The following is a 288,358-nucleotide window of genomic DNA, read 5'->3' on the forward strand; positions in this document are numbered from 1 at the left end:
TTCCTGGTCTTCCCACTAAAGCCTCTCTGCCTTTGAAATAAAGCAGATCTGATCACAACAACCCCCACTCTCCTGTCTCCTGCTCGAACAAGTCAATTTACAGCAGACAGCTGGGCTGATGCGCCTCTATTAACAAGACCAGGCCAGACTGATCACTGCTCAGTGTACAACCTCGTCAGGGGGTGAGGCAGAAATATGGATCCAGTGCAGTGGAACTATCGGGATGTCCACATGGCTCCAACAGAAGCCCTATAAAGTTGACGTGCACTGTTCCTGATTGTTTTCCTGTTGCTTTCTTTTCAAGGCACCACGCATCATAATTCTCCCAATCATCTCTTTTCATCTTTATCTCTCTCTCTTTTTCCTCTCTCTCTCTCTCTCTCTTTCTCTCAATTCAATTCACTTTTAAATTCAAAGGGCTTTATTGGCATGGGAAACATCCATTTACATTGCCAAAGCAAACATCACAAAAATGTCTCTCTGTGTCTCTTCTCACACTCTCCTTTCTCTCTCTCTGTCTCTAAATTAAATTCATTTCAATTCAATATGCTTAATTGGCATGAATACCAGGTGAACAATATTGTCAAAGCGTCAAGCGTCTCTCTCTCTCTAACTCTCTCTCTCTGTATCTCCTCTCACACTCTCCTCTCTCTCTTTCTCTCTCTGACTCTTTCTCTCTGACTGTATCTCCTCTCACACTCCTCTCTCTCTGTATCTCCTCTCACACTCCTCTCTCTCTGACTCTCTCTCTTTGACTCTCTCTCTCTCTGACTCTCTGTATTACCTCTCACATTCCCTTCTCCCTTCCTCTCTCTCTCTCTCTGACTCTGACTCTTTCTCTCTTACACTCGCTGTCTCTCTCTTTGACTGTCTCTCTCTCTCTGTATCTCCTCTCTCTCTCTCTCTCTCTCCCTCTCTCTGAGGATAGAGCGAGCTGCACGGTGGATTGGTTAGTGTGGTGCACAAAAGGGGGTTTGTTACATGAAATGTTTCCTTTTTTAATGAGTGATGGTGTTCACTCATTTAATATTCTGAGCTGAGGACTCTCCGGGAGCTTACTGCGCTTCAAAGCAACAGCTTGGTTGTAAATAGGGGTAGGGGATGGGAGGGGGTCTGCTTAGAAAACACAAACACAGGGTTATTTATTCTCCCTGACAGATAGCTAAGCTCCCAAAGCGCAGAGACTCCGTACAAAGCTCCTTGATGCTCTAGTCCTGCATAGATGGACAGACACACAGACAGACAGAGAGGTCATCTGAATCACTATTCAGATCTACTTTCTACTACAGCCTTCTCACCTAAACTAGGGAGCAGTTGTGAATGACTCATCTCCATCCATTGAACTGTATTTTATTCATCTTTAATAGTATCTTTTTTTTTTGGGGGGGGGGTTAACATAGACATGATTACATGTAAAGAATGCTTGAAGGGTTAGGGTTAGAGACAGATCCTGACCACAGTAAGAGAAGTAGCTTGTGTCGGTTTGCTTGCACGCACTGCTGCGGACGGCAGGACGCGAGTACCGTGGGTGAGCCGCTTCAGATCCGACGTCCACTCTGTCACACGGCCCTGCGGACTCAGCACGGGGATAGACAAATAGACAGGCTTCCAGGGAGAGAGATGAAGATAAACACAGAGATGGCCCAGAGTTTGGCATCGATCCCACCATGTGCCCAGGGTCTAATGCCAAAGTAACTAATGTAGTCTGCTATCGATTGTGCCGTTTCAAGCCTGGCCGAGTTTCACTTTAAAGCTGCAGCATTTTCACAAAGTCACATCTGCCCAACGGCCGCACCTGTACCCCCCCGCTCCCTCTGACTGCCATTGAAGCGTATCTATGTGGATGTTTCTACTGAAGTGCCTCTGCAGGGATATTTTTGTTGAGTTATTTTTTGTGTGTGCGTGCATGTGTGAGAGAGAGAGCGACAGTAGCCCTGTTCTCATAACATATTTTTATGCGCATTTTGAAGTATTAGAGATCAGATAAGATCGGTGGATGAAAAGGTTGATTTCCTCTAATTTGCAAAAAAAGTCTGGATGCTCGCTTGAAGCCTTTGTCGAAAAAGAGATTATGCGCAAAATTGGCGATGGAAACACCATTGCCAAATAAGATCTGGGCTGTTTGCTGCAAAACCCCAGTCTGTAACCCGCAGAGGTTATTGATGTAATTCTGCATCTGCAGATGACGACTCAGGAAGTGCTCAATTCACTGCAATCCAGAGGCTGATTATCTGCATTTGGCGCAGAGAGACGTTTTCCTCCTCATAAATATGTCATGATCGCAGCCTCTCTGGGTCTGTACAGTGCCTCACAGAAAGACAGACAGACAGACCTATAGACAGGGTCCCTGCAGCACTCCACTCTGTCTTCTCCGTCAATCCCCAGGACGGACTCTCACAGAGGAGAGGAGCTGGGAGGAGAAGCCCCCTCCCCCCAGAGAAGAGCTGCGTCTCTCACCGTCTTCCTTCCTTCATCCCTCACAACCTCGCATTCCTCTCTCCCTCTCTCCGTCCCACACACCGCCCCCTCCTCGCCCAGGATGACCTCGCCAGGAGCTCCATCACCGGAGCTTCCTCTCTGTCGACAGGCTCTGCGCAGCGCTGTAGGCCGAGTGGTGGAATGTAGTAGGTAGTGAAGGAATGGCTGGCTCTCAGCATGGGCCGGGGCAGGTCTCCATCGCCTCGCACCGGGTGCCAGGAGCTGCGTCTGGAGGGCTGGGGAAGGTCGAGGGGAGACAGCAGCTCCTGCTTGCCTTACAGAGCTGGATGTGGTTGATACATACTGTACATGTGCACTTGTACTGTACCTCAGCGCCTACACAGTGACGCCCACCCATTTAGGTTATTACGCATGAACCTCACTGCGCCTCATGCTAATCCTGCGCTTGACTGCCGTGATTGGTGGACACGGGATTAATGCATGTTCTCTGGCAGCGTGAACCCGGGCCATGCGTAAACACCTCCCTCCAGTCACACCGGCGACCCATGACCCCTCAGCCTTGTAAAGGTTGTAACTGGATGAGCAAAACAGAGCTATAGAAAAAGAATGTGATGATACAAGATGATTTCTTTATTGATATGTCCTTCATACAAGTATAAGGGAGTAAAATGGCTCTTCAGCCTGGCAGAAACAACAGATAATAGTAATATTAATAATAATAACAATAATAACACTATAATCATCATCATCATAATAATAAAGTCGCACTGTAGAATGAGTTAGAGGACTGTGCTTCCTTCCTCATGGAAAAGTGATTTGCAAGGGGAAGAGGCAGGCTGAAGGTATGAGGAAGACAGATTTACACGGAAGGCAGAGTGAAGCGTGGAGGAGGACGCCGACCAGGGCCGGGGTGTTTTGAATGGTTTCAGGGGTGACTCCGGTTCGCCATGAAACTGTTCCTGGCTGCAGTTCTCTCGCTGAGCGCTTTGGGACCGCTGCCTGGATGAAAAGGCCTGTGTAAATAAAAGTTCATTCAGTTTTTTCCACCTCGTTAGGCCTCTTGTTTTGCAGCTGCAGTGTGGGAGGCTAGCAGCCCGCTGAAAACTCATCCAGCCCACCTCTAAAGCTGCCTTCACAAACAAGCTTTTTGCCAGATTGCATTCAAATCTGAAGCCAAAACAGAACCAGAAAGTTAAATCACAGTTCTGTAAAGATCTAGTAATAATTGTCCTCATTCCTGAATGCAGTTAAGAAAAAGTTGAGAAGAAATTTCTTCTTAACTCCATTTACGAAGTTCCCTGGACGATTCCGGTATTCCTGAATGGTTTCTTATATGGGATTTGTTCTTATCTAAGAACAGGATTTAAGAACGCGGAAATTCAGTTGTAGGTAGGCCAGATTGGAATGTGCCCATGTTCGCTAGGGCTGAATTCATGAGAAATCTGAGGTGATTGCGTTCACATTAATTCTACAGACATCCTACGCTTGAAATAATAATAATAAATACAAGAATATTTGAAACATTTCAAATTACGTTTCACATTTATAGTCATGATTCTACGAGGTATCGTGATGTCCTAAAATAAATAAAAACACTGCAAATGGCAGTGAATAAATACATAAGCACTAAACTCAGTCGCTATACTCAGACTCAGCACAACAGCACCTTATATTCCATAGTCGTCAGAATGGACACATCTACATTCTGTAAATAAACGTGAATATCCATAACTAAAATATATCATATGAGCCTACATAATATAGATAGGGCCTATCAAGATCCACAAGTAGCCTACTCATGCATTGAACTAAACTGTACAATTTAATCTGCTCTCAGCACATCCCATCCCTTTCATGTAGGCTGTATATTTTGCATTTTGTATTAAAAGTCCATATAGCGTCTTGTTTTCTATTGTTATTTTGTATTGTTTTTTTTCACCTTGCCTAAGCTTAGTGTGCACGTTATAAGAGCCAGCGGAGAAACATCTCACTGCTCATTTTATTGGTATGCTGCATGTGACGAATAAAACATGACATTTGCATGTGAACTTGAACATCAATCATGTCACCTTTTCCGCGCTCTCTGGGGATTATGTGTGCACACGACCCTGTAGTAAGGAGCTGGGGCATTTATGTATGCAAATTCAGGTGTACGAGAACACGCATTGAACTTAAGAAGCCGTGGCATTCCTCATTTGGGGGAGCACAGCTGAGAACACTTTGGCGGTTTAAGAACACATTTCCACGCGTTCATGAATCCGGCGGGGATCTTTCTTAGGGTTGGTCTTACGAAGTTCGTAAGAAGACATTTAAGAAGAAGCAAGAAAATGTTCAGGAATGAGGTACAATGTTGTTTGCTAACTTAATCAAAGACATTCTACATTTGAATGATTTCAAAGCTCAGATAGATAGATAGATCAGGCAGACAGACAGACATACAGACATATACATATATATATATATATATATATATATATATATATATATATATATATAATATAGATAGATAGATATTAACTTAAGTGATCCCGTAGGAGAACTTTAATGATCCTCATAGGAGGGAATTTGCCGTTTCAGCATTGGAAAATTACGGAGTATATACATCCATACATACATCATGTGTAAGCATAGAATATGTACATACATACATCCAGACTGTATAGATCTGCCTAGTAATACTCATGCATACATACATACACACATGCACTCCTACACAACATTCAGGAACGCTCAGACACTTATAGAGTCGTGTTTTTGGAACAAGTGGGGAAGCCACAGTGTCCCTCCTGCATCGGAATGGGTGGACGTCGCTCCCAGCCAGGTTTCAATGGATCGAGAAAATTCCATCTGAAAAGAGAGGGAGGATGAGACCGATTGGATTTGCCTCACGTGGCGGAGGGGGCGTTTCCAACCCTGCTGTCGGTGAATTAACGGGAACTCAGACAGAGAAATGCAATCCCTGCCAGAGCGGCACTCTTGTGGAAGTAATCCTGGCGACAGGGGGCTGATTCTGGGTGATTTTCTGTGGGGTTTAAAGGTTAAGCCTATCGATGGGAGGGCCCGGATTTGCCAGCGTAATTCCGGTGGAAGTTTCTATGGGTAGATATGTTATGTTTAGCGTCAGTGGGGGTTGATACTTTAGTAGCCCCCCCCCCACCCCACCCCCCTCCTGTTTCATACGGCTGATGCGTATGTTTTAGTAGGGGGTGGGGGCACTGTTTGTTTTTGCTGGGGGATGGTACAGGGAGAGAGGAAGAGGTGCAGTGGACCATGAACAAGTGTGTGTGTTCTCTACTGTGCACGTCCACACGCAGGCCTGAGGCAGAGCAGCAGCTCCCCCTCCCCCGATCCTGACCCACTTCCCTTCCCCAACCCCCTTCCCCACACCCCCGCCCACTGACGCTTTAATTGACGCTCGGCACACTGAGGCCATCTGTTCAACGGGGGCCTGTCGCCATGGAGATGCTGGGAGGCTTTTCGGATTTGCAGAGGACTGACGGACAGGGAAATGAGGGTCAGGGGCTGGTGGGGGGGGGGGGGGGCTGGGTGCAGGCCAGAGCCGGGGTCAGTCGGGGGACTTGTGATAGTTATTTTAGACTTGTCTAGTCCAAAGATTTACCAAGATACGTTCAAAAGGTTGAGTCTGGTTTATTGAATGAAATCAAATACTTGCGCAAGGACTTCCTGACAAACGCAGCAAAAGTGGTTCAGCCAGAGAAGTGAAGTCAGTCACTTCTGGCTGTGGCTTATGTACAGTCCAAACAAAAGGTACAGTGTACCAGGATGTGATTGGCTACTGCATTGTACATGAATGGCAGGCGTGGCCAAGAGTAAAGACATGTGACATGAGAAAACTAAGAAAACAAAAGGTCTGAATCAGAGCAGGAAGGACAAGGTGTGGCCTTTCTGACTTGGACAAAAGAGCGAGGCAGAGCTATGCAGAGTGTGTTTACAATATCAAAAGGGGGAGAGCTGAGGTGTTTTACATGACTGAAACTGGGGTTTTGCAGGGGACTTGGGGGGAGGTGATAAATTATAAAGACAAAGGCTTAAGGTGGGTTTAAGGTGTTTGGATGTAAATTCCTGGACAATCCCTCATTTGTGCCTGAACAGGCACACAAAAATAAAATCCAAACACAGTGTAAACAGTTAGCTATGCTATACATGTGGAAAGGAAATAATCTCTCCACTAGGTGGAAACTTTAATTATTTCCTCTCAACGTGCAAAATCACACACCAAAACCCCTTGCTTCAGAAATTTGACAGGAAACAAGATAAAAAAAATTGACATGATTATATACTATTTATAGTCTAAGAGTGGACAACCATTTACCAAAAAAACAAACTTGATTTAACAAGGCAAAAAAAAGATAAAAATGGTTACCAGTGTAAGAGGGGCAAAAAACCTCTTGGTCAATTTAGAGGAAAAACCCAAACTTATTTATCAACTCATGTTTCAACCATTGCAACTCTTGTAAACAAATATGATATTTTCCAGATTATTTCAAAGTTCATTCACTCTTGTGAATAATTGCATGTGATGTCCTATGGAACATTGATTCCATGTGTGCGTCTCTGAATGTTTAATGTAGGTTCCAGTGTGTGCGATCAGAGGTGCAGTCCGATTGCTCATCAGAGGAGAGGAGAGTGTGGCGGTGACTGTCTGTCACTCTTGTTCACAGTGTATCCCAACAGTCATTTAGGTGGCACTTCTCTTTTGGGCAATAGAATGTCATTGGGGAATGCAAGGCGTCTTCTCTTCTAGATCGCAACTTCGATGTCGCGTTGCTTGAAATCAGTTATGTTCAATGTTAGTGTGTGCAGGTGTGTGTGCGTGTGTGTGTGGTGCATCTTGTGAGGAGGTGACCAGCAAGGTCATTTTTCCTCCGATTCCTCGTCAGAGGAGAGGACAGTGTGATGGCCCATGGTTTTGGCCTCTGAGCCCTCTGGTTCAGCTGCATTCTGATCTCCTGGTGTTTGCGATCCCCTGGTGGACCGTCCTCTGCTGCTTGGACCCGTCGGCAATGGCTTGCATGGGTCCAACGAAGTCCTCTCAGATCGCTGTCTGCGTGATGAGTAGAAACTGGTACGGCCCGAGCCACCTCGGCGAGTTCCAGCTCCTTCGTCTGTGGTCGTGGATTAGGACCCAATCCCCAGGAGAGATGTGATGCAGGAACCCCTCCTTAGCCTCAGGAAATGGCGGTCCTCACTCTGTTGGAGACATCTGTTAACATCCTCCGCCACCCCTGTTTTGAAACATGATCTGGCCCGTGGGCTAGTTTGAAAGCATAATGAAAACATGAACGAGGTAGTACAGGTTTGTCATTAGGCCCTAGATACAGGTTAGTTTGGTGGTGGAAATGTGCACTTAGTCCTTCATTTCTTTTTCTCCGCAGGTGGAGCAGATGCTTGTAGGTCAGAAATGTAGGCTCTTGAACTGAACCCGGTCCATCCCTGTACTGCTCCACTTAGGGCCGGCCCGGGTCGTGCTGCTGGAGGGCTCACCTCGGCGCTCCCGCCTCCAGCACAGGCTGATGAAGTGCTCCGTCTGTGGATCCACAGATGAGAGAGACAAACAGAGACAAAACAGAGCAAAAGAGAGTCCTCTGGTCTGGTCTCCCTGTTCCCTTCTTTGGTCAGGAACGGTTATTCAACAGTCTGTAGGAGATACTCAGAAACATGGTTAAGCGCAAGCTCCTGCTTTGGGGAAAAATTGTTGTTATTCTGTCAGGAAAACTTAAACAGGGTGACTGTTCAAGTGTCATTTAGAGCCAGTCTGCAGTAGCCTACAGTGACATCAAGGGCAGTGTTAGAATGACTTTAACACGCCCAGTCCCCAGTCATGATCAAGGCAATTGGATTTGGCTCTTAGCATTTCTCTTGCGATTTTATGAAAATAAAATACGCTATATTCTCGTCTCAACAAAACAACACCCCCTAAGGGTGAAAGCAAAAATTCCCTGAAGTCAGGATAAAAATAGAGATGGGTCAAAGAAAATGACACTAAAATGAACTGGCTTCATTTACAATTAACTAATCAAAGAACTCCATCAAAGCTTCATTTGTATAGCTAAAATTCGTATATCTAAACCCTCCCTCTTCTGCATTTGAGGACAGAGTATTTGGGCACTGCTTCGGACAAAATGGTCTCTTCTCCGTTTCATACTTATCTGTCGCTCACAGTGAGTAGGTGACATGGCGTTGGTCTGCATCTCACGAACCCCAGATCGCCCATCTGTAGGGAAACAGGCCAGTAACCTCCGGTGTCCTGTGCCCGTCTCCTGGTTCGGCATTCACCCATCACTCCCGGAACGACAGTTGTCTGTAAAAAACCACTCAGAAAAAACACTCAGGCCCGATGAATGTGCCTCAAACTATAAACATGAGATATTTAACATAACCATTTAAAAATATAATTGGGTTATGAGATGCTGCATTCAGATTAAGACACTAGCAACCCTTATCTATTCCCCCCACTATTATGCACAACCCTTATGTCTTAAGCTACATATCAGAAAGAGAGACAAAACAAAAAACAGTTAAAACAGACCAACAGCAGGTTCCAATGTCCCCAGGAAGGCATGATCCCATGATCCAGGCTCCTCAAAGACCTGCCGCCCAGGGTCCATAGCACCTGAAAATTAAGACTCAAAACACAGACTGGGTTCAATAGCAGAGGAGAAGGCCTAATGCCAGCTCCTCAAAAAACACATTATCATTATATGAATGAAAAATTCATACAGTAGAAATGCATAAAACGAACAGCTTATGGCCATTCATTGACTATTGAAACAAAACTCCTGAATCAAACACCTATTCAAAACCCTGTCAGACTTTTGAGTTCGCTCTACATCTATTTTATCCTGTTTATTTACCCTTAAAAATTTAAAACTCTCTATCTTGGCTAGTTTAAAATCACTTTTATGGGTTGTTCAAGGGAAGTCCAGCAGGTGGCGCTCGACCCCAAAATCGGAGGCTCTTCCTTCCGGACCTGTTCGGACAAATACCTCGTAGAAAGAAGGGGCGTGGCTAATGGCGCAACAAGTCGAGGGGGGGAATCTAATTTTAAATCAGAGTTATTCTGCTGGGGAAATGGCGGAGAGACTGTTTGCTGAATCTCCTTATCTTTCCTTCCTGACCTTAAAAAAAAAAAAACTCTCTCGTTCTACTCTCCCAAATCTTAAAAAAACAGACCAGTCTAGAGAAGTAACAGGCTTTTCCCTTAACCTAGACATCTCAACCACCTCTAGCTGCTTAGAATCTTAGAATTTAACACTAAAATGTCAGATGTGGATGTAAGAAATCGAAAATGCTTTAGCACATAACGAAAATCTGCCAACAAACGCTCGCAGAATAATGCTTGAGCGCAACAATCTCCTCAGGCTAGACACGTTTAGCAGTAGAAATTCTTTACATCCTCTAGCATATCTTAATAACTAGTGTTACAGGGACACCTAGTGGTGATCCCAAAATGTTGCATGTATGACCCGGAAGTTGTCTTTGGCAGCGCGGGGAAATTTAAAGAAACAACGTCCCTAATAACAGCCTAGAAACCCCAAAACAGCAATGAAAGGAAACCTTATGGTTAACTCACGGCGGTAAAGAATACAATTTCGAAGAAACAAACATTAAGACACATTAAAATTCGCTTAGTACTCACCCAGTCAGCGAAGTGCTTTGTTCTCTTCTGGCTCAATGGCGGAACACCGCGATAGCGGAGTTTTCCTTATCTCCTAGGCAACCAGCTAGCTAGCCTACTGGGAATCTAGCAGAATTTTAACAGTCTAAAAAGGGTACAAAACAATACTTTACCTGGATCCATGGCGCGCATAACAAACAATAATCAAGAGCCGAGGCTCAAACAGTGAACACATAAGACGAACAACCCCCCGTGCAGATGCAAGAGAGAACGTAGCAGACACACGGGACCGCAAACAAAGAGCGACCAAACGACGACCAAAACCGACTAATATACGACTTAACACACAAACATGAAACAAAAAGCCCACGTTTACAACAACACTCTCGGCTGCACTAGCAATTTGGTCCAGGCTAAACCATGATGTCTAGATCCTACCAAATATGTACAGCCCCTCTGGTCAAAATCTCTACCAGAAAACGCGGATTGCAAAACTCTCAATTCCGCCCTGTAGCTACATCTCCATTGAGCAAAACTCTCTCAACGTGCTCGCGGTTAAAACTCTCCGCGACCGGCCAAAAGGAAACCTGTTCTGTGCCAAACTCTCACTTGAACAGCTGATACCCTCGTAACGAAACAAGGACGAAGTCAAAAGACAATACGATATAAAATCTATTGCTGTTCACATCTCCTTAGATAATTACTTACTAAATACCCACGCTGGGGTTTTCCGTTTTCAAACAATCCAGACCAACAAGCTGAACCAAATCAAAGCAAATACAACTCAGAACCACAAGAGGGTTCGTTTAAACGTACCTGTGCGCTTCAAGAATCCAGTGGAAGAACTGAGGAAATAATCTCACCTTGCGCTCTGGCGCAAGAGAGAAAATTGATTTTCCAACGCCCACTATGGACCGACACGTCTGCCGATCAGTCCCTATCCACTGGAATCCCGAAGCAAACGCAGGCAGTGATCCCATCCCCGTCGCCAAACTGTGATAGTTATTTTAGACTTGTCTAGTCCAAAGATTTACCAAGATACGTTCAAAAGGTTGAGTCTGGTTTATTGAATGAAATCAAATACTTGCGCAAGGACTTCCTGACAAACGCAGCAAAAGTGGTTCAGCCAGAGAAGTGAAGTCAGTCACTTCTGGCTGTGGCTTATGTACAGTCCAAACAAAAGGTACAGTGTACCAGGATGTGATTGGCTACTGCATTGTACATGAATGGCAGGCGTGGCCAAGAGTAAAGACATGTGACATGAGAAAACTAAGAAAACAAAAGGTCTGAATCAGAGCAGGAAGGACAAGGTGTGGCCTTTCTGACTTGGACAAAAGAGCGAGGCAGAGCTATGCAGAGTGTGTTTACAATATCAAAAGGGGGAGAGCTGAGGTGTTTTACATGACTGAAACTGGGGTTTTGCAGGGGACTTGGGGGGAGGTGATAAATTATAAAGACAAAGGCTTAAGGTGGGTTTAAGGTGTTTGGATGTAAATTCCTGGACAGACTCTCCTGTGACAGGCCATGGTTGGCAGAGGGCAGAGCCACTCCTGCAGAGCTGGACCTGGGATCTTCCTCACGTGTAACCTTGTGAGACCGCGCTGATCTAACAAGCTCACTTTAGGTTTCTCTCCGCAGATCAGTCCGGCCTTCTCTCCGTCTCGAACGATTTCAGTGGGCGGAAGTACTTGCCTTGACAGACTAACTCCTTCAGCCAATCAGCGTATCAAAACTTTTACAAAATCCAGCCGGAAGAACGGCAAAAAAAATATTTTCCTAAGAGAAACTCCGCTAGTGTTTTTGTTTAATTTTATTGAGTCTATTTCTGCAATAACTGCACGCATGGTTGTTTATTCTACTAACGTTAACGTTACAATTTGTTGCTTCAAGAGACTGTTTCTGCCACCGGAACCAATCAGTGGCTACGTTCCCCTGTGGGGGCAGAACAGCAGTCAGGACACAGTCTGTGATTGGCCCGGTCAAAACTAGAGAGAGATCTTTCGAGATCGCTGGAAGGCCCGACTGATCTACGGAGAGAAATTGAAAGTGAACTCGCAAGATCAGGATGGTGTCACGAGGCCACCTCATGAATGCAGCAGTGCAGCAGAGACCAGTCTAATTGAGTCAACTGTAACCAGGATGTCTTTAAAGCTGAAGTAGCGACTAACGTGGATGTACTGTACCTGAGCCTGGTTAATGTGGGGGATTGCCAAGTGATCTCTTTAAAGTAGTCGTGTAGTCGTGGCTGAGGGAGGACCTACAGAAACCGACAGAGACGACTATGTCTCTGCTCCTTACTGGTTGCCAACTGCTGACTGTATCAGTCAGGCATACTGTACCAGGTGCCTGAAGTATTCCTTGCTAGCATAACATAAATAGAACCCTTACGCAACATATAAAATGAAATAACATTCACAAACACTTGCAGCTGAATGTAACATACTGCAGTTTGTGTTTTCCCAGAAGCACCCTCAAGGACCTTTTCTGAATATGGGGCGATTCGGGGCAATCCGAGTGATGGGTAATCATTACATTTAGTTCAGTTTGTGAGCAAGCTTTCTGTTTAGATTTCCCATTTGTCTCAATTAGACTTCTAGTTAACAGTGGACTCATCTGTCTGTCGAGTGCAGTGAAAGGGGCCTGTTGTCTGTCTGTATTATTGCCGTTCCTCCTTATTTCTTTTCCAATGACACGCTTCACCGGGGCAGGAGTTGTGCATCGTTTCCAATTAACACTCTAGCACAGTTCAGAGCCACCGTTTGCATGTGGCAGTCGCTGAGCACCACAAGACTGCCTGCAGCACGCACATCCACTGCTTGCTGTGGTGATTTAAATATTCAAATACAGGGCTCTAAGCTAACATTTTTCACTAGGAGCAAATGTGCTCCTAAATGAAAAAATGTGGAGCACAGAAAGAAATTTAGAAGCGCAACGAAAAATGTGAAATAACACTTTTTTTTTCTAGGGCATTTTTGCTTTTTTAGGACAGGACAGTGTAGGTGACAGACAGGAAAGGTGGGAGAAAGAGACATGCAGCAAAGGGCATGGGCCGGATTCAAACCCACGCCGCTGCAGAAAGGACTAGCCTTTACATGGTAAGCGCCCCAGCCCATTGAGCTACTAGGGTGCCCGAAATAACAATTTTTTATTAGCAACACATACATTAGGCCTACTGCCAACAACAACAAACAATAATAACCTGCTCACCATAGGAGCTCTCATCCTCTCCTACTATACTATTCCCACACACTTCATCAGGTGCATTGGTCCTAATGAAGACTATACTATTTGCACATACTTCATCATGTGCATTGGTCCTAATGAAGACTATGGCCCAATCCCAATACCCCCCTTAGCCCTAGCACTTGGCCCTACCCCTACATTTTGTGCGTTCTCGTGTAGGATAGTGTGTCCCATTCCTTTTAGCTTTTAGGGCTAGGGAGCATATCGAGGGCTAGTGGACATTCAAACAGCCCTCCAAAATGAGGGTTTTCAGATGCTGACTTGAAACCGAGGGGTAGATGAAAATGCTTTGATGAACTTAGGCTGGGATATGAAACATAGCTGCCTTTGCCATGAAAAAACATGGGAAGAAAGCCCAATATCTTCGCAAATAATCATAAAAAAATGTTAAAATCAGTGGAAAAGCTTAGTTTAATGTAGAAGGAACATGTCATTGGATCGTTATGACACGCATTTCAGAAGTTTTTTTTACGATGACAACGTCATTTCATTGTGTTTTGATGTGGATCCAGTAAGTTACTGGTAGGCTATGGTGCAATGTTGAATCTAATCGAATCAATAGAACTTTGTGTAAACAACGATTTTTGAGTGACAGTTGATTCGACTCCCCCCCGGGCTTCACCGAATTCCTCTCTCTCCTTGATTCCACTTTGCCGGGCAAAATACAATTGAATGGGCTTCATTTTCTTCATTTTGTTAACGTTACTGGCAGGGGCATTCGGCGTCTGCACAGTCGTTTTTGAGTGAGGGTAGCTGAGCTGTCATCGCGCGTCATCACGAGTGTTCTGCACGTTGCAGGTTGCAGTCGTGGGACTTACTTATACGGCTGCGCGAAACTTTGACTCTAGTTTGATTCAATTTGCATGGATTTATTTTAGGCGTAAAATGCAAGTGAAATAGTTGAAAACAGTACTCGCACAGTGTGCTCCTAAATTATTTTTTCTGATCGCAAAACTATTTTTAGTCTCAAATGCGAGTAAAATGGTCGCACCTTAGAGCCCTGAAATATACCCTGGACTGCTCTGTTTGCTTCTAAACTGGCAAACAGCCCTTTATAATTTTTTGAGGGGTTGTAGGAGAACCACAAAAATTTCCCCTAAAATCGATTTCCTTGCTATTGACATCTACCAGGGCAGTGCCACTTGTTCTGAAAGGTTGTGTTGATGTTTTCTGGCTCTCAAAAGGTCAACTTCCTGTCTAAATCGTCATTTGGCCACAGTACAGCTGTTGGTCTATCAGTGCTTGATCCCTCAGTGTCAAGGACCATTCATTTCCACTTTCCACCGTCCAATGGCAAAGGGAATTATTTGCATTTCAAGGGGCACTTTATGTATATTTTTTTATGTTTTCCATCATGCTGAGCCTCATTCAGTAGGTAAGAATTAGTATACAGTAGCTGCTCTGCATCCCCCTAAAAGTGTGTCCCTGTTAACACCTGGCATTAACATGCGTCTTGGGTGATCCCACCACAAGTGGACAGCTCAAAATACAGGCGAGAATGCACCCAAGACGCATTGAGGACACATTGAGATCGGGTCGCTCAGAACACATTCGGAGGTGGTCTGGGCCACATATGGCCACATTATTTTAGCAATGTGAGGGAGTGCCTACTCAACGACAATTTACGTAATAATCAGTGTTTTCGCTAAGCACTTTTACGGTATAAACATTTCCCATGAGATAAGTCTTAACAGCTGCTCTTATGTCCTCAATATGACATTATTTGGGGGTGGTGAGGTAGCTAGCTTTCCGGATGATATTTTACCTCTACTCTCTGCAACAGTATCACAAGCCAATCCGACAGGATCCAAAACTAATATTCAAATAAATATATATATTTTTTTTTCAAAAAACTCTTGTTAGATGACATAGCGACCGTCAGATCTCCTATGAGATTTGTTTGATCTTGCCATCTTTGTTGCCAGTGAGATCAGCATAGATGCAACGGGCAGACTGTGTCCTATCCATCTCCTTCATCACTCAGCCTAGACGGAAAAAACACAGGAGCACTGTCACGGGAAAACAAGACAGTGCTGTCTGCCAAGTTACCCAAATGTACAGTGAGCGAGGCTGTGAGCTAGGGCTGTCAAAAGTGCCATGAAATTGCGTTTGAATATATTCAAATTAATTTAGTAGAGTTTGAACGATATTCTAATTTATATATATATTTTTTTTTTCATGAATATAATAATCTAATAAAATAACAATAAGTAATATTGTACTGTGAACACTGTTACCCCTCGCTGAGGTGTTAACTTTCATGTTTCGATAAGGTGCTGGGTCTGGATTATTGGATCATTGCCCGTAAATAAATTGCAACCATATAAATGTTCTGTTATTAATGTAAATCGCTGCATACATTTTGATTAATAATATTATTTATTAATATTATAATATTCGAACTCTCAAATTTAGGTTCGAACTTCTTTTAACCTAAATTTGAAAGTTTGAATATTGTAATATTAATTAAACCTCCGAAAAAGATATTCAATTTTTTTAAATTTTTTTGACAGCCCTACTGTGAGACAGTGTACCTGGTACATGGCTGGCTCCAGTAATTGGGCGCGGTAGGATGGAAGCTGTCTCTCGGTCCGCAGACTGGGTCAGAGAGCACTGACCCAGTTGGGGGCCAGATCTGCCAACACCACCTCTCCCTGTCCCGGCAGGACTGTCCCAGCTGTGACTGAGCAGGGGGTGGATACCGGACGAGCACAAGTGGCTTGTGGGTAGCCCACGCTGGATTACTGCCCCATATGGGATTAATCACACTGTGTCCTGTCGCAGTAGTATGGAGGAGAGAGACACTGAGTAGAGAGACTGAACCAAACACGCATCTCTTGCTGCAGCTGAGCTCTCCTGTGCTCTCTGTTTGTACTTCATGTGTTTGCCAGGAGATTGGATAGATGTTTTGACTCAGGCTGATACCATAATGAGAAGCAAACATCCGCCCTGAAAGACTGGAAAAACCTGTAGAATGGAGCCGGGCGTCTCCCTGACTCATCGTGTCGCTGTGTAGATGGCAGTGTCAAGGCCTAATTGAGCTGATTCTGACAAGCCTCTGCGTTGCCAAGCTCCTGACTATAGTTCGAAGGCAGGCCATGTAAAAGCGGAACTCTAATTAGTCTTCTTCGAGTGCACTGCACTCGATGACTTTTGCAGCCTCACCATATGTTTAATGAAGGTTGTTTGAATTGGGTTTTATCACTGTGCTCTGTGTGCTTATCTATCCTGCAGCCCTGGAAGGTCTGTGTGTGTTTCTGTGTATCTCGTTGTTTCCATGGTGTACTCACTGATGGCCAGTAGGAAACAAAGCAGCGGTTCTTCAGTGTTCAGAGGTGGAGGATTGACCTCTTCACCGCTCACTCCGGGGCACTTATTCATTTATTTACCATCTAGATGCCGTTTTGGTCTACAGACTCCTTGGGGAGGGACATGCATTAAGGCACTAGCTGTATTTACTGGTGTGTGATTGATGTTGATGGGTGAGGGCAGAGCAGAGGCGGGGGGGGGGGGGGGGTGATCAGCACTGAAGGAGTGCCAGGGGAGCTTTGACATCCACAACTGCTTTTCACACGCATGCACGCGCACACACACACACACACACGCTCAGGAAAATACATTATGCAGAAAGCCAGAGCCATTTGAGGCCTCAGCCACTTACCTCACAGATTAGGTTATCCATGCAGACATGCACACAGTCATTCTCTATTTGGCTTGATCTTAAGTGATAATTGATTATTCCTTTGTTCTAATCTTCTGTGAGGTGCAATATACAGTATAATATACAATTACACTATGTTCAAGAAAAGAGCATATAAAGTGGGGTGTGTATGTATTTGTGAGTGTTTTGCGTGTGTAAGTGTGTGTATTTTTACCTCCTTTAGCCTAGGAGGAAGTCTGGGAGGAGGTTTTGTTTTCGGTGTGTTAGTCTGTCTTTCTATCTATTTGTTAGTTAGTCTGTCTGTCTGTTAGTCAGCAGGATTACGCAATTAGATTTTCATGAAACTCGGTGGAGGGGGATGTAGCATGGACAAGGCAAGGAAGAACCCGTTACATTTTGGAGCGGATAAAAATCACGGTGCGGATCCACAAATTATTTTTCACTTTCGTTAACATTGAAATCGGATGGAGAAATGTCCTTCTCTACAATAGAAGAGCCCACTTAAGTGCCATTCTAGTCGTGTATGCGTGTGTGTGTTTTTTGTGTACACCTCTTAGAGCAATTTGCACAATATGATGTGAAAAGGAGCTGAGAAAATGGCTGCCGTGGAGTTTGTCCTGAAGAGAGGGAGAAGAGGTGAAATGGTGTGAAGACTGGAAGGGCACCAAAGAATGGTGATGATGTTGTAGGAGTTCTCTTTGAAATGTATTAATCCCAAGTAAATAACATTTAGCATATATGCACTATGCACTTCTTGAGCGATATAGGCAGGTCTTGCATTTCTTTTTAATTCTGGGCCAAGCAGTGAAGCTGCGTAGGCCACCATTAGAGATTGTACATTTTCTTATTAATAATATTCTACCATTGCATTGGCAGCCCATAGAACCGTATGGTAAAAAGTTGTGGAATTTGGCACACTCACGGTACAGTCCCATAATCCTCCTCACCAAGTCTCATGTTGACACCTCAAACACTAGCGCCACCAACGCGTCAAAGTTGGAGGTGCATTAAAGGACACATCAAATGCAAATTTTCAACAATTTAAAATAAGTCTTTGGGGTCCCCAATACATGTCTTTGAGTATTTTACCAGAAAATACCACTCGGATTGAGTGTTATACCAAGCCCAATATGCCTATTTTGAGCTGCGCTCCAAACCACCAGGATTGAGGTTTTTTTTCCTATGCAAATGAGCTGCCCCTCTTCCACGCCCACTCCGTGCTGTCATTCCATTAAGAACGAAAGCGTGAGAGAGTGTAGCTACGATACTGAAACAGTTTTGCAGTGCAATCATAGTATGCCAGAGCATGGTGAATGTTACACTAGGGTTACACAAACACAATATCATTCAACATTGAATCCTTACATTTACTTTCACATTTGCTGTCTACAGCAGTCCAACGATTGCCGCTAGCCATCGAACCTCAGGCAACTGCAGTCGACAGGCTAAAGAACGAGGACTGTTGACGACGCTATGCTACTAAAATGATCAATATCTAACAAAAACATAACGTTAGCTGGCTAGTCTTGACAATCTCCACTCAAATTCCATTGTTCTCTCTCCACGACTTGACACGATTGTGTGCTCCCATGATCTGCACACAGTTAGCCTAGCTAGCTCGATACCAGGCTAACGTTACACCATTCGAGTCCAAACAATGAAAGCTAGATTCTGTTGGCCAAGAGGAATCCGATGATGTCCACATCTAAACATTTGATTAATTTTACTAACCACTAGATCAACGATAAGCCTACCAATGTCCTTCACTAACATTACATGCATCTGGGGTGAGGCTAACGTGTAGTTGTTAGCTAGCTAGCGTTAGTACTAGGCTATAGCCTAGACAACGAGAAACAGCACAATTACTTACACTTCCTGCATGATTTCTGCGGACAGTAGGTATAGCTTAATCATCCAGGTTGAGATGACTTGAAAATCCTGCGTTGTACTGACCCAGGTTGACAAAGCAATCTGACAGAAAATGGTGAGCACAGACCAACAGCCTTTTAGGAACTTGAGCGGGTACGTTGTCATCAAAAATAAACTTAATCCACTCAGCTCTTCTGTCCACTGAGGTTGGGAGACAATGTAGCGATTTATGCTGGTTATTACACCCAAGAACAGAGCATTTAAGGTATGCAGACATTATGCTAGCTTGCGAGGCCAGCACTGCAAACCTTTATAGCCAGGTGAGGCAGGTAGGCAGATATATTCAAACGAGGGCGGGAGCTGGGAGCTGGGTTTTCTGTCTTACCTGATCGTTTGTGTGTTAGTAGGGCCATCAGAGACTCAAATGTATATGCAAAAACACTGAAAAGGGAGTTTTGCATTTTATGTGTCCTTTAATGCATGCAACTCTTGACCCGTATGCCCGATTTTCAAAATTGAGGTACTGCTGGATTCCGTGGATTAAGCCGAGTTCAACGCATCCTATGATGTAATTTCTGCCAAATTGGATTGTCCGCCATATTGGATTTTATTAAAAAAAGTCTAAAGCATTTTCACAGGCCACAATTTTTCTCCAATCTATACTAAAATTGGCTCATAAAAGTTGTCAGATCGATCTTTGATTTTCGAAAGCATTTGCCAGCGTTCAGCTAATTGAAATAGGCAACCAAATAAAGCTGCCAAATAATGACACAAAAGTCACACAAAAACAGATGCAGGCACAGATGATCTCCAGACTTTCACAAAAGCTATGAGATGGATCTTTGATTTTTGAAATTGTTCACCCATTACAGTGAATCAAAATCGGCTGCCAAACAGTGAAGTGAGGCCATAGTTAACCCTTTTAGTACAGTAAGTACAGTGCCAACATTCCAAATATTCACTGGATTTTTCGTATATTACTAGAAAGCACAGTTTCTCAGCTTTCAGGAAGTGTTGGAATGTTGGCATTTTTTTGTTTTTAGATGTTTTCTTAGAAAAAAAATTTCTGGCAAGACGGTCATATTTAAGCAATAAACCACGAGAGGCCGTGTGTTAGTGATTTTATAACAGCTAGGGGGCGTTGTTAGGCATTACGCAAAGTTTTACAGTAATGTAAAATATTAACATTTATTCAAAACGAAGCATCTTTCCCTCAATTCCGCCAAGCAAAATAGTTCCCCTAACAAAAGGGTTGCCAAGCAACAACAACAACTACAATGCATTGGATCAAATGGGAGGCGCATTAATACTGAAAATGGAATGATATGCGGTCCCAGGTGTGTGTTACAAAGTATTTTAACACAGCTTCCAGCCAATCAGAATCAAGAACCAGAACTAACCGTTGTATAATCAAATGTTTAAACCCAATCTTTGCTCAATTTACATGAACCCTGCTATCTGATTTTTAGCCATGCTTTTAACATGATTACATCAAGTTGCCATGGAGTCTGCCCTGCTGACTGCTGCTTGCCCCCCTCATCCCTGCTTGCAGGTATATTTAACCCAGGAGGTTTTGCTCTCCACAAGATATACATAGCAATGAATTATGATGTTGTTGACAACCCTGAGAGCTAAGAACATCTTTACTCCTGCCTTTGAGGGGGAGTCATCCTATGTGGTTTTAACAGGTCTAATCTGACACGGAGTCCTCCTCCCATTTCAGTGCCCTGCAGCAATGTGAGGGGAGAGAGATACAATGGTATATGTTTTCTGCAGATTTTAAATGAAATACATTTCAAGGTATCTGACGCCCTGGGGCATGAATGCCCCTTTGTGTGTTCAAAGTAATTTGTTGTACCCTTTCAGATAGAGACAATGGCAACACAAGTGATTTAGCACGCAGTGGATTTGAGATGCTCCGTCAAGAAAGGCGAGATTACAGACAGGATTGTTCAGTGAAAATAGGTGTTTATCCACTTAATTTGCCTTGATTCATCGAGAGTGAAACAATTCCTCTTGGTTGTGCTCTCTGTCTATGCTACACCACATCGCAAGTCTATTATCCATCGCAATCCATTAGGCCTAGTTCATTCCTATAAAACACCCCTTTTTCGTTGCTTCCTGATGCAGATTTCTAACTGCGTCTGCCGCTGCACTCATGTGACTTGGAATGTGAATTTATGATTCACGTTCATAGTAAAATGTCAGACGCTTTCAGCTGCCTATAAATCAATCAACAAAATACATTAACCCCAAAGCTTCGGACCTCAAGCCTGAGCGTGTGTGATGTACAGTACAGTACTGTACTTTTGAGAAAAGACAGGTAATTCATAAAACAGGCTCACATTTGAAATGTTAAATCTATCCGTAGGAAAGCTCCCAGATTTGTGAATTATTATTAACCCTTTTGTCCGGGCCTTTTCACCTGCCCTGGGTCTCATGTGCTTCCATGTGAACAGCAATCTTGGCGAAATGCAGATGAAGTATGTCAGCATCTGCATAGCAGAGTAACAGCAAAACAACAAGACTTCAGCTCCTGTTCTACGACGGAGGATTTCCTTTGTGTTTTCACAGCAGATTCCTCTACACACGCTGGTCAGAATCTGCTCTCCCGACAATCCTCTGGAGCCCGCTTGTTGTAGATATATATTTAGCAATGCGCACTGTGCTCCACAGCTTGCACATTCAGTGAGCAATCAGTGTGTTCTGATGCGATGTGTCAGACTGGCACAATGTTCAGGGTTGACTCAGATGGTCCTTAACGCTTTGCCCAGAGCTCTGCAGAAGGGCTGTGTGTGTATGTGTGTGTGTGTGAAGGGCTGTGTGTGTGTGTGTGTATGTGCGCGCACCCAGTGCTGGAGGGGGGTCACGTGCTGACCTCATTGTACGCACGAGTAACTGCACTCTGCAGCACGGGCTTCGGCGCCTCCTCCCTCCCTGTACAAGGAGAAAGGGGCTCTTCTGAACTCTTGTAGCTAATTGATTGATTCGCCTGGCGGAAGTATCCCATACTGAGGTGTTTGCGCCTCTGTTTGTCCTCTCTATCTGTGGTGGAGAGGAAGCAGTGAGAAATGAAAATGGACACCTTCTCTGGAAAAGGGAAAGATAAAAAAAAAACATCCCTGGGAAGGAGCTGTCACAGTTTATTACTTGGGCTCACTGCCCTCAGCCCCCACCCCCCCACCCTCCCCCCTCGCTCTGCAGACAGCTGTGCGCTCTGTGGGTCTCAGAGCTCTGACGTGCACTGGATGAGCGCCGCATGAAGAGATGATGATGGCAGAACCGCACGGCCCGGCATCCGCACAGAGGTTAATGAGTCTGCCCCGACTGCAGAGCTGCCTGCTCCCTGGTCGCATTTCTAGGCCTTAGATGACCAGCAACCTTCTGTTGTTGTTCCTCGCCGATGGGGGGGGGGGTTGAACCTGCAGAGGCAGATGCTCTCACTCCTCCGCCATAAGGAAGTTCCATTTCCCTCTCCCGGTTCCTCAGAGAATGCAGCTGGCCCCTCTTCCTCCTTCAACACTACATATCCTCCCCAAGCCAGCGTTGCGGCACTCCGGCAGATACTTACGACCGGAGGCAAACAAAGCCAGCAGGCCAGGGGGTCAATCACGCCCGGGTGAAGGTCTGTCGCGCTTGTTGCCAAGTGTGTCGCACTCGAAGCACACCTGGCATTTTTCGGTGCTGCGCTTCTGTTTGACCTCTGTTTGTTCAGACAATCGGCGTGACAGGAAAGAAACATCCCTTCAATAACGAGAACTGGTGAGTTATGGTTTCTATGGCAATGTCACATCAGAGCAAAATATGGACAAAATAGTGTTGTTGAGGATAACGAGAAGAAGTGAAACTTGTCCCTGAATGGAGCAAAGGCTTCTTTGAACAAGGTGATGTCACACGTAAAGCCAGTATGTGGCCTTACATTCCAACGCACCATTCGTTCATCCTAATCATGCCACACTTTATCAATTGTTACTTTTTCATCAAGAAGGCTAAATAGTTACCATACCTGCCTGCCTGCCACCGATCTGTGAACAGGCAATTACAATTTTTGAGTTTCCCAAGGGATTTTGTTTCAATATTTTTTTTGCCAGAGCTGTAGTTTGTGCAGAATGGGAGCAGAACGTTCTGTATCCCTCAGCCTCGCTCTGATGTGATAAGATATGACACTGTTGGTCTTTTTGTGTTTTTTTTTTATATCAAGGTCAGGGTTCTATTTTCATCTGTCTTGTTTCTTCAGCTCATCGTCTCTGCATGCCGTGTTGGTAATCTAGAAGTGAAAGACAGTTGTGTTTGCTTGCCTGCAGGATCAGACTTCACGGGGCTGAATGGTTCTGAGCGTAGCTCAGCCCAGCCATCAACCGCAAGGCTCCAGAGTGCGACCAAAAATCTGTCAAGTGTGACTAAACATTTATATTGGTCGCACTGGTGTGCTTGACATTCATCAGATCTGTCCTTCTCTGTGTGTGTGTGTAGCATTACCCTCCACCCATATTCTGCGAAGAATATTCGGCATCATTGGCGAGGTGACTTAAGCATTTAGGGGTCAGACACTCAACAATTGAGGTTAGATGATACAAAACGCGTGACAATTTCTCTATGCGACACTAAAATGGCTTCACCGGTCTGGCAGTTCTAACAGGTTTCTGAACAACACATTACATTTGCAATTTGCAATGTGTGTTCTGAGGAAATCCTTCGCTGAGGAAAGCAACCAAAATAAACGCCACAAACCTCATCAGACATTTGGAAGTTAATCTTGTCAAGGAACGTGACAAGTTTTCGAAGCTAGTGAGCACTAAGGCAGAGAGAGAGAGAGAGAGAGAGAGCAGGATCATTTAACAACTTAATCGCCACTCACTCAGTTGTCGGTAACATTGCAGTGACAGCAACCCTACAGCAAGGACAGCAAGAAACCAAAAGAGATATCAGCCAAGATAATGGAATTAATTTGCCTTGATCTCCAGCTGCTGACTGTTGTGGAAGATGACAGGTTCAGATGACTTGTGTCTAGGGCTGTGCAATAAAATCGATACAGCAATACATAGCAATTTATTTCCACAATACTATATGCGATACCGATTTTCTGCAGTACAGTATCAATACCGGGGCAAAAAATGCACAGGGAAAATATACAGAAGACAGGGAATAGATATAGATATAGAAAATTAAGGATATAATTCAGTCATAGATACATTATTCATGTTTTAAATGGATTTTAATATGTGCTTACATTCCCCCCGCCCTCGGGATCATCTTTGTTGTATTTTCCGCAGTATTTTACAATTTCAGATGTATGTAGATGTAATGTAGAATATCGCAATGTATCGCAGTATGCATTGTATTGTATCGCATTGTATCGTGATCCATCGTGACCCATGTATTGTGATATATCATATCACGAGGTCCTTGCCAATACCCAGCCCTACTCGTGTCCTGCCAGGCCATACATATTTCACTGATGCATGTCTGCCAATGCTATACCAAACAGTACACACAACGGCAGCCTTATGAAGGACAGCATCACATCAATCAGTTTCACAAGTGACATTTGAAGTATGTCCCATGTCCCTGTTCAGCCCAACTGCACAGTTTATTGGTCAAAACCTCGAACTGCACAAAGTTTCTAACCACATTCAGTGACATGTTCCCAGCATGGGGATCCTAAAGATAAAAGTGCACATAGGGACAATGCCAGGAGCATGGAAAAGGCCATCGGAGATTATGCGGATTTACCCAGCCTGCCGTGCATGGTGCATAGGCTCTAGCTTGCTGTGGCCAAGGTGTTTTTTGTCACAGCATAGCATCACAGAATACGTCACTGACATAAAATATAATTCAAATTATTTATTTTATTCACAGGAAAGCTATATTTGTTAAGCTCTAAGCTGCTCCCAGTAACTGTTGGCCATGGAATGTTGTGTTGTGTGTTGTGTTGTGTGGTGTTGTGTTGTGCAGTGCTGTCTTTTGTGGTTCTGTGTTTTGTGAGGTGATGTGGTGTTGTGTAGTGTTGTGTTTTGTGATGCTGTGTTTAGTGTGGTGTTGTGGTGCTATTTTTGTGTTGTGTGTTGTGTGTTGCTGTGTTTAGTGTGATGCTGTGTTGTGTGGTGCTGTGTTTAGTGTGGTGTTGTGTTTAGTTGTGTGGTGCTGTGGTGTTGTGTTTAGTGTGGTGTTGTGTTTAGTGTGGTGCTGTGTTGTGTGGTGTTGTGTTTAGTGTTGTGTAGTGCTGTGTTGTGTGGTACTGTGTTTAGTGTGGTGCTGCGTTTAGTGTGGTGCTGTGTTGTGTGGTGTTGTGTTTAGTGTTGTGTGGTGCTGTGTTGTGTGGTGCTGTGTTTAGTGTGGTGCTGTGTTTAGTGTGGTGTTGTGTTTAGTGTTGTGTTGTGTGGTGCTGTGGTGTTGTATTTAGTGTTGTATAGTGCTGTGTTGTGTGGTACTGTGTTTAGTGTGGTGCTGCGTTTAGTGTGGTGCTGTGTTGTGTGGTGTTGTGTTTAGTGTTGTGTGGTGCTGTGTTTAGTGTGGTGCTGAGTTTAGTGTGGTGCTGTGTTTAGTGTGGTGCTGTGTTTAGTGTGGTGTTGTGTTTAGTGTGGTGCTGTGTTGTGTGGTGTTGTGTTTAGTGTTGTGTGGTGCTGTGTTTAGTGTGGTGCTGAGTTTAGTGTAGTGCTGTGTTTAGTGTGGTGCTGTGTTGTGTGGTGCTGCGTTTAGTGTGGTGTTGTGTAGCGCTGTGTCCCGTGCTGCTGTGTTGTGTGGTGTCCTGGGCTGTTACTGCATGTTCTGCAGTGCAGTGAGTGTGTCGTGACGGCATTTGGGCGGTTTGCCCGTAGACTGGCCTGTCGCTCCTGATCGGTCCAGTCCATGACTCATACATCATCCCTTTTGGGTGCCGGCTGGAGCTCCACATGGCAGGGGGGCCTCGGGGGGCAGTGTGAAGCAGCGGCCGGCAGAGCCGATGACGCGGTGTTAGTGGGTATTTTCACCGTGCCTGGGGTGCGTCTCACCTGGCTGCTGCCACGGCGAGACAGGCTGCGGCGGGGCTACGGCGGCGGGATTTACTAGCGTCCTGTCTCTCTCTGTACGTCTGTCTCTCTGTGGCCTGTGATGTCTCTCTCATCTGCACTCTGACACGACACCGTCTCCGAGTCCTATCCGTCAGAGCTTGTCAGGGACCGCTGCATGGTACTGACTATAAGCATGGCACAGCTACAGTATAACATCATCTATCATCTGGGGAGGGGTCTTTGTTCAGATTCCCGTCCGGGCCGGGGGGGGTGGGGGGGGGGGCGGGCGGGGGCGAGCAGACAGCGCTAGGGTGGCATTCTATCTGACAGCGCCGCGCAGATGCTAAATGACACTGACACAAAGAGGTGGCCTTCCACACAGGTCCTGACAGGGCTGTTTTCCACAGAATAGAGGCTTCACTCCTCTTCAGGGACGAACGTGCCATCGGGACAGTGTTTTCCCTATAGACCTCAACAATGCTATGCTAATGCTGTAATTCAGTTAAAGCTAGAATGCTAGCATGCAATGTTTCATAAGGTCTTGGGTCTCCTAGGCCCCCAAAATCAAGGGACTTTAACCGCAGTAAACATAAACACTGTACAATGATATGCTTTATGTAACTCTTGTTTATATCTCATCCATTTTCTCTGACGCGATTTAGGGAAATTGCTGCTCGGGGGCCTGTGAGCCAACATGATGAATGGATAATAGACCCTGATAACTCCAGCTAGATATTTGTGGCCACCATCTGGAGGACGAAATCTACACATTTACGAAGCTGCTCAGTGTGGTCGAATTACACAATATTTTTTTTCGTGGTTGTTTTTCCATGCTTAAGGACTTGGGACACGCCTGTTTGCGATCATTTTTAGGCGTGTCTAGGGATGGTTTTGACCAAAATACACCCGAGCTATTCACCTAATTGACATCTAAAATGATTCATATGCGGTTTGTCAGTTGAAGTGCAGCTCCTGTTGTTGTAGTTGTAAGTTGAACGATAGTTTCACTTCACCAGGTATCTGAAATTATGAATTTGTACAAATGTCACAGTTCCCTCAGTCTGAATCTCCAGTCTCTCTGTTTCATTTTTTTTGCCACACAACGCAGAGTTGAGGTTCAGATGAATCTCATGCATTTTTCACAAATTGTACATTTTCCAGAACCGTATTCAGGTTCTTTGTGGTTTTAGTCATCCATGTTTAATGTTATTCTTTCCTCAGCAATTCTGTTCCAAGGTCTGATTTTGATTTGAACTCGTTTATGAAGTATCTTCATTAAACTAAAAGGCTTTTCTTATTTCATATTCAGACTACCCCTGAATGCAAACAAGATGGGGTAGACTCTTCTTTGAGCGACTAGTATTAATGGTCTCGTCTCAGTGAAAGCTCTGTATGCAGGACTTTGATGTCCAGTCACTCTTGCCGTGTGAGATCCATTAGAGAGTAGAAAAACTGGCCTGATTTATCCCTGAAGGAAAGTGAATTAAATATGAAGGTGTTGTATTTATAGATCAATGGTGATATTTATTTCTTCACTTTACAACCTAGCACTGACAAGATTCACACAACATACACACCTGACAGCTTGACATCAAATCTGAAGATGTTTTCATAACACAGCACACTGTATTCATCGCTCATTTGTTTACAGAGTTTCCCCCACCAATGCCCGCCCCCCCAACGGGACCCCCCGCCCCTCCTGAAAGACCCCAAAAGCCAGAAAATAGCTGACTTTTAGATCGCTATAATTTTTAGCATAAGTCAATGGAGACATTTTCTGACTGAGAGTGAGAGATGATGAAATGAAAATATGTTCTGTTGTAGCTAGCTACAAGTAATGTAACCACAGCTTAGAGTCCATGTATTCTAATGTTAGTACAAATGTAGGGCATAGCCTATGTTTTAGGTTAACATCTTGAATCTGTGTTGTGGACTGTTAGTTCCCATTTTCCCCCATTCCCTATGCGTTTTCAGCAATGCTTTTGCAATTTCTTTTCGGCTGTTTAGCATTCAGCTGTTAAAATGTTATTTTCTCTAGTAATATGTTTTTAGTTTTTGTAGTTATGTGCACTGGTTTCATTTCAGCTCAGTGTAGAGAAATGCACTTTAAGATAAACACCTTACTGTGTGCGTCTATGACGACACTGTTATGTATCCGTGACACGCCTGCCCCGCAACAGACAACACTAGTACTATCGGAAGGCCTACCACCCCTCCTGAAAAAAATCCTAGGGGAAACACTGGTTTATTTATTTTATAATTAAAGGACCTCTAGGGGTCTTTATTAAACCACACAACACACACATGAGTGGCGACACTGCACACAACACACACACATGCAATGTCTGGTCACCGGTGGAAATTGTCCTCTGTATTTTCCCATCAAAGCTGTCCTCCTCCAGGGGCAGCCAGTGGGTGGCCTCGTCACTGGCGCCCGGGGAACCAAGTCTAAGTGCTCAATACAAGTCTGTGTACACAGTGAATAAGCCTATGAAACACTCTTTGACTCACTCTTTAGCCGAAGGCGTTCTTCTCTGACAGTCAGTATATACAGAGATAGTAGAGCTATCTCTGTTGAAACATGTAGCCTTGACAGCATGTCGCATGTACCTTGAGTCATGATTTCTATGGTATTCTATGACATTTCTTTCTACTCTAACTTATTCAATATGGCATCCATTTTGTTTTCTCCTTTAGAACTACAGTAGGAGAATATTGTCAGCAAAGAATATTCCCAGCAAAGTAGCAACTTTGTGGGAAACATCATCTGGTTTTCATAGGAAGCACCCTCGTCTGTCTGTGCTACATTAAACTGAACACAGCATTGCCATGGAGCCCATTGACTTTTAACTGCAGTCTGCCTTCTCATTGTGCAGGAGCGGCGCTGGGCTTTGGAAGGCAGGCGCCATTAAGGCACTGCTGGGATGTAAAGCTGTCATCTTTGGGGGAGGGGACCCGCGTGATCGCCGGGTTTGTTGTTAAACAATCTAAGGAAAAGCCACGACCGCTTATTTGCAACTGCCATTTAAGGGCCAGGTCTATTGTGTGGACACTGGGGAGTGAATTAGACCATAGGGGTCCACATACAGAAGAAGCCAGACAGATCCCGGAAGAGGGAAGCCCTAGAGATTTTGTTGTTATTGTTCACGGCTCCTTAAAAAAACAGAATAAAAGTAAGGCCCTGTGGACTTTAGAATTCCTCTTGTAAAGGTATCATTCACACCAACCATTTCCCACTAACCATTACATACCCACATCGGCCTCGTTGTCCTTCAAATGTTAGCCATTCGGTATGGATTGGGTAAGTGCAGCCATTCAATGCCCTAAAGGGCTTTGTGAATGAGAGTTTGGATTTACAATGAGTGGCCTACTGCCTTCAGTAGCCCAACATGCATTCTCATGTTTGCTGTACTTTATGCTGTTTCATCGGCCTCTGTGCTGCGAGCCGAAGCCAGTTCGCCTTCTGTTTCTGTCTCGCCACAGGGGGATGTCTGACATGTCAGAAGAGGACTCTTCGGGGTAAAAGGGGACGCCATTTTGTTTGTTTCACATTCAGCCATCTTCTGTTGCCGGTAATAAGCCGGGCAGTCTTTGTACTGCACCAGAGCGCTGTTTTGTCTGTGTGCATCACCTGATCCAGTACCTTTAACAGCACCACGCTCCATCTCGCCACTCTCGGTCGCAGGGCTGAAATTCCACCTCACTTTCTCTGAGAGCCGCCACCGGCGCTATCATCATTTCATTTGCCGCCGCTCAGCTCTCCATTTTCACCTGAACTAAATTGCACACACGCTCTGGAAGACCTTTGAAATGGCAGCACATGTCATGGAGCGCATGAACGTCCAACGCCGGCGTGTGGTTTGACATGGCCACTTCTTGATGTTTCTGTATGGGGGCCGTTAATGTTTCCTGGGGAGGAGAGGGTGTGATAATGACGATAACGGGGCGTTTCATCAGGGAAGGCCTCTCGAAAGTGACCGGTGACAGAGAGAGGACTGAAGAGAGGCCGCGCTGAACACAAGCTGCTTCACCCGGAACGCCGCGCACTCGGAGGGATCACCGCAGCCGTTTAACGTTACCCTTCTGCCGGCGGCGGGCGTCAAATAGGGGAAAATAATTGCCTCGGTCGCCCCCCCCCCCCCCCCCCCCCCCCCCCCCACCTGCTCCCGGCGCTGGTGTGAATGACGACAGACAGAGTGACGTGTGGGTAAGAAGAGATCTCCACTCCCCCCTCCCGCTCCCCCTCCCCTGCTGGCCACATCATCAACAGGGCGGCGCCTGCCCTCTGTCCCCACTGATCTGGGTGTAAAAGCGGTCGAGGACCCAGTTTCATGCAATTAGTGGAGGGACACCAGCCGCCGCTAATGGAAGACAGAAGCGTTGGTACAGCCCGCGCTGGACTAGTGGGGGCCAGGGGCAGAGAGACGGGCCAGGGGCAGAGAGACGGGCCAGGGGCAGAGAGGGACCAGGGGCAGAGAGACGGGCCAGGGGCAGAGAGGGCGGGGCAGAGAGGGACCAGGGGCAGAGAGGGGCCAGGGGCAGAGAGGGGCCAGGGGCAGAGAGATAGGCCAGGGGCAGAGAGGGGCCAGGGGCAGAGTGGCCGTGTGTGTGAAACAATGAACTGGAACGGCATCTCTACCCGGCATGCATTGGGGGAGGAGGGAGAGGTATTGTGGGAAAGTGAGGCTGCCCAGTGTAACGTGCTAAATATTACTGAGAGGCTGCAGATGGTGGGGCGGGGGGTGACTGTTTTGAAACAATAGTGAATGGGCGTCGCTGTGACGATAAGGCTCTAATCTGCGTTGACGACAGAGATATGGGGTCGATTCTTTCCCAAAGACGGCTGGACAAACACATTCTGATTGGGGAGAGAGAGAGAGACAGAGAGGGGAGGGGAGGAACCCTTCTGGAAGTGTGTCTTTTGGTTCTCTTATACAATAACACACAATGTCTCAGATGAATGGGTACGGATATTGTTACAAAGCAAGATGTCTTATGACATGGAAAAAAAGAGTGTTATTTCTAGCCTATTTTCACTGGCCTCCATACCTGGAAAAACCCTGTTAAATGTTCAGCCGTCACTCAATGCCAACTCTATGCCAGAGGAAGGTGAAGACAGTTTTTTTAATGATGTATTTCACACTAGTGAGAGGAAGGTGAGGTGGGCAGTGTCTTTTTAATGGTGGATTTCAGACTAGAGATAGGAATAGAGGAAGACAGAACAGACTAACATGATGGGGGTTAGTGAACTGCAATTAAATTAACAAGGCAGTCTTTGATTGGATGGGCAAATGGCTCAGACATTGGCTTTATGTAACACTTAAAGGTTGCCACTTAATTCTTTTTGAGATTAAAAAAATAATGAAATAATGGCTACATAGGGGATGAAGTTCATACAAATGCAGGAAATGACCACACAGCCTGTAATAGTCGTCTCCAGCTTGCTAGCGACACATACGATGTGGACTCGTGGTGTGAGAGGATATATGATAAGTCTGTAATGGTTTATTCATGAAGGAGGGAGCCATCAACAAGGTCCCCTGAAATGAGCAGGCTTGGCAGAAATAAGGGTGCACCATGGGACCGGGCTGCTGCTGCCAGCGAGCTAGCTAGCCAGCGCCCTGCTACATCAGCACATTGGGAGGTATCAAGGGGTAGCAGTGCCGCTTCACTTGTTTTGAGACATCCGTCTTGGTGAGGCAATTAGAAACAAGGTTTAACCAAATGAAAGCAGCCCATATAGACTGAGGGGAAACTAAACAAGCTTAGCAGATATTACAGCGGAGCTGCGGGGTACAGGGACGATATCTCCTCTGATGGATGGGTGGGACTGGAGATCTGAGCGTTTCTCTCTGGGGGGATCCCACCGCCATCACGCTGCACTGCACTGAGTGTCAGTGGTGGTTTTAAATAAATCATCACAATCTGCACTTATCAGATGGCACTTCCTGGACCCCCCCCCCCCCACCCACCCACCCACACACACACACACACACACACAGAGGTACAAACTCACCCCCATTTACACACTTCAACGTCCCGGGAAGGTTCATATTTGAGACAGGAAGGACAAGTCCCTGCTTGCATCTGGGTCCACACACTGCAACTCTGGCTTGGCCACCGTTCAAGAGCCGTTATGGAAACAACTATTTCACCAGCAGTTTGGCTCAATGAATGGAGCCTATTGTGTTGCTGCTGACATGATAATTAACCTGCTTCAGTTCTGTGTGTAATTTGTGCTTGAAGCCGTGTAGTGTGTGGATTCTACAGATTTTGTAGACCCTCACATAAAAAATCAGCTCAGACCTGATGAAGGATTGAGGTAGTTTGTTTCCGTTTAACAGGACATGAGCCAATATCAGGCTCTGGCCAAAAGCTACAACACAGCGATCTGCATGTGATAAAGAAGGACCAGGCATATGGAGGTTTGAGGGGAGGAGAAAGGCACTTTTTCCTGTCAGTGACTCCGTTATCTTCTTGCGCCACCTTTCTCCAGCGGCAGCGTGTCCCCGGTGTGGTCTTGTGTGTTTCTGTTCCTGTGTGGTGAGAGCCCATTCTGGTGTCTTTCAGAGGCCAGGTCCCGCTGTCCTACGTTAGAAGATTGCCTCTCAGAACCTGTCAAGGCCTGCACTTAGAGCACAGAGAGGGAGGGAGGGAGGGAGAGAGACAGACCGAAAGAGAGAGGAATGGAGAAAGAGGGGGGGGGGGGGGAGACAGAGAGGGGAGAGAGGAAGGGAGAAGGAGAGGGGCCGAGAGAGATGGGCGTGTTCAGCCGGCTGCGGTGCCTATGGGTTTTCAGGCTGGTCACGTCGGCCATGTTGCGGTTAGCGAAATGTGTAGAAATTATACAGACGGGGCCCGCGGCGGCCGCACCACACCCTCTCCCTCCCAGATCTCCCAACGCCAGGACAGGCAGGCATGGGTGACATCAGCCGGTTGGGCCGGCTCAACCGGTACCACGCCGGGAAAATAAGGAAGCTGTTAAACGTGCGTTTGTTTAGGGAGCGTCGGTTTACTTTGCATTTATGGTCGAGATAGAGGTGGGGTGGGGCGCTGAGGAGCAGGCTGGTCTCGCTGGCACAGAGCGGACCCCACCGGTAACCCGGCGCTAAATGGGCTCACAGATTAGCTCTTTTTATTGAGAGGCACTCAGCCTTTCCTGTGAGCGGCGCTGACCTTTCTGGCTCATTATCAGTCAAAGTAAAGTATGGCGCGTCTGCAGCCACGGCCGGCCCTGCCTCCGCCGACGGGCAACATCTGTCCCTCCGGCAGGCCCCCTCCTCCACCGCCAGACCTTCAGCGCTCAATAAAGTATTTTCATTCGCTCCTTAATATGGAAACCATGTGCGCCGAGTTCTAGCTTTCCCCCCGTACGACCCCGCTGATGATACGGCTGCATCCGCCGTCTACAGAGGCCCGCTGTGGATTCCTTTACCGAGACCTCCACCGGTCTCCCCCTCCATCCTGTCCCTGGGTTGTTGATAGGAGGTGATGAATGGAGAGAGGGGGGGGGTGGCAGACTTCCTGGTATCCTTGGACAGTGGAAGGTGTGTTTTACACGGCCCCCGAGAGCGTGTCTCGACAGCTCCGTGTCCTCTGGTGTGTGACTCACCCGGACGTCATAGCCGTTGCTGGGGGCTGATATTTACCCCCCCTCCCCTTCCTCCACCACCAGCACGTCTGCTCTCTGAATCTGGAGGACGGTACCCAGGCTGGGAACCAGGGCCAGAGTCGGGCGCGCGGTGTGGATCACAGTGGTGTGGATCACAGTGGTGTGGATCACAGCCCAAACACTCTCCCCTCTCTCTCTCTCTCCTCTCCTTCTGGCTCCACGTTGTTTCCCAACACCGCCAGTGTGATATACACTGAAGTACCTCATTTGCTGTGGCTGTCACTCCCCATGGAAAGGAGCCAATCAATACCTTCGTCAGGCTTTCAGGAAGCGCGATGTTCCCCGCAGTTCTCAGCCCCCTTTCATTGCTGTTGCTCTGCGGTAGGTGAGGTTGACAGTAAACTACCTTCCCTGTCTAAACTTGTTCGTTAAGCGCCGTGCTGGGGTTCACTCCAATCCTTGTTTGCCCAACAACACAGAGACGCAAACAAAACCCCCAAAAAGTGTGTGCTTTTGAGCTATGAGCATGGTGTATATTGTTATGGGCCTTGGTCAGTTGTGGTTAGGGTTTGTAAAACGGTTTACACATAATTATTAGGCAAACTGCAGATGAAGACCGAGCTACATCAGAACAAAATATAGTACAATACCTACATCACATTATAGTCATTTAGCAGACACTCATATCCAAAGCGACTTAAAATAATTGTACAGTATATTGAGAAATGAATAACCTCACTCCAACCATGAATTAAATGAGAAGGACATATTTATAAATTCCTTGTTCGTATGTCCTTTAATTAATGTAATTGCATAAATCATTCTGCTCACCGTGCTCTATAAATAAACCACATTTTCATTCCCCTGGATATTTTCTGCTGCTCTGCTCCCATAATGCAGTTAACTGATGCTCATACAGTATGAGGATTTGATGCACAGCACACTTCATTCTCCTATAACTACACCATGTTAAAGCTCTCCTCTCACCTCCCCTTTTACCCCTGCCTAGTCACCACAGCTGCTATGCTGCCCTCTCCCTGTACTCTCTCTTCTCCCCTCTCTCTCTCTCTCTCTCTCTCTCTCTGTCCTTTCCCTGGGTGCTGGTTCAAGTGGAGTGCTGCGCTTCCCACTAAGCACACAGAGAACAACAGACGACGACCAGTCCAGAGGAGATCATAAATGAAGAGACAACGTCACGCGTGTCTAAAAAAAGAACAACAGCCTTTCCTCACCGTTACCTTGTTATGTATTATATTCACCTTGCCTGTCTATGAACTCGCCACATATCACCTTTCAATGTGCCATCTTTGCAGAATTTGATACATGCAGGTTACCCGAGCCTGGCGGACGCTGGTCTGTCTGTGACATCGGTGACAGATGAACGTGTGCGTAGTTGCGCCTCCAGACTAAAGGAGCTGTGATGTGTTGCTAGGACGCACACACACACTTCCAGCTGTATGATGTATGGCAGAGTTGAAGATGAGAAACAAAAAGGCAGCGCTAGCGGCTGTTCTGGGACGGCTTGTGCTGGATGCGCTGTAGTCCTCCGGTGCAGCCGCTGCCATCAGCCTTCCTGTCAGGCCCCTCAGTCACTTGAGCCCAGCCACCGCCGCAGTGAGCAGCAACAGCAGTCGTGTGTGTGTGTGTGTGTGTGTGTGTGTGTGTGTGTGTGTGTGTGTGTGTGTGTGTGTATAAATACCGCCCCGCTCCATCACACCCGGCTCTCAGGGTGAGCGTTGGCCCAAGGTCAGCGGGTGACCGTGTCGTTGGAGGAAGAGAGATCCACACACCTTAGCATGCAAACATCCGGTCTGCTGCTTTATTCATGCAGGGCCAGCCAGCCTGTACAGACACACCTGACAACCGGAGAGGTTATTACAAGAGAAGATGGAGAATGAATGCACCTCCTCCTTTGCTTTAAAGCAGTGACCCAAAAGAGACAGGGGTAGGTTAACATATTCAGGGGAGATGGATGAGAGGTCAGTTGCCTCATGATGTTCACAGTGGAGCTACTGAACTGTAATCAAAGGGAAAGCATACGGTTTGATACTGTAGAATCCGGGCTCCGCCTCACCAATGAAAAATGGTGGTTTCATGCCTTGTTCCCGTATCACTTTATTGCGGCTGGTGGGGCCATTCTGAGAGGGTCCGGGTCAGGGACTCACAGTCGTGCATTATAAGTCTACCATAGTTTGTATGGGATATTCTTTTTTTTTTACCAGAGCCAAGCATCCTGTAAAATATACAATGGGCTCATTGATTTGCTGTTGAGTCAGCCCCTGATTGACCTTGTCAGGGAGCGAGTGTTTACAGTCACGTTGGGTATACCTCCTGTATCCGGAGGTCAGCGAGAGGCATACCCCCCAGAGTGTCGTTACGCGAGTCAGAGAGAGAGCACGGCTCAAAACGACGAGGTTAACGATGCGCCGTTTTAACACCTCTCCGCCGTTTGGAGAGAACGCCTCGAAACAGACGGCACTGTGGAGGCTCACTGTACGTTGCGGCGGGAACCCTAACGCGTCGGAGTCGACAGCTGCAGCAGCCGTCCTCCTCTCAGGTGCAGTGGCTCAGCAGAACCCCGCCCACTCTCGCTCATGTTCAGAGGTTGAGTCATTTGTGAAGCAATCGCTCCTAAGTCTGGGGATCAGAGCGAACAGTGTGGTGCGATCGGAAGGGCGTGTCCTGATCGTGTCCCTGCATGTAGCCCACCTTGTTTGTGCTGCTCATCTGCGCGTACCGAGGCGGAACCTGCCGGTTCCCCGGCCCCATCACGCTGCGCCCTCCCGACAGAAAGAATCCTTCAGGTGTTCAGTGAAGTGTCACGGACGTGGCGGCTGAGCCAGCTGATGGAAAACTCGAGAGCCATCAGCAGTGCGCAACAGTGTTTCACGCCCCTCCCCACGAGTGGGCCGCGAGGCACTATGGAGGGAAAAAAACCTTGGAGTTGTGACTGGTCACAGTTCACTAGCCAAGCAAAGTCAGGTGGGCGGAGCAGCGGGGAGACGTTGGCTTGCGTCAGCGACCATGGCCTGCCCATGCCTGTCCACTCCGCTGGGGGAGTGGCAGCACATTACCAGAGCCGGGACGCCCGACCTGCCAGTAAGGGCCGGGGCTCAGAGGAGCTGCCCTTCACCGGTCTAATCAGCCAAGGACTCGGGTACAGAACTGTCTGTCCTACAATGCTCACGATAAGGATCCATGCTTCATGTAGCCGTTTCTGCTTGGCTGGTCAAAATAGCAAGCTCCATGTAGCTGTTTCTGCTTGGCCAGTCTTGGGGATGGAATGCAGGCATTGCCTTGTCATCTGGCATTCTACTAAGTAGGCCACAGCAAGATTCGCTTTTAGTGCAGCTGAGTGAATTCCTCTTGTAGCTTGGAAATGCACATACTGTACATATTTCATAGATGTATTTGTTCCACTTTTTTCACCATACAACTGCATGATTAGAGGAGAAGGATTGCATTTGATTTCATGGAAAAAAAATTCTGTTATATAATTCTTTTTCTATAGATTGTAACCGGCATGATACTGTAATTGTCAATATAACTGTGCAGTTTGGGAATATAACCATGTAGTTAATTGCAGTTCAACATCCCTCCCTCCCAAGAGTCATTACCTTTGATGGCCGTCTGAAAAATAGTACATTTTAAATGTATTTATTATGAAATGGATTGGTAGTACCCTAGTATCAAAGAGTCGTCCTTGTTCTGAAATGCTCTACAGGGAATGTTAGCACAGTAAAGTGTGGTTTAGGGATATGCCTTTCCAGTTCTCAGTAAATATTTTTTGCAACTCAAAATTATCCTAGAGACTTCTAGAAGAGGCAATTGTGTCTCTCATATCCATTCTTTCTCATTAATTAAAGATGGTGCAGGAATACGGTCCCCAGAGTGAAGGCAGTACCCCCTACAGGTAGCCTGAGGTCTGCTTTGATACGTCATATTTGGCTCTTCACTCAGGTTCATGCAACAGAGATAAATCATACTGTATTTCTTTGCCGCTTCATTATTTCATTGAGTACCACCCAATCTCTTATCCAGCTGCAACATTAGCATCATAAGCACACACAATGGTACTAGAGATGTGGTCCATTTGAAACAGACACTCATCCCCGAAGCAAATTTACTCTCTTAGGATACATCATGGAGCAAGACACACTGGTGACTCCATGGCAACCATGCTGGTGGAGTGGCTCACCTCTGCGGTGACTTATTGATGAAACCAAACGAGTGGCAATCAGTGTTTGTATGAAGCTGAGGCGAGATACACGGTGCGCAAGTTAAGGAAGTGTATTCCACCACCGTTCAGCCCCCCACGCTAGCTGTCCAGTGACAGCTCTTGGTGGTCGCAGTAGTGTGACTGTGTAAATCCTTGCGTGCATAGTCGCTGTCTGTATGCGTTGTGGGGCATCGCTGTAGCCTGCGCCTCTTCAGTACCTTGGCGCCAGACCGCTCCATTTTCATGACTGTGTGAAAATGCCCTTAAAAATAGTCTAAAGGGAGAATTCTATGTCTATATGATTTGTTCTCTCCTAAAGCTGTTTCACCAGTGCTACAGTTCACAGATCAAATGGAATCCGAGGTGTAAGGGTGTTGGATGCTGGACGTGAGGTGAGGCGTTGTTGATGTTGCTTTAGAAATGTATTCTCTTAGTTCTCCTGCTGGTCTGTTCACACTATAGAGTGGTGAGGTCTGACCTAACCTTGTAGGCTTTTAGTTAGCATTTCCACCATTGTGGGGTGTAGTCCAAAATCCCTAGGGTAAAAATGAATGGGATTGGTGTAAAGTGCAGAAAATAAGGTTTGTGTTTAACAGAACTGTTTTAGAAAATATAACAAAAATAAATCATTGACGATGAGTTCTGTGAATTTTTAAACTTAGTTGCTTCTAATGTTGATGTTGTTGCGTTATACTGTAGAAAGAAAAAAAAAGGATTACACACGCATGTGTTCTTTTGCTGTTTAGGTGCACAATTTAGTGAAATCCGGTAAGACAGGAGTTGCATTTGAAGTCAGCCTGAACCGAGGCCTGCTGGTGGATGAAGCAACATACTGTATTCCTCTGTGCCCTGGGAATATTCAAAGTTGGAAACTTTCTATGGGAATTAACACGAATTTATGGCAATTAATGGGAATAAACGAGAATTAACTGGAACTAGAAATGGTGCTCAGAGAGCACAGACCTCTGCCCCTGAATGCATTTCGTGGCTCTGTGCCTTACAAAATTGAATTAATTCTAAACTGGCCCATGCTACACCCCTCCACGAGTTTCATGAAAAGCATGATTTGCATAACCCTAGTCCAAAAATAATGTTGTTCAATTCTTTGACAAATGTATCAAAATATTTAATTCTGTTCACTCCACAGGGCTAGTTATGTTGTTTAAGGGGAGACACGGTAGGTGAAAACATCGTTTTTCAACGCCCTGGTCAAATTTGAGATTTTGTGCTAGTTTGCTTCCATAACATGTCTTCTTTCATACTAGTGGAAATAAAACATCAAAAATACGCATTTAGATGTTTATTTTACTTCATTTAGTCTGTTTGCGTCTGTAGATTCTTCCTAAAATCACCAAAAGTTAGCATTTTTTCGGAACGTCTCGCAGCGTTTTCTGTCGTCTGAATCCGGTCATCCGGGTATCGTTTTAAAGATCTGGCTCTCGTGCACAATGTTATCGCAACCAAACCTGATAGTTTCATTTGTATCAGCAACCAATCGTGGAAATACAAAGGCGGGTTTGATGCTAACCGTGAAATCTCATTGGCTGTTGTGGATTTCTGAGAACGTGATTGGTTCAGCGCGTCATGTGACACGTTTCCACTTCCTTATATCTAATCCAAACAATGCCGTCTGTAAAGCGTTCTAAATGTAATAAGCAACAACGACAACAGTGTTTGCCCGCAAGGTTGAACAGAAAACATGAGAAACTAAATGGAAATGTTTACATTTATGAGATATAAAGTGCCTATTCGCGCAAGTTGTCATTAGCCGGTGCGAGCATGTCCAGTGAGCAGCAGGGAGATGAGGCTAGCGTTAGCATGTCCAGTGAGCAGCAGGGAGATGCGGGGCGCGTTTGAATGAGCTGATAACTGGGTTGATTTGTCCTAATTGTGCAGGGACTGGTCTTAAAATTAACATAGATCCTCAGAATAGTGGGTTCTGTAGTACTTTGCTCTTAGAGTGCAGTCTTTGTGAGAAATAGCTATCGCAAAAGTGTCTACACATCGACTCGGCTTCATGATACAACTAGGAATGATGTTGCATTTGATGTCAATGTGAGGATGGTCCTCTTAGCGCACGAGTTAGGGTTGGGGTATGCAGCTCTCCAAAAGATTAGTAAAGTGTTGGATCCCAGGGCTTCATCTGAAAACGTATCAGAAACATGACAAGAGGGTGACAGGTAGGCTATTGAAACGTGTTCCCTCTCTCTCTCTCTCTCTCTCTCTAGCCAATATCAGAAGCCTATACATATGCACAGTAGTCTCTCTACCTGTGGCATATCTACATGCATCCATAAACTGACCAAATAAACTGTTTTAATTTCAGTTGCTGAAATAGAGAGAGGTCTGGAGTCCTTTCACAGAAGCAGAGAGCAGATTAGGCAGGCATATGCAGATGTAGACCCAGAGGTCGGTAAGCTGACTGCCAATACATGCAAAATGTTACAAAATTATTACAGTTATTGAGAATTATTACAATAATTCTCAATAACCAGCGTTCAGTGGACAACATGAAGGCGGCAATATGGGGTAGTCCGCTTCACTGATGACAACCCCATGCGCACCAGGAACATATTGTGGTTTTAGAACAGTTTTGGGGACTGCAGCTGAGTGGGTTCTACAGACCAGCTGCTTAGAACAGTTTTGTGAACTGCAGCTGAGTGGGTTCTACAAACCAGCTGCCTAGAACAGTTTTGTTGATAGCTAGTGTGGTGCCATCTGAGGAGTGACTCTGTAGACCTATGACGGCGTAGCTTGATGTCTCCTATGGTGTTGCTTTTGACGATGGTTATATCACTTGTTTGTTTGGCAATCTATATTTAGCTTCTATTGGTGTTTACCCTGCATTGTTTACCACATCTTGTCCTGTGTATTTATGAATCAGCTTACTCTTCATGTTCATTCATTCATTCATTCATGTTTTCTCCATGTAAAACACTTAAAAAACACAAAAAGCTAGATAATCTGTTTTCTCATGCATGTCCTCGTCAAATGTGTCTATCTTTGTCCATGATCTGTTTAACAAAATAATACAAGCTTTCTAAAAGGGAATGTTCTCTTCCCTACTAACATTGTCTCGTCTCTAGTCTCGTCTTACTAACATCCCACTCGTGGGCTGTACCTTGACGTGGTGAGTGGGCTTCCAACTAAACAGGTCTTACTTCTCTATACAAAATGTCTACTCCTGGACTATTCTGAATCCACAACATGCTGTGTTATTCAGTTTTCAGTTTCTATGTGTTTTCAGATGTTGTGTAATGTTGTTACTAATGATGTGATTGGATATTGTGTTTGTAAATATTGGTTTACAATGCAAATGTATGGTTTTTTACAATACAAATTTTCAAAGCCCGTTTTCTCAAAATGAGTTATTTATCATCTTAGGGACATCAAAACCACCACTTGAGTAGCACCTACATACACCTAACTTTCCAGTTTTGTTCCAATCCATATTCTGAGAGTTTGTCCAAGGGGGATTTTTTAAATTTCATTCATAGCCTGATTTATATAACAGTTTATCCCTAAAACATGGCGAAAATTGGTCTTTTTATGACTGTTGACAGTATTTTCTGATTTCTGAAGTGAAGAAAAGAGATATCAAAAATCCCCCTTGGACAAAGTTTGAATAGGGATATGTGAACAAAATGAAACAAGAATTTTGAATCTGGCTTGAACCAGTTAAAAAAATTGATTTCCCAAAATTATGCAAATTGGCGCATATTTAGCGCATATAATGCCTAATTTGCATATTGATCCATAAGATTTCAGAAAACTTGTAATACAAAAAAGATGCTCCTTAATGTACCTAACAAACTGGGGGAGTTTGATGGTGATACCTATTAAGGCTTTTTTTTTTCCTATTCACCTGGGGTGTCTCCCCTTAAATTATGTGACCGAATGGACAATTTCATTTTTCAGGCAGGTAAACATGACCTTTGTGCAAATAGAGTAATAAATCCATGTTTCTCCACGAGTTTCATAAAAAGCAATTTGGTTGTTTTTGTGTAATCCTTGTCCAAAAAATGACTGGAGATGAATGGGTAGCTGTATTTGGCTGGCTCTGTGGTGCCCCTGTGGGGTCACAGCTGTTGGGGGGCAATGCAGTTTTTGCATAATCATAGTCCATTCGGATCCACTCCAAATCAACCCCAATTTAAGAGGCTCTAAATTGGCCCATGCTACACCCCTCCACCAAGTTTCATGAAATCGTTCAGATACTGTAGTTTTTGCCTAATCCTGGTTCAAAAAATGAATGGAGGTGAATGGACGGCTGTGTTTGGGCGGCCCGTGCACCCGACCCATGCTTCAGATCTGCTCCAAAATTGAATGGGTTCTAACGTGGACCATGCAACATCCTTCCACCGAGTTTCGTGAAAATCGGTCGAGTAGTTTTTGCGTAATCCGGCAAACAGGCAGACAAACACAAACGCCACCGAAAACATTACCTCTACGCTGTCGTGGAGGTAATAAACTGGGAATGTTGGGGCTATTTATACCAACTGTATTTACCGTGTCATATACAGACATAAATATAAACATTTCATTTTGTCAAAGGAGACATGCAGGCAAACATTTCTCATACAAATTTTAAAAATGACATTTTTGACTTAAAGCAATACATAGCGTTTTCTCCGGTTTTCTCGGAACTGCGCCCCCACAGGCTCTGCGAGTAAGTGCACTGTCGTACTGTCGTAAAGTTATCAGATTTTCTTTTTCTGGCTTCCTCCGTGATGTTTCGCTTCGGTTTTCTCACCTCCGCCATTATATCATTGCATGTTCTATTAATACATCCATGCATGATATCCATAGACGCCGGAATAGTTAGCTACTACTGTGTTGTTTAAGCACAACGTTGCGCATGCGCACTTCGACTGAATGCTTGCGTCCCGGGGGCGCGAGTTTTAAAAGGTAATAAAAGTCAATGTATTATCTTTCTGAGTAGACTGTTTGGACGATTCAGCTTACTTTTAGTAAATCTAATTGGAGAATTAGCACCAGACATGTTTGTAAAGGTCCAAATATTGCGATGTATTACTTTCATTGAGTAGAACTTTAGTGGATTCTACAGCCTTCTTAGTGTGCAGGATGTTAGGAATTAGCTGAGCAGGTGATGGAAGAATGCACTGCACGTGATGGAGGAATGCACAGTGCAGAATTGAAATTCAACTGAATTTGCATTAAATCAGGTTGTTTTAAACAAGATCATGCTGCAAGATTTAGAATTGAATTGTATATGGTTTTTTTTTCAACTACATTGAAGTTCCCTGTTATAGAGTTCTGCGGTGGCGGAGTGGTCTACTGCATCGTGTTTCGGTGCTGCTACCCAACTAAGCTACATTTAGTCCACGGTGGTGTATGAATCCTCAACAGTTAGTACGGGATAATTGGACACAATATCAGCTACCAAATTGTTTGAAAATGTGATAAATTCCTAAAATAAATGTATAAAATAAAATAAAAAGTCGCAAATTAAAAAAAAGTCATTAGGGTACAAAAAAGGTCATTTAATTACTGGAAATTTTCCGCCCCTTTGCAACCCTAATCACAACAGACCGGTTGGCCCGCTGCATTGTGTGGGTAGAGGATTCTGAAACCTGTGAAATTAGAGATATTCTGTGGGATGGAGCAGAACATGCTTAGAGGTATTTGGGGTGAATAGCGTCCCTGCCTGGTCTTACCCGACCTGTAAAACCACAGGATTTTGTTTCATTTTCCAATGACTGTTAGATGAAGTGTCAGATGGGCTTCTGCGAGGGACGTGGCACTCCTGACTGCTGTGGCCACAATAAGAAACTAGAAAGGGTGCTCAGAGAGCACAGGGCTCCGCCCATTAATGCATTTTGTTGGTGTAATCGAGTTGAAATGGTTAAACTAACTTCTCAGTATAAATATAGCACACTTACACCATTGAAGAGTAAACTTTTTTGTGGTGTACTGATAGTGATTTTTATTAGAAGTGGTCATGCATGAACACAACTGAACATACTTGTATACTTGTGTAATTTTTTCAATCAGCCATTACAGACAATTAACAGAAGACATGTTACAAAACTATATACAGAAATTAAGTCCAGTGTTCATTCCTCTGGGAGGTAAAAAGGACAGGCACTAGTCCTGTGTCCATGCCTCTGGGAGGGGTAGAGGGGCACTAGCCCACTGTCCATGCCTCTGAGAGGAGCACTATTTAAGTGTCCATGTCTCTTGGATGGGTTCTAAATTGGCTTACTGTATGCTACATCCCTCCATTGAGTTTCGTGAAAATCTCTCTGGTAGTTTTTGTATAATCCTGCTATGTAATATTGGGCGTACACAGAAAAAAAAAAGGTCAAAAGATATCAAAAGCTGAACCTGGGAACATGCATTGCTGATGCATTACCGCTCGGCTACCGGCGGTATAGTAAACCAGGCAGGAGAAGTAGACTTAAAGGGGAGGAAGCCGTTCCAAGTATGGCAAATGTTGTTTTCTTTTCATTCGGGTATCCGCCTAGTGATTCTGATCTGCACCAAAATGTAATGTGTTCTAACTTGGCCCATGCTACACCCCTCCACCGAGTTTCATGAAAATCGCTCTGATAGTTTTTGTATAATCCTGCTATGCGAACGAACGAACAAAATAACACACACGACTGAAAATATAGGCTACCCTCCACCAGCGGTCGCTGAGCGGAGCCAATGAAGTCACAGGTATCTGCAGAAATAGGTGTCTCCACCATCAACCCAACGCCAGCAGCAGGAAATTGAAATGTCCATTCTAGGAGTAGCAGACCAAAGAATATGATGGAAAAACAACAGCACGGAAGATCCCATCACAAACAAGTCAAACTGCAGTGAGAGAAAATGTGTTACCAAGACATGGTCAACTAAACGTTTGTGGAGATTGCCTCCAGCTAAACTTAAAATGTCTCTTCTAGGATCTGTAATCTTCTGGGAAATATTCAGGAGGCTGCCAACAGTAGTTTCAAACAACTACTTTTTTTATCACAACATTTTAAAATGTTTTTGACAATAGTGTTCATTTACAATGGCTAGCTTTAGGTTTTTTCCCAAAACATTTTAGTTACTCTGCTTCCAAACCAACAATACCACAGAGAAAGGAGCAGTGAAATCAGGAAATATTGCCAGGTGAAATATTATTTTGCAAGCCAAAACAGGGCTTTGGACCAGGAGTGTGTATGGAGTCTTAATGGAGCCATTGATCCTGCTTCTATGGAGGACACGCCCAGCGGGAGCCAGCGCACTCAGACGAGAGACAGGTGTTCGCTCGATAGCTGTCCCACTTCGCTGACCTTAAAGCTTTTAATCAGCTCTGCCAGGGAGCTTGTCAATCCTGTCAAACGACAAACAGCCCAGACTACAGGTGCAGGGAGGGAGAGCAGCAGCTCCAAACAGGGCCCAGAAGGAGCGTGTTTCCCATTCCGTGCCATTTGCAGTACTTTGGCCTGACGGGTTAAAACCTTTGTGTGTCTGAGCTGGAGCCCAAAGCACCTATGCCAGCAGACTTCAGGAACAGTTAATGCCAGAGTGTTGTCTTGCATGTGAATCATTTCATCGGGGGGTTGGGGGTTGGGTGTTGTTGGTGGAGAAGGAGGCGGGAGCTCGGGTCCCACACTAACCGGCTGTCGTGTGGGAAACTCTGCCATCCTGAGAGACGGTTTGCCTACCTGCTCACAAGCCTAGCATTCTAATCGGCCTCTCTCTCTAGCAGTCTAATTGCCCTCTCTCCCGCAACACAAGGCCTTTCCATAGGCTCCGCACTGGAATGACTGACAGTAATTTCAATACAGTCTAATTGAGTTGTTGAATCTCCCTGTGACTCCTGCTCACTCACCCCAGAGTGTCTGATCAATAGTTAAACACTATCATGATAGGTCAGCTGTATTTATTTTTATATTTTTACATTTATTTATAGATCCTTTCAGTCTCTCATCAAAGCCCACCAGCCAAATAACATTCTGTTCTTGAAGGCTCTTTGCATCCCACGGGGTCCACATTGATGGAGTTTGACTACAGAATTTCTTTGAACCCACATGATAATTATGGGGCAGGCTTGATAGTGGCTAATAGCATAGCCATCGACCATCGAGAGTCCTCATGCTGCAATTAAATTGCCTGAACACAGACATTTGCAACCCTTTTTTCAAAGTATCTAGACTCTATGTTCATGTTGATGCTCATAGCTTTAGTAATGAGTTGAAAAGTGTGTATTTCACTTCAGCATGTATGCACTGAGTGTTTTGGTTTTAGCTGAAGGTCGTTAGGGTTGAGCAGAGTGAGGCCTCGCCTTGGTTTTCAACACTGGCTCTGTAAACCTCGCGGTTGGTTTCCTGACTGTTCCACAGACCCCCCCCTAACCCGCAGCCCACCCAGCCGGCTGCTTTCAGGCAACATCTAGAGGCAAACCAAATCAGTTACCTCATGATTTGGTGTGAGAGAAAGTACTACAGGCCTTTTTTTAACTCCCTGCACACACATGAAGAGAGCCGGGGTTCTGCGTCGTTTCTGTTCAGTACTTTTCATCTTACAGATGAAGATCCACTGTGGAATGACCTTGAAGCGAGGGTCTCCTATGTCAATACGCATTGTTAGACATGTAAAGACCGCTGGAGACTGGTGTAACTCCACACCAGCCCCTCCAGTTTCTCAGCCTCCTGCTTTCCCCCGCGCTGCGGCTTTGTGGTCCCCGCTCATGTCTCGGTGCCAGTTGCTGCTCAGCTAATTGAAAGGCCCGTTGAAGCATACCGTGGCGTGCAGCGGCTCAAATGCTGACATTTCTGACTGGTTAACACTTTATCCACTTCATTATGCTAACAATTAAATATTCCTCTCCGGGAGGATGCCGGTGTCTGTCCAGAAACAATAGCTTGTTCACCTTGATGCAGTCTTTGGTGTCATACGGTCATCACTGTCTCATTCCTCTTGCTCAATGTTACATGTGTGATATCTGTAGCAATAACATTGTTGAGTCTTCGATTGTGTAAAACATGCTATACCAGAGACTAGAGAATTAGTCATTTCGCTGTGGGGAATTATGTTTGATCCGATCCAAAGATATTTCTTAATATTGTATTAATTGAGTCGAATCTAGGCAGTATGTGAACTGATGCCTGTACACATGCATTGATCTCACAGTGCGACGCGTAGGAGAGCGAGATGGAGGAGTGTGTGTTGGAGCTCGGTGAGCGCTGGGGAAGTCAATCCAGCTGGAGAGCACATGTGTCGGTCGGAGAGAGGGAACACGGAACACGTTTGCCACGAGATGCGGAGAACATTCCGATGGTTATGTGTGTGGAACATGGAGTATTACCCCAATCCCCCTGGAAAGATCTCGTGTGGTCATGGTTTAGGAAATGGCTCAGCTCTGCTTTGAGTCCAGCCTCGAACCACCAGATTTCACAGGGCTTTATGATCAAAGGTCCAGTGAAAAAGGGGTGGGGTGGGGGTGGAGTTGGGGGTTGGGGGTGGGGCTGGATCCATTTGCTCCTGGAAAACAATCCTATAGTGAAGTACTGCCAACCCTATATGAACACACTCTTCAGTCCTATAGTGAAGTACTGCTAACCCTATATGAACACACTCTTCAGTCCTATAGTGAAGTACTGCAACTGGAGGTTTGATCCTGATGTCTGCCATTTTTCATTTTTGTTTTTACAGGCTGTGAAAGTGTAAATTGTAAGCTTTCAAATGATGTACCATGCATTGAAATCTGCTAATATTTGAAGAAGATATGCTTTTGGGAATGTTGGTACACCTGAAATCACTAAACAGAGAAAAATGGCTTCAAGATTCAGAGCTGTTGACACTTGTCACAGGACATGGATTTTGATGACAAAATATGACAAATGTAATGATCCTAAACTGCTGCTCGTTATATTGAGTGGGTTCTTCGCAACTTCAATTTTCATAATATGAAAAAAAAGGAAAACGGGAAAAAATAGGACTACAGACACACACAATAATCTAGAAACTACATTTAAGACACACGACAAGGACATGAATAAGAGATCATCTGTGGCAAAGAGGTGAGTTTTAAGATGTGCTCTAAAAGAGTCCAGGGTGGTGGTGGACTTGATGTTCAGAGGAAACTTGTTCCATAGCCCAGGTGCCATCACTGAAAATGCACGGTCTCCCTTTGTAACAAGTTTTGACAGTGGGACCTGATGATCCGTTACGTCTAAATGATACGATCTGCTACTGGTATGTCTGTTACTTCTAACACTGAACAATCGAACAGGGCCTCCTTTTGATTTCATAGCTGCATAATTTGTACAGTACAGGCACTTTCCCACAAACTGCATTGATGCTACTTTTTTTAATGGAATGTATGGATGATGACCACGTCAACTGAAGCCTGCTTAACCAGACTTTAGTTTCAATCGACCAGAGGAGGAATCTTTTTATTTATTTATTCCCCATCCCCTTAGGGGGCCTTTTGCTTCCTATCAGGCTGTTATTGTAAAAAAGAAATTGTTCTTAATTGACTTGCCTGATTAAATAAAGGTTGATGATGAACGTGACGTCAAACACATTTCTGGTAGCGACGATTGACAGTCACATACAGTAGCTACACCCACCAGAGCCAAGCGGTCGTCTATAGGAGACAGTCTGTACCGGTTTTCCACGCTTGGTTTCCCAGGCTACCTCGATTGCCTCCTCGGCTTACAAATGGCCTGGCCTGCCCTTGCACACAGTTTCTGCAGTAGGGTGGCATTCATCAGAGCTCCCTGAGGACGGCTGGGCCGACAAATACTAAATGTCCCTGTTAATTGATAGCAGCAGACAGGGTCTTCAGCACACCACCTCTTCCAGCTGGAGTGTGAATTCCCACTCCTACACGTTAATGGTTCTGACGGAATACATGGCCGGCCCCAGCCGGTATCTCTGCCTGAGCGAGAACAACATTACACACCATACCAACAACGAGCAGGGCCGCGTGCTCCGTTGTCCTGCTTTCATCCCAGGCACCATTGCGGATGCACTTTGATGACAGCCAGATACAGTTTGATTCCTCACGTATCTTTAATGACTTGCTAGAGCAGGTCTCTGGGGCTCGGGAGATGGAGCGGGTTGTCCAATGATGGCAGGGTCGACGGTTTGAATCCCGGCTCCTCCCGTCCATATGTCAAAATGCCCTTTCATGGGCAAGACACTGAACCCCAAATTGCTCCCGGTGAGCAGGCTAGCACCTTGCATGACAGCCTACTGCCATTGTTGTATGAATGTGTGGGTGTGTGTGTGAATGGGTGAATGAGATGAGAGGCCATTGTGAAGCGCTTTGGATAAAAGCGCTATATATAAGTCGAGTCCATTTGCCATTTACCATCTTACTGCAGTGAAGGGGATTGATCTCTCCCAGTAGAGCAGGTCCACTGTGTGAAGACGCCAGGCGGTCTCGGTAAAGAAGGAGAAGAAAAAAAAAACACGGACAGATCGTTGACTCGAGCGAAAGGTCAGCGTGCACATTGCTCTCATCAGGCCTCCTTGAAGGCTGCATGTGTTTGCGGGTTTGCGTTTCGCTCAGTATCAATATTGTATTCCTTTTTTTATTATTTTTTTAAGATTGTGGTTATGAATGACACATGATGAAATGTTTTCTTGTTTTATCTCTCTCAGCCAGGGACATAAGTAAGCTTCCGCACGGCTGGAAACGCGACCTTCCTAATTACATTTGATATGTTTGTTTGAATGTTTAGTCAAATATCTAACAGGCTTTCCCACCATATCACTCGGAAATGTTCCATTACATTTTCACAAGACTTATCTTTATTTGTGGACAATGGAGCAGATGGTGAGAGAGAAGGATTCATCATGCTTGGTGGTTGTCCACAGCCCTTGCCCTTTTCTCAGCACTTTTTTCTCATGATTTTTCATGCATTTCATCCTGGATTCGCTGAATGTGCGTTAGAGGTGCGAGGTGCAGTCGGGCTGCTGGCTCAGGACTAGGTACAGTAGGTGCTACAGTAGACTTCCAGATGAAAGCCATGCTTCACCTTAATCCTACACACTGGAAATGCATTAGCCTATGGATAGTCTGCACAGATGGTCACAAGGTCGCTAATATCAGTACTGGTGTTGAGTCTGATTCATGCGGGTGCTCTACGTCAGAGTAGTAGTCATCTGTCTGGAGAGGGAGACCAAAGTTCATTCACAGTTTTTCACCTTCAGATATAACCGAAGCACAACATATTCTCCTGCAGGGATATTGCCAGAGTGCTGTGCCTAGGCTGTGTGTATATGCTGCTGCCCTGACACTGAGTGGAGTGGATCATGGATTCTCTGTGTGGCGGGGCGGGCAGACATGCCCCATCCAGGAACTCTCCTATACTTTAATATCCTGAGTGCTGTAATCGGCCCATCCAGCCCGACCCTGTTCTTGTCGTTCTCACTGCACCTCCGACCCCCAACCCTGCCCTTAAATCCTCCCTGAAATCCTCAACAACACATTCATATAACCCCTTTAACTCTTACCTACATGTTCAGACGACCTGCTTAACCCGCCAAGGCTCTGCCCGGCCCAGAATGCTCTCCGTACTGCCCACTGTCTCCTTTATTTATTGATCAGAGTGTTTTCCTATTAAGACATCCAGCAGCTGCCACACATTCGAAGCCGGAGGAAACCTTTGCATTATTAAAGTATCCAGCAGGAGGAGCTTTGTTGAGTAATATTATCTGGGCAAAATAACCTCTGGAGTCCCGGCATAGGAGGCATCAGATTATGCTTTATATCTGAGTGTGTTTTTTATACCCTCTCACTACATCTTAATTCAGATACAGCCAAGTCTGAAAGGCATTGAAACTCTTCTTAGTTTCTGTTAATGTAATCATTGACCATTTGGATGTTTTCGACTCTCCTCCCCCCTTCTTGTGCCTGTACTTTTGGTCAGTGACAGGTGGCCTGTTATCTTGTTTCGGATGGGGGAGGGGGGTGATGTCATTCAGCCTTTTGGTCAGGTAACGTCAACAATGTTTATTTATGATTGCGGAACCGAAACCACTGGGTCCTTGTTCAGAGAGAGCTAGGAGGAGAGAGCGGGTGATAGAGAGATAGACAGGGAGAGGTAGAGGGAAACAAAGAGAGAGAGAGAGAGTAGGCTACATATGTGTGTGGGAGAGACAGAGAAGAGAAGGGGGCGGGACAGGGCCTTCTGGGAGATTGTTTACGCTTGCTAGAGACTCTCAGGTCTTATATTTGGCCCAGCCGTATTTATCATTGCCAAGGTCATAGAATAGGCAAATCCCAGATTACCGTTTCAGGTTTAAATGCCTTGTTTTTATATTTACACTGAACGGGTGAAAATGCTCTGACCATGAATAGAAAGACGGCGTGAGAGACCTGTTAAATGGGGCGCTGATTTGCACCCTTCGGTCTCCTCACCACTCCTCTGATATCAAAATGGAGGAGCGTAGCTTCAAGCGGCGCAGTGATGAATCGAGATGTGAAGCTTGATGGCAGGCAAACCGATTCATCCCCTTGACATTTAAAAACCCCTCGGGAGCTGCTCGCCGGGCATCGGCGTGGGCTCTGAATCTTTCCGACTGCCACTAGTCCAGTGGGCAGGGGGAGAGAATGCCTGAGGTGAGAGATTTTAGTACATGGCGGACATGGCCGGTGTTCTGCACCAGGAACCTGGAGGTTGTAATTCCATCTGCCTGGTAGGAGCCCCGGCACTCTACTCTACCCCACAACCAGGTAATTCACTGTCCCTCGTCAAACAAATACGCTCGCCGGCTTCTCCCACAGACCGCACACACCAAATAGGGAAGTGAGCTCTGCAAATAAACATTCTGGCTAATGAGTTACATTTACGTCGCAGCAGTTGCCATGCCCTCTCCATGAGTGGGTATATTGTATAATACAAAATAGTTTTTCAAATTGGAACCATTTTCATTTGAGGATAGAGTAGAAATGAGTCATGGAGCTCCCGCTGTTGCAGTAAGGTTCTGACAAGTGCTACCGCACATGTTTACTGAGTTAGAAACAGAGGTTAGAGGAAACTGACAAAGCTGGTGGGGCGTTGTTTACCTAACAGAGACCAACCTCTTTACCCAACACTCTTTAAGTCTAGGTTTACACAAACCCTCCATCGAACACACCCCCTCCATACAAACAAATCAGCACACATAGACAATGTGACAGATAAGTTAAAAGACCCTTGTTTTCAGCTAATTCCTTTGTAATGCATTATCATTTTCTGTGATATTTACACTAGAGCTACAGTCATCCTTTCCTCCAACAGTATATAGGCTACAGTATGATTGCGTTTGTCATTTGATCATCTGGGCACAATGGTCTTCAGTATCTAATGTGTTTCCTAACGATCCATTCTGTGGTTAATTAATGGGATGTGCTGCATGCCACCGGGATCCCAGAATGGGAAAAAAATTATATTAATTTGGCTCAGTATTCTGGGCTAATGCAGGAGAAAAAATGCATTGTGTGCGTGTCTGTGTGTGCGCTTGTGCGCTTGCGCGTTTGTGCGTTTGTATTGGATTCAGACTGATCTGCACACATGTGGCTGAGTGAATGGGACAGGGCCCTGTGTCATTGCCGTGGGAACTGGGACTGCATTAAATAGCCATTGCCCAGGGCGTAGCGGGACGCGCTGCCTCCGGTGGCGGCCCACTTAAGCACAGGCACCATCACTCTCACATACTCTAGGCTCTGACCAGCACGATGTGTAAGAGTGGAGGCTGGTGGAAGAATAACACAGTAATGCTTGTTTACATGTACTAGTTTTGGCCTGAATAGCCCGTACCGGCACTCCGTCAACAGAATAGTGTGCTAGTCTGAGGATGTATTCTTTCAGAGGTATTCTGGGGCATCACATATTCAGTAGAGCTGAACAAAGACAATAGTCCTTCATGTCCCTTCATGTAGACAATTGAGTAACAGAATAGGTATCAGTCTGACGTACAGTAGGGCTGCAAAAATTCCAGAAATATTCAAAGTTGGAAACTTTCCACAGGAATTAACAGGGATGTATGGGAATCAATGGGAATTAACTGGACATTTGGGGATTATTTATACTAACTGTATTTAACTTCTCATACATAGACATAAATATAAATGTGTTGTTTTGTCATGAGCAGACATGCATACAAACATTTCTAATACAAATTTTGTAAATGTTTTTGACATAAATTAGTAGAGTAGACCTTCATGGATTCTACAGCACTGTTGTAGTCTGCAGGATGCTAAGAATTATCTGTGCATGTGATGGAAGAATGCACAGTGCATGCAGAGGGCGTGGCGTCAATAGCCCTGCGGTAGTGTGTAGGATGCTGGGAATAATCTGTGTATCTATGGAAGAATGCATTGTGATGGAGGAATGCACAGTGCAGGGTTGAAATAGACTGAATTTGCATTAAATCAGGTTGTTTTAACCAAGATCATGCTGCAAGATTTAGAATTGCATTTTATATGTGGTTTTTTTTCCAACTACATTAAAGTTCCCTGTTCTAGGGCTCCAATAGCGGTCCACTGCATCGTGTTTCGGTGCAGCTGCCCACCGGGCACTGTGGGCCGGACTCCAGGCGCCATATTGGGCCGCCGCTCCCCGTGGGTGGTTAGTTTAATCTCGGCTCGAGGGTTCATTGCGCCACAGCGACCCCGTCTGGTGTCGGAATTACCAACGAGTTGTCTCTCCCCAACGCATCCCTGACCGTCCGGTTTGCGTGACGAATCCTCAACAGCTAGTGGGCAGTAACTGGACACTAGGTCAGGGTAAATTGGCTAAAATGGGACAAAATCCTTCTTTTTTTTGCAACATTAAAGAGAAAAAGTGCTTACCTTGGTTACCCATGGTTCATTTCTTCTTAAGTTTCTGGTAAGAAATTAACTAGAATTTTCCCGCCCCTTTGCAAACCTAGTCTGACGTGATGTAGGCTAATTACAGCAAGGAGGACTCAGTCTGTGTTTTATTTATGTACTACTGTACAGTATGTTTTCCTCCTTCTCAGCGCACCTTGATAGTAGGATATTGTTACATAGAGCCTTATATCCATACTTATAGAATTTGATCTCAGCCTGTAATCAGAATTGACGTGATCTTTTACTTGCATGTACTTTCTGACGGTCCACATTGATTGCAGTGCCAGCTATTTTATCTACGGTGTTATTCAGCACTCTGAGGGAAGTTTTAATCAATCCCAATTCAATTTGATTCAGTCACCATTTTATAAAGAGGATCTTGGAGCCGGATTAGTGCTGAGCGCCAAGGTCATCGTCTAACTCTAGAGCTACTGCTGGCCGACGCTTTCGGGCCATATGTAGTTTTTCCTTTCGAACACCATATGTAGACAGCACGGGGCACATGCCTTCCCATGTAGCCTGACATCCCGCATCCGACCACGGCTGAGGGTTGTCTGCGCAGCAGGACCCCCGTCGGCGTGTCCCCGTCAAAGACAAGGTCCTTGCGGCCAGACTACCAACCAGCTGTTTTAGTAGTGCCCTGCATGCCTCCCACCCCCCATCAACCAGCTCACCTGACGTGAGCCTGATCGTTCTGTTCTCCTCTGTACCTCTCTGACTCCCCCCCTATTTCTGCTCTCCTGCTTTGTTTGTTTGTGCTTTTGCATTTTTCTCACACAAATAGAACCCCCCACCCCCTCACACACACACACACACCTTGGCAATGCTCTGCCCCAGGTGCATTTGAGCAAGGCTGCCCCGCCTGACCCCCCCCCCAGCTCCCACAGTCAGAGAACAAAGCAGCAACCCCCAAGAGTTATGCTACTTCCCCACTGCCCCGCCTCCCCACAACCCTGCCTCTGTACTGAAGAAGAGTCTTCTAGCTCTCAGTGCACGTTTTCCTGTCTGTCTGTCTGTCTGTCTCCTTCTCTCTCTCTCTCTCTCTCTCTCTCTCTCTCTCTCTCTCTCTCTCTCTCTCTCTTTCTATCCTCTGATCTCTTTACCAAGCTGATTTGCCAACTCTCTCCCTCTTTCTCCCCTGCTCCTCTCCTCTATTCTACTCTTGCTCTCTCTCTCTCTTTCTGTCGGCAGCTCACAGCTCTAATTACAGCTCCTCTGCTGTTCCCTGCCAAGGCCCCCTTCAGTCCTCCAGTAGTCGGGGGCCCCGGGAGGCCCCTGGCCGTGCGCTGAGGGGGTTGTCGGGGGCTGCAGCTGTGTAATTACGCCGGTCCCCCCAGGGCCGCGTCTGCGTGGGCCGCTGTTTTTCCACTGCAGCATGAGAGCAGGGAGCGACCTGCGGCCCAGAAGAGGAGGAGGGCACAGCAGTCGCCCCCATCTCCAAACCCTGTCAGTGTTGTTTCAGTGTTCAAGCGGACTGCAGATAGATACATATTTATGAGTTTCAATGCCCCCCTTACACACACACACACACACACACGGTTTCATCTGTAGATACAATGCTAACTGCTGTTGGCACACACTACATTGTATTGGTATTTCAGGAAGCATCATACTACATCAGACACTGCCTTAACAGGTGATGTAGGCGGTAATAGAATGAAGTATACTACTGCCCCAGGGTGCACAAGGACACAGGTGTTCCTCAAGGTGCCAGAGACGAGGTCGACGGAGCTCCCTGTCACACTGTATTACTCCATCAATCTGTCATCTCCAAGTCCCTCAAGTTATTTTAAATCTCTGTGGAGAATGTCTTGTTGGCATGCTCTAGAGGAAATGAAGGATGATATGTGTTCCTTAAAAATGCTGCCAAATTTATTTATTTTTACCAGCGTGCCTTTTTGTCGTCCTCAAAGTACTGCACTTGAAGGCTGAAGAGCAATGCGTCACATTACAAATGACGATCACTCAGCATACACAGCACAGGGCAAGATAGCCTATTCAACTGGGCTATCTATCTATCTATCTATCTATCTATCTATCTATCTATCTATCTATCTATCTATCTATCTATCTATCTATCTATCTATCTATCTATCTATCTATCTATCTATATATCTATCTATCTATCTATCTATCTATCTGTGCTTCAACAGCTTAGCAGTAACATTAATGTTGACATAAATCGGAGTCAATTTAATTTGTTGAATTTATAACGGTATTGTAGTGTAGTAGAGACGAGGCTTTTGGCTTTATCAGACATAAGTATTTCATGTATTTCATTACAATTGCTGTGTGACATGTCAATGTCATGATTCTCTAACAAATAGTTGTCTGCCTAAATATGATATTAAGGCCTCAAATTGTCTTAGGCCAGGCGCCTTCCTAAGGGGGGCCTGGACCCCAGGCTGGGAAACTCAGCTTTAGAGGATAGTCATTCAAGATAGCTTATTCAGCTGTTCTGTAAATATTTATTTGCAGTTGATGTAATCTACCTGGCCATACAGATGCAAGGCCCAATTCCAGACTGTTCAAAAGCAGATAACTAGATTCTGTATCTCGAGTAGAATCCTATGGTGTCCACTGCTTGACATTTGGTTGATTTTACTCACCGCTAGATCCACAGGAAGACAGCCAATTTCACGTAACAACTGTTCATGATCACACAAGTTCATCACCTCCGCTGCTGTCCTAGTGGAAACACTGTAATCAAACATATTCTGTTCGTTAGGTAATGTTATTTTGAACTTCATTTAGTCCTACAGAAAGCTAGAATGCTAATGGAAGGCTGTAGCTACCTGGTAGCATTGAAAGCCAGCTTGTAATCCACCCCTTGGTGTCATGGATCTTGAGTTGACCATAGCGCTGCACGACTGTAGGCTGTCCTTCTGCATGCGCTTAACTAACTTTTTACCGGACAGTGTCCGTCAGGTACCGGCGCTGATCTGAACCACTTCACAGGCGAAGGAATGCCGGGGAATAAACAGCCGAACGTCAACATCATACATTGGCCGGTTGCCGAGATGATGGTGGACATGCAGTATGTGCGTTCGATAACAGCACATGTAGACACACCCACACGTTGCAGCCTACTCTCCTGGCTGTGGTTTTCTCAACACAGCCAGCATTTCTGGCTGCTGGCTACAGGCCCTCTGCCAGATCGCATGCTGTGTTCAGCTCGAGTCTCCATTGATGTTGCCCTCTCAGACCCTCTTGCACATTTTAAAGATTCCTGCCTGGAAGATGTATCTCTGTGAGCAGCGATTATCCATCACTGCTGTGGCTCATTGTTTTGGAGCCGGTGTGAGCGTAGTACCAGTACTCTACTGAGACCTGCAGCCAGTAACGTAGCCACCCAGGCCTGTGGTAGAGTTCTACTATGTTCTAGACTCTACACTGTACTAAGACCTGCAGACAGTAACTTAGCCACCCAGGCCTGTGGCAGAGTTAGACTCTGTTCTATGCTCTACACTGTACTAAGACCTGCAGACAGTAACTTAGCCACCCAGGCCTGTGGCAGAGTTAGACTCTGTTCTATGCTCTACACTGTACTAAGACCTGCAGACAGTAACTTAGCCACCCAGGCCTGTGGCAGAGTTAGACTCTGTTCTATGCTCTATACTGTAGTAAGACCTGCAGACAGTAACTTAGCCACCCAGGCCTGTGGTAGAGTTAGACTCCACCCAGTTGTAGGTTTTTGATGAATGCAACAGGATTAACACTGGGAGTGTTAGAATTTTCTGATTAAAAACAAATTCTGAATCCCACCTTTGTCTTCCTGTGGGTTTGATCTTACCTGTTCATCTGATCATTACAGTGTTTTTGGGCGGCTGTTTGCCGATTGCTTGACCAGTCTGACATCATATGGAGAGAGGGGTGTAACTACCTGGGTGATGACTGAGACAAGAAATAAACTACCTCTGGAGTGTGTGTGTGTGTCTGTGTGGGGGGGGGGGTCCTAATTGACCTTCTTTCGTCCTCAAGACCCCTCATGGGCATTGAAGATGGGAGAGGGCCCTTTCTTTGGCTAATTGCTGCTTTGTTTTGTAGCTAATGTGCGTGTTCTCTTAGTGGGAGCGCTCGCACAAGAACTTCTCTTTGTTTCCTTTTAATAGATGCTTCAGGCGCCCGTTGAACTTAGGGGACTGAAATGTAATTAAAGTCAGAACGGGGCCGGCCAGGTTTGGAGGGGTAGGTAGAGTGGGAGCGAGGGAGCGAGGCGTAGAGATGACTTGGCTCCAGATCGCTGCCCTCACACTCCTTCATTAGTGATGCATTGGCTCCCTCTCTCCCCTCCCCTCTCCTCTCATCAGAAGCAGTGCCCTAGTGACTAGGGACCAGGGCGTTATGTTTATCACACTTCCCCTACACGCCCAGGTGTTAGAGACCAGGTGTGTGTGTGGACCTGGCCGGGCGTGCCGTTGTACCCGTGTGATCAAGTGCGAGCTTGAGAGTGAGAGAGAAAGAGTATGTATGTATGTATGTATGTATGTGTGTGTGTGTGTGTGTGTGTGTGTGTGTGTGTGTGTGTGTGTGTGTGTGTGTGCAAGCGTGCGTGTGTGCGTGCGTGTGTGTGTGAGCGCACTGTCTAGCAGGTAGAATCGCCTCTTTGTCTTGCGTGTTGCTGCATGTAGTTGGTATTGACTGTGGCATTATGCCTGGCTCTTGGCTTCTTGTTAATAGTAATTCATTGTATTTTCTCCCCTCTCTCTCTCTCCTCCTGGCTCCTGCAGGGTGCCATGGCCAAATGGTGCAGATGGATTCCGTGAAGTCGGGCTTCGTTGGAGCTCAGGTGGAGCTGCGTTGCATATTCGTCAACAGCAACCCTCCGGTGAAGATATCCCAGGTCACCTGGCAGAAGTTCCTCAACGGCACCAAGCAGAACGTGGCCATCGCCAACCCCGCCCTGGGCGTGTCCGTCCTGGCACCCTTCAAGGAGCGGGTCAGCTTCAAGCAGCCCGCCGTCCGCCACCGCACGCCGTCCCTGGAGGACACCACCATCGTCTTCAGCAACCTGCAGATGTCCGACGAGGCCGCCTACATCTGCGAGTACACCACCTTCCCCGCCGGCAACCGCGAGAACATGGTCAACCTCACTGTGTTCGGTAAGGCCCGTAGCCGCCGTGCGGCGCCGAGAGGCGCTCTAGTCCCCGAGGTGAGGTGGAGGAGGTGCCTGAGGGCCTGCACAGCAGGGGGGAGCCCAACAGAGCCAACACAGGGATACAGCGTCCCACTGCTCCGTGGGGTTTGAAGGTTCTTAAAGGAGAATGCTCTTTTTCGACAACCTGGACCTTATTTACGGCATATTAAAAGACGTTTGACTCACCGAGATAACTTTTATGATCGGCTTATTGGTGCCTGGAATATTGTGTGCAAAATGGCTGAATATTTATCAGATTTTGAGGATATAGAAGATGACTTAGAATATGATGGAAGCCGATCGTAGCGTAGAGAATGTGAGCCGCGAGTGTAGCCTACAGACGGAGAATAGTCAGTCTGCGCGCTGTGCACATGCGTGCTGGAGCAAGTGGGGAAGCTTTATGTCGTTTCTAAAGACGTTTCTAAAGATCATATTACAGAGGCATGTGAAAACCACAACAAGCCCTCGCTCTATGGAAGCACAACTAGCGATTCATAAAAATAGATTGATGAAAACAACCGTTTTGCGGCAGAAAATACATTTTTTAGAAGCTGCATTCTCGGTGCTCCGTCCGCCGCCATTACATGGATATACTTGGCTCGCGCTGGATTTTAAATTTCTTCTACAGGCCTCCGAATTACACCAAAGTTATCTCGGTGAGTCAAACGTCTTATAATATGCCGTAAATAAGGTCCAGGTTGTCGAAAAAGAGCATTCTCCTTTAATGTACGGGCTGTATGACTCCACCCTTAAACGTTCGATCTCCTTTGCTTAATTGAAAGGTCAGTGTAGTTCATTAGGAAAACATGGCACTCCACATGCGTCCTCCTCAGTTTGAAGTGCTGATTTCATACATGGTATAGTATAGATTTCCCACAGCCTTTCATGTAGATATAATCATAGTGTAAATACAATTAAAAAAAAAAAAGGAACTTAAAAAGAGAAATCAAGGCAGGCAACCTGGTGCGTGGGTGTGGAAGCAGCATCGTAGCGCAGTAATCCGGGGGTTGTGGACAGGGAGAGCAGAAAGTCATTTATTTTACAGTCAGGCAGCTTTGAAAAGGTTATATGCTGGCTCTGATTAGACATCTAATTACAAAAGAGGAGTGTTAGTGTGTTTTCCATTAAGCCCCTGGAAAGGAAAAGCCCTTGGCTTAAGTAGTCCTTTTTGACTCGTCAGCTCCAAGCCACCATTTTGTGTCTGTGCCCCTCCCGAGTCCCTTTGACGCCTTGGCGTACACCGATAACCGGCTGACAGTGTTCAAAGGGAGATCTCCATGTCTATTTGCTGCTTGCACAAAACACCCAGCTCATATCTCCATACAGTTGCGCAGTCGCTCAAGCCTCCCTTTTGATGAAGCTTGAGGAAATGTCTAATTGGCAACTCGCAAAGGATATCAATTGGATCACTTTGTGCATTTTGGAAGAGAAAAAAAAAGTGTGGCTTCTGCATCTGTTTTTTGACAAGCGCATCGAGCGTCAAGCGATGGAAGGAAAAACATGTTTTTCTTCATTTCAATCACAGAACTTCTCACCCCTCTTAGATTCATTACATTTCAAATTACTGTTATTAACAAATCTGCGTGTGAAGATCAGAACAGAAGATGAGATTCTTACTGAAAAAAAAAAATATATATATATATAGAGAGAGAGAGAGAGAGAGAGAGAGAGAGAGAAGCAATTTACTTACCGGTAATAGTTAAGTGCTATTTGAGGTGCATCATGCACTTTAAATTAGAGTTAACTGATGATTGAAGACTTTGCACTTATATGCTTTTACTGTATGCTCTTTCTCTCTCTTCTCTGTCTCTCTCTCTTTTCTGTCTCTCCCTCTCTCCTCAGCTCGTCCTGTGACACGTATGACCCTGACCACGCCCACCATCGTTGCCCGAGCTCAGAAGCGCAAGATGACGGTGGCCACCTGCCTGTCGGCCAATGGCAAGCCCCCGAGCGTGATCAAGTGGGAAACCAGATTGAAGGGCGAGGCCACCTTCCAGGAGACGAGGAACGCCAACGGCACAGTGACAGTGCGTAGCAACTACGTGGTGATTCCCAGCCGCGAGACCCACAAGCAGAAGCTCACCTGCATCGTCACATACCGCAACGAGAGGATCACGGACAGCGTGGTGCTCAATGTTCAGTGTAAGGCTCTCTCTCTCTCTTTCTCTTTATCTCTCTCTCTCTTTCTCTCTCTCTCTCTGTCATCACAGCAGAGATGCACCTATGAGACAGCCTATCCCATTCATCCCCGAGGTACCTCTGAAACACTATAGCTTTGTGTTAATGTAGCTGACCAGATGTTTTGTTGTGGTGGAGTGGTGCTCAACATGCAGTCTAAATCTCTGTGCCACGAGATACTGCAATATAAAAATGTGACGATATGCATCGCGGAGATGAAAAAATGTAAAGCGACTTTGTGTACTCCGTAGAAACGTATGATTTTTATTATTAATATTATGATTAATATCATTATGATGTTGATGATGATGATGATTATTATTATTATTATTATTATTATTATTATCATTATAGGACTGGCTGCAAATGAGCCAGTATCACCTACTAACTTACACCCTGTGTGTAATTATCCGAGACGTCTCTCTCCTTGCAGACGAGCCGGAGGTGAAGATCGAAGGCTTTGATGCGAACTGGTACCTGAACCGCCAGGATGTCCAGCTCACCTGCACCGCAGATGCCAACCCACCTGTCACCATGTACCAGTGGAAGCTGTGAGTCTCTCTCACACACACACATGCACACACACGCACAAACACACACGCACACTTACACACACACACACACATAAACTAAAGGCATTTTTCCACCACATTTTACCACCTCTATTCGCTTTTGTTTTTTTTCACTCTTCTGTGTTTTCCACTGCCGATAGTAGGGAGTTCAGGCCACATCAACATCAATGGGAGCTCCAGAATTCACCACAAGGAAAATGAATGTTTTTGCTAATTTGAATTTAATACATATATTATAGGCCTACTTAAAGGACTATGCTCGTTTTTGACAACCTGGACCTTATTTACGACATATTATAAGAAGTTTGACTCACCCAGATCACTTTTGTGTTGTTCGGAGGCCTGTAGAAGAAATTTAAAATCCAGCGCGAGCCAGTATATCCATGTAATGGCGGCGCACGGGGCATAGGGAATGCAGCTTCTCAAAATCCATTTTCGGCCGCTAAACGGTTGTTTTCATCAATCACATTGCATGAATCGACAGTTGATATTCCTCTACGCGAGCCATTCTTTCGGTTTTCAAATACGTGGTCTGTAGCCACTGTAATATGATCTTTACAAGCCTCTCCCCCACTTGCTCCAGCACGCATGCGCACAGGCCAGCGCGCAGCCTGCTATTCTCCGGCTCACATTCTCTGCGCTACGATCGTAGTTGGTGCCGAGAATATTGTCGTCGTCATTCGTCAGCAACAATCCGATCGTAGCGCAGAGAATGTGAAGGAGCATAGCCAGTGTAAAGATCATATTACAGTGGCTACAGACCACGTATTTGAAAACCGAAAGAATGGCTCGCGTAGAGGAATATCAACTGTCGATTCATGCAATGTGATTGATGAAAACAACCGTTTAGCGGCCGAAAATGGATTTTGAGAAGCTGCATTCCCTTTGCCCCGTGCGCCGCCATTACATGGATATACTGGCTCGCGCTGGATTTTAAATTTCTTCTACAGGCCTCCGAACAACACAAAAGTGATCTGGGTGAGTCAAACTTCTTATAATATGTCGTAAATAAGGTCCAGGTTGTCAAAAACGAGCATAGTCCTTTAAGGGGAGACACTACAGTTGAATACAGTTTTTTCCCTTTAAAGATATCCTCATGAATTTTTAGTTTAATCTTCACATCAAGAGAAATGTTTTTTGTATTACACTTTCTCTCTCAAAAAAAAGTTTAGGTATGCAAATTAGGCAATAACTCATTAAATATGCGTACATTTGCATATATTTCGGTACCTACTATCTAAACAATGGATAAAGTCAGGCTTAAAGTTTTACTTTTGTTTTCACAATATACTAAAAACTTAAATATTTACAGCTGGGTTTGTGAATACAAGCTTATTTTCAAAAGATATTGAAAAAAAAAAGACTGCATACACCCATTAAAAATGTTTAGACAAGAAATGCAACCTAAAATGAAAAGACAACAAGATATTCACAATTCCAGCTGTAAATATTTGCAGAATACATCTGAGAATCAGTATGTAAAGTTTAGTGAATGCACCTGCCCTGGAAGTTGAGATAGCAGGTACCGAGTGATATCAGGTACTGAAAAAACATAATTTTAAGAAAATGTCAGATAAAGATAAGCATTATCAATTCATATGCTTATTTCACAGGAACAACAATTTGAAAAATATCAGTTTTTAATCAAGTCTTGCCATTTATCTGTTAATGTAGTGATAGTATACATGTTATACTGTAGTAGAAGAATATTAAAAAATCTGAAAATTGAAGTTGGGAAGAAAAAACACCATTTTGACTCCCCTTAATGAGCAAAACATTATAGAAATGACGTATTCAGCGAGGTTATTATCATACAAGAGTTACATTTCTCTATTTCAGTGTAGCGTTATCACAGTCTTCAACCAGTCTGAATTTCATCCCGTATGTGTTTTTTAACTCTGTAGCTCACCCGGTCGGTTGCTGCAGCTGTTCCTGATCCACTAATTAGACAAGAGAGGAGAAGATTCAGCCAGATTGAAAATGCTTGAAGCCTGCTCTATAGCTCGTAACATTACGTGGTCACAGATATTGAGAATTTGCGTTTGAGATCGCTGTGTCTACACGTGGCTGAGTTACCTTTGCACTTTGCCTGACCAATCTGTAGTCTGCAGTGTTTCCCGTCACCTCTCAGCTCGCTTGGAACCTCAAAGGAGGTGATCCAAAAAAAAGTAACAACTCGACTTGACTGTACTCGGCGTTTGCACAGTGGAAAACCCGAAAACCATCTCTCTCTCTCTCTCTCACACACACACACACAAAAACACGCGTACACACACAAACACACGCACATACACACACACACACTGAAAAACAGAGAGCTAAATAATAATAATAAGAAGAAGAGCTTACAGACCAACATTACAAAACATCATTTAGTTTATCTCTGGCAAACCTGTAATACATACTGATTAGTAGTTTGTTGTATGGACAGCTGGTGGTGTAGAAGTCCTCCCTCTCTGCCTTGGCTTTAAAAACTACTTTTAAGATAAATGCTCCCTGACTTTTTCTTTTTTTTTCCGATTCAGAGCGGCTCCTCCGTATCTCGGTTTGTTTACAAATTATGTAATTAAGATACGCTTTGGAGACGAGACTGAGCGGAGCAGACCTATTAAACCAGCTGCAAACAGCCGTATCTGTCAGATGGCCGCCGATACCGTGAGACAAATGCAAGTATTAGGTTGCCAGCCAGCTTTGTCCCTTCGTCTCCCTTTGAAGCCGGCGAGCCCCCGTGAAGGTGGAGCGGGCACAGAGAGGGCTGTTAGACGAGCGTGTGGAAGCAGGGCTTTGTCACAGGCTCAGAGGAGGTTTTTAACCAGGAGTTGAAGCAGGAGCCGTGGATTAGGCCAGCATACCGGAGGGCTGTTATCAGTGCTCCGATTCACGCCAGTGACCACTGCAAACAAATGGCCATGCGCGAGGGGAGAACTATGAACTATGTTGTTTAAGTCGCCCCCGTTCAGCAAATAAAAGGTTTATACCCTCCAGTGTTTACCACAGGATTTTGTTAGAGTATGGGGGGTGGACCTCCAACCCTCTAGGGCAGGGGTCTCAAACTCCCGGCCTGCGGACCATTTGCGGCCGGCCCAACCCCTCCATCCGGCCCGCGACATGATGTCAGAAATATTATGTAATCCGGGCCGCAAAATAATTTATTGTACACGGCGCCGGCAGGCAGGCCTAAAATGTGAAATTCAAATCATTCAAACGTGGGGCGAAATGCTGTTATTATGCGTAGCACGCAAGGTGAACGCTGCACTCACATGTGCAATCAATCTGCACGCTATGAACTAACGGAATGCAGCTAGCCACCGAGAGGCTGTTTTCATGGTTAACTAACGTTAGGAACAGATAGTTTCAAGAAAGATGGACATTGTAGTATTTTTTGTGGAGTTCAATGGAAATGCTACCTGCCTGGTATGCAAGAAACTCGCCGTTCTAAAGGAATATAATGGCATGCGTTATTCATTTCTAAACATGGAGAACAGTGTGAGTCATAGGGAGACAAGAGGAAAAAACGAGCCACACTGCTGAGAGGGCTAACGCCTCAGCAGTCTTTCAAGATAAGTGTCTGGCAAGAAATAGAATAGTAGCCTACAAATGTATTCAAGTGTCTGGCAAGAAATGGAAACAAACTTTAATAAATGCAAGTACAGGTCCAGGCAGGCTTACATTAGTGATGCATCTTGCAGCTAAAATAGAAAGTAGAAATGTAGGCTATTCAAGATAAAATAAAAAGAAGGAAAAAAGATTTGCACTAACTGTTAAAATATATTAAAATGTATAGAAACCGGTTTGAATTTGTATGATGAAAATGTTAGTTATCGGATAGTCTCACAACATTTAGAGACTGACTTGTGAGTCTAGTTATGGAAATGAAAAATAACATTTTCAGAAATATTGCACTTTCTTATAGTTAGTAGTAGTTGACATTGAAGTGGCCCTCCTATGAGTTGATGATACCAGCAGTGGCCCCAAGCCAATTTGAGTTTGAGACCCCTGCTCTAGGGGGTCCGGAGGCATGCACATCTCGTGCACTTGGAGAGCGAAATCAAGAAGTTAGAATAACAATTTAATCATACATTTGGTTATGAAAGGGGATGACATTGGCAGAGAAGTCACACCCACAAAGCATGGTAAACGAGACGGGACTTTAATGTTCGGAACCTGACCTTGAGCTATTTACATGCATTTTCACATTAACTATAACTATATAAGTTTCACTCTACATAAAAAAGCATGGTATATACACACACACTGTCTTTACAAAGACAAAGATAACAAATACAAATCTACCTTTCTAAAAGATTCAATTTCCAGAATCACAAGTAACATATGTAGTCACAGTCTAAGGGAGACTCCCATACAGCAGTCATAAAGAAAGAAGACAGGGTTGACAAGTGAAATGAGAAATGAGTGAAAGCAGGAGAGAAGTGATTGTGTGTGTGTGCGCGGTGGCAGCCTATTCTCACGCTCACATGCCACACTTCACTATTCTCACACGGAGAAATGACCAACCACGAAATACTAGCACTTCAATGTTCATGGAACCCTTATTTTTGCTGATAATCTAGTCTAGCTAGCCAGGAAAATTAGCTAACATTAGCTAGCTAGATATAACGTTACATACGCTAAATTATGTTTGGACTAGTGGACAACTACAGTGGATACTGTAACTAAAGTTAACTCAAACGACGAGTCCTCAAAATACTTCTTCACTTCCAGCTTCTGAGAAACTCCAGCGCGAGTGTCAGTTACTGCGCGCGTAGGCTACAGCACGCGGGGAGGGGCTGGCTGGCTGACGGAGTGATGGATGCTTGAAGTAGCCTATTGCACAGCACAAAACACAACAGCGTTCGAAATGTTTTATTTATATTATGAGAAGTCAAATACTTTCGGTTGCCTAAATAATTATTTATAATAATACTGATTTATGAGACCATGGTGGGAGAAATTAGACTATGGCGGCCCGCCATAGTCTAGGTAATTAATGGCAAACACTGACCCTCTGACTAATCACATAAAGGGCATCCACACACACAGTCAAGGGATCTTTCACCATGACATCGTGCAGCTCAATTCAAATGTTGGGCTGTTGGCAGCGCTAATTAAAATGTTGAACCGCTGGCAGCACTAATCTACTCTCATTGTGTCGCCGGTGTTGTGTTCTACTGGAATGTCAGCGACACAAATCCGGCTTCAAAGCTCTTTTGACACACGCCATCTCCCTCTGTATATCAGTGTTAAAGAAAATTGAGTGATAAATGTTTAAATTAGATTGCAAGACAAATTACAAGAAAAATAAATAAATATATACAGTATGCATAAATATAGGATATCATACAGTCTATATGATATAGAGATAGTATAATAGTACTCAAATATACATACATACATACACACATTCACAGCACTCAGGACCACTCAGGACCACACAGGAACACTCAGGCACTGTTATACAGTCTGATGGCCACTGGCACAAAGGAGCGCCTGAACCGTTCCGTACTGCACCTGGGTGGGATGAGCCTGTGGCTGAAGGTGCTCCCCATCTTCCATAGCTTATCGTAGAGGGGATGTGAGGGGTTGTCTAGAATAGACCTGTTTGTCCCTCATCCTCCTCTCCAGCACAGACTCCAGATGATGAATGTCCCGTAACTGGCCAGTGAAGGGGGGGAAGGGAAGCGTGTCACTGGGCCTGAGAGTGTGTGGATTAATAGTCCATTGTGCACTGCCCACCCCTCTAACAGCTCCACAGGCTTCCTGCTGGGTTTTAACCAGGGAGAGGAGACTTGGTACAGATGCTCAGAAACACCCAGAGCTCTAATTTGGTCGTACAAAACCATGTGTGCTATCGTCAAAGGCTAAGGCACTAGAGGGTTTTGGATTCATTTTTCTGTGCCACCTAATGGTGTGTTTGGCAGTATCGCGCAAAGTTAGCCTCAAAGTAGGTGGAGCTGCTCATGAGACTGTCAGAAAGCAAAGCTCATCCGTTATTGCCATCAGGGGAAGGAGCAGGGAGGGAACAGTTTTTCACAGGAGATGCAGGGAAATAAATGGATAGCCGACACTGATTAAATAAAACATTACTGAGAATGTTTGCATTGGGCACTATGAACATGCACTGTTATGGTTTCCAAAAATATCAACTTAGGCTTCTAGCATGCAAAAGATCTGTCATCACAACTAAACTGAAACTGTTACTTGCAGTTGGTGTTACATGGAATGTTACTTAATGAGGTTTTGAAACAACTCAATGTCTCGAAAGTCAAGAGGGGGATTTCTGCTGTTTTGGAAAAGAGGGGGCATGTATTGCGTAATAAGCTGCATCTCTAATGATAACTATTGTGTCCTTTACTCCACCCGTCCAGAACTTCACTCTGGAAAGCTGTAGGAAGAGAATCATTCTCTAATATTAACAAATCATGTGCTGATAATGTGCCAGGGTGATTTGTGCCGCAATTCAATTAAATTAATCTTTATTATCCCCAGAGAGGAATTCTGGTGCAGCTTAAAAATATGAACACTATAAGAACACACAAAAAAAAACGTGACACTCTTCTCAAACAAGTAAGCAGTTAACACAAGACACAAAGTGCCTCTCACCTGTGTGTACCGTGCGTGTGGATTAATGACCCTCTCGGATCCTGTAATTATATGGAATTATTAAAAGAAAAAAGCGCAAGTAGTAGTATTCCCAAAAAAACACATGAAAATGTATGGAGTGGAAACCCTTGTCGATTCACATACTGTATATGGCACCATTACATGTGGAGTGTGCACAACTTGGGTGTACTTACAGAAGACAGTTATCCATTAAAGATGTGACTTACAACACCATACACCGCCCCCTCTTCCCCCAGACAAAATGTATTTAATCAGGTGCTGTCAACAGGGAGCACTACAAAATAGTCCTCAGAAAAGAAAAAAAAAAATCTTTGGGTCTCGTTTTCCAGCCTTGTCCAGTTGGCTAAAGGCTGGCTTATATAGCCTACCAATTGACATTGTTTTAATTTTGTATTAGCCCCTACATTAATAGCCAACAAAACAAAATGACAATTCAGTCACAGCTGCTGGTGATTTAGTCCCCAGCCATTTTTCAGTTTGTTACAGATTAGGAAAGTGTAGACTGTACGCTTTCAAATGATGTCTCAAACAATACATTGAATTTTGAAAATATTTGAAGAATATATATGCTTCTGTGAATCTTGGTACACCGGAAATCACTAATCAGAGAAAAAGGGCTTCAAAGGTTCAGCGCTGTTTACACTCACAGGACATTGCAGCTCGCACATTATCATGTCATTATTTGACTTTGTAATTTGCACTCTGTAATTTGCACTCTTGTACTCACAGGAGTACTCACAGTCACACAGGTAGCAAATTAGAGCTCTGAGCTATTAGACCAGCTATGGAGAACACACCTGTGTGGTGATGGAGAGAACCAGAGAGGAGAGGGAGGGAGGGAGAGAGAGGAAGAGACAGTGATGTAGAAAGATGAGGGCGCCCTGCTGACAGATAGAAGGGGACGGCCATTGCAGCTGTGGAAACGGGATGCCAAATGTGTTGTGAAGTTTCCCCCTGGGCCCCTCTCGGGAGGTCAGCAAGAGGATAGGGAGGAACCGTCCGGAATGGACAACCCTGGACACACACATGCACGCACTGGACACACACACGCACATACACATACGCGCGCATGCACGCACACACATACACACACACACACACACACACACACACACACACACTGTAATATAAAAATGTAAGCGCCTTTTCAATTCACCAACAGCACACACACGCGCACACACACACACACACAAACACACACACACTGACAGCACAGCTACAGCAGCACACGTGCACACACGCACACACACAGCTACCTCAACAGAAACAAAATCACAAACTCACACACACACAAAAAAAAAAAAACACAAAATCACACACACATGCACACACACCTACACACGCACACGGCACAGCCACTTAAACACATAAACTCAGCCACCTTAACACACACACACACATACTGTACATACTGTACACACATACTCAAGAGCAAAGCTACCTAAACACACATACTCACAAACCCACACGCGCGGACACACACACAGACACGCATAACACAGCTACAGCAACACATACGCACAGCTACCAGAAGGGGCGAAGCAGACACCTTCTCGTGGTGCCCCCCGTAAGTAGCTGCGATTAACCACCACAAGCGAAGCAAAGTCTGCGAACTGAGGGCCACCACCCGGGCTGGTGTTCGGCTGCCACAGGCGGGGAGAGCAGTCGGCGGAGCTTGCTCCCAACCCAGAATTCTGCAGCTGAACACCAAAGGGCTCACCCCCAGTAAAATTGACGTCATCGAGCACCTGGCCTGCACCACCAAGGCCCTCGTCATCCTCCTCCAGGAGACCCACTGCCTAACTGCAGATAAGCTAGTTCTCCCAACTTTCACTCTAGCTGGGTCTATCCTAAGCAGGAAGCATGGCCGTGCTACGTTCGTCCATCAAAGGTTGAAATGGACTCTCGTCGACCAATCCCCAACTGGCTCGGAGATAGAGTGGTTGTGCGTGGACGTTGTCGGCTTTAAAATCGTCAACGTCTACAAGCCTCCGCCCTCGCGAATCACACTAGTGTATCTCCCAGTCTTCCCCCACCCCTGCCTCTATGCTGGCGACTTCAATTGCCAGCACGAGGATTAAGGGTACAGCACCAATAAATCTGACGGAGAAAACCTGGCTGCTTGGGCAGCTAACAACAGCCTGGCCCTGTTGTACGATCCCAAGGGCGCAGCCAGCTTTGTCTCTGGTCGCTGGAAAACTGGGACAAATCCTGACTTGGCATTCGTGAGCGTCGGTGTTGATAACCAGCTCCCTGATAGACGCGTGTTAGGAAAGTTCCCGCGGTCCCACCCATCGCTGATAACTATGTGGACCTTGTCCCGAGTGAGCCGGTGAAGCGATGGAACTTCCGAAAGGTCAACTGGAAACGCTACTGCCTCCTTACCTATAGATCCACGAGGTGCCTCCCACCACCTTACACCAACAATGTGGACGAGGTGTACCGGGAACTATGCGGAATACTGGTGAAAGTGGCCACTGGGCTTTCCTCCGGGTCCCAAGTCAGACAGACTTGCCTCAGCCCTGCTGTCTAGAGTCAGCCGAAGGAGATGAGCGCATTAACTCCATCGACTTCTCACACTCCAGCCGCAAGGCATGGAACATCCTTAACAACCTCACTGGTAGGTCTAGACACTCCCCCTGTCACTGCCCCATCTCTGCAAACAAAATCGCATCACAAGTTGTGAAAAGTGGGACATAGGAGGGCAAAGACCGGGAATCGTCACGTCTCATGGCAAAAGAAGTGTCTGACCTCTGGAAGGCCACAACTCCTAGCGGCGGTAACATCTACAGTGAATTCACACTGGAGGAGTTCACTACTGCCCTCCAGCATGTACACAAGCTATGGGGGTTGGACATAATGTTTAGAGGAATTTGATTGGAACAATCACAAGTGGGCAGGTTTTAAGAACTTTAAACAGATTCGATAGCAGGATAGCGTTGATTGACGGGTGGATGTCGTGAGCTTATTGGCCTAAAATCTAAGGTGTCGTAATCGCACGTGACCTACCGTTTTCCAGGAAGTAAGAAATTATATACTTTGATATAAGATTACAACAAAAAGCGAATTTTTTAATTTTTTTGGCATACTGTACATCGTTGAATAGGTGAACACTATTACCAATTATGTGAACCAAAATGGGACAGAATGCTTTTTTCATTTCGGTGCGACTTTAAGAACGGCGTCCCCCAGGGATCTGTCCTTCCCCCCCTCCTTTATAACATCTACATCTATGATCTGCTGATCACAGTCTCCAGGATGCCTACCCAGACGACCCCTTGCGCTGGTGTACTCAGCTGGAGACTGGCAGTGGAGGAGACCTTGAGCCAGGACATGCAGACACTAGCGGCATACCTCCGTAAATGGAGATTGAAGCTCAGTGAGGCAAAGAAGGTGTCGGCTGCCTTCCACCTTAAAGAGGAGTGGAAATGATATAGGAAGTGAAGGCGACATAACAGATGTTTTATTAGTCATATACATGGTCCAATACTCAAAACTGCCAAATTAGCTATAAATGAGAAAACTGTGATACGAGTTTGTTGTTTTGTTACTAGGGCGCAGCCCTTTTGAACGTGACGTCACTGGTATGGTTATAGCTAGCTCCTGTACACTAGCCTACTGTAATGCTAGCTACTGTACACACTGACATGGCTTCGACTTCTGCTAAAAGATCTACGGGGGGAGTTTATTGTATTGCTCCAGGCTGTAGTAACGAGTTCTACAGAACTACATCAGCCGGTCTGGAGACACACTACCACCGATTGCCTTTGAAAAGGAAAGCTGTCCTGCAAGGCTGGCTAGCAGCTCTGAAACGAGCTAGCCCGCCAACTGCGCCGGAATTCAGGGTCTGCAGCGATCATTTCTTGCCAACGGACTATGTGGAGAGCTACCAATTCGACAAGACAGGGAAAATTGAGAAAATAAGAACCAGACGACTGAAGCCAGAGGCAACGCCAACTATTTTTGATTTTTCGGGCTACAGCGTAGGGACAACAGACAGACCAACCCAGAGCCAGGGCCAGTCGTGCGTGAGCCGCAGAGAAAGAGCGCTCAAACGCGCAAGTCAGGCAGAGGACAGACTGGTAGGTTTAGCAGTTGCAGCTTGCTGAAATAAACTGAATAGGGCCTACGAGTCACAAGCTAATCAAGCCTCAAACTTTTTTGAACCAAGATCTACTTTTCAAGTAGCCAGGCTGCCGAGATCTAACGTTAGGCTACCAGTCCAGTTTCAACATCGCAAATGCACACACAGCCAGACACGCACACCGTTTCCAGCCTGCATAGCAATTAAACTCGAAATACGTTCTTTCTCTTGGTATTTTGGTCCAGTCTCTAGATAACCCTAATTAACAAGCCAGTCAGTGATTAGGCTATCTAGTGGCCCCCACTTTACAAGTTTCAATAATGGTCTTATATGGCCTACATTTCATGGATGGAAGCCGAATAGATCAACTAGGCTACCCATAACGTTAGGCTATAACTTGGACACCAAGGGTAATCGTTAATAACAACCACAATTAGGCTACTTCACAACAACAACATGCCACACGAGGCACAACAGTTTATCACACATTTTCTGGAACAAGGTAGAGCTCTAGATAGCAAACATATGGTCTTACCTTAATTTCGAATAAATTAATCCAAAGTGTGAGAGTAATATTTTGGGGGATTTGCTTCTATACTTTTATCCGAGATTACCGAGTCCGAGTTATTCCCATAGTAAAAAAAACAAACAATGGTTAATCCCGCACGGTTTGCAGAAACTACAGACACGTAGACAGGGCGCGTGCGTTTAGGGCTGGCCTGGCTTTTTCCAGCGAAAAAATAAATATGTTGAATCATGAATAGCCTACTTACATAGTAATAACCCCCGCCCCCCCCAAACTACGACCAAATGTACGTTTTTAAAAACTACAACATTGACATTGAAAGGTTTCAGGTGTCAAGTATGAGTCACTCATATTTCCAAGCAACCCCTCTCCCAATACACCACTGGCATCGTTAATTTATCCAGGTGTAATCTCAAACATCAAACCAGTTTACCTAGTCTAATGCATTGGGCTGTTCCAAGATAAAATGTGGGTTACACTTACAATACAGTAATCATAAAACAACATTATGAATAATTCGAAATTTCTTTAAAATATTCTATTTAATTCCATAAATATCAATCCTACCTTTTCTCACCAGGGAGGACCAAATGTAAGTCTGGAGATTTACTGAATTTAATTGCAATGCATTGGCCCTGCACATTATGAACAACACAATCAACAAAGACAGACATCTCACAGTAAAGGCATAATTATACAAACGATATACATTATGAATTTACACATATTTACACAATCAAGGATACTTAGGTACTGTAACTCATACAGGAGGTAGGATTAAGAGTGGGGGGACCACCAGGAGATGAGGATGTAGGCTAGGCTACATAGTACTTGATATAGGCTATGCTGTATCGTGTCGACACCGGACCACGTTGGATGGTATCTCGCCGATCAAGTCGAATGATTTGTTTCATCGGACACAACAGGAAACTTCACTTTCAACTGTCGCTTTCCAACTGTATCACACTCACGCACGCAGATGGGGTGGGTGACTGCGCAGCGCTTATGTGTAGGCTAATAGATCATTTTTAGAGGTGGAACACAAACTCAGTTTTCTGAAAACGTTGGGGTAGGCTATTTGAGTATTGGAACATAATTGCATTACTTTAAATTACTTTCATACCGGTTTTCAATTTGCAAGGTATCATAAATAGTGTGATAATATAAGCAGGCTACATGACGACTCTAGTACAAAATTCACTCATACTCATTCATACTTCCATAATCATATGTATGTGTAAGGCGTATTATTATTATTATTATTATTAGCATATTCTAAACAAAGCATAGCCTAAGCATATACTACAGCAATCGACATGGCAGACGAGAGCCAGGGATACGAGCAGATAAAGACAAAAAATGAATTGAAACAGACAATGACACTGTTGGCAATGGCATATTATATTTCAAATTCATCACAAGCATATTCAAATCCATGGTATTCAGGAGAGGGGAACAAATTCCTGATGAAAGCCACAGCGCAGGATGGGATTGGAATCCGGTATCTTTTCCCCAAATGCCCTCTCGTCCAAAGAGTGAACTGTCTGTAGGCTGTCAACCTGAAGAGTCTGAAAAAAGTATGCAAAATGTTATTTGGGCTACCTTTATTTAAACTCGACTGAACATTGAGAATTGCCTCATGCATTTGCATTGATGTCCAGAATAAAAAATAAAAAAACTAGCCTACAGTAATGATAGGCTACAACAAGGCTTAGTCGCCTAGGTAATAATAGCCTAAATGAATGGCCAAAAACTATGCAAATAACAAAATACAACAGACTACAAACAGATGAAAGACGGTCGGTCTGTTAACTTTCCTTGAGTTATAGCCCATCTTTGACACCGCTAAATTAACTCGTGTAATCTAACGTTACGGCAGCCTACAGTAGAGTTGTGAAAGTCAGAAACATTCAGAAGAATTAGCCTACTTACTGCAAGTTAGCTAACATAACTTCTACAGTCTGAAAGAGCACGAATCATCCACTATATTCGTGATAAAACAGGGGGGCTCCTGCACACCTAGGGTGTCTCGATTATAATGATGATTAGCGTGCGTTTCTGACACAACGTGGCTACCTGGGCTGGCTAACGTTAGCTACCTTCCATAATCCATTAACCTTACCTGCTATTTATGGGACGCTCCAGCGTCTCAGCCCTGATGTCCTTCAGGGACAGCATAGCCACCTCCAGTACATCTCTCTCCCCACATAACATCTGGAAAGTCCTCTTCAAGGTAATGCACTGGCCTTCAACCACAAAATCGTCCAAGTTTGCCTCCTGGCAGCAAATACACTCCACCGCGGTCGGCATTGGGATGCAACACCCACAGCTGCACCAGTCGTTGCGGCCGACCCGCTCCTGACCCCGAACAACCACCACTTGTTCCTCAGCTTCTTCCTCTGCAAACTGCACGATTGGTGTTTCTCGCACAGGCTCATAGGCATACGCTATGGGGTTTAAAGGCACCACGATTTCTCTCTCCTGGTCGTCTGAATCGCTCATTTTTAGGCTACTTTACAACTAGCTAGCTAGTTATATTCTTGTTTGCTTTAAACGCGCCGCCGGTTTCACCATACCAGTGACGTAGTGTGACGTGGAATTTAAAGATGGCGGCACTAGACAGCTAGAAACGTAAATATCAATGTTGGAAATGTGATTTATTTTGGGGTTTTATCTGTTTTTTGGGGAGTAATGAATTTACTAGTTCTCTTTAAATATGAGGAACAACACGTGATCAGTTCTTAGTTGGCTATTTCTGTTCCCCTTTAAAGGAGTAGTAAAGGGAAAATGCATGTTTAGCCCTGTTTTAAGGTTACTTATGATCATATACAATGGTTCAGATCAAAACGTTGACAAAACTAGCACTTTTGAGAAAGTCTGATAATTGCTCTACCACCGTTTAAGTCATTCAATGGATGTGGGTGGGCACCTTGAAAAATCATTCAAAAACATGTTAAACTCTCGATTTCAAAGACAATAATCTCACCAAGGGGGTAATTGGTGTCCGTTGGTGTTCTGACATCAAATTCACCGCAAAGTAAGAATCCTGTAGGGTTTTATTGATCATTTTATGAAATCCATTGACTTGTATTGAAGCGACATAGATGTGTAGATCAATCCGCAGAGGGGATTCAGGAAGCGGAACTACTTACGGTAGCTATTGTTATTGTTTATGTTGCTAGGCTACCTAGTTTGCGGACGTTTACACATGTATGTGCTGCGATTAAATAGTTCTATGCTAAATATTTTTTTTAAAAGCCTTTCCAAATGAACTAGAATCTTACTTTATGGCAAATTATATGTCAGAACGCCAACTAACACCTCGGTGAGTTTCTTGTCTTTGAAATTGAGAGTTTAACATGTTTTTTGAATGTTTTTCAAGGTGCCCACCCACATCCATTGTACGACCAAAACGGTGGTAGAGCAATTATCAGACTTTCTCAAAAGTGCTAGTTTTGTCAACGTTTTGATCTGAACCATTGTATATGATCATAAGTAACCTTAAAACAGGGCTAAACATGCATTTTTCCTTTACTACTCCTTTAACAACAAGGAAGCCAAACGTGAGCTCCAAGTGGACATCGATGGAACACTCCTGCCATGCAGCGCCGAACCAACCGATCTCGGCGTGACATTGGACTGGTCGCTCACGTTCCGCCAACACCTCGAGTCACTGCGCAAGAAGTTAACAGCTTGTGTGGCGGTTACTGGTCTGATCAGGCTGGGGCGCCAGCGCAAAAACACTGCGTATGGCAGCCCTAGTCCTGGTCTACTTGACCATTAAATATTGCACACTGGTTTGGTGTCACAGCGCTCACACCCGCCTCATCGACCCGCCTATCAACGAAGCATTGCGCATCGTGACAGGATGCCTGCGTCCCACTCCTGTGGACAACCTTCCCATCCTTGCAAGCATCCAGCCCGCTGGCCTCCGCCGCACAGGAACCACAGCACGTCTCGCCTGCCGGGACATGGAGCTTAACCACCTGCTCCACGACAGTCTCCCTGCAACAGCAGAGCCCCCCCGGCGTCTCAAGTCGAGACACCCTTTAGTGCCTGCTGCACGAGATCTCTTGCAGCAAAGCAGAGATCTTAACATCAGCGAGGCAGGATGGGTAGACAACACCTGGCAAGCGGAGTGGGAGGCAAACACCTGAGCCTGGGGGGATAGGACAATAACAACCAACCCATATGAAGAAGAAGAATCAGGCTAGCATCTTGCATGGCAGCTGCCACCGTTGGTGTGTGAATGTGTGTGTGTATGGGTGAATGAGAGGACTTTTTGGATAAGGTAACTTTTTGGATAAAAGCGCTATTTAAGCGCAGTCCATTTAGCATTTGCCAGTTATGTTCACTGTAATTTAAAATAAATGGGGTTGCTCTACACGAAAAGCTCTGATGCAAAATATTTAAGACACAAACCAGCGTTTCTGTAGCTATGCTGCCTTCATCAGGGTAAAGCGCTCACAGCCACATTGTAATCACAACATTGCTCTCCGTCACTCAATTGGTCGTGAAAGGTTTATGTTGTTGTTGGGAAACAATGAGATTTGAACTGACCTTTTAACAGTCATTAATTATGCAAATGGCACTAACATGGAAGAGCCACTTCCAGTATCCATTTGGCAGGGCTGGACTGCTTGACGAGGGGGCCGTTGGTAGAATCCTGACCTGATTTTGTCAGCTCTGTGTAATGTCATTTCCGCTGTTCTCTGGCTGTGCTAAACGGAGCGTTTCATTGTATTTAATGCTCTGGCACACGCTGCCAGATTACAGCCATCTCCTCAGATTGAGAACAGGCCGTGAGGTTCAGCAGGGGAAATGTTTGCCGTGTTCAGTTTGTTTACAGAAACTGAGAGCTGATGATCACGGGGCCTTAAACATAAGCAGCTGCGACGTAAGAAACGCTGCCACTCAGTAACTCACTGTTGCGGTGCCGGGGAGGCATCGGGTGTGATGAGTCCCGGTCCTACCCTTCTCATACACTCTCTAGCGGGGCACACAGCAGACGGCATGAAACCGCCCCCTGTGCCGGATGAGCGAACCGATGGTCGACGGGAATGCGACCGGCTCAACTGGCATCTCAGGTGTTTCATTCTAACAGTTTCGAAAGGCCCCAGAGGTGTCGTAAATAGCCCCGCGTGTGGAGAGCATGTCTGGTATCGGGGTGTTAGAGAGCCGTGACCTCAGTGTGTGTGTGTGTGTGTCTGTGTGTGTGTGTGTGTGTGTGTGTGTGTGTGTGTGTGTGTGTATTTGCGTGTGCATGTGTTGTTGTTATGGAGAGACATCGGGGAGACGGAAGCGGACGAGCATTTCTGACCGGGGCCAAGGTTTTCCTGACGTTTTGATAGATCCAGCGTTTATGTCTTGATCAGCTGGTCTCCCTGACAGTTCAGCCACATGAGCTCAGCCCGGGGAAGTTTTTCTGTTTTGTTTTTCCTTTCCCCCCTGTCCAACCTCCAGGGTATCCTGGGGGCGTGCACTCTGTAGGTCCTGTCCCGGCCTGTCGTCTGCCTCTACATTCATAACTTTGTTTTGACTTGATGGATGATGGGCCACCAGATATTCTGGGTTTCCGTGTCCGCCGCCGCCCCTGTCCTGTCCAGGAGTGTGTTTGCTCCGGAGATTGGTTTTTCCATGATGTCTGAATTGCTACACCAGACTCGGGAGAGGTGCTTGTTATTGAGTTGTTGGGGTTATTTCTGTCCTTGTACGGGGGATTTAATATTGCCTCCCTCCTCTTCCCAGCCTGAACGGCTCCCTGCCCAACAACGTGGAGATCAAGAACAACTCCCTGTTCTTCAAAGGGCCCGTGACCTATGACCTGGCTGGCACGTACGTGTGCGACGCCACCAACGGCATCGGGACCCGCTCTGGCATTGTGGAAGTCAACATCACAGGTAGGTTACCTGGCCGCCGCCTCTCTCTCTCTCTCTCGCTCTCTCTCTCTCTCTCCTCTCTCTCTCTCTCTCTTTCTGTTCCGGGCGTTTGGGTTTGCATTCTCCATAACTCTGGAATCGCATGTGTCTGTGCAAAAGGGGTTCTGGAAATGTGACCGAGGCATTGGCTGACTAACTGCTCCGCATTGCATCAGAGCGCACACACACACACGCACACACACACACACACACACACACAAGCAGTCCAGGTGTTTGCGCTGCGCCTGGCCGTGCGCTGCGGACGCGGGGGTCCGACTGTGCGCCTGCTCTGGGAAGCCGCCTGCCGCACTGCGTGAGAGGATAGAGCAGGAGGGCGCCGTCTGCCCCTCGTCACATCACAGAGACGCTCCCCCACCCAGGCGCATGTGCAGCGGGATAAAGCAGCTTTGTCATCTCCACCCAAAATAACATCAAGGACATGAGGGGAGGGGGGAGGGCGGACAGGGTGCTGTATTGATCATAGCTTTTCACCACACGCACTCAGAACAGCCTTAGCCTTTTCGCAGCTTGCGTTTCGTCTTTCCCCTGGTGTTCCAGGAGGGGAACTTAAACGGTGAATAAAACAGATCCAGTTCCCCTGCCTTCCATTTTAATTGTTGGCACGCACGCTCCGCCGCGGCCCCTTTGGGCTCCCCTACTTTAAGGGAAAAGGCATTCTTGCAATCAAAGCTCTCACTTTCATTATGTCCCAGATCTCCCCATGCTGTGTGGATGTGGAGACCGTCTCTATTGGTACCATCTGTGTGTATGGGGGGAGGGGCGGGGCTGGGGGAGACTGTCACAGTTTTTCTTCAGTCGGACCGGGGAGACTCTCCTCTGCTTGGTTTCTTCTGCTGCTGGGGTGGTTCTAACTCGCACTGCTTTGCACGTGTCCTGGTCTGAGGGTGTGTTCCCACGGCAGATTTTGTTTGCGCCTCGCTTTTCATTGTTGTCTATGGAGCAGCGCGCTCGGAACCTTTTGCGTTTTATCGAAATAAAATTGTGAAAGTATTGTAACTTTTCCGCAGAGGAAGTGCCCTATGATTGTCATGTTCCTGTCGCTTGGCAACGAATGGTGTCGGCCGGGGACAGTGCGGCGCGCGCTTCGCGTTTTTTGGCAGCCTGCAAAATCTGCCGCATGAACGCAGCCCGAGGCCGCTGCGCTCGGCATGCTCTTGGCGGCTGCGCCTCACGGCGCCGTCGGGCTGCACGCTCGGCCTCTCTGCCTCTCTTCTCCGTCTGTGGCGCCGTTCCTCTCAGAACCTCAGAGTGAGAGGCTCTGAGAGGCGGGCGGTGACGCCGCGGTCGGCCCCGAGAGGAGCGGGCCCCGCCGGAGAGCGGAGCCAGAACAGAAACGTTGATGATTAAAACGGGAAAGGAACAAAAGGGCCGTTTACTTATTGAGCCGGGAAGCTCAGACGCAAGCTTGAGGCAAGAAATCACTGGCACTGCTTCGGTATTAAGGAAATGCTATTTTGTACAGGGTCCTGTGTAATGTTTGTCTCAAAAATCGCAGCGAGGTCTACTTATCGTTTTCTTATACAGTAGTTTGCTTGAGTTCATTAACTTCATTCCCATGGCGCTTGTGTTATTGGCATATTAAACATAAATTGAATGTGAAGTGAACATTTTTGGTTGTAGCATTTTAGTCATCCCTGCGGGATGTTTTGTTGCTGAGAGGAGAGACAATCTTGTCTGACTATTTGAGAATAGGAGAATTCAGATAGGATCATTCAAGGTTTAAATTATTCATTTAAGAGTCATCTTCCATTGTGTACAGCAATCTTAATCTCTGTATTCTCTGACTGTGAATGACTGCAGACTGTTAGCTGTGGCAAGATACTGTACTATACAGACCATGTGAACAAACACCATGACAGACTTTGTGTACCAAGGCTGACACCTCCGTGTCCGGTCTTCATATTGATCGAGGCTGTCACGCTGTCCGTAGTGTTACTGTAGTAACAATAATTAACATGATGTCAGGGGTGGCTCGCCAACGTTAGCTAATGAACGTGACCTCTGGGTTGGCTTCAGTCGTTGGCAGAAACATGGTAATTGATTCCAGAGGTCGTGAAGAGGGAGGTGTTACTCCCCCTTCCCGTCCACCTCACAACATCCTGTTGATGACGTTGAGCCGTGATGCAGGACAAGCGCCTTCTTATTCAGCTAAGGCCATTCAGGGACGTATTGTGGAGTACCGGCTTCTTACTAGTAGCCCATATCTACAGTCTGCTCTTTTAGGTGTGCCCCGCCATTGCTGTTATATATAGTGGCCCTTCAACACAATAGCCCTGCCAGGTATTGTGTCCCATTCATTTTCACCACAAAAGACATCGCGGCTCACCCGCTGTACACTCCATTAGTTCCACAACAGTACGAACCAGGGTCCGGTTGCACAAAACATCTTAAGTTTTCCCCTTAAGTATGACCCTTAAGGGTTAATTTCCATTTTAAAGGCACTACACCATTGGCTATATTTTCTGTACAGATAGTTATGACTCCCCTGGACCTATTTATTACATATATTGGATTTCTTTATTATTATTTTTTTTACAAAAAGTGCAGTAAATCGAACAGAGCACCTTTAAATACTTGAGGGACATCTTAAGGAAACAATAAGGGGAATACTTAAAGGTGTTTGTGCAACATATTTTATTTCAAGGAAACCTTAAGTCAGAACAGAAATATTAACTTAAGGTGTTTTGTGCAACCGGCCCCAGGCACTTAGAGACAGGCGGGGGGCCCTGTCACCCACCAGAATGGCCATCTTAGGGCTCCCTCTCTGATTCCCACCGGGTCCTGGCACAAGTCCTGGAAGATCATGACCGGTTTCCATAGCAACGGTGCCAAGTTAAGAGGAGGAGAGAGCGGCGTCTTCTCTCGCAAAGCGCCGTCCTCGTCTGCTCACCTTCGCTGATGCTGTGAAATACCCACCCCCCAACCCTCCAGGCTGGCGACTGTCAGCATAATTCTCTCATCATTGTTTAACAGCACCAGCAAGGCTCGCCTCACCTGTGTGCGAGAGAGGCCTTTCTTCATGGAACAGTGTGGAGGTGGCCTGGAGCTGTGTGCCATATGTCAAGTCTTTAAAAATATATATTTAAAAAAAAATTGTGGTAGCAGCAGTTTCAGTGCCGACCGGTCTGTGACGAAAGCCTCCGTTAACGGGGTGGGGGGGGGGCAGCCGCTCTGCCTCTCGGTTCGTCCATGTGCACTCGTGCCGTTGGCCCTGCATAATGACCCGGTGGTGTAGGCAAGAGCGTGCGGTGATGCTTCATTAACTTCAAAAGGCATCTCTGTGCCTCCGAACAGTCTTAGACAGGCCTGGTGGAGGGAGGGAGGGAGACAGGCCTGGTGGAGGGAGGGAGGGAGACAGGCCTGGTGGAGGGAATGAGGGAGGGAGACAGGCCTGGTGGAGGGAATGAGGGAGGGAGACAGGCCTGGTGGAGGGAGGGAGGGAGGGAGACAGGCCTGGTGGAGGGAGGGAGGGAGACAGGCCTGGTGGAGGGAGGGAGGGAGACAGGCCTGAGGGAGGGAGGGAGACAGGCCTGGTGGAGGGAGGGAGGGAGACAGGCCTGGTGGAGGGAGGGAGGGAGACAGGCCTGGTGGAGGGAGGGAGGGAGGGAGGGAGGGAGGGAGGGAGGGAGGGAGGGAGGGAGGGAGGGAGGGAGGGAGGGAGGGAGACAGGCCTGGTGGAGGGAGGCTAGGGAGGGAGACAGACAGGCCTGGTGGAGGGAGGAAGGAAGGGAGGGAGACATGTCAGGTTAATGAGCCCACCACTTGCTCTCGTTCAAGGCTGCAGTACACACTCTTAGGGCACTAATGTGGTGAATCAGAACATGTTGGTAACAAAATGAGGACGGTGGCCCTTTAAAGGTCCCATATTATGAAAAAATCACTTTTTCAGTGCTATGTTTGCGTCTTTTTAATGGGTGTATCCCGCTGCCAACGGTAGATGGATGGCACTGGCTTCAGTCTTTAATGTCTGTGCACTGAAGAACCACAAGCTATCAGTTTAAACACTTTTTTACCTTAACTGGTTACAGGTTGCAGCTACCTACGGATTGGACAATTAGACATTTGCCTCAATGTGGGAGCATTCACAAACAAAGGGCACCATTGGCAAGGAAATATTCAGTTTGCGACACGCAACACTGGCAATTCGCCAGCTCTTTGTCATAACGCCACTTCCCACCGGCACCAAAATAGGGCCCTTAGTGTGTTGTGCATAAAACGAGAATAAATGGTGACCAATAACACATGGTTCTCAGCCGCCGGGTCCCTGCTCGCAATTACCAGCTGAGTGCTGAACATAGAGTAATTATTTGACCTTATTGAAAGGCACATATTTTAGAGTTGTTTGGTCTCAAGAGCTTTTGGGAGAGTTGGTTCTCCCGACAGAATCAATAAGGTTAGGAAATACACCTCCCATAAGATCTATTCTGAGGAAACAACATAAAACAACTGTACAGGGTAGCGGTACATGGGAAAAGCTATATTACAACCAATTTGTCTCTGGCCTCTAAGAATACTATTTTATTCACTGTCTCTGTTCTCCTCTGTGGCTCCAGCAGCGACCCTGGAAACCGCGGAGATGGAGCGTTCAGGTGAATCTCTTCAGTCTCTTCAGATGAAACGGGGGCTGCAGAACTGTCACCTGCCCTGGAAAAGGCCACAGAGCAGCTTGTTTCAATTAGTTAGAAGGGCCGTGTTGGTCATCGGGACTGCATGGACTACGGTGGCTCTCTCTCTCTCTCTCTCTCTGTCTCTCTCTGTCGGAGGACATACATTCTGGAGATATGGTATCACTTGTATGGAATCTAATGAAGTGCCCTCCCGTATTAATCAATCTATGGGCCAAGAGAGAGAGAGAGAGAGAGAGAGAGAGAGAGAGAGAAAGAAGGAAGTGTGGGAAATGTGGTGGGATGTGTGGTGTGTAATGCATGTTCTTACCCATAGTCCTTTACCTGTCTCATTGTCATTCAGCTCAGATGCAACCCAAGGTTAAGTTGACGTGCAGATTACCAACAGAGCAGTTAATTACTCGGGGACGTAAATGTCATGAAGAACAGAGCCAATAAAATGACCGTAACAATGGAAGCTCTTTTTGTCAAGTAAGCCCCAAACCATTCACTACAGCTGTGTAGCCATCTGCTGGGTTCAGGAAGTGGCGTGAAGTGAAACATCCCATCATACACAGCAGAGCGACACAGCAGAGCGACGCCAAGACTTGCAGCGGATTGTTGGCGAATGTGGTTAATCCTCTAGAGATGATTCCCACTTCAGAGGGTGAGATGAGGCTCTAATTACCAAGATCAACTTTTCCGTCCTCAACACTGTTTTAGCGAGCATGGGAAACAGAACGGTGCGGGGTGTGATGGGAAATTTCACCCGGCCAGAACCCAGATGCGATGAATAACAGCTCTGTCAAACCGAGCCTAACAATCATGTCATTATCACCAGCAGCATAAACCAGCAGAGAGGGTTTCTCTGCTGCAGGCCCTGCCCCCCCCCCCCCTCTCTCTGCACAACTGGCTGTTGTGGCTGGTGGGTAAGGGTCCCCCAAACAGGACCCAACTTTCATTTCTTGGTTTCGAGAGCTTGTTTTGGATAATCATCTCCACTTGATTGCTTGATATCCGAGTGGTGTGGAGCCCCAAACAACTGTGTTCGTGTTTTCTTTCTTCTTTTTGTTTTTGAGTGGGTCGAACCGAGCCAAACAAGAATGAATAATTCTTGACTTGTTCAGAAGATCAAAATGTGCCAGGGGAGAGAGGCAGATCAGTCGGTTTGAGGGGTGGGCGGTGGGGGGTAGGTGCAGGTGGTGTTAGAGGACCATTAAACAGCAGGTTTCAAGGCCAGCTTTCGTCTCGCTCCGTCTGTGGAGTGGAGGGAACCGGTCTGGTGCCACAGACCTGCCCGGGAGAGCGGAGGTAGAGGCAGCCCACGCTCTCTCACAGCTGTGCTGCGGGGCTCATCGCTGGGGTGAGAGCATAGATGAAGTGACTGAGCTCTCCTTAATTTGAAGTGAAAATGCAGGGATGGATGGATACCTCCGTTTGCAGAAGCGAACTGCCGTCGGTTCACACTTGCCTGAAAGCATGCGAAATTTGACAGACGCTGTGGGTGGGGAGCTTGGTTGAAATGAGATGAATAAAACATAGACACCAATGTAAATGTAAATAAATAAGGAATCCATGTGACAAAAAGAAACGCTTCAGTGGAGTTGGTATTGGAATTAAGTTGCGGAGATAAAAAGTGGATGGCAGGAAGAGTCTCCCAGGCACATGGGGATCAGAGAAATGCTGGAGGGGGCGGGGTTCAGGAAGGGGGGTGGAGTGGAGGACAGAGAAAGAGCCAGGTAGGGAGTGGGAAAGGAGTGGAGGGATGAAAGGAGCAGGCAGGACCAAGTGTACATACTTCTACTCGTCAGAGGCCTGTGTCAGGCTGTCCCTGGCTCTCACTGCTGTCACATACTCCGTCCTCACATAATGGCCTGATGGGTAGAGATAGAGCGCCAGACGGGAGAGGATGGCCATCTCTTACAAATGATTTAATTTTCATTAATGCACCAATTATATTGGCAGCTTCTATGAAGTCCCATCTTTATCACAACCCTCTCAGTGTCACTCAGAGAAAGCTGTTAAAAATTCAAGAAAGTTTATAAATTGCTAGCTGCAGTCGCTCTGAAGGCACGCTCCACTCATCAGCTGAGAAAGTGCTTCCTGTCTCCTTTCAAATGTCTGTCAGGATTTTTTTTGCAACGAAGATGTCCTTGAATGATCCTAGTATCCCACCATGTATTAACCAAATTGCACACACTGCCATTTGTCTCGCTTGTTCTCCAACTCAGACAAGAGACCTTACAATGTCAGCTCTGCAAAAGCTCCCCCAGCAATGTGAAATTAGTTTGTTTGGGCTGTCATGGAGGAGTCAGTCTCAATCTCCTGCTAGCGCACCGCAGCGTCGTCTCCCCATATCCCTCCCTGCATAATTCATAGCACCAGCAGGCACATGTGTGTATCTTGTATATCATTAAGCCCTCAGTGTGAGTCTACATGTGCTGTCAGGTCGATTGAAGAGCCCATTCAAAGTCCCCCGTGTGGGGGGGTCCACAGTTCCACCAGCCTGCCCCGAGCTAAATCCTTGCATCTCACAAGGCCTTCCAGGCGCCTACCTGGGGTGGGTCCGGTCCTGTGGGCTGATGGAGTGTGATTCTAGCCCCTCTCTGGTCTCCGCAGGAGGGGCCCCCTCGCTGTTGGGATCCAGCCAGGCTTACGCGTCATTATCCAAATGAGCCATTAGCATGAGGCCCTGGCCTGGGGGAAACACATGCTCCACTGGTTGTTTTGCATGAAAGGGAGGCAGGGCTGTGCAAAACTGAAGGTTTTTTTTTTATTCAGGGGGTTGGGAAGGGGGGTGGGATGTTCTAGCTGGTAGAGGAATGGTCAATAGATACTGGTAGAAAAATGGTCTAGCTAGGTACTGGTAGGATGGTCTAGCTAGCTACTGGTAGAAGGGTGGTCTAGCTAGCTACTATTAGAAGAATGGTCTAGCTAGGTCCTGGTAGATGAATGTTAGCTAGGTACTGGTGCAAGGATGGTCTTGCTAGCTACTGGTAGAAGAATGGTCTTGCTAGCTACTGGTAGAAGGATGGTCTAGCTAGGCACTAGTAGAAGGATGGTCTAGCTACAGTAGGTACTAGTAGAAGGATGGTCTAGCTAGGCACTAGTAGAAGGATGGTCTAGCTAGGTACTAGTAGAAGGATGGTCTAGCCAGCGACTTGTAGGAAATGGAGACGCTTGCGTCACCAGGGGACGGTGTGAGAGCAGGAAGATGGTAGTGATTTATCTTAGCATTTGTTTTCTGCATTGCTGGCTCTTTGCGCTCCTCCGGGAACGGGCAGAAGGAGGGTGGCATGGAGACAGATGCAGCCTGGCTATTGGCCAAGTCACATCAGCTCCCCTCAACTCTGCCCGTCTGTCCTCTTCCTGCTCCTCCTATTCCCCTCCTCCTCCTCCTGCTCCTCCCCATTAGTGTCCCCTGTCATGGCGCTGAAGCTAGCTGTGTCTCCCTGTTAGATTGCTGAAGAACTAGGTCAGACTGTGTCCAGGGGTCTGACCACTGGCTCCAGATCTGCTGTGGCTGGACTGATTCACTCATTACCAACACAGACGCACACACTCCTAAAATAATAAAGACACAGCAGCTACAGCAGAGAGGGATGGTCTTCTGGTAAACAACCCCCCCCCCCCCAGCTGACTTGCAGATAAAGTGGGCGTGTCCGACATGCAGCGCGTCTGCTAACCTAATTTTTCATCCTCCCACTATGCGGGACTCACCCTCATGCAGGCAAGCTCTGGGAACGGAGCGATTATTATCTCCGTGGTCCAACTGGCTGACCAGTGTAATATGCAAAACACCAGGGAATGCAGCTCTGAAAGAAACTGTATATTTAAATAAGATAAGGATCCCTCCTATGTATTAAGATGATAATAAGACTGCACTGTAGTCCCCTTGTACTGTGGCTCTGTGACAGGCAGGCAAGCCAAAGCATGTTCACGGCATGTCAGGGATGCTGTCATTTATGTTTCATGCCAGAATTATTTCATGCCGCTATCTTGCTCGGCACAGACTGTGCCCCGCTATCCTTTGGCTTTTACGGCTATTGGATTAGAATTCCCACGTCCAAAAGGCGGCACTGGCACAAGTGACATTTACCTAGCTAACTGGGGCTCCCACGGCTGTGTTGACAAACACAGACACAGAACGAGTGTTGACAAACACAGACCAAGGCAGGAAGATAGCAAGAGAGAGAGAGAGTCCTGGCTCTGCGTCCTCTCCCAGGCGCCGTGCTCCGCCCCTGTCGCTGATGAGCCTTTATTGGTTGTGGCAGCGCTACGCCACCGAGCCGCTACAGCCGCCAGGCAGGATCTCTCCAATCACTGGATTAATGTGCCTCCCTGCACTGTTCCCTATCCTACTGTCTGTCTCTATATCTAACTCTCCTCAACATCACACAGGGACAGATAGGCTGTTCATCTAACTCTCCTCAACCTCACATTCTTCGTTTTGCCTCATTTATCTTCATTAAAATCACCACTACCTGTACCTCTGGTGTCCTTTGACACCCACGATTTTCCCAGTTTCGGTAACGACAGCTTGTCCAGTGGTTGCGTACAGACTCAGGAATGCTTGTACCTTGTCTCTCTCCTGCATGTGCAGACAAGACCCCGGCACACCCAGAAGCCATCCCTGCAGGTTAGAGTTGTGAAACAGTCTCTCTCTAGCTCTACTGCACCTCTACCTTTCTCCTTCTCTCTCTCTCTCTCTCTCTCTCTCTCTCTCTCTCTCTGTGTGTGTGTGTGTGAAAGCCGTTCTGTCAGGCTCCTCTCTCTCCCCCCGGATCTTTGATGAACACCCCATGACATGGATCGCTGCGGGTCGTAGGCAAGCCGAACAACAGTTGATGTTCCCGGGACACCTTCCTGTGCAGCACACTCATAGAAACTCATTAAGCAGAAGTGTGACGTGACACGTTCTTGATCTGAGGATGAGGTAACATAGCAGCACTCGCGTTGTTGTTGTTTTTGACAGTGAAATGAAGCACACACTATTTGGAACACTCTAAATTTGTATGTGGATATACCAACTCACATCTGTTTTTTGACAGTAAAGGTATTTTGGAATCTGTTCATGTCATTGGAAAATCATAAATCAAAGCTGCTTAATACAGTCGGATGTAAATACCTGAAATAGAATGATTAATTACAATAGAATATGCAATGGTTGAGATGTTAAAGAGCTGTGCTTTCTCATGTCATGCACTACTGTATAAATCTATCATAGCCTCTGGATTGAATTATAGCCTTTCATAGTGCGTCTTGGCACCTATTAATCTCCATACAAGGATTTTGGCTCTTGGCTGTTAGCACTCAAGGTTACCTCCGTATCTGCGTATTCCCAGAGGGTCGTTAATAGATCCCGCCTTGTTGGCTGGAGCGTTATCAGCACGACGGCTGCTATGCCGGGGCTTTGAGGCCGGTTTTATCTCCCCCCTGGCAGGTGCTGCCGTTAGCTACAGAGGACTGCAGCAAACACCTTCTCCCCCAGCAAACACCTTCCTGCTTTCCTAGGACGGCTCTTATTATTAGTGTTTCTGTAATGTGATTAGTGTGTGTGTGTGTGTGTGTGTGTGTGTGTGTGTGTGTGTGTGTGTGTGTGTGTGTGGTTCTCCCACCAGGCAGAGGGGGCCCGCGGGCTGCAGAGAACTTGTGAAATAATTTGGCATCGGTTATCTCTGTGTGTTTCAGGCCAGGGAAATAGAATGGGTGTCTCATAGATTATGATGGAGGAATTGACCTTGCTAGTGAGTGAGAGAGAGAGAGGGGAGAGAGAGAGAGATGGAGAGAGAAAAGAAGAGCAGACACACTTTACGCAGACCATAAACATTTAACATTGTGACAATCCACGGAGAGAGGGGGTGAGACAGATCCTCCTACAACCATGAAGAAGGCCGTGTACTCCTCCTTCCACAGCCGGCTGTTCTGGACAGAGAGAGAGCTGACTGATACGTATACATGTATATCCTATTATGGTAACATCTCTGTAACCATTAATCTACTTTACTGAAAGTCATGTCTCTTATTATGACTATCATTATTTTCCAGGAGTTTGCTTGATCGTCTCGTTGAGAGAGGCAGGGAAGAATGTTTACAGTTCACCTATACTGACCCCCTTGGTGAACAGTTTTTTTTGCTTCCCTCAGAAAAAAAATCTCTGTACATCCCTCCTTTTCTCTCTGTAAAGTGCACTGTGCTGCCTCTGTGTATGAAATGTGCTATATAAATAAAGTTTGATTTGATTAGCTTTAATTTGGAGCTCTGGCTGGCTGGTGGCCTGGAGAGAGAGAGCTCATTGGCTGGCTGGTGGCCTGGAGAGAGAGCTCATTGGCTGGCTGGTGGTCTGGAGAGAGAGCTCATTGGCTGGCTGGTGGTCTGGAGCGAGAGCTGATTGGCTGGTTGGAGGTCTGGTCCTTCTGCTCCTCTCACTTATGAGGAAAAGAAGGATTATGTTACTCAGAGGAGTGTGTTCACTGTTCACCTCAGTCATTCTCCTCCCCCATCTGTGCTTTCCTGGCCAGAACATAAGTGAGACATCTGAATTATTCCCATGGTAAACTCAGCCACTTACAGTCAGCTGTTTTTTTTGTGCGTGGCTGTAAGCCAGCGCACCTAGTATAGCGTTTGTCCGGTTATCACTCCCTCCCTCCCTCCATTACTCCAGACAATGGGCCTCATTCACCAATATCTTCTTAAGTTCTGTTCTTAAATTTCTTCCTAAGAAAGTTTCTAAGGAAATCTCCCGTCTGATTCACGACGTGTTCGTAAACCACTGGAAGAGTTCGCACCTGCCTTCTCTGAATGGCGAATCTCATGGTTTCTCAAGTTCAAAGCTTGTGGCCGCTCACATGAATTAGCATAGGTAAACTCCCCGCCAGCCCCATGTAAGGATATGCAACTACAGGGTCGTGCGCAGATGTCCCTTCTCTGAATGAATACCGGTCATTCGCGCCCCCTGACTCGCCAGCTTTTCGATAGCATAATGGTTTAGGTGGGGTTGTGTCAGGTGCGTTAGCAAGTCAGAGGACTGCATGTCGAATCCAGCGTGGGCAATCAAAATCAGATTTTAATTCAGCCAAGTAGGCCTCCTACAAGGAATTTGCCTTGGTGCATAAACATAGCGAGGCAGAACAGTGCAAAATGTCAACGTGATAGAATGCAATATACAATAGCCTACAGTCTACAAAAATGTAGGCTATATAGCCTACACAGCTGTCAACGCTAGCAGTTGACAAAAGAGGTACCCTACTTATCTGATCTTATCTGCATACTGTATAGAAATGGTACTTATTGTGTCATTTGTAAATTGAGTAAGCCTATTAGAGTTTATCTGTAATGACCATAACCTTGGAGCCGGCAGCAACATTTCACTGTGACTGGACATTAGGCTGCATGTGACAAATAAAGGGATCATGAATGTTTAATCTTGAGGTGAGATATGCAGGTCACTGGAGGGGGGCCAGCGTGCCCACCGTTGTCCGAGTTCGACCAGCGCATTGGTGCCATAATAGGGACAACAGCACTGTTGGTTGTGCACGCCGCTGGCGATATGGACACAGACACCAGGGACAAGGACTACCACCCCCTCTCCGCAGCAGACTCTCCATCTAGCGCACTAACACACATCCAACTGTACAATTGAGGTGACCGCAATCACCAATTGATGAAATCGTCATGGATTTGTTGGTAGGCTTATTATATGTAGGCCTATACAGCGAAATCTCACGGTGCTTTTGCAGAACAGTCAAAGAATTAAAAGAAAACACAACACTCATTAATCACACCAAAATCACAAATTATTAACACACAATCTAAATATTTTATCTTCAAGACTGATCAACACGAATAACAAGCAATTTGGAGCGAAATTATTTAAACGGTGACATAGGCCTATCAGATATTCTGACGCACACGTTTACAATGGAAATTATGGTTATGATTAGGACACGTTATTGGGAATTATGCAAATATAATTGTATTCAATCATATATCATCCAACTGTAGAATTGAGGTGACCACAATCACCAATTTTGCATAGTCTACATTTCCGCACTCAAATGGCCTACTTGCGACTGCTATTCAGTATTCTGTTCTTAGCTGAGAACAAACCCCAGATGAGAAACCATTGGTGAATGCCAGAATTTTCTTAGAAACGGTGTAAGTACAGTTTAAGAAGAAATGCTTCTTAAGAACGTCTTTACTTCGTTGGTGAATGAGGCCCAATGTTGGCCTGCATTTCTCTGTTGGCACCACAAGAGGCAGTAGTTCCAGCACACCAAAATCAAGAAGGACACCAAAATCAACCCGTCGACCTCCACTGCACAAGTAGAGTAGAGCATTGGACTCCCACCCAGGAGACCGGGGTTCAAGACCCGGTGGGGATGCCTTTATGGGACTATACCCCAAACCTCTACATGTTCATCCTTTCACTCCAACCTTTACCCCTTGCCTTATAGGTCAGATCCTGTCCCAACCCCAACCCTTATTCTAACCCCAACCCACACTAGGGACTGGAAGAAGGACACCAAAACCAACCCGCCGATCTCCACTGCACAAGTAGAGTAGTGGTGAGAGCATTGGACTCCCACCCGGAAGACCGTGTAACTGATGACCGCTACCATTAATGTTATGGAAGCTGCTGCTCGTTGTTGTGAGCTCATGAGCTAACTGGCTATCCCGCTCTTATTGTGCTGGATTAGCATTGGAAGCATTGGAACTGATGTGTCCAGACAACAAGACCTATCTTAATTTATCAGACATTATTTCATGTCATTTCAATTCACAGCTATTTCAGTGGCATGACTAGCTTCCGTCCTACCAGTCCTGAACAGAAACAAGCCAGCCCCGCACATAAGCCAGGCCTTACCTGGCCTGGTTTTAAGTCAGTGCATTGAACAAGATATCAGTATACCGTGATTAGTGCGGACCTGCAAACTCTCCAAACAGAAGTGCCGGCAACTGTTCTTGTCGTCTGCTCATTTATGGTTCCCACAAGAAAAGCCCAGGTCTAGGGTTTGCCTTTGAAGGCCGCAGCTATCATCTTTTCATTGGCCTTCTTCATGTGTGTTATTAGTCCTGTGTTGCCCCCCCCCCCCCCCCTCCCCTTTGAAACCGGTATAAACTCAGCAGCCTGCCAGCCTTGATTGAAAAATCGAACCAATTAGAGGATGTGAAGGGAGTGATGAGAGTGCTGGCTGATCCCGGCAGAGCGGAGCAGTGAAGGGTGGAGGAGAGGATTACAGGAGCCTGCTTTCCCTCTCTCTCTCTCTCTCTCTCTCTCTCTCTCTCTCCCTCTCTCTCTCTCTCCTTCCACTCCTCCATTCCTATGGATTTCTTCTCCCCGTCGGCGGTTGAGGTGGGGTGGATGTGTTGGTGGGCAGGGGAGGCGCTTCTCTCTCAGTCACGTGTGTAATGGCAGCCCTGTTTCTGAATAATCCCATTAAGGGCGCCAGATTAAAACCCCGAGCTGCTTCCTGAGACCAGGCTTGTCACCGCTGTCTGGGGGACTCTGACTGTGCTAGGGAGGCCTGTATCCTGGACTGACAGAGAGTCTTGGTAATTGTGTGCGAGCGGAAAACTCCGGCGGTCGCCTTGCCCCCCTCTAGGCAGAGAAACAATTCCCCAGCCGACTGGAACGGCTGCACTTGGAACATTTATCAATATCACTAATGAGGCCGCAGTTCTAATTGAGCGTAATGGCTCCTGAGTTACCACCAAGACGAAATCATTTGAAAACCAATTATTACTTTAGATATAAGAGTAATTTGTCTCGTCTTTTGTCTGGTACGGAACGACGATAACAGAAATTATGCCAGGCCGTTTCTGAATGCCACGCAGCCTATACCGCTACATGCTGCCATGCTTTCCCACTGTCCTGCTCGCTGGGGTTGTCTCTAGAGGATGTATGGAATCCTCCCGGCTTTTACCGTTTCGTGACCGCAGGTCCTCACTGGCGGTCTGGTTATTAGAGTCTGCCATCTTTGACCCTGGTCTGTTTATTAGGGTCAGACATATTTGGCCCTGGTCATTTCCAACCCCAAATCATCAATATGTATCGAGTTTCAAAATGGAACCAAAATGGTGGTATGCTGGTCGAATAACATCTTTCCGTCGCATTATTACCTTCCATAATATTCAATAACCCATTGCCATTTCGGTTTCTTTTATTATATTTCTCATTGGTAGTAGCTGCTGGAACCTGAGACAGTAGTCATGTTGTCCTGGTAGATGCTAGGTGTGTTCGGTGGCTGACTCCTCGGATGCTGTTTTGTTGCTCTCGGCTCACACACTTCTCTGGCCTTCTCTCCCTGTCCTCAGCCCCGTCATTCTTTCAGTGGAAACTGTGATTCATGTTGTCCTTTTTTCCTGTTCAACATTCATCTCTTTGCTGTTAAAGCTGAATGCACAGCTGCTCGGCAGGCTCAGACAAGTGCTCCCTCTGGGTCGGGCTTTGATCCTTCTACAGATAATGGTCACTGTCTCTCAGAAATCTATCTCACCTTCGAAGGGGCTCTTATCTGTTCAGCTTCAACGGGAGATACAAATTAGCAGAAAAGCTTTGTATGGTGGATAGTCTGATTGCATAAGAACTCCACGGAAGAGGTTTTTGATGGCTAGACATAATTATTGTTATTTCAGCTCAGCGTGTTTTGCAGCACAAAGGTATAAAATTGCAGTGAATTATGGTATGACAGCATAGAATAAAAGCTGTCTCTTATCCTCTATTACTCGGACTGTGAAGGTTGGAACACTGGCTAAACTAAAACGCATACAATATTTGTGTCTCTTGATAGGAATTGCGCACAAAAAGGACTATGCTGAATGTTACTCATCATTGCTGCTGTATGTGCTGGGTGTACGTTCTGCATGGCTACTTGACAGTCAACATTGACTGGTGATACCTACACATGCTAATAAGGAAATGTGTACGCATGAAACCTTGTTCTCTTTAATCAAATTGGTTTTACTTCTCCCTGGTCAGCTGTGTATACTTCATTCTTCCTCCTCTTCTGAAATCGCATGTGGCTGCTAAACCTTGCTTTTACAGAGGTCTCACGCGGTTACTCGGGGTGGGGCTGGGGGGTTCCGTCGTGTGGTGGGGGGGGGTCCGTCGTGGGGTGGCATGCGTCCTACCCTTTCCCTTTGTTTATCCTTCCCTGTCTCTTCTCCCTCATCTTTCCCCAAAAAAGAGCACCTGCACAAAGCACCTCCCCTCCCACCCCCACCCCCACCCCCCACCCCCCACCAGAGCACTGACACACTCTCCCCTTCCATCTGTGTTTTCCTACCCAGAATTCCCTAACAACCTGCAACCTGGGGGCCGAGAGATCCCGCAGGAGCAGCACAATGCAGGGGCCGTCATCGGGGGCGCAGTGGGGGGCGTAGTCCTGTTGGGGGCAGCCGCCACACTCCTCTTCCTGTTCCTGTGCCGTCGGCAGCGCACCTTCAAGGGAGACTACAGCACCAAGAAGCACGTGTTTGGAAACGGCTACAGCAAGGCCGGAGGGCTTCCCGCCCACCCGCCCATACCCAAGAACCTCCAGTACCCCGACGACTCGGACGACGAGAAGAAGCCTGCCCAGATCAGCGGCCCGGGGGGCTTTGAGGCCAGCGAGCGTGATTTCGACGGCGACGTGGAGGACACGAAGAGGCCCTACTTCACTGTGGATGAAGGAGAGAGCCGAGATTACGACGAACGGACTCTGGCCTTCCAGTACGACCCCGAGCCCGAGATAGCCGATGACATGGTCTCGCAGACCGACGGCTCTGTCATCTCTAAGAAAGAGTGGTATGTGTAGTGTCATGCAGCAACCAAACAAACAACCTCCCACCCGCACTTCAGCATCCCACCACACCCCCCTACCTCCATCATCCACCCCACTCTCCCCGTCCTGAGTGTCCTCATCTCTCCCTCCATCCCTCAGTCACACAGCTTAGCCCCGCCCCCCATCCCTACCCCCCCCCCCCCCCCCCCATCAGGACCCATTCAACTAATCCGCATTAGCAAACGCAGTATCGACTTCAAGAGCTTGCAACATCAACACGTCAACATCACTTCATTGTGCATCGGAATTTCATTAGATGAATCTGAAAAGAATACAACAACAACAACAACAACAACAAGATGTGTTATTGGACTCATGCCACTGACTGTGAGGCCAAGAGCTGGCCGCCTGATTGATACTGGTGTATTATGCTTTTTGTGTATTTTTTCATGTTATTATAACTGTATTAAATGTATAAAAAGAGTCTGAGGGATGTGGTATTGCTGAGCACATTAATGAAAGTCCTACACTGGATGTATGATACATGTTTTCTTTTTATTCTCATTATCATCACTTTTTTATTTGTATCTCTGCTTGTGTTGAAAGGTCAATTACTTTTGGGGAAAAAATGATATTTTTGATATGACAGCCCCTTCCTCTCTCCTTCTTTTCATTCAACATGGTTGCCAACAACATACACATATGAACATCACCAACGTAAGACGTTTGTCGATGATAGCTGCTCTCTGAAGACAGGCCCAGTGTGTGTTGGGAGAGCCCCACGGCACACTATGCCACGTAGGCATCGTGGTACTGAGACACACTGCCTGGAGGAGATCCCAGTGCATGTTTTCCATCTCCAACACATAATTGGTTTGGTCCCCCACATCGGTAGAGTGTCACAGCGGGGGAGAGAAGGGCTGTTGTCTTCAAGCATTCTATGTGTCCTTGTGTTCCACACGGCCATCATCACTCAAACGGGAGTGTGGCACGTCCAGCATTTTCAACATGACACGTCGCAACAGTGCTCTGAAAATGCCATTTCCTGTCACTGAAACTTGAAAGGGTGCACCTGTGTGATCAAGCTCTAAATCAGACCACTGTAATTAAATGTCGATTTCTTTTTTGCATTGAGTTGTTATAATCGTGTGTTTTGCTCCAGTAATGTTCCTTTAGCAAGTTTATATCAAAGTAAATTGCCTTTTGGAATTGCTCTGAAGGCTGAAAGGTGACTTTTGGCCTGTGGTGACTGTAAAGGGCCCAGTGAACTTTCAAACACAGCGCCTTCTATTAGGAGCCTGCCGTGGGCACAATGGACATGGACCTGGGGGTTATTTGAAATGTCTGTATTTCTGCCTGTGGAGATACAATTCTTAACGCAAATGTAATTGCAAATAATATTGTGATTAGTCAGCAGCTGTTTTTTTGCCTTTTAAGTGTTTTGTTTTTTGTTCTTTTTCATGAATTTGACTGCAGCTCATTATGGATTAAAAGAGAGAGAAAAAAACGTATATGTGCCCAAAAGGTTGGCAGTGGAATCAGCAGATGTGTGTACAGCTATCCTTTAGAGAGCCATTGTTTTGCTAGCTTTTATAAACCAGCCTGTGCCAGAAAATGTGGCTCACTGCAAAGTATTCTTTGCCCATAGCTTTCAGGTCTGTCATACTAGTGGTAGACTATACTGTAAAGAAAAAAGGAAACAATGCAAAATATGGAAGATATATGAAAATATATCTGTCTGACTTTAATCAATATAGATATTAAGCCTTATTTTATGCATGTGGTTTTGTATGGGAGTGGATGTATGTGTGTTGCTGTTTTTCCCTCAGTGTCAAGCCAGAACATCATGTCTGTATTTTCAGCACGGCTGAGGCAGGATATGGGGTTTGTGAGCAGGTGGGCATGACAAAAGGATTTCAGTTGTCAGAGACAAAGAGCAACTATTAGTGTGCATGTTTTTCTGCAAGTTCATCAACTGAATATTTTGCAGTATGCCATGCTTGTCCTTGTTTTCATATGAGTGTGTCACCAGTATCTTGAACTAAATAGCCAAGTGAAATGAAAAGGTATCCTGTTTTTGTTTGTTTTTTCATTTGATTTCATTTTTGCTATTTCAGTTTGACATGATTATAATCACATACAAAATGTTTTTGCAAGCATACAGTTCCTGTATGATTTATTTTCCTTTGAGTTTTTAGCATTCAGTGCTCATAAAATTCTAGAGATGTGAGCTTAAGTAAACAGTTGCTGCTCCACCCTCCTAAATCATCCAAGTTGCACGGCATCACAGTTCCAATATCGCATGGATTTAGGAGTCATGACAAACATGATAAACAAGAATGTTTTAACATTGATCAACTAAGAAAAGGAAAAATAATTCCAAGTTAAAACATGCTTTTTCGCCATTCTCAGTGACTTTGTGTCCATTGTTTATGTAATGAAAGCCTCCAGCACTTCCATCCTGTCAAAACTGGAAACAGAAAACATGGCATGGCAGTAAACAGAAAGTTAAGTATTTGGATACCTTTGATGACCTCTGAGAAAGCACAACGCACAAACGTTAATGTGAAATATTCTTAACAGAGATTTGAAATTACAAATCATAACCCCAAATAAGATGACTGCAGACCAGGCCCAAAGCATGAATGTTTCCAAGGTCAATCCTATGTCTATTTAAGCACAAAACCAATTATGTGGGTTTAATTTGTGAGACCCTTTGTTTTCTTTGTGCTGTTATAAAGCCATACTGCCACACTCGCTTCTCAAAAACAACAAACTGTTTTTTGTATGTTCAGTCCATACCCTCTGGTTGGTGTAAACATTGTGTCCACAACGTGATAATGTATTCTATTTTGTGTACAGTAATTGGCTGTAACTTGATTCCATCCTCTTCCACTGCTCTATACATTATGTCTGCTTCAGAGCTCCACATTCCACTGTAAATAGTGTACATAAGGTTGAGATTATAGTTGGGTTTTATTTAGGGACAACTGCATAGGGACCCTGTTCATATACAATAGACCTATTTTGACTGCAGCATCCAGAATAATGATGATGGATAGATTGACTTAGCTAATGACCATAATCCCAGAGAAAGCCACTCCAGTAGGCTATAGGGTATGCTTATGATAGCGTCAGCATCGGACAAAGGGGTGTGGCCTAAGTCAACTTTGTATATAACTGCAACAAAACAAAAGACAGATCTTTTCTGTGTGCAGCCATGTGAATGTATATTTCTGAGGGTGTTACAAATATGAGAAAAAAAATCTTGTTCACGTGATGACCCAGTGAAGTAACTTGTATTTGTTTTAAAGCATTAAATGATTTCAATAGTCAATTATCTGTCCGAGCTCCCTGAATGGTTAGATGTGTGTACTATGTCTGGCTGGATCTGGTCCATGTCATTAATCATCTCTCATCACAGAACCAGGTTTCAGTAATGGCAGAATCCTACTTCTAAAGCGTCCGTTGGTAATGTAACCCGTTATGGCCTTTCTTTCAAAATCAAATGTTCATGATATTTATTCCAAATGATATAATGGTGTACATGTTTACTGTGGTGGAATTGGTTATTTTCTATGCTCATGTTTTGTTTTAATTCACTTCTGAGCCTTATACCTGTAAGTAATTTCTTATCACATTCTGTAAGCCTTGGATGTAAAAAAAAATCCAATGTTTTTGTTTGGAAATTAACTGGGTACTTTTCCCTTTGATCCTAATAGAACAATATTAATTCAGTTTATGGTTACAGCATTTCAAGATAGACATCTCCCTTCGCCTTATAAGTTATTCATTGGAAAAGCAAAAAAACAAAGGTACCACGCTTATAGACCTCTTTTTTCAAAGTCTACAGAAAATAGGGAGCTATTAGTTATTGAGTGAGTTTGTTCCAGATGTCCAGACATTGGCAATGGTTATATTGTGGTGAGAAAGCCTTGGTCTAAAGCCAGACATATCCGTCTCTGACTGTGGCAGACATCTGCACTGTCCTCATTAAGACCTGCTTCCAGTTCCCCAGCAGCTGTTGCTGTCCATCCACTAAAAGAGCCCTTTGTAACCCAGGGTCTTTGATGGCTTATTGAGTTTTGATAACATGGAGGGATATGGAGGACGATACTCTCCAAACCCGCAGGGTCGATGGTTGTTATAAAATTACCCAGTGGTAAAAGAACTTGAGTGTGCTGGCGATGTCTCCAGCGTTGCCTGTGTTGGTCTCCCGCTAAGTGTTGTCCTTGTTTTCCAGGGTACAGTTAGCTTACATTTGTGCCGTATAGCCTGTACTTCAAGGAGATGTGTATTGTTTTGTTACCATGGTATATTTTATGCATAGTTCTTACTGATAAACCTTTTTGAATACATAGATTGTTGCTGGGTTGAGTCAATATATGTTTATTTTGCTGTTTTCTACTTGCTTTAAGTGTGTACAGTTGAAGGTCATATGGAGTGGTCCATAATAAAAATAATTTAAAAAAAAACATAACTTTACATTGAGTTATTTTTCTATTGTATAAAGCAACACCACCATGTTAAAATGTAAAGTAGGTAACTGCATTGGTAAAACTTACTCAAGTAACACTAATCTTTCATTTCCAGCAGAATACACTTCATCAGTGATATATTTGTTATGAGGGTTGAGCCTAATACTCAAGTAATAGGCCTATGTAATCTCACAGGCGGTAATTGCATTTAATAATTGAAGCTATAATAATGGTCTAAACTGCATTCAAATGAATGTCACCGAGCATTTTTATATTTAAAGCCTTTTACATATATGTAACTTCATAGCATTTTGAAAATACAATGGAGAGCCTCATCACAGATAAATTAAAAAAAACACGTATTTCCCTTCAGCATAGCTGTCAAAATCATGCATCAAAGATTCCAAAAACAAATTATTGTTTCTTTGATATTGATATTGATATAGCAAACAATGTGGAAAAAAATAAATGCAGTGCTAACAGACAGAAAGCTGAAATATAAAAGAGTCTTGATCAGTATGAACTGAAAGAGAAAATACAAAAAAACAGACTGTGAATCACATTTGCTTAGATAAAGAGTATACTGCTCATGCCTAGGGACTGCAAATGACTTGATAATAACGTAGGCTTGTGCTTTCTTGATTAACTATGGATAATTAATTGCTAAAGCAAATATTCTAAGACATCTTGTTCTTTTCTTGTCTGTTCTCCTACCTTTGACTGATGGACATACAAGAAGAACACATTAGCACACTGTTACTGTAGAATAATTAGATTGTTGATTGCTGCTTTGTCATATTGTCACGTAAACTATGACTGTGTATTTTACTTTTTTTCCAGGTGCCATACTCAACCATCTCTTCGAAATACCGGATTCTGTTTCCCTCATACTGAGAATTAAACATTGGATACAAATATTATTATTTGACAAAACGTTTATGTAAATCATCCAATCGTTCTAAAAAAATAAATAACAGGCAGCATGTCTGTAGAATGTTAATGTTCATTCCAGATGAGACATTCTAGAATGAACCTTACAATTTGCAGCAAAAGAAGTACAACAAACACCAATTACCAAAACATTTTACATTTGTCAATCACTCAGCATTGATGACCCCCAATGATGATCCCTGACACTGAATAATGCAATTACAAAAGCCTTTCTTTCTGTAAGTGATAAGGCTCGCAAACAAATGGATCAGAACCCTCTGTATTAATTGGTTGGCTTCCTAGGGGAGACTGTACACTACACACACACACACACACACACACACACATACACACCACCGCTGCTTTCGCGGTCTCACATTGCAGAGCCAGGCATGGCTTGAGCAGCTCTGAGAGCCAGCTGTGCATTAGCCTTCTCCAATTAAAGGCAGCCGTCTCAGTGCAGAACGAAAGACCTAAGCCCTCTGCTGGGAAAGTGCTGATGCGTCTGTTCTCCTCCTCCGCCCTGCTGCGAACTCTGTCCCTATGACCAGTCCCCCAAGGAATGGGAGGGAGAGTGTGTGTGCGTGGGTGTGTGTATGTGTGCGTGCGTGCGTACATGCATGTGTGTGTGTGAGAGAGAGAGAGCCTGCCTTTACATTAACTATCAACAACAGTTTGAGGAAAGAATGCATGGGAGCAGCCAGAGATATGTATCGAAATGGCTTCTCTGTACCTGCAGTGTTCCTTTACCAAGCAATTGTGATTATAGGCTCCTCTCTCTCTCTCTCTCTCTCTCTCTCTCTCTCTCTCTCTCTCTCTCTCTCTCTCTCTCTCTCACACACACACATTCTCTCTCTCTCTCACACACACGAACACATTCTCTCTTCTTCCCCTCGCTCACTCTCTCCCTCCCTCTCTCACGCTTTCCCTACCCTCCCCCCATCTCTCTCCCTCCATCGTTCTAGCCCTCTCCCCTCTGGCTCCCAGAGGTTTATCTGTCCACATTAACGTCAATGCCAGTCTTCACTTAGCTCCAGCAGCCCTCACACTGAACAAAGACAATGACAGCCCTTGGTCTGAATCAGCCTCTCTCCATGACCACCTATACCAGGACTTATTATAGGACGCCATCTAAGTCTGGATCACATCTGTGTGTATGCTTCTCGCATAGGCTACTGTAACCAAAATGACCGCCCACATAATTTGCATAGTATGCTCTCCTTTTTTTCATAAATGCCAAGAGTCACGTTCAAACCTCAGAACAAAAAAAAACAAAACAAAACAGAATCCTCTGAAAGGAATGAGAATCTAAATGGAGACCGACTTCTTGAGAAGGTACATGACAGGGGATATGATTGTTGAGCTGTTGACCTATTTTGTGAATGTGAAAGCAAACACTCTTATAGACCAAGAGACTTCCCACCTGTGGTTACATGTCATCATACACGTGAAAAGAGTGTGTTTCCAAAACACCCCTGGTGCAAATATACCCGTGTTAGGGTGTGTAGGATCTGGTACAGGTGAACTCCAAGGTGCCTTTGAAGGTTTGGTCTCCTGCCTCCCCTCCACATACAGACTCAACAACTAGGACTTGTATTGATTTGGTTACTGTGCTACAGGATATAGGAGGCCATCTATTAAAGGTGCTATAAATAACTCAATCAACTTTTTAAAAATAATACATTCATAATCAATGATGTTTTGATAAAGAAAATCAATACAGTAATTTACATACATTTATTCTTATATTACCTTTCTAAAAGCTGTGGACAAAAATAAATAAATAAATAAAAGATTTGTCTTTGTTGTAAAAAATGTTATCCTAATATCACCTTAAAGGTTGATCCATACAAAACACCACACACCCAGTTTGTCTTGGTCTGCCTGGTACTGAAGGACCCAGACCGTCTGGGTTAGCCTGGTACTGAAGGACCCATACTGTCTGAGTTGGCCTGGTACTGAAGGACCCAGAGTGTCTGGGTTGGCCTGGTACTGAAGGACGCAGACCGTCTGGGTTAGCCTGGTACTGAAGGACCCAGACTGTCTGGGTTAACCTGGTACTGAAGGAGTCACAGGGAATTCAACCTCGTGGACTCATTTGTTGTAGATGCTGTTTTGATGGAAAGCAAGCATTTGAACCATCAATTGATTCTAATTGTATTATTGTCAAAAGGGGGTTTGGAAGCCATAAGCTGGTAGTTAGAAACAAGTAGGAGTGTCATGAAGAGGGTGAATGCTATGACTGACATGGGAAAAAGCAATAGGAATTATACTGAGGGAAAGAACTGAGCCAAAACAGAAATCATTCTAAGTGGTTTCCCTATTAAAGTCTGTCCATTAGTTGATTAAATATACTGTTCTTTGTATCTTCCTGGCTATCTGTTTTCTCCAAAGGATGCATGCTTCAAGAGCAGCAGTCACATTTGTCACATCAAAGGGAAATGTGACACGATGGTGTTGATCTAACTAGATTCACAGTGTGCGACAAATGCCCACTGTGGCCTAGTAGCTTCCTGTTCTAAAAAGGGTTTCTAAGAGCCTGATGCGCACCAATGAAAAGGCCATCCGGGCCCTGAGTTGTGTGGCATTGCTCCATGAGTAGCACAGTACAATGAGCCTCTTGACAAAAGAATGCGAAGCCCCACTCCCTAACCCGTAGATAAACAGTCCTAGGCCATGATGAGTCACATCCAGACGTCTGATGGAAGAGAAGATTCCGGTTCTACCAGTCTTTGTGTTCACTTGTCGGTTAGTCCTCAGATCAAAGGGTTTTAATGTGAATAGAATAGTTTCTCAATGGCAAAAATAAATCATGTAAAGAAAGTGGTACTGCATCTACCATTGTCAGATGTATACATGTTAGTAGATGCTGTTAGCCCAACATTTAGGCCTGGACTTGAGTCAAGGCTGTGTTTGCAGAATGCTGATATACGAAGACACGTTTGTTTTGATGCAGTCTGTCTTGTTCAGACTCTTATCTGACACCTTTGGTTTTTGTTACAGCTAAAACAACTGCAACCCTGGGGCCAGAGAGATTCGAGAACCACACAGCCTCTTGCCAGTGAAAAGACACAGTCATTAACTTATAAGCAATGTTGGAATAGTGCATGTGTGTTGTTTCTGTCCTTGTCTGAATCACAGCTCTGTATTACAAAGAGGATTAGCGTGACTACCACCCATAGAAGATTTGCAGAACACCAGAATAACAAGAGAAAGCACTCAGTGTTTTTAATTCTAGGACAGAGGTGTAATTCTGTTGGTGGATGGTCTTGTTTTTTTAATTGAACTGGGCATGGGTTTGAAAAAGGAAAGAAGTAGCACTCCCCACACAGAAGGCTTCATGATATACAACTACTGTTTTGAGGTACATCTGTTAAAATGTCCTCTTTATTTCTGACATGCCCCCACTCTCATCTACGAGCGAAATGAAGATGCATTTACAGACAACAAATCATGTGAAATGTTTCACAGGATGAGTAGGCCTGACCAGCGCCAGCAGGTGTCTGGTCATTTCTTCTCTTTGTTGCCCACTAAGCTTCATCAATATCCAGTAATCCAATCATCCTATGAACTCCACAGAAATGTTCACAAAAATAGATGAAACCTGCAATGACATTTTTTTCGTGGTATTAATTTCATCAAAAACAATGGTATGAGAACTGCGCTGTATGAATGAGCTCTCACATTGTTCACAGGGCGTTACGACAGCTGTCCATCTTCTAGTTAATTGTTGTGATTTGGGTTTTGACACCCAGCAGAACTCATCACATCCAAGGGAATTGGAATAGAGGGTTTTGTTTTCTTCTTTCAGCTGTGCCCATCAATCAGGCAATCTAATGTGTTTGAGGAGGACCTTTCTGTATTGAATTCATGACTTGCTTCGTAAAGCAGATGACGTGAAGGTATTGAAAGTTGCTACGGTCAGTATCATCCACATCGCATCTAGGCAAAGCACCCACAATGCAGTGGGAACCTCACATTTCATTGTGATTGTGTCTCAATTGTAGAGTCTGATGCGCCTTTTCTGATTGGGTCTATCTAGCCTTTCAGACGGGTGGACATGATTTCATGTGATTCCCCTCCGTGGCTGATGCGTATTTAATTGACCCAGCAGAGGACGAGACATCTTATGTAAAAAAGCCTTCCTTTGTATCTCAGATGATTTTGACATTTTCCAGTCATTGAAATTGAGCCCAGAGTGTGATGGAGCACTCCAATGAGAACATGATTAGGGAAGCCCTGTCTCTTTTAATGAGGCCATTGCTGCTAATACCACTTCTTGCTGGGTTCTTTCCATCCAAAGGAAAAAAGCAGTACAGATACTCTCCTTAATTGGAATTGGCCAATCAGTCTGCCATCAAGTCCTGGAATACATGTATTTCATTATGTGGAAGATGACAAAATGGTAACTGTTGCATTCCAATGAGAGAGAGAGGGAGGGAGAGAGGGAGAGAGAGAGAGAGAGAGAGAGAGAGAGAGAGCAGTGGAGCCCATACTAATGCTGATTAGACCATTGCACTGGAACAGAGAGTGACAGGAGACAGGGGAGGATTCAGAATCCAGTATTGATGCGGCAGCCGATCGATGAGAGACCTGCAGTGACCTGGTGAACACATTCGCTCCTCGTTTCCAAGGCTTTTGAAAGAGACCAGCTGGAAGGAGAACTTTGTACATTTTTTGCACTTTGTAAGTCTGGGGCTGTCAGTCAGTGTTTGTGTTGTTCAGGCTGGAACACTCCAGCCTGTAAGTAAATAAATAAAACGTGATGCATAGCTTGGTTTCAGAAGAAGTGCTGGAAGATTCTAGAGTGGCCGTCATAGTCGCCTGACTTGAACCCCATAGAAAATCTCTGGTGGGATTTGAAGAAGGCGGCTGCAGCATGCAAACTCAAGAATATTAGTGGAGCACATTGCCCACGAGGAATGGGCTAAAATTCCTCAGGAATGCTGCCAGAAGCTGGTGTCTTTCTATGCATCACGTTTGCAGCAGGTCATAACAGCAAAAAGGTGCTCTACAAAATACTTCAGAGGCTTGTCACAAAGTGGTAGACATTTTTTGAGACAGCCGTAATCATTAAAAGTGACATTCTGTGTTGAATTTGGAGAAACCACTTGTAATATTAGATGTGTTAAGCTATTTAAATTCTTCTTGTTTGATTTGCTTATTGCGAACAGCTGAAAGTTTGTAAATTTTGCCAATACACCTAATTTGCAATGGGGGTTGAATAATTGTGATTGCAACTGTAAGTAAATAAATAAATGCTAGCTCCTGTTTTGAGGGTCTTGGAATGATTGTTGACATTTATTAACTTATTTATGTATTTATTTATGTGTTTGTTTATCTGTGTGTTTGCTTGTTTATTTATGTATATGTATGCAAATGAACACAGGATTCTTTCTCTACAGTAAAAAAATAGAAAACTGCATAATGATGAGTGAGCAACATTGTTCTGGGGTTGTTGGTTTGCAGTGTGTCTCACAGAACCCTGCTGGTGAGGAACATGCCTGTGTCAGCAACAGCTGAATTGTATTTCAACCCACAACTATCTACAGTCATCTAGAGTTCCTGTAACAATGCCTCCCCCCCCCCCCTCTCCTTGATCCTGCTGTTTCATTATGCTGCATTCTATCTTTCTTTCTGGCACCGCGCCTCAGAAATCTAATCTGAGTATTGACGCAACAAAATCATTTTCAGTATTGATTGCAGTAAAAATGCAGCTCATGTGGACAGAGTAGCATTTCAATCTCAAGCTCATGTTTGTGGTTGACTCGACTCATACATCCCCATGGGTGGCAATGACATTATTATGTGATAATGGTAAAGCAGCTTAGCTATTCACTTTCCCTCGGTAAAACTGGGCAAATTGTGCTCTCAACAAAGACCCAACCTACACTTTACATATCTGCTCCCTCGGACACTCTCCACTATTCTTCGTCTCACATTTATTTTCATTGAAATTCTATTCAAGCTCTGCCTTGAGAGGTTCACCTCACAGCCTCACACAGCAAAAACCATCTTCTGCCTGATAATGAGCTGTGGGTCTGTGTTGACTAAGGAGGAGATGGTGGTCTGTGTTGACTAAGGAGGAGAGGGTGGTCTGTGTTGACTAAGAAGGTGATGGTGGTCTGTGTTGACTAAGGATGAGATGGTGGTCTGTGTTGGCTAAGGAGGAGAGGTTGGTCTGTGTTGACTAAGGCCCAATCCCAATACCCCCCCTTAGGCCTAGCCCCTAGTTTTGGAGTGCCCTCTACTGGGTAGTGGCCCTTCAGAATGGAGCCACAAGGGATAGGGGTTGAAATCTTTACCTAAGAAATGGGACACCACTCGCTACGTCTTCAATCAGAATTTTATTAGTTGCCTTATTTTCTGCGGAGTCCCTGGGATGTTACAGTACGATTACTATTATTATAGTGACATATCTGACCAAATTCCAGGTTTCCAGATTAATCACTTGTACAGCCAGGAAGCATGTTTACACATCGGCTGTTAATGTTAGTCCTGCCCATAGAAATGCACTGCATTTCTTGACTAAGGAGGAGATGGTGGTCTGTGTTGACTAAGGAGGCAAGGGTGGTCTGTGTTGACAGGGTGATCTGTGTTGACTAAGGAGGAGAGGGTGGTCTGTGTTGACTAAGGAGGGGATGGTGGTCTGTGTTGACTAAGGAGGAGAGGGTGTTCTGTGTTGACTAGGGAGGAGAGGGTGGTCTGTGTTGACTAGAGAGGAGAGGGTGCTCAGTTTTGACTAAGGAGGCGATGGTGGTCTGTGTTGACTAAGGAGGAGAGGGTGGTCTGTGTTGACTAAGTACGAGGGGGTGGTCTGTGTTGACTAAGGAGGGGATGGTGGTCTGTGTTGACTAAGGAGGAGAAGGTGGTCTGTGTTGACTAAGGAGGAGAGGGTGGTATGTGTTAACTAAGGAGGAGATGGTGGTCTGTGTTGACTAAGGAGGCGATTGTGGTCTGTATTGACTAAGAAGGTGATGGTGGTTTGTGTTGACTAAGGAGGAGAGGGTGGTCTGTGTTGACTAAGGAGGAGAGGGTGGTCTGTGTTGACTTAGGAGGAGAGGGTGGTTCGTGTTGACTAGAGTAGAGGGGCTTGTCTGTGTTGATCGGGGGGGGGGGGGGGGGGGGGGGTGTAGTCTGTGTTGATTAGGGCAGATGAGGTGGTCTGTGTTGACTAGCTCAGAGGGGGTGGTCTGTGTTGGCTGCGGTTGAGGGCATTGCCTACAGCCTCCCGTCAGCCAAGTTCAACATGGCTCCCAACACAGAGTCTGATCTCAGGGCTCTCCCATACACACTGCTCTCCTGCTCTACAGCTGTGTCAGTACTGCGCCAGGGCTGTGAGTAACGACTGGGTAACTACTGTACTACCATTGTGATGCGAAACACATGAAGTCAAGCTCCAAGACACATTCACAACAAGCCGATGCGCTATTCTCGACTTAATTTGTTGTGGGGCTTCAGAGCCACGTCAATAGTGTAGCTGTGCTGCCTGTGAGGGATATGGCACCCTGTGATGGAGGGAGGAAGAAAGAGACTTGAGTGCCCCCCCCCCAGGCCAGATGAATGATCAGGGCTTCAGTTTAATTACGTAACCATGTTCTTTGAGGAAGAAGTTATACTGAGTGGGAGGTGAGTGTGTATTAAGGGCACTGTAATGATGTTGTGGGATGGAAGGGATGCTGTACCGCAAATTCGGTCTGCTTAACAGCTCGCACATGTCCTGACGGTGTCGTCGGTGTCCTCTAGCTGTGAGAGGAAACGAGAAAATGGTTGAGACTCGGTGGAGCGACGCACTCGACGGTGAGACTGTGCAGGGTAAACGATACGTCTGGCCACATCTGTTCGGTGAGAGCTTCTAAAATAGCTCACAGAATTTCTCAAAGAGCTCTTTGTGTGTCCTTCTTTATCCAAGGCTTTATAGCAACATAGACTCAAGGAATGTTTTGGCTACTGCAGCGATTCTCATGACTGGGGTTGTATCTGCTCACAGAGCTGCATCTCGATGTTTGTGCTGGTGTGGGTCTGGTGGAGAGAGGCCTGTTGGTTCCTGCCCCCTGCAGATCAGGTTTCTGGATGCCTGGCAAAGCCATCATGATTCGATGTGAGACACAAGCTGCCAAGAGAAAGGCAGGGTTGGGGTTGCGGGGGGGGGGGGGGCTGGGTTAGGCAGACCTTAGTTTGGAATTTCTTTGCTGTTTGTCATGAAAATGAAAGCAGATGGTGAGAGGGAGAAAGGGGAAAGTAGAAGGGGGAAAAAAGCATTCATCAAGCACAATGGCTCCACTCCATACCGTACACGCAAGCACTACAGTATGTTATCCTTAGCTCCTCTCAGAGTTGACAGGTAAACACATGACGTCATGCTAAGATGATGTCTCTGGAACGCATGGCCGTGCACTGCCAATACTCTTGCACAGTGTCACCGTATGTGAATAGAGAGAGTTTGGTTTTGCCTGAATTAGGTTTGACATCTCAGCATTGAGAAACGTGATACTCTCCTAAAATGGCATTTATTCATTCATGTGAGTGGGGTAAAAACAGGAGGGGAATGGATTGGTGAGGAGAGAGAGACAGACAGACAGACAGACAGACAGACAGACAGACAGACAGACAGACAGACAGACAGATAGATAGAGACAAACAGACAGACAGACAGACAGACAGACAGACAGACAGACAGACAGACAGATACAGACAGACAGACAGACAGACAGACAGACAGACAGACAGACAGACAGGCAGCCAGACAGATAGAGACAGACAGATAGAGACAGACAGACAGACAGACAGACAGACAGACAGACAGACAGACAGACAGACAGAGGGTGAGAGGGAGAGAGAGCAGACAGAAAGGGAATGTGTGTGTGTGTGTGTGTGTGTGTGTGAGAGAGAGAGAGACAGAGAGAAAGAGAGAGAGAGAGCAGGAGTGGCCATGATTGGTGGAGGAGAGTGATTCAGGTCAGGCAGTGGTCTAATCACAGCAGCTTCTGATGGATAACTGATGTTGGTGGCTTGTTTAAGAATAGAGAGAGACTGTGATGGCAGAGACCTCCACTCCTCCCCAGGGCCTAATTCAATTGAAGAATAAATGAGTTCTCTTGGTAATTTGGGAGATAACCTGTGCAGTGGCGAGCTTAAAAGAAGATAAGAAATTGTACCAGAAATGAAGTCAAGAAGACAAGAACATTTTCATCCTGCCCCCTGTTAAATTAAACTTTTCCCAATTCTCCTGAAACTTTAATTAAGACGTACACACACACACACACACACACACACACACACACACACACACACACACACACACACACACACACACACACACACACACCAGATAATCCAAGTAGAGCAATCAGCTAGACCAAGAAGTAGCCTGCCTGAGTGAAAGCCTGATATGTTTGAAACCTAACAAAACATCCCATTGTTAGTTGGCTTAATCATCATCTGGGGGCCAATGTGACACATGCAGCGCCTCAGTCCACAAAGACCCACAGACAAAGCAGTGTCAGTCGATGGCCAAAGGCAGCTTTGAGTACAGTTTCCCATTATGGCTAAGCTCTTTTTATGTCTTTTGTGTATGTTTTACTAATGATTGTATTTTGTGTAAAAGACTTGGACCTTCCAGAAGGTTTCTCGATGCTTTTCAGCTGTCATTGAATAGGCAATTTTTGATGTTCAAGTACAGTACCTGTTATGTTTTATAATTTAGCCACACAACATGCCCCCCACCGGCCTCCCTCCCACCACCACCCTTATCTGTGACCCATATATTTGCATATAAATGTAACACATTATCGAGTGTTTCCACTTCCTGGAATAAAATGGAAGGTGTGATAGCTATCCTTGGATATCAGCCCCACTGCCAGTCCAAGCCACAGCGCTCGAGCTGAACTGGGTCATCAAGGCTTGGACAGGCTGTTTGCTTTGGACTCCTTTGGCTATGTGTGTGTGTGTGTGTGTGTGTGTGTGTGTGTGTGTGTCCTGAGTCTTGCAGAATACCTCAGTGTGTTTTACTGGGCAGATGTCACACTGAACCTCTCTTGCCATAAACCATTTATGTGTGTTTATTCAGGGTAGATTGAACTAGTTACAGAAGAAACAAATCTGATCTGAAAGACCCTAAAACAAAAATATTGTGCTAGTTGTCACTATGGATAGCAGTGCAGGAGTGTGTGTGTGTGCATGCGTGCGTATGTGCCTATGCGTGCGTGTGCAATAGGACACTTTTCACTGCAGTTTTATCCATGACCTCTCTGCCCATGTTACCAGCGAAGGACCAGTATTCCTCCGTAGCACAGAGCATTTCAGTCCAGCTCATTTGGACCGTTTCCCTCAGATTATTGTCGCCGACCACGGCTCTGGTTCGGCACATTCCCGGCCAGTATTTAGTGGCATACGTGGGCGGCTCAGATGAAATGCCTCTGAAACTCCAGCCTGAGCTGTGTGCGCTTCTTTGGAGCAGGGCCGGGCAGAGCAGGGCCAGGGTGAGGGAGGTGACGGTATGCGTGCAGAATTGCAATAGTCACCCTTATTACTTGGGTCTGCAGCAGATGCGAAGCTGGGCAGCCACTCTGGTTTTGACGGCAGACATCCTCCCGTCAGCGCTGCGGGCTAGGATGGCTCAGCTCACCTCCTCGACCCTCGACCAGGGGGGCAGGCAGACACAGAGGGACGGGGGGGGGGGGTGCACACACACAGTGATGTATTAGTCATTTGTTTTCCACACGTCCATGTGTGTTTCTGCCCATGTCCTGAGAGAGAACAGGGAATTCACTTTTCATGGTGTATTCCATGCATACCAGGCACTAAGGTGGATGAATTATGGAACACTTGGATGCAGTCACAGTACACTACTGTATGTGCATAGTGCAAGTCGGCTACGTGCATTTGCCATTTGGACCATGCCCAGTGTTTATCCGGCCCTAGAATTAAAATACTATGAAGGTAACTCAATCCTTTTATGAGATTACACAATGTTGGTTTTATTGGATGCTGAGACTGTGATTCTATGGAATATCTTCCGTTTCATTTTAGGCAACAATCATGCAGATTGTGTGGTGATTGCTCCTGTTCCTAGAGTCACTCTAATCAGTGCTGCCCCCCAAATGACTTCAGCTTCATCTCGTTCCTATTACTGATGCTATCGTCGTTCTTTTCATTTAGACCAAACCATGACTCAACATTTTCTCCCCAGATTTTACCTCTCAGATACAGTGTGCTTTTATTTTATCGAGTTCAGTGTTGTCGGACCATAGGGATTTGACATTGGAGAGAGCTTTCCGGAAGACGGTAGATTTTATATGGTTTGCTAAGGTATGTGTTTACCAAGAAGCATTGTTCGGATCCACAGCATTCCCTCAGAGGCTTCAACAGGGTTACACGTGTAAGCACTGCAAATACGGTGTTATTCGGCTCAGTTTCCCCCTCTGCAGAAGCCAGCGGCAGGGTGATGAAAGGGCCGCTCCATTTCTCTCTCCCTCCGCCCTCCACAGCTACTCTTCCATGCTGCTCCTGAAGGCTTGCTGTGAAGTCTCTGGTATTGTATACTAACAGGCAGTAGAGTCTGTGTAACAAATTGGCCTTCCATAAACCACAATAGACCAGCCTTTATTGCCAGTGTGGGGAGTGGGCAGTCCAGCGCAGCCTCACTTACAACTCTTGTTTTGAAGTTCTTGTTGATGCGCTTCTTTGACCAGCAGCTTTTTGACCAGCAGTGGGACCAGACGCAGGACCAGACGTTATCGCAGGGCAGGGTCTCAAGGCGCGACCCTGACCAGCTGGCACCTGTGTTCACAGCGATATGTAACCTGTTCCTGGCCTGGTCCATCATGCGTACATGCCTCCCATACAGTACTTAAGAAGCCAAGACCAGCTTGCCTCAATGTCTACCGCCCGGTAGCACTCACCTTTGCGGTGATGAAGTGCTTTGAGAATCTGGTCAAGGACCACATCTGATTCTCATTGCCCAGCACAATGGACACTCTACAGTTCGCATACCGACCCAACAGATTCACAGATGATCCAATTGCCCATATCCTCTACACTGCCCTATCCCACCTAGACAAGAGCAAGGAGTAGGTGTTGAATTATGTGAGACTGCTGTTCATTGACTATAGTTCAACTTTTAACACCACAACTCTCTCCAAACATTCTCTCCAAAAGTTATACGACCTCGGGCTAAACAGCGCCGTCTGGATACTGGACTTCCTGATGAGCAGGTGGTGAAGGCTGGCAGACACACCTCATCCTCCCTCATCCTCAACACGGGAGCTTGGGTCTTGTCCCTGTAACAGAGCGGGCTTAACCTGTCTGGTAAAAGTGTGCTTGTCTCTTTAAAGCTCAATGAGATAACTTTTTTATAGTTCAATATTCACCTTTACTTGCTACTAGTTTATGAATTGGCCTTAGCAAGACCTCCAAAATCATTTTCATGACATGAGACTGCATGAGACCCTGTGAATTTATTATTTTAGAATTTCGGTGTAGTGGCTAGTACACTGGCTGGAAATCTTGTGGTGGAAGCAGAAGTGACATATTTTGCATGTCACAATATCAGGAAGACAACAAACACTTTGCCCCGCAAATTATCTACATGCACATAAAAGAAAGAAGACTGGTATTTACCCGCATTGAAGCCTTCCTTCCAGAAAGTCTTTGTAGTAGCTCCAGTCTGCTCCACGCACGTTTGTTATCATATTTTTCCCATCATTACAGTGAATGAGTGGGGAATAGTTGGAAGTGTGGTTCTTAAAACGCAATGCCGATTTTATCACATCCAGAGGGGCCACCAAAGTGCCGAGATATCTCATGTAGCTTTAAGGCGTCATTTAGCGATCTATGGGCTCTGATAGCGGATATGAAAGAAAGTCGTGATGTGGAAGTGAGAGCGGAGCATTTTGATGTTCTTGTAAGACGCGCAGCCGAATAGGATTGATCAGATTGATTCCTAATTCCTAATTGATTCCTAATTCCTAATTCCCAATTATCAAAAGCGTGTGTACTTTCATTGTAAATATGTGTATAGTTTTTATTTTAGGATGTCTAGAGTATTGGTTATTCTTTCCTGATTGCCAAGACTTGGTAAAACAGTTTTGAGAAGCTAGAACTGTTTTTCAAATAGCTTATCTGTGTGTTTTCAATACAAATTGGTGAGATTTAGTTTCCATTTAGTTTTTCTTTATGGTCATATAACTATACATTAATGTGACATCATTGCAGCTTTCATTATTCTGATAGCCCAAGTTGTTCTGAAACCAAACCAGCAGAGGGCGTAGGTGTTCACTTTAACTCCCTATTGATAGACTGATGGACCATTAGTGAGAATAGGCCTATAGGATAGGTCTAGAGACTTAATAACTTGCATTTAACTATAAAATAACTTGCATAATTGAGGTCATTATGTCAAGTGTTCCATAAGCTCTGGTAACCACACAAATAGTCTACACCCAAGGCAGAGTCCATAAATATCTCTTTTTTTTTTAAAGGGTCCGTTGAGTTTTTCAAAAGGTCCGTTGACAGCAACTCCGCTTTCAGCGTTGCCATACAGTATATGGACAGGAAAACCGGAGTGTATGCTCGCATCCTGACGATTCCCAAACTAGTTTAGCTGAAAGCCCTGGCCCCATCGTTTTCATTGGCTAAGAGCCTGATAGGCCCTTGGCCAAGACGTCCTATCTGCTTTAATTATTGAAAAGAACGATCCCCATCGATTGATTAACCATTTTTACTTACTTAATGCCATAGGACACCTAATAATAAATATAGCCTACATAACATCTGTCTGTATTAGTATTAAAAATGAAAAAGTGCAAGGAGGCCAGGGAAGACTGCATCATCAGTGATGAAATGGGATGTGAGTTGAGGCTTACGTTACTATCAAGTTTTAACTAGCTTTATGCAACTAGCGATGCAGTTAACGTCATCTGAGTTTAGTACATAAATGCTATCTCTTACGAGGTTTAGCCTAATCGAGTTATTCTCATAATCAGAGTAAGAGCAATACTCACATTTGTATGCCTCCGTCCGGCGCAGCTGTTTCTGGGTTGTCCGTATATCAACGTACATTATGTACGTCTGTCCCATTCTTGTGAACGCGATATCTCAAGAATGGCAAAATGGATTTTGTTCAAATTTGGCAAGAATGTCCAGTTGCACTCATGGATTAACTGATTAGATTTTGGTGGTCAAAGGTCAATATCACTTGACTTAAAGTCAAGTTTACAAAACATGTTTAGAGCAACATGACTTTTGGCAGAGGCATACATCCGCAAAGCGGTATTTCTCATGTCTTGAGAGATGCGGACATGTCTAATGGAGAAATGCGCATTTGTTGTATATTAACTGAACTGTTGATTTGAAACGAAACTAAACAATTTCAAACTGGACTATGAACTGAAATATGGATGTTCTGCTATGAAATTAATACAATACACAGAATATATGATTTGAAGTGATATGACTCTTGACTGATTTATAATTATAATAATAATAATAATAATAATAATACGTTTATTTGATTAGCACTTTTCACAGATAGGGATCACAAAGTGCTTCACACACATAGCAACACACAGTAAAATACAGTATTTAAAATAAGTGACAGTGCAAGAGAATAGTAGAACAACACGCCAAAATATAAAATATAAAATATAAAAGGTAAAAACACAAATACAAGAGGGTCAAGTAAGAGTCTGTCTAACATAGCAACACACAGTAAAACACAATAAAGCTACAGTGCAAAAAGAACAGTAAAACACCAAAATAGAAATGGTAAAATCAGAGAAAAGAGGGTCAAGTAAAAGCCTGTCTAAATAAAAATGTCTTGAGCTGTTTTTTAAAAGCAGTAAGGGAGTCAAGTGCACGTAAAGGCGGGGGAAGAGCATTCCAGAGGGTAGGGGCTATATTTATGAACTTTGTGATGATTATCTTTGTAGGTCATTGTGTAACCTACTATTGAAGTGCATCTACCTTTGTGTAGTGAAAGGCCCTGAGTTGCTGGGACATATTACCTAATTTAAATTGTTAATTATTTGTATTGTTTTTGTGTAAATTGTAATTATTTGTAACGGAGTACATCATGGAGCTGGCAGTACCATTCCAATGCACATTGTACGCTGTACTATACATGTACCAAATAAAAATCAGATTCATTGGTATTGGAATTGGTAAAGACATCTCTCCACTACTAATGCTATGCTATTATGAGCTGAGAACATTGATTAAGTTGAGTTATACACAAAATCTGTATATTCAGAACAACCCTGTGACTTTAAAAGGTTATTTTTCCTCTTCAAAGACAATCACCTGTCTTGAATAGTTAGGAGTCCCACAAAATGCAGTTCTTATTTTATTTTATTTTACTGCTTATTGCTTTGTAGAACCAATAATCCTCAGGAGACATCTCAACCAACTAAATGTCGGGGCAAAAGCAGGTCAACATTCCGGTCTGTATAAAGACAGGTAACCGTACATGAAAGGTAGACGGTAATTACTATACTGATCACACAGCTATACGGTCACGCACGATGGAACTGTAGATGTCCTGAAATGGATCATCAACTGTGGAAAAAGATTCAATCAATGTGCCTGAGAGGAAAGATGTGTAATTGAATATGAAAAAAATTATTGATATATATCCCCCTGAAATACAGATGGCTTTAGGTATGCACTAAAGGAATCAATGGCAATTTTCCAGGAAGAAGACAAGAGTCCACTGGTGGAATATCAAAATATTACATTTCAGCCCTAACACCCAGTCCCAGCGAGGCTATTTAAATACATTTGATGGCGTCTAGTCCTTGAGATTATGCATTTGTTTTAGTGGGGGAAATCGGCTTGGCGAGCTGTTTCGGGACAGGTTTTGCAGACACTGCAGACGGCCTGAGTGTTGTGGAATTGAAAAGCTGTTCTCCAACACATTTGCACTGACTGGGTCTCTGCTCGGCCCGATTCGGACAAGGGAAAGAAATTACAGTGGTGACCTCTTGGTGCTCGCCTGGGAGACACCTCCGCACGCTCCAGAAGTAATTTTGCTTACAGAGAGAGGGGATAGGGAGAGGGAGCAGCGAAAAGGAAGGTACAGATCTGTCTACGCACTGTGGATCCTATGCTCTGAGCCAAGAGCCTCCGTTAAATTAACATTCAATACAGAGAGGATCCCAGCTGGGACTTGAAAGGGCTGGGGTGGCAGGGCTGCCTGTTAGAGCAGACTTGGCGCCGTATCAGCCCTTCCAACTTTGTATATACCCTTCTCTTTTAACATTGAGTCACAGCTAGCTCTGAGATTAATCATGCATACCAACGCTGTGTTGTTCCACACACAAGCAGTGCTACTGTCACACCTGCTCAAATCTCCCCACGAAACACACAGGGCTGAGCTGTCTATCTGTCAGACTCTTGTTTGTCAGTGAGGAGAGAGCGAGCGGTGCAAACCGTACCTGAATGTCTGCTTTACTGGGATAAAGTGTCTCAGCATCATGGATGAGGCCTGACCGTTGGATGGCAAACGTGCATAGACTGCAACCAGGCTGTGGGATGGAGGGCTGCTGATGGTCGGCCTGGGCGACAGGGAGGACAGGAAGGCAGGCCTATACACACACAAAGCTCTAAATAAGCTATTATGCACTGACAGCAGCCACTAGGCTGCTAAAGTTAATAAATGAGCACATTTCACATCCAGAGGCAATGTTGCAGTTTATTCCCCCCATTATAGAAACACATGGTCCACTGTTCCAATCATTATTTAATTAGGGCTGCTGTTGGGCTGTCATGAGAGGTACATACAGTAATACCTCTTGACAACCTTAGCCAGACATCTTGACGTGTTTTGGTGCTTGTAGTCACTTTATTTTCCAACATTCTGGACAGGGCACTGCACCAGATGCTTCCAGCTCATCTAGATGGGCTGACTACAGTATGCATAATCTCAACCTTTTCAAGCCCACACCCAGAGCTCTGCATAATAGAGCAACACTGGGGGCAGTGGAGGATTGCATCCAATTTACTCTATGTGTGGTGAATAAAATTGTTCCTAAGTAGTTTTTACACACCGCTTCCTATAGGGTATATCCAGGGCTTTGCTGGTCATTAATGCTGAAATGCCGTGGGCCTATGTAATACTGTACGCCACAGTTGCTGAATGAGGCAAAACTCAACGCCTCCTGAGATATGGTTCACCGACGCTACTGTATGACAGCTTTTACTTCCATATTGGACCCTATTTCAACATGTTTCCCATCAATCAATCCACATTTGTCTGGGAACTGCAGGTAGCAGTTGGATGGTTCTTATTTGGTTTTATATACAGTATTCTTCGAGCGGCACTCTAGCCGCAGGTGTTTTTCATGGCGTCCTGGTAGTTTCCAGAGAATTAGGCTGGTAATCGCCTTGGTTCTATCTTAATAAACAGATTCCAGGTGTTAGCAATTTGGCTGTAATGAAGTGCCGCCCTCGGTGGAGTGGTGTAAAACAACAATCAGACACAATCCCGGTTTGTCTCCCCAGAGGCCCCACTGTGTCAGGTTTGACTTGGCGTCTGAAGGCCGGTGGAGGAGCGGACCTGGAGAATGGATGCAGACCTCCCCAGAGTGTCAGCTTCTGTGGGGGAGAGGATGACATCAGTATTCCTCCCTCCCTGCTTCCTTCCCACCCAGAGGAGCAGACAACCCTGGAAACGCAGGACGTTAATGAGATTCTCAGCAGCGGGAGGCGAGGGAGAGAGATGGGGGGGGTAACACCAAGTGCCGCTCCGAGTTGGCAGCCTAAAACAGATTTATGAACTTCATTAAACCACATTTCTGCTTCTTTATTGGGGCCTGCGGTATTTACCCCATATGGAAAGAAGAGGATATAAAAAATCTCCTCTGTATAAATTGCTAGCAGATTCTGTGTATTTGCTGGTGTATAGTGACTTGTTTTTTCTTCCACAGTTCACTGGTTGTGAATTCTGGAGGCCACCTACCGTCCACTCTGGTCTCTGGAACAGGTGGCAGTCTTTGAACTGGCATTGGTTGTATTGGGCTGGCATGGGTCAGCCGCCAGACTCCCAATCTGTGCACTTGAAAAATTCCCCAGGATTTCTGGAAGGTATTGCGGCTCCTACGGAGAAGACACTGTTTAAAATGTTGAATGGGAGGTGAAGGGCCAGCCAGCAGCCATGGTCAGTCCTGGAATGTGGTCAGAATTTTGACCGGAACACTCTGACAAAGCAAACTTCAAACTTTTACTGAGTAAGCAAACACTTTTAACAACATATGTGCAATGCATTTCAGTTAGTCAGCCCCTTGGAACACCTCTCAGCAGTATTGTCAGCATTTGCCGCTCTTAAGATGTGGGACTAATAACCTTGTGCTTATTTGACCCCATGCCAGTGTTTGATGAACTGTGATTGGCTGTGAGTCAGAACATGGCAGACGGTGAATGGCTCTAGTGGCGAGGAGAACCTGCTTCCAGTTAAAGTGTGCAGCCTTGCTGCAGGTTGTGACAGATTGTCTTGGCTTGGGAGAGGGCAGAGCCCCGTCCAGCTGGGGGCTACCCACACCCCCTGGTCACGCCTCTGAACCCTTACCGCTTCACTATGTGTGACTAACGTGGTCCATGGGAACCTGGTAACACGATACCCCTCAACTCCGGGCTTGTGGCAGATTTTTTTGTGGTTGTACCATGCTCCTTCTCGTGTTAAGAGAGGCATTCCAGGGATAAGCCTCGCCCCGCAGCCTCAACTATTATGCGTTCGTCACCAAGACACAAAGACCGAGCGGTATGTCATTGTGAAACGGACAATTCCAGACACAGTCGTCTCCGACATCCGTGAAAATTATGTCACATCTGCTCCACCAGTCATGGCTCCCCTGGTGGAAGGAGGTAGAAGCCCTCAGAAGGGTTCTCCCTGGGGGCCGAGTGAGAAATAAACGTTCGGAAAGCACTTTGCCAAGTGTGTCCCCCTCTTCTCCAGGGACCTCCAGCCGGCCGCATGTTGGAACTCCGCTGTGAGCACAGCGGCCTGCTGAGCACCAGTTGCATTAAGGCACGGTTGCCGCCATGATGGATTGACAGGGAAATCTGATTCTCAGTGGGGTTACTGGCCGACGGGAACACTATTCCAGAGAGCCTATCAAGGCTGAGGCAGGGCAGTAATGCTGGGGCTGGGGGAATGTATGGCTGGCTGGCTGGCTGTTGTGCTGGGGCCCACGGGTATGTGTGTATGGATGGTTGGCAGGCTGGCAGTGGTACCGGGGCCAGGAGTATGTCTGTGTGTATGGATGGCTGGCTGGCTGGCTGGCTGGCTGGCTGGCTGGCTGGCTGGCTGGCTGGCTGGCAGGCAGGCAGGGGTACTGGGGCCAGGGACTGCAGACGTCCTGAGGCACCTGGTGCACTGTAGGGAAGATTCACATCTGCTGCAGCTGGCAGGGGACTGAGGACTGGACGTGAGGTGACAGGGGATCAAGGTACGCACCACCTGGAAGGGGATTTCACAACTAATAACCAAGGTCAAATCCGTCAGTTGAGGGGGCTTACTAGACTGGTGGCAGCTAGGAGAGAGGTTCTGTGTGGGTGGATGCTTTACTTATTGAAAATCAATAACAATCTTTCTGTGCCAGCAACAAGATGTATTTGGACAACAACCCTTACTCAATGGTGTCTAAGAAAAATGTTCTATGGCCGGAACAGGTTTTTTATTGGTACATATTATGGGATAGTTAAGTGCATTCTGGTGACAGACAATTTGATTTCCTCCCCTTTTTATCTGGACAGTCAGTTTATCACTTTGGGCTCATGGCCCAGACAAATAGGGTGGTGATAGTACCGGAGGGGAATGATGAAACAGTACTGTATCATCTTTGATCTGTGGATGTCTCAATTGTTTCAATGGCATTGTATGTTAACAATGATGATGATGATGATGATTTTAATTCGATTTTTTATTATGATATCTTTTAGCCCATCTGGGCTATTCTTCCAAGAGTCCTCAACATACATACAATCATCACCTTAATACAGAAGATAAAATGAAACAAACAAACAATACAAATACTGTAACAGTTAAAACCCACAAGCCACAGCAGCATCACATAAAATAAAAACAACAATTACAAATATAGCTGCAAGCAGCAATAACCGGGCCAAGCGCAACAAAGGCATCAAAGCCAACAAGCGAAACACACAATGGCCACATTTGAGCTATGCATATAGCGCTTCTCATTTGCCGAGACAGATCTCAAAGTGCTTTACAGATAAAAAAAAACAAATGGCACAAATAAAAGCTATTAAGATGACTAATCTAGGTTAAAACAAAATGGATGACGAGATAAAATAACATAATAGAAAAAATACATTAAAATTAAAAGCGGACTAAAACAAAGATGGGCCGCTAAAAAAAGGCTCAAGGGAAGGCCTGCCGGAAGAAAAGGGTTTTAAGGCCTGTTTTAAAAACCTTGATGGAAGGGGCAGTTCTGAGGTAGTCGGGGAGGGAGTTCCAGAGGCATGGGGAGAAAGAGCAGAAGGCTCGATCTCCCATCGTCCGGAGACGTGTAGGAGGGATGTGGAGCAAAGGGGAATGGCTAGAGCGGAGAGAGTGGGAGGGTTTGTAGGTGGTGATAAGGTCACTGAGGTAGCTGGGGCTTTGGACATGTAGAGCCTTGTAAGTCAGGAGGAGGACTTTGAACTGGATCCCATAGTGGACTGGGAGCCAATGGAGTTGGGCGAGTATGAGGGGTTATGTGGGCTGATTTTTTTGTACCAGTGAGGACTCTGGCGGCGCTGTTCTGGATGAGTTGTAGATAATTTAACTGGGAGACCGGAGAAAAGTGCATTGCCATAATGAATTCGGGAGAAGATTAGAGCATTGACCAGTTTTTTGTGTCATCTTGTGAGAGGAATGGCTTCAGTCTGGCGATGTTTTTGAGATGAAAGAAGGAAATCTTGCAGATGTGGTTGATATGGGCTTGGAATGAGAGTGTGGAGTCAAGTTTAACTCCAAGGTTGATGACAACAGAGGAGAGGGGAATGAGTTGGCCATCGAGGGAGAAACCAATGCTGGCAGCGTCGGCAAGTGGTTTGGCAGTGCCGATCAGGATTGCCTCCGTCTTGCTGCTCTTGAGCTGGAGGAAGTTGTTGGACATCCAAGAGCGGATGTCCTCCAGACAGGTTTGGAGGGTGGAGATTGGGTTGGTGGGGTTGGGTACCGGTGTGTAGGCTAATAGGCTACTACCCCTTTTCCTGGGTGGAAGTATGTAGGCTATAGCTGATAATAGTTGTTGTTGGGGGTTGCAATTTATCAATTAACTAGGATTTGCACTTGAAATAGGCCTAGCCTACTAGGCTACTAATGACATTTGTGGAATGTTTAAAAAGTCTCAAAGTTAAAATTTGGTAATTTGCATCCAATTTACCTGAATGATTACTTTCAAACTAAAATGGAGTCCATATGCATTCCGTTGTAGTGATCTTGATTATTTCAGAATAAAATTATATCATTTTTAACATAAAAAGAGGCAACACACATTGGTATAATTGTAGAAATTAAAATACAATGAAAGTGCAATGGGGGTGCTTTTGCATAAATATGCTTATATCGACATGAAAATGTAATCTGATCATTTTGTGTCCAATAAGTAAGTTGTAGAGCATACCTTCAGCTACCTATACAAGCAATATTAACCCCATTTGGCCACGGGGGCGCTACAGCATTCGATTTCGTTACAGCCACTTATAAGCATTTTGGCTTGTTATAGCGCCACCCTGTGGCCAATCTGCTTCATATTTGTCCAATTACCTTAAGATATGCTCTGATACTACTCTACCAGGTTTCGAAAAAATCGGCCTGGCGGTTAGGCCTAAACTGGAAATTAGCTCTCTAGCGCCTCCCTTTGGATTGATCAGGCCAATAATAGAGAATTGGCCTCTGGTTATATTTCTTGATATGCCTAAGTTTCATTGAGTTCCATGCAAAACATTCCATACACCTGCATGTGAAAAGCCACACCCTCTGCAATATATATTGGCTCATAGTGGCTTTATTAATCAACTTTTCAATGCAAAGATGGAACTTTAGATATTCGTTGCTAGATGCTATCTACCGAGTTTCATGCAGACTGACAACACTTCCTAGGAGTAGATAGATTTTAAACATTTTTCAAAAAATCCAAAATTGCAGAAAATCTACTTAACCAGAAGTTATAGGTTCGTGAGGCAAATTTGTTCAAGGTTATGGGACACATATGTCTCCAAAGTTGCATGACTAAGTTTGCATTTTTTCCCCTTTTAAGCATTTTGTCTTGTAACAGTGCCACCCTGTGGCCCATCAGGTTCAACTTTCTCCTCTGACAATTAGACATGTCCTCGTACCACTCTGCCCCGTTTAGGCCTGGCGGTTAGGCCTAAACCGGTAATGAACTCTCTAGCGCCCCCATTGGGATTTATCAGCCCAATAATGCAGGGTTAGCCTTAGGGTATATTTGGGGACATCCCTACAAAGTCTCGTGGTGTTCTGTAGAACCCTTCAGAAATTATATCCCATTATGTGAAAAGCCACGCCCTATGCAATTTTCATTGGCTCATAGTGGCTGTTAAATTTAACTTTTTAAACTTTTGCCAAGATGGAATTTTAGGGTGTTTTCAAACCTATTTTTCATTCTGATTCAAGGGGAATCGGAACAAAATTGATACAATGTTGCAACTGTGAAAATAGTTCCAATTTGTGTTCACACGGCAGAATACCCAATCGAGACAGATCAGTTCTGAACACGCCTCCAACACACTTCGCTTGCAGACAGCCTTCTGATTGGTCAGAATAGAGGGGCTTGCGGGATGTTTATTTTCACCGCCACTTTCGAAAATGGAGCCCCGCCGGTGTCTTATTGTGGTAGTGTTTGTCGCTGTTTTATGGTCTATGTACATCCAACAAACGGGACGAAATGGACGACAAATGTTTGCAGAGCCATCGAGGCTACAAAACAATCTGCTTCCAATAATGAGAAGACGGGCTGCTGCAGGGCCACAGCGTCTTCTCCATAGGAGAACACGCCTTCTGGAGGCTTACGAGAACCTGTTAAACCAGCTGTTTCCCAGAAGACGCATCAGGTAACGTTAACATTAAGCTTATGTTGGGAAATATGGTGAGCAGCTTGTAAGGCTATTAATTTGTTATGGGTAGGTTATGGTACTTCCGGGTGTACATACTGTACTTGCAAAATACAGAGTTGTTGTAAGAGGGGGAAGGAACCTATGTGCGGTTTCGGTAGGAACATAATATGTGACGGACGCGGATCTATTTTCGAATGGCGAATAAAACCTACATACTGTAAGTATAAGTGTGTATTATGCAGTGTGCAGAAATTTAGACAGGAGACGTACGTAATGTTAGCTCTTATACTTTTGTAATTTTATACCTAATTGAGCACACAATAGATCCGGTCCGTCACCTAATATGTTCCTACATAAATCCATACATAGGTTCCCTACTAATCTGCTCCTGTTACAATACCCCTTTGTGGCATACCACATCTGTTCTACAAACGTAAATAAAAACATTAGAATCATAAAAACAGAAGTTGTGAGCTTGGCTGGGGCTATGCTATTTGCTCTGGGGTTACTCCTCCACTGTCACCTCAAATGACAAGTCAATTCAGGTTACAGTGTACCAGCATATTATATGTCCCAAAAGTTAAGCTTGTGGTCCATCATTTCTTGTAATATGATGGAATAATGTCATTTTCTATTAGAGAATTTGCTTGTGTGTCTGCTGTAGCTCTGATGTTAACATGGGTTCTAATAGCACCACCTCCTTGCAGAAACTTGAATTTTCCATGAATTAATTAGGTCTTTTTGGTCACACATTCAACTTTCTGAAGGATCCAAGGATGGAATTTGTCATTTGCATAAACCTACCCATTCATGGTACTATCTATGAAATCTATGAAAGTGTGAACCTACTGTGTTATAATGCAGCATGTGGACAAGCCTATGTAATCGTGACAAGAGAAAATAGACACCGCCACATAGCCTACTAGTAGCAGGCAATTAAAATTATAGCCTGCTCTATGTATATGCATAGCCTAGTGTTGTCAACATAAACTGTTCCAGCTAACATTATAATGCCAGTTTATACTGATCATTCAACAGGTCATCATATAAACAGTAGGCTATGAAAAGTGTATATGTGTAGGCCAGCTTATTATATGCATTGAAGCATTGGAATAACAGGTACTCTGCCCTCACTACAGGGCTGTTTGGGTGTATCCACGCACCCAAACATGGTGGAGACACATCTGGAGTGTTTGGACTGACCACGAATGGCTGAAGAATTTCAGGATGAGAAGAAACACTTTTGTTCTGTTGTGTGATGTCCTCCGGCCCTGGCTGACCCAGCAGACAACGAGATACAGAAAGCCAGTTCCTGTCGAGGTTCGAGTGGCAATCTGTGTCTGGAGATTAGCTACCAACCTTAGTACCGCTCCATTGCTCATTTGTTTGGTGTAGGCTTGTCCACATGCTGCATGATAACACAACAGGTTGTCACCGCCATAAATGTGGTAATGAGATCACAGTACATAAAATCACCCTCAGCTGCTGAATTCAGAATAATTTCATAAAGCTTTCGTGACAAATGGAGATTCCCGATGGTGGGAGGAGCCATTGACGGGACACATATTAACATCAGAGCTCCAGAGGATGCACCAGCAGATTACTATAATAGAAAGGGGACATTACTCTGTCATTCTACAAGCTGTGGTGGACCACAGGCAGAGGTTCTGGGACATAAATGTTGGACGACCTGGAAAAATCCACGATGCCCGTGTGTTCGCACTGTTCAGCTTGTATCAGTGTGGACAAAGAGGCACACTGTTCCCCAGAGTGACTGAAGTGTTTGAGGGTGTTGAGGTTCCCCCTTTCATTCTAGGTGATTCGGCCTATCCTCTGCTGCCTTGGGTAATGAAACCCTACCGCGAGAGTATAGGAATCACACCAGAGCAAATTGCCTTTAATCACAGGTAACTTTTAGCCTTGCTTTTTAATATGAATCTGTTGTTTTGTGTTCCTCCTTCTGTTTTACCCTTCCCTGTCCTTCCCTGTCCTTCCCTGTCTCCCCCCCGGATCTTCTTTATCCAGCACATTGTGTTACATGTAGGAAATGTGCTATAAAAATACGATTTGATTTCATTTGACAGGCTCAGTCAAGCACGCATGACGGTGGAACAGAGTTTTGGCCGGCAGAAAGGGCGCTTCCGCTGTCTCCTGAAGCTAAATTAAACTCACATTACCTTTGTCAGCCAAGTCGTTTCAGCATGTTGTGTCCTACACAACTTCTGTGAGGTTAACCAGGAGGAATACCTTGAGCCACACAATGTAGTAAGAGTGGAAGGCGAGGGGGACGAAGAGAATGAAGAGGATGCGAGACAAGCCCATCAACAGGACAACGCACGGGGAAGTGAAATAAGAGAGGCACTTTGTAGCTATTTCTCAAGAATGTAACCTAATGACACACACACACACACTCACTGGCTACCCTTTCATCTGATGACTATCAAACACTCACACACACACAGACAGCCTCACAGGCTACCCTTTAATCTGGCGGCTATAACACACACACACACACACACACACACACACACACACACACACACACACACACACCCAGCCTCAAGTCCAGCAGGATGAAAATATCCCCACACATACTCATACACACACACACACACACACACACACACACACTGATGAGACAGCTCGGTGTAGTCCCCTGGGGTAAGACTCTGTATGAGGCTACTGCATGCAGGACTGTAGCACGGTTCAACGCTCTGAGATGTTTTAGGTAGTTTGAGGTAACAGCAGAGCCTCTACATCAGATGCCTCCATTAATGCCTAATGATGTCTCCAGTTGGAACATTCATTTTGTAAACAAAAGCCAAGGGGAGGTAGCCTTCTCTACTCAAGAATGTAACCTGACGATTAATAGGGACATGCAATCTACATACCTTTTTTTCTTTACCTTAACTTGTTTGCACTTTGCAAATATTTTTTAAGAATGTAACTTGAGTGCAATGCCATCAGATTTGTCTTACTTTTATTTGAAAAGTGCACTAGACAGAAATGTCAACGATAAAATAAAGTACTTCAGTACTCAAGTATTTGTAAACTTTGTTCTTAGAATATGTACATTTTCCTCCAAAAACTCTTATAAAATGTAAACATTCTTCCAAAGATTGAAAAATAAAAAATGCAAAAATGAAGCTTGCTGTTCAATTGAATAATACAAAACTGTATATATGTGAACAAAAGTGCAATACACAGCCGAACATTTGGCCTAAACAATTGTAATGCCTAACCACAGACCTGGAACATTGTGGCTGCATGCAGAGAACAGTTAACCCATCAAAACCCTGAAATATTCCTATTCACTACAGGAATGTAATAGGTAGGGTAAGTGCTAATCGAGATTGAAGAACCGCTCTGTGTTAGCAGCATGCAACACAGATGAGACATCAAAGGACTGATCGGCTGTTGTGCCAGATTTGCTGACCTGCTGTGGCATGGACAGTGGAGGATAAGGTGGTGGAGTGTAGGGCATGGGCTGCTGGGGCATCGGGTAGGGTTGTGGAGGCGACTGCATCATTGGTGGTGGGGTAATGAGTAGGACTGAGGTTGTGGGTGCAAAGCATGGATAAGTGTGCCCATCACCTGTGAGAACATGTATGTGTTAGCCTTCTGCTCGGCTTGCATGGCTTGGAAACGCTTTTCGTCAGCTTCCCGCTGGGCACGCATTATGTTCTCCATGAAAGCGATATCTTGGGCCTGGCGTGCTCGCTCAGCTTCTTCGAGACGCTCCAGATCCTGCCTCAGTGCAGCCCGGTGACACTGTAGAAGATCATCAGGCAGGTCAGCTTTGCTCTTCCTCTTCCTATCCTGGGCCCCAGGAATTGGCAGTCAGCGAGTCCTATCTTGGGTCCTAATTAGTCAAGACAAAGTCAAATAGTCACACGAAGTATGTAAACTGGTACAATGTATAGAGTCTAGACTCAGAGCGTAACGTGTCATGGTTGAGGGAAGGAGGGAGAGGGGTGGGATAGAGGACAGAAGGGGTGGGATGGGGGAGAAGAGGGAGGTGGGGAGGAGGAAGAGAGAAAAGGGGAGAGGGGAAGAGGGAGAGCGAGAAGGTGAAAGAAGGGAGGGCATGAAGGGGGGTGAGGGTGGGGGGGCAGGGAAAGGAGGAGTGAGAGTCGTTGGCTTAAACTAGTGATGCAAACATGTGTACCTATTTCCGTACTTGCTGGTGCTTGCTGTTGCTGGGTCTCCAGTAGCATCATGCCCTGTGCCAGAGGAGTTGGGCTGTTGGCTGGTTCCATCTTGGCTCCTGATTAGTGAAGAAAAGGCAAATAGTCACATGCATAATGTAATCTGGTACAATGTACAGTGGCTCATATGATATGTTACAAGAGTAACAACAATAAAGGTATGTACAGTATGTTTACAGGGGGTTGAAGAGAGAGACAGGATGAGGAGGGAGAGGGTGGGAGGGAGAGAGAGAGAGAAGGGAGACAGGGAGGAGAGGAAGGAGGGGAGGAGGGAGAGTCTGAACATATGTGACACAAACATGTTTACCTATTTGGTTGGTTGTTTCCTGTTACTGGTTCTCCAGTAGCAGCATTATGCTTTACCCCAGAGGAGTTGGGTGTAATGTTATCCTCTGATGGTGCCAGAAGGTGCGTCGTCTGGTTGGTCCAGTCGGTCCTGTAGCCATTGCAACATCCGAAATATATAAAAAATCATGGTAACGTTAGCCAATAACATTGCAAGATGATGTAAACAAAAAGCATAATATGGTCAAAAGGTAAGCAGCTTTGCAACGTTCTGCAAGTCAATGTTACTACATTAACAAAAATAGCATTAGCGTTAGCTAGCTAGCTACAGTACATGCAGTAGCGGTAATGCTAGGGCTAACATTACTAATGCAATTACGCTCTTTGGAACCACGAAACCAAGCAAGTTATTGGCATAGCATAGCAAGATGAACGCTTAATGTTAGCTATGTGGTAACACTAGCTAGCTAAAGGCTACTCATCAGATTCATTCCCCTCCAGCTTGGCAGAGGTAATGAACGTTAGCTTCGAATGAGTCGATCAGATATAATGGATCCACAACAGGCTTCGTGCCAAAAATACTATCGAGATCGTCAAACCAGGGAAACTTTTCCTTTATATCCTCTGAATTACCACTCTTCCCCAAACGGTCTCTGATCTTCAAATAATCCCCGCGCAATTTCTTGCACTTTGAACGGCACTGCTCAGTGGTCCGATTGTACCCACTGGTTTTCATCCGCTCTCTAAAAGGTTTGTACACAATCGTGTTCTTGTGGGTGTTTTCAAGCATTTCTTGAATGTGTTTGTCTGCCTATATGACAATAATGCATTCAATCTCATCCTCCGTCCACGTTGAACCCCGACTCAACGGCATTCTGCTCGGCCAGTGTTGGGTGTTGCGACAGTAGTGAGTCCTCATGTACGGCAATGTTTGCCATAGCGTAGGAGTTGGTTTCCGGCTAGCTTTCGTTTTGAGGGCCAAATGCTTTCAGACCACAACTGAATCGTAAGGGAGAATGCTTGAATCGAGACGAGACCACCCTCTCCAGTTGGGCTCGTCGCGGTTGGTTTGTTGCGGAACGGTCGCAATTTCTATGTTCACACATGCCAAAATGAATCGTAATACGAGGGAAACGCGATCAATTTCGGAATAAACCCCCTGGTGTGAAAACACCCTTAGATATTGGTCCCTAGATTTTGTCTACCGCATTTCATGCAGATTGGCCAAATATTCTAGGAGGAGACAGATTTTCAAAAAATTTAAAATGGCGGAAAATCTATATTACCGGAGGTTATGGGTCCTTGAGGCAAATTTGTTCGTCGTGAGGAGAGACATGCTTTGTGGCATTCAGGACCAGTTTGTTGCTAGAAAAATATTTAGTAGGTCCATTTGGAGGGCCTCCTCTATTTGTGCGGCTGGACGGCCAGCAGTATACACAGTAGAGTCATCAGCAAATACAGTAGTGCTACTCATAGACAGTACATGTGGAAAATCATTTGTATAAATCAGATAGAGAAGGGGACAGAGGCAGCTGCCTTGTGGTAGAATGTGGAAAACAAAATTGGTCAGTGGGTAGAAGCCACTCTACCACAGCTTTGACCTTGGCTGGGTCCACATGCATAACTCCATCCTCTACTACTTTGCCCAGGTATGTGATGAAGTTAGTGTGGAACGCGCACTTCACAAGGATATCATCCAAATACACCACTATGAAAATGTTCTGCATATCCCTTAGAACATCATTGACAAGGGCCTGAAAAACTCAGAGAGCATTGGAGAGGCCAAACGGCATGACAAGGTACTCAAGATGGCCGAGATGAGTGTTGATGTCGGTCTTCCACTCGTCGCCCTCCTTGATCCGAACAAGACGGTAGGCGTTGCGGAGGTCTAGTTTGAAAAATACCCTGGCATGGGTAAGGGGTTTGAAGGTAGAACTGATGAGCGGAAGGGGGTATCGGCTCTTGGCGGTGATATCATTGAGAGCCTGAGAGTCCTTGGAGGGTCTGAGACCGCCGTCCTTCTTGGACATGAAGAACAACCCAACTGCGAGGGGAGAGGAAGATGGTCTAATTATGCTGGAGTTGAGGGATTCTGTGATGTAGTTACACATCGCTTCTTTCTCATGGAGGGAGAGATTGCAGAGACGCCCCTTGGGAAGAGTGGCCCCAGGAAGGAGGTTAATAGGGCAATCATAGGGTCGGTGAGAGGGGAATTAAAGGGCCTCGTCCTTGCTGAAAACCTGGGCCAAGTCGTGATAAACTGAGGGGACTCCAGTGAGGTCTGGAGGGGTGTATTCTGGCTTGAAGTCACTGGAAGGAGATAGAGCTGAGTGAAGACAGGTAGCGTAGCACATAGCCCTCCAACCCAGGATCCCACCTGAAGCCCAGGGGATGTGTGGTTTGTGTTTCTCCAACCAGGGTCTTCCCAACACTAGGGGCATAGTGGGGGCATGAAGAACAAAGAAAAACGAATGGACACTGTGATTCCCAGAAAGAGTGAGAGGAAAGAGAACGGTGGAATGAGTTACAGTATAGTCCCCAACGAATGATGTTTCCAACTCTTTGGAAAATGTCCCTGCTCGAGTGACCAATTAGAAAGAACGGTTAATGGTGTTACTATTTGTTGAGCTGCCAATTGAAGTAGTTTGTCTGCAAAATCATAGCCAACTACTTTCCATCAGTGAGTGCCATCAACAATTTCAGCATACTCTGGTGATAGTGCCATTGAGCAGATTCGACCTTCCATTATTATCTTCAATAGAATGTATAATGGATTTCACAGAATTTGAATGTTGAACCTTGTCCCTCAAGATATCCACTTTGGCAGCAAGGTAGTCTGCAAAGTGATTTGCCACATTTGGTTTAGTTAGTATATGCCCATCAACAACAGGAGGAGGAGCTGAAACAGATGTTCCAAGCCGTCCCCGTAGAATATTCCATATACCATTTCTTTGAATAATTTTTACAGTCTATAATCAGTTTTATAAAATAAAACGTTCTTTTTGCGATTTAGTTGAAAGGCATAATTACGAAGCTTTTTATAGTTCTGTTAATCTAAATCCGATTTTGAATTTACTGCAGCAGCATACTTAAGCATTCAGCATTATTTCTTTCCTTAAAAAACATATGTAGCTCATCTTCGATCCAGATGGCTGGACGAGCTTCAACAGTCCTCTTCCTCAACTAAGCATGGTGCCCCATCATCTCTGTTAACAGTTGAGTAAAATATTCAGTGCCATGGTCCAAATTATCCTCAAGATACACTTAATCCCATGGAACTGCAGCTAAATCTTTCAGAAAATTACATTAATTAAATGTTAAAACTTCTCTTAACTACAATGTGTGGTGGTTTCCAGGGAAACTGGGACTCCAGTGCTCTTAGTTAACATCACAATAGTATGTCCAACCAACAGGAATGGAATGTATTTCTGAACACTGCATTAGTAAGACTACAAAAATCAGATCTAGGCATGTTTAAGATTTCGCATGGCTTCTGCTAGCAAATATAGTTGCTCCTGTAACCATTTGCTTTAAAGGACATTGCTCGTTTTTGACAACCTGGACCTTATTTACGACATATTATAAGACGTTTGACTCACCGAGATCACTTTGGTGTAGTTCGGAGGCATGTAGAAGAAATTTAAAATCCAGCGCGAGCCAGTATATCCATGTAATGGCGGTGGTCGGGGCACTTAGAATGCAGTTTCTAAAAATCTATTTTCTGCCGCAAAACGGTTGTTTTCATCAATCTGTCTTAATGAATCGCTAGTTGTGCTTACATAGAGCATAGGCCTGTTGTGGTTTTTCACATGCCTCTGTAATATGATCTTTATAAACGTCTTTAGACACGAAATAGCTTCCTCACTTGCTCCAGCACGCATGTGCACAGCGTGCTGGAGCAACGATTGCGATTGCAATGATTGCGCGCTGTGATTTTCGTTGTCAAAAACGAGCATTGTCCCAGATATCGGCAAACCTTGCCATTTTTATTCTATTCATGCTCTTTTTATAATTCAAATTTATATTAAAATCACCCAATATGATTATTTCCATGTTATCATCTGTTGCTTTGTCTATGCTATTACAGAGATTGTCTAGATAGGACATTGTTGATTTGGGAGGTCTATAAACACATCCAACTCACACTGGTAGTTGATGTGGTAACTGTATTTGTATCCATATCACCTCCAATTGCCCAATACAAAGGTCATCTCTCCTTTGAAAGGGAAATTTGATTTTTAATATACAGTATAAAGCCACGCCTCCTCCATGCCTGTTCCTGTCTCTTCTCATCATATTAAATCCCTCAAGGTGAATCTGTCTATCATGTATTGTGTCATCTAAATGTGTTTCAGTTATACTGTAGCTAAAATATGCACATAGTTATTCATCATATCAACAACCTCATGCTTCTCGTTAGGCAGGCTACAAATATTTAGCATGTGCTAAATGCAATCCTTTCTTTGGAAGTGACAGATCGACTGAGTGTCCTTGTTTTATACCTAACCATGCCATACTAGAAAAACAACCCAAATCGAAACATCATGTGTCCAGCTAGGACCAGACAACCCATCTGGCAGGTCTAGAATAACCACGGTGTGTTCCTTGTGTCCCTATACAACTGGTTGTTTATGTACAGCTGGTCAACAAACAGTGAGGTACTCTCGTTCAGACAGAAATAATGAAAATTATCATCAAAATGATCATTCATCCCAAAGGGTGTATTCCAGACTTCCCTGCCTTGCTTTTAACAAGTTCCTTTTCCTTAAAATGCTCAAATTGAGCCACAATGGCTGTCGGCCTACCTTCAGAACCCTTCCCCATTTTGGGCACATGAGAAAAGATGATGTGTTTCCTCATTTCTGATGTCATTTTTAACTGTTCAATCATAAATTGCCACACAGCAGATTCACAGTCTGTGTAAGTGGCCTCAGGAATTCCAGAGAACACAAGGCTGTCTCTCATGGAGCGGCATTGGAGGTCCAGCAAAGTTTCTCTCAGCTGCTTGTTCTCCCTTTCAATATCAGTCACCTTATTCTCCACAGTTTGCAATGAAAATTTTATTCCCACATTATCAGACACCAAATTATCAAATTTGCCTCTCACTATACTCCAGACACACTCTGAGACTGCCCAGTTCCTCTCTCGTGATATCCAAGATCTCCAACTTGGCTCTTTTGCCTGGTGAAGGTCTGGAATCCTCATTTATGTCATTTGAGGTCTTCTTCTTTTCATCTTTCTGAGACATGTTCCCGTTTGTTTTTTGATAACTCATGTCGACAAATCTCTCCAAATCCTCAATGGAATCCAGTTTGTTGATAATCAAAGTTCAAACAGGCCCTGTAGATAGGGCAACCCAAACAGCCTGTTGCAGAAGGGCTTCTAGAGGTGTAGGCCGGGCGAGGAGAATCCACTAAAAATTGCTTTTAAAAATTGCCATCCACTGCTCTAGATTATTTGGTGGCCTTTCAACAAGTATTAAAACAATGCATTGATTCTTATAAAATGTTTCGAGAAATTATCAAAATATACTTAAAACAATAACATTAGTGTAGCCAAAGCAGCCATGACACTTTAGAGATGGAGAGAACTGAGATGATGGTGTGATGGTGATGATGATGATGAGGAGGAGGAGGAGGAGAAGGAGGAGGAGAGGGAGGAGATGGAACAGCTATGATGTACTGTGTATGTTCTATATGGCTGGTTCTGTTTACTCTGCTGGGATCACTGCAGGTTTACAGTCTATTACTAATGTATTGATCGCTGACGGGCTGCAAGCAGAAGGCTCTTACCATGCAATACTGTCTGCAGCCTGTAATGCAAATGGAGTGACAGGTCATTACTGAGGTGATTCAATGGGCACAGGAGTGCACTACCGAAAACCTAGAAACCAGCAGGTCAGCCTGCCATTAAAAGTAATTACGCTGTTGAATGAATGAATGAATGAATGAATGAATGAATGAATGAATGAATGAATGAATGAATGAATGAATGAATGAATGAATGAACATTTATTTCAGTGCCTGGTCATACTCTACACCTGACCCATCCCACATTATTCAGACATTCATACACAACAGAAAAGACATTCCCTTCCAGTATGTTAACCATCAGCTAACAGCACAATACTTAACTATCCTCTTAATCCAGCCTAAATGTACACAAACAATAGACAAACATACACCTCCTACATATAACACTCTAGGACATCCCACAACAGGAAAAACAATACAAACATAAACAAGACAGACAAAAAGAAAAACAATTATAGCTGCTGCGCAGCACTGGATCGAGGCCTGGCGTTTAAAATCTTAAAAATCATGTGTCTAAAATCCAAACAGTACAATGTCTGAGTAGGCATTAGCATGTTTATTCAGCATCACCTGGGGCTTTAACTCAACCAGACACCAAGGGAAGGTCATGTTCTTGTTGAGTGAAGTGAGCGGTTTGACCTAATAAAAACCTGCAAATGTCACAGCTAGATATTTACACCGTAGGAATCCTGCATGATCGTATTAGTAGGCCTACATAAGGTGATGGAAATTTTCAGTTGTGGGACTCTGGACTGAGCATGGATTCCCTGATTTGATTAGATTGAACAGAGGTGGGACTGATTGAGATGCAAGCAGACAAAAGACTGGTCAGAAGAGATGCAAACAAGATAAACAGCAACATCTACAAATTTAAAATATCGTTAAATCATGTCAGCACAATGGAGTATGCATTAGCCATATATGGTTTCAGACTGACTTTATCACAATCACAAAGGTTGCAAGTAAATGTCACAGGTGCATGTAACATGGAGGTTTCAGCAGTTTCCACAAAATGTTTGTTAAAATAAAGGCACCACAAGGGGCAAAAATCACAAACCAAAGACTAAACAATAAAACAAAGGTATACACTCTACAAGTGGAGAGCAAAAGACAATGCTTACAAGCTGGCACAGGACACACAGCTACAGCAAATAATGGGGAGGGGAGCTACATGTAGGCTTTATATACACAGACTAAGACTAAGGGTGTATTCACACAGACACTATTTAGTGCGCACCAAACGAGCTTTGGGCCCGAGAGGGCTTTGTTTAGGCCTGTGTGAACACAGTAATCGCACTCAGGTGCGCACCAAAACAGCTGCACCAAGACCCTCCAGAAGGAGTGGTCTCGGAGCGGCTTCAACCGAATTCTTGTGAGCACCAGTTATGGTGTGAAAGCGCGCGACCTCGGACCGACGCAACTACCTTGTGCACGCCACATGTTTGACCTAAAAAGTTTTTCATGACGCTCTTGCTCCCGCCCCCAGAAAGATATTGACCAATGACAGCACTGAGTGACTTGTGGTGCTGCATTTGGACCAGAGTAAAGAAAGTTCTGTGTGAAAGCAAACCGCAGTAGCTGAGAAATGAAAATAATGTACAGTATCACTTTCGCTTTTGGTGCGCATCAATGGTGCGCACTAACATGTGTGAATACGCCCTAACAAGACAAGTGGAAAACAATAAAACAGACTAACAAGACAGGTGGAAACCAATAAAACAATCAGTGGCACAGGTGTCCTCTCAATCAGAGTCAGTTTATTGGGGCGGGGTTGTCAACAACAAAGTCGCTGATTGGTGGAAACATTGCTGTTGCGCTATAGGATTTTGGGTAGTGTATTTTTCCCCGTACGAACAACCCCCCACCCATTCCTCCACCTCCTCACCTTACCCTCCGCCCCAGTCTTGCAGCTGCTCATGGACTGGGGCTGTTAACGATTCAAGTCTCAAGCTATGATTACAGGAGCTGGCTTCAATACACCCTGTCCTATCTCATGACTCCAGCATCGACTCTGCTGTAATGTGTTGCTCCCTTGAAATCCTGCACACCTTCATGGTGTTATCCTGGGCTCTCGTGCACAGAGGGAGTTGGCTTCCGAGGAAGATGGACAGTAGAACAGTAGAGAGCGAATGCTGCGCAATATTGGCGATTTAATAGAATGGGTTGACCTCAGAACGCATGACAACGCATTTCTCAGCGATTCAGTCGCTCGGCATTGCATTCCCAACCTTTAAATAGAATCCTCCTGCGGTACCAGTCATCTGGCACAGTTATACCTTGGTGCTTGGACTAACTGAATTCATTGCCATGCGGCTTGGCCGTGTATTCTGAGGATGGTATTGATTTCCCCCCGTGGATCCTGAGAAAAGTGATTAATAAGAAAGTTCTATAACTGGCAAAGGGCCTGTTTTAGTTCTGTTTTTTTGTGATAAGACGTTCCTTGCTCAGCACCATTGTGTACTGTAAGCCTTCTCATGTCTTATTGGAGAAAACATGTATTACCAGAGTTTGTTACATTGCAGCAAAGTCATTGTCACCCACCCGATGAAATTGAGGGAGGCGGGGGTACACATGTACAGTACCAGATGATCTCTGGTTCATTTTTCCCATTGCCAAGTATGCGGGGTGGGAGACGACAGGTTCGCTGTGCACTTGTTTGATGAAGACACTGCGCAGTATAAATGCTGACAGACAGGGGGGATCTGAACTGAGCTAAACTGTTCTGACATGCACCTGGAAACCCCCCAGATAGGTGCCGTGCCATAATAATACAGTGTGACTGACTGTGAGACAGATGCCACGGTCCTCCTATCGGTGTTCGGAGGTGGAGATCCCGGACAGATTTCGTTAGGTGCCCGGGGCTCAACAACAGGACAACTGCATCCAGATCCCGTCCCTCCATGGTGTGTTAACACTATTGTGTCTGGTGCTTGCATTAGGGGCCAAGGGAGAAATCCAGCCTATACGGGCTCTTCCAATCCGGTCTGGAAAGACAGCAGCAGAGAGAGCATCCAGCCTATCTGTCACCATGCTACGGCGAGATCTTCAAATCCTCACATCTCGGTAGCGTCATAAGAAAGAAGGATTTTGCAACAGCACTATACCAAGTCCCCAGGTACAGCTCTGGGCTGTGAAACATTTTCAGCACAGTGGCCAAGCACAGGAATGCAAGTCACATGACAAATTAGGGGCAAAAAGAGTATTTCCCATAGGCATACCTGGGGAAAGAAACAGCTGGGGAAAGAAACAAAACAAGTCAAAAACGACGATCAAGTTTAAAATCATTGGGTCAATTTTTTCCCCTTTCCCTATGTATGTCTATGGCAGTCCCACACTGATCTATGGGAAATAGGGATAGGCGGGGCCAAGAAAAACACTACTGTGCAGGTGCCGTGGACCACGGAGCCAAGAAATCACTACTGCGCAGGTGCTGTAGCCTAAAGGAAGTATGGTCAAAATGTTTCATGCAGTGGGTGAGCAGCTTTCATTGGAATTAATGGGTGGCCATGTTTCAACGACGCATCCAGTTCTTTTAAAACATCCATACACTAAACCTGTTTACTCACCCTCGGCCACAAAGTTCTGACATGACATGCATTTTAACTACCAAAGCAGGGAATTAGAATGACAGCAGTCCCAGCATAGCAAGAGGCAATCTGATGGGAGTGACATGCAATCACTTACTGTGAGGCAGTGTGCACTGGGTACCAAGCAGGAAACGTGCCTGCTATTGTGTGGCCTTACGTGATGTCGTCTGTGGGGAGAGAATCACCGGAGCAGACAGAAGCTGTCGGAAAAAGGCCCCCTGGGAGAGAAGCCTTGTCCTGTCACTGGAGGGAGGGACAGAGAGATAATGATGGATACATCATGGGGGCGGGAGATAGGCTGGTCTCTCTCTCTCTGTCTGTCTCTCTCTCTCACTCCTCACCAGGGTTGCTCCCATTGATTGGCCTGCTGCATGGTTTCATTCTGACTCGCAGCCTCAGCTGTCTCTGGAGCTCTAATGTAGATGCTGTCCAGCCTACACTATTACTGTACACACACACACACACAAGTGTCCACGGAATTCTGCCAAACTGTTGAGGCTCGTTGTTAGACATAGTGCTGTTTTAGTCTCTTCTTATTTGGTTCTGGATGGTAGATCCCTGGTGAGTGGTAGATCCCTGGTGTAGTGGTAGATCCCTGGTGTAGTGGTAGATCCCTGGTGTAGTGGTAGATCCCTGGTGGAGTGGTAGATCCCTGGTGTAGTGGTAGATCCCTGGTGGAGTGGTAGATCCCTGGCGGAGTGGTAGATCCCTGGTGGAGTGGTAGATCCCTGGATGAGTGGTAGATCCCTGGAGGAGTGGTATATCCCTAGAGGAGTGGAAGATCCCTGGTGTAGTGGTAGATCTCTGGTGGAGTGGTAGATCCCTGGTGGAGTGGTAGATGCCTGGTGTAGTGGTAGATCCCTGGTGGAGTGGTAGATCCCTGGTGTAGTGGTAGATCCCGGGAGGAGTGGTAGATGCCTGGAGGAGTGCAGGCACTTGAGCCTGATGAATGATGTTGTCATATAAACAGTATTCCTGAGTATCAATGTTTACATCCTCGTTCCCTGCTGTTATAAAGAGGAGAAGTAATGTTGTGATAGTACATGGAGACTACAATTCCTCTGGTGCTTTACAGATAGTCGCATGTGTATCCCTCACATACTGGAGGGAATTGTCCAATTTATTCATGACTAAATCTCTTCCCAAGTGTTGTTGCTGTTATGCCGCGTTCCAGGCAACTTGTAACCCATGTTTTTCCAACCTTCTACATGTGAAAATGCACTGGAATGGCAGTCAAACCCGTAACTTTTCACCCGTGAACTCGTACCAGATCGATGTACTCCCAGTTGGCTTTCTGACGTCACACAGCCCTCTAAACAAGATGGAAGCCCACATGGGTACGGCGACAAAGATAACTTTAGGGCAACATAAAGTACATTTGTACGTTGTAATCAAAATAATACAAATGATTATGCACTTCAATCTGCTATGTGTATGTAATGATGCCCAAATATGTTGACGACACGAGATAGCTAGTGCTAGCTAGCGCTAGCTAGCTAACGTTAAGATAAACCTTAACTTGACCATGCAAACGGCGAAATGTCGATGATGTCAATAAATAAAATTATGTAACGTTTAGCTTGCCAGCTCTGACAGTGTGCCAGATCTCAAGCTTTTGCCATATTGGCTTGTTTACATTTATCCAGAATTCCACGCACTCAGACAGTTTGCCTGGAACGCTATGAAGTCGTGAGTCGTGACTTGAAGTCGTAACTTACGGGCTCAAAATCTTATCTGGAACGTGGCATTACACTCAATTAGCTGCCAGATAGCTTCTTATTCTGGGAAAATGGTGACTTGATGCACCTTCCAACTGAAAGAGATGAACTCATGATCAACAGAATGTACAAGCTTTCCAAAGCCGTATTTTGCCTGGCAATTACAAATACCTTATTTTGTCAAATCCCCTTTGGAAAAATGAGTGGGATTCTCTATGAGGAACCAGAGGAAACACATTTTAGCCCCCTGTTATATTTTGAAACATGCTTCTTCACTGAAAGTAGGCTATGATATAAATCCCCTTTAGCATTTATTCTTCATTATTCTGAGTCATCAGATCACATTCTAGTCATATAGTTACACTAAATCCATAATGAATATCACAGGGTGTGCATTTTCATGTCATTGATGTGCTGAACCAATTATACAGAGAAAGCACATCAGAAATATGTTCCAATAGACCATTTAATTTCTCAGCGCTTCAAACATCCTTTTTGGCACTAGTCCCAGATTACTTTTGACACGTGGGGAAAACTCAAAGAGACTTTGAGAAATCCACTTTAGCGGTTGAAAACTCAAAAAGACTGACAAATCCCCGTTTGGGGTTCAAAATTAAAATAGACTTTTAAATACCACTTTTGGGGTGGCCTTTCCTTACAAAGGAAGCTGAGCTCCAGAGGTGCTGGATCACAATAGCTCAATGTACTGCACATCAACCAGTATACCACATGTAGTATTCAATACACAGAATCTGTGATTTGAAATTGATAGTCTTTCCTTTGTCATCAGTTGAAGGAGTATTGTAACAATCAATCTTTAACAGATGATGTCCATTGTAATTCTGCTGGGCTTGCTTGGCCTTCAGGGTCATTTGAAGAAAGCTATTTCACACTCATTCTTCTACTCTATATTGAGCCTGATCCAGCTGATAGAGACACACTGAACAAGTAATACCAGTTTTAAGAGGACATTTACAAGTCCTCACAAAACTTTAAGAGTAACATTGTATTCATTCTCACAAACGTTGGTTGCTGTTACTGTGATGTTGATATTCATCCCCAAGTTTAACATGAACCCCCTCTACTGGTGAGGTTTGAAAATGTAATAGTTTTACCCTGGCGTTCAGAGGGGAGTAAGTTTCACAGTTTAATCCTAACCAATGTGTGCTGTTTTTCCACCAATGAAATGGACATTATGAACTCAGGCAGCTGCAGCAGGCCCCACAACAATGTTGTATTCACACAGGGCCAAGGACAAAGCTCTCATCCTGCTAAAATGAAAGTGTTAAAATGTTGGTTATATATTTGCCATTCCTTGTGTGCGTGTTTATGTAAAAAAAAAAAAAGAAAGCTGCCCAGGTGTGCGTTGCTTTGGGGTGTGTGATTTGACAATTGTGTTTGTCTTTCAATGGAGTTACTGTACAGCTTGTTCTACATACTTCTTTTCTGATGTACGTTGTCCTTCCTGGTGTCAGTCTTGTTTTTCAGCTCTGTATCCGTAGGCTATACCTGACAGCAGATGTTCTGACTGCATGCTCTCTCCTCCCCCCACCCCTCAACCCGCAGAGAAGCCGATGGCGCAGGGCCCCCCAGGAGGAGTAATCGGGATCCTGGGAGTCGTGGTGGCCGCAGGACTAATCATCGGTGTGGCGGTCACCGTTTTCATGGTCTGCCGGCGGCAGAAGAAGACCCGCGCGGAGACAGACAATGACCTGTGAGTACCGGGCGTCCGCCTGCGAGAGCTGCCCTGGGCCGGAGGGAGGCTAGATGAGGGGCCGTCTCTCACCACACCAGGGAGAAATCTCTTGAAACATCACATGAAAGCACACACAGCCCTTTTCCAAATGTGAATGGGGATGTACGTGTCACTGCATCGCTCGCCAGTGTCGTTTTCACCCTCACTGGCTTCGATCGCGGGTCCTCTTACTTACAAACACAGTCACCATACTGAGTAGTCAGTATACTGAGTACACCCGAGTCAATTTCAACTTGGTTACATACGGACAAAAAACACATCACGGTGAGGATTTATGGTCTTCATTTAGTTGGTTCGTACAGTAGATAGGCTTGATTGCATTTAGTTGGTTCATAGATTGATAGCTTGAAGCAAGACATGCAAGTTAGCGCTGCCAGGACTACACCTTGCTCAGTCTAGGGAACACTTGGGTCTTCAGGGCTGTTTCAGCATTAGAAGAGACCAACCGTGCTTGTTATAGAACTCTTTGTTTCTGCTGAATATTGTCTTTAATATTGATGTTGTTAGGGTTTGAGGCTGGTGGAGGTCAGGACCAAAAGCAGACGGCAGGCAGCGCAGGTTCAGAAAGTAAAGTTTTAATTCCAAAAATAAAACAGAGGAACACTGGGAGGAAACACACTAACAATGAACCGACAGAGAACAAACGAAACAAGAGGGCATATATACTCAAGGAGAACAATCAAGGAACAACGTACAGGTGTGCAACAAGACATAACGATACACAGGTGCAGACAATCACCCAGACAAGGACATGGAGGGATTCCAACAAGACACCAACACAAGGACAGAGGGAACTAGGACACAAGGGAAGGGAACAGGGAATGAGGCTAGGACTGGGAATGGGACTGGGCAGGAAACTAGAGGTGGGAGTTAGAAACTCAAGGAGGGCGCTAGAAGGGAAGACTAGACAACGAACACAAGACCATACACACAAGGAGGCAGAACAAGTGACAGTGTGATCATGTACAAAAGTCTCTGGGGGTAGTGCAGGGGCAGTCACTGGGAGGGGAGGTGCTCAGGGTCCAGGAGGGTCCAGGGGGCACAGGAGCACAGGGTCAGGAATCCCGGCCGGGAACAGGGGGTGAGCAGGGCGAACCAGGGGTCTGGGGCAGGGGCGAGGGTCCAGACTGGGAGCAGGCCCGGCCCGGCCCGAACCATAACAGATGTGTAGCTGAATAGATGAATGTGTGGTCAACTGTCTGAAAAATGGCTTTGTGAATATGCAAGGGTTTTAAATACTTGCTCCAAATAAATAAGAGGTGTATGTTTTATCTTTAAAAGAAAATTGGGCTGGCATTTAATGAGCATCTCTTTTTGTGGCACTACATGAATCTTTTGAGACTGAAGCTGACGGCATATTTCATTTTAATTAAGCCAATAAAAAGCTATTACAGATAGATACAGGAGGTAGATACATACTGTGTTTAATTTGCTCTGCTAGCCACCTCTGGTCAGGTAATCCCCCTCTCCCTCCAGGAGACAGGAGATGGTAGGACATGCCCCGAAAATAAACTGTAAATGCTTTGGCTACAGAACCTCTCTAAATGTTGTGTCTGTGCATCTAAAATGTTATCTGACCACACCAGATCCACAGACACGAAGAAACCACCCTGTGTATTAGCTCTCAGGAACACACACACACACACACACACACACACACACACACACACACACACACACACACACACACACACACACACACACACACACACACACACACCTATCTTATTGCTTTCTGTCTCTTATTTCCCCTCCCTGCTAATCTATCTCTCTTTCTCAAGTGTGCCACCAAAGTAACTGCTTTCTTTTTCCCGCCCCCCCCCCCCCTCCCTCACAGCATAGCTGATTCTGACTCTGATTTTGATTCGCAGCATAGCTGATTCTGACTCTGATTCTGATTCACAGCATAGCTGTGGCTGCTGTGGCTGATAGTTGTGTGACACAGACTCCAGAGAAGAGTCCAGAGAGTCCAGAGCCCCCCACAAGGAAAGTAGAGGTGCCTGCCCCCCCCAGTCAGTCTCCCTCTGAACCCTGCTCCCCAACTGGATCCTCTATTTTGTTGCCTGCATGTAATGGCGGCGTACAAGTGACATACTTGAGCACACCGTTGTGAAAAACCAACAAGTATGATCTGATCAATAGCACAGAAGTATAACGGACATGTATAATAACGTCATTGAAGACATCCTCTCGAAAATAGACTTGTAGAACTAGACATACAGTACATTACCTTTCTGATTGTTCTACACTTATCTCAGTATGTGAGGCTGCAGATGAAAGAGTTAAGTACAGGAAACAGTTTCTGAGATACAGAGATACAGTACAATTTAATAAAAGACACAATAGAGACTAATCTCAAAGAACAGAGTGCCAAGATAAACTAAGTTAATTAAAATGGTTTTAGATTGAAAAAGAAATACCCAGAGTTTATCACATTCTGTGGAACTTCCTAATCTTTCTCAGAGATAAGACAAGGGTGGAGTAGCTCATAGAAGAACTGGAAAAGAAACATTGCATAGCAAATGCTATTATTCTAGGGAAACTAATGTGTTTTATGAGATCATTATAAATATTGTAGCATTGAATAATAACTGTCCGTTTCAGTTATTGTTAACAGTGCTGTCTGCCTCCACTCTTCTCTACCTCTGGCCTCTCTCCTCCTGTCTGTTTGCATGGCAGCTACTGTATCTACTGTAATAAGCATGCACTTGTTGTTGTTGTTGTTGTTGTTGTTGTTTGTCATTCTTGTGATACCATGGTATAATGATGCCAAATGGAATGATCTGTGATCTCAATCTATTCTTGTTGTAGATGTAATGGTGTTTGTATCGCTGTCAATATGCTGTAGCTTGTCTTAATAGATAGACCATTACCTTCCAATGCAAATGGTTAGATTATACTTCTGGAATATTGAACCATTGTATATAGAGTAACTGCAGATGTTGTGAAAACTGAATGTGTGTATTATTGCAGAAGTGAAGACTGATATCAGGGAGAATTCATTCTGCATGTGGATAAGCTATTAATCGCGCCTGGCCATCTGATAACATGCCTGACTGCTCCGGCGGTCATGCCTGTGTTCACTCTTGCCAGGCAACACATGATGGGACTCTAAATTGGTCAATCCTAATAAATCATTGCCCTTTTGGAGCATGCGTTGGCACAGTGGCGAGCCTCTCATCAGAATAGATGGCTGTTGTCAAAACTAGTGTTCTCGGTGTAACGTGTTCATCACTCTGCCTCCCGGGGCAACTTGATGTATGATTTCCAAAACGATGAAAAGCACTGTAGAATGAGGCATGGCTCGCGCTCGAAATGAATCCATTCAGTAACATTTCACCCAAAGACGAGTGCAGTCTTCATTGAGGGAGCTGCAGACTGTCAGTATTATAAATCACTCTGGTATCCGTTCTCCGGCCGTGTTGATGACGGGGAGGGAGAATCACATGCAGAATGTAAAGCTGCCTTAAAATGTGAGTTGGGATGTCAGTGTTGCCTACAGACATGTTACAATAGCAGAACTATGACTGACCTTTGAGCTTCATCCATTGTTCTAAGTGTCCTGTCCTTTGATACAACTACTGGTCTGCTAAGGTTTACCTTGGAGCACATAAAACACAGGAGGACACTGGAAAGGATTTATAGACATTGATAGACATTGTTAAACACTGATAGACATTGATAGAAATTGGTAGACACTGATAGATATTAATAGACGTTGATAAACACTGATAGACATTGATAGAAATTGATATACACTGATAGACATTGATAGATGTTGATAAACACTGATAGACTGATAGAAATTGATAGACACTGATAGACACTGATAGACATTGATAGACACTGATAGAAATTGATAGACACTGATAGACATTGATAGACACTGATAGATATTGATAGACACTGATATACATTGCCATTGTAGTTTGACGGAGAGCAGCCAGAGGAAGTGTCAGGTCTAGACATGGTTATATGGTTTCCTATTGCATTTTCAAGAATCCGTCTGGCTGGGGCCTGTATGTACTAAAGTCTGTGTTTACAGTAGAGATTATTTACACTTGTGTGCCAGAACATTTACAGTAGGTCACCAGTGCTTTTCATCATGTTGTATGGAGCCCTATAAAGAGGTGATACATGATTATTGATATTGGACAGTTATTACTGTGTACTGTGTCTGAAGTAGTAAACACTACATGTTTTTGTTGTACTAAGTGTGAATATGAATCATTCACTGTTATTAAGTGTGTGGCTAAATGCACTGCTAAGTTTTTGATAGTACTGTGCAGCGTGTTGTTGACTGTAATATCAATTGGTATCGACATATACTGTATAATTATGTTTTGTATTCTAAAATGGACTTCAAACTCAAAGATCTCTGAAAATAACATCCCTTGCTTTACAAAATGGAAATATGATAAATGTATCAGGAAACAAACAAAGAACGCAGCACGTAGTTTTCTTTTTTAATCTCTTCAATATCAAACAAACTAGGCACTTGAGTTTCAACTGCATGAGCAAAGGAGTTGTGGTCTGCCCTTTGAAAGAACTGGAGCCAGACAAGGCAGGGAAGTAATTGTCTCTGCGGGATCTGATTGCATTTATCCCATCATGCAATTAAAAGTATCATTAGCATTTAAATTGCCAAATAAGATTGTGATCAACAGAAATCAATGGGAACACCAGAGATCGGCCCCAGCACTTCATGTTACTCTCCATCGGGGGGACTCTGTCCACAGTGCTGCGCACTAATCCAGGGTCTTGTAGGGAGCTCACACCAACATTATCCTCTGTCATAGTGGCAGGATGCTTGGGCCAGAATGCATAAAAGTCTGTCTGTCAAGCTGTGGGACATCTTTACTTCCCATTCTAAAAGCATCTTTCCTTAAGCCAAATATCGAACAGGTCCCCTTTTTTCAATGCATTTTTTTTGTAAACCCACTCTCGCAAGATTACTCTTTTCAGTTGAAGGATTAGTTATGTTTTCTCCTCGCTATCCCTCTTAAATCTTCCCCCTAAGCTGCCCTGAGCCTTTTGTAGTCAGCAGACCGTGGAGGAGGTAGGAAGTATTGCAACCTGAATGTAACTCCTGGTTCTCTCCTGCCCAGTTCTTTCTGCTCCCCACGGGTCCCGGTGCTTGTCGGCTTTCATTAGTGTCTGATTTTCACACAGCCGACGCCCACGCACTGCCGCTGTGTCGCATCCAGATAGGAAGTAGCCAGCTAGCCTACAGTACTGTGCTGTATGTGTGGGACTAGCAGCCATGCAGCTGGTGATGCAGACACAGGAAACGTGGTACAGTCTGATTTCATAATCATAGCTAACATGAAGCTGTAACCACAGAGATGCTTGGAATTGGTAATTGTCCCATTTTTCTGGCAGTTAAATCTGCCGTGTGATTGCTCGGTTAGATTGTTATCCTGGGGAGACCGAATATGACCTGTGACCTAATGTATAGACTGTGTTCTATTACACTGTATGACTCTCTCAAAACCCTTAAAAATACATATTTCCAAAGCAGGTACTGTATCTCTCAATGAAATTCATCTTTCTAGTTAAAACATGAAAGGATTTAATACATGTCCACAGTTGTTCAGTTATTGTACATGTCAAACAAGAATGTCTGTTGATTGGTTCTATATGCCTTTGGTTTGTTTAGAATTGTATCCCATCAATGTACTGTATTGTTCATAGTCTTTTAATCAGTCCAGTAGTGCTGTGGTCTACATTCATCATATTCAGCACTCCATTAACATGTCTCATAATTATGTTACAAGAGACAATCATTCGTATCTTGTGTCTAATTGGATAAATCCTGACATGCATATTCTTTGTTGTTCGCATGGAACAAAAAATAATATGAACATCAAAGGCAGTGCCTCTACTGCTTTATATAATAGAGGGTTTTGAATGAAGGAGAAAGTTGTTAAATAATTTAGTTGTATTGCATTGTTGTGTTCCTTTGAAGCAGGATAATGGGTTGTGTGGAGTTTCTGACAGTTATCACTGTGGTTTTCTCCAAAAGAACTAATTTGTGCTATCTCAAAAACGTATAAACATCCTTAATCTTTGAGAGAATTGTTAAGTTTAATAGTAGATCGTCATCAAAATAAAATCCAGCGACATAGCCTCTCTTCCCAAAATCGCTCATGTGCGGCACGTGCGGTGGTGCAGTACCTAGAACTGTCGCCTCACAGCAAGAAGTGTTCCTGTGTGGAGTTTGCTTGTTCTCCCCGCAAAGGGTTTCCCCCATAAAGAACCCAAAATATATAGAACAGATCGCTAATGCTGTCCATCCCTGGCGAAGACGGACAGGAGCACTTGGTTGACCCCCGGGCGCGTCCTCTGCCCGCTGCCTACTGTCTGCTACCGGCTGTCCTTGGGGGAAGGATGACGGGATGGGTTAAGAACAGGAGACAATTTTAATCAGTGAATGCTGTAGCCACTCGTGTGTGTGTGTGTGTTTCATCAATTGCTGCTTACACCGTATGATGTGTACACGTGTCTCACTGTGTGACAAATAAAGATGTTTGTTGCTTTGTTTAAATTTACCATGAATTCACCACCGACTCTCAAGTGGTGTGTGTGTGTGTGTGTGTGTGTGTGCACGTGTGTGCATGCATGTGTGTGCGTGTGTAAGCGTGTGTGTGTGTGTGTGTGTGTGTGAATCTGATGCTGGCCTTGTACACAACTTCTCTCTACTGTAGTGTGAACCAGAGTGGTTATGACATGATATCTACTCTCACTCTCAGGGCTACTACTAAATTACTTACAGAACCTGAGCAAGGACAAGAAGAAAGGGAAGAGGAGCATTAAATCCTCATGAGAAAGAAGGATCTGATGAAAACACCTCACTACACTTACAAAGAGAAGAACTATCAGTGTGAGCTGATAATACGATTGATGCTATTTATTTGAAGAATGCAAACAGACTGTAAAATCCGGTTTGGGAAGCAGATATCCAACTGTGTGGCCAGTGCTCAGCACATCAACACCATTTGATTTAAACACGTATGAATAGTCAGTAGCCTCCTGTGTACAGCTTACACTGAGAGGTCCTGTATTAGGTGCCGTTCCCAGTATGAGAGGTTGACATCAGCAATGGTTTTTACTTCTACTGGGGCCAGATGGGAGCATGTTATGCATCAGACCATACTGTATTTTCGCCCTGAATACTTATTTTCTCAATGAAAAAAGTCAGAAAGTTCTTAATTATAAAACCATGTCACCATTCATGTTTGTTAAAGCGATGATAGATAAGATTTAAGAATTACACATCTGTCTGAGAAAGTTTCATCCTCAGGGCGTGCTCTGGAACATGTAGATTTCCAAGCAAATGGCTGCAGATTAGTGTTTAGTATTTTCAATTAGGTTTTTAAATGTTCTCCTCCAACGCACAATCCTATCAATCAGGGCAATGCATTTCAGCATTTAATAACCCACTAAGCACGCTGCTAAATGTGCTAAAACCGTGTACTCACACCCCTCTGTGTCTGACTCATACAGTATTCATCTTTCTCCAAGGAAATGGAAGGTTTCTTCCGATGGGAGTCTGCTGAACAGCTTGTGTGTGTGTGTGTGTGTGTGTGTGTGTGTGTGTGTGTGTGTGTGTGTGTGTGTGTGTGTGAGCGTGTGTATGTGTGTGCGTGCGTGCGTGTGCATGTGTGTGTGTGTGTGTGTGTGCGTGCGTGTGTAGTGCTGTGTGAAGCTGCGCCTCTGGTGCTAGCTGGCTGGAATAGACAGTACCACCCGCCTCTTCAGCCAGAGCCAGGTGCAGCGCCGTTTGGAGACAAGTAGATACCGACCGGACATAATGAGTACGAGAGCTAAAGAGGTGCACTCATGCGCACATTTCCCCGCACATTAAAAAAAGCCAGCTTTGGCCTGGTGAAAAGGTCATGTTATCCAGTGCGGGCGTGGAGCAGAGCTGATGAGCCGAGCTGGGGGCTGGGAGAAGCTGGAGATAACGCATGTAGCAACACGGAGCCGCGTGTCTCCGGTCGGCTTCATTATCTGTGATCACTTCTGATACGCTGTCAGAATGAGGCAAATTACATCTGACTGATTACAAGGTTAACAGAACAGGATTTTCCTTTGTTACACAGTTACACAGCAATATTTTCTTCTGCCTGATGCCTGTCCAAAATAATGATTTGGATTATCTTCAAACTATTTGAAGGATGAGCTTCCAATTATCATTTACCCACATCCTTTCACATTTATGATTTACCCACCTCTTTTCCCATTTTATCCTCTTATTTATGGTTTGTTTGACCTCGATTTCATGAATATCATGAAACATGAATTGTTGATTGAAGCATGGGTGGGTTCTACAGAAGAAACATGGATGTGCAGTGTGCTTCAGTTGTTCAGTAAACACCTAATGAAGGCATTCATGTCTTGAGAATCAGCTAAGGTGCTCCAGACGCAGGGAGATAGTATTGGTTGTGCTGGGCTTCGTTCTTCCCCAGGGGTGTCGAGCCCGAGGTCGGGCCGGGGTTTGGGGAGGGTGGGCGGTGGTCACATCAGTGGAGGTCGGAGCGCAGCGGGTGAGGAGAACCCCCTATAGCCATCTCCCACTGTGTCCTCTCACTCATCATCGCCCAGGTGGACAAGCCAGACTAACGCAGACAACGCAGCGGGCAATGGGTTTGTCCGTGTGGCACTCTGGGCCAGGCAGAGCCCGCCCTGAGGACCTGACCTCCCCTTCTCTTCTCCCGCCTGCTCTCGCACCCCCCCACCCCCTGCCGCCCCTCAGTGTCACAGCCTGCCCTCATTAGAACAGTCTCCCCAGCAGGAGCCATTGAAAGGGCAGGGGAAATGGCTGCCACTCCAAAATCGAAGCGAATCGAAGGGAAGAGAATGGGAAAAGGCAAGTGCAGGCAGGACGTGACATTATGGGGTGGCTGGAGAAGACGAGGGCCGCGGGAGGCGGAGAGCCCTGGCTGTGCTGAGTGTCACGTTATCTTCTCCCTCCATCTAACAGGACTGACCTCCCGCCCACCCACAAGCCGGCTCCGCCCCCTCCCAAAAACAAGAACAGTGACACGAAGGGCCACTTAACATCTAATGACATCCAGGTGAGATCCTCCTCCAACCATTCTCTCTCTCTCTCTCTCTCTCTTTCTCTGTTTCTCTCTCTCTCATCCCGTCATCCTCTCTGCATTCCTCTTAGCCAGGCCGCCACACAGCTTGACAGCTTCCTCTCTCTTTCTCTCTCAACTTTTTTTTTCATCAGTTGTAGAGAGAAAGAAAAAGCTTTGGATGGCTCACAGATACAATCTCCAGCATGTGAGCAGCGCGTGGCTGAAGTTGCCTCTGCTGCTTGTTGGCTCCGTGCTGTCGTGTGATGGTGACAGGGAGCTGAAGCAGCTGTAGCTGGCTTATTCAGGACCTGTCCCTTCAGTACTCATCAGACAGCACAACTCATGACTGCTTCACATAGTTTTTTGTAATGTAAAATGTGTATGTGTATCAATGGCTTAGTGTTGGATTTAAGTGGGCAACAACTCACACTGACTGAGCAGAAAGTAACTAAAAAATTCCAAAATCATCCTTAGGGGGAGTTGTATGGGGATGACATACTCCATTTCTCCAACTGCTTCTCCTTGGGATCAAATCAAAGCCTGCTTCACTTTTGAGGTGGAGCCCAGTGATGCTGAATTCAGAGCCGTTTAAATTTAAAACCAGGAAGTGCGTGTTCTCCTTCCCTCACACACAACCCTGCTGTTGAATGGTAATGAGACCATCTGTCAGAAATGTGTCTCAGATCGATCTGTTTGGTTTTGTTTCTCAGTTTTGTCAGTTTAGTTTTGTGCTTTTTGTAGCATTCCCCTTCTGGCATACTGTTAGTACCACTCTGTACCATTGATACTGAATATGGGCATAGTGTGTGATACTGCATGCTTATCAAACACCATATATTCTGTTAGAGTAAGTTAACAAAAAGGGAGACTTGTCCCTGCCCTCCGCAACCCTGCCGTCTCCTCCATACGTACCTCCATTACCCTGCTGTCTCCTTCATAGGTACCTCTGTCATCCTGCTGTTTCCTCCATAGGTATCCTCCGCAACCCTGCCGTCTCCTCCATACGTACCTCCATTACCCTGCTGTCTCCTTCATAGGTACCTCTGTCATCCTGCTGTTTCCTCCATAGGTACCCTCCATCACCCTGCTGTCTCCTTCATATGTATCTCTGCAACCCTGCTGTCTCCTCCATACGTACCTCCATCACCCTGCTATCTCCTTCATACGTATCTCTGCAACCGTGCTGTCTCCTCCATACGTAACTCCATTACCCTGCTGTCTCCTCCATACGTACCTGTCATTCTGCTGTTTCCTCCATAGGTATCCTCCGTCACCCTGCTGTCTCCTCCATACGTACCTCCGTCACCCTGCTGTCTCCTCCATAGATACCCTCTGTCACTCTGCTGTCTCCTCTATATGTACCCGCTGCATGTAAGAGGAAAAAGGCGTCACTGGTTCTGCACACTCCCTGTTTGCATTCTACCTGACGGGCCGCTCCTAACCAGGTGACATGGAGAGGGTCAAGTTAGAACCATGTAGTCTGACTATGGGGGGTTCCACAAGGGTCTGTCCTGGGTCCTCTCCTTTTTTCCCTCTGCACTACATCTCTGGGGTCTGTCATTTGCTCACATGGCTTCTCCTATCACTGTTATGCTGATGACACCCGACTGATCCTGTCATTTCCCCCTTCTGACACACAATTGGAGGCACGCATAACTGGGTGCTTGGCTGACATCTCAGAGTGGATGACGACACACCACCTCAAGCTCAACCAGAACAAGACTAAGCTGCTGTCCCTCCCGGGGAAGGGCTGCCTGCATTGGGACCTGACCATCACCATTGACGACACAGTGGTGACGCTCACTCGTACTGCGAGGAATCTGGGTGTGACCCTGGATGACCAACTGTCGTTCTCCACACATATCACATCCGTTACACGCTCTTGCAGATTCCTGCTCTACAATATCAGGAGGATTTGCCCTGCACTGACGAAATGGTGCAGGTACTCATCCAGGCCCTTGTCATCTCTCGCCTGGACTACTGCAGCTCCCTCCTTGCTGGGGCCCCGGCATCAGCCATTAAACCCATGGAACTTATCCAGAAGCTGTTGCTCGCCTGGTGTTCAACCACCCCAAGTTCTCCCACACAACTTCCCTTCTCCACCTTCTCCCTTCTGCAGCTCTGTAGCAGCTCGCATCCACCAAACTCTGGTGCTAGCCTACAGGGCAATGAACGGAACAGCTCCCTCCTACCTCCAGGCCATGGTCAAACCCCACACCCCCTCCCGACCATTACACTCTGCTACCTGTGGCCTGCGGTCGATCGGCACAGTCATGGCTCTTCTCTGTCCTGGCCCCGCAGTGGTGGGATTAAATTTTTAGTTATTAAAAGTCAGGGGAAAGTCAGGGAATATGACATTTGACTTACAGTGGGAACCGTATTGATGACACAGAGAACCAAGAAAAAAAGCTACAAAAACAAAAATATCAGACAGAGCCAAAGAGTTTTTTCTACCTTTAAACTGAAAAAATGAGTCTCAAGATATGTAAAGCTTAAAATCCTCCTTAGATACTGCATTCCCCTGAGAAATGATACTGTAGCCAAGCCTGATGGTTGAAAATATTTGCCCAAAGGTGGCCTTTGCACATGGATTATGCCACATGTAAATATTTCAATCCAGTCACATCACTTAAACTCTCCTCCAAATGAAACATAATTCCAACCCCTCATATGAAGAGCATGAGTCCATTTTTGTCTTCTGGCCCTCATTTTCTTGAACCAAACCCAGTGGTGTTATCTTTCCACAGATATTTTTTGTACTACAGTCATAAAAAAAAAAAGATAAAACATTGATTTAGCTCTTAAGTATTTCATGTAGCTTGTTTTCATCTTCTGATGAATAGAGTCCTATTTTACGGAAGCCCTTGGTAACAAACAAACAGATAGCTAAGTCGTTCGAACGACATAACCAACTTGTTAGAAAGACGTGCTGGCAATTCGTTCTACATGTTATGTTAAGTTTTAAAGTGTCTCCAATGCAGTTAATAATAGTATACAATAGCCTACATTAATACATGGTAACAAAGACAACTAGATAAGGGGGGGGGGGGTAAATATAACTATACACATATAACTATCCAAGTATGTAAGTGTTGCAGCCGTTAAGTCTAAGAGTACACGATATGTACATGCACAAGATATATATATATATATATGTTCCTGCACACACTGTCTGTGTAAATATATAACTATGCTATATGTGATTCTCCTTGATTCCCACGCAGGGTGTGGATGTGGTTTCTGCTGCATGGAGTAGCTACCTAGAGGCCTAATAGCTCGGTCTTTTCCAAAGATTGGACACAGGCTATTCAAAACACATTAATTCCATCTATACTGCATTGGAGACACGTAAAAACTTAACATGTTGCTAGCACGTCTATCTAACAAGTTGGTTATGTTGTTCGAACGACTTAGCTATCTCGTTTGAACTATTTAGGTATTAGATAAACTTAGAAAAAGCACCGCTTTTTTTGTACCCTTCAGAGCTTCCGTACTATTTTGAGCCTTCATAGGCCATTTCCAGTGAAGGTTCGGTGTCTACTGATGTATTAGCTCCAAGAGCTACCAGCTATATTTTACCTCTGGCGATTTCTATATTTCCAAACATTGCATCACCACTTTATACAATCCTGTCACATAATAAGTGTTATAAAAACCAATTATAATGCCTGCAGAGATGTCTGTAGATCAATAAACAGTTCCATGTCTTCCACACTGTCGTGTGGTGAGAGCACGTCCCTGCTTGTTGACCCTGGAAACACAAATGTGCAAACAAGCGTCCTCTGACAGACTGATTATCATCAGAAAATGACACAATTACCTAGAGTGTGCAGTATCACGACCACGATCACCCCAGCCCACGGCTCAGAGGAGACAACAGTCCCATGATCTCATCACAGGGCAGGACGCTGTAGCCACTACACACCATCAATACAACGTTTCCTCCCAGAGCTTGTTGGTGGTTTAGCAGTGGATCTCATTGGTTGAGCTCATTACCACCACCACCACCATCATCATCATCATCATCATCATCACCTCACTTCCTCCCTGAGCTCTGGTGTTTCCTGTAGGTGGTTCATCTGGACAAGGACGAGGAGAAGGTTCCTCTTCAGCCCCCTTATTACGACATGGCGCCCTCTGACTCCGCCCCCTTCACTGATAAGCTGGTGAGTAGCTCCGCCTTGAACAGGTTCAGAGGGGCTTCCCCGCCTCTCTCCAAGCACCTCTAGAAGGAGCTCATCTGGGCTCTGTGTGTATGGAAGGAATAGAGCCTCCCACGGGGCATATCTACGATGCTGATCAGTATTTCACAGATGTGAGGTGAAAACAAGAGACCCTTTGAAAGTATTTTGCCCGTCAGGCAAAGGCTGGGATGTTTTACACTTCAAATAGTTGTGGACGGTTACATAGTAGGCTATGTCTTTACTGCAACTGCAAACAACTCTGTAGAGGTCCATCCACACTTCCTAACACAGAGGGTTGAATAGTTACTAAGCTCCTCATCTCATTTCCATCAGCACCTCTCATCATCTACTAACAAAAGCCCAGGTCCACCCCATATTGCTCTCTGTTGTGTGTGTGTGTGCGCGTGTGTGTGAACGTACTAATTCATGCCCTGATCTTTCCCCTCATCACCCTGGTCGTCACCTACCTCCCCTCCCCTGAACCGCTCTATATAATCCTATAGTTATTACCAGGGTAATTAAACACAGCTCTTGTGCTGATGGATCGCACTGTAATACATCAATACCCCGAACATCACCGTCAACCAGGATGGGTTTGTCTCGTTATCCCAGATGTCTTTCCAAGCTGGGGGTTCGCTCTGCGTGGACAAACTTGTGCCTTTTACCAGGTTTCTTGTTTCTCATCACAAAAAGGATGTCAGATTTTTCAGGAAAGGCAGGATGACTTTTAATGTCTATAATGTCTTGCATTTTGTTTTAATGCGTTTAATGTCTCATGTAATGCACCTTGAATTGCCCTGTGGCTGAAATGTGCTATAAACTTGCCTTGCCTTGCCTAAATGCAGGAATGACCAAATTCATCCCAAATGTCAATGTCTGTCTGATTGCTATATATATATATATATATATATATATATATATATATATATATATTTATATATTGTATGTATTTTTTACACATAGCTGTCTCTGCATAGACTGTACTTGCAAAATTGTCTCGAATGTATATTATTGTCTGCCTCCTTGTTGTAGGCCCAGAGATGAATAGCCTACACAAGGAAAAATGAAGAACTACAAGAACCAGTTCTGCCAGGCTATGATGTCAGTTTAGATGTCACTGGCTCTCAGCCAATCAACTGATTATATATATATACCTGTCAGCCTATTTGAATAAAGTTGCCTGATGAAGACCTGAGCGGTTGGAACGTTGTTTGTAGCCAATAAAAGAATACTGGGAGTATTAATCCAGTGTGTGGATCTTTTCAACCTCTAAGTGATTCCATATATTGATCCAGCACCTGGCCTAAAAACAGGATCGGATGTGCGCACATTTACTCTTTTTCATTGGCAATTGCTATAGTGAACATAGCATAGGTTCACTAAACCAAATGAGTACAATTCACTTCCCAGGGAAACTTAATACAGAGCTGTCGTCCTCCTGAAGTTTACCCTTTAATCCAATTTCTTAGTCATTTCAAATTCCCCAAGATGAGGTTGAAACCAACAATTAGTAAAACAAAGTGTTTTCTTTTTCTTTCTCTATGGTCCATACACTATACAGTATAATTTCAAGAAATAAACTGTTGAACCAAAGAGACCTACAACTAACTGAATGCAAAAGGAAAAATCTGCAGAATCCTGTTAGAATACATTGAGAGAGTCAAACATGGAGACCATCACCTCTGCTGAGAGGCATGCTCTAGTCTAGATCCATTTACCACAGTCCCCCATTATCTGTGGGTGTATACCAACGGCCATGCACAGATGGTGTGAGGGTTGAGTTGGTATACTGTACTATAAGTCAAGAGATGTGCAAGAACAATGTTTTTACAAAATGCAGTAGTCTTGCATCCAAGGTCACATTCAGTGCTAAAGATATTTTTAGCTACCCCACATTAAAAAAAAAAAGAAGAAAAAAAAAAGTTCCTACTAGCAGAAAATAAAGTACTTTGAATTTGAATCTACGCTTAACACTAAACCAATTCAGACTTATTGCATTTATGCCACGCTTTTTAACCTAGTCTCTCATCTTTTTTTCATTGATCTGTCAAGCATAACCTAATTACTATATCTGCATCCCATGAATAATCAATTCTCCATGATGATAATGAAGGGCTGAAGTTAAAAAGAAAGCCCCGACTGTGCTCTCCCAAGTGTGGGATGTTAAAGTTGGATCCTCCCTGATGTGGATCTACTGTGGATTCCCATCTATTCCCCAGCCGGTAGACCTGTAGCCCAGAGTAGACCTACTCATCGGAAAAGCTGATTTTATGAAGGAAGTGCTTGTGTTATCTCTTTTACAATACTGCTGATGAAAGCGGTGAGACTAATGAGTGGGATTTTATGGGATCAAGCCCACCCCCCATCCCTCCAGGAATATACCAGTTCTCAATGATGATCTGGACCTAATTGCCCAACGACCGCTTCCTCAATTGTTGTCATTGACTGTTATCATGACAAAGGCTCTGAGATCTCAATGCCAGTGCCAGAAAGGGTCTTATAACTGTTGTATCTTTTATCAGTGACCTTAACATCTCTGATCATTTCTGCATTTTCTTGACAGTATTGCTACCCAAAGCTGAAATTAGCACTCAATGCTTTGTTAAGAAGCTCTATCTGAACTCTAGCAGCTGATCATTTTTAAAATAATGAGGAATGCAAATAGTGTAATGACCCCGGAAGTGAGGCCTTCACATGTGAATTATTTAGTGACCGTCTTTAATGCTAAACGGGGTGCAGCCCTTGACTCTGTAGCACCAATAAAACTGAAAAAGGTTAAAGAAAAGAGTTTAACATGTTTTTTGAATGATTTTTCAAGGTGCCTACCCACATCCATTGTATGACCTAAACGGTGGTAGAGCAATTATCAGACTTTCTCAAAAGTGCTAGTTTTGTCAACGTTTTGATCTGAACCATTGTATATGATCATAAGTAACCTTAAAACAGGGCTAAACATGCATTTTCCCTTTACTACTCCTTTAAGTCATCTACCTGCCCCCTCGATCCTATTCCCACCAAGTTCTTCAAGACTATTTTTAACTCTGTATCTGTGGACACTTAAGCTATTCTAAATTGTTCCTTCAGTACAGGCCTTTTTCCATCAGTACGTAAAACTGCCCAGGTAAAATCCATTCTGAAGAAAAACCACAGTCATTTTAGACCAATCTCCAACATCCCCTTTTTCTAAGTAAAATTCTAGAAAAAACAGCTTAATGATTTCCTAGCTGCAATTTGTAACCAGGACATTTTCAGTCAGATTTTCCTTTCTATCATAGCACAGACAGACCACTGATCAAGGTTGTCAACGACCTCAGAATCAACGCTGACTTAAAAACGCTCCTCATGGAGCTGAGTACCACATTTGACACGGTAGATCATAATATCCTTGTTAGAAGACTTGAGAACTGGGTCGGCCTCTCCAGTCCTTGACTGGTTCAGGCCATTTAAAGGACATGGCCAAGATTTTGGGAAATACGCTTGTTTTCCATCTTCCCTGGGGTTAGACAAGCAGTATGAAGCATTTTCAACTCTGTGTGTGCAATATGGAGTGGCGAGACCTGGACTGATTAGCCTAGCTTACTGTAGCGGCATTCACTGGTACCAGGTAAGGCCGATTAGCCTACTTTACAAATGTCATGAAATAACCCCCCAATACAACTCCAAAACTATTCTGTTTAGAGTTTTTAATGTGTGTATTTACCACGTTGAGTGATCACAATTTTTAATTAAACATTTTCGTTTTCCAAGCAGAAATACTCTCTGAACTATTTTTTAAAACCAGGTGTAGGGATTACACGCATCACTCCAAACGCGTAGCATTGTGACTAGCTAGCTAGGTATCGAGGTAAACAAACGTGCATTCCAAAGAGCGAAGTGGATATCATCAGCTCGCACATAGTTAGATGTTACAATAGACTAGCTCGTATCTAGATACACCGTCCATAACTTTAGAAATATGGTTCAGTGTGTTGTAAAGAGCTGTAATAACAGGCAGTCGAGGCCAGGGTATCACGGGTCGTTCCATAGGTTTCCAAAGGATCCGGAGTGGGCGAAGCTATGGCTACTTACTTTGAACATGGATCCCAACACACCGAGGGAGATAATCAACAAGCAGCGTATTTGCATAGATCATTTTGCAGAAGATGACCAATACCAAAAAATGGATAGAAACCGAACCATGACAGTGTTTCTAACGGATACAGCCATCTCATCCATTGGCATTGCACAGAGAAGTGAAACGGCTGCGGTAAGTGTTAGGCTAATCGGCCTAACCTGGTACCAGGCTAAGTAGGGCTCGGTTAAAAAAAAAATCGATTAATCGATTCTGAATCATTTGAATTCATGAATCCCAAAATCGATCTTTTATTTGATGAATGAATGCATAAATGAAGGAATGAATAGTTCATTAATTCATTCAATGATTCATTCATTCATTCATTTTTGGAAATCAGTATCGATACCCAGCCGTAGTAGGCCTGTTGATGTGTTGCATAACTTGGCAGTCATGTAATTAAGGTTACAGCTAAAAAATAACAAACAGGTTTTAGTAACACTTACCATATCGATATTGAATCGAATCGAATCTAATCTAATTGAATCGTGATAATTGATTCTGAATCTTGTGAATCGGAATTGAATCGATTCTTGAAATTCAAAATCGATACCCAGCCCTGCCGCTAAGCTAGGCTAATTGGTCCAGGTCTCGCCACTCCATATTGCACGCACAGAGTTGAAAATGCTTCATACTGCTTGTCTAACCCCAGGGAAGATGGAAAACAAGCGTATTTCCCAAAATCTTGGCCATGTCCTTTAACTGGCCGAGTTTTCCATCACCCTTGGTGACCACAGCTCAAAAAACATTGAGATGACACGTGGGGTCCCACAAGGATCAATACAATGGCCCTTACTTTTCAGTCTGTACATGTTACACCTACGCAATGTCATGAGCAGGAACAACATTAGCTACTATAGCTATGCTGATGACACTCAGCTCTATATTACTGTGACACCCCTCAACTACAGCTCAGTTGACCGTTTGATAAAATGTATTGCTGACATAAATGTGTGGATGTCACAGAACTTCTTCCAATTAAAACAGGACAAAACCGAATTATTGATCATTGGTTAAAAAAGAGAAAGAGAGAGACTCTCAGTGCACTTAAAAACACTGTCACTAAATACGAAATGCCAGGCAAGAAACTTAGGTATCGTGCTGGACTCTGATCTTAGCTTTGAGGCCCATATAAAGAATCTGACAAGGACCTAATTTTATCACCTGAGAAACATTGCCAAGACGAAACCTTTCCTTTCTCAGAATGATATTGAAAGAATAATATATGCTTTTATTACTAGCAGGTTGGATTATTGTAATGCTCTCCTGTCTGGCCTACCAAACAAGTGATTAGTCAACTCCAACTGATTCAAAAAGCTGCAGCATGTGTTCTTACTGTACAAAGACCAGAAGGTCACACCAGTTTTAAAATCACAGCACCGGTTACCTGTCATTTTTAGAATAGATTTTAAGAATATTTTATTAGTCTATAAATCCATGCATACCTATGCACCTACTGTAAATACATACTTTTAAAATATACACCTAGTAGTTCCCTCAGGTCCTCAGGTACTGAGCTTTTAATGGTTCCTAGAGCCAGGACTAAGAGGCACGGGGAGGCAGACTTCAGTTCTTATGCCCCCAGCCTTTGGAACACTCTGCCAGAGGACCTGAGAATGTGTGAGACCATGGTAAATTTTAAGTCTTAACACAAGTAAAGCTATGTGGTAAAAGCAATATTAAAAAGGTATGTTTGAATATCTTCAAGTGTTCTTAATCTGTATTCTCTGTTTCTTTTCTTTTTTTATTATTTATTTTAAGTTTTAATTATTTTAATTGTATTGTTTCTTTTCAATCTGTTCTCATTGTTTACATGATTCATTTTTATACAGCTATTTTTATGTAAAGCAATATGTGCTACATTGATGTGTATGAATGGTGCTATAGAAATAAAATGACATTGACATTGATTGTTGTCATGACAAAGGCTCAGAGATGTCAGTGCTAGTCCCTGGTGTCATACTAGGATGTGGTATAAATATGAGCTGAGCCTCGTTAAGAGAGACTGCTATGTACCAATTGTAGTGTCAGGTGAACTACCATGTTTCAACAATCAACAGTAGTTGCTGCAGAGGGTTCCACCCTCCTCTCTTCGTAACCAACCTGAACAGATTGACCTGTGATCGCTGCCCTCATATTTTCTGTCTCCCTTCCTCCATTCCTCCCTCTTTCCCTTCATTCATTACTCTGATCTCTGGAGACAAGCTGACAGACCAAGAACAATCTCACAGTCTTGCTTTCAGATGTACTAAAATGCCACGTTCGAAAGATGAGGACTGTTTTTTGACAGAGCATTGATGATAGAGCAGACTGGACAGTAGCGTGTGATTCTGGAGACTGGACTGCCCATACGTGGCCAGTGTAGGTGAGAAATGATTGCGCTAATGATCTGGGTTTTACCAGAGCATTTTGCAGTCTCTAATTGTGTTCATACTACTGTAGGTAACTAACACATCAGGAAAGCATAAAGAACGTGTCTGCATGCCGAGATACTTTATCTACCACATCACTGTGTCCTCAAAGATGAATATCTCTAAACTAAACAACCCTGGAAGCAGTATGAATCGCTACAGCGATACTGTTAGTGTGTGCCTTGAATCGAATAAATGTATCATGGGTTGGTAAATACTCTGACTGCATCGTTGAAAATAGGGTTTGAAAATGTGGGATTTCTGAGTTTACGGGTTTGAATCTAAAGAATGAATGAAGTCTGATCAATTGGTAAAATGATAGCCCTCAAATAACCAATTTAATGTAGGCTACTGTCTCTGCTGTAGCTAATCCAAAAAAGCAGTTTGCAATTCAGACCAGTCAAACTGAGAGACGTAGCCTACATTAGGCTATAAGCAACGGCAACCAGATTATCAGAGAACCCTAGTAGCCTCACTGTAGCAGTGCTTTACTGCCCCTCGTGGTTGCGGGTTGTAATAATTATTTTACCGCCGCTACCACTGTCGTTATTGATCTCGCCACGAGGTGCGGCAAAGTATTGAAGTTTGGATGACTGTAACTTCAAAAGTTGTGTTTTCTTGAAATGTTGTCTGTATCTGTTGTCTTTTTGAGTTGGTATGTTATACAAATATACCATTCAGTGGTTTTGTTTTCATTGATAATACATTGAGATGTGCCTGATCAATGTCTACGCTGTCTGCCATGTTTATGTGTGCCTGTCTCCAACTGTCCATTATCCATGTCTATATGTGTGTTTTCAATCTCCGACCCAGAGCCATTGAGTCTGCCAGTGCATTGCTGATCAGAGATGGAAAAATCAATAATGATTAAGCTGAGCCTGAACCTAACACATGCTGCACATGCTCGATAAAATGCAGATTCTAAATTCTGCCATTAATCCATTAGTGGAAAACCCAGTTCAGGTCATGTAATCTTCATGTAAACATCAGTGCAAAACATCAGACTCAACACAGTCTCTGTTCACTCTGGTTGAATGGTTGTTGTCTATGCACGTCTGTCTTTGTGTCTCTTCTGGTTTAGTCTCTCTGAGTCTTTGGTGTATACCTATGGTTTCTCACTGTCTAGTAATGCATTTATATTGAGGCCTCTTTTTGTCTTTTGGTCCACCAAATGTGTTATGTATTTGGTGTATTTATTTGTGCATCCAGGTCCACTCTTTATGTTTGTGGTGACTATATTTTGTTATTTACCTCGTTCTGCTTTTGCTCAGTGTGTTTTCTAGCATCAATATGCCATGTTTCATCCTCTCTCTACTTTGTTAATGAGTGTACTACATTATATCTCATTGTCAAATGGTCCATTCAGTACCACCACACATCTCCAGTCACCCCAAGTCTTCTCTCTCAATCTGTCTATTTTTCTGCCTTTGTCTCTTTCTCTCTCACTGTCTGGCCTGTTGCTATATTTATCTGTCTGTCTGTCTGTCTGTTTGTCTGTCTCTCTTTCTCTATCTATCTATCTATCTATCTATCTATCTATCTATCTATCTATCTATCTGTCTGTCTGTCTGTCTGTCTGTCTGTCTGTCTGTCTGTCTGTCTGTCTGACTCCTCACACACCTTTCGCCTCTCGTCTCCAGAACTCTGGCCATAAAGAATGTGATGTCCAGTATGCGGAGCTGGATACTGCAGCTTTGGCCTCCTCTCCCAGCCCACGAAGCTCTGTTCACCCTGGAGGGGACCTTGTCGAGTATGCAACCATCCAGCCTAGCACCCACTAGCGCATGACTTTGTAGGCCTTTCCCCTCAGCCTCTGGCCTGAAGGTACACAGACTGATGCACTACCCTGCCTTCCCTGCATCCAAATAAACCCCTCACTGTCTCACAACCCACAGAGCTGCCTCTATGTTCTCTCTCACCCCATAATCTTCCTGTCTAATGGTCTGCTTTCACACCATCCATGGCTGTTCTCCACAGTTACACTGAGTTGGAGATGACTGTAGATTGTGATAGGAGCCGACATGGGTGTACAGAGCACATATTTGCTTGAAACTAAAAGTAGCAGTACTAACATACATTAGCAGACCTCTGTGTCTCTGTCTGTGTCTGTCCACATTTTCCTCGGACATCATCGACCTGACAGCGGTCATTAATTAATTTACATTTTGGCTCATTTGAACATAAAATAATGCACCAGAGCCTCCCCTCCTTTCACAATGTGCTGGTCTGGCCTACATACTGTATCTACTGCACCCAAGTCAATAGACTGGTATATAATGGGGGAGGGGGGGGCATATAATGGACTTAATGGCCAATTATTGATTGAACTAGTACTATTTTTGTAAATGTAGATTAACTTCACAAATATGAAGTAGCAAGAAACTATGAGAAATATAGTCACATTACAGAATGAATATGATAAAACAAGATGTTAACATACAAAACATTATCTGGGCTGTTCTGGGACAAGCCATATTATTTTAGTGTCATCATCCTCCCCTCCCTCCTTCGGTTGGTATCTGCATGACTTGTACCCAGAGAGTCTTTTTGTGGCCATAATTTGTCTGATAAGCACTGAAGGCCTCTAGTGTCCCATATTTGATAGCAGATGGGATATTGGAGGTTTAGTTGCATGACAGCATGGTTATCTTCAAGGCATGTGGTATCTGTGATCTAATCTTTTGCATCTTCTTTTTAATAATTAACACAGTGGGTATGCACTAAATCTACTACAAAGAAGCCTTAGACAGGCTTTTTAACAGAATTATTGTGTTTTATTTTTTGTTTATTTTTATTTTTAGAATAAGATACTGTATGTTGTGGGTTTATATAGGCATGGAATTACTTATATTAATTATTAACTTATTTTGTAACCACAGAGTGAGAATAAGTCCAAAATACACAACTGTTGGAAAGGTTGTGTAGTAGTAGTAGGTAGTAGGATTTTTCCTAAGATTGGTATAACATGCACAGGTAGCTCAAACACATGCCATTCTCTCCACTTGAGTAAAAACTATTCACCCCAGGAATGATGATAGAAAACTATCTTGGGGCTGAGGCAGGGAGAGCCAGACTCATTCTTCAATTACTATTCCAGAATTGTGTCCCCAAAGGACCTCACAACTGCCGAATCTCAGCATCGCAAACTCAACACACGGAGACTTATGAAGGACTAACATAAGTCAATAAAATTTCCATATCACTAATTTCTTCACTAAACTGTTTTTGGCTCAGGGAAAGACAAAGGACTCTCTCTCTCAGGGAGGGAATCACGTCTGTACAGAGTGATGTGTCTCAGAGCAGACATGCAGCACAGGGTCAAATGTGTGAATTTTCTTTAGCTAATGTTTCAGGCAGGATTAGTAAGGCAAGATGAAAAATGCATAATACGCATTGATACTGACTGTTGGCTAACAGATTCTAATGTACAGTATATTTACTACAATTATTGATAGCATTCCAAAACAGAACCATAACCATTGCGGTATCAAATATTTTGTTTTCATTGCAAGTATTACAAAAAATAAATAACACCAACGTCAAAAGCGAATTTATGACAGCGAGTGTACGTGTGAGAGAACTCTCTCCCCAGCCCAGCTGTCTGCGCGACTCCACACTGAACATGTGCATAGTCCCGTTTTTGTCCGAAACAAGAAGTGGGTGGTATGACACATATGTGATGTTCTGTTGCTCTCTCCTGACTCTGATCCATGCAAGAAGCGTTTCTTAATCTAATTTTACCAACAACATGGGAGGCTTGGTTTCCAGTGTAATAGGCTATGACTTCAAAAAAATATCAATGTGTACTAAATTGCTCATTATATTCCCATAACAAGAACTTCAGATGGAGAAATGAAAAATACACAGAGCAAGATAAAGGAAATGTTCTTGAATAATAACGTACAAAACAATATTCTGTATAACAAGTCTACTTGCCAGTTAAATTTCATCCTGTGGTTAATTGCAAATGCTATGCCTAATTTCTTCCTAAATTATGCATTTAGTGAGTTTCCTCATTTTATTTTCTGCTGTTGTCATCCCTTCATGTAAATGGAATTCTATATTAGTGAGAGGACAACAGCAGAGACCCAGGGAGGTATAATAGAATGTCTCACCCTATCCTGACTAGTATTCTCCTTGTTCAGAGATTAAATCATCCATTAACCGCCGTTTGGATTAACCCCGAAGCACATTCTGAACATCTGTTTCATTTTCAGAGGATATACTGTAGGATTCTAAACCACCAAAACCAGAGCCATGATCATACATATTGAGCAGTAGCAGCCTTTGGTACATGAACTGGATGGTAGAACCAGGGTGCTTCAGTTTTCATGAGGTCTATTCAAATGCAAAATATTCACTTTGACCACAATGGTGCACCATCAAACCAGTAGACACGAATCACCTGTCAGAATCTCATTTTGTGGACAATTTTACATGGTGCACAGTATCAGTGAGTCTCACTTTATCTTGTCTTTTCACTGTTGATTCATGTACAAAGCACATATTTCAGCAGTTCATGTAGACATCTTTCCTGTAGTGCTATAGAAAGCTACTGTCGTTCCCACAAAGAGATCATAATTGCCTTGGGGGCAAAGAATTTTAAGAAAAATCTTCCTCTCCCATGAGGGACTCATTACTGTACTACTGTCAGATATGAAACGCTTATTGGGGTCAGCCTGGACTAGGTCCCCATACTTCTGCCACACTGTAGATGTTGCAAAAAGAGTTCTTGGTACGCTGATTTCAATTTTGATCATCCTGCAATTTTAGGCCTCTATTTGAAAACACTGCATTTGCTTTGACTCCAGCAATAGAAGGGACAGACAAATGCCCAGACCTCTGGATAGTAGAACACATGCATAGTGTTTTAAAGACCACCGTTGTTATCACAAGAGGCAGCTGCTTGTGTTCTCTGGACCTCAAATGAAGCCTGAAAGACCCCTTTGGTTTTGATTGCCAAATTAGCCTAAAGCAAATTGATTTAAAAAATTGTCAACAAAAATGTTATTTCTTGAGTCCTGCACTTAATGAAGCAGACCTAATAGTCAATAATTCGTCTTTTATTCATCATTGCTGACTGTTGGTTATTCTGTAAACTGAATGAAAATAACAGTCTTCAAGTATGTTGCATTTAATCCAAGCTCCCTCTACTTGGGTATGGTGGATGACAAGAACAAAATATTATACAAAATATATTATATATATATTATATATAATAAGTCTTCATCAGCACAGACATCAATATCAGGAAGCACTTAATTATATATTCTGTCCAGTCACGCTCTAGTAGAAAGATGTTTCAACAAAGTGATGAAATTAATCACCTGACAAAGAATTTGCTCTGGTAACTTAAGCAATTCTAGATCTTGCAGCATGATCTTGGTGATCTTAAAACAACCTGATTTAATGCAATTAAATGCAAATTCAGTTGAATTTCAACCCTAGACTGTGCATTCATCCATCACATGTGCAGCTAATTCCTAGCATCCTGCACACTAAGAGGGCTTTAGAATCCATTAAAGTTCTACTCACAAATAAATTAAATAAAAAATGTAATTTTAAAAAATTGTATTAGAAATGTTTGCCTGCATGTCTGCTTATGTTTATATTTATGTCTGTTTATGACAAGATAAATACAGTTGGTATAAATAACCTCAAAATTCCCAGTTAATTCCTATACATTCCTGTTAATTCCCATGGAAAGTTTCCAACTTTGAATATTCCCGGAATTTTGCAACCCTAGTTCAGAATGCTCCCAAGTATATTACTGATTATCCTGCCCCTCACAAATACTTACAGATTTGGGATCATCGTTAATGTTGATCTAAAGAAGCCTGGGGAGTAAGTTCATTTTTCACTTTCATTTCCATGTATCGTTTGTGCCATCATCACAGTGTTGTTTTCTGAAATTACCATGGATGACAAGGAGTTGATTGCAATTGCTAAAATGGTTCAGCTAGAACAACATATTCAATTACAATCATTCTTCCACTGGAATCTTGGGGAATTGATTTATTCATCCGTTATAAATTAGGTGACAACACAAGAATAAACAGTTATGTAACAGTGCACACACTCTCTCTACCTTCACTCATTGCATGTCAACCTGCAAATCAAAAGACAAATAGTAGCACAGTAAAATTAAATACACAAACAAAAAAACTAAGGCAATGATTGTCAACAGACATACAATACTGTGTTCCTGTGACTATTATCCAGGACTGTTGTGAATGCACACTGTGGCCTGTAATGTGGAATGCTGACATGACACACCCCTCATCTTGATCACCCCACTCTTCCCCTGATAAGACATACAGTATCTATGGTTCTGCAATACAGTATATTCTTCTCCTCTGTTTCCTCTTCCTGTCTTCACAGAACTGTGGGAGACGGCACGATGAACTATCAAACCCGGCTGAACATGTGAGCTATCATCACGTCTTCAATGAGGAACAACATCCCGAGTCACAGCCGGCCACCTACGCTCCCGTTACTTACCTACCCCAGAACCCGTACGCAGCACCCCTCTAATGACCTCATGTACTCCAATGTCCTGGCCCATGCCCCACATCCCCTTACACTCTCCAACCAGCAGTCCATGTGACACCCAGAACCATTCCTGTCCCAGCAGCTGGCGCAGTGACAGGGCCCTGACGCTGTCTGAAAACAAAGCTACGCTGAAAGGGTGCACACCTGTGCACCTTGCTTCTGTTTGTCCTGTGAGATTAATAAAGGAGTGGGCTTCCCCTGCTATCATGAAAGTGCCAGTAGTTTGTGGACCTGAAACCGTGTGTTGTGCATCGCATGTTCCACAAAGGCTGTCCGTAGGATCCCTTGTCTTGTGCTGTTAGAGTAGATGTCACCGCCTTCTTCCTCCACCGCCACACCTGTAGCCCCGCCCCACACACGTGCCCATTGGTCCTTCCTGTCTTGATTGCTTCCTCATCCTTGAATGTTTCTTTTGCCAATGTCCGACCATGTACAGTATGCACCATTGTGTCACTCAAGATTTTATTTCATTCTATTTTTTAGTTTTCCACATGTGGTAGTGACCTTTTATTTAATTATCACACTTTTACTGAATTTATTTTATTCTGTTTTATGTTTGATAATAATTTGCTTGCATCTTTAAAAAACATACATACTGTATGTGTGATTGAGTGTGTAATGGTAAAAATACATGACATTTAATTTCTGTCACTATTTTTTTTTTTTTTTATAATACTGACATGGACTGTAATGACAGTGAATAACAGATGAATTGGCAGTCTTCAATCTGAATCCTATGGTAGATCACTCTGCACAACCACATTATTAATATGGGCCGCAAGTTGATTATTTGAATTATTAAAAGTGAATGTTTTCCTCACTATAGTATACAGTAAATAACTAAGAAGCAAAGGGCTATAAGATCCAATCAGGCATACTTTTGTTTTGCAAGAGCTTTGCTTCATCAGTTTCATTTCTCTTTACTGGTAGTTGCCAAATAAATATAGCAAACCATACCGTTTATGTTCATTTGTTTTTATGACAACACTTACATTCAACTTCCATTTTGTTGTATGGTGAGTATGGGTAATGGCTTTGAAATGTGTTCTGTACTTTCAAAGTTTACGTCATCACTTTTTTTCCCATACATGCTCCATATCTGTATTTGAGAGTGCTCCACACAGAGATCTATCTGAGGTCTATTTAGAGTACAGTAGGTTCATGGTACCATTGAACAAAGTTATCATAACATGTTCTGTAGATTTTATTTTTCTGTGTGTGTGTGTGTGTGTGTGGGGAGGGGGGGGGGGGGGGGTCAGGGGTAGATGAATATGACAATCACTTACCAGGGTTATCCTCAAAAACTTATTGTGCTAAGTTGAGTACTAATCCCTGCCTGGTTCTTTTCCCAGGAAAACCCACACATTTACCTTATTTAAGAATGTTTACGTATGTTATTATTATGATTAGTACTTCAAAATCATAACCTTACCGAACAAGCAGATTTGTTTGAAAAGTCACTTTCAGGTTACTGCCACCTGAAAACCAACCTCCTCCCCCAACCATTCTGTTCTGTATAAACTACAGGTTCACACTGTTTTGCCATGTCAGATGTATCTTTGGGGGTGGGCGGGGAACTACTTGTGTTTGTGCTCAATGTGAAAGAAAAAAAAGATTTTCTGTAGAGATATGTAACTTTTACAGTGGTTCTTGGGATAGAGTTAAACTTGTGAGACTTTCTCCTGTACTCACCTTGTTGTCTTGTGTTGGCTGGATATGTGTGCTAGTATTTAATTAGGTTTACCAGCGGTTTCTGGACTGAACCACTGAAATGTGTGTGTGTGTGAGTGTGTTTGTGTTCTTGACAACACTGGAACACAATAGTCCTTTTGTGACACTTTAACTTGCTTTCCTTCCTCTGAATATTTTATTATTTTTGCTGTTCTTCCTTGTATTATTATGATTATGAATATGATTATTAAGCCTATATGTGCATATGTATATGGTGTTCAGTTTTGCTTTTCAAGTTAAATTATGTTTTCAACAACAAATTATTAACCTGACATGCCAGATGGTTTGTTCCACTCAACCATGTGGGAAAGCTTTGTTGAAAACTGTAAAAGGGCAGGCACTTTCAAAACTACTAGGCAGGTGATTGGATGAACCATCTGTCTATCAGCGTCTATAACGGGTAAACAAGTGCCGTTCTTCGCTTTTCTTTCAATGAATACTCTCCAGTTTAGATATAACTGATGCTATAGCAGCATCTACGCTAATCTCTAGGAGCCGCCATTGTTGTTTTAGTGCAAACAGTTGCTTCTCACTGTCATCACACCTAAACCACGCCCAGCGTAACTGCTAGTATTTCCTCAAAGAACACAGATTGGCTAGATAATTTTTTGATTGGGAAGGGATCCCTCTCGAGCTTTGCCAGACTAATGAGTGGAGAAAAACAATGTGAGCTAGTGATAGGATGGTCTCACAAGGCTATGTACTGACTGCCATGGTTTTATTTTCAGTCTTTCCCCATTTATTTTATATTTGTAATTTGTAGCATTTTGGTTTTATTTTTTAACATAAGGCATATTTATTCAAGTATATCTGTAGAAGGAAAATAACTGAAACATGAGCTTGTAGTCCCCGTGTGAGTCACCTATCACAGTAGGGAACTATGTGAGAGTTTAACTTGTATTTGGACTCATGTTTGATGTAAATATAACAATGTACCTCTGATGTGTGAAAAGAAAGTCATGTCATTTAACATTAAACTTCACAGACTATCCATGTTATATTTGCTTTTATTCTGAATAATTGCATGTTGAAAAACCCAATAGCTGTCCCACTCCCGTCCTGGATCATACTTGTCCCTTTATCATAATTGTCTCTTTATGTTTTACAGAAACAGAATATAAATACCTCATGTCGTGTAGAACCTTTATGTGGTTGTCAAGTGAATACAACCATACAGTGTAGTCTAGTAGGAAGGTTGGGTCCCCATGCACCCCATGGATGTATTTTTCTAACTTAGTTTTTTGTAATCCTCAAGGTGTCTGGTAAACATGTTTTTGTCTAGCACACACATTTTCATGTACTTAACTTAAAATACTGTCATTGGTCCATTTTGGCGGCCATCTTGGATTTCCGATGAAAATTGAAAACCGGCATAACGTTTGAACTACACATCATACAGAGACAAATGAGCCAATTTTTCCGTATAATTTTGGAATGAGGAACAGATTGGTCATTATTTTCATGATTTTAATTAGTTTGGTATTTTAAAACTTGAAAAATAATAAGAAAAAAACTCCAATAATAGGTGGAACTGGTGGTTGTTAATCATGCCAAAGTCAAAGAAACACAAGAGATAATGGTGGTGAGTTAGAAGAACGTCCTGTAACTTGCAGTGTTTTGTGAGCTGGTCGTACACTAAGCATCTGTAACAGCTGTAGCTGGTGTAGTGTAATGACCGGGTATCAGAATCAGAATAAACTTTATTGTCTCACAATGTGAGAAATTTGTCTTGGGCACACACATGCTGTAGTAGTCAACACACAGTGGTCACACTTTACAATAAGGGTCACAAAAAACATTAGTTAACTGTTAACTAATGCTTATTTAGGGTTAGGTTTGGTTACTAATGTTAATTAATACCTTAGTTAAGGTTAGGGTTAGGTGAGTTAACCTTAGTTAACATAAATAACATTAGTAAATGATTAATAGAGACATTAGTTAACTGTTACTTAATAATGCTTTAACGAATGCTTATTAATGTACCCTTATTGTAAAGTGTTACCCAGGCAGTTGTTAGTGAGGAGCCACATAGCACCAACAAATAACAATAAATAATAATAAATATGCGATAAAAACACTTAACACAAAAACACATCATAGAGCAGAAGATGCATATCACTTGGAGTCCCTACTGTCTCAGCCTGCTCGCTATCTATCACTATTGAGAATTTTTAGTGAGGCAGGGATAAACGACTTCTGAAACCGGTTTGACCTGCACCGGGGGACTCTAAACTTCCTCCCAGAAGGTAGGAGCTCATACTCCTCATGCAGTACATGAGATGGGTCAGCGACTATCTTACAGGCTAGTCTTCGGGTGGCCTGTTCGTAGATAGATTGTAGTGTCGGATAATCTCTAACTCCTATGACCTTCCATGCAGTCTACATCAATCTAAGCAGCTTGGATTTTAGTTGCAGTAGTGGTCTGTGTGGCACTCCAGATGCTGCTTGGGGCTTGTAGCCCAGTGATAAAACAGAGTTCCTCTGTGATTTGCGACCTAGCTGGCACCTGGGGTGTGTGTTTGGTTTGGGTGGTTTGTAGACAGGTGGGAATCTTGTACTTGGGCCCGGTTGTGGTTGTGTACCTAGCCCTTAGTAGTTGTAAGGTTTAATGGTCCATGGCGTAATGGCGGCGGAAGGGGCACTGAAAATGCAGCTTCTAAAAAATGTATTTTCTGCCGCGAAACGGTTGTTTTCATCAATCTGTTTTTATGAATCGCTAGTTGTGCTTCCCTAAAGCGAGGGCTTGTTGTGGTTTTCAAATATGTCGTCTTAAACCTCTGTAATCCAACCAAAACGGTGGTAGAGCAATTATCAACTTTCTCGAAAATGCTAGCTTTGTCAACGTTTGGATCTGAACCATTGTATATGATCATAAGTAACCTTAAAACAGGGCTAAACATGCATTTTCCCATTACTACTCCTTTAAGAGAAGGCAGGTGCGAACTCTTCCAGTGGTTTACGAACATGTCGTGAATCAGACGGGAGCTTTCCTTAGAAACGTTCTAAGGAAGAAATTTAGAACAGAACTTAAGAAGATATTGGTGAATGAGGTCCATTCTCCTTTAAGTTATAACTTTAAATAACGGTCAACATTTAATTTGAACAGAGTTGAACGGAATGGCATTTTTACCCGTTGAAAGATTGGCATTAGAGCGATTTCAGGAGAATAATATATGCAGAGAGAGGGTACTAAGAGACTAAATTCATCCCCTAGATCAGGGGTCGGCAACTTTACTATCAAAAGAGCCATTTTTGGCCAAAAAATGAATAAAAAATCTGACTGGAGCCACAAAACATATTTGAGCTTAAAATGAAGGTAATGCTTCCGCTTAGATTTATTTTCAGGCGTGGTGGTATATGCACCCAGGGGCGACACATAAAGGGGGGCAGGGGTGTCTGGGGGTCCAAGGGGGAAATGAATTTTTTTTCGTTTTGAGCACCAAACACTACATTTCCTGCATTCTGGTGAATTTCTATGCAGTCTGCTGCTATCTAACCTGACGCGCCAGATAGTTTGCTTCGCATAATCAATTGGGAAATCTCCTTTGGTATTGCTTGGAAAAGGGCAGACACTTTCAAAATTACTTGGCAGGTGATTGGATGAACCATCTGTGTATCACCATCTATCACACGCTAACTTCAACCGCTCCTCACTGTCGTCACACTTAAACTCTCCCTGAAATCTAGACATCCACGCCCACTATCGGTTTAGATGAGAGCAAATTATGTCTGTAACTGACATGCTAGCTAACGACATCCAGCACCAGTCGGACCTGAACGGGACTCTACCTCCGTCTCTTCAAGTCTGCATCGCGTTGCGATATTTTGCAACTGGCTCGATGCAAAATGTGGTGGGGGACAGCATACAAGTCCACAAAAGCACCATGTGCCATGCGGTGAAGAGTTGCACTGGTGTTATGCCAACGCTTGGAAGAGCACATCAGTAAGCCTTTGTCAGCCACACAGCGAACCATCAGGCAGAACATGTACAATGTTGTCGGTTTCCCTGACCTGGTGGTGTGCATAGACGGCACACATTTTAAAATCAAAGCACCAAGCCACCATGAAAACGCATTTGTAAACAGAAAGGGATTTCATTCCATCAATGCTCAACTTGTATGTGATCATGAACTCATGATAACGAACTGTGTGATCAAATGGCTCGGCTCAAAGCACAAGAGTTTTATCGTTTGCCAGTCAAGCCTCTTTGAGGATTTTGAAGTGGGCAGAATGATGGGCTGGGAGCCTCTGGCTATCCTCTGAAGCCTCTGGCTATCCTCTGAAGCGCTAGCTCATTACCCCCCTACCTGAAACCAGTTGGTGAGGCTCAGGAAAGGTTCAACTGCGCCCGCAAGACCCGGAACATCATAGAGCGATGCATAGGCGTGCTGAAGAGGAGATGGGCTTGTCTACACAAAGGTCAATCCTTTGCCCTCTGAAAATAATTTCACTTATAGTTCAATCAAGCTTAGTTACAAAAAACACAACTCCTGTTATAGGCTAGCATATATAATTGGTCATTAAATCATACATTTGCCTCTTATAGACTTTGCAATCAAACCTTTGAATGGTAGTGCATTCATTCATTCATTCATTTATCCAGGGCAGCATTCATCCAGGGCAGCATTAGTAGCCGGGGCATGTGTGGTCTTTTATAACCTGGCTATGATGTGGCATGTTCTCTATGACAAGCCAGAGGAAGAAGCCGAAGAGGCAAACCTGCCTTTGGAGGACAATCAGAGAGGTGTAGAGGAAGATACAGTGAAACAGCCAACACATATTTTGCTTGAATTTGGCCCTCAGCTTGTGTGTCCGCAGACCTCTGAACCTCCAAGACCTCTCAGGATTTAATCTCACTTAGAGCTCCGTTCAGGTCTAACTTGTGCTGGATGTCATTAGCTACATTATTGGCTATAAACATTTAATCTGGTCTAAACTAATAACAGGCATGGGTGACTACACTGTCATTTACATATAGGGGATGCATCAGGTCACTTAGTACCCTCTCTCTGCGAAGTTGTTCTCTTCAAACCGCTCTAGGCTACTAGCCCCATCACACATAACTGAAATATATGAAATGTTGCATTTAATTGTATTAACTCGGTGTACTGTAAATATGTTTGATATGATCAAATCTGTAGAATGTATATGAATATTTATGATAGTATTATAATAAAATAATTAAAACAAATAATGTTGGCTAGGCCTGAGTTTAGAAGTTGTCTTGTAATTTAAATATCTGTAGGTGTACTTTTGTCTTTTGCAGCACATTTTTTTCTCTTTCAGCTTGAATTGTGTGTTTCTTCTTTGACTTTCTCAATTTCTGCAGCATACAGTCAGCACCATAGCAAGTCTAAATCTTCCTCAATGGTTGCAGCAGGAGGCCTTCTGTTGTCTCTCACACGCTTTAAGGTTTGTGGGCGGTGGAGGTGGGACCCAAAAGCAGATGGCAGGCAGGCAGAGCAATTTTTAAAAAAGAGTTTAATTTCAAAACTCAAAAGAAAACCGAGGAGAGACTGCTCAGGGGGGCGACGGCACAGGAGAGACCACTCAGGAGGCAGGCGACGTAGATGGACCCACCAAGGTGGCTGGCGAAACCGCTCATGCAGACGACTATTAGGCAGGAGGGGAGGAAGACCGATGTCCGGGAGAACAGAGCTGGAGGATCGCCAGAGGACCAGACCTGGGGCCAGCTACTGGGCCACTGGTTCCACCTGGTATTCCAGCATGTCTGCGGCTGGGCTCCGAAGGAACAGAAGCTGGATTGCCACAGAGTCAGAGGCTGGGTCAGTCACAGGAGTGGCCTCAAAGCAGGGGACAGGCTCAGCTATGAAAACTGGTTCATGCGCAGGGTTGGAGTCAAAGACTGGACCAGACACAACCACAGCTAGGGCGATAGTCCCTGGGGCTGGGGTTGCCACAGGTCCTGGTGTGGCAACTGAGTTACTGTAGGGGTAGCTAGGAGGTCAGAGTCCAGATCCCCTACCTGAACAGGGTTAGCTAGCCTGGGCCTAACAGAGCTAACGGGACTACAGCTAGCTGGGCTAACGGGACCGAGACTAGCTGGGCTAGCAGGGCTGACAGGGTCAGGACCTGCTACTGCTAAAGTTACCCCTACCACTACAGCTACAACTATGGCTATGCGGTCAGGGGGCGAGCCATCTACAGGGATTGGGATGACTGCAGGGAAGATGGGACTGCAGCTAGTTGGGCTAACGGGACAGAGACTAGTTGGCCAACAGGGCTGACAGGGTCAGTAACTGCTACTGCTACAGTTACTCCTACCACTGCAGCTATAATTATGGCTATGGGGTCAGGGATGAGTCATCTACAGGGACTGGGATGACTGCAGGGACAATAGGACTGGGGCTAGCAGGGCTTACAGGATTGGGGCTTGAGTAACTGGGGCTAACAGGACTGGAGCTACTACCAGAGCCAGGGCTAACAGGACTGGAGCTACTAACAGGGAAAGAGCTAGCAGGACTGGAGATACTAACAGGGCTGGAGCAACAGACAGGGCTGGAGCTACTAACAGGACTAGAGCTAACAGGACTGCAGCTACTAACAGGACAGGAGCTAACAGGACTTGAGTAACTTGCTGGACTGGAGTAACCAGGACTGGAGCCAAGAGGGCTGGAGCTCCTAACAGAGCTGCCAGGGTCAGGGACAGCCACTGCTAAAGGGACAGGAACTGGGTCAGATATGGAGTTGGAGGCAGGAACTGGAACGAGGACTGCTACCGCAACAGCCACAGCTATGGCTACAGCAATGGCTCCGGCTACAGGATCAGTGTCAGCTGACGGTCCGGGGATGGCTACAGGGCCTGGGACAAGACCTACTGGGTCAGGGCCCTGTGGGGGCGTAGCCATGGAGGAATGCTGGGGCTCACGAGGAACAGGAGTCTCTTGTAGCTCAGGGAACAGCACAGCCACAGGAGGCTGCTGGAGCACATGAGGAACTGGAGATGCTTGCAGCTCGGAGTCTGGGAAACACTGCATCTCACTGATGGGTGGCAGCTGCAGCTGGGGCTCTGTGGATTGCTGTGGCATGGAACACAGGGGGCATCTGCGGCACAGAGACCTGGAGGTGCCCACAGTGCAGAGACGAGGAGGCACCAGAGCGCTGAACAAAAGAGGCTCTGGGGCGCTGGGTTGATGAAGTTTGAGGACACTGGACAGTGGAGTCACTGGGCCGCTGGTCAGCAGGGGAACGTCTAATACACTGGGGGGTGCTGGCTCCGAGGCGCTGGGGGCCGCTGGCTCGGAGGAGCTGGAGTGGAGGCGATAGGTGCCACGGGAACCTGCCTCTTGGATGCCCTCTTAGGACACTGGAGGGTGTGAAGGGAACCCTGGGGTCCAGGAAATGCAGGCATCTCCTTACCCCCGGACAAATCTAGAACAGACGCAGTGTAGTCAAACGTTTGGTCAACATAGTCCTCCATGTGTACCTCTTCCCAGGGCTTGTCACCACCCCTCTCGGTGGCTTCCTGGCATGCCCTGAGGAGGGCCTGGAACTGGGAAACCACCCAGAGTTCATCTGCTGGGTCCATTCTTGGTTGGTTCATTCGGTTTGACGGGGGTGGAGGTAGGACCCAAAAGCAGATGGCAGGCAGGCAGAGTAGGTTCAAAAATAAAGTTTAATTTCAAAACTCAAAAGAAAACCGAGGAACACTGGGAGTAACACATTAACATAGACAATGACCTGACCAAGAACAAAGGAAACAGGAGGGCATATATAAGATGAATCTCAATCTGAGTGCGCAAACCACCCTTGCGGCCCCTCGCACCTGCGGCCTGAGCACCTAATTGACGTCAGCTAGAAGGGACAGAGGATGCAAGCCTGTTTATCTCAATGAGCCTCCCACTTCGTTTTCATTGGCTGCAGCGTCCCTCCGACGCAGAGGCTGCTCTGACGCGCTCGCTCATCAGCTCTCCGCTCGGTTCTGCAAATTGACCGACTGATGTCTGTTTTAATTCAATAATAATTTAAAAATTATGTTGGGTGGGATATGTTTGCAGCATGTGGATTTCAAGATAAATGATGCGTTATCGGCAAATGTCATCATTTATGTGCGATGCACTCAGATCATGACTCAGATGCACTTGCACTGTGTCACATGAGATGCGGTGGACTGTGAGTATTTTCTGCTTCTTAGTCCGCGAAATTGCGGACTTTCGGTAAGTGCGGTTAAAGTGCGCAAAATGGCGGCAGTGGCGCACTTGTGGACCTAGCAATTCCATTTTGGGACTACCCTGAGCCCTTGTGGACTTGTAAGGCCACAAGGCCGCGAGTGCTTTGCACTTTCGCCTAAGTGCGCGATTTGGGATTCAGCAATACTCTGGGAGAACAATCAACTAACAATGTACAGGTGTGCAACAAGACATAACGAGACAGGTGCAGACAATCACCCAGACAAGGACATGGAGGATTCCAACAAGACACCAACACAAGGACAGAGGGAACTAGGACACAAGGGAAGGGAACAGGGAACTAGGATGGGACTGGGCAGAAAACTAGGGGAAACTAGAGGGGGGAGCTAGAGGGGACCAGACAACTAAAGGAGGGGACTAGGGACTGGGAACTAGAGAGGGAGTATAGAAACTCAAGGAGGGGGCTACAAGGGAAGACTAAGCTAGAGGGACAGGAGTGGAAAGGGATTGGAGTGATGTGGGACTAGTGAGGGACTGGTGTCTCGAGCTGGGGCTGGGAGGACACAAACCAACATAGACATAGAAAACAAGACAACGAACACAAGACGAAACACATGGAGGCAGAACAAAACCAGGTGACAACATGAACAAAGTGTAAAAGTCTCTGGGGGAGTGTAGGAACAGTCACTAGGAGGGGAGGTGCTCAGGGTCCAGGAGGGTCCAGGGGACACAAGAGCTCAGGGAACAGGGGGTGAGCAGGGTGAACCAGTGGTCTAGGGCAGGGGCACGGTCTGGACCGGGAGCAGGGGGCGAACAGAACTGTTACATCCTAACTCTCTTAGCTAGAGGAATGAGGTGGACAGCCATTGCAGTCAACTCATTTACTGACAGTTCTTCATCAACAACTCCATACATCACTGTATTTGTGTGTGAATCCACTACAATCATGAACATGTTGTTCAGGAAAGGTCCAGCAAAGTCTATGTGCAGTCTCTTCCAGGCCTCACCTGGAAATTCCCATGGGTGGAGTGGGACCTGTTGTGGCATGCTAGCTGGCATGTCTCACATTCTCTGCATATCTTCTCTAGATCTGAGTCAAGGTTGGGCCACCATACATATTTACGAGCTAGGCTTTTTGTTTTCACTATACCTTGGTGCCCTGTGTGAATCTCTTTCAACACAGCTTTCCTCATCTTTGAGGGTACTATGACTCTGGTCCCCCATAGGACACAACCCTGCTCTGTGGACAACTAATTTCTCCTTTTGTGAAAACTCCTGAGGTTTTCCTCTACTTGGATAGGCCAGCCTTCCATGACATACTGATAGACTCGGGATAACTCACAGTCCGTGGGCGTTGTCCTGGCGACTTGTGTGGCATTGAGCGGAGCCTCCTGTAGAAGCTCGGCCAGCGGTGAGTGGACTACGGCTGTAGTCATGGCAGTTCCCGCGTTGCTGGTTTCAGGTAAAGGACAGCGGGAAAGTCCATCAGCATTATTGTGTTCTTCTGACTTACAATAGACAATGTGGTAGTTATAAGCGAATAGTATAATCGCCCAGCGCTGGATGCGTGCGGCTGCCAGGGTAGGCAGACTCTTGTGCTCACCAAACAGCGTCAGTAGGGGGTGATGGTCAGTAACTAAAGTAAAGTGTCTCCCCCACAAGTACTGGTGAAACTTCTTTACACCGTAAATTAAGCCTTAAGCTTCCTTCACTATCTGGGAGTATTTAGTCTCTGCTGGGGAGAGAGTCCGGGAGGCATAAGCAATTGGTTGCTCCTCCCCATTCGGCATGGTGTGTTGGAAAACCGCTCCGATGCCATAGGCAGAGGCATCACATGCTAAAGTGAGCGGTAGGTTGGGGTCATAGTTGGCTAAAACTCTGTCACTAGTCAGCAGAGCTTTACACTTCTCAAAAGCTCCCTGCTCTACCTTAGTCCATTTCCAGGGTACCTGTCCCCTGAGCAGTCTGTATAGTGGTGCCAGGACTGTGCTCTGCTGTGGCAGAAATCTTCCATAATAGAAATCTTCCTTAATAGAGTCCAAAGAAGGCCTGGAGCTCTTTGACATTGGTCAGGGCAGGGGCCTCCTGCACCGCTCTCACCTTGTCCTTTGAAGGGTGGATCCCCTGTTCATCCAGTACATGGCCTAGGTACTCCACACGAGCTTCGCCAAACCCACACTTGGAGCGCTTCACTCGCAGCCCATTTTCCTGTAGGCATTGCAGGACCATTTCGAGGTTGCGAAGATGTTCCTCTTTCGAGCGTCCCATGACGAGCAGGTCATCCAGAAACACTACTACGGGTAAGCCCTTCATCAGGTTTTCCATTATCCGTTGGAATATGGAGGGAGATAAGCTGACACCAAAAGGAAGTCTGTTGTAGACAAACAATCCCTTGTGCATGTTGATGGTCATGTATTTCTTTGAGCCATCATCAAGCAACACCTGCTGGTAAGCTGCTGCTAAGTCAATCTTAGAGAAGACCTTACCTCCACTAAGCGTTGCGAAAAGCTCCTCTAACCTAGGCAGGGGGTAAGTATCTGTTTCAAATGCCTGGTTTACTGAGACTTTATAATCTCCACACAGGCGGAGTGACATGTCCTTTTTCACCACCAGCACTACTGGCGCTGCCCATTCACTGTGTTTAACTGGCGATATAATGCCAGCCTCCTCCAGCCTCTTAAGCTCTTTCTCAACTCTCTCTTTCATAGCAAAAGGGAGGGGTCTGTGCTTCACAAACTTAGGAGGAACATCAGGTTTGACCATGATTGAGGCTTTTACATCTTTAAGAGTACCCAACTCCTCTCTAAATACCTCAGAGTAGTCATCCAGCACTTCACTAAGTGACCTACACTTTGCTTCATTCAGACACCTTATCTGCTGCCAGTTAAGTCTAAGCTTCCTTAACCAGTTCCTGCCACATAGTGTCGATCTGTTACCTTCACCTACTAAAAGTGGCAAGTCCTCTGTCTGACCATCATAAACTACCTTTGCTGCGATCTGCCCCAAAACGGGAATGGCACCCCCATTATATGCTTTAAGCTTTACATTAGCATCCTCCAGTGGCAGATGTGAGAACTGCTTCTTGTAGATTTCCTGAGATATAATACTCCTAGCAGCCCCCATATCTATTTCCATTTCTACATTTCATCAGCTACAGACACAGTTGCTTTATACAGCCTAGCATCCTCATTTGTGACTGTCAGAATAGCATACACTTCTAAATCTGAGTCATCTTCAGCATCCACATGCTTTGCACAACTAGTGTGTTTCTTTTGCGTTTTGCTGTCCTTGTCCTGTGACTTCCACCTCACGCTGTTTGTCTGTGTCTTAGAGCGGCATGCCCTTTTGATGTGTCCTGTTTTGCCGCAGTTATGGCATTTTGTGTCTTTGAAATGGCACTCGTTCGCTTGATGGTTCTTTCCTTTGCATCTGAAGCAGTTCATACTTCCATGTGACTTTTGGCTCACCTTGTGAACTTTTGCTGCTCCCGCGTTCTCGCTCTCCATCTCTCTCAACTGTTTTGTATCTCTGTCGGCCGTTTCCATATTCAGCGCTATCTCAAAAGCTTTGGCAAAAGTGAGATTATTTTCCGACAGTAGTCTTCTCTGGCAGGCTTAGTTTCTTATTCCACTGACAAAATGGTCTCGTAGTGAAGCGTCCAGGTTTGCCGCGAACTCACAGTTAGCTGCGCATTGCTTCAACTCAGCTACATACTGTGCAACAGGCTGGCTAGCCTTCTGGTTACACCGATTAAAACGAAACCTCTCTTCTACCAATAACGTTTTTGGCTCGTAATGTTCCTTGAGAATTGTCACTATTTCGTCAAATGTCTTATCTTTTGGCTTTGCGGGCTGCACTAAATTTCTCATAAGTCCATATGCAGTTGTGCCCATTTTGCTCAGCAAAGTAGCGACTTTCTTGTCATCATCCACGTCGTTAGCTACGAAAAATTGGTCCATCCTTTCGATATACGCTGACCACGGCTCGTTTTCTGACATATATTCGTCAATTCTTCCAATCAGGGCCATTGTACTCACTAGTACCGACACCGTGTGTCTTCCTTCCCCCGTTAGAAAAGTTATCTTTTATCCTTGTCGCCACATGTTACATCCTTACTCTCTTAGCTAGAGGAATGAGGTGGACAGCCATTGCAGTCAACTCTTTTACTGACAGTTCTTCATCAACAACTCCATACATCACTGAGCATGCGCCACATATGTACCTGAACTTGACTGTGTTCAGAGGGGTAATATAGCAACATAGAATAGTGTGGTCAATATACCACAAGAACGAACCACGGGTCCGGAGCAGGGGCAAGGGTCTGGACCGGGAGCAAGGAGCGAGCAGACCAGGGGTCTGGGACTGTGGCGAGCAGAGTGAACCAGGGGTCCGGGGCAGCGGCGAGGGCTGGGGTGGACCCGGCCCGAACCATAACACGCTTGGCTGGTGGTGGCTGGCTGCTGGACTGGTGAGGCTGGCTGCTGTCTGCCAGTCCAGTGGGCTCTGGAGGTTTGACCTGTTCAAGCAGCAAAGGTGTGGGGAGATGTTCTGATGTAGGCCTCAGAGGAAGGGCTGCTGCTGGTGTTGGGAGGGCTGATGCTGATGTTGGTGGGAGGGCTGATGGTAGTATTGGTGGGAGGGCTGATGTTGGTGTTAGTGGGAGGGCTGATGTTGGTGTTGGTGGGAGGGCTAATGTTGGTGGGAGGGCTATTTTTGGTATTGGTGGGAGGGCTGATGCTGGTGTTGGTGGGGGGGCTGATGCTGGTATTTGTGGGAGGGCTGATTTTGGCGGGAGGGAAGCTAGTCATGCCACTGAAATAGCTGTGAATTGAAATGACATGAAATAATGTCTGATAAATTAAGATAGGTCTTGTCGCCTGGACACATCAGTTCCAAAACATAAACAGCAGTCCAATGCTTTCACTGCTAATCTACTTGTGCAGTGGAGATCGGCGAGTTGATTTTGGTGTCCTTCTTCCAGTCCCTAGTGTGGATTGGGGTTAGAATAAGGGTTGGGGTTGGGACAGGATTTGACCTATAAGGCAAGGGGTAAAGGTCGGAGTGAAAGGATGAACATGTGGGGGTTTGGGGTATAGTCCCATAAAATCATCCCAAACGGGGCCTTGAACCCCGATCTCCCGCTTGGGAGTCCATTGCTTTCACCGCTACTCTACTTATGCAGTGGAGATCAGTAGGTTGATTTTGGTGTACTTCTTTATCTTGGTGTGCAGGGACTACTGACTTGTGTTGCCAACAGAGAAATGCAGGTCAACATTCAACAGAGGGAGGGAGTGATAACCGGACAAACACTATCCTAGGTGCGCTGGCTTACAGCCACACACAAAAAGAATGATCAAACATTATCGTCTTTCCGGTTACTTCAGACAAGTGGAGCGACTGCAATGTTTAGCCGGGTGGCGATGATTGGCCACATACAGCGAAAACGTCATTTTCTGCGACAATGTTTTGGTTAGTGTGGACTTTATGCCAGTATACAGTCATGAGAAGTATACGCCCACTTCTGCAGGCATACAGTGTTGGCGGCAGCGGCGGTAAAAAACATATTACAACCCGCAACCACGAGGGGCAGTAAAGCACTGCTACAGTGAGTAGGGTTGGGCATCGTTTGGATTTTAACGATTCCGATTCTTCTTTTCGATTCCGGTTCTTAACGATTCTCGATTCCGATTCTTTGATGGGTGGGGTCAAAACAGGCTGCACGCTTATTTCACAGAAGAAACATTTATTTGTAATAATCTTTTAAAAACAAGTCATTCAAAATTAATTTCATACAGTTGAACCTGTGAATTCACATAGTTTAATTTGGTGTGTGTGACAGTGAATCTGTGTGTGAAAGAGTGAATAGGGATGCGTCAGCTGTGTGTGTGTGTGACCCTTCTCTCTACCCACAACCCCCCTCTCTCTACCCACAACTCCCCTCTCCAATCCTGCCAATCCCTTGAGACAACCTGCATCTCCCAGAATGGGAGAATCTTTTCAAAACCTCCACACCCCCTCCCTCTCCTCTCCCTCCATCCCTCTTCTCTCCTTGCGTCCCTCCACCTTCTCCTCTCCCTTCATCCCTCTCCATCCTCTCCTCTCCCTTCATCCTTCCTCCCTGTCCTCCTCTCCTCTCCCTGCATCCCTCCATCCTCTCCATCCCTCCTCCCTCCCCTCTCCTCCTCCCCCTCCATCCCACCAACCTCTCCTCTCATCCATCCCTCTCCTCTCCCTGCATCCCTCCTCCCTCCCTCACCTCTCCCTCCATCCCTCTCTCCTCCTCCCCCTCCATCCCACCATCCTCCCTGCATCCCTCCATCCTCTCCTCTTTCCTCTCCCTCCATCCCTCTTCCTCTCCCTCTTCCCTCACCTCTCCATCCATCCCTCCTCCCTCTCCTCATCTCCCTCCATCCCTCCCTCTCCTCCTATCCCTCTTCCCTCACCTCTCCCTTCATCCTTCCTCCCTGTCCTCCTCTCCTCTCCCTGCATCCCTCCATCCTCTCCCTCACCTCCCCCTCCATCCTCTCCTCTCCTCCTCTCCCTGCATCCCTCCATCCTCTCCTCTCCCTCCATCCCTCCCTCACCTCCTCTCCCTCACCTCTCCATCCATCCCTCCTCCCTCCCTCTCCTCCTCTCCCTCCATCCCTCCCTCTCCTCCCTCACCTCTCCCTTCATCCTTCCTCCCTGTCCTCCTCTCCCTCCATCCTCTCCCTCTTCCCTCACCTCTCCTCATCCATCCCACCATCCTCTCCTCTCCCTCCATCCCTCCCCTCCCATCCATCCCTCTCCTCCTCTCCTTGCATCCCTCCATCCTCTCCTCCTTTCCTCTCCCTCCCTCCCTCCCTCTCCCTCCATCCCTCCCTCTCCTCCTCCATCCTCTTCTCCTTTCCTCTCCCTCCATCCCTCCTTCTCCTCCTCTCCCTCACCTCTCCATCCATCCCTCCTCCCTCCCTCTCCTCCATCCCTCCTTCTCCTCCTCTCCCTCTTCCCTCACCTCTCTCCTCTCCCTCCATCCCACAGTGGTACACACACACAGTGGTACTTAAACATACTGAGCTCCCACTGACAGGCTGACCTGGTGTAGAATATCCAAAGAGCAAATATACAAAACACACCCTAGTCCAGGCTAGTTGAGCTAGCTAGCTAGAGTTAGAGCTAGCCTAGCTATCTTAGCTAGCTAGTTTAGCTCTATTCTTATGTTTGCTTACCTAAATGTCGGTGCCTCGACATCTGAGAAGGGGTGCAGCCGTTTTACCACATAAGCTGTCACTTTTCTGTGGCACTCTTCAACTTTCTCCACTGGCATCTTTCCCTTTGCCGCCAAGGTGAATGGCGTGTCACGTCGTGGATTAGCACTAGCAGCAGTAATGCCAGGCTGGCTACTAGCAATCTGCGGACGTTCATCTACGAAAAAATACATTACAGTATTTGCATTTGACACCGTTTTTTACCAGTTCGGTCTAGTATAATTTGTTTGCTGTCTTGCTGTTGACAATAAGACAAACGTTAGTGCTATTTAATTTTCACTTACCCGATTGCGACGACGAGGTGCTGGCTGTTGGCTCGTTAGGGTTGACTGAGGACGAGGCGGGAGAGACGGAGGGAGACCGGCGCAACGCATCAAAGATGGTACATTCGTTGATTTTTATGCCATGCAAGCGCAGGTGTTTCATCAGATTAGTTGTGCATTCTCCCTTGCACAAAATAAACTTCTCACAGGTGTTGCACTGGGCCGTCTCATCATTCCTCTGAGAAAAATAAAGCCACACTTTTGAACGCCGCGGCTTGCTTTGGCTCATGATGGCGGCGCAGTGTCAACTAAAGCAAACGGCTCTACATTCAAATCGCAAAGACGGAAACTACTTCTTCTTCGTTGGTTTTTCTGGCGGACTGCAAACCAAAGGCAAACGCGCAAGCCACCAACACGGCAACTGAAATTAGCGCAAGTGAAATTTGTTTAGGAACCGATAAGCAGAATCGAAATTAAAATATATAAACGATTCCTTTGGAATCGGAATTTTTGAACCGGTTCCAATTTGGTCCCGGTTCTCGATGCCCAACCCTAACAGTGAGGCTACAGCACTAGGCTTGTCTGAGAAACGGTTGCCGTTGCTTAGGCTAATGTAGGCTACGTTTCTCAGTTTGACCGGACTGAACTGCGAACTGCTCTTTTGGATTAGCTACAGCAGAGACAGTAGTCGACATAAAATTGGTTATTTAAAAGGCTATCATTTTACCAACTGATCGGACTTCATTCATTAGGCTATTTAGATTCAAACCCGGAAACTCAGAAATCCCACATTTTCAACCCCTATTTTCAACGATGCAGTCAGAGTAGCCTAACGACACTACGATATGCAATTAATAAATAGCGCTAAACCAGCGAAGACTAATTCATTTCAACCTGTATTTACCAACCCATGATAGACTTATTCGATTCAAAGCACATGCTAGCTACCATGACTGCCCAATGGCTCAATTGATAGTGTTGCAGACTTGGAATTCAAGGGGCGCGGGTTTGATTCCGTGTCCCTGCTGTCGGAAGGACCTGAGAAGGATTCTACGTCTTAAAGAAGTAAAGACATTGTTTTATTTGTAGTAGTAGTAGCTGTGCAAGCAGTCTTGTTGTGAATCTTTGGACTGAAATGGGATTTAGAATAGCAGGCTACCTATTATTTTTCAATGATAGGCCTAATGTCTAATTAACATAGTATATAACAACAATCAAATGTAGGCTATTAAGCTACGGTAGTTGTATAATAGTTCGTTTCTGTAGGCTATTCTATGTGCGGAAAAATAACTGGCCAGTAGGCCTAGTGAAAATTTGGGCCTCCCAAAATGTTGGTAGGGACATGTCCCGACTGTCCATATGCAAACCTACGCCCTTGCGCAGGTAGTTGCATAGAATGCAGGTTAATGCTGTCTGCCAGGTCAGGGTTCACCTCCATTGGTCTTTTGTAAACCCTGAAACGTTGGGTCAGAATTCCGAACGCATTCTCTGAGATGTGAAGCGCTCTTGACAGGCGATAATTGAAGATGCGCTTGTCCTCTTCAAGACGCTTCCCACGGTAGGGCCTGATAAGGTAAGGCTTCATGGGGAAGGCCTCGTTTGCCACGATGACATGGTTGACTTTCCCCAGTTCAGGTGCAGATGGGAGCTCCAATAGGGGTGGAACATTCAGTGTTCCACGCTGCAGAGCCTGTCCCAGTGCAGAATCGGCAAAGCTGCCTCTGTCGCTATTCCCAGCATAGCTCCCCACATCGATGGCCAGGAAGCGGTAATCAGCATCCCCTAAGGCAAGGAGGACAGTGGAAAAGGTGCCTTTATAATTAAAGAAAAGAGAACCGGTGTTTGCTGGGGCCTCAATCCTCACGTGCTTCCCATCCAGAGCTCCAAGGCAATTAGGGAAGTTCCACTTATCATTGAACCTCCTTACCGTGCGCTTCCAGATCTCCTCTGTTGGAGTTGGCATGTACTTCTCCTGGAGTTGCAGCCAGATTTGGTCACAGGTCTCCCTCACTATCTTCCCCACAGTGCTGATGCCCAACCCGAAACTGCTGGCGATGGTGGTAAAGGAGTCTCCTGTGCTGAGATACCTAAAACCATACAAATGTTTTATTAATAAACAAACAATACAAATGAATTCAATACAAATTAATTATTGAACAAACAAATGGTAAATGGACTGCACTTTTATAGCGCTTTTCTCACCCCTAAGGGACAAAGCGCTTTACAATGGCCTCTCATTCACCCATTCACACACACACACTCACACACCAGTGGTGACAGCAGGCCATACAAGGCGCTAGTCTGCTCACTGGGAGCAATTGGGGGTTCAGTGTCCTGCTCAAGGACACTTCGACATGTAGACTGGAGGAGGCGGGATTCGAACCGCCGACCCTACGATCATTGGACGACCCACTCTACCTCCTGAGCTACAGCCGCCCCAACAAACATATAGTGTGTGTAGGTTATGTTTGCAAAAGGCTTAATAGGCTAAATTGATGGAACCATTTAAAGGCTAGCTACTGTACGCCTATAGGCTGTGCCGGAGATCCTTTATGTAGGCTAGATTCAGTCGTGCGTAATGGCGAGCTGCTTCATTCGTGCATATAGCCTATATATGCACAAATGAGGCAGCTCATTACGCACAACTGAATCTAGCTTACACTGGGATCTAAGGGTGTATTCACACAGACACTAGTTAGTGCGCACCAAATGAGCTTTGGGCCCGGGAGTGCTTTGTTTAGGCCTGTGTGAACACAGCAATCGGACTCAGGTGCGCACCAAAACAGCCGCACTGAGACCCTCCAGAAGGGGTGGTCTCGGAGCGGCTTCAACCAAATTCTTGTGCGCACCAGTTATGGTGTGAAAGCATGCGACCTTGGACCCACGCAACTACCTTGTGCACGCCACATGTTTGACCTAAAATGTTTTTCATGACGCTCTTGCACCCGCCCCCAGAAATATATTGACCAATGACAGCACTGACCCTTTTCATGTGACTTGTGGTGCTGCATTTGGACCAGAGTAAAGAAAGTACTGTGTGAAAGTGAACCGCAGTAGCTGAGAAATGAAAACAATGTATCACTTTCGCTTTTGGTGCGCACTAACATATGTGAATATGCCCTCAGGCACAGCCTTGAAACACTGGATAGCCTACTATCAGCTCTGGCAGACAGCACCCTTTCTAGTTTAATAATTGTTTTAATTAATTTACAAAGCGAGAGCTGTCTTTCCAATAATAGCCCCAATGCACTGGTCCAGCACAGATGTATGGCCTTCTCCGGATACAGCGTTCACTGAACGTGAAATACCATTTTTAGTGTTATTTCATACACTTCTAGTCTGACTAAACGGATGTAGGTTTTGGGAATAAGCTTTATCATTCATGTATTACTGCCCAATCAGTGGCGCCGATTCATGTAGTCGGCCAATCAGTGGTGATAGGAGATTCTCCTAGACCACGTGAAACAACAACAACCTAGCAACGGCTCTGCCGAAGACGAGTTGTTTACAGAAATGCAGCATTCTTTTCCCCCTATCCCCAAATGGTAATGAGTCCTACCCGACCTTTCTCCAGTGCTGGCTCAGCATAAACAAAGTGTAGAGACAGGTCTGGCTATGCAAGACTAATCCACTACTGACTCTACTAAATATAACAGGTGGAGTCTGGTGCTTCACCGTCTTCAGATTTCTGTTTCGGCATTCTTGACTTTTGCCTCAATTTTTCTTTTCCATTTCGGTGTACCTGTCACGGGTTTCACTTTGTTGCTCGTCAGTATCTAGAGTGACCACACAGTGCCTCCATGCAAATGTATGCATAGACCTATTTTTCCCGCTGTATACCATGTGATATGAATATATATGAATGAATTGTGATGTTATGTTCCAGTGAGTACTACCCTCACTGGCCCAACACACATGACAAAACACAGAACAGGACAGGAGGGTTAAGGCTGTAACAGTATAGACATGTTGTACAAATCAATTATATTAGTCTAAAGAGGGAAATTCTACCACAGTAGACAAGGTTCTTGAATCCTACCCCTTCAGGTACACCAAGCTGTGTGCCTTGGCAACAGCAGAGTCATGATAACTGATCAATGGATCCAATACATCAGTTGACCACTGGTATTGGGAGGAGCGTTTCTGGCAAAGTTACCTCACTGAAGATAGACCTTTTCAAGACCTTGCTGAAGCCTCCGCCCACAGGCTATTAAATGTCTAAAGTTTGATTAAATGTCAAGGGCAGAGGAAGGAGTATAGGGAGCATGCAGCAGGAACCAGCACGGCAAAGCATCTCTGCGTGGGGCGCCATGGAGACGAGGGCACAGTCAGGAGAGCAGTGCCACACCCTGGACCATGCAAGGGCTTACTGATGAAGAGGGTTAGAAACCTAAGAACATATCAATGCTGAGATTACATGCTGTTTACGATATTCAGCTAGAATTGTACTGTATCTATTTCATTAAAGTAATTTCTTAATTATACCCATTTTCAGTATATTACTTATTAATTTCTGTGACTTTATAATTTACATGTCTTACATGAGGAAAATTAGGGCTCAAAACATAGTCTGATTGGGACACTTGGATCTAAAGGGTGTAATTACATATTTTATCCACTTGTCAACTTGTACTGTAGATTAATGCATGATCTTAATTCATTCATAGTCAAGATGTTGTCAAACTTACACTCAAACAGTTAAAGAGATTTCAAAGGGTAACATGAAATAATGGTCTCAAAATGAATAAATGTCTGCCTTTAGCATTTTAGATTATTGTCTTAGGCGAGCAATTGAGGTGAATTGTATTGTGCTGGAACCGCCTGTTCTAACACACACACACAGGCAGGCAGGCAGATACAGAACATACACTCTCAACTTGTGAAGAGAACATCTGGATAGCATCCCAGCTGTTTCCTCTGATTGTTCTATAAGGTGTCTGGATGGCATGCAGGGCTTGTGTGAAGATAGCATGCCTGCGAGGTGATCTGATCTTGGCGGTGGATCGACTAAGCTCTCAGCACCTCTAACAGGTAATCAAAGATGTCATGGAAGCAAGCTCTAAATTGATATCTATATAACTTCCTTAACAGCAGGAAGCACCAATCTATTTTGCAACCATACATTATATATCCAGCAGATTATTGTAATGCCTCTGTTGGTGCCTACAGGATTATAAATCCTAACCGTGATTTCTTTCTTTAGACAGATAAACAGACACAAACCGACACTGGTGACATGAACAATCCTTTCTGAATATCCTCCTCTAAGTGTCAAAGCACACGCAGGTTAACTTGAACACTTACTCCCGAGAGATGCAGAAATGGCATGAGAACTCATCCACGAAAGGCCAGTTGATTGGATTGGGTGAATTCTACTGGAATAAATCTGTTGTGTCACTTTTATGTAACACACTGCTCTCTTTCTCGCTAACCTCTTCTCAATGTGTTTTATTTTCCTTTATACAACGGTTAGTTCTGGCTCTCATTCTGATTGGCTGGAAGCCGTGTTAAAATACTTTGTAACACACCTGGGACCGCATATCATTCCATTTTCAGTATTAATGTGCCTCCCATTTGATCCAATGCATTGTAGTTGTTGTTGCTTGGCAACCCTTTTGTTGAACTATTTTGCTCGTCGGAATTGAGGGAATGATGCTTCGTTTTGAATAAATGTTAATATTTTACATTGCTGTGTGTTTATTTTACACTAATAGCTGTAGTAACTGTTATATAAAAGCAATAAACCACGAGAGGCCGTGTGTTAGTGATTTTATAACAGCTAGGGTGGTTTTAGGCACTGCTTTACGTCGTGCTTAACAACGCCCCCTAGCTGTTATAAAATCACTATAACACACGGCCTCTCGTGGTTTATTGCTTAAATAGGTGTAGCGTACATGTCCCAAGAAAATGCATGCTGTGTTCTTTATTTTGAAAAAAAAAATCATAGTAAGAGTTACAAGTATTTTGTGAGATCCTGATCTGTTCTCTGAGCCAAAGGCTTATACCAGAGGCTAGGGAAGAGGGGGCAATTTTTCCCAGTAGAAGAACTGGAAAGGTGTCGATAGTGAAAGGTGTTAAGCAGATACATGAACAATTTAATCTCATTACCTTTCCAAATAATTTAAGAGATGCGATTTCCTTTGAACACTTGACCCTTGACCTTAACACTGATCACTTTCAGACAAGGAGGAGATAGGATGCATCTGTGTTTGTGTGTGTGTGTGTGTGCGCTTGCATGTTTTACACCTCTGCTTTTTACAATCAAATTCCATACAGTGTTTTTTATGTGGCAAAAACCCGGAAAAGAGTTAGAAACCAGCAGCAGTCCAGATTGGCATTCAGCAGTTCATGCTCATTTTTTCACTGACACCTCTGTGCCATATTTTAATGTTGGTGTCAAGCTCATTGAGATTCATACGAAAGAAGAGAGGATATGGAGATGAAATTGACTGATTTGCTGCCTTGCACAAATAGAAATACATTCCAAGTGGCAGTGGGAATTCTAATGACGGTCCTCCTGGGAAGATAGAGTATTCTGTCCCTCAGCCTGTGGCGACACCCATTAACCATTACATTACCACTGGTAGGCCCGTCACTCAGGGCCAGCCATTTCTCACATCCAGATATGATGGAGTAGGCAAAGTCATTCTCTAGGTCGAACAGTCTAGGAAAGCATTTCAACTGGTTTATAATTTAGCATTATAAACCCTGTTATAAGGTTATTTACGATCATAGGGTCCATATCAACATTTTGGCAGACTGCTGACTCTTGAGATATTAGTGGTCATTGTTCACGACACACAGCCTTAGAGATCCATTGTGTACTTAACTGTGACATGAGCATTTTGTGGCTTTGTGCACGCACATGTGTATGCAAGCAGGACATGTTTGGTATTGCTGCATTCGTTAGATCGAGAGCTTTGTGCCAATCCAAACCCTGTGTCTCTGTGACCTTCCCTCGTCGACAATGAATGGGGGCGGGGGATTTTTCACTCCTGAGCCCAAGTCCATGGGCAGTTGGGTGGCTCTGTGGCTCCCCCCTCAGGTCGCAGCCGGCGGGGGGCAGTTCGGTGCACTCCAGGCTCTCCCACGGCACACCCCAGTGCAAACCCCGTGTCTCTAGTGCCCTCAACACAGGGTGCAGGCTTAGCTATAAGTTTTGTTTTCAGAAGTTGGACTATTCTACACGCTCCCACTGAGTTTCATGAAAATCGTTTTGGTAGTTTATGTGTAGTCCCGCTAAAGAACAAACCAACCAACCAAAACACGCCACTTCTGCACGTTTGTTGCCGCTGGCGCAGAGGTAATGAGCACTAATATCTCAAGAGTGTACAATTCATCAACATTTTTATATGGACCATTGTATAATGATGGTAAATAACCTTATAACGGGGCTTATGATGCTAAATGCCAAATTACTCCTTTAACTGATTCCATGACCAGAAAATGATCATCAGAAATGAACATGGAATTGCAAATGCTATGTAGCACAAACTCCTTGCCTGTGTGTTCGATGAATAATGTGTGGGTGGCTGCATCGAAAAAGCAGTGACTCAAGTGCAGAGGCTTCCCAGTTTAGCATCCTACAGTAGTCCTGGTAACGCGCCATGGTCCATCAGCCTCAGGAAGAGCAGGAGTTCCCCTGTTGGTCAGAGAGTTTTGACCTCCCGTGTCCCTGCATTAGAGCAGAGAGGCTTCACATTGAAGTTTCTAGAGACCAATGTGCTCCTCCTCATTAAGACTGCTGGGGTGTAAATGAATACCTGCCTCTGTGTCTGGATCTAAACTGACACGCTGGAGACTAACAATCACCATGCAGCTTAAAGGCAATCATAGTAGCCCTACCACTGCTGCAGCAAGCTGTCAATCTCAGCCAAGTTTTTTCTGCGGCAAATCAAAGGGGACTGCAGATAGCAAAGAACAAGTGTCGGCAGTGTCGGAATGTAATTTAATGCCCCCCCCCCAGGTCAGGCACAGTACAGTTGCAGTGGGGGTGAGGGATTGAGGACGGGAAGGAATGAAAAAAAGAAAAGTGCAGTACACTCAGAAATGTATCTGGGTTTTTAAATTATTGTTGCATACTTATTGATTCACTGTAGATGAATGTGATCTATATTGTTTTACTCACATTAACCAAACAGCAAGGACTCCTTTCAATTCATGTTACTGAAACGTCACTCAAAGCTTATATATATATATATATATTTTTTATTTTATTTTTATAATGTACATTAATTATTGTCCTCCTTCTTGAAGATTAGAAACCAAGTTCTATTGAAATGGCAGTGGAGTGAAATTGCAGGAAGGCATATTGTTCGAGGCTAATTGGTAAATGTCTTGCGTTCGCTACACACGAAACCCCGTAGGCATAATGAATCCCTTTAAAACCATCGCTGGAGATGCATGTACATCGATGGACCACTCCTGCAATGCAGTGCCGAACCAACCTACCTCAGCTTGACATTGGACAGACAGGTCGCTCACGTTCCACCAACACCTCGAGTCACTGCGCAAGAAGTTAACAGCTCATGTGGAGTTGATGAGGTGACTGGTCCGATCGATGGCTGGGGCGCCAGGGCAAAAAGGACGCTACGCAGCTTCAAGGCAGACGTAACAACACTGACACTGTTCTACCTGACGTTCGTTCAGAGCGTGGTGACCTTCGCCATCCAGTGCTGGGGTGGAAGTCTGTCCATTCTGAACAGAAACATGCTGGACAAGGTTACTAAGGTGGGGAGGAAAATCACTGGCTCAGATATTCAGAGTATCTCTCAGCTCTCTGATCAATATACCATCAACCTTGCCAGACGAATACTGGACGATCCTTCCCATCCACTCTTCTCAGAGTTCCCCCTACTCCCCTCTGGACTCAGGTTTAGAATGCCCAAAACAAGGACAAAACGAGCCAGCACTTCTTTTGTGCCAAGAAGCATTAAATTGTTGAACAGCTGTTGATGCCTGTTGCAGTGATGATGATGTTGATGTGATGATGTTGGTGAGGATGGTGATGACGATGATGGTGGTTTTTGACATTGTGGTGTTGGTGATGGGCGTACATTTTAATGTTTTCTGTATGCTTGATGTGTGCTAAACAAATTCCCCTCTGGGGCAATAAAGGTTTCAATTCAATTCAAAACACTGCGTACAGCAGCCCTAGCCCTGGTCTTCTCGACCAGTGAATACTGCGCAACGGTCTGATGCCGCAGCGCTCACACGCGCCTCATCGACCCGCCTATCAACAAAGCCTTGCGCATCGTGACGGGATGCCTGCATCCCACTTCTGTGGACAACCTTCCCATCCTTCCAGGCATCCAGCCCGCTGGCCTCCGCCGCACAGGAACCACAGCATGTCTCGCTTGCCGGGCCGTGGAGCCTAAAGCTCCATGACAGGCTCACTGTAACAGCGGAGCTTCCCCGGCGTCTCAAGTCGAGACACCCTTTTGTGCCTACCGCATGCGATCTCCTGCAGCAATGCAGAGATCTTAACATCAGCGAGGCAGGATGGGTGGACCACACCTGGCGTGCGGAGTGGGAGGCAAACACCTCCAGACTCTGTGATTTCAACCCGGCTGCCGGTCCTTCCCCTCCCGGGATGGACTTACCCAGACCGGCGTGGGTGAGGCTTAACAGCCTTCAGACCGTTGTCAAATGCTTCCGCTCATCGATGCACAGATGGGGCTTGGTATCCTGTGCGGCATGTGAGTGTGGCGCAGAGGAACAAGCCGCACACCATGTCATCCAGGACTGTCCGATATATCGGACACTTAATGGAATGCGTGGCCTGATGGTTGTGGATGATGAAACGTTGACATGGCTCCTGGAGGTGTGCCTGGATATATAGCCCGGGTGACCCCTCACCCAGGCTCAGGGTGATAAAAGGATAGCCCCTCGGCCCCGAGCCTGGGGGGAGTGAAACATCTATGCCCAAATGAAGAAGAAGATCATATTATATACATTATATACATTATAATCGAATAATAATCGAATAATATAATCGAATCCTTAAGCATATCAATATTATGTAAATATGGGGCAATGTTAGTTTCATGGATTAGATTAAACTTTTCTTCTTCTCCTTCTCCTCTTGTTCCTCAGCCATGGTCAGTCTTGAGGACCAGTTTCCAATCAGGGTCGGATACAGGGAAAAGAGAGAACAAGTTTCTGGCCAAACCCCATGACCGTATGAGATTTTCCCTGACAGGGTTTTCTAGGGGGGAGAAATTGCTTCAACAGACAAGCAAGAGAAACTAATCCATAGCAGATCAGAAGCATGAAACAGTGCTCCTGTGGAGGGACGATAAGGCCGAGGGCTAGCGGCAGATCTCCAGGACCAGTGTCCTTCTCCCAGTCGCGTGATCACCCTTGCTGACCACCTGTGTCCGTCAGCGTCCAGGAGAGGAGCAGTGGGGACGCTGCAGCAGGAAGCCAGTTCCAATGATAAATGGCAAGGCAGGGCTGAGGAAGCAGACCAGAGAGCCTGCTCAGAGATATTGTAGGAGCAGGGGACAGGTATTATCCGTTATCAAGCAATGCTTATACATTTCGGGAGGCAGCTAGAAATTGTATCTTTGAGTAGTGCAGCACTTTCTTACTTTGGGGGGACAAGCAGACTGAACTTTTCAATCCATTTCCATGATATTAAACTCTTTTCAGCGACCAAAGATTTCTGGATTTGTCATTGATTGAATGAACATACTGTATCACCAGGAATAACCTTTAAAGCTTCTCAAATGCCAGTACTGTATACTCTCTACTGCACATCAATGCAATGGTGTTCTGTGCCATTTACCATATGTTGGCTGTTGACTAAATAACATTAATTTGACCTTTCTTCTTGATTTATTTTGGTCTCAAGGGCTCATATTTGCACTAGTGGTGTTTTATGAAAAATGAAATAAGTGTGATGTTGAATGGAATAAAACATGATTTACCATCTTTAGTAGTAGGATGTTGTTTTTAGGAATAGAGATATTGTGTAATCTCCATTAATTACAACTCCTCTAATTATGCGTTGTAATGTATAACATAACATATAAAATATTTGCTGGTTTCATTTTACTGGCATAAGAAATAACCAGGAGACAGGTTGTAGAAATAAAAGCATCACTCAATATCCCCATTAAATATTTCCCAAAGTGTGATCAGTCTCACACTATTGACTTGGCAAGTCTCTGATGTGTTCCTTCTAACATGGCGGACCCTCTTCACACCTCCAACAACGAACTCTAAGCCCTATAGTCTCTGATGTGTCCCTCCTCTTCTCACCTCCAACAAAGAAAGTGTGGAAAGAAGGAGATTCATCTCAGATTACAGTTTTGGAGAAGTGTTTTTATTTAAAGCCTCCCCAACAGAGTTGACTAATGCTTTCTCCTCTCTAAATTATGACCACATCTGTCACTGGAATAAGCAGAATGCCCTCCTGACAGGCTCTGCTGCTGGACAATCATGGCGATGTACGGGGGAAAGCTCCAACCCTTGGGAAATAGGCCTCCTGTCATAATAGATGAAAAAGGCATAATAGTGCATTTGAGGTTGTGTTGAACTCTACCCTGCATGCCACATTCAAGACAAGTGTGAGCGCTCCAAAATGCACCTGCAGGAACAGGATACATTTAACAGAAAACGAGCACCAAAAATCAAAAATCAAAAACACAAGCAGCCTGATCTGCTTATGCGTCAGCTTTGTGTATCCTGTGGCTTCCTGTGTCATGGCTTCTCCTCATCATTACTTCAAAATCCAAATCAGCTGTCTTGTGTGTGCTCAGTGGGGGGAGCAGATCCTCATACAGCTGCCATCACAGCTATTTTGAAGAGGCTTCCATCTGGAAGATGAATCCCACGGGGACAGTTACAGATCCACTATCATGAGCACAGCCTATTATGTTAGCAATCAAGCATTCTACTACATCTCAGTGCAAAATAAAATGTTGGTCCAGTGCTGTCATACTGCTGGTTATATTTCTCACTTAGTCTTTTACTCAATAGATGTCGGCACTGAAATTGTATTTTGTCCTGACTAGGGATGGGACGGTTTGAAATTTTCATATCACGGTTATAGTGACCAAAATTATCACGGTTCACGGTTTCATCACGGTTAGGGATGGGTCTCGTTAATTTGTATCGATACTGATACCATTATTGAGACTGCTTATTAATGATTTGAGTCTTTATCGATCCCACTATCGATACCCTACTTTTCTACTATTTGATGGAAAGACAAGACAACTATAAATTATTAAAAGAACTGAATTGGTATTGTTAATTTGTGACACTACTGATGCACCGGGCATAATATATAAAGACAAAAAATAATTTATACTGCATATAAATTAAATAAAGTAGCCTATAGGCTATGCTTTAAATAACATAACAATACACCATTACATAACAAATGGCTGCTCTTAACTAAACAGCGAAAGACAATCTCCCTCCCTCTTCCTTATTCCCTCTCTCCCTCCCTTTCTCTCCATCTCCCTCTCTCCCACTCTGTCCCCCTCACTACAGTATACTTTACACAACAATAACAACATGACATGACGAGCACTGCAGCTTGCTAACGTTAATCAGTGCTATAGCATTGTACATACAAGTGCTATGCTATACATTATTAGGCTATTTTACGTTGACATTGACAGTCCTTAAATCTAGATGTCTTCTTTGCAAGCTAGATTCCCTCTGTCATCCGCTTGCTAAAGGCTACAAAAACATCGTAGTATAACTTGGACTACAGTGGGTCATTTATTCATTCACTAGTTGTGCCCAGTAACGTAACGTCACTGCACCGAGTTAGCAAGCTAACGGTAGCTAACTTTAGCTGTAAGCTGCAGTACGTTACTACTAATGAATGAACCACTGTAAATTATAGCTTAGCATGCTGATGACAGAGGGAATCTAGCTAGCAAAGAAGACATCTAGCACTAGATTTAAGTACTGTCAATGTCAACGAACGGGACTTATTGAGGCGCGCACAGCATGCATACCCGGGGTGGTAGAAGAGGACGAGGGAGTTGGTCTGTCTCGCACTTTGAGACTATCAAATGTAAGTCCCAATTCTAATCGGATGGGCACCATTTAAGTTCTTTAGACGTTGTATTTCCCCCCTTGCAGGAAAATATCTTAGAGCACAGGTTGCATTTCGCCTCCTCCTTTTCTTTCACTTTTGTGAAATGTAACCATGCCTTAGATTTTAGCCAAAATACATCTCACTTTCGGCCATGCCGCTAGTATTGTTGTTTTCGCCTGAAGTCAAAACTCTGCCTACGCGCTGCTACCTGTGTGGCTTTTCCTCAGAAATTGAACGGGGATGAGTGTCAGAAAGCATTTAGCATGTTTTTCAAAGTCAGACAGCATTTAGTATGATTTTTTCAGTGACGTAGTCATGCACGGTTATCTTTTTATTTATTAATTATTGTTTTTATGCACGGTTATCTTGATAAATGAAAATGTAACCGGTTGTACTGTTTTCACCGCGGTTCACCGTGACACCGGTCACTGTCCCATCCCTAGTCCTGACTAGTGCACAGTTCCCGTGGGCCTGTTGTTGTTTGTTCTATGGGTTCTGTCTGTCTGTCTGTCTGTCTATCTGTCTATCTATCTATCTATCTAATATAAGTGATTCAATCTTTGACCCATATAGCAAACTCTGCAGGGCTGCACATGTCGGCTATAGCCAGGGGCAGAACAACGCAGTTAAATTGACTGAATCAGCTAAAATTCACCCTTTTTCTTTCGTGCCAGAAACCGAAATGAATGCACCCAAAACTGAATAAACACTTAGAGCTCCGTTTCAACACCCGAACAACCAACTATCTAACTGTAGATAAGATTTAGCTTTAAGATTTATGCTTGCTCAAATACACCATTATAAACACTGTGGGTGCAACCCATAGATGCACCCTACTAACACAGTGGGTTGCAGCAACGTTGCACATAAGTTTGCAACGTTACCATCAGGCGATGTTGTGACAACGTCCATCTATGGTCGAAAATAACTTTACCCTCCTAAGTCTAATTAGACTTTACTGCAACGTTGCAGAAACATTGGCAACATGGGTCCCTGCAACGTCATTACATAACGTGAGAGTAACGTTGTATTACAGTCCTATTAGGCTAGCAATCTGGCTATCCCGTGACGTCACTGCTTGCTGGTTCACAGTTAAAGTAGGCGGTTCTTTGCCAAACTGCTCCTGTATTATTATTTTTTTTTAAATTTTCGCTTATATCCTTCATATTGTACTGTATGTTGAGGTGAATAACTCATCTTAGAAATGTTATTGATTGTATATTTCCCTGTTTGTTATAAATTGAATGCTTTTTCATTAATTAAAAAAAATTCTACTAACTTTTCGGTGTCGACCAAGATATCATTTTTCAAAAGACGTGTCGAGAAATCCCATTCATTCTCTCGGCATTATGGAATGCTACCACTAGGGGGCGATGAGATTACTTTCCCTCCCTATAGATGGGTTCGCCGCCTACGTCACAGCAGAGTGCGCAGGCAGCCTCTAGGCAAAAAGGCAAACGAACTCGCCACAGTAGCCAGGTGCTCCGTTTCATGTAGCTAATTATGCCTCAAAGCTGCTGTGCTGTGAACTGTACAAACAGAAAAGAACAAGATGATGGCCTCAGATTCTTCATCATCCCCTCGAGATGTCACCCTTTTCAGAGGAACCACCGAAAGCTGTGGTTTAAAGCCATAAAGAGAACAGATTGGGGACCAACAAACACTTTTTTGTGTGGTGCGCACTTCATCTCATGTAAGTTATCTAGCTAACGTCACCTCAGGTTTTTTTTCTCATCAAATTACATTGATTTGACCGTTGGTTTAGCTATTTATTTGTTTACTTACCGGTAATATAAGTAAACAGAAGTAACTCATAACCTGCACGCTAAACTAAGTTCAGGAATTGGAAGCCCAATGATAGCTAGCTAACGTTAGCTAATGCTAGCTAGCACGCTACCTCGTGTTAGCTAGCTAAGTCAAGGCCCGAACTTGGCTAACGTTTAGACAATATTGCAAATACTTCGACAAACTATTGCAAACCTTTTTTCTGTTACTGCTGGCTTTGTGTTCGCCGCGAACATTTGCAGAAACATAAGCGAACGGTCTGAGCTGGTAGTTTGTGTTAGTTAACGTTACTCTAAAATGGCCGCTGGACATGTGAATTGTTTGTTTGTTTGACTCTTCTGAATTTGAGACTCACATTGGGAGCTCGCTCGTGTCAGGCTTTCTAAGGCCATCACGAATCTTAGGCTAATTTTAAATAGGCAAAAGTGAAGGCGAAGCCAAGATAATGCTTTATATATTTTCCATTTGTCTGGAAAGTGGGAGACTGAGAACGATGCCACCCACGAGGTAAGCGGGGTACCATGGACAATAACGTTAGCTCGAAACAAAGATGGAGGCAGCTTTGTTTGCCACATTAGTAGTATCGGTGTGTATTGTTGGAGTTCACGAGTCAAAAACAGGCGTTCCTGTTAAAACTGCGAGTAGTAACGCGTGATTCACGGGCCTTATACATTTAATCTGTGCACTGCAATGGCTAATGCCTAAACTAGCTTAATGTTTCCCACACTGATTGACCGCCATTGACCGCATCTGTCCTGGGCAGATGCCGGCAGAGAATAAAAAAAAAAAAGAATAGAATAGTGGCGTGTCACTAATTACTTATCGGCTGTAATGACTTGTTGAATTGTTGTTTTAGTCGCTTCTTCCCCTCTGCCTACTTTCCCATAGGGTCCTTATGTGTTTATAACCTTCATATTTTTTTGTTTATTGGGCAGACTGTATTGCAGTGTGGAGTTTCTGGGGGAGGACAGTGTCGGTTGTCCCAGTATCCTGGCTCTCCAAAAAGAATGGGGTAAGAACATGTTTGTGTGAACAATGTTTCTGATTGGTGTGCTACTTTTCAATTGTACAGGGAAGCGGGTACTAACATGGTTTCACTCACAGTTGCAGATGTGTTCCTGGCCAATGAACAAAGTCAGCCAACGGATAAAGAGCTGTGTGGAACCTAACCCTGGCTGGGCGCTCCACAGAGTCCGGGTTTTCCCAAAGTCCACAACTGGTACTGTTTAATTTTAAGCTGTTAAAAAATACTGATTGGGGGGGGGGAAAGATCATGACTCATTATTCTGAGGAAAAAGGATGGCTGAAATGTATTGATTATGGTACTTTATGCACACAGATCATTACGAAGGTGCCAGGCTCATGGCAAAAGTCTTTGAGCAGCAGTCGTCAATGGACGAGTGCCAAGACGTTCGAAAGAGACGGCGCAACACGCACTATCACTCCAGTGACGAAGGTAATATACTAAAGTGCATTCAACAGTCCCAAAAGAGTAGTACTTTTGAAATCGAGTAATCTGAGCTAATATACTGATATTCCACTAGATATTCCAAGCCCAGGACAGCCATTGGTCCCAACAATGCAGGCCAAAGACAGTATGCCAAGTGCCGCAGTTGAAAGGCCTCTGCCGGCTGTCCAGTACATTCCACGTGTGCTGTACAATCCAGGTATGCATGTTTGTGTTGAAATGAAATGTCTATGCCTACTGCACACTGATAGTTGGACTATTTTTTATTTAATTTGAATACCATTTTACTCATCTTGCAGATTTTCCAAGCTTGTCCCATGTGAGTGAGCGGCCCAGACCCCAGGTATAGCACCCCAGCCAGACCAGGTAAGAGTGGCATGTACTGCTGTGGTGTTGTGATGTCTACCTGTTAATGTCTTAATTTATTTTACTTCAAATGCCAGAAGCCAAAACATGCTGCCAACACCATACAGTTTCCTGCTAATCCCTTTCCTTTATCCCTTTTGTTTTTCAGTTAGGTCTGTGATGCCGTCGCCCAAGAAAACGGCTCCAGCACCATTGACTCCATGTACCCCTCTACCGAATCGATGGTGCTCTGCAGATGCTGGTATGGAACTACTTCATGTTGCATGCAGGGATATATTTTGAGTTTCATTTAGTTTTATGTCAATGTACTTATAGCCACATCTGTGTTTATTTAGATTTCCAGAGGTCTGTACATCAGCAGTTCTCAGACTTGCGGGAGCAACTCCGTGTGGGGGGGAACTGGCCCAGAGCATGCGGCCTGGGGAGTCTGGAGCCCAGGGAGAAGTACTGGATGTACTGGACCCTGCCCAAACGGAGGAGGAGCTGCAGGTCTTTGAGGCCAGGTTGAAGGACCGGGAACATCAGAGGAAGATGGTGAGTGTCTGCAGGGCAGAACTTTGTCTTATTTTTGCAGGGAAGGGTACAGTAAATGACTGTCTTTGTTTTGCAGACAATACCTAGGTGCCATTGGTGGCAGAGACTTGGCGGACACAGTCCGACGGGTGCTGTCAGCTGTTGCCACACATGCGGTGTGGAGCGCCTACAGTGTGCATGGGAAGAAGGGGAAGAAGCCACTTAAGAGTATGACACTTCAATGTTCTAACACGTAAGAAATGGTTCATATTTTTAATATTTTTTAATACATCGTCTTTGTTCCATGACCGATGTGAATTGAAACCATTACATTTCTTGATAACTTAAAGGTGCAGTAATGGTCCCTATGCCGAAGGCTACGATGGCGGAGGTGGCCGCCCAGCTGCAGGAGACATTAAAATGTGCAATCGGTTTACCAGCCAACATGAGAAACCCACAGTTTCGCCATAGGGTGCCAAAGTCATGCACAGCTCCGAAAGCATAACAACGATCTGGGTAAATGGTTGCAGACTTACCACGTGCTAGTATACATGCTCTGGTCAGAGCAAACAACTCAGCTGCTTGCGTTGAAAGGTGTTGTGGGAGTCGTGCTGATTCTAAATCTCCATCTACTGTTGTAACGACATATGCAACAAGTGGTTGGCCTGTCTCTGATCGTTAGGCTGATCCATCTACAAAAAGTTCAAAGTCAGGGTTTGATAGAGGAATATCAGGGAGGTCTGAGCATAGCTTACTAACTTCTTCCACTATGGCAACACAGTCATGTGGCTCTCCATCTTCTGAAATAAGAAGCAGAGTTACGGGGGTTAAGAGCAGTGCATCTTTGAAGTGTAACATGGTCAACAGTACATTCTGATAATGCAGCAACCTTGCTGGGTGCAGATGTGAGGTTTTTGCCTGTAAAAGAAGAACAGACGGCATGCGGTACATAGACAAACAGCGGGCGCAGTGCTACTAAGTCTACACAACTTAATACACCTTTAGTGGTAGCTGCCACTGATCTTAAGCAGGATATGAGTCCTCTAACAATAGAGTCAAGTCTTTTGGAGTAGTAGGCTACTGGTCTATACCTATCTCCATGCTTCTTTGTCAGAACTGCTGACATGTAACCTTCCTTTTTTCGTTCGTAAACAGGTGTAAAGGCTTGTCATAGTCAGGAATACATAGACAGGGTGCTGTGGACAGTCTCTCTTTAAGCGTTGTTAAAGCCAGTCTTTGTATTTTAGTTGTGGGCAGGGGCAGTGCAAGGATTACGTTAACACCACTAGTCCCCAGTGGCTTGCCATCTTATCACATGACCAAGGTGTATGACCTGCTCACGCACCAATTGGATTTTGTTCTTTGAAATGTTGTGGCCATTCTCTCCAAGAAAAAACAACAGTGCTCTTGTGTCGTCAATGGAAGAGTCCTTGTCTTTGCTGGCAATAAGTAGATCATCCATACTGTATATTGAATGAGAGTGCTGCCCTTGGCGGAATGAAACCTTCCAGATTCCGTACCAACTCAACATTGAAGATGGTTGGGGAGTTGACATACTCCTGAGGCTGATGCATCAAGTGTAAGTGCGCCACCTAAAGGTAGAAGCAAACCATTCCCTGGAGTCAGGGTGAACAGGAATGGAGAAAAATGCATTTCTCAAATCAATAACACTGAAGTGTGTAGCTGTGGCAGGTATGGATGACAAAATTGTAACAGGGTTTGGAACAATAGGTGTGCGAGAATGAACAGCTTCATTTACAATTCTCAAATCCTGAACAAATCTCCATTCACCGGAAGCCTTTCTCACTGGCAGAATAGGGGTGTAGCAGGGCGAGCTCTCAATCTCCATAATTGCACCTCGTTCTAGTAAAGAGGCGTGAACCTTTGCAATCCCTTCTTCTGCCTCTGAGGACAAAGGGTACTGGGCACACTTTGGGCAAAATGGTCCCTTGGGGTTGACAACGACTGGGTTAACATTTTGAATCCTACCTATGTCATACTTATCTCTTGCCCACAGTGAGTCGGGCACCCCTTGCTAAACAGATTAATTTTCTGTATTGTCAGTGGGAATTTGGACAAACGTGGGGTTGAGGCATTAGCCATGCATTCCACGAACCACAGGTGTCACGCATTTATAAGGGAAGCAGCTCACCCCTGTCTGTGGAGAGTTCATCACTTGGTGTGCATATCCAATCCAGTCAGTAGCTTCCATTGCCGCCTCCAGCCATGTGCCTGTCTCCTCTCTGTTAACAAACTCAGAAGTAGCAAGTGAAATATGTGGAACCCCTTGGTTGTCATCATACAGCTGTCCCTGTGTGCCTGTCAGAAGAACAGATAGAGCTGCATGGTCAGAATCTACATACAACATAACGCATTCCATCGTTTATCATCACGTTGTGGTTGTAGCCAGGTTTCCTCAAAGTCATGATCCTGTGCTAGTGGTGATACAGCTGCAGTGCAGTGTAGTGTAGTGTGTGGTGAGAGAGGTGTATCATAAGCATAACAGGAGTTAATCTTTGAGAACATCTTAAATGGAGTAACAAGTAACTTGGGGTGATGTCTGATCATTATTTTCAATATTCCAAGAATATGTCCAACTTGTTGAAGGCTCCATAAACATGATGTTGTGTGGGGGTGTTACCTGTTTGGGCCACATGATAGTAACACCATTAGAGTCACAACACATCTGGAAACCTAATTTGCAAAGAAGATCTCTTCCCATTAGATTAATGGGACAACAATTAGAATAGATGAATTGATGTTGCATTCCAATCTAAAGCGATGCAACTGTTCTTGGATGAATCTCTTTTTGTGTTCTTGCCAAGAGCCCTGTTGCAACTGTATGTATTTTTGCAAAAAAGAATCAGTCTTTCAACTTTCAGATCAGATCAGAAAATCTTTTTACTCTTTACTCACTTCTAGATGATCTAAATTAAATCTAGCATTTACAATGCAAAACTCCACTAACCAATTATCAGTGAGTAGGCTAGGTCTGAGGGTCAACAGCTGAACTGTACATTTAAGAAGATGAAAGATAACTGGGAGGAGGGGACCCCTGGGGGGGTCTCCTGCCATAAAACCTTTAAGGCCTGGGTTAACAGGGCAAACAGGACACATCTGTTCTATTGTATATCACACAGGGCAGTGTGGACCAAAGGAAGATTTTCTATGGCAATGTCCTGAACAGAGAATAAACTTATTTGAATGTATCCATTATGGGACACTGTACGGCGGCCATTGCTGGTCGTCCATTTCTGTATAATTTTCTACTAACCATTAGTGTGTATTGCATTGTGTAGGGATGGTATATAACCAGTCATAGGATGCTATAAGGATACATTTACTGTATGTTGATATAGCATTCTTCTCTCCTCAGGTCTCATTTTAAGTTATCTGTAACCTTTAAGAAAGATTGGACTATTCTGCAAATATTCACTGTACAGTTAGGAGATTAGCACTAATGCAATACAGCAGAATCTCACCATATTTAAACCCCTGCAAGTTAATTAATAAAAACCCCACATCATCCAGCCCAGCTCTCATGTATCATGTCCAAGATATTCCTATTGATGTAGACTGTGTGCAATCTGCCATCGCGCAGCGCGCCTTGCTGCACACACACCATGCTTGTGACACAACTCTGAGTAGGCCAATGCTTCATTCTCAAACACACTGTCATCTTAACACCAATATCAGTCCTAAGAAAAATACCTTAATTAATATGAGGAGGAAAGGATCATTAAACTGAAGACTGGTGGTATTAATTGATTTATATTCAGCACAGCCATAACAGTTTCTGCTCCAGTGTTACCTAATAATTCTATTCTCTTATGAAATGGAAATGCCAAATTACAATTTAAGTCTTTGAAATAGTTTATAATTATTTACTAATGAGTTACTAATAAGTAATTTCCCTACTGAGTAATGATTATTGATAATCAGCTATAATTGTCTCATTAATGAAATACAATATGTACAATGCATCCAGAATACCCAATGAGAGAAGCTATTGTCAGTTGTCAGTCAATATAACTATGGCCTGTGGGTATATCTTGAGCAGACAATATGTGTTCCTTGAAGGTGAATGTCCCTTTCAAAGACCTCACAGACAGTCCCTCTTCATTGAGTGTTGTGTTTAACCAGGCCATGAATGAATTACTTTTCCTCATCAAGTACAATGCATTCTGAGGATAACCTGGCGTGACCGAGTGCCCCGTAATGAAATACTATGAAGGTATATTTGGGACAAAACTCGAGAAGTTGTAGATTCGATTTGAGCTCTTGTACAATAAATATGTGCACTTGTATCTTAATATTTGCAGTTGTGGATTCGATTTGAAGACTTGTACAATACATATTTGTATGTTGAGAATTACATTCACATAATGTGTCCACAAATCTTTGGCTTTTGAACTTTGCAGTACAACCACAAATCGGTGCTCACAACCTCTCAAATCTGATATTACATGTTTGAATCCTCGCGCCTCCAGTTTTTCCCATATTCCTCGATACATTTGGGACAAAACTCGCAAAGTTATAGATTAAATTTGAGACTTGTACAATACATATTTTCACTTGTACTGTATCTTGCCATTGGCATGCGCAGACTTGACATGATAACTTGTAAAATACAAATCTGAAGTTGTATATTGAGAATTGCATTTGCAGAATATGTCCACGAACATTTGACTTGCAATACATTATGCAGTACGACAAGCATTGCTTTAGTAGATGGGCTTATAATCAGTATAATGCTATCCATCCAACCAGGTAAAAATACCAGTATAGCCATAAAGAAATAAATAAGGTTGCGTGTCCACTGACAAGCTGTATTTTAGAGCTGGTGCTGTTTTATCGTGGTTTACAATCAGTAATGAGCTCTAGGACGCTATAGGGATGAGAGCTGTGTTCCAAGCGCTATAGCGCCGTGAGCTCTAGGCTTTTTTTTCAGTTGAAAAAAGTTGAACTTTTTGGGCTAGAGCGCAGGCTGTAAAAGGCTGTTCTGATGATGACAGCGGTCGGTTTTTGGCAAAACTGCAGAGACAGTAAACGTTAGCATTAGCTAACATTAGCTAGCTATCTTAACCAGGCAAGTTAATCTGCAGTCTGCAAAAACACTTGCTAACGTAGTGTAAAACATCGGTAGCCTAACCAGCTCTAAACCCCAGTTCTAGTGTGCTCTAAGAAGCTGTAAGCGTGGCGCTGTTCAGCTACATTCAGCTTGCTGGTGGACACGCACCCTAAGGATATTGAAAAGAGTTGGAACAAAGGATGCTTAGGGCCCCATGTCTGTGTTTGCCTTAGACTAAATCTGCCCCTGCTTGCAGGGTCTCTGGTGTGTTGGCCAAAACTGCACAGTCATCTGTGTACTGTAACTTGATGACATGCTCACATGTTATTTTTGTGACCGCTTGGAGCCTTCAGACGTTAAACAGATTTCCATCAAGTCTGAAGTCCACAGTAACCCAACTGTCCTTCTTGATCTCCTTGTGGAGCAGCAATGTCACACACAGGAGGAGGATGTCAAAAAGTACTGGAGCGAAGATGCACCCCTGATGTACACCGGTGCACACCCAAGGGCTCGGATTCCTGGCCTCCAATGGTCACATGTGCCAGCCCTCATGGAATTGTTGAAGGATGTTGACAAACCTTTGTGGACAGCCACACTTCAGGAGGATATTCCACAGAAGTTCCCTGTTGACTGTGAAAAGCCTTTGACAGTTCGATGAAGGCTATGAAGAGATCCTGATGTTACTCCCTAACTTCTCTTAGAGCTGCTGTGCTGTCAACACCATGTCCACAGTACGCCTGTTCCTCCTGGACCCACACTGTAACTCAGGCAACTGCTACTCTGTGATGTTTTTCACGAGCCTGCGTAGCATGACTTTGTCCAGGACTTTGCCAGCAACAGCTAGTACTGAAATATGATGGCAGTTGCCACAGAGGGGACATGTATGCAATGCAATCCTATGTACAATACAATCAAAAGTAATGTACAAAATGATGCTGCAAAGTCAGTGGGGGACACAGACCTTGTTAATGAGGCTGGTTGCAGTCGGCGGTGAGGCTGGTTGGAGTTAGCAGGCTTAACATCTTCAGCTGCCTCAGGAAGTACAGATCCTCAACACCTCCTTTTAGATTAAAAAATAAATCAAATTATGTTCAACAGCTGAATAGAGAATAACTCATTTTGACAATCTGGTCTCGGGCCCAGCCTGAGCCTGTCTAAAAACATCTTGCAGTGCATTTGGAGTTACCACAGGGTGGTATAGAATGATCTCTCTCATACTTTCTCTTTCCCTCTGTTCCCCTCTCTCTCACCTCTCATGTCCCCCCTATCTCCCTTGGTAAGTGGTAAGCACACAGCATCACTGTAAGTGAATACCCAGAGCTACAGGTTAATCCCATTCATTACAACACCATTTCTGTACACCGTGCTTAATTTATGGCCTTGTGAGCCTGTTGGGATGATTCACCTGACATTTTAAGCATGCAGGCCCAGAATAGGAAGCTTGTGTTTATGTGAAGAAATGGTGAGGGAGAGAGGAAAGGGGGAGAGAGGGAGGCTGGAGTTGCCTGCTAATGATTGGTTTGCAGCCAGAGGAGACAGAAGGCAGGCAGGGACGCAGAGCCCTCAGAGAGAGTGGGGAGGGGGGGTCTCTCTGCAATACGGGCACTGCCAGGAGGTTGGGTCATACTCACCCTCTTCTCTACTGTGAAACATATGATTTCCCTTTAGGGTTCCGAAGAGCTGTCACACACCAGACAAGTATGTTTGTGTGTTTTTATAAGTTCTGACACATTGAATGATTTCATACTAAGAAACTACAATTCAGTTGCTGAGCTGAATGACACTTACAGTCAAGCTGGAAAGTCTGCAGACCCCTTTCATCTTCACAACGTTTTATTACATTACAGACTTATTCTACAATAGATTGAGTTCATTTTTTGCCTCAAACATCTACACACAATAGCCAATAATGACGAAGTGAAAACAGGTTTTTAGAAAATATGCATTTTTTTACTGACAAAAATAGGTTATTTAGGGGTTACATATCTGTTCACAACCTAATACTTGGTTGATGCACCTTTTGCAGTGATTACAGATTCAAGGCGTTTTGGGAAAGAAGCTACGAACGTGGCACACTAAGTTTCTGACATTTTTGTCCATTCCTCTTGGCATATCCTTGCAAGCTATCAGGTTGGATGGAGAGCGTCAATACACAGCCATTTTCGGCTCTTTCCACAGATGATCAATTGGATTCAGATCTGGGCTCTGGCTGGGCCACTCAAGGACATTCACAGACTTTCTCTGAAGCCACTCCTTTGTTCTCTTGGCTGTGTCCTTCGCGTCGGTCCAGAACGCTCTGGAGGTCCAGAACGCTCTGGAGTAGGTTTTCTTCAAGGATCTCAATGTACTTAGCTGCATTAATCTTCCCATACCTCGTCGCCCCGTTCCCGCTGTTGAAAAACATCCCCACATCATGATGCTGCCACCACCATGCTTCACTGTAGGGATTGTATTAGCCAGGTGATGAACGGTGCTTGGTTTCCTCGAGACGTGATGCTTGGTATTCAGGCCAAGGTCTAGTCATCAGACTAGAGCATCTTATTTCTCATGGTTTGAGAGTCCTATAGGTGCCTTTTGGCAAACTACAAGCAGGCTATCACATGTGCATTTTACTAAGGAGTGGCTTCCGCCTGGCCACTCTACCTTAAAGTCCTGATTGGTGGAGTGCTGCCTGGATGGTTGATCTTCTGAAAGTTTCTCCCATCTCCACATGGATTCGCTGGATACACGTATACCCTCGAGTTCCTGCTCACCTTCCTGTCCAAGGCTGTCTTCCCTGATTGCTCAGTTCGGCCGAGTGGCCAGGTTTAGGAAGAATCTTGGTGGTTCAAAACTTCTTCCTTTTAGGAATGATGGTGGCCACTGTGCTCTTTGGGACCTGCAAAGTTGTAGAAAAATGTCTGTACCCTTCTTCAAATCTATGCCTTGACATAATCCTGTTTCTGAGGTCTGCTGAGGTCTATATAGGCAGGTGTTGGCAATCCCCAATCATGTCCAATCAATTGAATTTACCATTTTTTTTAGGTGGACTCAAATTAGGTTATAGAAACTGTGCAGTGGAAACAAAATGCACCTCAGCTCACTTGTGGTTGTCATATCAAAGGGTGTGCACACTTGTGTACATATGAAGTCTCCGACGCAAATTCAGGCGAGGCACGTACGTCACGGCCGGGGTAGTCAGCAGAGGTTAATCAGTCACGCATGACGCCAGCACCAGCTGACTGTAGCTGTCATAGCATTGGTCAGCTCACTAGAGCGCATGTATTTAAGCTGTCAAAACATGTAATTGTTCGCGCTTGCCATTACTGCTGGTTGTGCATTGCATGCTCGCCCCACCTCCTCCCCTGCTCCTCCTGCGTATGTCGATGTCCTCTGTTGTCATCGTTGCTCTCTGTCCGGGGTAAGTTTGTCAGGTATTCCACTAGTGTCGGCTAGTGGATGCCAGAGTAGCCGCTAGCTGGTCTCTGTGGCTCTCCGTGGTGACCGTGGGCCGAAACGTCTCCGAATGGCCATCCAGCGGTCCCTCCGGTCGCCATGGAGGCAGAGACACTAGGCTGTATCTCCCTCGGAACCCACAAAGCGTCGGCCCGTGGGAGCCAGGGACTATAATGTACAGCAGTCCCCCTGTGGCTCTCTTTGATGGTCTTAGTGGGCTGAGTTACATCCGAGCGTCTTCCCGATCGCGGCCCACTCTGATCGTCATTGAGGCAGGGGGCTAGATGCCGTTCCCCCTTTTCTGGCTCTCTGGGCCAAGCGGCCCAGAGGGGGGGAACACCTAGATTGCCTCCCCCTGCTAACGCGCTTTCCACGTCGGTGGAAGGCAGGGGGCCCCCCGGACAGAAATATGCTATGTATTATGCCGCATGTATAATAAATGTTCAAATTTGACAAAAGTGATCTCGACTGAAATGATATTTTACATTTTGATTTGTAATAAATTAGCACAAATGTCTAAAAATCTGTTTTCACTTTTCATTATGGGCTATTTTGTGTAGAATCTTGAGACACAAAGTGAACTCAATCTATTGTAGAATAAGTCTGTAACCTAATAAAACGTGGAGAAGGTGAAAGGAGTGTGCAGACTTTCTGTCTTGACTGTAGTAAGTAAATAGCCAGAAGCAGGCTTCACATAAGTCATACTAACCAAACATGTATATTCTGTCTCTCCATTCTGACACACAATTGGACTTCTTGTAGCCATAGTGTACCCCTGCAGTGTATCTCTCAAGTCCCTTCCTTCAAAGAGGTCTTGGGATACCTGAAGGAGGTGAGTAAACAATGGAAGCCTCTAAAAATCAATGTAATTGTTTTTTGGAGCCCAGTGTTAACCTACCCTTCTACAGTATATAGTCTAAATCAATACCACATGCCACCACTACTTCTGATATCATCCCAACACTGGCAGCTTGTGTCCCATTCATTTCTCGGTGTTGACTGCAAACAGCCATTTCTTCCTTGCTCTGTGCATGTTAGATCTCTACAACTGTGATAAGTCAGGCAGGCAGGTCCAGTAACACCCAGGCACGACCAAACAATGTCAACGTGCCCACATAGAGCAATACGCAGTTTGATGGTCATGTAGGGAAATACATGCTGCTGTCGTTAGCAGCATTAGAGAGTGCCACGGGGTAACTCAATTAATTTTGAGAGTATACAAGATCCCCAGTATTTTTAATTTAATAACATCACAACTTCTAAGTAGTTGTGTACAGTAAAACAATTTATTTACTGTGCTGAGAAAGCAATCACGCTAATCTGTTCCCTATGCTCAAATCATGTGGCACCATCACTTGACTTTTATGTCATTTGATACAGAGACCTACCTGTAACATGCTAATGCCATCATAGAAATATTGCAACACTTTGTATATTTTGACCCAAATCACAAATAACCGAAGATGTGGCTTTTTCGGACTGTATGTCTGAACTAAATGATTCTGGGATAGCACAGACTTTGTCTACTTTCCCTCGGCTTGTCATCACACCCTCTGAAATGTTACCCTCATTTGAATTTCATATAGTCACACGTGTTCACAGCAGAATGGAGGCAGCAGGGAGGCTGCATGTGCCTCAACATGTCTGCGATCTCCAGAGACCATGCTTGCTGAGAATCACTCTCCCGTCTGAATGGAGGAAATGCTCCCCCCCCCCCCCCCCCCCCCCCACACACACACTCTTTTCTCTCCTACTCTGTGTCCCCTGAACCCCCCTTTAAAAGCAAGCATGCCTCTAATGTCCTAAGGTGTTTCATAAAGGAGACAACTTTACGTTAATTGCACATCCACAAAAACTGCCTCCGAAGCTCTGAGCTCTTTACAGCCTGTGGTGTGCAGATGGTGGATGTGACACTGTAGACCGGATTCTGCTTGGCTTTTAATAGTTCAGCTGCATATAAGTCCCACGTGGCAATGTAGAACTAAAATAGCGTCACATTCATTCGAGACCACCTTCTGCTTTCACATTGAACCTGTTTCCAACTTCTTTCTCATTTGGCATTTTTCTTGAATGTGACAATACCTGTGGGTTCAGATGTCTTTTAGGAAAATTCATTTCAACAATATTTTGAGAAGAATCTGTCTCACCCAGTACTTAACATCTGAGTTTATGTTTAATGTATTGCTAGCATCACAAAAAGAATTGTGAATTACATTGACAGTAAATTACATTGCATCTTAAAATGCTACAGTGACTTGGCAGGTTTCTTAGGGTAACGTAAGGTACTGTAGGTGCATGCTCAGACTTGTATGAGCTCTGACAACCAACGAAGGCTGGGGCAATGGACCCAGAGAGGCAATTAAATATTAAGTGGACCCTGGCCTTGCTGCACTAAAATATTCAATATCATGTAGTGCAACACAGGGTGGATAGCCAAGGTGACTTAAATGTGTTAAAGGAGAATGTCAGTGATAATCTCTCCCAATGCCATGACTGAGGCCAGTGCTCTGAGGAAAAATTAATGGAACCATGTATCCACTTAACATGCACTCTTTCCCTCTGACATCTCTCCATTATAAAGGTTATTTGTGGACTGCAGGAATGTTTGGATGTGGTGCTGAAGTCTGGCTGAAGTATGTGTCCCAAACAACTCTTCACAGTGTACTTTCAATCAATCAAAGTTCAATCAAAGCTTTATTTGTATAGCGCATTTCATACCCAGAGGCAACATGCGCTTTACAGAGAACAAGAGAGGTGGGTATACGACCCACCCCTACATATTCCAGAGGGAAGCAAAAAAACAGCAATCACCCGGGGGCCAGATAAGTGAGCTGTAAAAATTATTCCCTGACCACTCTCAACAAGGCGAACGAGCAAGCTACTGGAGTATGTTTGTCACTCCCTCCCTGGCTCCCTCCCTGGCTGTCTCCGTCCCGTTGTTGACCTGCAGTTCTATGTTGCTACCACAAGAGGCAGATAGACTGCATTTACCGTTTTCGGCCACGGGAGGGCAGCAACAGGCTTAGATAGACTTGTTCAGTTTCCTTCCTTGTTCATTTTCAGCAATTCAATGAGTATTTGAGTTAGGCTATTTAGTTTATTATAGTATAGACCAGTGGCGGCTGGTGACTCAAAAAACTGAGGAGGACAGGAGGAAGAGAGTCGAACCGCCCATGGGCGCCGGGGGGCACTTTCCCTCAGTCAGTTATTATTTGAAATATCAGCTTTAAAGTGGATTTACAGTAAATATTAGCATACGAAAATTGCAAACATGCAGCATTTATTTATCATATTCATGATAAAATATTACAAAACAACAATAAAACATTGTAAGCAATGGTTGTTGTAATGGATTGTACTCTTCTCTAAAGAGAATTGATATTGGTGAGGTGCTGGAGAGGTAAGGTGATATATGAAAAATGTTTTTGATTAGGGGACACTGAGGTGTGCTGGCTCTCAAACAGTTTGTTGGCAAATAGATTTGACAACTGGATAATGGAATACGTTGAACTGCTCTGACGCGAGGGGGCGGAGTCTCGCCACCACGCCACGTTCCCCACAGCCAATGGTCCTAGGATATAGACAATTAACTACTGGTGGAATGGTGGTGGAGCATCAATCGTGGACCCGCTGTAGGTCCACTAGCCTTGTGTTATATTCCGCCGGAAGTCCACCAACTCATCCATTGGGGACCCGCTGTAGGTCTGCTAGCCTTGTGTTATCTGGGTTTATCCCTTATCTTTGTCCAGAAACAGAAGTTGAACCAATTGCAGCGAAATAGCTAACGTTACAGGAATCTTCAGTGTAACTGCTTCAGCCACTGAGCACTACCATTAGTTATGGAAGCTGCTGCTAGTTGTTGTGAGCTCATGAGCTAACTAGCTATCTTGCTCTTATTGTGCAGGATTAGCATTGGAAGCATTGGAACTGATGTGTCCAGGCGACAAGACCTATCTTAATTTATCAGACATTATTTCATGTCATTTCAATTCACAGTTATTTCAGTGGCATGACTAGCTTCCGTCCTACCAGTCCTGAACAGAAACAAGCCAGCCACGCACATAAGCCAGGCTTGACCTGGCCTGGTTTTTGCAATGCTGAAGGTGTTAGTTCGCCCCTTGTCCGTTACTATGTGTGTGTCCAGCATACAAAGCAACCAGAGCCCACCACCAAAGAGCCACTACCAATAGTTATCTATTCACCGTGTACAAGCACCATCCACATGGACACAGGGATCAGACATGGACATAGGATTAGGCCGATTTAGTAGGTTGTGGGCACGCTCCGCATATCGCAATACCCCTGTGCAGGGGGTATTGCGTGCCATAGAGGTGCCACCATGCATTTCGATGTCACGTGTGCAGGGACCCGTTTCACCCGCTTACAGTATACTTGTGCTTCAGGCACAATGAGGATCTCTGAATAGTATGCATCCAGCTCTGCGTAGCTCATCAATGATCCACAATCATTAGCTGAAATTTGCTTTTAACATTTCATTCAATAATCAACCTTCTTGCACATGATCATCGAATGTATTGTACATAGGACATACCGCACTCACGTATCACGCCGCACACACCATATACACACTCACATTACACTTTAGACACTCATTGTATATACACTGATCACACTATAATTTGTATATATATATTTTTTTATCTCATCTTATTTTGCACTAGTATTTCGTACTTGCTCTTTGCACAGTCCTGTCTTGTCCCTGCACCCTGTCCAATGTTTTCTCCATGTTATGCACCATGCCCGAAAGCAAATTCATAGTATGTTGAAAAACTACAATGGCAATAAAACAAATTCTGATTGTGATTCAGGTTCACTGTACAATTGTTGCAAATGGTTCTATGTAGCACTCTTACCCTTGGCTGCGTCCGTCAGCGTCAACTGTCAGCATCCGTCAAAAATCAAGAAATGAACCTCTGCGATTCTTTAACTTAGGATGCAGGCATCAAACACAACACAACGACAGCAGTGAAGCTGCTGTCATTAATTACAATGGATTTATTTCCTTAGCGTCTGATAGTTGATGGTTGACGCTGACCCTAACGGACCCAGGGGAGCCAAGCTGTTACCGTGGGGTCACTACACTGCTGAAGGAAAAGCCAAAATGGAACTGTATAGAACTTCTCTTCCTGTATCAGTGATATCACATCAGGCACAACACCTTGGAAAAGGAAGCCAATTAGGGGCCCATTATAAGTTAACCAATGCAACTTGATGTTCTGAAATGTTTTTGACAATATGAAGACAATCCAACATTATGCACAGCTAGATGGCACCTCTATAAAAAGAAAGCACAGATGTGTAAGGAAAACTCACACTGGAAGCATAGGCACATTGGCCAGGAGCAGAATACCAATAACCTGACTGAACAGCAGAAACTACTTTGAGATTAATGTTTCATTTGACCGTCGACTAGTAGGTAACACTGGTGTTGCTGCCATTTCTCAATACATACAATCGGAGCCACTGTGCAGTTTTGCTTAAGTGGTGTGTCCCCTAAACAATAGTGTACCAGTAGCCACACCTTGGCCTTTGTGTGTCCCCACTTGTATAGTAAAACAAGTGTAGATGTGTTAAAAGATACATTTATTCTTATGTATGACATGCTTCCAGGTTCTAGTTTAGTCTTGCATAGCCAGACATTTCTTCACATTTTGTTCGGGCTGCGCTGTTCCAGTGCTGGAGAAGGGTCTGGCTGCACGCCATTATCATTCTGAGATAGGGGGGGAGGGGGAATGCTGTATTTCTTTGAACCAATCACAATCGTCTTTTGCACTGCTAATCGTGTTTCATTTTTTTAACAGTGCCATTGTAAAATAGTGTCGGGTGATTTAATCTGATTGGTGCCTCTCATTTCCAGCGGCACCAATGAGAGGCTTCAATGAGCAACGCTACAGCCGTTGAGCTAGACTAGAGCTCTTTAAACAGCATTCAAATGCCTCATTATCTGATCAAGAGAAAATTGAGATAACACGTTCCATACATTGACATTATTACTATGTAACTGAAGGCAATACTGTACTTGTAGTAAGGAAATTATAGTTACTGTACATTGAAACAGCTTGGTCTCACCTGAGGTTGCCTGACACCCTTTCCATGCCACCTGGTGAGTCACTGTGTCCTTGTGTCCCTGTGTATCTATGATGTTCCTGTTCCTGTCCTCAAACATTGGTATCGATCGCAACGATTATTTGTTATCTGTGTGCAGTGTATTTGTAACCACTGAGTTGTACATGACATGTTGACGCCCCCCCCCCCCCCCCTCCCTCACAAACATACACACACAAACACACACACTATTGCTAGTTTTTAGATTTCCAGAAAGCTCCTCTCACATTTTACGTGGCTTCTCTGCGTAGCATTAAATCCAATTCCTGGCTTTCCAGCTCTGCCCAACATTAGTTTTTTTTTTTCCCATGTGCAAATGAATCATACTCACAATGTGTTTAATTTGCAGTTTTACATGTTAGCCACCAGGATATACATATATCCAATCGTTTATTAATGGATATTCTAGTGTTGAATGAATCACACCACAATCGACTAATTCAGCGTAGCTTTTAACATGACAATGGCGAGATGTGCGTTCTTTGTTATGGTTGTTTTAAAAGTTTATAATAGGAAAACAATAATGCCAGATGTTTTTCCAGACCAAAGTTCACATTAGTCTATTTACTGTGCAGTCTCTCATGAATACTAATTGGTAAGTGTGTGTGTGTTTGTAGTGAGGAAGGCATAAACTTAAAGTGGTTGCCATGGTAACGACTCTGCTCTGAGAGGTGTGTGTTCTGGAGGGTGTGTGTGTGTGTGTGTGGGGGGGGGGGGGGTTGGTATCAGCATAACCTGGTTGTTCACTGAGGAAAAGGCACTGAGGAGAGGTGAGGCCATGCGCTGCGCTGAGCTGTCGACCAGACATGGCTCAGCTAGCATTGCTGTGCGCAGCTGCTAGCACTGGGAGAGAAATCCAATTGTTGAGAATCGTCTCGGCAGAGCAGCAGAGCTGGAGGCAACAGCTTTCTCTCATGATTTATTGCCAAAGCCTTGCCACATTTGCCAATAGGAAAACACTTCAGTGGAAAGCCATGGCTATAACTGGAGAGATAGATGAGAATGGCGATGGAATAATATTTCTTACCCCTCTGGTAACCTCTCCCTGCTCTGGACTCCCATTTCATAGTTTAGGCCAATAAGAGTGTGTGTGTAAATGTCTGTTTGTGCTTGTTCTTCCATTTTGTGTGCTCAGAATTTATATTGTGGACAGTCTTTTCACAGCTATTTAGAGCTAAACGTTTGCTATTACCACCACTTTTGTAAAATTGCCTTTTCTCACAAGACAGGGATATAATCATTCTACTAGATGAGCTACATGACCGCAACATACTCTCTTGCTGGCCCCTCAGAGCCAGGACACAAGCCAGCGCTCCAAGGTGAGACCATACCAAAAGTTGGCCCACCCAAGCACTGGCCCCACCTCGCCACACTCGATTTATCACGATCGAGGGCAAGGAGAGGCACGTGAGGGGAAAGCTGGACCGGAAACACTGTAAAAAATGTCCGTGAAATCTACAGTGAAATGCTGTAAAATCATGACATAAAAAAACTGTAAAAAGACAAACACTGAAGCAGTGTTTAATTTACAGTAATATTTTGTAAAATACTTAACCATTCACAACTGTACATTTTAAAGTATAAATATGTTTTAAAAATCATATTTATTTGTAGAATTGACAGATTACTGTAGTTTAAACATCGAAAAACTGTTATAGAAAAAGCAATACAACAGTTAAAATTACAAAATTGCAGTGTTCAAATAACGTTTTTTGTCATATAGATTGTTTTTTATACAGAAATAAACTGTATTACATTTTTAAAATTACTTTACAGATAGTTATATCTGTATTTTTTACATAATAAATAATGGTAAACAGTGATGATTGCCTTAATCCAGGGAAAGGTTTTGGTTGGACGCAGTAGCATGGATGTGCGCATTAGCCAAACTCCAACCTTCCAAACTGTCCAGTTTGAATGAAATAGGAGTCGAATGAGGACAAAAAGTGTGACTATCTATTAGGGCTGTGTATCTTCACTGGTCTCAGGATTCGCCAGGCCAAAAATAAATATTTGTTTAATCAGGGTGTAGGCTAGTGATAAATACAGGTGGGTAAACTGTTGAGTGCAGAGTTTACCAACCTTGTTCCCCCTCATTGATTAATACAGTTGATCAGAAAATAGGTGAGTAAGCTCTCAGCCTAATTCTGAAGAGGTGGGTAAACTGAGTTTACTTGGGTTTACCCTCCACTACACCCCTGGTTTTAATGCTCAAACTAGCGGACTTCGCTAACGTTTTTAGCATAGGTAAATGGGGTTTAACATGGTGGAAATTAGCATCGCGGCTATAGCGGATCTGATGGAGTGAGACTGATGAAAAAAAAAAAAAAAATCGCTACTAGCTACCAGGAAGTGATTTTGAACTTAGGAACGTTATTGTCCAGCGCGGCCGGAACATCAACAAACAACGTTAATTGAAGTAAACCTGCGACGCAAGGCTACTTGAGCAGTAGAGTCGGTTGGTTTCTGCTCTTTCATTGGACTACTTTATCACAAGCTGCTGCCAGCTGACGAAGTAACGGCTCAAGGCTGAATGCGCGCCCACTCCGTCCACTCTCACCGCATGGAGCTGTGTCCCTGCTGCATGGAGAATTATCGCTTGCACAGTAAGCTAACTTCTTCAATTTTGAAATACACGACCGTTTTTTGTCATTAGCTAGAACCCTACTAACACAATCAGGTTGCAGCAATGTTGCAGAAACGTGCAATTTAGACTTTTGTATGGTCCACTCAACGGCAAGTTAAACGTGCATGCAACGCAAACGCGGTATCTGCACACAAGTTGCTGCAACGTGCATGTCCCACGTGTCTGCAACGTGGTCTACACTTCCGTTGGCTACATTTATAATTTGCATTACAAAACAAATCAGCTCCTTGCACAAGCTCCACTACTTCCTGAAACTCTACAGGCATATTTCTTTACCGTCCTATACTATTGGATAGCAATTGCGATGAATCCGGTGTGCAACACACCTGATCAATCACTTCCATCCACTAGTATAGGACAGGAAAGAAATACGCCTGTAGAGTGTCAGGAAGTAGTGGAGCTTGTGCAAAGAGCCTATTAATGTCATAGTCAATGCAGCAAGCAAAATTATGGTACAAAAGTTATGACACAACACCATTAACAGTTAAGAACAATTTATTTTATTAAAAAAGTACACACAATGTCTGGCCTGCAACATGATAAACAAGTTTTAAAAACAAAAAGGATTTAAAAAAACAAACAAAAAAACAGTTATTTACAAAAAAAAATGACAGGCTGTGCTCAGATAGGCTGGGGGGGGGGCTGTGCTCAGATGGGCTGCGGGTGGGCGTCGGATGGGCTGGGGGGCAGCTAGGAAGGGAAGTCTTCCTCATCAGAATGCTGGGGAGTGCTCAGATGGACTGTTCTTGGATGGGCTGTGCTCAGACGGACTTCTGCAGATACCTAAAGACATAATGAAATGGCCGTAAATACACAACGCACATACATGCACAAAAAAGTGGTACACAATCTTTGGAACCATGCAGTGTCACTGGGTAGGAGAAGCCAAAAAAAAAATACATCACTTACCCTTCTGCATTTAGCAGGGGCATGTTTTAATGTCTCCTGCAGCTGGGCGGCCACCTCCGCCATCGTAGCCTTCGGCATGGAGACCATAACTGCACCGTAACTGCACCTTTAAGTTATCAAGAAAGGTAATGGTTTCAATTCACATCGGTCATGGAACAAAGACGATGTATTAAAAAATATTAAAAATATGAACCATTTCTTACGTGTTAGAACATTGAAGAGTGTCATACTCTTCAGTGGCTTCTTCCCCTTCTTCCCGTGCACACTGTAGGCGCTCCACACCGCATGTGTGGCAACAGCTGACAGCACCCGCCGGACTGTGTCCGCCAAGTCTCTGCCACCAATGGCACCTAGGTATTGTGTCTGCAAAACAAAGACAGTCATTTACTGTATCCTTCCCTGCAAAAATAAGACAAAGTTCTGCCTTGCAGACACTCACCATCTTCCTCTGATGTTCCCGGTCCTTCAACCTGGCCTCAAAGACCTGCAGCTCCTCCTCCGTTTGGGCAGGGTCCAGTACATCCAGCACTTCTCCCTGGGCTCCAGACTCCCCAGGCCGCATGCTCTGGGCCAGTTCCCTCACACTCTGTGCAAGCTCACGGAGTTGCTCCCACAAGTCTGAGAACTGCTGATGTACAGACCTCTGGAAATCTAGATAAACACAGATGTGGCTATAAGTACATTGACATAAAACTAAATGAAACTCAAAATATATCCCTGCATGCAACATGAAGTAGTTCCATACCAGCATCTGCAGAGCAGCATCGATTCGGTAGAGGGGTACATGGAGTCAATGGTGCTGGAGCCGTTTTCTTGGGCGACGGCATCACAGACCTAACTGAAAACCAAAAGGGATAAAGGAAAGGGATTAGCAGGAAACTGTATGGTGTTGGCAGCATGCTTTGGCTTCTGGCATTTGAAGGAAAATAAATTAAGACATTAACAGGTAGACATCACAACACCACAGCAGTACATGCCACTCTTACCTGGTCTGGCTGGGGTGCTATACATGAGGCCTGGGCTCATGTAGTTTTCGCTCACAGGGGATGAGCTCGGAAAATCTGCAAGATGAGTAAAATGGTATTCAATCTAAAAAAGCCAATCACAGAGCTAACTGAAAACCTAAAGGGATTAGCAGGAAACTTTATGGTGTTGGCTTTGGCTTCTGGCATTTGGAGGGAAACTAAATAAAGACATGACAGGTAGACAACACCACAGCAGTACATGCCACTCTTACCTGGTCTGGCTGGAGTGCTATACCTGGGGTCTGGGCCCCGTTCGCTCACATGGGACGAGCTAGGAAAATCTGCAAGATGAGTAAAATGGTATTCAAAATAAATTAAAAAAAAGTCCAACTATCAGTGTGCAAATAGGCATAGACATTTCATTTAAACTCAAACATGCATACCTGGGGCCTCATTTATCAAAGAGCGTGTAAATTCAGGTGTAAAAGAGGGCGTACGACGAAAACGCGGAAAATGCGAAATGTAGCGTACGACGAGAATATTTACACGCTTTTCGGATCTATCAAAAAAGTCGTACGCCATTTCCTGCACGAGAAATCCGAGACTGGCGGGGAAGAGAGCGTACGCGCACGCGCCCCGTGTTCCGCCCTCTCCACGCCCAAATCCAACCATATATGGTCAAAACTATGACAGCGCACAACGTGGATACCCCGGAAAAAAACGACATAATATAGCGTGGAGCATTAGGACAGACAAAGACGTTTATGGAAAAACGCGGAAAGAAGAGAAACTTTTCGGAGACGGAGGTGCATGTGCTTGTTGGTGAGGTCCACGCGAGGAAAGAAAATCATCTTCGGAAGGTAAGCTATTTGTACGAGCCTACATTTGTCTGATCGCTCCTACAGTTTAGGTAGCCTACTGTACGTTTCGTGCATCCTGTATGTGGCGTAGGCTACACGGACATGCTGTATTATGTGGCTGTGAGGAAAGCAAACATTCCACACATTCTGTGGTAGGCTATGATTGATTTAGGACCAAAAACAGGGAACGATAACACAGATGACCACTTCATAATGTTAGACCACATGAAACATTTTCCCCTCTGGGAAATTTAGACTCTCATCTAAATCACCCGGTAAATCACACTTAAGCATTTATTTGGCTGCCAACAGAAAAACATATCAATTGAATATGGCTACACAATAAAATGTTTAATGCATAATCAAGTTAACAGACAAACTCAAAGAAAATGACTGAAATTGTTTCTCCAGACTCTGACGTGGGGTGGGACTCAGAGGAGGGGGAGTCTGCAGTGGTCCTTGACCTGACGGTCGTGCCCCCGCCGGTTGCAGCCTCTACATCCAGCGCCACGACCTCCAGTGCCTCCACCTCCAGCGCACCGGTCTCCACCTCCAGTGCCATCTCCAGCGCCTCCGTCTCCACCGCCTACGCCTCCACCTCCGGCTGCCAGCGTCCCTGCCTAAAGGGTCCCTGAGGGCTGGGCTTCCTATCAGACGCTGTGCTGGAGGCTCATGACCCTAGAAGCCCAGAGGGAAATGGCAGAAGGGATTGGGGCAGTTGTGGGGCAGTTGTGCAGCAGTTGGTGGAGGTCACCACACTACACCACCAGAGCCAACAGGACATCCTCACTGCACTTCATTCCCTCACACATGCTGTCACGGACCTCACACAGTCACTCAATACCACACTCACGGACCTCACACATTCACTCACAAACGCACTCACACACCTCACACAGTCACCCACCAACAGACAATAAAATGGTAGAAATGTGAACCTTACTTGTTTGTGTCTTCAAAGCTGGCGCATGACCTCAGTGTGGGCCCTTTGGCCCCGCTGGTAAACCTCATGACGGGGAGGGGGCTGAGGGCTTGGGTCCTCATTTTGTGGTGGGGTCTTGACTGGTTCTCATTCTTATCAGCTTTGAATATACATCTTGGCAAACATAACAGAATGATGTACAAGGAGGGGACAGATACCTAGTGAAAGTACTATTGGTTGCTAGTAAAAAGACAATAATGAGGGCTTGGTATAAGGTGGAACCCCCAACCAAGGAGCAGTGGTGGGTGTTGTGGAGGAGATTTATGAGATTTATTTATGCTTTGAGGATGCAGGAAGGAAAGTTTGAAGGGAGATGGGAAAATGGATGGATTATAGAAGGAAGTGTGATGATACCACTAATATTAAAATTGTCATATTTGAGTAAGAAAAAAAAGCTGCATGGATGGAAGTACCCATAAGCTGTTATTGTAAGTTTTTATGTTTTATTGTATTGTCGTTGTATGGATGGAAAATGCTAATAAAGATTAAAGTAAATAAGACAAAGAATATGTATCTTGGCTATGCACACACCAACAAGCCAGCCGTCACGCGCAGCGCCTGCCTCCAGTCTAGCCCCTACCCTGCTGTGCGCCAGGATGAATGAGTCATGCGTGGAGCCAGGCCACCGTGCCACTACACTTGTGATGAGCATGTCGGCGTCACATATGATTTGGGTCTTTATAGTGTGCACATTTTAGCGATTCACATAGACGTATTCATTCACTGATGGTGCCCTTATGTGGGTGCAGTCGCCATCGCCGTCACCTCTTTGGAGTTCTATCTCGGCCAGTAGGCCGAGTAGCGCCGGATTCATTTAGGCTCGCATTACGCACAGGAGGACTGTCATTTATATGCTTACCAAACAGCAAACAGGTCCACATGATCACATATTACTGACAATCTAATTGGTCAATTATTGGCGTTTGATGGCATTAGGTGTGTGACATATAGCGCGGAAAGGTTTGGGACAGCGCATAGGTTCAGTTTGGGGAACAAATCCATATCGGACCATGAATGAGCCGGTTAGAGGACACGTCTAATCTTGCATTGCGATATATGTTGGTGCTGAATTGGGCTATTAGCCTACATGATTGTGCGTTCATGAACTGTCGCTCTTATTCTCTCCGTCAAACATAGTAATTCACCGACGCACCACCTGCGTCGCCAGTTCCCCCTGTGTTCAAAAAGGGCGTAGAACACCGTGTAAATCGGTAGGACAAGTTGAGAGGTGTCCTACAAAAGCGCGGAGAAAGGCGACAAAATTTTTGCCCTTTCGGCTTGATTAATTGCAATGTGGGGGGGGGAAATGGCGTACGCCTGAAATCGCGGAAAAGACCGTGTAAAAGAAGGCGTACCTCAATGATAAATGAGGCCCCTGGATTGTACAGCACAAGTGGATTGTACTGGACAGCCGGCAGAGGCCTTTCAACTCCGGCACCTGGCATACCGTCTTTGGCCTGCATTGTGGGGACCAATGGCTGCCCGGGGCTTGGAATATCTAGTGGAATATCAGTATATTAGCTCAGATTACTCGATTTCAAAAGTACTACTCTTTTGGGACTGTTGAATGCACTTTAGTATATTACCTTCGTCACTGGAGTGATAGCGTGTCTAGACGTCTCTTTCGAACGTCTTGGCACTCGTCCATTGACGACTGCTGCTCAAAGACTTTTGCCATGAGCCTGGCACCTTCGTAATGATCTGTGTGCATAAAGTACCATAATCAATACATTTCAGCCATCCTTTTTTCCTCAGAATAATGAGTCATGATCTTCCTCCCCCCCCCCCATCAGTATTTTTTAATAGCTTAAAATGCAAACAGTACCAGTTGTGGACTTTGGGAAAACCCGGACTCTGTGGAGCGCCCAGCCAGGGTTAGGTTCCACACAGCTCTTTATCCGTTGGCTGACTCATTCATTGGCCAGGAACACATCTGCAACTGTGAGTGAAACCATTAGTACCCGCTTCCCTGTACAATTGAAAAGTAGCACACCAATCAGAAACATTGTTCACACAAACATGTTCTTACCCCATCCTTTTTGGAGAGCCAGGATACTGGGACAACCGACACAAGTGTCCTCCCCCAGAAACTCCACACTGCAATACAGTCTGCCCAATAAACAAAAAAATATTAAGTTTATAAACCCATAAGGACCCTATGGGAAAGTAGGCAGAGGGGAAGAAGCGACTAAAACAACAATTCAACAAGTCATTACAGCCGATAAGTAATTAGTGACACGCCACTATTCTATACTATTCTTTTTTTTTGATTCTCTGCCGGCCCAGGACAGATGCGGTCAATGGCGGTCAATCATCAGTGTGGGAAACATGAAGCTAGTTTAGGCATTAGCCACTGCAGTGCACAGATTAAATGTATAAGGCCCGTGAATCACGCGTTACTACTCGCAGTTTTAACAGGAACGCCTGTTTTTGACTCGTGAACTCCAAAAATACACACCGATACTACTAATGTGGCAAACAAAGCTGCCTCCATCTTTGTTTCGAGCTAACGTTATTGTCCATGGTACTCCGCTTACCTCGTGGGTGGCATTGTTCTCAGTCTCCCACTTTCCAGACAAATGGAAAATATATAAAGCATTATCTTGGCTTCGCCTTCACCTTTGCCTATGTAATATTAGCCTAAGATTCGTGATGGCCTTAGAAAGCCTGACACGAGCGAGCTCCCAATGTGAGTCTCAAATTCAGCAGAGTCAAACAAACAATTCACATGTCCAGCGGCCATTTTAGAGTAACGTTAACTAACACAAAACTTAACAGCTCAGACCGTTCGCTTATGTTTCTGCAAATGTTCGCGGCGAACACAAAGCCAGCAGTAACAGAAAAAAGGTTTGCAATAGTTTGTCGGAGTATTTGCAATATTGTCTAAACGTTAGTCAAGTTCAGGCCTCGACTTAGCTAGCTAGCACTAGGTAGCGTGCTAGCTAGCATTAGCTAACGTTAGCTAGCTATCATTAGGCTTCCAATTCCTGAACTTAGTTTAGCGTGCAGGTTGAGTTACTTCTGTTTACTTAAATTATTACCGGTAAGTAAACAAATAAATAGCTAAACCAACAGTCAAATCAATGTAATTTGATGAGAAAAAAGGTAACTGGTATAACTTACCAGAGATGAAGTGCGCACCACACAAAAAAGTGTTTTTTGGTCCCCAATCTGCTCTCTTTATGGCTTTAAACCACAGCTTTCGGTGGTTCCTCTGAAAAGGGTGACATCTCAAGGGGATGCTGAAGAATCTGAGGCCTTCATCTTGTCCTTTTCTGTTTGTACAGTTCACAGCACAGCAGCTTTGAGGCATAATTAGCTACATGAAACGGAGCTCCTGGCTACTGTGGCGAGTTCGTTTGCCTTTTTACCAAGAGGCTGCGTGCTCACTCTGCTGTGACGTAGGCGGCGAACACATCTATAGGGAGGGAAAGTAATCTCATCGCCCCCTAGTGGTAGCGTTCCATAATGCCGAGAGAATGAATGGGATTTCTCGACACGTCTTTTGAAAAATGATATCTTGGTCGACACCGAAAAGTTAGTAGAATTTTTTTTAATTAATGAAAAAGCATTCAATTTATAACAAACAGGGAAATATACAATCAATAACATTTCTAAGATGAGTTATTCACCTCAACATACAGTACAATATGAAGGATATAAGCGAAAATTAAAAAATAATAATAATACAGGAGCAGTTTGGCAAAGAATCCTGCCTACTTTAACTGTGAACCAGCAAGCAGTGACGTCACGGGATAGCCCGATTGCTAGCCTAATAGGACTGTAATACAACGTTACTGTCACGTTATGTAATGACGTTGCAGGGACCCATGTTGCCAATGTTTCTGCAACGTTGCAGTAAAGTCTAATTAGACTTAGGAGGGTAAAGTTATTTTCGACCATAGATGGATGTTGTCACAACATCGCCTGATGGTAACGTTGCAACTTACCTAAGTACAACTTATGTGCAACGTTGCTGCAACCCACTGTGTTAGTAGGGAAGTAGCTTACTAGCTGTTTCATGCTTAATGTTGAACTCTTTTTAGTTCGTTTTTTTTCATGCTGTTAGCTACGGTAAGCTAATTTCAAAACTAGACGACCGTTTTGAAGCTAAAAGCATACTAGCTAACTAGCTTATGTGACTGAGGGTTAATTACTCTGCTACTCTTGCAGCATAGCAGGGTAAGAACCTTGAAAAACAGGCACTATATCGCAAAAAAGATGATTACCTGCTGTTTTTGTAGTAAAGTACTAGAGACAGTGAGGGGTTATGTGCTGCACTGTAGAGTTCACAGGAACGAACCCCATTGTTTATTCAGATGTGTTGGCGCCGACTGCAAGCGTACATTTTGTACTTATGCAGCATTTAAAGCTCATTTCTATCGGGTTCACAATCTGTCACCCTCTCTTACTGTCAGGGCCGTTGTTGAAGATTTTAAATGTGCCATTCCGCTGTGTGGGTGCCAAATTCACACAGTTAAAGAACTTATATCCCACTTAAAAGAGCATCTCGTGGAGGGCCGACCTGTTGCATGTCCAGTAAGTGGTTGTAAGAAAACATTCACTGTGAAATCATCATTTACTGCTCATATGTCCAGGCAACATAGAGCATGTTCGGTGGATAGCATAAATGACACGTACAGGGAAATTTCACAGCCTTCTACTGACATGGCCTGTGAAGATGCTTCTCAAAGCTCAAACGATGCAATGATAAATGAAAGTATTGATTTGCCACAGCATTTCAGCGAGACCTTTCTTAGGAATGTATGCTTATTCTATCTAAAACTGCAAGGACAGCTCCTTATTCCAGCTTCAACAATACAGACAATTGTTGAAGAGATGCAAAATGTGCATGAGTTGGGACAGGATTACACTTTAAGTAAACTACGTTCACTTTTGAAAGATGACATGTCTCTAACTGATGATGCCATTGCTAAAATCTGTGATTGTGTGAAGGAGTCAGATCTGTTCTCTGTCACCAGGGACCCCTGAGAACAACATATTTAAGAGCGCAGACATTCAAAAAGATGTTCAAATACATAGAGCCTAAAAAAGAAATATTAGGAAATGATGAACACATGACAGAAAGGTTTGCTTACTACATCCCTATTAAAGAAACACTAAGTAACTTCTTAGAATCAGAATTATGGAAGAATTCAGTGTCACAACAGTCTTGTGAAACAGACTCAGATGTTTTGGGTGACATTAGTGATGGACAAAACTTTAAGTCCAACCAGTTCTTCCTTGAAAATCCAGGATGCCTGAAGCTAATCAGGATGCTTTTGTAATTGTCAATCCCCTCGGCTCTGCCAAGAAGAAACACAAACTTCTTGCAGTCTATCTTTCTGTGGCAAATATACCTGCTCATGTGCGGTCCAATACTGATCACATGTCCCTTGTGTTATTGTGTGCTGAGAATGACCTAAAACAATTTGGAAGTGCTAAGGTTTTCTCTGAGATGTTAGTGGATTTAAACGATTTAGAGGAAAATGGAATAACTACAGGTGATAAAACAGTCAAAGGGGCTCTGTATTGTATTGCTGGGGATAATTTAGGTTCACACGGCATTGGTGGGTTTGTTGAAAACTTTAGTCGTTCTGAGTACTTTTGCAGGTACTGTGAAATCACACGACATGAGTTTCAGAGTGTTGATCCTAATGTTTGTGGTCCACAGCGCACTCCTGAAGGTTACGATTCTGCTGTTGTTGATCTTCAGGCTGAAGACAGTCAACACATCAAAGGCATAAAGGTAAACTCTGTTTTCAATGATCTGAAATCTTTTCATGTTTGCCAGCCTGGTCTCCCACCTTGTATCGGCCATGACATATTTGAAGGTGTCTTATCCTATGATGTTGCATTGTACTTGAAGTATCTAAGAAGAAATGGCTTACATATTCACTTTTGAACCGACGCATCAAGCAGTTCAAGTACAAAGGATCTGATGCTCTCACAAAACCAGCTGCTGTCAACTCTGCGCTTGACAAGCTTTCGGGTCAAGCCATTCAAAACTGGAACTTCTTAAGGTTGCTGCCTGTATTAATTGGTGACAAAGTGCAAAATCCAGAAGATGATGTGTGGCAGTTAACTCTCCAGCTTAAAGATATTGTTGATATGGTTTGTGCACAAAAGATTTCATTGTCACAGGTAGCCTATCTTGACATTATAATCCAAGAATATTTGGAATCTAGAAAACATTTATTTCCTGAGTACAGTACACTCAAACCGAAACCATTTCTTGCAGCACTATCCAGCACTGATTTTGAAATTTGGCCCCTTAATCAGAGTATGGACGATGCGTTTTGAAAGCAAGCACTGCTACTTTAAGAGATGTGCCAGGCATTTGAAACATTTTAAAAACATCTGCCTAACTTTATCTGAAAGACATCAGATGTTTCAGGCATATCTGTCAGCTGGGCCAGGATGCAGTCAGCTTCTGCAAGTCAAAGACAGTTGTACTTTTTACTCCAGCCTTTATAGTGATGCAATTAAACATGCGGTGAGAGAGTTTGGTTTTTCAGAAAACAATACTACAGTTTCCACTGACATACAGTATAAAGGTACATCATATAAAAAGGGGCATTTCCTTGTGTCAAAAAATGATGAGTCCATGGAGTTTGGAAAACTTGTCATTATTTTAATTCAAAATGAAGCAGCTGTGTATTTTGTGATGGATGTACTTGAAGCTATTTATCATTCTGAATACCATCTGTACTCCGTAACAAAACAGAGTACAAGGTTGCAAACAGAGTACAAGGTTGCATTGCTTAACATTAACAATTTGGTCGATTTTTATCTGTTGCCATCATACATTGTTGACGGACACCAAGTCATCCCACTGAAACACAGTGTGCTGTCAAAATAAACATGATCTTGGCACTGCAATGGAGAAACCATACTAAAAATGCACTTGTATGCTTAGTAAAATTATAATACTATTTGAAATATACAGTAAGAAAGTGACAGCAGTTTATTACTTTGGCTTTCACTCTTCCTTGATTCCAGAAATGGCCGACTTGGAGAAACCATTTCTACGTAGCGCCATCACTGAGGTCTTGCCTGACCTTCCAGAGATGCAGAAAGAGATTCTAGAAGAGACCCTACAGTCCCTTGGGGTGGAGACATATGATGATTTTCAGTTTGTTCAGGAAGCCGACTTGCTCTCAGCGTTGAGGCCAATTCAAGCCCGAAAAGTCCTTGCTGCTTGGAAACTGAGAGGTAAGTCAAGTATTGCAGTACAGCACGCTACCAGCGTCCAAAGTAGCCTGCATAAAAGAACATTCAGAAAAATATTGAAACATTCACATTGTATTCCTGATGCACACCTGTTCCTCTTTTTTGTGTGTATGTGTGTTTGTTTTTGCAGGCCAGACTCTGGAAACCAGCAGCTCATCTGTTGATGCCTCGCCAGGACCTCCCGCATCCTTGCAGTCTCCTTCACCCAGGAGTTCACCCTCAACTTCTTCCAACAGCTGCCAAAGCTCTGGTGATATGAATTGGGTGGATACCTTTATGATACCGTGGGAGAACTTCCCAGAGGAACTGATGCAATCACTGGACAGAGGAAAACGACCAAGTCCACGACTGAGAAGGGAGATGGTCCGCATTGTAGTTGGTGAAATGATGAAAAAAGGTTCTGCAAACAAAAGGAGCTCAACTGAAGTTGCCAAAAAGATGGTGGCAAAATATCCCCAATCTCTGCAAGACGTGATCGGGGGAGATGTGGTCGGGCCAGGCTACCACTCTAGTCAAGTAGTTTCTAAACAGGATCGAGAATGTGAAGCGATCTACAATCCCAAAAATAAGGAAACGAAAGCATCACGTTGATGACTCAGACGACACAGACGAAATCCCTCCAGAAAAGAGAGCAGCAATCCAGGACACCTATGGGTGCATTACCTGGCAGTTGAAGTTCCTGCCCCGTGGAGAGACACAAGAGAGCCAGCAGGCAAAGAAAGACAAACTGAAGATGATGTCTCAGCAAACTTCTGCTAATCCAGAGGAGGTCAAGCTTCTAATGAAGTCGACTTTCTACACACAACGTCAACAAGTCAACCAGGGGAAAAATATAAAAGACCTCCTGGAAGAGTGGCCATTTTGGTTCAACGAACTTGGGATGGCAGTCCACTTCAAGGAACTCACTGGAATTGGACTTAAAGAAACTTTCACACGGAATGTGGATCTGAAGGGAAAACGCCTCCTGAACTACATGGATACGGTTTGTGTGAAGAACAACAAGTTCCGACAGGCTGTGACAAAGGTTAAAGTGATGAGAGGAGAGCTAAATGGATGCTCTGAAGACATCAAAGAGATGGTGCTGCTTCTGCTGGCCTACTTTGATGAGAAGGAAGACACCATGTTCTGTTATGTGGAGGACACATGCTTGGCAGGGGAAGTACAAATGGACCAAGTTCCCTTGACTCCCACCATTGTTGTGTGTGGTAAGTTTAGCTTTATTTTATTCTCTCTCTTACTCTTTTCTCTCTTCCTTTTCTTTCTCTCTTTTCTGTCTATTTGGATACAAATTCATGTTGCACAATGTTTTAAGTTCATGTAAGCTCTTAAGGTTAGTCAAGTAGTCTTTGACTAACCTTAAACCTGCACATACACTGACGTATGTGTTGATGGTAAACAGTTTTAAAAACATGCTCAAACTGTTTTGTGAAATGTTTCAGGAAACAAGTCGGGTTTTAATTTTGATTGAATTTTTTTCTTTTTTTTCTTTTTCGTTTTCAGGACGATCCTGCTACTCTTCCAAGCGGTACATGCTGAGTGTGGATAAAAACATCGTTCACGACAACATCCCATCCTTCAGTTCTGCCTTGTGCATGATGTTTGGGGGCTATTATTGCTTTAAAATCCATTACCCATCAGAGCTGGCATCGACCCTGGAGTTTCTGCAGAGGTATGTCTTTTTGGATTGGCGTTATCCAACATTTTCAATTTATTGAACTCAAAACATCTGAAGTAAAAATTATATTGACTCATCACCCGGTTCATAAATGCTGTAATACTGAAAATGAAAGGCTTTTCACCAGTGGACCATAGACTCAATCTCCATTGTGTTAACTCATTCAGTGATAGATGGTGACTTAACAGGTGTCTATTTTTCTTCTATTTCCCAAGGTGTCTTTTCTCCATCAACCCAGAGAAGGGCACTAAAGTGGAGCAGAAAAACAAATCCCGTCTTCACGTGAACCCAAGAGTCCTCACCTTGATCCAGGAACTTTCGGATCACGAGAGGCTAGATGTTTGAATATGGACTTAACTCATGGCACGTGATGCCCCACTCAGTTTTGAGGTCTGTTTCAGTTCATTATCTGCTCTGATCTTCAAGGTAAGATCTTCAAAAGCAAATGTTTGAGACAAAATTGTCAGTTTGCAAGCAATTGTTTTTTGCTGTTTCCCCATTTTCCTGTACCTCAGTTTGAACTGGCAAGCGAAAAATACTGTAGACTGTTTTAAAGTCTATTTTGTTATTAGATAGGAGTCAGAACAGGATTTTATGCCTTTAAATGGTAAAGATTAGTCTAAATTTCGTAGTGCTGCACTATCCCAAAGATGAGCACCAATCTGTTACATGCTCTCTAATTTCATGTTTGTAAAGTACATATTACATATATACTGTAGTACATATTACATATATACTGTAGTATGTTGAGAAATGGCAGATGTTTGTTCATTGCTTTGACATGAATAAATTATTGGAAAGGCAAGTTAATTTTGGACTTGTTTTTAAATCTTTCAGTATAGTAACTCTTATGGTATCTAGCTTTGCTTTTCAGTTTTTAATCAGGGTTACATTTTCCACATTTCTGGTAAAATACAAGCATATAAGATACTATATATCAGTTGCTATTTTCCAGTGAGCAATAAACCGGTGAGGGAAAAATAATTTTAGACACATACAGTTTATAGGCTATTTGAGGTTATTAGGAGTCACACAACAGGGTTTTATGCCTGAATGAATATAAAATGAATATATATTACAGGAAATTCAATTGCAGTATTTAGTTTAGTATGTTGTTTTCACTGTGAAACTCTTGTCAATAATACTGGAAAAAAAAGACAGTATATTACAAACAACTTTTCAGGAAAATGTGCAGAAAAAAATCTGTTAAATGACAGCCATATGATGGGGCTTTAACAGTGAAACAATATTTTGGTCGTAATATTTCAGTGAAATTGAATGGGATTCAATGTACAATAAGCAACAACTGCATGTAAATCTTACTGAAATAATTAGTTTAATTAGCATCCTTTTTTGTAAACCACAACAGTTTTGTACTGTAAAATGTACAGGGTGTTCTGTAAAGATGTTTACATTTTTACTGTATTTTTTTCCTTTTTTCTGTAAAAACTACAGAATTTAATGTTTTTTGGTCTGTATTTTTCAGTGAAATTGAATGGGATTCAATGTACAATAAGCAACAACTGCATGTAAATCTTACTGAAATAATGAGTTTAATTAGCAGCATGGTCATGCTCATTCAGCAGAAAAGGGCTGTTGAATTTACCACTTTAAAATGTTATTTTTTACAGTTTTATAATGTACAATTTACAGGGTGTTCTGTAAAGATGTTTAAATTTTTACTGTATTTTTTACGGAAATATTCTGGCAACTCAGCTGCCAGTTTTTTTCCGTAAAATTTACAGATTTTTTTTTACAGTTACACTACAACATAGCCCGTCCTAGCCTCACCCACAGGGAGGAGCAGATTGCCAATCACCAGATGATGTCGTCTTGTGACTCGTCTAACGCTGACTCCCACTGGAAGCTATGCCTAGCACAGATGATGCCACAGAGACAGAGGACATGGACAAACAATTATATTGGACAAAAAGGAGACAGAGATGACCAAGCCCCGCCACACAAAAGTCCTCCACAGACACACCATTGAACAGGGCAGCCGACGTGGCCACGCCCCTCGTAGAGTGAGCCCGAACAGCCCCAGGTAGTGGGTGACACGCAGTCTCATAAGACTCGCAGATACCCTCACAAATCCACTGGGAGAGACACTGTTTAGACAGCGGTGAACCCACCTTCCCCAGGCCGTGACATACCAACAACTGGGGGGTAGTTCAGACCGCAGCTGTGCGCTGAACAAGTCAGCGCACGAACAGGACACAACAAATGTAAGCGAGCCTCCTCGCTAACATGAGGTGGAGGATAGAAGGCTCTCAGCTCCAATCCTGTGCACTAAATGCGCCCCGGACAACTTTCGGAACGAAAGATGGATCACCTCCGTCCCATCACCTGTGATGAGAGAAACTGTCAGTGCTCTCAGATCGCTGACCCGCTTGCCCAATGTCATCACCAAGAGCCATTTAAGAGAGACTTGCTCCATTGGTTCAAACAGCGCTTGACTCAGTGTGTTCAGAACCAAGAGCAAAACCCAAGGCGGCGCCGTAGCTTTATGCACTGGGCGAAGACAGTGCATGCTGGTCAGGAAACGTTTAATCAGGGGATGCCCAAAAACGTAGTTTTGGTGAACACCTCATGCCACGCGGAAATAGCGCAAGCATACACTTTGATAGTGGATGCCAGATGCCGCTAGACCATCACCATGAACTATCAGGTGTTGAAGAAATTCCAAAATTGACTCAACCGAGCAGGACTCAGGAGCGATATCCATTTCTTCACTCCAGCATGTAAGCAGCCCATTTGCCAGAATAAAATGTGGCAGTGGAAGCCGCTTGTGCACTCTGAATCGTACTGATTACGGCCAGAGAGTCCTCTGTCTGAAGACCTTCGCCGTTCAAGAGCCAGGCCACCAGCGGCTGACCCAGAACTGGAGGCACGCAAATCGAGCCCTCCCTGGCCCTCCCGAGCCCTCCCTGCCCGCCCTGGAACAGCACGTTCGGCCAATGAGGGATGAACCACGGTTCCAAAGATGTCATGGCCATCACTTCCGCATACTATCTCGCCCAGTGACGGTCCGTAGCTTTCTGTATCACTGATAGTCCCTCCGACCGTACCCTGGCTAACAATGGTAAGATCAATCCCACCGGCAGGAAGGCATACAGCAGTGCCTTCGGCCAGGGGGCATGGCGAACGCGTCCACCCCCAGCGGAGACTGGTCTTGCTGAGTCAGAGAACCAGAGGGGACACTTCGCATTCTCTCCCGAAGCGAAGAGGTAAATGGACTGCACTTATATAGAACTTTTCCACCTTAGCTGCATTCAAAGCGCTTTACAATGGCCTCTCATTCACACACACATTCACACACCAATGGTGGCAGCTGCCATGCAAGGTGCTAACCTGCTCATTGGTGTCTTGCTCAAGGACACTTCGACATGTGGACAGTCGGAGCTGGGATTCGAACCACTGACCCTTCGATCATTGAACGACCTGCTCTACCAACTGAGCTACAGCCGCCTCTCCATACCAACACCTCCAACAACTACTGTGGTAGCATTTGTATTCCTCCCTTCCTTCCTTAGGCTACTAACTTCCATCCTACCATCCTACCTTCCTTATATTCAAATACATCAGAATGACATTCACTAATATTTATACCTTTTTTGAGCTATTGGGCTTATGAAAACGATGAGTCATGAGATCATCATCATCATCATCTTCATCCGCTTATCCAGGGTCGGGTCGCGGAGGCAGCAGCTCCAGCAGGGGGCCCCAGACATCCCTTTCCCGAGCAGCATCAACCAGCTCTGCCTGGGGAATCTTTAGCCGCTCACAGGCCAGTGCGGAGATGTAGTCCCGCCACCTGGTCCTGGGTCTACCCCGCGGCCTCCTCCCAGCCGGACACGCCTGGAACACCTCCCTAGGGAGGCGCCCAGGAGGCATCCTCACTAGATGCCCGAACCACCTCAACTGGCTCCTTTCGACGCAAAGGAGCAGCGGCTCTACTCCGAGTCTCTCCCGGATGACTGAACTTCTCACCCGATCTCTCAGGGAGACCCCAGCCACCCTCCGGAGAAAACTCATTTCGGCCGCTTGTATCCGTGATCTCGTTCTTTCGGTCATGACCCATCCTTCATGACCATAGGTGAGGGTGGGGACGAAGATAGACCGGTAGATCGAGAGCTTTGCCTTTTGGCTCAGCTCTCTTTTCGTCACAACAGTGCGGTATAGCGACTGCAGAACCGCACCAGCTGCTCCGATTCTCCGGCCAAACTCCCTCTCCATGGTTCCCTCACTCGTGAACAAGACCCCCAGATACTTGAACTCCTTCACTTGGGGTAAGGACTCATTTCCTACTCGGAGCGGACAGGCCACCGGTTTCCTGCTGAGAACCATGGCCTCAGATTTAGAAGTGCTTATTCTCATCCCAGCCGCTTCACACTCAGTTGCGAACCTATCCAGAGAGTGCTGGAGGTCGCAGGCAGCTGATGCCATCAGGACCACATCATCTGCAAAAAGCAGTGACGTGATCCCCAGCTCACCGAACTGCAAACCCACCTCCCCCCGGCTACGCCTCGATATCCTGTCCATGAAAATCACAAACAGGATTGGTGACAAAGCGCAGCCCTGGCGGAGGCCAACACCCACCGGAAAGGCAGACGACTTACTGCCGAGGACCCGGACACAGCTCTCGCTCTGGGTGTACAGGGATTGGATGGCCCTAAGTAGGGACCCCCTCACCCCATACTCCCGCATAACCCTCCACAAGACCTCTCGGGGGACCCGGTCGTAAGCCTTCTCCAAGTCCACAAAACACATGTAGACAGGTTGGGCAAACTCCCAAGCCCCCTCCAAGATCCTTGCGAGAGTGAAGAGCTGGTCGGTAGTTCCACGACCAGGACGAAATCCGCATTGTTCCTCTTCGATCTGAGGTTCGACTATCGGCCGGACCCTCCTTTCCAGCACCTTGGAGTAAACTTTCCCTGGGAGGCTGGGTAATGTGATGCCTCTATAATTCGCACACACCCTCTGGTCCCCTTTTTTGAATATTGGGACCACCACCCCAGTCTGCCACTCCTTCGGCACTGACCCAGACTTCCACGCAGTGTTACAGAGGCGTGTCAACCAAGACAGCCCCTCTACACCCAGCGCCTTCAGCATTTCTGGACGGATCTCATCAGTCCCTGGGGCTCTGCCACTGTGGAGTTGTTTGACTACCTCAGTGACCTCCTCCAAGGACATTGACGACCCCCCATCATCTTCCGGCTCTGCCTCGATCGTAGAGGGTGGATTAGTCGGGTTCAGGAGTTCCTCAAAGTGCTCCTTCCAACGCTCAACAACCTCCTCAGTTGAGGTCAGCAGTGTCCCCTCCTTGCTGTATACAGCTTGGATGGTCCCCCGCTTTCCCTTCCTGAGGTGTCTGATGGTCTTCCAGAAACACTTTGGTGCCGACCGAAAGTCCTTCTCCATGGTTTCTCCGAACTCCTCCCACACCCGCTGCTTTGCCTGGTCACGGCCGAAGCCGCAGCCCTCCGGGCCAGTCGATACCCTGCAACTGTTTCTGGGGTCTCCCGGGCTAACATAACCCGGAAGGCCTCCTTCTTCAGTCGGACGGCTTCCCTCACCACCGCTGTCCACCACGGTGTCCGAGGGTTACCGCCCCTTGAGGTACCTATGGCCCTCAGGCCACAGCTCCCAGCCGCAGCTTCAGCAATGGAGGCTTTGAACACCGACCACTCATGCTCGATGTCCCCAACCTCCACAGGGATGCCTGAGAAGCTCCGCCGGAGGTGGCAATTGAAATCTCTCCGGACAGGCTCTTCCTCCAGACGTTCCCAGTTCACCCTCACTACACGCTTGGGTTTTCCAGGTCTGTCCAGAAGTTTCCCCCGCCATCGAAACCAGCTCACCACCAGATGGTGATCAGTGGACAGCTCTGCCCCTCTCTTTACCCGAGTGTCCAAAACGCATGGCCTCAGATCAGATGATACGATAACGAAATCGATCATCGACCTTCGGCCTAAGGTGTTCTGATGCCAGGTGTACTTGTGGGAATCCTTGTGTTCGAACATGGTGTTTGTTATGGACAAACCGTGACTAGCACAGAAGTCCAACAACAAAACACCACTCGGGTTCAGATCGTGGTGGCCATGCCTCCCAATCACGCCCCTCCAAGTTTCTCCATCATTGCCTACGTGTGCATTGAAGTCCCCCAGTAGGACACTGGAGTCCCCTGCAGGAGCCCCCAAAAGGACTCCACTCAGGGTCTGCAGGAAGGCTGAGTACTCTGAACTGCTGTTCGGTGCATAAGCACAAACCACAGTCAGAGTCCCCCCCCCCACAGTCCTAAGGCGCAGGGAGGCGACCCTCTCGTCCACTGGGGTGAACTCCAGCACAGAGGCGCTCAGCTGGGGGCTAGCTAGTATAGCCACACCTGCCTTACGCCTCATACCGTGAGCAACTCCGGAGAAGAACAGGGTCCAACCCCTATCCAGGAGTTTGGTTCCGGCGCCGGTGCTGTGCGTGGAGGTTAGCCCCACCAGGTGTAATTGGTATCGCTCCACCTCCCTCACAAGCTCCGGCTCCTTCCCCCCCAGCGAGGTCACGTTCCATGTCCCCAGAGCCAGCCTTCAGTCATGAGATGTCAAATCTATTTTTGAGTGTATTACAAGCAGTAGTTTTTATATTTATATTGAAATTTATTTAGTAGTATTGGTAGTGCTAACAGTTATATTTGTAGTTATAATAGTAATAGCAATAGTGTTTATAGTAGTTATACATTATTTACAATAGTTAGTAGTTATAATATTATTGGCAGTAGTTGTTACAACCAGCTTCAGCAACTAGCCCACCACATTTTCTCCAGGAAATGTATTTTATAGTTATGAAGTATACTTCCTCCTCATCCTGTATGTTTTTATTTTAATAAACTATGAAGTGTCAGAACCTCACCACCACCCTTAACTGGGGGTCATTCTACATTTAGTTAGAGACTGAAAAACATTTTTCTAAATCAAAATATAAGTCCTCATAGCAACTTTGCTAGAACAGCTATAGTAGCTCTATTTCTCTTGTGTCATAATATCTAATATATTATCTGCAACCATGTGACACAGGCAGCATGGTGTACTAGTAAGGGTTTTCACAAACCCAGCAATAAACATGTATTACTATAAATATAATTGAAAAGATTTTACACTCATACCAATAAACTAAACTCTAAACTAATACATGCCTATGTTGTAGGGGTTTTGTTAGTTTGAACCCAAATGACTAGACTCGGAGGCGGAAAAAGGTACACAAGGCGCTCTGTCAAATTGATTAACTTATTGGGTGGAAAAGTGTTTTGTAGGCCAATATAGCCCGATGGATTAAAGGCTTTTTAAACACTGTGTGCTTGTTAACCCAGAAATAACTCAGAAAGTTGTCAGGACTCCGTAATCCAAAGTTTCTGCTTTCTATTTCCTTTTCCAAACAAATCAGAGGGGTCATATCATGTCACTGCTTCAGCACAACCATTAAACACAAATTATATAGGTCTATTCAAATTAGGATAATGTGTGAGCCACTACAATAACTTAACTAAATAGTTCAATGTACTGTACTGACTACTGCTTGACTGTTCTCCCCCCTCCCCCCTTTTTTACAATATTCGTACGAATTTACTATTCGGGAAAAAGCTACTATTTGTGCTCATCCGAATACCGTATTTGTATTCGTGCACACCCCTAATATATATATATATATATATATATGTGGCAGCTGGTGACTCAAAAAACTGAGGAAGACAGGAGTAGGGATGGGTAGGATTTTATCGCTACCGATACTGCTTATCGGTACTGATACTTAACAATACTCTTATTGATACTACACTACCACTGTGGGAGTCATACACGTCTGTTGGCCTTCATTTACATAGTGGACTGTCACTGTAATATAGTGATATTGTGTGATACTTGTCCAGTGACCCCCCCCCCCCTCGCAGACCCATCGGGGCGTCCCGATAATATCTAATAATATTTAAGATTATTACGTCCCGACTTTACAAGTGAGACGGCGCAACCAGTGGTTCGTTGCTCCCTCGGGCATGATAAGATCCTGTAGAGTGTGATGAGCCGTTATTTTCAAATCTTGCTGTGTGTGCTTGTTTGAGATGCGCAAGAAGAATATCTGTTAAGATTCTCCTTATGTGCGTGATGTAACCCTATTTCGAAATTGGTTAGGATTTTAAATATCCTGTAGTGTGAGCCCGGCATTACTTCTATACAGAAAATGTCTGCTAATTCCGATGCTAATTTTCGCTGTGTTAAACTTCATTTAGTTATGCTAAAAACGTTAGCGATCTAAAAGTCTGCGACTGTTGGCATTCATTTTTGTGGGGTTCTTTCAGGAGGAGCGGGAGGTTCTATTGGGGCGGGGTGGGGGGGGGCACTGTACAGACTTATTTATAATAACGATGAGTGTAACCTGCATCTTTAGCCTGGCTCATCTGCTGCTGCAGCATTGCTAGAGCCAACAGCATTAGCATTAGCTGCTACGCTAAAGCAGTCAAACACGCTGCACTGCTTCACATTTACCGAAGGTGAAACTTGTTTCACGAGGTTGCTGGTGCTAGTGCTACCCCCTTTGGACACTAACTTTTTACATAAGTTGCATTTAGCACTGTAGGTAGATTTGATGAAGTACTGTTTTGTACTTCATCAAATCTAGTCATCCATGATCAGATACTGCTGTCTGGCCATGTCCACTCGGATGGGGCTTGCACCTGAAGACCATCTTTGGGGGGGCTGGACATCAGCATTGCACAACAGCCGACACCTGACTGGTGTTCTCTGGCCTCAACCACACCAGGCATCCCAGCATCAAAGCTGCAACAGAATAGAAGGGAGATTCTTTAAAATAGTGCATTAAAATATTGGCCACAAATAAAATACAACCATACCATGTTCATAAAATGGAATAGCTAATACATGACAATGATAATTACCTGAAGTGCTGGTAACTCTTAATGTTTGGGAGCTTTTTGAAATAGCTACTCAGATGCTGGTGCCAGTTGTAGCCTTCAACAAGCACTGGGCCGTCCTCAAGTCCCACAAGCTGTGGGGTGTTAGACTTTCTTCACAGGAGCGCTGTCTCTCACCACCCCAGCAATGTCAGTAAAAGTGTCCACTCTGGTCTTCCTATAGCGCTGCTTGGTCAAGCCAAAGCACCAGTCAGGGGAAAACTTAGTGTGGCCTGCAATCAGGAAGTGTAGGTACAGCTTCAGGTGAAGCTTGTGCATGGTCTGCCATGTGTTTCTCCAACTCCATAGTTGTTCAAGAAACGTAGTTGATGACTGCATTGCTGCTCTTGACGCCATCCCTTTGTCGATCAGAGGTAGTTCACTTGCTTTTATGGTACCTAAACATAAAAAAGCTCAATTAATGAACAGAAATACTGATCAGAAGCCATATTACAAGAAATTCCTAACTTGCAGATCCCATCATAATTGTAGGTTATGGGTTACGATTTGCTTAATACCTACTGGAGAAAAACATCCTCTCTTAATCCCTTAACTTTAAACTTAAGACATAATTACATACATGCAGGGGTCAAAATTAACTTTTTAGCTCACCAGCCAAATGTCTGGTAGATGAAAAATTGTACCCACCAAACCTTTTTTTCCCCAGCCAAAAATAACATTTATATAAAGCCTTTTTTGTGTCACGTAGACATACAGTACATTTAATCTGCATAATAACATGATATGGTGGTGAATAAAAACTGGTCAGAGCAGATTCTACAGCACAGGTGGTGTTGTAGCCCTATCCCCAACTGAAAATATTGATCTAGTGATTAGTCAACCCATTGCTAAATCACAAACTACTAAGCTATCCCATAGGAATGAGCCTATAACCATACCCGCTGGGCAAGCTGACTTTGCTAGCTACCTAACCTAGCCCTTATTATATTGTCCTGCTCGATTGCTATGCAACATATCAACTGGCCAGTTGTTAAATGTATTTCACAACACTGGTTATTTTAGCCAATAATGTCGAATATAGAGGGTTTTCACGGCCCGTCATCTGTCGACCATGTTGGAGGTTGACGCTACTGATAGATCAATAGACAGGTAGATAGACCTATCTATCTACCTATCTATCTAGTCGTTAGCCTAAACCTGAGCTTACACCTGCTAAACCTAAGCTTAAACCTCCAACATGGCCGGCCGTGAAAACCCTCTATATGTGACGCTTGTTTTGGCTGTCTGGCACAATATGGTTAGTTACATTAGCTAGTCACGAGACAGTCCCAGTCATATGACGTAGCATAGCTTTAGATGACAACAAGTTTGCTTGCTGTGTGAATAGTTTAGCTACGTACATTGTGAGGCAAGGGTTGGTGACAAGGACTAGCTAGCTTGTAGTAGCTAACCTTAGCTAAAGCACTTGGGTGGGGGTGGGAAAAGGATACGGACCCAGGTTAGGGTGAGAGGAAGGGGGACTGGGCCCAGGTCCAGGCCTAAGCCGGATGTGGACTGATGTGTGTCTGTGTGTACGTGTGTGTGTGTGTGTTAACTAAATACTACGACATCCACAGCTGACACGGGGGTATCTATCGGACTCAGGGTGGTCTGCGGGCGACAGTGGTGTGATGTGTGCCCTTCGTCTGGTCTTGGTGAGGACTCATGCTGCAGCATTCTGTATCATTTGTAGCTTAGAGATTGCTTTCTTTGGTAGGCCTGATAGTAGAGCATTGCAGTAGTCCAGCCTGTCTGTGATGAAAGCATGCATTAGTCTTTCGGTGTCAGCCTGAGAGAGAAAGGGTTGCACCTGGGCAATGTTCCTTAAGTGGTAAAAAGATGTCTTTGTCTTGATGTGGTTTTCGAAATTAAGATCTGAGTCAAGTATGACACCTAGGTTTTTAGCCTGGCATTTGGTGTTGATTTCCAGAGTTTTTAAATGTGCAGATAGTTTCTCTCTTTCAGCTTTTTCTCCAATGATCAGTACTTCTGTTTTGTCCTGGTTTAATTGGAGGAAATTATGTGACATCCATACATTTATATCCGTAATACACTTGACAAGGCAAAGCTGTAGTTACTGGGTGTTACAGAAATATAGAGTTGGGTATCATCTGCGTAGTTATGGTAGCTAATGTTGTGCCTCCTGATGACAGTGCCAAGGGGCAGCATGTACAGGCTGAAGAGTAGAGGTCCTAGGATCGATCCTTATGGCACCCCACAGGTCATAGGGATCTTTCCTGAGCTATGGTCTCCGTGGGCAACGAAGAAATCACGACCGGTTAGATAGGTCTTAAGCCAATTAAGGACTGGACCGGAGAGGCCAACCCACTTCTCCAGTCTTTTGATGAGGATTGCATGATCTATAGTATCAAAGGCTGCACTCAGGTCCAGGAGGAAGAGGACAGAGAGCTCTTTGGAGTCAGCATTAATTCTGAGGTCATTTACAACTTTGACTAATGCCGTCTCTGTGTTATGATCGGCACGAAAGCCGGACTGGAAAAGGTCAAGGGTAGAACTTGTAGCTAGGAAATCATTAATCTGTTTGAAAACAATCTTTTCCATAATTTTACTCAAAAAGGGAAGGTTGGAGATTGGTCTAAAATTGCTAAAAACTGAAGTGTCTAAGTTGTTTTTCTTCAGCACGGGTCTCACCAAAGCAGCTTTAAGTATTGGTGGGAAGAGACCTGTAGATAGGGAGTCATTAACAATGGCTAAAATGTCATAGGATACAGAGTCAAAAATAGTTTCGAAAAAATCGGTGGGGATGGGATCCAGCAGGCATGTGGAGGATTTGAGTTTGGATACTACTTTTCTCAACATTTCTGTGTCCACCAGTGTAAACAAGCTCATATGTCCATTACATGGAGGAAGAGGATCTGTGAACGGGATGTATGGCCTTTCCTGGGTGATATTCCTCCTAATATTCATAATCTTATCTCTGAAGTAAGCTGCAAATTCCTCACATTAGGAGGTAGAGAGCAGGTTATCTGCTGTTTTTACGGCAGGGTTTATTAGGCTATCAATTGTTGAGAAGAGCACTCTTGAATTATTTCGGTTGATAGATATCAATTTTGAGAAGTGGTCTTTCCTTGCATTTCTTATTGCTTTATTAAAGGCAGAGAGATGTTCTTTGAGAATATCATGGTGGACCTGTAGCTTGGTCTTTCTCCATATACGCTCAGATCTTCTGCAGGTTCTCTTTAGTTGATTTGTTTCCTCCTTTCGCCATGGAGCTTTATGATTGGCTGTGATCCTTTTCAGTTTAATAGGTGCTACAGAATCCAAGGCTGCCCTTACTCTGGTGTTAAAGGTGGTTGCTAAGTCTTCAATAGTTCCTGACGGCCCCACTTCTGGAGTTGATAAATTGTTTGTGATCATTATTTCTCTAAAACTATCGGCTACTGCGGAGGTAAGATATTGTTTCTTGTTAAAGCGCTCAGTACTTCTTTTGACTTTAGGAATCTGCGAAAGAAATACATCATGAAACCCTAAGGTTCCAGAAATATTGCTGCATGTTGTTTTGACCTGAAAACAGGTCTTTATTTCTGACTTGAAAAGGGTTCTACGTGGAACCTTGAAGATGTGAAACAGGTTCTAATTTTCAGATGGTTCTTCCATTGTTCAGTAGAACACATTTTTTGAGTGAGATGACCTGGAGGTCCACTATAATTCGACCTCCTTTGGTGGCCTGATGTCTCCCTATCAGGCATAGTAAGAGTGCCCATATGGAAATGTGACATTTGTTTTGTCTCCCGCCATCTAATGAGCCAGTTAACATTCAGTTGTTCACCCTAATTGCCTCATACGCTAACTGGATGGAGGCACAGGAATCCAAATAATTACTCTTTTCGAGGCAAAGTGTAATGAATTTAAGGGGCAGATATTTTCTGGGTGGGTGACTGCATAGAGCCAGTGGAATAAAAAGGTGTCAACTCGCAACCGAGCTAAAGCTGCGAATAAGTAGATCATTTTTAGTTTCTCAGTCCATTTCGTATTCAAACAGATTCCTAAATGTTTGCAAATATCAGAATAGAATACAATAAAATATCTCTTCACTGATTCTTAACATAATTGACTGTTGGCATTATCCAAAAACCATAATGCCTCAAGAAATACATCTTATTTGAGTACACACAGTTTGGTTCTACAATCTATTCCATTTTCTTTAAGGCACAATTTATGCAAAGGATTTATCACAGAATGAAATTGGATTTTACATGTACCGAGTGATTGTGGAAGCATAATGTAAACTTGGTTGTCCACCGGCAAGTAATCTGTCGCAGGAAACGTTTAGTTTGTTCTGGGTAAATAATGCAGACAAAATAAAAAACGTGTTATGCCAAGCAATATTTCACCAGGTGTAATTTAATGCAGCCTGTTTAATGCCATGTGTAGAAATATTAGCTGTTGTTCAACCTTTTATCAATTAATTTTATGACCAGCTTTTAGACAGCCAATCCTCATGGAGTTAAAAGGAAGAGGAGAGAATGAGGAGGAGAGCTATGACCAGCCCTACTTCTGGTTGAAGGTGTTCTCACCGGAAGGTTTTCATCTCAGGCTCTGTTGAATGTTCCACCTTTGCTCTTAAATCAATATAACCATTAGCAGGAGCATCCCTTAATGTGATTAATCCACTAAGCTTTCAAACCAGCTTATTACTCTGCTCAGGGCCAGAAATTCTGGGGGCGTGAAAAATAAACTCTTCAGATCTGAAGTCAGTGAGTGTAAAGCTCCCAGCCAGGGCAGATCTGTCTCATGTTCGTCAAGTTACTTTTCTTTGGCATACAATCAGTCAGTAGGAAACAGAAAAACTGGAGGAAAATTGTTTCAGTCGAGATTGCACACCGGGCAAAGCAGCACAAGGTAGTTTATCCATTCAAAACAACCAACTACTTGTAACATGAGTACTATATATCCCACACATACACCAATTGAAACCTTCAGTTTCATTTTGGTATTCTGAGAGTCCCAGTAGAGATATTTGGCTTGGCTCCCCGTTCTGAACAGTACTAAAACAAAAGCTGTCTAGATGATCTACGGTATAAGTTAAATGGCCATTGGCTTTCCACAGGCACCTGCATTATCCAGCAGCTAGATTCACCAGCAGGAGAGCTGAGCAACGGTGTTCAGTATTCCCCCTAATCAGTCTACAAGCCTGTTCATGGCCCCTGGCCCACACACCGCTCCCCCTGGTGTCAGTACCCAGTCAGGGGGAGGTCAATGAGCCCTATTTCAATAGTCATCAGCTAGGATTGTCTCCGTGGGAGCAATGAATCATGCACAAGGTTCCCTTCACAGGCGATCCATGTGACCCTAGCATTTGCACCTTGAATTCATTAATTTATTCATTCATTAATTTAAAGGACAGGTTCGGAATTTACCGTTATAAGCCATGTTATAAGGTTATTTACGATCATATACAACGGGCAATATCAAAGTTCATATCAAACCGTGCACTCCAGATATAGCCCGTCACCGCTGACGCACTCAATGGATCCATAGGTGCATAAACAAAATCCCTCAAAAACACTATGAACTTGTTTTCAAAGACAGGAAACTCACTGAGTGGTCACAAAAAATTGCTACTAACTACTAGCCCTGTAGCCATGGAAATGCAACATTACCGGCTAAGTTAGCCAGCCAGTGGAGCGTAATGACGTAACCCACACATTCCCGTAACCTGACTCGAGTAGCATGCTACATTTTCTTGCCTGCTATATCATTTTCGTGGAGTAGTAGGTACTAAGTAGCATCCTACTTCTCACCTGCTATATCGCAGGTAGCAGGCATTTCGGACACAGCCATTGTTGAAGATTTTTTTTTAGTTTAGTTTAGTTTATTTGACAAGAAATTTTAAAAACTCATTTGATTTTTAAATCAATAGCTTAAAAAGACATTGTCAAGGTTAACACAATAAAGTAATCAACTTATTTCCATTGTGGACCTTGATGTAATGACAGTACAGATGGACAGGGTAGAGCACATGGCTTGGCAGTATCCAGCAATATTAGTGGCATAAATTCATAGCATAAAAAACAGACAACAACAAACAACAACCATGGGAAAAGTACAGGTTAAAGTTCCTATGATTCTTATTTTTCCATGAGCCAGGATTTTACCTTTTTTCTGAAACCATGCTGGTTACCTATGCTTTTAACAATCAAAGGTAACTTGTTCCAGTTCACCGCTCCACTATATTTGGAAGCACACTGGCCTGTTTGTCTTAAACCTGGGCAGGTACAGGTCTGCAGTACTAGCTCTGGTGTGGTATGCATGGGTATCACTACTCCTCTTAAAGTGACCTTTAAGGTATGCTGGAGTAACAGCATACCTTAAAGTTAACCTTTAAGTTACCTTAAAAATTAACACACAATAACATCCAAGACTTATTTCCATTGCGGTCATCATCTTTGAAAGCAATGGTCTGCACAGGCAGGCCTCAAAGTAGGCTACAAAAGCCCCAAAACATAAACTCATACATTCCGAATACATTCCCATATAAACACATACAACTCTAAAGACACTTAAGACACAACAACATATATAGAAAAGATACTGCTTCCCTTGCTAAATGGTTGAGTGGCTCAGAAGCTATCATTTCACTGCTCTTTTAAAATGTAAGTACTGTAAGTGGTGCGGTTTGAGTGTCCGCCTTGAGACTGGGAGGTTGTGAGTTCGATCCCCGGCCGAGTCATACCAAAGACTATAAAAATGGTAGCCGGTGCCTCCCTGCTTGGCACTCAGCATCAAGGGTTGGATTGGGGCTAAGTCCCTGTGACACTAGGGATGGTAAATGGTTCCATTCTATAGCTGCTGAGATCAGGCATGATGGTCCTTTGGCATTGGATGGCAGTTTGTCCTCCCCCTGCATCGCACACTGGGCTCGGGCTGTAGTAAGGACTAGTGAGGTGAGAGTTAATGGTTTTTTTTATGTTCTACTGCCAGTTTTTCTCTATTGTAATACCAACTGAGTCTCTGTGTTTGCATGGATAACCATTACAGGTACTGCAAGAGCAGAACTAACCACCAGTGTTCCCACTGGTCATGGAATTTCTGGAATATCATGGAATTAAAAAAATAAATATAAGGTGCATACCCAAAAATAAAAGTCTATTCCTAACAGGGAAAGTCAGTGGATTTTATCTTTTTGTTTTGTATAAAATTTTAGTTAAAATGTAACATTTTCCATGCACTATTATTTCACGCTTACCATATTGCGTCACATGAGCGGTTGTTATGGTTACTTGATTTTTCAGCACCAATTTATCCCCTTCCCGCTTGTCAACAACTGGCAATCACTTCAGTCAAGCATTCTCCTGCACATGCTAACTATGGCAAACATGACAGGAAAATGTAAATTTGTCTACAAAAGCTTGACTTCAAAGACTGTGTGTTATGATTAGATGACAGAAAAGCTAAATGTAAAGTTTGTAAAACTACTATTGATTTATCGAATAGCCTACGGGAGAGGGAACCCTTCACAGCTATGTAAACGATAAGACGTGTGAAGCCAACAGCATCATCTTCCACCCAAGTCTTCTCTGCTCAGCACAGGAAATTCACATATGACTTAGAGTGGGATTATATCACATTAAAGGTTCCTGTTCAAGTTATTTATTTTTCTAGCAGCAATACCAGAATGGCACAGTGTTTCCTGCATGGTCAAGGTCATCAACGGAATGAAACATTCAAGGGCATTTTAAAGTGCTTCAGTTCCACTGGCATATTCACTCATTCAAGAAGATATTTTCCATTACAGTAACATAATACATGATTGACCCAGACTTAATTACTGCAGTGTCTATTTATTGTGTGCTGCAGCCCCAGATGATTTTTTAGAATAAGGAAAGCTCAATTTGCAAAGTAGCATCCATGAGCTCTGCGGCCTCTCCTTACTGTGTCAGTTTTACATTTACCAAGGGCTTTCATGTGAGAGACATGTTTTCTGGCTCTGCAGATCTCTGCAGAAAGCTTCTAGGGTTTTATGTGTATAGGCTAATCAAGGACTGCTAAGTAATTCATGTTCCCTGGTGAGTGTGCGCTTTGTCAGAATATAAAATCATAAGCCTAATCAGCAGGTATCAGCTCCTACACATACAGTACTGTGCCAGAGGCTCTGACGTCATTTGCAGTCTTATTAAACTCCAAGTGCCGTTGTCCGCTCTGTTCTGTGAACAACCCAAATTTAGATGTAGGTTCTGTTCAGTTTATTTCATACACTGACTTCTTCAGAGTTATTATTGCCGGTGAGCTCATTAGAGATGAATTGCTCTGTTGGGGTAAGTAGGCGTTGGGTTTGGGGATCTCAGAGAGGGGTGACCATCGAAGCCAGTGTATGAAGGCAGATGTATGTATTCTACGTTTACGCATGGCTAAAACGTGAAACTGAGCCGTTTCAACAAGTGCCTTTACTTCTCTATTCTACTTTTAGCGGTGATCGGGCTGAAATACTGTACAGTTATGAAGCCACAGTAAAACCCTGGGTTACTGTATGACCCAGTTGAATGATCAGGAAGTTCTGAAGGTGTCATATCTATAATCATCAAAAGACCATGAACCCATTCTTATAGGAGTTTGTTATCGAGCTCCTCAGCAAAACCTGTTCTACGATCAATTGGAGAATGTATTACTTAAGTGCCCCAAATGGATGGAGAATGAATGTATTTTAATAGAAGATTTTAACACTGATGTCATTAAGAAATCCTGCTCCACTCACAGTGGATTTGCCAGGTGCAGCAGGATTTTTGGCCTAACCCAGTTAATACAAGAACATACTAGAGTTTGTAGCTCAACCCAGAGCACAATTGATTTGATATTAGTCTCAGATAAAAAAGAATCTCGCAGAGTGGAGTTATAGTATATGGCATCAGTGACCACTTTTATCAGAAAGTTGCAAAGATTAACTTTTGACAGACATAAAACGATCAAACCTATCAAAATTAGATCCCTAAAGCGATACACTGTGGACAGCCTCAGAGAGAAAATCCAAATGCTGCACTGGTTATCAGTCCTAAAAACTCAAGATATTAATCTGGCCTGGGAAAACTTCAAAAGTTTGTTTCTCTCTGTCATTAACTCAGTGGCTCCTGCAAGATAATATAGGATACAGCAGTGGCCCCATCCTTGGTTAACTCTGAGATTAGAAGCCATCGGTGCTAGTAGGCCTGGGGATCGTTTGAAATTTTTCGATACGATACCAATTTCGATATCTGGAATTTGATACCAATACCCAAACTGTACTTTTTTTTATACCATAGCTCAATATCGTAGTATGTACAAGAATGCAATTGCAATAAAACCCTTTTAATTCATGCAATATTGACAAAATCAGCCGAAACATTTTAAATTCTCACTGCAAAATATTTATTGCTTGAACTTGGGAGCAGCAGCCCCATCACTTGCTTGTTGAACATGAACATATAAATTAAAATTACTACTTGTCCTTTTCAGTCAGTCATGACCGAAAGAACGAGATCACGGATACAAGCGGCCGAAATGAGTTTTCTCCGGAGGGTGGCTGGGGTCTCCCTGAGAGATCGGGTGAGAAGTTCAGTCATCCGGGAGAGACTCGGAGTAGAGCCGCTGCTCCTTTGCGTCGAAAGGAGCCAGTTGAGGTGGTTCTGGCATCTAGTGAGGATGCCTCCTGGGCGCCTCCCTAGGGAGGTGTTCCAGGCGTGTCCGGCTGGAAGGAGGCCGCGGGGTAGACCCAGGACTAGGTGGCGGGACTACATCTCCGCACTGGCCTGTGAGCGGCTAAAGATTCCCCAGGCAGAGCTGGTTGATGCTGCTAGGGAAAGGGATGTCTGGGGCCCCCTGCTGGAGCTGCTGCCTCCGCGACCCGACCCCGGATAAGCGGATGAAGATGGATGGATGGATGGATGGATGGACTTGTCCTTTTCTACCATGTGGGTATAAGTGTGTTTCTCAGCATGTCTTGGGAGGGGGGTGGTATTTGGGGTTCAGGGCCCTGGTCATCTCCCTAAATGAGGTGGGTGAGAAATATAAGAAGAGGTGGAAACTAAAGACTCCAGCAAGATCCTAATGAAGTAGAAACATTGCTATATATACCACTCAGGAAAAATATATTTTTGCAAGTTGTAAGTTGTTAAACAGACTAAGAACCGCTTCCCTGGCCACTGCAATATCACTTTTTAAATAATGTACATAATTAAGAGAGATTTCTGTACATAACTGTGACTGTCTGTAAACATAGCCCTAAGTTACTGTCTAAACATACTGTCTGAAAATATCTGTAAATATCTTACAATTGCATAATTATCTGTAATATTCTGCTTATATTCAGTATAGACCGTTCCTGTGACAACAGGAACCTGGTAGCCTTCTCTGCCAGAGAGAAAGGTGTCACACGGGGACGAGTAGTAGCTGAAAAAGCACAACAACATATGTTGATAGTCAGAATCCAAAATACCTCTCCAAGTCCAAATAATTATATCCCCAAGTTGTTGTATAAGCTAGAGATGGGATTTATGGCTCTTTGAAGGGAGCTGGATCTTGAGTATCCGTTCCTTTCAAAGAGCCATTCAAAAGACTGGCTCATTTTTATTTATTTTTAAAAAGCCAGCGGTGGCGGCTGGTCAATAAAGGGCGATGGGGCTCCGCCCCACGGTGGTGAAAAGTGAAAGTTTTATTTATTTTTATTTAAAAAAAAATATATATATATATACATAATAATTACTCATTTAAAAAAAAGTTGTGGTCATCAAAGTTATGGTCTGGTGGTTTATAAAGTACAATACCGTGTAATGTATAAAATATAAACCATTACGTTAGTTTATATCTCTCTTCTGTGAATGAGACCTAAGGCCAAGGGCGATAGAGTCTCAGCCCTTTCCAGTGCATTCAACAAAGCGAGAACATGACAACAGTATAGTAACCCTTAGCCAATCAAAAATATCTCATGGGACTGAAGATATTATCGACCCTAGCCACTCAGCGTTCAATAAATAATATTTCCATCTGGACTGCGTTCTGTCTCATTGCGCCCTCAAACACGGTAAGTTGAGGCTGCTTGATGCCGTCTCACTATTTAGCAATGATGATGAAATAGTACTTGTCGTTGTAAAATAATGTGTTAGTTAGCTACGTTTTCTAAGATTGGTGTACTGTAGCTTATTGCCATAAAAACGGTAAGGTTTTTTATTATGATCTCCATGTCTGATAAATGGATGAGCAGGTGATGCTTGCTCACGTTAGTCGCTAGTTAACAAGTGCTAGCAAGTAACACGTTAGCTAGTATACGATTTGTTGTAGCTAATTGCCATAAAGATCGGAAGGTTTTTTGTTAGCTATGATCTCCATCCTTAATAAATGGATGGCTATCAAGCACGTTTGCTAGCTAGCATTAGTTAGACAGTGCTAGCTAGTAGTCGTTAGCTAGCTAGCTATGTTAGCTAGCTAGTGCAGCACATAGTAGCTAACATTTTACGTCTGCTATAAAGTTAGCTCCAGTGTTTCCCCTGTATGAATATAGCAGCGGCGGTATGCCGCTACAGAAATATGCACGCCGCTGCTGCAGAGAGGAGAGAGGGAGGAGAGGAGAGGGGAGAAGAGGAAGAGAGGAGAGGCTCCGTCTTATCTTTTTAGAAACTAACGATAGCGATAGGCCTATCATTTAGCACTAGCGCTAAGGACGGACACTTAATTCACACACCTGTTATGCATACAACGAGACACTTCGCACTTCCCTGATGTCAGCACAACGATTAGGCTTATAACAATAAGCACCGGTTGGGTAATGTTAGAGTAATAATGAAGCAAGCAATCACTGAGTGATCACGGATTAAGCGATTATCATTTGCTGAACGGAAAGTCCTGCAACTGGCAAACACATTCCACAGGAATAGCCTACGCAAGTAACGCTCATCTAATAAACAGATCCCTTTTGATAAAATAACAGAGAATAGATACAACCGGTCACACTAGGTAATGTTTAAATAAGGGTTCTGTCGGATGCATGGACATATTAAGGGCCCGTGTCCACAAAGCCCTTTTCTGGCAGAAAAACGCTGGGGAGAGCTTCGTCCCAGCGCTCTGCCGCGCTTAATGTGACGTATTGGTGTCCAAAAATACATTTTGGAAAACAATAGCAGACAAAAAATATCTCTGATGTGAGAGAATATGATATCTGTCATCCCTAATTATCGATATCCTAATGTCACTGACCCAAAACAATTTAGAAAGTTAAATCAACACAACAGCTCACGGTGCATGCATATGAGCAGCCGTTTATGAACAGCTGGCATCTGGGCTAGCCTACTTCTTAACTCCCATACAAAGGGTTGCTTAAGAAGGGTTCCTTAAGAAGGATCGGGTTTCGGGAAACCCAGTTAGCTAGCTGAGCGGATAACCATTGCTAGTTTCATGACAACGTCCCTTAGCAGCCAAGCACAACTGCGTCTACGAAAATGTATGTACAGTAGCTAAATAAGTGGTGTCACAATAAATGGATTGCATCTGGAGTCTGCAGTTCTGTTTTGACTTATCCCAAATGGTAGATGTAATGGTAGCAGCCAGGCCACAGGGTGGCGCTGCGGTAACCTGATAGATATGTCTATACTGTCTATCAAGGAGGAATAAAAGTATTACAAATGGTTCAACACACGCTTCGTTGTTGCTTGAGTACCTGCAATATAGAGTAACAATACATGGTGTCAGAAGCGCGAAAACCCATAAAGGATTGAGTCATTAGTGCCTGTTAGTACCAGTTCGACCAGACAGAAGAGGTTTGGTGAATGAAAGTGCGAATTTCATGGCTAAAACCGAAAGGCTAATCCGTGCTAGCTAGGAAGCTAACCAGTTAACGTCGTCCTTGCTATCAAGATGGAGCATCTCGTGACGTTCAGACCACCGGAGCCATTTGACTTCGAGCCAAGTTCATGGCCAACGTGGATCAGACGTTTTGAACGCTTTAGAGCAGTGTCAGGTCTTGCTGTAAAAGAGAAGGACTATCAGGTTACTTCACTGATATATATAATGGGAGACAAGTTCGATGACATATTGAGCTCCCTGCGGCTAACAGCAGACCAGCTGAAGGACTATGATGCTGTGAAAAAGGCTGTTGATGACCACTTCGTCAGAGTGCATAATGTCATATATGAACGGGCAAAGTTTAACAAAAGATGCCAAGAGTCAGGTGAGAGTGCAGATAACTGTATTACTGATGTGCACAAAATGGCAGAAACCTGCAACTTTGGAGACTTACGTGAAGAAATTATCCGAGATAGGATTGTGGTGGGCATATGCAATGCTCGCTTGTCACAGAAGCTGCATTTAAACGCCAAATTAGATTTAGCCACAGCAATCGCACAAGTGAGACAACATGAAGAAGTGAAAAAGCAACAAACTGTCTTGCGCCCAACTGAGTCCCCAGCCCATGTTGATGCAGTAGCTCACAATAAATGTAAGAAAAAGGGCTACAAACCAAAACCAAATCAACGACATGCGCAGGCTGCACACCAGTCGTCCTCAGACAAGAGCAAAGCCTGTGGAAAATGCGGCAAAGCTCCAAAGCATCCGTGGAGTGAGTGCCCAGCAAAAGATGTTGAGTGCCGGAAATGCCATAAGGTAGGGCATTATGCGGCTGTGTGCCGAACAGAGCGAACTCTCAATTCAGTTGAGACAGATTTAGAGGCTGCATATTCGGAGCCTGAATATTTAGGCACAGTCACAGAACAGAGTCCCCAGACAAGGTCCACATGGACGGAGAACCTGTCCATCAATGGGAGGCCTCTGTGCTTCAAGATAGACACCGGAGCAGCTGTCACTGCTTTGCCCGAGTCTGAATACACACAGGACAAGTATGGCCCACTGTCACCCAAGCGCGTGTCGCTGTTTGGTCCTAACAATAAGCCTCTGGATGTGATGGGACAAGTAGACGCTGTGCTTCACAAGGGAGATAGGAAGATTGAGGAAGCGGTTTTCATCGTCAGAGACCTTAACACACCGCTACTGGGCCTCCCTGCAATCATGAGACTACACATGATCCCTCAGCTTCACAGCGTTGAAGATGATGAGACACACTTCCGCTCAATGTATCCGGAGGTGTTCACTGGACTGGGCCGACTACAAGGAGAATACAAAATCAAGCTGAAAGAGTCTGCTCAGCCCTACGCCCTCTCCGCCCCTCGACGAGTAGCCATCCCTTTTAGGAGCAAAGTCAAGGAGGAGCTGAATCGGATGGAGGAAATCGGGGTCATTGCCCGCGTGGAAGAGCCAACTGAATGGTGCGCGGGTATAGTCCCGATTGTGAAACCATCAGGTAAAACACGCATCTGCGTTGACCTGACACATCTCAATGACAGTGTGGAAAGAGAGAGACTGATCCTACCTGCTGTGGATGAAACGCTTGCCAGATTGGAAGGAGCCTCAATCTTCACTAAACTTGATGCAACTTCAGGTTTCTGGCAGGTGCCACTGCACAAAGACTCAAGGCTGCTCACGACTTTCATCACTCCAGAGGGCAGGTACTACTTCAGAAGACTGCCTTTTGGTATCGCGTCAGCCCCGGAGCATTTCCAGAGGAGGATCTCTCAGCTCATTGAAGGAATGGATGGAGTCCTGTGTCACGCCGACGACATCCTCGTGACAGGACGAGACCGCGCCGAACACGATGACAGACTGCACAGAGTGCTGACAAAGTTCAGAGAGGCGGGGCTTACTCTGAATGACAAGTGCCAGTTTGCCATGACAGAAATCAAATTCCTCGGGCACATCGTCAACGCACAAGGCATCAGTGCGGATCCTGAGAAAATCAAAGCAATCCTGGACATGCCGGAACCAAAGAATGAGTCAGATATCCGCCGCTTTATGGGCATAGTCAACTTTGTGGGGAAATTCTCGCCGCGTCTCCCCGGACTGACAAAACCACTTCGAGATCTGCAGAGAAACAATACCTGCTGGACATGGGAAGCACCCCAGAGGAAAGCTTTCCGGGAGACAAAGAAAGAACTCAGCTCTGACACTGTGCTGGCTCAGTACAGCTCTACTAGGGAGACAGTAGTGTCAGCAGACGCCTCTTCCTATGGGCTCGGGGGAGTCCTGACACAGAAGCAACCAGACGGCTCATGGCGACCAGTCGTCTACGTCTCAAGGAGTCTGACCACAACAGAAACAAGATATGGGCAAATAGAAAAGGAAGCCCTCGCAGTCACATGGGCGTGTGAGCGCCTGAGTGGCTACCTGAGTGGTCTAGACTTCACATTACGCACAGACCATAAACCTCTCATCACCCTCCTCAAGTCGAGAGCACTGGATGACCTGCCGCCTCGGGTGCTCAGATTCAGACTGCGGCTGCTCAGGTTCAACTTTGACATAATATATGTGCCAGGCAAAAACCTAGTAACAGCGGACGCTCTGTCCAGGGCACCCCTACCTACAACACTCATGCAGGCTGAGCAGGAACTGGAGGAGGAATGCAGGGTGCACTGTGACAACGTGATAGCACACCTGCCAGCGACGCCGACCAAACTGGAGGAAATAAAAAATGCTCAGAACAGTGATGACACATGTAGACGCCTCAGAGGCTTCATCAACAAAGGCCAAGCGACGAACGACGTACCAGATTCACACCACTGTTGTCTGCCGCCAAGCATTCTGCTTTGCTTTGGGGTAAGCTGATCTTTATACTATCTGTGCTGTGTACATTACATTAACGTTAGTCGTTTAGCAGTTGCTCCTTTCTAAGTGACTAAGTCTAGCTAGCATAACAAAGGCACTAGCACTAACTAACAAAGGCTAGCTAGCTAACGTTAGCTAACATGCTAGTTAGCTGAGCTGTCCCTTCGTTCCTAAACTAGCCAGCTGCCTAGCACAGGGACATGGCTAGCTAGTGAGCTAGCCCTTTGTTCCTAAACTAGCCAGCGAGGCAGCTAATATCTAGCTAGGTAGCTATATTATAGAGAGAAACAGAATGAGAGAGCATGAGAGGTATGGTAGTCTGACACCTTTGTTTTTTGTTTTGGTTACAGGATGAGCAGCAAAAAGTGAGGATATGCAGTTCTCCCTTGGCCCCTCCATACCAGCCAGCAAGAAGATCACTATGAACTACAGCTTTGATTTTGCACAACAGGTGAGAATACGTTCATCCTATCATGCATTAGCTAGTCTATTTAATCAACACATTCTGGTACTATTTTATCTATATGGAGTACCAGTACTGTGGGCAATAGTTTAATGTACTTTCTTCCTTCTATTCTATTGCAGTCTTGATGCTGAGAGACCTGGCATGGTTGTGGCCAGAGAACACCGTGATGCACCGGCAGTCGAGTTTCAGCTGCTGCGCAAGCCTGATGTCCTGCCCCCCAGAGAAGGTCTTCTTGTGCAAGCCCCACCCGGACTGGACATGGCCAGACAGACGTATCTCTTTGACAAGATCAGAGAGTTCTGTTCTGATGAGGGACAAGACGTCACATGTCCCCCGCCAAACTCCACAGCAGCTCAGAACAAGACTGTCCGCTTGTAGATTCACTGCAGATCATCAGGACAGACAGCACTGCAGGAGAAAGGCCACAGCCTTTTCCTGTTTGTATACTGACGCGTTGCTTGTTCTCTTGCACAGACTTGCCCACACTTGCACAGACTGCATTGTCAGACTATTGAATACTGAGCCGAGTACTGTTGTTATTACCTTGAGTATTGAGCTGGGGACTGTTATTACTTTGTTGTACACTTGATCACAATGAACACTATGCACCTTGTCTATAAAACAGACAACTGACTGTACACTTTAACACTTAGACTGTTGCCTTTTTTTGTACACTTTACTACTTATGCATGTACTTTATATCATGTATGTGACAATAAAGAACGTTAAATTTGAACTTCATCTTATATTGTGTTGTGAATGCAGTTAAGAACAAGATTAATACTGACTCAAAGAGTGTGGGGTCATCAGTGAGAGAGCACCCCACTTGGCAGCCACTCTCAGGTAATACCCCAGTTTACAGCCACTCTGACAGACAATACCCCAAGTTGACAGCCACTCTGACAGATAATGACAGATCGTCCAGTGGGGGAGTGGCTGGGGGTGCGGTTACCAGGCTATTGTTCACGCCCATTACCTGGCAGTCAGAGGTGTGAAAATGTTGGAGAACTTTGGAGGGGGATTTCTCAGCTAAGTTGATTTGGCAGTACTAGCATTCAAATAAGCATATCTTCTTCAACTATGTTCAGATTTCAATGTATGAGACCTCATTTGAAAGCTTACAATCTGCACTTTCATAATCTGTAAAAAACTGAAAAATGACCTTTGCCTAGTTGAGGACCAAATTACCAGCGGCGGTCACATATTATCTCAGTTTTGTTCATAAAGCAGGTTTTCCCTATGGATAAAAACCCATTATTGAAATTCTAAAGCTCCAACAGTGACATATACAACATGCAGCTGGAAGACCCATATCTATTGAAGGGAGGCTTAAGGCGGGTTCTTTTCTCTTAAATCAATGTAATGCCTTTTTTCTTGCTAATTTGTGATTGGCCAAAACGCTGAAAAATTACAGCAAGGGAGGACAGTACTCCGGCCCTGTATGAACAGGATTCAGATATTGACATTTTGTTAGTCCAATCACATTCCAGATTCCAGATTTACCACAGTGAAGGCCGATTGAGTCGGCGTTGATGTCTGTGTTTCTCTACCCTGTGCCATTGGACTTTTTGTGTGTTTGTAGCTCCATAATATCCGAAAGTATTCGACATATTATACATCAAACTGTTCGTCTATTTGTCTTGATTCTAGCCATCTAAATATCCAAGCTGACATAAATACTTTTTGAGCTAGAGCCGTCTGAACACGACTGTTCCACTGGCTGGCTATAGCCGGTAACGTTAGCTACGAGGTGCACGTCAGGCTACGGCATAGGCAGGCGCGCAGATTGGCTGGAGGCGCAAACTGTCTGCAACTCGTCCAAAACATTTCTAGAGACTGGGTCGCAACACCGGATCGGAGAAATCCACAGCCTGGCTCCTGCTTGCGTGAGAATTGATCGCTTTGCGGTGCTTATTCCTCATCCAGTGATGGATGGGTGGATGGAAAACTTTCAACTGAATGTTCATACTGTTCTGATAATTGTAGGTTATAGCAACATAAGAGTGGCAGCTTTGACAGCAACCCAAATGAGCTCATCCCATAGCTGTACCATTGCTAGCTAGCAATGAGCGAACTGTTGGATAGTGCATTTGTTGTGCAACGTATTCCATTGTCCAGTTGTCAAATCTATTTGCCAACAAACTGTTTGAGAGCCAGCACACCTCAGTGTCCCCCAATCAAAAACATTTTTCATATATCACCTAACCTCTCCAGCACCTCACCAATATCAATTATTTTCTCTCTTTAGAGAAGAGTACAATCCATTACAACAACTATTGCTTACAATGTTTTATTGTTGTTTTGTAATATTTTATCATGAATATGATAAATAAATGCTGCATGTAGTTAAAGAAAGTGTTATTCAGTTTTTCATATGCTAAAATTGACTGTAAATCCACTTAAAGCTGATATTTCAAATAATAACTGACTGAGGGAAAGTGGCCCCCGGCGCCCATGGGCGGTTCGCCTCTCTTCCTCCTGTCCTCCTCAGTTTTTTGAGTCACCAGCCGCCACTGGAATATATACTGTATATATTCAATTAGTGGTAAGGCTTGTTTTAAAAAAAAGGCTGAGTATTTGAGTTACGTGCAGTCTGACTTCAGAAACTTGTTTTGTCAGGTTTGTTATTCATAGTCCATCCATCCATCTTCATCCGCTTATCCGGGATCGGGTCGCGGAGGCAGCAGCTCCAGCAGGGGGCCCCAGACATCCCTTTCCCTAGCAGCATCAACCAGCTCTGCCTGGGGAATCTTTAGCCGCTCACAGGCCAGTGCGGAGATGTAGTCCCCGCCACCTAGTCCTGGGTCTACCCCGCGGCCTCCTCCCAGCCGGACACGCCTGGAACACCTCCCTAGGGAGGCGCCCAGGAGGCATCCTCACTAGATGCCCGAACCACCTCAACTGGCTCCTTACGACGCAAAGGAGCAGCGGCTCTACTCCGAGTCTCTCCCGGATGACTGAACTTCTCACCCGATCTCTCAGGGAGACCCCAGCCACCCTCCGGAGAAAACTCATTTCGGCTGCTTGTATCCGTGATCTCGTTCTTTCGGTCATGACCCATCCTTCATGACCATAAGTGAGGGTGGGGACGAAGATAGACCGGTAGATCGAGAGCTTTGCCTTTTGGCTCAGCTCTCTTTTTGTCACAACAGTGCGGTAAAGCGACTGCAGAACCGCACCAGCTGCTCCGATTCTCCGGCCAAACTCCCTCTCCATGGTTCCCTCACTCGTGAACTTGAGTGTTCAAAACTAAACCAACAAACGTGGTTGAACCTGCTCTTCTTCCCTCTCCTTGTCACTGTTCTTATCCTGTTAACATTTTCTTCTCCAATCCTTTTTTCTTCACCCTTCCTTCTCTCTTCCTTTCCTTCACTTTAGCCTTTCACCTCACTCTTCCACACTCTCCTCACTGTTTACTCCCTTCATTTTTCCTTCCCACTCTTCTCCTGTTCTTTTCCTCCTCTCTCCTTCACCGTTCTTTCTCAGTCTTCCTCCTATTTTCCTCCTCTCTCCTTCACCCTTCTTTCTCAGTCTTCTTTCTACTGTAAAACACACATACAGTAAAATATGTTATCAAATGGTGAACTTTAGCTACAACGTCCTCAGGTAAACAGAAACTCTGCTCCACTAACTCCTAATCACAAGGATAGCATATAATCCGAGCAATAACGTTACATCAAAGCGTTCCATCAAAGCATACAGTATACAGCCACAACAGTCACACAGACTTTAAAATACACATCTGACTCCATTAACTCAAAACTTTGGTGCCTAGATAATGAGGAGTCCTTAACTCAAGCGGTACCTACTCAAGGTTGAGTGTGCCAACTCAGATCAGCCGGGATCCGCATTTCTGGAACCGAAAACTCGGCGTTGCCAATCTCAGCATAAATCAATTCAAACTTCAGGGTTAGAAACAGACTTTATTGAACCTTTCTGGAATAACCCCCTGTACTTGCCCAGGCTAAAACAAACATGGGTAACTGTTCTATTGTGGAGCTGTGAACTGGAACTGTGTACTTTCCCTTCCTACCTTGTTAAAAGCATAGGTAACCAACATCTTTTTAAAAAGAAGGTAAAACCCTGGCTTATGGAAAATTTTGAATCATATAAATGCCAGCCTGTAATTCTTCTAATGTCGTCGTGGTTGTTGTTGTTTGTTTATAGTCTTGTTGTATTGGGACATTGTAGAAGGATGTTTAGATTATTTTTGATTATTGTTGGATACTGCCTAGCCACGTGCTCCTCCGCCACCTGTCATCATATCAAGGTCCACAAAGTCCTAGTCCTAGTCATTTATTGTGTTATCCTTGGCAGTGCCTTTTTAAACTATTGATGTAGATCATTGTGGTTTTAATTTTTCTATTGTCGAATAAACTAAAGTAAATCTACTCCTTAGATTTGGAGTTTTGTCATTATGTTGAAATCCTTTGGTTTGCCATTTACTTTAGCATACAATGTTGTGCTATGTTTCTGTGTACAGCAGGTGTTACTATGGGGCGTTTGTTGGATTTATTCAGCTAACTTGTGGGCTTCAGAAAATGTCTACTGTACATCATATCCGTCATAACTCTTTGAATGGTCCCAATGAAGTCCAACCATTGTATGTGTTTTGAGGGATATAGGGATAGGTTTCTATAGGCATGTGTGTATTACAGCATGGTGACAGATCTCCTCAGAGATTTAATCACAATGGTCCTGAAGGATTCTTGCTGGCAAGCAATTTATTTGCAACAACCGTTTATGAATGGAGCAATCAGTGGGAGCTATCAAAGCACTAGTATACTCCTTTGTTTCTCACACATCAAAAATGATACATTTATATAATCATCAAAAGACCACAAATGTTACTTTCATGTATTCCAGCCATTTTTTTTATTTTTTTTATGTGAATAATCAGTAGGCTGTTTATTTTGACCTGAATTATTTGCTTAGTTATGAGTCGACTGGGAATGTTTGTTTTGGTTTCTCAACAGAGCCCTCCCAACTGTATGACTCTGCAATCAGTGGGCAGCACAAGGCTCACCCCCGTTGAGTCAGAGCTCTGCCTGTGTCTCCGGACTCCTGTGCCTCAGCCAAGAGTCCTTCCCTCCATTTTGTTGTCTTTCTTTTCATTCAAATTGTTCATTCTACAGCAATCCCAATTAATGTACAGTAGCTTTTATTTTCATCAACACTTTTAAACCTATCCACAGACTTTCCTAAGTGTTTTGGACTGTCACTGTTTGATTAGGAGTCTTGAAAATCAAAAGCTATAGATTAGTCAGACCAGATTAGCATAAGGTCCAGAGCGGGTGCATCTGATTCTGTCCTGCATGAACTCCCAATGTCATCTCACTACCAATTACATCCTAAATTGCAATTTATCTCAGTTAATCACTTTAATTAATATTCAATGGAACACCGAATAGACTCCCACTTGATTTGTTCCAGTTTTAATTTAACATATCACGGCTCATCATCAAGCCATAAGATATGCATCTTCTTAATCATGCTTGTCTTCTTGAGGCACCTTCAAATTCCAGTCCAAATCTTTAACTGGGATTAATTCTGAAGATAATGTGTTGCTAATTAGAGTTGAAGGAGGATATTGTGTGGATGTTCTTCACAGAACTGGATCCAGTGACTGCCAAACATTGTTGGCGTCGCTCTGTGTGGTTGCCTGTTGCAGCTCTGTATCTTTTTGACTTTTTCTTTTGTTATTCTCAAAAAAATGTTCTACCTTTCCATCATTCTTGTGTGTTGTAGCACTAGAATGTGCCTTTAACTTGTTTCCGACGTTTTATAGTCTGTTTTTCTTTTTTTGTTGCGATGTGTCTAGCGTACACCAGAGATTACCTACTCATGCTCCGAGTGATCAGCGGGAGACACCCCAATTACCTGCGGAGCTACGCTTCCACTGGTGTGGAAAGCAAGCCAGAGTGAGAGAAAGGGAAAAAAAGGAACGGAAGAAGAGGTTCAAACCATATTTGTAAAAAATTGTAATGGGAAATGTATGTATGTATGCCAGCAAGACGGATGAGCTGATAGCCCTGGTATGCAGCCAAAGGGAGTACAAAGACATTAGTTTACTCTGTTTTTCAGAAACATGGCTACATAACAACATACCGGACAGTGCAATGAACTTGGATGGCTTCAATCTGGTGTGGGCAGACATAAGACGAGACAGTGGGAAGCAAACAGGAGGAGGGCTAGCCGTATTAATCAACGAGAAAAGTCTTAGCACATAACTGTGAAGGACAGCATCTGTACTCCTGACATTGAACTGCTGGCGATAGGGGTAAGACCATATCCCCCGCAAATTCTTGCACGCCATTGTTATGCTTGTTTTTTGCCCCCCCCCCCCCCCCCCCCCTCGGCTAATGCTGCACGCGCCTGTGATGTCATTCATTTCAAGGTTGCGGGCCCACAATGCACCCTAATGTGCTGATGATTGTCAATGGAGACTTCAATCATATCTCACTCTCAAAAACACTGACTGGCTTTACTCAGTATGTGACATGCAGCACCAGAGAGAATAAGACCCTGGACCTACTGTATGCAAACGTGAAGGAGGCATACAGTTCCAATCCCCTCCCCCCTCTTGGCAGATCTGACCACAGCTTGATTCACCTAGTCCCCAGGTACACGCCTGTTGCTAGGTGGCAGCCGGCTAACACCAGGACTGTGGAGGTGTGGACTGGAGAGGCTGTGGAGAACCTACAGGTCTGTCTCCATCCGCGGGGCCTGTTAACGGTGGACTATAAGGAGGACGTGGACGGTCTCTGCTACTGCACGACACACTACATTTGGTTTTGCAAGGAATTCATCATACTCACTAAAAAGGGATGCTGCTTCCCTAACAACAAACCATGGATTAATAAGGACATTGAAGCCCCGCTTAACAGAAAGAGAGGGCCTTTATGGCTACATACAAATAGGAGGCCAGGTCAGTCCAGAAGGAACTGAAGAAGGAGCGCGCTAGGGCCAAAAAGAGCTACAGGGAGAGGGTGGAGTGTTGAGAGCAAACTCGAGCTGAACAGCACCAAGGAAGTGTAGGAGAGGATGAAGAGAATCATAGGGCGGGTACTTCAGGCCCAACTGTGGGGGGGGGGGGGGGGTCAAGAACGAGCCAACAAGCTTAACCAGTTCTTTAACAGGCTCGACACAGCCCCCACCCCTATGAGGCTAGAAGGCAGCCCAACGCCTCTGCCCCTGCCCCCTTCCCCTCCCTCCACCAGACCACTCATCACAGAAAGTGGGGTAAGGGGTGAACTCCAAAGGCTACGAATCAAAAAGGCCCCTGGCTGTGACGGAATCGGCCCCAGGGTGCTCAAGGAGTGTGTGGGGCAGCTAGCTGGCAATATTCCAACATCTATTCAATCTCTACCTGAGGCTAGAAAAGGTGTCACTGCTGTGGAAAGCCTCCTGCATTGTTCCAGTGCCCAAAAAGGCATGTCCCATTGTCCTCATCTCACCACATTGCAAGTCATGAAGGTATTCAAGAGACTGGTTCTGCAGCGCTTGAGGCCCATGGTGAGCGACTTCCTGGACCCCCTGCAGTTTGTTTACCAGGCCCGAATCAGTGTGGATGATGCCATCATCCACCTATCTTACAGAGCCTTTTTATTTATGTATGTTGTAAGAGATGAACTCCATAAACTCAGCCAGGTATATTGCTATTAATTTAAACCGTTCCCTTTGCTTCCCGACCACCATCTCATCTACTTCGTGTTGCTGCTTTTTTTTTTTTTGCACAATCAACTTTTACCATGAGGACAAAATTATGTCCATCCATTCACCCAACTTCATCCCCTGCGAACGCAGCATTCCATAGGGCTAGATAAGGCCTGCTGTATTACTTTGTTCACCACATCTTCTGGTCGTCCACAGATAGGGAGGCCTAAGTTCTTCTTTTAATTTTTTCCAGTAATCCATTTTTTTTTTTTCAAAGCCTCCAGATCTGCCTATTACAGTAGAATGGAGCTCTGGATTTTGCGCGCCAAAATGTAGCTCCAGACATATCGATCCACCTCTGGTTCGAGCTTCGTTTTTGCCATGGTAGTGTAATTGCTTGGCACAAACTTAGGTCATTTTCGGGGAAAATGTAGAAAAACGCAGAAGTGTAATCCAGGCCTGAGGATGTTCTACCAGTCTGTTGTAGCTAGCACACTTCTTTGCTGTCGCCTGCTGGGGAGGCAGCATCAAGTCGTAGGAGTCAAACAAGCTGAACAAGCTGGTGAGGAGAGCTGGCTCTGTCGTGGGGCAACAACCGGACAGCCTGGAGTCTGTGGCAGAGAGGAGGATGAGGGATAAACTGAAGTACATCCTAGACAACCCCTCCCATCCCCTCTATGGCGAGCTGTGACAGATGGGGAGCACTTTCAGCCACAGGCTCATCCCAGCCAGGTGCAATAGAGAGCGGTTCAGATGTTCCTTTGTGCCAGCACCCATCAGACTGTATAACAGTGCCTGAACAATATATATATATATATGTATATATATATATATATATATATATATATATATATGTACAGTGAGGGAAATAATTATTTGATCCCCTGCTGATTTTGTAAGTTTGCCCACTGACAAATAAATTATCAGTCTATAATTTTAATGGTAGGTTTATTTTAACAATGAGACAGAATAACAAAAAAAAGTCCAGAAAAACGCATCACAAAAAAGTTATACATTGATTTGCATTTTAATGAGTGAAATAAGTATTTGACCCCTTCGCGAAACATGACTTGGAACTTGATGGCAAAACCCTTGTAGGCAATCACAGAGGTCAAATGTTTTTTGTAGTTGGCCACCAGGTTTGCAGACATCTCAGGAGGGATTTTGTCCCACTCCTCTTTGCAGATCCTCTCCAAGTCATTAAGGTTTCAAGGCTGACATAGCTCTTCAGATCCCTCCACAGATTTTCTAAGGACAATGCTCGTTTTTGACAACCTGGACCTTATTTACGACATATTATAAGACGTTTGACTCACCGAGATCACTTTGGTGTAGTTCGGAGGCATGTAGAAGAAATCGCTAGTTGTGCTTACATAGAGCGTAGGCCTGTTGTGGTTTTTCACATGCCTCTGTAATATGATCTTTAGAAACGTCTTTAGACACGAAATAGCTTCCTCACTTGAGCAACGATTGCGCGCTGTGCGCATGCGTGCTGGAGCAAGTGACTATTCTGGTATAATATTGTTCACCTCATTCAACAATTTTATTACAATAAAGAAAGTACACTCTCAAAACATTTTTATTACAGAATCTGCAAATAAATTACCCATTGTCCCCCTCAAAGTAGTCCCCCCCAGAGTTAATGCACTTCTGCATTCACTTTTGCCCCCCATGGAAGCACTTAGCAAAGTTCTCCTCTTTGAGTCTCCTTAGTTCCCCACTCACAGTGGCTTTGATCTCTTCCACAGAGGTGGGTGGCAAAAGCGAATGCAGAAGTGCATTAACTCTGGGGGGGACTACTTTGAGGGGGACAATGTGTCATTTCTCTGCAGATTCTGTAATAAAAATGTTTTGAGAGTGTCCTTTCTTTATTGTAATAAAATTGTTGAGTTTTGGGAGTTGGTAGAGAAAAGTGCCACAACTGTGACAAGCTACCCCTGCAACACTCTACAAAACAGTCTGTCACAGAAGCACCGATTGAGTGAGGTGAACAATATTATACCAGAATAGTAGATATAGGGCAACAAAGGGATATCATTGTTTTTTCAATTCAAATAGAGCCATGAGTGTGGCTGACACAATCCGGGGACTTTTCGGTCGCACCTCGTATATAAATCTTATCCTATTGTATGCTATACTGCACAGTTACTGTACATATGGATGTATAGTCACTGGTATCCCTCTTTTTATGCTGCCCCCTTATCCAGTGTCTTTTTTGTTATTCTGTATCTAGTGCTTCTTTCCTATTCAACCTTTCTGTATATATATGAGATAATTCTTGAAATATGTGTTCATGAAAAATTATATCAAGAAACACACATACAGCACAGATGTCTTTGCCTGCATGAACAGGTGAATGGACCAGTGGGCACCATATAAGCCAGTGCAACCGCAGGAACTACAGTTGTTTGTCAGATCATCATTTGCAGAGTGGTGTGATGGGGGCTCTGAAAGCTTTGATAAGGATCCAGAATTGCAACTGTCAGGATCTTCAAGACTTACTGGAAATGCCTGGGTGTTCGTCTCAGCCCTCATTATAACCTCTGTTGAACCATGTCCTATCAGCAGAAGATCCAGCCGTGTGGGCTTCACATTGTGAGGCTCAGGAGTTGTATTTTGATACTTTGAGACCCCAATGATAACCACATTTTCAGTCAAATCAGCGATGATTGCGGCTCTTAAAAGTGCAGATGGGGAATGTCAACAAAAATACATTACTGCAGTGATTTGCCTGTTCTTGACTCACATATCTTGGTAATTGGTGTCTACAGGGTGTAACCTTAAACTTGGATTAATATGTATGACTGTATGAACAGTATGAAGATTCAAGATCTGTTTATTCACCATTTATGTGGCTTACACACACTAGGAATTTGACTAGGGTAATGGGAGACACTGATGGTGACGACATAGGACAGGGTCATTAAGAGCCTCGGAGTAACCTTCAATAGCGCTTTTATATTTGACAAACAGGTGAGCTTGGTAGTAAAAACATATTTCTCCAGGTAAGACTTTACGCTTTCATTACCTTGCGTCTTGACTACTACAACTCCCTATACAGTATGTGGGCATTGACCAGTCCTCACTCAGACGTCTGCAGCTTGTCCAAAACACAGCCACTCACCTCCTCACTGGCAAAAGAAAGCATGACCACATCAACCCAGTATTGGCCTCACTCCACTAGCTCCCTGTCCGATTTCGAATTGATTTTAAGCTTCTGCTATTTGTTTTTAAAGCTCTAAATAGACAAGCTCCTATGTATCTGGCTGAACTCGTGCACCGCCACACCCCAGCCAGAGCCTTAAGGTCAGCTGACTAGTTGCTACCGGACATGCCCAAGACTAGGCTAAAGACCAGAGGTGACCAAGCCTTTGCAGCGGCTGCCCCAGGCTCTGGAACAGCTTGTCCCTCCACATTAGATCCGCCCATACCCAAGAGGTTTTTAAATCTTTATTGAAGACCCACTTTTTCTCCCTGGCCTTCAATTCTATTTGAGCATGACTCCCAGGAAAATGTGTGCATTGTCGTCTTTGTGGGTATTGTTGTGTTGTATTGTTGTTTTGTAGTATCATTGTTGTAATTTATTTCACCTATCTGTACAGCACTTTGGTTAACCACAGTCGTTTTTAAATGTGCTCTATAAATAAAGTTTGCATTGAGTTGAGGGTGCAGGACAGGACAGTCCAAAGACATGACAGTGCAAATGCAATACAGAAAACAGTGCAAATACAAAATGCACACTGCAAATACAAACTAGAAATGGTGCAGAGAGCACAGACCTCTGCCCTTGAATACATTTCATGGCCCTGTGCATGCCAAAATTGAATGGGTTCTAAATTGGCCCAGGCTACTCCCCTCCACCAAGTTTCATGAAAAGCAGTCTGGTAGTTTTTGTGTAATCCTAGTCCAAAAAATTAATGAAGGTGAATGGCCGTCCAGGCCGTGTTTGGATGGTTCATGATTCAATGGGGAAAGTGGTAAAAATGACTGGAGGTGAATGGGTGGCTGTACTTGGCTGACTCTGTAGTGCTCCCCTTGGGTCACAGCTGGCGGGGGGCAAAGCGGTGCATTTCGAGCTCTCCCCCTGCACACCCCAGTCCATACCCCAGTCCGATGAAGGTGGTGTTGTCTGCAAACTTCAGCAGCTTCATGACTGGTGCAGCTGTTTGTGTACAGGCAGAAGAGTAGAGGTGAAAGAACACAGCCTTGAGGGGAGGCTGTGCTGATGGTCCTGGTGTCAGAGACATGCTTGTCCAGTTTCACGTGCTGCTTCCTGTCAGACAGGAAGTCTGTGATCCGACTGCAGGTGGAGTCAGGCACGCACAGCAGGAGAGCACGCCCTCGAGAGTGAGCTGGAGGTTGGTGTTGAAAGCAGTCCACAAACAGGATGCTGGCGTAGGTACCAGCAGACTCCAGATGCTGGAGAATGTAGTGTAGGGCAATGTTTACTGCGTCATCCACTGACCTGTTGGCCACAAAACAAGACGCTCAAAAACTTTCTTTGCTCCAGAGGTCAGAGTGACAGGTCTGTATTCATTGAGGCCAGTGATCCTTGCTTTCTTGGGGACAGGGGTGATGGTGGAGGTCTTGAAGCAGGCTGGTACAGTACATGTCATGTCTCTAGTGAGGTGTTGAAGATGTCAGTGAACATTGGGGACAGCTGATCAGCACAGTGCTTCAGCGTAGAGGGTGAGACAGGCAGTCCAGACACTTTCTGGGGGTCCTGTCTCTTGAACAGATGGTTCACATCCTTCTCTAGGATGGTGAGAGACACAGTGGCAGCTGTGTGGAGGAACGGGCCCCTGCTAGGGAGGGGACGGGCGGCTGGGTTGTTGGGGCATTGTTTGTCAAACCTGCAGTAGAACTCGTTCAGGTTGCTGGCTAGGCGTGAGTCATCAGTGGCCTGGGGGGATTTCAGTTTGTAGTTTTTGATCTGTCTGAGGCCATTTCAGAGAGGATGCATTTCCATCTGAGAATTGGTGTTTCTCAGAGTAGTGTTGTTTAGTCTCCTTCACTGCCTTGCTAAACCTGTACTTGGCCTCTTTAAACCAGTCCTTGTCTCCACTAATGTATGACTGACTGTATGAACACAACAGTGCTGATTCTTTAAGTGGAAGAATAAGACTTATCTACAAATCAATTTAACAGTTAAAAGCAACCCCACATCAACCCGTAAGTACACTACAACATAATATCAAAGTGACATTGTAATTTAGACTAGATCATCAGAGTACATTAGCACTGTGTTGCTTACTAAAATGGATTAATCATTCTACATTCCTTTAAAAAATGTCTTTCTTTGTTTGTGTATGTATGTATGTATGTATGTATTTCAGAACATTCACCAGGCAATATGTTACAGACACTCTGCTGCTGTGTTGGTTTGGTTAATCCGGGTTGGCATAAAGGGTACTGTAATGGCAGGTCTATGCCAGACAGCACACGTCTCATGACTACAAATGTATTGTAATGTTTATCTCACACATTATTCAGTGATATACAGTGAAAAGACTTGCTAATTAAAATGTGTTTCTGTTTTTCTATTTCTCAGAGGTTGATTGTGTTTATTCTAAAACAAATCATTACCAATGCAATTCAGTTTTGCAGAGTGTTGTCTGCAATTAAAGAAGGGAAAATAAAAAAACTAACAAATATCTTTATTCATCACATAGTGTAGACACACATCTTCACTGTGGTGGTGGTAGGAGGCAACACCGAAACACACACACACACACGTAATGACAGACGCGTCCACCCATGCATGGGCCGTGGCCAGGGACCAACCAAGGGCTCCTGTCCATCCTTGTCAGGGACAGACAGCGTTAGCGATCTGTTCTTCTGCATGTTTTTTGTGGTGGTTTCTTTTGGGAGGAAACCCTTGCGAACATGGGGAGAACATGCAAACTATGCACAGAAAGGCCGGAGGACCTTCTTGCTGTGCTGCTCATGAGCAAATCTGGGGTTCAGTGTGTTGCTCAAGGACACTTCGGCACTGCTGGGGGCAGGGATCGAACCAGGGACCTTGCGATCCCCAGCCAGCTGCTCTACCTCCTAAAATAAGCGCCTTCTGCAATTCTGTGCTCTGTTGGTGGACTATAGGAAAACATTCTGTTAACTTTATTTCAATTATTTCAGTTACTGCAGGCAAAGTGACATGCTAATAGTAACTGATGTCCTCTGCCCACAAAGGCATTTCAAAACTCTTTTCAGCCATTTATTTAACTACACTGGAGTTAAGATGCGGGTTTAGTGGGAGCTGAAATGTACTGATGGCAGTCATTTCATTTCAAATGCATTCAGCTTAGCAATTTTCATTTGAGCCAGTCATATTTTCAGTTAGCTGTGATACAATGCAGCCTTATAATTATCGCATTGACAAGTACCCACTCAGAGAAGTCAGGCTTCCACATAATCTGAACTGTGAATTATTACATTTAAACCATAATGAGATCACCATTCATCATTAAAACTTTGCAAATGTAACTAATTCAAGTTGCTCCCAAAGTCCTACCGTGTCTCTCCATTAGTGTATGATTGTGAATAGTATAGTATGTTGACAGACTGTTGACAAACAGTACTGTGGCTGGGCTTTAACCCTTTTATATTTTTTTATATATATTTTTTAAATATTTTTTTATATATATTTTGGTTATAATATTGCCAGTGATGCGGTCGTATTTAAATGGTTAAACAGCATCAGCATTCATGCAAAATATAATTTGGTTTAACATTTTATGACACATTTGAAGTACAAGCCATATGATTTGTGATATTCAAAGGCCATTTTAATGAATATGCTGAAGGAAGGAGAGGTGTTGTGAATGGTTCTGTTTGAAATTGTAGAAGAGTGACGATTGTGCCATGCAAGGCTTTGACTGAGATTAATTTAGGTTGAGTCAAAATAAGACATTTTAGACTCAGATTAAAACAACATAGACTGAATGCTAATTACACAAACATGGGACCCATTATTTTCAGAACTGTTGAAAATCTCTCATTAGTCAATCTCACTCCCACCCACCATCTACAGCAGGAATGGAACTGAAGCCCAAGCACTGAGCGCATTCTCTATATTAATACATTAGTTATTATTCTAAATTGTTTAATTTGCATTGATATGTGGATGTGTGCTAAGTAAATATCAATGCATGACTGTTTTGAGAAATCTTAGAGGGGGATATTTCCATGAATATTTAATAAACTGCTCCCAAAAGACGGACTTAAATGGAGTCCTGAGCGCTAAAAGGTATCGGTACCCTTACCAATAAATGGATATTTAAACTGGATATTTCACACGCCCAGAGAGAATTGAATGGAAAGGAAAACAATCTACAATAGGGCACAAAGGTATGCAGGTAGATATAGAGTATATTATGGTGTATCCTTTGAATTATTATCTTTAATAAAGATTCTGCTATTAATATGAGGGACAGTCATGTCCACTGGAGACCCACATTAGGCCAGAGTACAGGCCCTGAGGCTGCCACACACACATACACACACACACATACACACACACACAAACACACACACCACGCACACACAAACACACACACCACGCACACACAAACACACACACATGCATGCGAGGCATACAGGGTCATAATACCAATGATCTCTGCAGTGGTAACCTGGAGTTCAAGTATTCAGTCGGTGTGAATAACCTCCGAGTTGTGCTTATCAAATTCGTCTCACCCCGCAAGGCTGACCATATAGCCCCTAGTTCTCATTACCTTGTGTCACGGTGACGGCTCCCTGCATAACAGAAACAGGCAATGAGGCTGTCTGGACAGTAACATTCAATCAAATGGACGTTGATAGGCATCAGGTTCACCAGAGGTTTGGTGATGTGAGTCTGTCTCTTCTCTGTGTGCAGTCTGGCTTCGGAGGTGGAGGGGCGAGGGGGGGGGCGGGGGGGTAGCACATGCCACCAAATCTACTGTGATGGGAAATGTGTATGGTGTCTCTCCCACAGACCTGGAAGTAAAGAGGGAAGTGACAGACGAGAGAGACACGCTCAAGCAAGCAGGGGGGAAATTGAATCCCGTCTTGGTTAATGCATCTGAAATGACGCTTCCCTCCACACTTCTGTGTGAACCTGTCTATTTCCGAACCCCGGTTCTCCTTTCATCGATAACATGGCAGCATTAACGTTGTATCCACCCTGTCAGACAGACACGGTGGGTGGTTTTCAGCTCCATGGATCCACCCTACACGAACGATGTGAGAATAGTGGCATGTTTTTAAGCTGGAAAAATCTGTGAATGTAACGTGTTATTGCGGGATGCAGTTGGCAGTGAATAATTTGAGTTCATATTGAAGACAGAGCGGGTCTGTTCAGATATCACATGTAGGGCGGCATGTAGCTCGAGAGGCAGAGCGGGCGGCTGGGGATCGCAAGGTCCCCGGTTCGATCCGAGCTCCCGGCATTGCTGAAGTGTCCTTGAGCAAGACACTGACCCCCAAAATTGCTCATGTGCAGCACGGTGGCTTAGTACTATCGCCTCACTGCAAGGAGGTCTCTGGGCCTTTCTGTGCGGAGTTTGCAAGTTATCCCCGTGTTTGCAAGGGTTTCCTCCCAAAGAACCCAAGATGAAAAACACAGCCGGATGGTGAATAAGATGGCGGACTAGAAGCCTTGCGGCCCCAGAGGGCCTCCTCACAGTGGCCACTGAAAATATATTTCAGTATAGCAGAGAAGAACTCTAACGAATTATTCAATTGGCTGGAAACAAAATTGGGAACAATGGAAGCTACCTTGACCAAACATGCTGAGGAGATTAGTACCCAGCGCGCCTCCAAGTTACAAGAGCATGTAAAGAAAGTCAAGGCCACTACTTCTCAACACAGCAAACTGTTAGATCAGCTCAAGCCCAAAATGGCATCCTTCGAGGACAGGAGCAGAAGAGACAACTTGCGACTGATCTATCTGAAGGAGGGAGAAGAAGCAGGGAATGCAGTATCCTACCTTACTGCCAACATCCCAAAATGGTTCCCATCTCTGGCTGGCAGCAAGATTCTCCATCACCTCCCAGAACCATGATCATCAAGTGTCTTCGCTTTACAAACAGAAACCACATTCTCAAAGAGGCAAGAAAATCCCCTGTGGAGGTTGCTGGGTGTACTATCCATTTTACTGCAGACTACAGCAAGTACACCTTGAAGCTCCGATGACCCTGCTAACCGGTCATGTACCGGGCTTGGGGTTTGGGCTGTCAGGCATTCCTGCTTTACCCAGTGGTCATCAAGTTTATCCATAAATCAGAGCATCACCTCTTCCACAAATTATCAGAGGCAGACAAGTTCCTTTATTCACTTGAGGACAATCCCTGAGTGGGGTAACTGCTTGAATATGGCCGATATGACTTTGGCTATGTCTCTTTTTAAGACCATGTGTAGCACATTATGGGCATTACAAATATTCTACAGACCATTGTGAAACCATCTCACTGACTGGAATGTTGGTGAGGCCTGATACAGATCTGGCAGGCCCGGGACATCCTGCTCTCCCCTACCCAGTGACTAATCAATGGGAGGTCATGTAGGGAGGAACACATTTCGTTAAGACTGTTTCAGTCTTAAAGTCACAGTAAATCGGACAAAACCCTTTTACCAAGGACTGGTTCTGTGAAAGGGGATTTTGGGGAAAACATTAACTCTTTCTCTCCTCGCCATGGTCCTCCTACCTTCCCCCACTGCGGTAATAAACCCAGGGAATGACATTTCAATTAAGATCTCTCCCAGCAAACTCACAGTAAACAAAGGAATATGAACATTCTTTGTCTTGTTTCTTTAAGAACCGTTCAAGAATTCACCCGCACGTGCTCTTTAGACTAAGCACTTGGATGTGGTCCCCCGGCGCCATGAACGATGGCTGCACACTGCTCCTGACTGCCCCTGGAGGACAGCTTGGATAGGAGAAATGCAGGGAGCAATTTCCCCTGAAGACATCTGAAGTTGCATGTGTGTGTGTTGTGTATTATGTCGCCACTCACTGTGTGCAATGTGTGTCACTGTGTGGCCAAATAAAGACCCCACCCCCCCACCAGGTCCTGAGTTTGCATCTCTGCCTGAAGGTCTAAACACCTTAATCTCCTGAATAACGAGCTTGAGCATGTTTTAGGTGACCCTCATCCCTTTTAGCTAAGATCACTCTCCATCCACCTGTGTGACTAAACCATTATCTACATTATGCACATCATGTTTGATCAGTTCCAGTCACAGAGGTGATCCAGGAGAGATTATTGTCCATCTGTGCTTCCTAACTCAGGCCCGGGCTGTCACTCACAGCCTGTCCCTGTCAATAACATTCATCACGGGTGACAAAAATGTGTGAAAATCCAGAAATCCCCATGTGACACTGCTCTGTCCACACATGCCCTTACTCAAAGTCAGGAATACACTGATGAGAGGAAGGATACGTATGAGACAGCATCAGGGATCAAGCTCTGCCACGGGAACTACATCACAAATTAAAGCTGCTGCGCAGCGATGAGGCGGGGCCAGGCAATTTCCGACAAGTTTAGGAGCAATAAGCGAGCGAATAGGAGGACAACAAGAAAGATGACATTCCAATGTTAATTTTGTACATTCGTATCGTATCGTAAAACATTTGTAAAACATTTTGATGCATTGTAAGCTCGATTTTGATAATTCAACAATCTGGTCAATGAGTTTGTGAATTACAGTCTGAACATCCAGTGGAGCAAGTTGTGTGGTGTTAATTGATTGAAAAATGTGGGATGAGATATGTTTATTAATTTTTACAGGTTTTGTTTGCTTTTCTTCATAATTGAAGATTAACTTCAGCAGCTGTGTACTCAGTCAGTTGCCAATCAATCGATTTAGTGATTGTAATCCTCGGCGGGGGCTGGGTAGGGTTGCCAACAGCGATGTCTCCGGAGCTTGCGTTGGATTGTGGGTAAAGTAGTTTTCTCTGAATGAAGTGTTGGTTTCAGAGGACAGAATTAAACATATTTTTAAAAATTCATTTTTTGAGATAAAATTCTGAAAAAAATCATACTACATCTTGGATATGTGGCCAATGTTGTCACTTTTTATGAGGATGATCAGACATTGATTTGGCGAGAATTAATAGGAACTGTATACAGAACTGTTAACAGTAAAACTTTTTGATGTGCTGTGGGCTCAATTTTTCATATTTCAAAAATCTGTGAGGATCGTTTGGTAAGGACAGTCTGACGATACAGTAGATCAATTTTGGTGTCAATTGAACAAAAAATGTGGGAGGAGATAGGTTTGATAGGTTTTACAGTTTAGGAAGAAATCAGAGTGATGGACTTCAAAATTCCTGCAAGGTCAAAGCATATGACAGTTTTGTCTCAATTGGGACTACATTCACGTGGTGGTTTTACAGTGATAGCACCTATGGCTGATTTGTTATGATTTTTTAAAGTTTTAAACTTTAGACTGTTGCTGTAGCGACACCTTGAGGTTTATTGACCTACAATGCAGGGTGAGGACTTTGGGTATAGTACTGGAGCGATGTGCAAATTTTGGTGATTTTTTGTCCACGGGAAGTTAGACTTCAGTGGAAGATGGAGAATAATAATATAGGCAAATACAATAGGGTTCCGGCAGCTACGCTGCCTGGCCCCTAATAAAGACACTGCAAAACAGAAGCACTTCTTCACGGCTTCTCAGTCCTGGGGGGTACTACTGTACTGTTTGTCTTCCTGCTTAGCTACCCAGGTCAGAACCGGCTATAGCAGGTCTGTTCAAAGAGATACTGCCCCAAGAGGACAGAGAGAAGCGACACAGTTAAATTGGCCATCTGCGTCGGAGAAAATACCGACATGAGGATCAACACGGGCTGTGTCATTCTTGATGCTCATGCATATTATCCACACATGTAGGGACGCAGAGGACGTCGGGGGAGTGTTGAAGTGGTTTTATTTGCTTCTTCATGGTCTCCAGGGGGACTTGTGAGCGTTAATGTAAATAATTTATGCCTAGTCCGAGGTACACAGACACACACACATCAAGATTTTTATATTGTTATAAAGGTGTTGAATAAAGCTATTTAATTCAGATTAACTTTCCATTTTTACAAGGGCAATCTGAAAGTAATTTTATATCTACACTGATTAGCTGTTAGAGCGCTGGATATGGGAGTTCTAGGGACAAGCGTCCCAGGCTGTCACTGCAGATTGTCACTGGACGGTTTATCGCTGCTCTCCAGACTGGAGCAGATAGCATCAGTGTTCCCTCTGCAGCCTACTTGCAACCCCAGCCCTCCATCAGATCGCAGGGCTAATCATCCAGTCTTCCTGTGTCTGGCTACGCTAGCCCGACGGCACTATGGGAGCCTAGGGGGCTCTTCCAGGATGTTGATGGAACAACTCTTCAAAAGCACTTTTTAATTTTCAACATCATAGAGTGAAGGCGATGTGCCCACATGGATGTCACAGGATTTCAGCTCAGTTCTGGCTTGACAGTTGAATGGTTGACAGTGATTATCATAAAATATGTGCATGTCACAGTATTGAGAACAGTGAGCTACCAGGGGCTTGTGGGATTTTCAGAAGAATCAAGCAGATGCTGAAACTAAATAAGTGAAATCAGTGAGTAAAACTGGTATTGGGCGGAGTGAAACTAACACTCCAGTGTCTGAACTGGAATATTTTCTGAGTTTCTATCCAGCTCTCTGAAATTATCCTTGCAAGAAAATGTGGATAACTCCAAAGATCTCTGTCATTCATATGAACACTTCAGGGGGGGAAAATCTGCAAAGGAATATTATCATTGTACAACATTTGGGCTCTGACTATGAAACCAAGATTTAAACTCTGCTGGTATGAAACCTACAGTATACATTCATTTTCCTTGACAGCGAAGTGTGAGATGTTCTATACAGATGCCCAAGGCATTGTCTCTCCGCTCCAGCACAGAGCTGGCTTGATGAAACATTTCACAGTCGCTCACCTGCACAAGGGTTTGAAAAGCCAACCAAATGGTCTTTCATCTCAACCTAGACAAACAAACCACACCAAAACAGAAGGCTCGGAATAAAATAAAATAAAAAGGCCTTAACCTGAACCTTACCACAACATCATACAATTTAGTTGTTTCAGTATTGTGGTTGGAGTACCTTTCCTCAACGAGTAGAAGTTTCCATAGTGTACAGCATCAGCAGTGATAACAGATGCCGCTGCTCTGTGAAGCATGGCCGTGGTCCTGAACTAAGAGTTACTGTATGCAGCCTGAAATACACGTATCATTCTATCTCAGTCAACACCGACTACATTACACTGAACATGTGGTTGTGTTCTTTCTATCTTCTTTATACTTTCTGTAAATTATAAGTCCTGCAGAAATGTATACAAGATTGTCTGGTTTTGACCTTGAATGCTTCATCACTAACATGATTAACATCGGACAGCCGCATCGTTGTGTTTACTTCTCTTGTGGACTGACAGCCTGTCCTCTCACATAGCCTTCTGTTCTTCATGTATTCCTTTGTGTTTCCCATGAACTTAAATCAGTGTCTGAAAGGGATATAAAAAGAACATAATGAAATGTGTTGTTTCAAGCACATCAGGCACTAGTCATGGATATGATACAAAGCCGATTTTGGTTTTCTAGCAGTGTTCAAAGGCAGTGGTACATCACAAGATACATAAATTGGGGAGATGCTTTGAGAGAGAGAGAGAAAGATAAGAGAGAGAGAGAACATCAAAGATAATTGAAATGAGCCAAAACTGGACCTGTACAAAAAGGTTTGTTCAGCTTTGTGGAAAGATCTCTGAGGAAGGATTTGAAAAGACATTTTGATTCAGCCTGCTAGTGTGTAATAGTTTGTGAGCTGAAAAAGTGTCAAAGTGTGACTTGATCAAGATAAAGAAGACCAACTCAGAACCCTGACAATCATCCAGCAATGTGTAGATGACTTGGCATCCCATGACATGGATATTGATCATATGTGAAAGCTAGCTGTTATACTGTACATTGTCGAGAAATGGAAATGAACAAGATGGCAGAATACGTACATGCACCAATTAACACTGACAGCTGCCTTTCCACTTTGATTTACAGGGGGAAAATGTTGCATTTGTTATTTTTAGCAACAGCTACTGTAGCAGAGTTGGAACACAGTCATGAAGCAAACTTAGACTCGAATAGATAGATGTTGTTGAAACACACATACTGTTAGCATGCAGTAATGAGAAAGAGACATACATACATACATACATACATACATACATACATACATACATACATACATACATACATACATACATACATACATACATACATACATACATACATACATAGAGAAAGAGACAGAAAAGGACACAGAATTACTCACCTGATTAATAGCATTATGGGGGGTGAAGGGTGGCAAGGCTCTGCACATTGGCCTTTTCAAAATACAGCCTGGAGAACAAGACAATTTTGCTAGACAGTCAGATCCTTGGCCTTGCTGTCAAAAACATAATGTGATCATTATATTATATTATACTGTGGTATCAAGAGACTAGCCTACTCAACCAACCCATGCCTTCTCTAACTGGCACAATACTATTCCAATATTGTTCAATACATCTATATTAAAGACTGTATTTTAGAAATCCTTAATGTGCTACTTAATTATCAATTTCATGGCTGAAAAGAGTTTGTATACTATGCATATTTAGAGCAATAATGAAATCACTACACAAGTATACAGCTTTACAATGGAGTAAGGACTAATGAAGGCAATGCTGAAGACAACACATGGATTTAGTAGGACTCATTAACTCATTTCAAAGCCATTATACTAATTCACAGAGAAAAAAGTGCCTACTGTTCTTTGCCTGAACAAAATGAGACTCCTACTGCATTAGATACATTTAATAGAATCCATAGGTCATGTTCAGTACTAAAATCTGTTGTTTGGAGAATGAATGCTTTTTAGGCCAAATATTTGTCTGCAATGTCCATCTTTAACTAAACCCCAGTATGTGAGGTGACGTTTGCCATGGAGATACTGTAGTCTTCTAAAAAGCGTATATCAGAGCAGCTTGGCGAGACCTATCTTCATGACTCACAGCTACCCTGAAGAGCTGCTATCACACCAGACAGACCATCCCTTTACCTCCCATCTACAGGTCAGATGTCGGGGGGTGGCTGTGGCTCAGGAGGTAGAGTGGGTCATCTAATGATAATAGGGTCAGCGGTTTGAATCCTGGCTCCTCCTATCCACATGTCAAAGTATCGTTGGGCAAGACACTGAACCCCAAATTGCTCCCAATGAGCAGGGTAGCACCTTGCATGGCAGCTGCCGCCATTGGTGTGTGAATGTGTGTGTGTGTGAGTGAGTGGGTAAATGAGAGGTCACTGTAAAGCGCTTTGGATGAAAGAGCAATATAAGTGCAGTGCATTTACCATTTACCATGTGACAGATTCACCTCTTATCCTAGACTGAACATGGGCCAGCTGCAGCGACTGTTGACACTGTTTTTGAACATGAAGTTAAGTTGCAGATGCATCAACATTCTTCCTGTTGGAGTTACATTTGAGGTTGTTAGGGCTGAATCACATCATCACGACTCTGCTTACGTTTCGGTTAATGCTGGGGTATTAAGTTAAGCAAAACAAATGAATCCATGTTTGAGAATCTCATTGGCCAATGAAGAATTTTCAGTGCTAGTGAGAGAGATGGGAGTTTAGTCTTAGGGGTTAACTGATAGAAAACTGGAGGGAGTTGAAACATTTCAATATACTTATTTGTTTCATTTGTCAGCATGTATTATGAGTTGTTCACTTTTAATTACATCCAGGATTTTTGTTTTTGTTTTGGTATTTCTGCAATAATTACTTTTCTAGCTTTCCTGCATGACAAAAGCTGAAACATGCATATATTAACTTGTTGATATTATTGTTTTGAGATTACCATTATACAAAGTTTGTTTAGTCATAAAGCACTGTAAATAAGGTATATATATATATATATATATATATATATATATATATATATATATAATTATTATTTATTTATTTTTACACTGCAAAGATTCAGTACATATTCACATGGATTCACTTGGGAAGCAGTGTGTTTAAATACTGTATGCTGAAAAGGATGTAAACTGTCCAGGGTGTGGCCTTACCACAGGAGGTGGAATGCAGGTGTGGGATTGATATGTGACAGAAGGCCAGCATGAAGCCCATGGCCTTCCTGTCTGTTTGCATCAGTGAAATGGAGGTGACGAGCAAAAGCGGATTTGGCAGCTGAGTCACTCTGGGGCTGGTGGGGGTTGGTGGGGAGTTTAATTGGAATAGGGAATAATTGGCTTTTGGGCTCAATTTGTCTGATGGGAGAAACTGAAAACCAATCTTTCCGTCTGGTAAGAATCCATTCAGTTCCTCCATGGAGCCATCTATATGTGATGCTCTCTGCTTGACTAACACCATGCTCTCCACCACATTGCTCTGCAGAGGAGACGCAACAACACTATCAATCCATCTCCCCCTGGAATAGTGAAAATAAAAAAAACACAGGCCAAAAGGTATCATTGTACAATTACAGGAGATAACATTGATACGTTTAAACTGAAACCACTGAACTGTTTATACAGTAAGATTAAGTTCTCAGAGGAAATAGCAATCAGTTGTCATTGCATCAACAGTATAGTCAAAATACTGTGTGATAGAACGCAATGCAATGCTATCTGTGAGGTAGATTCTGGAAATTAGTATCAAAATGTATTTGGTCTGATTGGAAATAAGGCCGAAGGTCGATGATCGATTTCGTTATCGTATCATCTGATCTGAGGCCATGTGTTTTGGACACTCGGGTAAAGAGAGGGACAGAGCTGTCCACTGATCACCATCTGGTGGTGAGCTGGTTTCGATGGCGGGGGAAGCTTCTGGACAGACCTGGAAAACCCAAGCGTGTAGTGAGGGTGAACTGGGAACGTCTGGAGGAAGAGCCTGTCCGGAGAGATTTCTATTGCCACCTCCGGCGGAGCTTCTCAGGCATCCCGGTGGAGGTTGGGGACATCGAGCATGAGTGGTCGGTGTTCAAAGCCTCCATTGCTGAAGCTGCTCCTGGGAGCTGTGGCCTGAGGGCCATAGGTACCTCAAGGGGCGATAACCCTTGGACACCATGGTGGACAGCGGTGGTCAGGAAGTCCAACTGAAGAAGGAGGACATTCCGGGATATGTTAGCCCGGGAGACCCCGGAAGCAGATGCAGGGTATCGACTGGCCCGGAGGGCTGCGGCTTCAGCCATGACCAAGGCAAAGCAGCGGGTGTGGGAGGAGTTCGGAGAAACCATGGAGAAGGACTTTCGGTCGGCACCAAAGTGTTTCTGGAAGACCATCAGACACCTCAGGAAGGGAAAGCGGAGGACCATCCAAGCTGTATACAGCAAGGAGGGGACACTGCTGACCTCAACTGAGGAGGTTGTTGAGCGTTGGAAGGAGCACTTTGAGGAACTCCTGAACCCGACTAATCCACCCTCTACGATCGAGGCAGAGCCGGAAGATGATGGCGGGTCGTCAATTTCCTTGGAGGTCACTGAGGTAGTCAAACAACTCCACAGTGGCAAAGCCCCAGGGACTGATGAGATCCGTCCAGAAATGCTGAAGGTGCTGGGTGTTGAGGGCCTGTCTTGGTTGACATGCCTCTTTAAGGAGGAGGCCGCGGGGTAGACCCAGGACTAGGTAGCGGGACTACATCTCCGCACTGGCCTGTGAGCGGCTAAAGATTCCCCAGACAGAGCTGGTTGATACTGTTAGGGAAAGGGATGTCTGGGGCCCCCTGCTGGAGCTGCTGCCTCCGCGACCCGACCCCGGTTAAGCGGATGAAGATGGATGGAAATAAGGTCAAATACTGTATGAATAACATACTGACCAATTATACAAGGACAAACAGGAAGCCATAATCATAAGCAGTGTGGCCAATGAAACGGGAAGCTGCATTCTTCCAGCCAGATTGTATGCAACTGTAAACATTTAACCAGCCATGGCTCACTCATTCACTCTTGTTCACACCAGGTCTGGGGCTGTGATTGGACTAGCATTGTATTGATGGGTATTTGGATCCACAAAGACAGGATCAGCAACAACCACTTCTCAAACTGATTTGATGATTATATCCTACAGTAAAAGGACTTTCCAATCATTTTTCATCACAAATGTACTGATGCATATATGACCGGCAAAGTTGTTTGTGTTTACTGTAGTATGTATGGTAGTATGTTGATTAACCTGGCAAATGTGGTAAATGGGTCGATATAGAATGTTTTGTTTCACCACCAGCTTTCTCAAATGACATTAAGCAAGTTACCTTAATGAAAGCCTATTTGAGCAGTGTTTTAATTCAGGAGCATAGTAATAGAGAGTTGCTACTGCAGGATAAAGCAATACGATACTCATGAATGCAATGTTTGTACAGTGATTGAATGTGCAGTATTAATACACATTACTGCATCTCTTCTCACACTGACATCTCAATTAGGTCTGGGCTAATCCTGGAGCATTTCCTTTGATTAAGCTAATAACTTGTCCACCATGTACAGCGCTTTGCATCAGAATTGTCATATTACCTTGTTTCCTCTCTCTCTCTCTCTCTCTCTCATTTATTCCTTTGTCCAGGTGGCACACAGAGCCCTGCTGTTATCATTTGAACTCCATATGCAACCTGAGCAACAGCACATGCATGTTGACGTTGGAACGTGCTTGGGAACAACTCAGGTGTTGTTTTCATGTGCTTTGTTAATATGACTAACAGTAATGTCTGCTTCCTGTTGATATCATCTGAGGTCAGTTCCAGGTCAAACGGAAAATAGCATAGATTATGAATTTCATCACACACACACACACACCCTCTCAATGTCTTCCCCCATACATGGCTCTTATCTCATTGCAATGCAGTGCGGGGATGTTGTTTGCCACAGACCCTGGCCCCCCTCTAAGGGCCCTGCACTCCGACCCTCTGTCAAATTCAATTGCTAAACAATGCCTCCCTAATCATTAAAGCGGCCAGGCCTGCAGATGAGCACATTAGATATGAAGCACCCATCACAGTAATCAAGCACCCATCACAGTAATCATTACTGACAGGACATGCGGCTGCTAATGATCTTCTCTTAATCACACTTAATCAGGCAATAATGATTGGTAGGTGAGAGATGAAGAGGCGGAGCTGTGCGCTTTCGACACGGGAGCGAGGTGGATCCGCTCAGCCGGCGTCTGCAGGGCGTCTGATTGGGTGCGGCGTATTCGCCCACTCCCACGGGTCTCAACAGAGAGAGCGGAGACATAGTTCAATAGCCAATGGGATTTCCTGTAAAAAAATAAATAAAATAAAGGGTTGGGCGTCATGCTAAGAGGGGACTGAAGCGTCTGTTTACCTGTGAACCCGATTTTTGCATTTACATGATGTAGATGTGTCGGTGCTTCTAAGTATCTTGATTTTGTGATAATCAGTCCTTCGGTGCACGGCCACAGGGCAGGCATTGTACGCTGCCTCTTATAGCTTGTTTTTAAGAGGGTGAGTGTGGTACTGAAGCGTGGCCCTCTCATAATTGTGAGCTCAATGAACCATTCTTAACAGATGCTGGTGGAACGGCTCCATTATCCCAAACATGCGGGCTGTCACCCACATATCAATGCCATGAAAAGTCAAAATGTCATTCTCACAGGGCTCAAACCACATCCATCGACTAGCCAATTTAGTTCTTATTAAATGCACATTATCAGAGGAGATGACTGTCTTGGTTGACTGGAGCCACTAACTTTGAAAAGGACTTTTAGGGCGTAGGATCAGTGTAGGTCAAGATGTGACCTGCACTACATAATGGCTTAAATGTACGATTAGCGACTCAACCTTACCCAGGTCGATGAGGGGTACGTTTGTAAACAGAGCTCAAAAAACAATACAGTATGTTCTGAGGACTAACTGTTAAAGAATGTATGATGCTACTCAGCAGCAGTTGTGTAATTTACACCATTAAAGAGCTGTTTTAACACAATTGGTAAATATCACCTTTATGTAAATAGGTGAGAAACCGGGCATCCTGTCAACATCAGGGACACTATATTCAATCCCTTTCTGTCGTTCTCAGACTGGGCCTGCAGCCTGAAGAGGAGCGGCCGCACAAGCGTGACAGATTAGTGTTACCCAGAACATGAGCTACCGTTCAGGGAGAGAGGGAGAAACTCAATCTGACACACCAGGAACCCAGGGGGCTCTAATGCCGAGGTTCATCTATGACACACCAGGAACCCAGGGGGCTCTGACGCTGAGGTTTCTGCCGATGACTCCCAGACCATGGGCCCATGTCTCCATGCAGCTTTTATGTCTCATAAATGAGGGATTAATTATTGCCTCCAAAAAGAGAAGAAGCTGCACAGAGTAGATAAATCAACCTGCTGCCGGCCCCTCGGGGTGCACTGTGATGAGAGAGGGTTTTCTCCTGCAGTGAAATTAATAGTGAGACACGGACCAACCCATCATTTTTACTTGGCAGAGACAAACACAAACAATGTGAGCAAGCCTCTAAATGTCTCAAGTAAAGAGTCTCGACATGGCATTTAAACCATGAACTTGTTCATTATTACACAATATGTTTAATCCCTGAATTGGCTCGTTATTACACAATATGTTTACTTTGACTAATCCAGCACAAATCTACACAGTATATTGATTCAGTTGCATACAGTAGTATCATATATTTTATATGAAATGCTGTAGCAGCTATGATAAATGTTGAAGACAGCTCTAAAGTACTGTGTGCTGTATCAGTAGTGGTGCTGTTTACCAGACAGAAGTTATGGTCTGAGGTAATCACTTAACTTTTTCCAAGACTATTTGCCCACTTTATCATTGTGTAAGTGTGAAATATTGTTACATTTCAGTCATTTAGCTGACATCTTTATCCAAAGCGACTTAATATCAATAATTGCTGAAAAGTCAGTGTACTATTACTTTCCAGAACTCACAAGTGCATCTTTTCTAAAACAAGTGACTAAGAGCATAATCTAGTGCTGAAGGCAAAGTGCCTTAGGTGCTTAAGAAGGAGGATCCTGGTAGTACTTCTTGAAGAAGTGAGTTTTGAACCTGTGGCAAAAGATGGGCAGCAACTCTGCTGTCCTGACATCAGTGGGCACTTCATTCCACCACTGTGGGGCCAGGACAGAGAAGAGCCGTGACCAGGTCGATCAACCGCAGGGGCCTCGGGGTGATGGAGTATAGCATAGCAGAGCATAGTGGTCGGGAGGGAGTGTAGAGTTTGACCATGGCCTGGAGGTAGGAGAGAGTTGTTCCTTGAATTGCCTTGTAGGCTAGCACCAGTTTTAACTGGATGTGAGTTGCTACAGGGAGCCAGTGCAGAGAACGGAGAAGAGAAGTTGTGTGGGAGAACTTGGGGTGGTTGAACACCAGGTGAGCAGCAGCTTTCTGGACAATACAGAATTAAAATCTTTCTGCGGTCTGTAAGAGTGTACCCGAATACAGATACGAGCCAAGATGCCTTGGCAACAGATACACTGTATTTTATCTATCCGAAGTTACTTGTTATTATTTGGAGGGAAAAACCATGCCCGTAATCTTCATTAGCATAGTGTTATGTTGGTGAGTGTCACAGGAGAATCACATGAGACCCGTGCTAATCCCATAAGAAACCACTGGCAATGGCTACAGAGAGGCAGTAAGAGAAGGAAACATTTGTCAGACAAAGTTGAGAGGTCAAGCAGCAAGTTTCTTAATTGAGCTCATGTTGGCTGGTCATTCTGTTTTGGTAGGTATGGATTTGAAAGCGCGTTCCACCGGCAGTCTTTATATCCATTGCTGCCTGCTTTGTTATAGTAGCCTACTGCATTGCCCATTTTGCAGCACACTTCATTCATGTCCAAACTCCGTTTTGTTCGCTTCACGTTGTCGGATGACTTTGTGAGAATGTTGCTAGTCGTGAGTTAGCATCTGAAATGGTAGCCAGTGCCCTCTACTGTTGGATTTGAGAGTTGTTTTCCCTGACATCCCAGTTGAGTAAGCTTGATATCAGACATAATTGTCAACTCGTTATACTCCACTGAGAACTTCAATTTAGAATCAGCAAACTTTTAGTGGGTGGATTCAAACGTCTGGACCCAGGCTACAGTTGATTAGTTATGCAAATAAATTCCAAAATTGACCATTTAATAAGTTTAATGGGTTAGAATTATTATCTGGTTATCGGTTAAACGGTTTACTGTTAACATCCCTACAGGGGCTGCAGAATCACTATTGATAGAGGGGAGACGAGAGAGGGAGATGAGCGGGACAAGATAGAAAGAAACTACAGGGAAAGAGACAGAAATACCCCTTTTCCATCAATCCGAACCTGGTTCTGGTTCTGGGCTGGTGCTGGTGCAGGTTTGGAGCTGGTTCAACTTGCGAACCTTCCGCGAACCTGTTTGCCTTTCCAACGACCAGAGCCACGTCACGTCATTGTATATGTCTCCTAACAACGCAACAGTGGCAACTTTAAGCACAACAACACTATAATGGCAGACTACGGCTGTATGTCAAACTGAAGGGATCATCCCTAGGCCCTGAATTAATGAATCCTATAATAACTGAAGCTAAGCTTTCGGGGTGGGAAAGTGATGTGTCCTGATCACAAGCTATTATAAGCCCACAACTTATCTGTCGAAACATGAAGAACTGGTTTGCGATTCGGCACTGGCTCTGAACCGGCCCTCGAAATGGCTTGGTCGAAAAGGGGTAAATGACAGACAGGTAATTGAGAACTCATCATCTCTCTTGTCTCTGGAGTCACAGTTAGAATCTGTAGTTATTAATTACAGTTTGTATTTCCAATGAAAAACAGAATGTTTTATTTATAGGGTTCAGACCATTCTGAAAACGTGTTTAGTTAAAAATGTAATATAAGAAAGAAACAGAGAGGGAGAGATGAAAAGTGAAGTATGAGGATGTGGAAATATATTTCAGAACTAATTATATGCCAATTAAATCAATTTGATGCTTTGAATGCTCAAAAATTGTATTGCCAATGAATATTTAAAAAGTTAGAATATACTATTTAACACAACTTATGGTATAAAGCACAACTCTCAGTTTCTATCCAAATAGAGATAAGAATACAGATAATTATGTTGGTTGAACAGATACAGATACAGATAATACCGTCTCGGTGCATCCCTAGCGGTCTGCAAAACATTGCATTCCCGCTCTGTCCTCCTTGGTATACTCTTTAATATGTCTTAGACTCAGACACTCATAGGGTAGGGACAGGATGTCTGTTAGGGCCTCTAACCTGTGAGACAGCCAGCCATCTGATGGGATTGCAGGCAGTTGCCCTGAACGCTCATTATCTACTAGCTACTGTACTGTAGCACACACACACACACACACACACACATACACTCTCTCTCTCTCTGAAACGCTGGACTGATCAAAGCTCATTAAAGTAAACCCCATTGTCACTGTTTTTTGTAGAAAAAAAAATCAGCTATTCCAAAGTGCAGTCTTTCTCTGTTTTCATCTCAACCTCATAGACAACACTATGCGTGTTTTATATGACACCGTGTCCATTCGGGCTTGAAAGCCTGTGTGCACACGACCTCTCTGATTGCATTAATGGGCACGGGTGAATGGGAGATTTTGCTGATTTATCTCTAGTGTAACGAGTCTGATGAAAGTTTCCCTCTGATTACCGTCCTCTTGAAATGAGTGTTCATCGAGATGACCCGCTTGATGTGCACGCTTTGGCACGGATGTACTTTGGCGGCCGATGATGACGACTGTCAATGCCCGAGATGACAAGACGGTTTAGGGAGGTTGAGAGTGAAATATGACCTCAGAGCATTCACTTTCTGCACCACTGAATGAGTGTAGTTATTACCTACAGTATCTGATTCCTAGATTTACATCCATTCTGATGAGCGATATCAGGGAGAGTAGCATGTTAATGGACATTGCCAAGGGCAGCAGAAAGATTCCCCCTGGCTTCTGGTTTTCTCTCTCTACTTTTGTGACTTGTTCTTGGAAGCTCTGTCATCTTAATTGACTGCTGAATTAGGCAGTAATAAGCGGCATGCCAACC

At 44.5% G+C, this 288,358-nt stretch overlaps 1 protein-coding gene across 1 annotated transcript; it reads left to right on the forward strand.

The window, feature by feature from the left end:
• Window positions 1-56,448: 56,448 nt before the first annotated feature.
• On the forward strand, window positions 56,449-167,161 carry nectin1b (nectin cell adhesion molecule 1b; the record flags this gene model as incomplete). Its single annotated transcript, XM_084461343.1, is given in 11 exon segments — window positions 56,449-56,519; window positions 57,793-57,932; window positions 58,213-58,584; window positions 60,462-60,761; window positions 61,231-61,348; window positions 78,349-78,500; window positions 140,573-140,720; window positions 149,749-149,842; window positions 153,919-154,014; window positions 166,936-167,070; window positions 167,075-167,161. Coding segments are annotated over 11 exon segments (1,713 nt in total).
• Between the last annotated feature and the right edge of the window lie 121,197 nt (window positions 167,162-288,358).

This window comes from Borostomias antarcticus (assembly GCF_949987555.1).
Source record: "Borostomias antarcticus genome assembly, chromosome: 1".
NCBI lineage: Eukaryota > Metazoa > Chordata > Actinopteri > Stomiiformes > Stomiidae > Borostomias > Borostomias antarcticus.